This window comes from Chelmon rostratus, chromosome 7, assembly GCF_017976325.1.
Source record: "Chelmon rostratus isolate fCheRos1 chromosome 7, fCheRos1.pri, whole genome shotgun sequence".
Lineage (NCBI taxonomy): Eukaryota > Metazoa > Chordata > Actinopteri > Chaetodontiformes > Chaetodontidae > Chelmon > Chelmon rostratus.
Genome location: NC_055664.1, coordinates 25,124,471 through 25,357,191, shown reverse-complemented (window position 1 = coordinate 25,357,191; position 232,721 = coordinate 25,124,471). Strand labels below are relative to the sequence as shown.

General features: G+C 41.6%; 15 protein-coding genes across 19 annotated transcripts; 6 read left to right on the top strand and 9 right to left on the bottom strand.

Moving 5' to 3' along the window:
- Positions 1 to 1,846: 1,846 nt before the first annotated feature.
- Positions 1,847 to 2,515, top strand: LOC121608737 (claudin-4). The gene has a single exon (XM_041940055.1). The coding sequence runs from the start codon at positions 1,847 to 1,849 to the stop codon at positions 2,513 to 2,515; it is 669 nt and encodes a 222-aa protein (XP_041795989.1).
- A 3,509-nt stretch (positions 2,516 to 6,024) lies between these two features.
- Positions 6,025 to 9,934, top strand: LOC121609347 (claudin-3-like). Its single transcript, XM_041940950.1, has 2 exons — positions 6,025 to 6,488; positions 8,823 to 9,934. Exons 1-2 carry the CDS (start codon positions 6,025 to 6,027, stop codon positions 9,490 to 9,492), a joined length of 1,134 nt encoding a protein of 377 aa, XP_041796884.1. The 3' UTR covers positions 9,493 to 9,934.
- Positions 9,935 to 14,782: 4,848 nt separating this feature from the next.
- On the bottom strand, positions 14,783 to 18,414 carry LOC121609598 (THAP domain-containing protein 5-like). The gene is made up of 5 exons (XM_041941270.1): positions 18,268 to 18,414; positions 17,135 to 17,318; positions 15,649 to 16,457; positions 15,252 to 15,438; positions 14,783 to 15,086 (listed from the first exon to the last, which is right to left on the bottom strand). Exons 1-5 carry the CDS (start codon positions 18,339 to 18,341, stop codon positions 14,967 to 14,969), a joined length of 1,374 nt encoding a protein of 457 aa, XP_041797204.1. The 5' UTR covers positions 18,342 to 18,414; the 3' UTR covers positions 14,783 to 14,966.
- A 286-nt stretch (positions 18,415 to 18,700) lies between these two features.
- Positions 18,701 to 26,893, bottom strand: ppp5c (protein phosphatase 5, catalytic subunit). Its single transcript, XM_041940538.1, has 13 exons — positions 26,797 to 26,893; positions 25,419 to 25,660; positions 23,460 to 23,607; positions 23,156 to 23,277; positions 23,011 to 23,076; positions 22,687 to 22,785; positions 22,072 to 22,177; positions 21,681 to 21,823; positions 21,146 to 21,233; positions 21,000 to 21,040; positions 20,528 to 20,706; positions 20,361 to 20,442; positions 18,701 to 19,840 (listed from the first exon to the last, which is right to left on the bottom strand). The coding sequence occupies exons 1-13, from the start codon at positions 26,891 to 26,893 to the stop codon at positions 19,778 to 19,780; spliced, it is 1,476 nt and encodes a 491-aa protein (XP_041796472.1). The 3' UTR covers positions 18,701 to 19,777.
- A 13,712-nt stretch (positions 26,894 to 40,605) lies between these two features.
- On the bottom strand, positions 40,606 to 50,515 carry tgfb1a (transforming growth factor, beta 1a). The gene is made up of 6 exons (XM_041940102.1): positions 48,398 to 50,515; positions 43,981 to 44,256; positions 43,598 to 43,832; positions 42,918 to 43,068; positions 42,050 to 42,160; positions 40,606 to 41,933 (listed from the first exon to the last, which is right to left on the bottom strand). Exons 1-6 carry the CDS (start codon positions 48,726 to 48,728, stop codon positions 41,886 to 41,888), a joined length of 1,152 nt encoding a protein of 383 aa, XP_041796036.1. The 5' UTR covers positions 48,729 to 50,515; the 3' UTR covers positions 40,606 to 41,885.
- Positions 50,516 to 52,321: 1,806 nt separating this feature from the next.
- LOC121608763 (cyclin-dependent kinase-like 1) lies at positions 52,322 to 58,336 on the top strand. 3 transcript variants are annotated; one of them, XM_041940105.1, is made up of 10 exons: positions 52,322 to 52,750; positions 53,028 to 53,216; positions 53,538 to 53,656; positions 54,818 to 54,890; positions 55,683 to 55,773; positions 56,139 to 56,339; positions 56,649 to 56,731; positions 56,826 to 56,882; positions 57,271 to 57,423; positions 57,635 to 58,336. In XM_041940105.1, the coding sequence occupies exons 2-10, from the start codon at positions 53,049 to 53,051 to the stop codon at positions 57,728 to 57,730; spliced, it is 1,041 nt and encodes a 346-aa protein (XP_041796039.1). In that variant the 5' UTR covers positions 52,322 to 52,750; positions 53,028 to 53,048; the 3' UTR covers positions 57,731 to 58,336. The 3 variants fall into 3 exon arrangements, with proteins under 3 accessions (XP_041796039.1, XP_041796038.1, XP_041796037.1); XM_041940104.1 differs by having other exon boundaries at positions 53,535 to 53,656; positions 56,142 to 56,339; XM_041940103.1 differs by having other exon boundaries at positions 53,535 to 53,656.
- Positions 58,337 to 58,745: 409 nt separating this feature from the next.
- Positions 58,746 to 63,019, bottom strand: LOC121608761 (cytochrome P450 2F3-like). The gene is made up of 9 exons (XM_041940101.1): positions 62,696 to 63,019; positions 62,178 to 62,340; positions 61,603 to 61,752; positions 61,167 to 61,327; positions 60,745 to 60,921; positions 60,344 to 60,485; positions 59,856 to 60,043; positions 59,624 to 59,765; positions 58,746 to 59,420 (listed from the first exon to the last, which is right to left on the bottom strand). Exons 1-9 carry the CDS (start codon positions 62,864 to 62,866, stop codon positions 59,236 to 59,238), a joined length of 1,479 nt encoding a protein of 492 aa, XP_041796035.1. The 5' UTR covers positions 62,867 to 63,019; the 3' UTR covers positions 58,746 to 59,235.
- A 5,292-nt stretch (positions 63,020 to 68,311) lies between these two features.
- Positions 68,312 to 72,699, bottom strand: LOC121608663. The gene is made up of 5 exons (XM_041939937.1): positions 72,645 to 72,699; positions 70,116 to 70,374; positions 69,830 to 69,863; positions 69,436 to 69,622; positions 68,312 to 68,667 (listed from the first exon to the last, which is right to left on the bottom strand). The coding sequence occupies exons 1-5, from the start codon at positions 72,697 to 72,699 to the stop codon at positions 68,312 to 68,314; spliced, it is 891 nt and encodes a 296-aa protein (XP_041795871.1).
- A 4,970-nt stretch (positions 72,700 to 77,669) lies between these two features.
- On the top strand, positions 77,670 to 103,188 carry LOC121608887 (tyrosine-protein kinase receptor UFO). Its single transcript, XM_041940304.1, has 20 exons — positions 77,670 to 78,242; positions 81,790 to 82,000; positions 82,432 to 82,532; positions 82,655 to 82,837; positions 85,837 to 85,917; positions 86,042 to 86,157; positions 87,862 to 88,057; positions 92,090 to 92,229; positions 92,381 to 92,525; positions 92,832 to 92,849; positions 93,679 to 93,808; positions 94,088 to 94,179; positions 96,113 to 96,208; positions 96,556 to 96,633; positions 97,106 to 97,198; positions 97,683 to 97,804; positions 98,310 to 98,419; positions 98,619 to 98,778; positions 99,506 to 99,642; positions 100,204 to 103,188. Exons 1-20 carry the CDS (start codon positions 78,080 to 78,082, stop codon positions 100,661 to 100,663), a joined length of 2,832 nt encoding a protein of 943 aa, XP_041796238.1. The 5' UTR covers positions 77,670 to 78,079; the 3' UTR covers positions 100,664 to 103,188.
- Positions 103,189 to 103,227: 39 nt separating this feature from the next.
- LOC121608888 (galectin-4-like) lies at positions 103,228 to 109,575 on the bottom strand. 3 transcript variants are annotated; one of them, XM_041940305.1, is made up of 13 exons: positions 109,457 to 109,575; positions 108,006 to 108,094; positions 107,381 to 107,585; positions 106,798 to 106,911; positions 106,330 to 106,365; positions 106,207 to 106,233; positions 106,025 to 106,084; positions 105,893 to 105,919; positions 105,583 to 105,609; positions 105,451 to 105,480; positions 103,931 to 104,019; positions 103,670 to 103,835; positions 103,228 to 103,540 (listed from the first exon to the last, which is right to left on the bottom strand). In XM_041940305.1, exons 1-13 carry the CDS (start codon positions 109,499 to 109,501, stop codon positions 103,394 to 103,396), a joined length of 1,062 nt encoding a protein of 353 aa, XP_041796239.1. In that variant the 5' UTR covers positions 109,502 to 109,575; the 3' UTR covers positions 103,228 to 103,393. The 3 variants fall into 3 exon arrangements, with proteins under 3 accessions (XP_041796239.1, XP_041796242.1, XP_041796241.1); XM_041940308.1 differs by lacking the exons at positions 106,025 to 106,084; positions 106,207 to 106,233; XM_041940307.1 differs by lacking the exons at positions 106,207 to 106,233; positions 106,330 to 106,365.
- Positions 109,576 to 111,383: 1,808 nt separating this feature from the next.
- Positions 111,384 to 180,770, bottom strand: ryr1b (ryanodine receptor 1b (skeletal)). The gene is made up of 109 exons (XM_041940466.1): positions 180,710 to 180,770; positions 168,366 to 168,485; positions 168,174 to 168,275; positions 164,577 to 164,651; positions 164,393 to 164,471; positions 163,911 to 164,023; positions 163,698 to 163,797; positions 163,377 to 163,473; positions 163,216 to 163,290; positions 162,701 to 162,857; positions 162,405 to 162,569; positions 161,984 to 162,105; positions 161,600 to 161,786; positions 161,267 to 161,402; positions 161,069 to 161,164; positions 160,616 to 160,734; positions 160,216 to 160,349; positions 159,801 to 160,042; positions 159,514 to 159,706; positions 158,532 to 158,748; positions 158,344 to 158,448; positions 157,759 to 157,862; positions 157,565 to 157,648; positions 157,314 to 157,473; positions 157,045 to 157,189; positions 156,695 to 156,900; positions 156,078 to 156,252; positions 155,687 to 155,895; positions 155,255 to 155,601; positions 154,615 to 154,750; positions 154,211 to 154,371; positions 153,617 to 153,779; positions 153,422 to 153,508; positions 152,674 to 152,900; positions 151,831 to 152,275; positions 151,546 to 151,744; positions 151,307 to 151,467; positions 151,181 to 151,240; positions 150,847 to 151,047; positions 150,401 to 150,512; positions 150,142 to 150,285; positions 149,703 to 149,976; positions 149,382 to 149,499; positions 149,080 to 149,212; positions 148,216 to 148,310; positions 147,966 to 148,101; positions 147,698 to 147,881; positions 147,375 to 147,486; positions 147,132 to 147,252; positions 146,861 to 147,030; positions 146,500 to 146,720; positions 146,166 to 146,256; positions 145,793 to 145,933; positions 145,524 to 145,687; positions 145,138 to 145,216; positions 144,940 to 145,029; positions 144,607 to 144,747; positions 144,305 to 144,382; positions 144,120 to 144,195; positions 143,895 to 144,018; positions 143,689 to 143,804; positions 143,517 to 143,584; positions 142,619 to 142,740; positions 142,278 to 142,327; positions 139,211 to 139,271; positions 138,973 to 139,099; positions 138,770 to 138,878; positions 138,574 to 138,655; positions 138,153 to 138,283; positions 137,705 to 138,025; positions 137,136 to 137,376; positions 135,974 to 136,061; positions 135,776 to 135,868; positions 135,350 to 135,364; positions 133,356 to 133,526; positions 133,017 to 133,076; positions 132,729 to 132,863; positions 132,461 to 132,573; positions 132,254 to 132,350; positions 132,034 to 132,140; positions 131,891 to 131,942; positions 131,380 to 131,442; positions 128,265 to 128,364; positions 127,670 to 127,749; positions 127,450 to 127,526; positions 127,210 to 127,283; positions 126,733 to 126,750; positions 123,967 to 124,047; positions 123,599 to 123,687; positions 123,257 to 123,385; positions 122,814 to 122,918; positions 122,533 to 122,538; positions 119,445 to 119,526; positions 118,041 to 119,350; positions 117,866 to 117,948; positions 117,176 to 117,350; positions 116,956 to 117,042; positions 116,427 to 116,684; positions 116,195 to 116,325; positions 115,734 to 115,776; positions 115,521 to 115,654; positions 115,379 to 115,439; positions 115,141 to 115,287; positions 114,915 to 115,049; positions 114,637 to 114,793; positions 113,964 to 114,028; positions 113,747 to 113,847; positions 113,332 to 113,383; positions 111,384 to 113,182 (listed from the first exon to the last, which is right to left on the bottom strand). Exons 1-109 carry the CDS (start codon positions 180,755 to 180,757, stop codon positions 113,087 to 113,089), a joined length of 15,054 nt encoding a protein of 5,017 aa, XP_041796400.1. The 5' UTR covers positions 180,758 to 180,770; the 3' UTR covers positions 111,384 to 113,086.
- A 4,282-nt stretch (positions 180,771 to 185,052) lies between these two features.
- On the top strand, positions 185,053 to 199,065 carry rasgrp4 (RAS guanyl releasing protein 4). Its single transcript, XM_041939924.1, has 17 exons — positions 185,053 to 185,540; positions 191,552 to 191,691; positions 192,763 to 192,874; positions 193,096 to 193,158; positions 193,271 to 193,402; positions 193,538 to 193,679; positions 194,522 to 194,695; positions 194,869 to 194,985; positions 195,589 to 195,864; positions 195,957 to 196,037; positions 196,329 to 196,433; positions 196,563 to 196,672; positions 196,825 to 196,975; positions 197,063 to 197,099; positions 197,232 to 197,363; positions 197,469 to 197,671; positions 197,978 to 199,065. The coding sequence occupies exons 1-17, from the start codon at positions 185,524 to 185,526 to the stop codon at positions 198,086 to 198,088; spliced, it is 2,103 nt and encodes a 700-aa protein (XP_041795858.1). The 5' UTR covers positions 185,053 to 185,523; the 3' UTR covers positions 198,089 to 199,065.
- A 55-nt stretch (positions 199,066 to 199,120) lies between these two features.
- hnrnpul1 (heterogeneous nuclear ribonucleoprotein U-like 1) lies at positions 199,121 to 211,206 on the bottom strand. The gene is made up of 16 exons (XM_041939923.1): positions 211,117 to 211,206; positions 210,357 to 210,622; positions 209,592 to 209,858; positions 208,586 to 208,799; positions 208,332 to 208,405; positions 207,197 to 207,336; positions 206,858 to 206,957; positions 206,657 to 206,769; positions 205,541 to 205,807; positions 205,090 to 205,212; positions 204,871 to 204,999; positions 202,393 to 202,561; positions 201,375 to 201,638; positions 200,939 to 201,087; positions 200,636 to 200,839; positions 199,121 to 200,035 (listed from the first exon to the last, which is right to left on the bottom strand). The coding sequence occupies exons 2-16, from the start codon at positions 210,586 to 210,588 to the stop codon at positions 199,919 to 199,921; spliced, it is 2,562 nt and encodes an 853-aa protein (XP_041795857.1). The 5' UTR covers positions 210,589 to 210,622; positions 211,117 to 211,206; the 3' UTR covers positions 199,121 to 199,918.
- A 454-nt stretch (positions 211,207 to 211,660) lies between these two features.
- On the bottom strand, positions 211,661 to 214,035 carry opa3 (outer mitochondrial membrane lipid metabolism regulator OPA3). The gene is made up of 2 exons (XM_041941254.1): positions 213,601 to 214,035; positions 211,661 to 212,675 (listed from the first exon to the last, which is right to left on the bottom strand). Exons 1-2 carry the CDS (start codon positions 213,740 to 213,742, stop codon positions 212,347 to 212,349), a joined length of 471 nt encoding a protein of 156 aa, XP_041797188.1. The 5' UTR covers positions 213,743 to 214,035; the 3' UTR covers positions 211,661 to 212,346.
- Positions 214,036 to 215,012: 977 nt separating this feature from the next.
- Positions 215,013 to 229,159, top strand: ppp1r13l (protein phosphatase 1, regulatory subunit 13 like). The gene is made up of 13 exons (XM_041940587.1): positions 215,013 to 215,191; positions 221,385 to 221,447; positions 221,572 to 221,690; positions 222,173 to 222,746; positions 223,544 to 223,636; positions 223,816 to 223,904; positions 224,625 to 224,997; positions 225,103 to 225,533; positions 225,818 to 225,955; positions 226,640 to 226,773; positions 226,984 to 227,150; positions 227,780 to 227,973; positions 228,097 to 229,159. The coding sequence occupies exons 2-13, from the start codon at positions 221,411 to 221,413 to the stop codon at positions 228,130 to 228,132; spliced, it is 2,385 nt and encodes a 794-aa protein (XP_041796521.1). The 5' UTR covers positions 215,013 to 215,191; positions 221,385 to 221,410; the 3' UTR covers positions 228,133 to 229,159.
- Positions 229,160 to 232,721: the final 3,562 nt, after the last annotated feature.

The following is a 232,721-nucleotide window of genomic DNA, read 5'->3' as shown; positions in this document are numbered from 1 at the left end:
ATCTATTATAATAAAAACATACGTTTTACATAGATATATGGCTTTTGCATTTTTATTGCTTTTGGTTATACCTGATGTGGGATTGTTATTATAGAAAATCTTCATTTTGGGTACATATGTTTATTATGTACTGACCAACAAGAGTGACTTTTATCCTGCAGTGGACGTTTCGATGTCAAAGCAGTCATTGAGGTCTTCTCTCAGTAGAGCTGTAGAAATGTCTTTAAAGTTATATTATCAGCAATTTAACTGTCAATCATGCTGAAGTTTTAAAAGGTCACATTTTCTGAACTGTATGAAAGATTCAAGCAGAAGAAATAAATTCAGACACATGTTTTTGATATGGAAAGATCTTATTCTTAATACAAAATCACAGTGATGTAATTTTCCATTGAAATGGTCACCAGATGCTGTAGTTCCTGTCAGGTGTTCATCTGTATTTGTGTGGGAGGATGGGAGGGTGTGCATGTGTATCTGTGGATGGAGTTAACCACAGGATAGCAGAGATATTCATCCTGACCACTGACCCCAGGTAACCTCTGTTAATTAGAGGAAAGGCTGTAATGATTCAGAGCGCACCTGTCAGCCAACCCCAACAGCCCTGTTGTCTATCAGACAAGATATTTAGCAGACACTCCCACCTGTTGAAGTATTCGGCAACTAACTTAGTGTGCAGCATGACAAAAGGGTGATTTTGATTTTTGAGAAAGCTAAATATTTCAGAGCCTTTTGCACCTTACTTTGTTTTGTTTTTTTTTTGTTTAGATTTTGAGTTGAGCATTTCCATCTTCGGATATAACTAGTATAACTAATTAATAATTGACTTGAAGAAATATTTTAGCTTAAAATTAAATGTGCTCTCTGTCGTTTGAGGCTCCCAAAACATGATCGCATACAAAGGGGGTGTTTACTGAAGGGATTAGTTTGGCAGACGACCTGCCATTAAGTCCCAGGTATGCATTTATGGTTTGACGTTTGCAATGGTGTGTCCCATGGAGACTCAAAGTCTGCAGGACATAAACTACCAGGCTGATGCTCTCAGTGCATTTTTAGTTTATTTAGATATCTAACCATGCTTGCCCAATTTTAAGGGGAACACCACACATGCCCACTAACAATGAGGCTTGTTAACCCACTGATGCTTTTTTTTCCTCCCTGGAGGGATTATATAGCTGACCAAGAGAAAAACAAGGCCTGTCATTGTTGCTCTTTTTTCTTGCGCAGAGATCTCATTCAGATGGTGATTCAGCATTTTTCTTCAAGGTTGTTACACATCTTATAGAGATAGAGATACATACTCTTTCTCAAATTCAAAAGACTCAAAGGGAGCACTGGCACAAGCATCTTCATATAGCATAGCATTATCAGCACTGAGTACATAAATGATTGCTATAAGCAATATTGCTTCTGTGTGAATGTGGTTTGGATTCAAGACAACACTATCCTCCCTAATATGTATTCAGTATGTTTACTGTTAGATTCCACACACACTTGACAAATATGTTTTCAAAAATATTTTTTCATGGTTTTCCCACATGACACTAATTCCAGATTAATGCAGTTTGGTAGAAAATATGAAAGTATCTCCATTTGCAGATGCAGTCTGAAGGTAAACATGATGCCACCTTAAGCAGACTCCACCTTCAGTCGTCTAAGCTTTATAAAGAAGGTAGAATCTGTTTCTCCCTCTCACTTTCTCTCTCGCTAAAAGTCTTACGCAGGACTTTGAGCCAAAGGGATCCGATATCGCCTTCATCTCAGGAGGGTTGAGCCTGCGGACACAGAAGGCCTTCTTATCCCTGGAAGAGAGTCTTGTTCAGCTCCTTCTTCTTCCCCAGCTCCAACTATGTACTCTGCAGGCTTGGAGATCCTCGGGATGATCCTGGCTGTGGCTGGCTGGCTGGGGGTAATGGTGGCCTGCGGCCTGCCCATGTGGCGGGTGGCTGCATACATCGGTCAGAACATTGTCATCTCCCAGGTGATCTGGGAAGGCTTGTGGATGAACTGTTCGGTGCAGAGCACGGGCCAGATGCACTGCAAGGTGCACGACTCCATGCTGGGGCTGCCAGTGGACCTGCAAGCAGCCCGTGCTTTGGTCATTGTCTCCATGGTACTGTGCATTGTGGGCATCGGCCTGTCAGTGGCCGGTGCTAAGTGCACCAACTGTAGCCGGGATGTGAGCAGTAAACCGCGGCTCATGGTGGCTGCTGGAGTAACCTTTGTGGCGGCTGGACTGCTGCTGCTGGTGGCTGTGTCTTGGACGGCGCACGCCATCGTCCTAGGCTTCTATGACCCAATGCTGGAGGAGACAGGGAAGAGGGAGTTTGGTAATGCTCTGTACTTTGGCTGGGCTGCCTCCTGTCTGCTCATCCTAGGGGGAGCCCTCCTCTGCTGCTCATGCCCACCCATAGCAGCTACAGTGCAGAGTGGCGGTAGCTCCATGCCTCCCCGGGTGAACTACTCACCTGTCAAAACCATGACAGTTAATGGATACACTAGAAGAGACTATGTGTGAGCATGTGACATGTGGGTGCAAATGAAGATACAATGACCAGTGTTAGCAAATTTGTGCTCAGTAAACGGATGTTTGATGACTTGGATGTTAATGCAGCATCTTGGGCTTGGATATTAAATATGAATCACTGATGCATGTCTCATGATGTTTTTTGTAATAACTTTTGCAATGGTGGGCATCTTATGTTGCTTTTAATGTTTTGTGTCAAATATGAATACGTTTTACTTGTAGATTTTGGCTTTGTTTTGAAGAAGCATTAAGATGGTGTCTGATCTTGAATAAACTAAAATATTTAAAAGATTCTAAATAAAAGAACAAACGTTCTTGAAGAATTAAGTCATTATTAAGCCTTAAGTGTATGCACAGTTTGTAACGCTGCTCTTTCATGAGATGGAAATTGATGCTTAAATTAAGTGCAGTATAGCAACTATGCCTGTGTAGGTTCAGTGGTGTGCAGAAACAAGGGCAGATGCCAGCTGTAGAGTTCAGCAGAGTCTGACCAATAAGAGCCGTTCTCGTGCACGTCGAAATTAGGTACTGTATTTAATTTCATTGTAAATGGAGTCAAGGCACAATGGGTGGCTTGTTTCAGAAGAGCACCTTGTGCTTCCCTTTCATTGTACCCTGTGTGAGAGTGAAACTGAGTCAGAGATAAAAGTCTCCAACTGCAAGGGGATGCAACCTGAACTGAGTCCAGTTTGAGCCACAAAGACCCTATTGATTAGGTGGTTTGCAACTGTTTACCTTCCTCCTCAGGTGGGATTTACTGGAATAAAAGAGTATATCCACGCTCTTAAAAAATCTAAACAAATCTATCTAAATGGCAAAACAGAGGAGGTGCTGTAGCAAACAAACAAACAAACAAACAAACCCAACTCATTTGTTGTAGAAAGCTGGTAACACCTCAACAGTACAGGAGCAGTTACAGGCCCCTATTTAGGATCTCAACCAACATGTCATTTGAATAAAAACTAAAACTGTAAAGGTTTTGTATATTTTTTTTTAGTGCTGCTCATCAAGCCTTGTTTTAATGTCTAATAAACGTTTAATAATGCTGAAAATTGTGGCAACTTTAGTCACACTATATTAAATATGACAGGAGATGACCTACTTTTGAGATGTGTCAAAATCTTGTTTAGGTACTTTCAAACTGTTTCATAGAATATTTTTTACTACAGTTTATAGAAGATATGAAGATTTGCGTTGCATTTAAATAGTACTGAACTCCTTACAAGCTGTACCAAAAAAAATGAGAGAAAAAGAAACAAAGATGCGGGTAGAAAATATTTCTTGCTTTCTTGACTTGCTGAGCAATGAGGTTAATGATCTAAAGGATTTTTATACATCCTGAACACTCCCTTTGAGTGACCCTGCTGGCAGGATTGTGTCACTGAGCCGAGCTGTGCAGTCATGTATTCACGGGAAAGTGCAACAGCCCACTCAGAAATGAAGACCACATGCCAGCTCCACTGCATAGGAGTCGCAACAAAACACAACAACACACATGATATTGCTGCTCAAACAGTGAACACAGTACAAGTAAGAGTGTACAAGTATGAGCATATCATCTCATGGCAAAGGGAGTGGCTGTAAGAAATTAAATGTTAAACCTTTTGGTTTGTAGTGTTTTGTTCCTTAAAGGCCCATTTTTCCCTTTTGGCCTCAAGTAACTATCAGAAACTTCTGAAATAATGTTGGGTCTCTGCACAGTCATCAGAGCATGCTTCATGTGAAAGCAAAGTAATGCTTTTGACCACAGTCACAGCATCGCATTGATGAAACCTCCTCTCTTTCTTTTCAAACTCCTTTTTTGTAAATTGCACAATTTAAAAAATTGACAAAGGTACCGTGCAGATTCAACACAGAGTGTGATAAGAAATCCTGCTAAAACTACTGGAGGTGTGTATTTAGAAGGGTCTTTTTCTGTGGCACGTGCAAAAGTTAAACGGAGGCTGAAACTCCTGATGCACTATGACCTTCAGAACAAGGACACTGATAAGACCCCCCACCCTTGTGCACATCCATGCTGACTTGTTTCAGCTTCCAACACACTACCCTGCTCTCTCTTTTTGTATGGCTGCTCCTTGAAATCACTAAAAACATGTCTATGTCCTTAGAGACATTCATATGTCACTCATAAATGGTTTTCATCTTGTGTGCCTCCCACACGAAGATACTGTATGTTCAGAGGGGTTTTGTGTTGTTTGCATCACAGTTCCCACATGTGGTCTCTGTTACTAACTTCCCATGCTAGGCAGCTGGGAAAAACACACACCCCAACATCATGACATAATATTTCATCACCTTGTGGTTTCTAAAGAAATTATTTTAAGTGTTTCTGATATCTGAAGATCTGTTCTGTGTGGAGAGAAATCACATTATTATCATCTATAACACGTCTTAATGGGAGCTACTTCTCTAGAAGGGCTGTGTGTGCTTGCTAAAAAAATCTGTCAAGCATTGTTACTGGAAAGATTCTGGGCATCATCTCTCTCACAGATGTTTGAAAGAACTTCACTCCCTATTAACTGACTGCAACATTTGCAGTCTCTGCAGTCAGTATTTCAAACCCAGTATTTATCAGTTCTCCAAAGTGACATCCTGGTTTTATCTTCTGTATGGCAAGATTGTTGATAGCTCTGATACACTTAATATGAATTTCTCCCACACGCCCTTACTATAAAAACATTCCATCTCCTATCATAAGCTGAACAGTATCATAAAAGGTGATACGGTAAATGGAAATGTGAAGACCTTCCACAGAACTTGGGATGATGGTTTCATCAAATGTGTTGGAAGGATACAGAGGCTGTCTGCAGAGAGATACAAATATACCTGCCAGATAATCAGAGCACTCCCACTGGTTTCCAAAGAAGTATCCTGACCCATGTAAACCCCCTTTTACCGCTTCCATCATGCCTTTCATTTTCTCTTCATCAGCTTCAGTCACTTCATTCAAAAAAGTTATAATTAAATACAATATGATTCACAAGCTATTTGTACTACGTAGTCTTAATAACACAAAATACAAAATGATGGAGTATTTTCATTTGGATTCAATTCAGTAATTCTAAATATCTGACTCATTCTGTCAGAGAGCGTTGCAATGAGAAACCTGCTGGAGTTGATATAGTGCCTTCCACTTTCAATCATTCATCCACTGATCTTTACCATGTCAGTTATCCTTTAACTACTCCAGAGCTGAGATATACACCCTCTGTTTACTCTCCCCTCACCCAAATAGGTGGGAGAGCTACCAGGGCAGAGGAAGTTGAATGATTAAACTGAGGCCGTTTACATGCCAAGGCTAGGAATTCAAACGAGGTGGGACAGAAGATGATTTGAACTCGTCCCTGGCCAATAACCAAGTGGCTCCACCTTCTACTGTAAAGAAATCTGCTGCTTATATTTGCAATCAGGACACTGGAGAAGACTCACTCAGTCTATTTCTGACTGCTGAGAAAGAAGAAGAAGACCTCTGTGCACTTTGACTCACACAGAGTTCAGACATGCCTTCTGGGGGACTGGAGATACTTGGAGTGATTCTGGCTGTCCTGGGATGGATCTCAGCCATTGCATCCTGCGCCTTGCCCATGTGGAGAGTGTCAGCTTTCATTGGGATGAACATTGTCACAGCCCAGATCACCTGGGAGGGTATCTGGATGAACTGTGTGGTCCAAAGCACAGGTCAGATGCAGTGCAAAATCCACGACTCCATGTTGGCTCTGAGCGCAGACCTTCAAGCCGCCCGTGCCCTCACTATCATCTCCATCGTGGTGGGCATTGTGGGAGTCTTAGTCGCCATGATGGGGGCAAAATGCACCAACTGTGTGGAAGGGGAGTCAGCCAAGGCTCGGGTGATGATAGCGGCCGGGGTGGCCTTCATCTTGGCTTCTCTGACCCAGCTGATCCCCGTGTCCTGGTCTGCCCATACTATCATCATGGAGTTCTACAATCCAGTCATACCCGAGGCGCAGAAGAGGGAGATAGGAGCGGCTCTGTACCTGGGCTGGGCTTCAGCTGCATTTCTGCTCATTGCAGGGGGCATCCTTTGCTCTAGTTGCCCCCCCCAACCTGAGAAAAGGTACAGGCCTCCATCAAAGATGATGTACCCCCACAGCAGGTCGATCGCCCCGAGTGGTTATGATAGGAGAGACTACGTCTAAGCTTGCACCTGCTCTTTTCTCACACCTTTGCCGTCATGGAAAAGAAAGCTCAAAGACAGTCATTTTAAAAATAACTTCTACACATCTGTCTTCATGTGGACACTGGGAAAACTCTGATATCATTTTTTTGTATGTAACTTTGAAGCTGTTAGGAGCACTGAGGCCAACAACTGTTGATGAGGTGTCACCTGTATTTTATACTTATATGAAAATAATTGTAAGATGTGTGATCCAGTTTTAGAGATAAGTAAACCTGCATTTAAGCCTCTTTTTTTTTACTGTAGTCACTGTGGATGTGTTTTTTTATTTCAGTTTTGATTAAGGAGTTTGAGGAAGCCTGTCATAAACCCACATAATGCAGATTTATTTATACATTTGGTTTATCAGTTCATCTGAAATGTTTTAATATCTGCCATGTTAGTTTTTTGATTAAAGGCCTTATTTTTTAACTGAAGTCGTCTTGATAATTCCAAACTTTTGACGATCATTTTGTCAGGCTGCCTGATTCGTTGTCATTATTGAAGCTGAGAGGCTGAAACGTTCAGCATGTCACAATTTGAGGAAATCATGAAAAATACCCATCTATAACTTTTGTCCATTGTTGTAACCTCTTAGGTGGCCTGAGCCCACAGGTTGCTCTGTTACACTGCAGCCACATGTAAAGTGAATGAAACTGGAACAACACATTCAAAAACAGATTCAGTAAGAAGTTTTATCTTCACGTCAACAGGTGCAAGGAAAACGTCTGATTCCATGCGTCCTGCATACCCAGCCATTAGGCTGACGACTGGGAGTCTCTGTCACAGCACCGACACACCTGGCTGTCTCCCACATGTCTGTTGGCTCTATGATAACAAGAGCCGCTACTTTGTCAGCTTCCCCACACTCAACTATCTGCACTGCCCTCCCAGACAATGGACCTGTTTCATGTCAGAGGGGGAGACTGGGGGGGCTGTCAGCACTGGGTTACAGAATGCTGGGGGGTGGGAGCATTTTCAGGGAGACAGCCCCAGCCCAGAAGAATTTCAAGGACATTCTGCAGACAGACAGAGTCATTAAGGCCCATCAAACATAACACCGATGTCAGGTGAAAGCCTCGTAACTCCATGGAAACTGAAAAGGGCAGGCTCTTTCAAAAAAATGCGTGGCAGGTGATTGGACGAACCATCTGTCTATCACCATCTATCACAGTCTAACTTCAACCAATCAAATCAACAAACCATATGATGTAAATCAAACTCTTCCTGAAAAGACTTCAGTTCGTTGCACTTTAAATGAATACTGTCCAGTTCTGATACAGATGATGCTATAGCAGCATCTGTGCGAACCTAAAACACTCCCATAGCTGCCAGTAGTTCCTCAGAGGACGCTGATTGGCCTGAACGACGATGGTTAATCCACAAGTGCATAACCTGAAGCCAGACAGGATGGATTCTTGTGTCACGTGATCTCTTCTGATCTCCTGGTCCTGTGAATCCAGCTGCCTCGCAAAGTAAATTTCACTAGTGATGTTAAAAAGGTTTTACTGAGGAACAGATGTCCTGCAGAAAGAACTAATTATGATGACGTGATCTATAGGTTTTTTTTTTTACTTAAACAGGTTTATTTAAGTGACTGTTAAATATACAACTTCCTAATAAACCATAAAAAAGCATAAATGTTATATACTGATTCTGACAAGATAAGATTTCATTTACCACCTGTTCCATTACCATGAAAAATAGAAGAGTTTTATAGAAATTGAATACCTTTATTTCCAATCATAAATTAATATAATAAACCTTCATCCACCTTGAAATTGCTCCTTTGGTTAAAATAACACATGCAATACTTGTATCCCCTCTTAGCAGTAAAAGGCTTCTTTGTGGCCAGGCCCATTGTGAAGCTGGGCATGTAAGCTGATAGCAGAGTGTGTCCAGGTCCTTCCTCCCCTTCTGGTGATGTCAGCTCCTTCAAGGACTCCTCCCCTCCACCTGATCTGCCTTATAAAGGATACTGGTGAAGTTGAGGCAACAGATCATCACAGACTCACAGATGCAAGGCCTGAAATTAACTTAATTAGTAGTTTGCTCTCTGGTTGACTCTTCCCCTTTGCAGATTTTTTCTGTGATCTCCTCTCAGGTGTGACAGTCATTCAGCAGCAGAAGAGGAAGACTTTTCAGTATGTCTATTGGGCTGGAGTTGATTGGCATCTCCCTGTGCATTTTGGGATGGATTATCGCCATTGTGGCGTGCGCCCTCCCCATGTGGAGGGTGACAGCTTTCATTGGCAGCAACATAGTGACGGCTCAGATTATCTGGGAAGGCCTGTGGATGACTTGCGTGGTCCAGAGCACGGGACAAATGCAGTGTAAGGTCTACGACTCCATGCTCGCCCTCTCCCAAGACCTCCAAGCTGCCCGCGCCCTCACCGTTATCTCCATCCTGTTGGCCATCCTGGCCGTGCTCATTGCCATCGCTGGGGCCAAGTGCACCAACTGCATTGACGATGAGGCATCCAAGGCCAAGGTGATGATCATCTCTGGGGTCTTCTTCATTGTTTCCGGGGTCATGCAGCTCATTCCTGTCTCCTGGTCCGCCAACACCATAATCAGGGACTTCTACAACCCTTTACTTACTGATGCTCAGCGGAGGGAGCTGGGTGCTGCACTGTACATCGGCTGGGCAGCTGCCGCCCTCCTGGTTCTCGGTGGCGGACTGCTCTGCTGCTCCTGTCCACCACGTGAGACCCGATACAACCCCTCACGAATGGCTTACTCTGCCCCACGGTCTGCAGGAGGTCCAGGATTAGAAAGGAAAGACTATGTATGAATGAAAGAGGAAAAGACATTGTTGAATCTCTAACCTGCTCTCCACACCAAACTGAGGGTGTACTGAGGAAAAGAGCTCAAGGAAACAAGGAGACAAGGAGACTCCGCAATGAAGGATGTGTTTGATTTTTCCTTTCATATAACGTATCTCTGAATTAGGCTCTTTGTTTTTCAATGACTGAAAATGCATGCAGAGGGCACTGCAGTGGAAATTTCCTTTAATCAAGTTCCAAAACAAAAAGCGAAGAAATTTCTGCTCCGTCACGCTAAATGTTATTGTCATTGTACAATCATATACTTTTTACACAGACACAGTTTTTAATGTTTACCACTGAATTTTTTTTTAAATCCGCTGTGACTGCTTCATGTGTCACCTTCATAATAAGGCATTACTGCGTACAGAATGGAAGATCTGGATGTGCTAAATGGTATGACAGGGTTATCAACAGGATTACATGTTGTACATACTGTAGTAAGAGTATCATTACCTGTAACAGTCACGAGAGGTGATAACTGTAAATGCAGCTTTTAGTGCAATGTGGTGAGGGTGGGGATGGGAGGCTCTGAAGGCTTTACAGTGTGCACTGATGCAGCACAAAAGCACCTGGGTTCCTCCATAACAAGAATTATCTTTACATTATCTGTACATGTATCAAAGTGGGGTTTTTTTTGTAATAAATGTGGCATTTTTTAAGATACTGTATATCTTATTTTGTGTCTATGTGTTAACATAAATCACCTTTTAATTTGTTTATGTTTAAATCATCCATGATCCATTTAAGATTTGTACCAGCATATTCATTCCCACATGAGTCAGTAAACCAGCAACAGAAATGACGGAGTGTGTTCTATCCAGGTGCCTTCGTAAGAGTACCCCGACATTCAATCCTGAGGGCTACGTTACCGGCAACTGGCAACTTAACCACACATGCTCTAAACAATTAGCCACAGGATCAGTTAACGGGCAGAGGTGAGAAGTGTGAGCACGGAGGAATGGAGTCATTCCAGACAGGTTACATGCTTCCTTTGTTTTTTACCCTTTAGACTTTGGATGCTAATATTGAATGCTTGGCTGAGCTTGCTTACTTCTGTCCAACACGCTGTCGCATACTTATACCATTACATGCATTCATTCGTTGGAGCTGCCCTGCATCACCACATAATTCTACTGTTGGCCACTAAACTGGTAGAATTAGAAAAGCCTTGTGAAAGTCATGCAGTGAACCAGCCTAGATTGTCCCAGCTTGAAGCCGCCTGGCAGTCTTCCACATAAATCTAACCTCCCATCAATCTTCCACTGTCCTGTTTTACAAGCTACTGCATCTCTGTGATATTTCTTTCATGATGAGCTGCAGTAAAGCAGTATCTAGACTCTGGCACATTTAAAAGAACTATCAGCCAGAGATTCTATGATAGACATGAGTCTTTCAGTGTAGATTCAAAAACACATGCAGTCACACCTGACAAAGACAGTGACTTGAAAATTTAATGAACATCTCATCGTAAATATGGGAGAGGTCTCTTGGTGCTATATCACATTACTTTCCAACTGCTGTCATTTACTCCCATATCAATGTCGCCTCTAACAAAGGACAAGAAGCAGCTTGACATCTGGTCATGATTACAGCAACTACAGGTTAGAGTTCATTTAAATTTTAATGAGTATTCAAGATGTTTGTGTTTGAGGCTTTTTCCTTTGTGACTTTTAAGGCAGGTACCCGTCATTTACCTGCCTCAGTATAAAAAGACATCAAATGACAAATGAGAACATTTCTTTCAGTTTGTAAATTTGGTAAAACACGTTCACACATTTGTGTTCAATTGAAGTCAGATTGTTTAATGCTGTAATTTTTGTCATGAATGTTTTACTGATCATTTAGGATACAATTACGTACTTGCTGATTAAAACAAGAAGAAAGACCTCCATTGTGTTTATACTGAATTATGAATTACAAATTTCAGCACTGCTCATCGAGGGGTGTTGTTCATGAGAATTTCTTTCTCTAAATCTCCTTTTACTCAGTAGCTACTTGACAAATGATGGTACAGTAAATCATATAAAGTAGCACTAACCAAAACATAATACAGCACAAACCACAAAGTACACAGCAAATAACTGAGCTCCTTCCACAGAGGTGTGACAGAGCATCATGGTGGCAGAGCACAGTGAGCAGCACTTCCTGCGTGCTGTTCCAGTGACTTGTCTGAGACCCTCAGGCATGCTTGGTTATCATTAAGCTAATCATTGATTCTTACACAGGTGCACTTCACAGCCATCCAAAAATACACACTGTTGCCTGTTTCCAAATGGTAGCATATCAAATAAAACACTTTGTTCTCATTTGTGTGAGTGTGAGTGTGAGGGGAAAAGAGACAAGAAACAGTAACAACCAACAAAACTAAGAGGCTGAGGAAAGAAGCAAGGTATTCTGTGAGTCTCCCTGGACATGCTCTGCTGGCTCTGGCCAAACTTTGGTCACGTGACCGATACTGGGGAATGTGAAGGGCAGAGAGGTTGCCTGGCACCTGAAGTCAGAAAGCAAACCCCCCCTTCCTGAAAACAACACAGGCACACAGTGTTCACTCAGTGGGAACAGAAACTCACTGTGGTTTCTTACCTGCAACAGCAAAAAATCCACATCCAAATCTAAACCACAACAGAGAGTCTACCGAAGAACACGAAAGAAAGTTTGTCATGAACCATCATAAACGTGGTCCTCGGTAACAGTATCAGGAAGTTATATTTTGAAAAACTCCACACATACTTGAATTACTCACATCTTCCTGATGTAAAAAGAAATCCCCTTCCTTTCTTTACCCCACTTTGTGTCCTGCTTCATTGCATGTTGGTATGAGCAACATTTAAACTTTTACTTGTTTTAAGACTAAAAGATAAGATAAAGAAAATAAGATTTGTGTGTATAATCTGAAAATGTACATCATCGTTCAAGAGAAAAGCGCTCAGGATGCAGCAGCTAAAAGGGATCAAGGTGTAAGCCCCATCAAATCTCTGAAGGGATCAGAGAAATGCTGTTGTGAGGAAGTTAAGGGAAGATGCAGAAAGCTAGACAGTGTGAGCCAAAGGATTATTTGGGCCAGGTTGTGCTGAAAATATCCCTGTGTGTATTTTGTGTCATCCGTGTGTTTTTGGTGGAACACCAGCCTATTAGCTCATTGGTGAGGCAGCTAACAGACCTGCTGATAAAGTTCCCATGATGGAAAGAACAGATCCCTCCCTTACATTCCAGCAATCTGTCTTCAAAATGAGAGGAGAATAGGACCAGGAGATACTAAGCTGAATGAATGTGATTTATGTAGGGAAAATAAGAGTTTGTTGATGCCGTGCTGACCCTTATTCCACTAAAATTGGATCCTTTTTCATTAGCTGCTTTCCCGCTCACTGTTAATGATTGAAAAAAAGCCGTTGGGTTGGGGGCCTGAACCGTTTTCAGCTTCTGAAGGGGGGCATGGTGGAACAAGTTTGAGAACCACTGAGCTAAGTGAATATATAAGGTTGCTACACGACTACCACACATTTGGTGAAATGTGGGTCAGAGAGTAAAGTGAGCAACTTTCTCCTCTCACTGAACAGTTGCTGACCGAGAAAAGTTGAGCAAAGCAAATGAAATGGATGCTGTGCTATCACAAAAAAAGTAATGTTCAAATTTAAAGCAGAAAGCTGTAATTACAAACACAGTCTTTTATCGCACAAATATAATATTCTTCTAAATTTCTCAAATTCATACAGAAAAAGAAAGTGGGATACAAAGAATCTCAATATGGCATGATAAGAGTGATAGAAGACACAATCACAGAAAAATATTTTGCTGCCCTCAAGTGGTCATAGGCCTGCTAAAAATCTGTAAGGACTTTCTTTAATTACAGCAGAAAGTTTTAGTAAATAAGAGTGATAGAAGACACAATCACAGAAAAATATTTTGCTGCCCTCAAGTGGTCATAGGCCTGCTAAAAATCTGTAAGGACTTTCTTTAATTACAGCAGAAAGTTTTAGTAAATAATTAAAGTTTTTCCTTGCAGCTGAATTGCAAAAAAAGAAAGGAAAAAGGTTTGCAAACTTGCTATCTTGCATCTATGCATCGATCCCTGGTATCCTCTTGATTGCATGTTTACATGTAATCAAAAATAATCATTAATAAAGATCTGTAAAGGGGACATTGCATCTGTTGTAACCTGCAGAGTCACAGATTACAGGCTTTTAAATGGGTTTTTATTTTTGGTAATGCAAAAGTAATCTAAAGAGTTACTTTTCTCAGTAAGTAGCACTGTAATTTAACAGGCTACTATTTAATGAGAGTAATCTTGTAGTGTAATTTTTAGATATTAATTTTCTGCATTATTTGCCTTGTGGCTCAATTTGTTCATCTTTCCAGCATTCAAATTTCCATAACCATTTTCTTACAGATTAGAGCAATCATGCAAAATGAATACTTGAAACCTTATCCTCATCAGACACCAAACAGTGTTATTCCACTTACACCTAATGCATAACCAGCATTAAAATGCCTATTTCATTTATGAAATGCAAATGGTAATGTTCATCTCTAGAAGTACAGGGCCAGTCTTCCTTTCCTCTCTCTGCCTGGTTTCCCACTGTCACAGATGCCTCTTTACTGATTGTTGCCTCTTTGAAAAGTCCTAACAGCCTCTTTTCCCGCTGATGATCAGGGAGGTACACTGTAATAGTTGTTACTACATTTCTTAACTTAACTTTCTTAAGGAGCTCTATTGTAAATGCTCATCTGTCCCTTTTGATATGTGTAAAATCTCCAAATTCCAAGAATCCAGATGAAACCGCTGCCTCTACTGCCATCTAGTGGAGAGAGTGACAACACTCCATGAGGGTAAAAGCATCTGCAGTATTAAAACAAGCAAAGAAGCAAGTTTACTAAGTAATCTCGGTAACTTGTGAGTTTTAGGTTAAGAAGATTCCCTAAATAGAAAAGAAATGTCTTTACAACTACTGCTGTACAACTTAAATGGTGTTCTTTCACATTTTAGTTCTCTATAGGGAAAAAACTGGAGTATTGTCCCAATATGTTGACTGGATTCAGCACTGAATTATTTGACTAAAACTTTAAGCAAACAGTAAATCAAATGTTTTACAGTCCCTAAACACAGTGTGTTTGTGCAGAAATTAGCCATACACCTTAATGGAAGTTATTTTTAATTTGATATGTACATTATGTCCAACAAAAATACTTTATAAGTCAAACAAAAAGTGGTTAAAGGAAGGAAAGGAGAGGTGAAAACTATAAAAAAAAAAACCCACATTCAACGTTGTCCCATATATACTCATCCACATTTGTGCAAAAATCACAGCAGATCTAAAAGACACCAAAAGGAAAACACACACAATTAGGTAGCACTTGTTTTCAATAGCGTTAGCCATGTCACTTTTTGGCACAGTGGGCAGCAGACGGACACACAGAGGGGAAATCTGCAGTCAGTCGAGTGTCACAGCTTTTCGTCTGCATTGGTCAGTGGAGTATACAAGTATGCAGCATCGTCCTCTTCATAGATGATAGCCACAGTCTCACCAGCATCTGACACTGCTGCACTGGTCTGTATGTAAGCCTGAAAGAAAGGCGACATTTTCATCAATAAAAACTCAGAGTTCAATATCTCCCAGTGAAACATTAGAAAACACCTACAGCTAAAAGAAACTTGAGAATAGCAATTAGAAGTTTCACTTTTAAATAAATCTGGAGTTATTTCATGGAAATACTTTAAGATCCTCACCCTCTCAAGCAGCTGGAGGCGCTCTTCATTCAGCAGGTTGCTTTGTCTTAGCTGGCTGACTGTGTTCTCCAGTCCCAGAAGCTTCTCCAGGTGTCGGCGGTGTCGCTGCTGCAGCACTTTGACCTTCTTCTGCAGCTCAGCCACAATCGCCTCCAGCTGCTCTTTGCTCAGACTGTTCTTATGGTAGCTGTAAAACAGAAAGAGATTGTAAAAGCAGGACTACTGAATTGCTCTTTTGTAGTAACTTGAACTATCCAGTGTTGATATTTAATTATTGACTGTTCGTTGCATCTGTACTGAAGTTGAATCTAAGACTGCAAAATTAACATAATTCTTCATAAATCTTAGCTAGAGTGAAAATACACACATATCTTCAAAACTGAGAGTGAGTGCTCACCAGTGCTCCTCCAGCTGGTGATCCTGCCGTTCTATGCCGTCCTCCTCTGACTGGCCGTCGTCTCCCTCTCCCTCGTCTGTGTCCAGTCTTTCCACAGTGAGGACCAGGGATGTGGGGGAAGGTGGCACATGTTTGGACACTATAGGCAGAGTAGATGTTATGGGTTTGGAGCTGAGAGCGGACGACAGCACTGTATCTGGGGAGAAGGTGAACTGGGCAGAGGTTTCACTGGGGAAAACATTTGGAATCGTCTCGAAGTAGGCGATGACTTGTGTTTCATGGCTTTCTTGGACGTCTGAGAATTCCTCTGTGGTACACGTCACATCTTCAACACAGAGAGAGGCCACAGCCTCATCCGTAGTGGAGTCATTCATGACCAGGCCATGGCCTTGAGTCAAAATGGCAGCAGTGATTCCATTCACAAGCTCATCTTGCCCTTCACCAGCAGGACATTCAGACATCACTACCACTTCTGCGTTCTCGCCACTGTTTCTGAGATGATTTACTGTTTCGAATAACGTTAAAGGGAAATTTGCTCCCGTTTTGAATCCATCCAGTGATGGTGACGGGTTCAGGTCTGTCTGCAGAGAAAAGCCAGATTCTCCAACGGCACTCGACTCTGTCAGGCTGGTTTCTCCCTGCTGCGATGGGTCGACAGTGATCCCATACAGGTGTACCGTGTGCAACGTACTTTCCATCTCCACAGCGTCAACAGCCACCGACCCGTCATCCGACACTGTTAAGCTTTCATTACTGTTAGCTCGAAGGCGTTTTGGCTTCCTTTCACTGTGATCAGCAGCCTTTCGTTTCTAGAAGGAAGCAGGAGTGTGAGTTTATCAAAAGCAACGTGACAATGTTCACAGTTTAACTTAGAGAAACTGTAGTATTGCAAAGATAACACTTTACTACTGACTTGACAAATCTCATCAGAATTGGCCAAAGGATAAGTCTTTGTGCAGTATACTGTGAATGAATCCATTCAATCAATACATAAGCAGATCTGTTTAAGTGCCAACAAATATTATCATGAAGTACTATTATTTTTTTTTTTTTTTAGATATTTTCAATGTTTCAATGAATTACTGCATGATATCTCCAACCATCTTTGAACAATTAGGCATAAGAAGATGAATGAAACATTTTGTAATATGAGAAAAACAGAAAACTAGTAAGGGGGACCTTTGTATTATGACTCATCAGGATCACAAAATCTTTGAAAATATACCTGCAGCTGAATACAGCTGCAGTGCAAAAACATAATCAGAAAGGTGATGAGGACCGACTCCTAAACATGATTGTTTGCTGAGACAGATTTCTGGCATATAAATGAAACGAACACGGTAGAAAAAATCCATTCAAATGGTTCAAACCAAATCCTAAATTTTTCACAAGATCAGTATTCAGCAAAATAATATAATCACATAATTACTTGGCAATATTGTGCAGGCCTAAAATTTGAGAATACAAATGTTTCTTTTTGTTTTACCTCGGCCTCCTGGAAGACTGTGGGCACAGCATCGCTCTCAAGGTAACGGATGCCCCATCGCACCTTGAAGCACGAAGGTGCAAAGTGTTCATGGCAAATATACTGGTGTCGAGAAGGAGTCCAGTTCTCACGTCCCATGTTCTTCAGCCACTGCTGCAGCCGGACCGTGTCTTGCAGAGGGAACCTAGAATACAAGAAAGACCACAGATGTAAGAGACTGGTCACACTTGGGCTCCTTCAAGTGAGATATTGTCAGAGTTTTTAATTCAAAAAGGGGAAGATGCACAGAAAAAAATAATTTATAAGTGCTTGTTACAATGATTTGGCAACAATAGCCCCCCTAGCTGGAAATCAGAGCATATTAAGCAGATATCAGGTAACCGACTGACGCTGTAGATTCATCACATTTTGGCTTTGGCATTACATTCTGTACAGTGGAATGCAATCCAACTCTGGTAGTTTCTGGGGCCGTAGATCGTGGCGGCGATGTATATGGCTATGTTTATATTCAGAGATGTTTCTAATGTTTGTTACTGCAAAGCAAGACTTTTGCATTGCTTTGCAGACTATACTAAACAGGATTCTATTCGCCTGGTCGCTGTGAGGACTGTTTTAAATTTGAATGTGGGACTTCCAGTTATGCGGATTTAAGATTAAATTCCCAGTAAAATCACCATGAGTGCGGTCATGTTGTCCCCGCGTCCTGGACGAGCTCCAGTGTTAAGATGTCAGTCTATTGATGCTCGACAGCAAGGCTCAATTTCATAAAAATAAGGCTACACTGCTCATTTCCCAATTGAATACGTAATATATATCATAAGGTGAATTTCCTTAGCAGTAAAACTCAGTCACTAAAGTAGTTTACAGTCAATGATTCAATCAGGACACAGACTTATCTCAAAGGTCAAAACAAGACACAAACTTAGCAGGTCAACAGAAAACAGCGGAAAAATGCGGATATTTCACGTCTACAGTGAATCTTTTCAGCCAGCAAAGCTGTCAGAAAACTCGACGTTGTGAAAGACTGACTCGTCGAGCAGGAAGACGTTGCTTAAAGTTAGGTGACGCTGCCAGCAGCAGGCTCTGAGCAGCGGAGTTAGCAAGCTAAAAGACTGTTTACAGGAGCAACTCACTTGTAGAAGCTTTTCCTGTCGTTGCCGCTGCCGGAGTCATTCTTACAGCTTGGGACCGAACAATATTTTGGCATGTCAGGTCAGTTTTGTCGCAGCTGATGTCTTCGCGTCCAACTGGGTTTACAAGGTGAGACTCGTGTTGTCAACTCGTGGCGCATAGCTGACGTATAACGATCAGCTGTCGAGAACAGTGACGTCAATTATATGCGACCACCACCGCAAAAGGAAGCAGCCCTTGTTTCCTTCGTTAATTGCATTGCTTATTAAACCCAAAGTAATTTTTCTGTAATAAAATATTTTTTAAATTAACATCTTGACATCAGTTTGTCAAAACTGCAACCCCCCAATCACAAAATACACTGTATTACAAAGCAAGTGTAGATAATATCAATCGACATAAATAAAGATACCATTTTGTTTCTAAAATCACTGGACTGAATTTTTTTATTCAATAATTTTCTCCAAACATTACACAGAATCTTTACAGGATACAGTATATATACATACACATCAGTGTATTTCTTTATCTAAAAAGTTGAGGGCCACTGGACAATGCAGCTGTGCGTTTCAAGACAGGATTGCATTTTGGACGTTTGTGTACTGAAGAAATCCACATGGGGGTAAATAAGTCACTGGTAATTGAACATGTACTGGAGACTAGAGTGCCATGAGTGTTTGCCTTACACCAAAGCTAGTTTGGAGAGTAGATTGTGCGGGAGCTGCCGGGTGAGTGGCACAATGACGGTCAAGGATGAAAACATGGAGAGCAGCAGCATCTTCCTCAACAGGAAGCAGTGCAAAATAAATGGTACCAGCTACATGACCGAACAAACTAGATACACCACTAATGGCAAACAGCACCTTTAAGAGTATACCCAGAGACAATCAGTCTATTTTTTTGGACTGGGATCATATATGTAATCAATCATAATTTGTATTCCTGTAAAATAACAAATATGACATACTGTAGGATGGTTTTAGAAACACTGATAGACATGCTGCTCTTTACCCAGTTTACAATGCTCTAAGCTGTGTACACAGGCCAACAGTACAATGCTAGGTTTCAGAATCACAAGACACTCCTTGTAAATACTGAACAATCATTTTCATTACAGATCTTTGGTACATACCAGCTATTTGATTCCACCTGCCAAGTATATCAGATATTAAAAACCAAGCAGCTCCAAGGAGACTCATCTGAAATTCTCAGGGTTGGTTGTGATGGAACACGTGAGCGGATAAATGGACAATGGAATGGGGATTTTCCAGTTTTAACCAATAACATGAAAGAATATACCCAGTTCTGAACTAGGCTGATGTATGTGATCTCTTCCCATCTCAACTACACCACGTGCTTTCTGCATACAACTAGTGGAAGTTTGTCGGGGAGAGGGATCCCTTAGGCTAAGCATGAACAAGAGCATGTCCGAGCACTGGAGGGAGTGAGGTGGCTGGGATGGTTCAGGTCAGATGGGAGGTTGTCAGTGTTGCTGACAGATTAGCTTGGCCTCTACATCATCCCCAACTGCATTAGTGTGTTGGCATACGCCATGGGCTTGACATTTGGATGAGGCTGTAAAAGAGAATGAGGGGAAGATAAACATTAGATCTAGTGTCATCAAGTTTTTTAAAAAACTTTTTTTAGCTGGGCTTCCAAATAATTAATTAACAGTTGCAAAGGTAAGTTGCCCAACTAGGAGTAAAACTTTGGTTTTGGTAAATATTTCAGTGTTTTTTTTGTCTTCATCCCAGTTGGTCACAACATTTTACTAAACTAAACACATAAAGTGGATATGTAATATGACGCATCATTACAACAGAGGTTTAATAAAATTTCACTTTCAGATTCATTTTACTTCTAAATAAGCAGTGTAGACAAATGTGATAAAAAAGACCACTTTACATCTGGACCCCAGCAGGTGTCACTATAACATTATGCACAGAGCTAACCCCGTGTTCAAAATCTGTACAATTAAGCCCTTGAGTAAATTAATACAAAAATCAATGTGCATGATGACAAATATGATGACATGATGACACATGATGACAATTACGTATAATGAAGATGACATTTTAAAGTACAGGATACTGACCACAGCAGTGAACTGGTGAAATTCTGGCTTGAGGTCTGATCCCCTGAGGTGGATATAAGCTCCTTTATTTCCCATCTGATCACTGTGAGAAGGCAGAATACACAACAGTTAAAACGAACAATAACAGCTGACTCATCACTCTTCAGTTAGCCAGCATGATCACGTACCAGTAGTTGGGTGCTGAGAACACGGTGATGCACTTCCCTGAATGAGTGACTTCATAGCCCTCAGCTTTGACCTCATGACTACGCACAATGAAGTCCAGCTTGTTCTGTTCCAGGAAGCGCTCTGTCACATCTGGCCCAAACTGACAACTCACTCCTCGCTTGCTGATGGACCGGCCATTCTGCATATGAGAAAGAGAGAGAGAGAGAGTGAGAGAGAGGAAGAGAGGAAGGGAGAAAGAGAGAGAGAAACCGATAAAGAGAAAGAGAGACAGAAATAGGGAGTGACAGAGACAGACAAAAAGAGAGAAATCAGAAAAAAGAGACACAAACAGAGACACAGAAAGAGACACAGAGGCAGAGAAAGACACGCAGAGAGAGAGCGAGACAAATTATTTATTCATCTTAAACAGAAGTGACCTGAATGTTGCTTTAACCACTGGATACTGTGGTATGGAGGTGGGTGGAAACTGACCTGAGGCTGCGGATCTGACCAGAGCAGGTCGCACATGGGACCTATGAAAAAGCAAAGGAAGGTCTTGAATGTACCTGTTTTGCTTTCTACAGATGGTTTCTTAGAGCCAGTTTTAGACTGGTGGTGCATTTGGAGTGTGACCCTACCTGAGTCTGGAGGCTGTCGGTTCCTGTCAATCTTTCTGAGGTCTTCCAATGTGACCCCATCTTCACTGAACAGTCCACCATGCATAACCTGAGATGGAGAATTTTATTAGGCCTGTTTGCACAGCACAACATATAAAACCACTGTGTCATTAAGGGTTGCAAAAAATCTGTATTTAAGGATACTCAAATAATCCCTTGTGATGGATTGTGCATTGCCTGGTAAAGGTATCTTGAAGAAAACATGCATTCAAACACATTGACTGTAAATAAAACACAGCTTGTTGGAGTCTCCTGTTTTCATCTGCTCTCTTCTCCCCTATGATGCATCTCTCTGCAAATAAAAACAGGCTTGCAAAGATGACTTAACTACACCAAACCCCCCTTTCAGGCTCTACTCTATCTCAAAATTCTTTCTGAAAAATAACACTAGCTCACCTGGCTACAGCATTTTGGTATCAAACAGATACTGGACCTAGTGAACAAAATTAGTTGCATGGCCCTGTGACTGCTGTCAGCTCACAATGTCACTGCTTACCAGTACTTTGTTGTTCATACACTGTGCAAGTGGCAGCCACTGGAAGACCTCGCTGAACAGCTGGAACATCTGGGCTGTGTACTTGGCTTTGACCTCGCCTTCAAATCCATACATCTGGTTCATGTTGTCTGTCTCATGGTTACCTGCAATTAAAATCAAACAAACCTGTTTTAAAAACTCTATACGTTAACAATGAAGTCTTGAATGTTACAGCAGACACCAAACGAAATGCCACAACACAAAAAAGGCTAAAAAATTACTTTCAGTGTCGTGCTTTGAACTTTACAAGAACATCCATGTATTAAGCATGAGGCATTCATATGGCATGTTACAGCAGATCTTAGACATGCATCAACAGACTCAGGCACAGGCTAAAAGTCAGTGCTCTCACCCCTAAGCAAGTGGAAGTTGTCAGGGTAGAGCAGCTTGAAGCCAAAGAGGGTCAGAATGACCTCAAGAGAGAAAGAGCCACGATCCACAAAGTCACCATTGAACAGCTTAAGTCTGTGGTTAAGCATTATGATGGACAATTTCTGGATTTGAGGCTTTTGGCTGTTTAGACACAGAATGGGACGAACAAAGAATACTGCACTGAACACAAACAGGGTCAAAAATTAACACCGCCATCTGCATAGGTTAAAAAAAAGAATTGGCAGGTTGCCGAAATAGGACTACTTCACTACAAAACATAACATAAATTGATTTATCGACTCTGCACACTGGGAGTGGCATGCAACATATAACTGTCAATAACTGTATAGCAATTCTTTGATTGACCTTTGCTGTCCAGCACTATGGTTACACTTGGGTTATCTAGCTGGCTGGAGAATTTCGGGCTAACCGCAAAGAGAGACTGCAAGTATGTGGCTTGTATCATATTTTATGCAGTCTTATGGACAGCTGAAAAGATTTTTACCAGTCATTGACAGATGGACTAAAAAGTTCATTTTTGACCCTGGGCACAAATGTAAAAGCTATAAAAAATGGCTGTAAAAAGAAAGGATACGTAAGGATTGGTCTCTGAGGGTAAGCCGTTCAACTTGAAGATGTTGAGGAGATCGTAGTATTGCCCATGGGTGTCACCACAAATAGTTATTTTTTCTGTCTGTGGAAAACAGAAATAGAGTCACAAAAAGGATGATAACTGTAAAAAACAACCATGAAAAATATGTTTTATTTACTCTCATGCTATGACACCAACCTCTGTGTCCTATTATGGGCTGATCATGGAATTGGTAATCAAAGAATATAACTATACTGTTGCACTCACTATATATGAACTCTCAACAACTTCAACTCACTTTACTGGGGAGTATCTGAAAGTCCTCACCTCTTTTAATGTGATTTCAACAAGACTTGGTAGTTTTGATAGAACATCTTTAACTTGCACCAAAATCTGAACGAGAACAAAAAAGGTTAATTACACAAACAGGTATGTTTCCTTCAGTGAGCGTTTTTGACATGAACACATTTACCTGATAGGCACACTTTCTGTGTAGCTTCTTCTGGTCTTTGAACCAATCCATCATCTCCTTCATGAACGTCAAAGTGACCTTCCCATCTTCAAGTTTTGGACCTACATAGTCATCCTCAATCGCTGCAATTCAAGATTATTTTATGCTTGACACAATGTTCACGCCAGTGTATTTTGTGACCATTAGTTCCTGTTTAACATGTAACACAGTTTTTTGCTAAATCAACACAAATGAGATTGAAGTACAGTATGATTACTGTATGTATGCATTTATATACATTTTTCCAATAACACAGGAAACTTACTCATGTTCTCAATGTCCAGAGAGTCAACAACAGATTTTTTAATCTCATCGCTGGCAATGGCTCTCTCAAACGCCTTCTGTTTCACAATCTTGTTACATTCCTGATACTTCATCCTTGCATCCTTGTCATTTGGTCGAACCCTCACTACCTATTATCAGAACAGGGAAATGATACGAATTACCCACACTGGTTAATCATCAACTTATAAAGCAGACATAGGGGCACTGACTCAGTGTAGCTGCAAAGAACCAGAGGTAAATGGAAATAAAAGTGCATGAATGTTTACTATTAGTAAGGTTCTGACAGTTTATACTGGATGATAAATATTTCCAATGTTAATGGACATTCAAAACATTCACAGTCAGTCACTCTTATGCCTTATACTTTCAGAGATCTGTATAAATCTAACTCTAAAGGAAGGAATCTCTGTCCATATCTATGTTTTTCCTTCATCTAATTGACATCATGCCTGGTGGGTGTATTCCTGGAAGGACAGACGTGCAGTGTTGAGTGTGAAGTAGTTTGGATGACTTATAATCGATATGTTATTGAGAATTATTACATTTTGATGTAATGTTTTCATTTTGACTGGCACAACCTTTCTAACCTTTACACTAATTGAGGTTCAGGAAACTCACAGATGAATTGCACACATTTTAAATAATACCACGTGATGCTACTCAGTCAATCAAATCTGTGCATCCCTATAGCAAAGTTGGCTGTGCCCAGTCAAAGCATGCATTCCACCAGAGAACAAGCTGCAGCTAAAATACGATGCCCACGATCATTTAAAATGTGGAGTATTTTACACAAAGACACCAAAATGTAGTGCTCTGTACGCTTTGCAAATTGGAAATGGCTTATCCCAGCAGTACAACTACTATGCACGAACTCTAAAGCATCCTGGAGCTCAGCACCGTCCTGTTTTATTTTTGTACCCACCCAAACATGATATATTATGATTATCAGCACGCAGATTTTGTTTCTGGTTGTAGTACTCCTTAACCACATATTAGTCCAGTGAGGAAATAAATGCACATCATAACCATGGGACAACTTTAGTCAAGTGCTTAAGTAAAAATACTGATTCTACATTTCAGAGAAAGGGTTGCTATGACATACAGTTGTTAAATTAAATCTCAATGCTAATATCCATTACATTTGTGCAACTTCCTTTGTGCAATATTAGATATATATACAACATACATAGCCTCTTCTTTTTTTTCTACCTCCTTTTATTCTTGCTGTTGTAATAAAATAATTTCCCCTGTGTGGGATCAATAAAGTTTTATCTTATCTTATGTGTCACAGCAACTCGTTTGAATTTGAAGTCTACTCTTTGCATCAGGCATCTGACAAATAGGAACTACAATTGTTATTATTATTATTATTATTATTATTATTATCATCATCATTAGATGCTTGAATAAAATATTGAATACCAATACCAGAGGTCCAAACAGGTTTTGAACGGGCACTGCTCTAGTACTGTCCATATAAATGTAGGTCCAACCTCTCATAGCTTCATCAAAATAAACTCTCATTTTCTGTTGTCATGGTACTTGGTCTAGTTTGTGTAATAAATTGTTTTAACTATGGCTGGGCTTTAGAGGTCTTTGTTGACACAGCCTTGGTATAATTATATTGCTTATTATAAGACCAGCAAGGACAATAAGCACCAAATTAGCTGTGGTATGTTTGTCTTCACACTGGATTTAATTGGCATCAAGACTGGATTAAAGGATGATCCCTATTCCGGGCTTTTAAGACAACATGAAGAGCCTACTCATAGTGACAGAACAACAGATGGAATTGGAGAGCTCTTTGATTTGAGAAAAAGTAAGGAAAAATGTTTAATGCTAGTGTGCACATTGTTCATGTGTTGTACATCCTAGGTCCAGAATACATAGCAGTGTAAAAGGTGCAGCCACCAGAAATCAAATATGCTGAATTTCTTACCGTTTCATAGTCCTTAAGTGCAGCCTTGAACTTGCCCAGTGCCATGTTGGAGGTGGCACGGCGGTAATATCCTTTAATGTAGTTTTTGTCTATCTCCAGGGCCTTCGTAGCATCAGCCAATGCATAGCCATAGCACTCTGTGCGTAGGTATGCCAGGCTTCGGTTGCTGTAGTAGATGGCATTGGATGGATTGAGCTCCAGGGCCTCTGTATAGTGCTTGATTGCATTTTCATAGTCTTTCTCTGAAAAACAAATGCCACATCTTCACTTGACAATACCAAGTTTGTCGTTCTAGAAAGATTACATAAAAATGTCAGAAACACTGCAGGCAGCACAGGTTATTATTGATTATCTTCTGCTGAGGTGATACTATAACTGGACGATAACACCAACATAGAAAGAGTGCTGAAACAATCACTAAGAAATTTGGGCTCATTTTACCATATCAATCTCAGTGAAATGTCTGTTTTAGGAATTATTTTGCTATTTTTGTTTCTTCCCATTTGGGTGTATTTACACTGTAATTGCTGATTCAACTTTTATACAATAATTTGATTGAATTTTGTTTGCAATCTATAGTACAGGAATCATGTCAAAAAGGTAACAGCTACACTCTTTAACATAAGCAAAATACACTAGTATTTCACTTTACGAAATACATTAGGAATACACCTAAATTAAAAACCAAAAAAGAGACAACAGAGAGGACCACAGTCAGATAGCTTGAACTGAATTGAACAAGACTTATTTTTTGGATTCTTAATATTCATCTCCTTTCAAAATGAATTATCATCTAGTGAAAAAATAGACAAATACAATTTAAAATGTAACTATATTGAAAGAATAGCTAAAAATCAACGCTGTATTTTAGGGAACAGTTTTTAAAACGAGGCTCTGCCTTGTTGCTGCTCACACGCGCCCGCTGACTCAGACAATCCTAGGAGTTATATCTGATCCTCGCCTAAAGCTACACAATAATCTGACAACACGACTGAATACAGACAACATGAATGGACACACGAGAGGGCCATGTGGTTAAAACCCTGAGAAATTACCACATCTAAGCAAGTCAGCGGTACACTACATGACGTGCGTGCCAGCATGGGTTCACATCGCTGCTGTTACTGCCGATATTGAACTAGCTGCTAGCTAGCATTAGCTAAACCAGCTAACCGCTGTTCCTATTCAGCGCCGCGTAATCCAATGAATGGGGTTTAGCGTGCTCTCTGAGCAATGTTAGCTTAGCTTAACATTAGCGACCGGCTTCAATTGGAGCGTGTTGCCACACAATTATGTTGCTACTGTAATTACTGGTCACATATTTCTCTGTTGTGAACTGCTGGTAAAAGCAACTGACTTGACAGGTCTGTCAAATTACCTTTGAAGTACTTATTCGCCTTCTCCTTCAGTAGCTCTGCATCATTACCTCCCTCCGCCATCTTCTTCTCACTGCCGTTTTCCGATTCGTGCGCCATTGACGGGACCGTCGTAAATGTCGCAAAATCTTTTTTTTTTGCTTGAGTTGTTCAGAGAGTAACTTGTAAATTCAGCTGTAACTTTACGGTTGGAGGAAGATTACGGCTAAATGTATGGAAAACAATGTGCACAGTACATATTTTGTGCTAAGATAATAGTAATAAAAGGTGCTTAGTCTGTTTCAGCGGTAAGTGTCGTTAAATGTGTTTTACATTTCACGCTTTTACTTGAAACATGCAACATAGACTGCAGTAAAAACGATATTTTTAATAGAAAGACAAGAAAGGAAAGTATAAGAAAGCTGGTTGAGTCTGTTGAGACAAACCCAAAACTACTAAAGTCCCTCAACAGTTCAGGTTAAACTATAGCTCTTTGTGGTTTATTCATACCAGATTGTGTATAGATTTTTATGCCGAAAAGGAAACTGCGCGTTGTTTAGGGGATTTCCAAATTGCTTGTGGGTACTTTTCGTGTTTCAATGTCCAGTAATAATGAATTCGTTTAAATACAGGGTGGACAGGTGTGAGACAAAGGCATTAACAATGATATTTCAAAACCAGTTAGAAGGTAGAAAATATCAGGTACGAGTAAATATACCTTTTCTTTCTTTTGCTTTACTTACCAGCAGGGGTCGGTGCAGACCTGCTCTGAAATAACCTCTGCATGAATACTAATTGAGCAGGATAACTGGGTGGGCTTGAAGGCAACCATAAGGCTGCTGACAGAAGGAACTGCGTTCATGTGAGGTTAACCAAAAAAATGTTCAGATGGTGACTAAGGTGCTACAACCGAATCATTAGTGAGAGATTAGGTAAATGATTCACATGGAAGCCAGTTTTCCCTGCTTTGTCTGGAATAATGACTTAAATTTAGAGCGATAGCCTGTCCTTAAGTCTCTAGCTTTCTGGCTTAACTGCAGTAATATTCAAATTCATTCAAATGCCAGCTTCATTAACACAAAAGTACAGCTTCAGTCGTAATTCCTTTTGATCTTCTTCCAGATGCCTCCAGGCTTGAGGATGTTGCAGTGGAAGTTTCCTGCCATCCGAACGCAGCAATTTCGACCTCCGACAACCACAGAAATGGCAATGAGGGGACAAATATGGCACAGGTGCACATCTCCGCAACTTGACTCACTCACACATGGCATCTGACGCACCCCAGCCTCAAATAACTGGTTTGCAAAAACATCACGCAACTTTAAGCAGAAACATATTCAAGCAGAAGCACTTTCCTTTGCCAGAAACTCTATATACGTTACTGAAAATGAGTATCTAGTTAAATGTCTGCTTCAATTAACCTTTTAAAGCACATATAGCTATGTTATTTTAGTGTTGCTGTGACACAGTGTGGGACAAGAAGACTTGAGAATTGTATCTATCATTGTACCCATTCTCACCATATGGATAGGAGTTATTAATGCTCCTGACCACCAGAGGGCAGAAATCACTAGCATTCCTAGCTCTAAGCTATCTTGTATTGTCTTGGTTAAACAGTAGAATTTTGGTAAAAGAAAACCAAGTTCTGATCCAACCAAGTTCCCGGATGTACATATTAAGCTTTGCTAAAGGAGGTAAAAAATAACTATATTTGATGAGCCCAAGTTTATTCAGATCATATTGGAAAAACTACAATTACTACAATGAAAGTGAAGCTCACATTGCCTGCACTGTCGCGCCACCATAAAGTCGGGTGATGTTACATCATAAACCACAAAATCCGGGCAATAGGCTCCATTTGTCTGCTATCCTCTGCAGTATTGTCATGTAAGACGTAAGAAGTAACAAACCTATTTTAATTTCAGTAATTGTAATTGCATTATTTAAATTTGAAAAAGTAGTTAGTTACAGTTCTTGTGACCGCCAAAAGTAGTGGAAGTACAGTAACATGTTGCTCCCAACACTGGTTTTGTGCACCATAAATAAAAGCCAACCTTTCGAGATGTAGGTCAGTGGTTTGGTGTGTTTGGGTTTTAGAAGATTAGGGTTAGAAGTTCACCAGAATAAGAGACGTCGGAGAGAAGCATGTGGCACAGAGGATACAGCCCAGTCCAGTCTGCTGCCCTGACTCATAAGCGACATCCCACAGTGAAGAGTAAGAGGCCAAACAGTCGGGTGACTCACTATGACCCCTGCTGAACACTTACTAACCCCAGAGTGTGAGTTCACTTTCTCTTAGCAAGATTATCTATGAGTCGTCTTTTTATCTGAGCCATAACACGTCTAGTTTTTTGATGGTTTTACTAGTAGCGCTTGAGGAACGGAAAAAAACACAACAAGATTGACTGAGAACAAGCTGACGTTACAGCCTCAGCCCCACATGAGAGTAAACGCAGACAGTGAGTGGGAGAGACGGTGTGGGAGGGAGAGAGGTAGAGAAAATCTGGTTTGCTGGGAGGACGGAGGAGGGAAATTGCTGTCCTCTTGGGTGTACGATGCATGAGCATAGGCTTTGGAGGGGTCCTGAGAAAGTTAAAACAAACACAAATGGAGGAGTGCAGAGATATACGAGCAACCAGAGAAAGAGAGAGATGAAGGTCAGGGGGAATGTGAGTGACATTCCAGGGTCGCGAGCCAATGAATGATGAGGCCTCAGAGTGAGTGGAGTATATGTTACATAGGCCTGATCCAGACCTTTTTACTATTTATTATCGTGTAGCAAACACTCTGAACGCAGTGGTCTTACATTGCGTAGTTAGTGTTTTGAACACCCCCTTTTTACTCTTTCACTCCACCCCTTTAACCGTCGTGTCAGACTTTGCCAGTATTTTGTAGAAGCCGAAAAAGTTCTCGTTTCCCCTCCTCTGCTCCACTCTGTCCAAATAACTCACTAATGAGAGCATGACTTCAGGGGGTCTGTGGGGGGTCGCACTTATTTGAACCATATGTTTTTCTAGCGGGCAGGGCAAAGGACTTCAAGCGAAATTATAGATAAATTGGGAAAAAAACTCATCCTCTTGAGCTCCACCCTTCCTCCTATTTCTTATTTCCCTCTATCTTGCTTGTGCTTGTTTTAGACATTTGGTTCCGCCGTAAGCCATTTTTTAGGTTGATAGTCTCTTTTGAGTCATCTACGAATCGCAGGCATCACTCACATTATACGGCAGCATTACAAAGTCTCTCCTCTGTGTCCCAGGGGAACCTCCCGTTGATCAGTTTAGCCATCAGTCAGAGTGTAAATCAACTTCCTGAAATGACACATTGCATGTTCACTAAAGTTAATTGCGCTACAGGGGAGTGAGGAGTTGGAAATTTCATGTAACTGGAAAAAGAAAAGTGATGCATACCTACCTAAAAAGTCTGCTGCTGGTTACCTTTCCACATTAAAACCTCGTCTGTTTTCTCCTGTGTTTCTTGGACTTTTCACCAGGTTGGTAAGGGGTGCGGTCTGGTATAGAAAGCAATTGTGTTTATATTTTGTTGAGCGTCTGTTTACATTTCTTGTAGGGCTGTTTTAAGTATAAGGTTGTTACCTTCAGTGCCTGCAATGAAATCAGCTGCAGGGTAAGTCCTGGTGAGCAGATATGACTTTATAAGAATCTGAATGAACAATTCAACACATTAACAAAATAGTCGTTTTTTGCATTTGAACACATGTTTTAGATAACTATGAAGCTATTTAATATGGCTTTATTTAAAAGGTAGTGGCCAGTGCTTGAACTTAAAGTTATGTAAGTAAGAAAAATAACAAGACTAAACAATAGTTCAGTCACTTTCTATGCTTGGTTATACTGACAAAATACAAGTTTCGCTGTTATGAGTAGTTTGAGTTGTGTTTGAGTTGTTTCTGTTGACATTCTGATTAGATTTTTTTCGGTCATAAAAACAGGAAAAACTTATACTTCCTTCCACAAAGAAAACACTGTTTGTTCGAGACATAAAAATGTTTTGGCAAAAATACAGAAAACAGATCAAGAAGGAACTAATTGACTCTCTCAAATGTAGCCAATTGCTGTTCTTCATCATAAACATCCTTTTCATTTCAACAACATTTGCAACAAAAAGCAGTGTTAGATTTTATATCATATTTGCACAGTATGCACTGGCATGCAGCTCATTGTTAGAATTATTTTCCAATCAAACAGGCAGTTTAGACTTTGTGAACTAATAGTAGTCAAGTCAGCTTTTTTTAACTAATGCAGAAAGGGTGGTTACGTTAACCACAGAAACCACGGCTCCATACCTGAATGTAAGCCCACACACAGTCTGAATGGAATCAGTTTGTGATGGTGGAAGTGTGAAGCACACTATGGGAGTTGTTTTTTTCTTTTAATGGCTCACACCCAGCAGGCAACCCCCCCCCCCTACACACACACACACACACACACACACACACACACACACACATACCCTGATCGACTGCTGGCACCACAGTCCCCTTAAAGGAAATTTAGAAAATGACCGGTTAAACAGATAATTAGAATGAATAAAAACAAATTGCCATGAGAAGTGGAAGCAGCCCAGATTCCTTAAAAATTAGATTAGGATAAAAAAAAAAAACGATTTTGCGGTATGAACTCAGCCTTTGGCACGAGTCTGGCCTTATTTGGCCATATCTGTGGATATTGTGATAATTAACAACTTTGTATTTTCCACTCCTTTTTCATTTCCCTTTGGTTTTCACTGTTTCCGTGTCATCAGACAATATTTTCCATTCCACTGTCCTCACATGTTCATCCTGATTCTCTCCACACACACACACACCCCTCTCCCATTCATATCTACTTTCGCCATCATTCCCTCATTTATATGCTTTCTGTATATCTCCTTTCTGTCCCCTTTTCTCATTTTGAGCAGCACGAGTGTTTGATGTGTGCTGGGCACGAGAACAAGGGATCGGATACACACCCCAAACAGGAAATGAGAAATTCAAGCAAATAGACCCGTGTCTGTGAGCCTCGCAGAGAAAGGCAGAAACTTGCAGGGAGGAATGCAGATAGATAGCGCAGGGCAGACGGCGGAGGATGTGAAATAGACACACTGAATCAAGAGGCTGCAAATGTTCGAGGTGAAAAGGTTGGTACGTACTGTGTGTGAGCATGAGGAAAGAGAGAGGAGGAACACCCCAAGTATGATATTTATAGACAGTGACCACCGCAGACACTGCTCTGCATCGCCCTATGACATCAACCATCCTCCCGAATCCATCCAGGGTGACAAAAACTTCAATCTAGCTCTCTATCTGATCTCACCCAGCCACAGTTCACCTTATTTTCTCAATCTCATCGACACCTTTTTGTGCTCATTTCAGGCTGTGGAAGACACCGCGGCTCAGTTGGAGTCAGACGGTGCAGTATTTATTTACTCATGTCACCTGGAGGTAACACCATCTTTGTGACAGGCTCTGCATCACACCCACATCCTACAGTTGTACTAATGTGCCAGACGGCAACCCTCTAGCAGTTGGGCTCATAAAACATGAAAGAGACCTAGGATGATCTATCGTAGCAACAGTGGCAAAAGCAGAGCAGTTTTGTAACCTGCTGCAGCACTTTCATTTGGCAGTGCGGTTGTTGTTTTCACGCTAGTTAACGGCAGCGACGACATGTTGTGGCGGCTAGTTTATTTTACATTGCAGGCTGTGCTCCTACTGTTTATGAGCAATGAACGATGGAGCACGGCACACATGGTCAAGCTTTCCCACAGAAAGGAACCCGCATCATAAGTGACTCAGGATGTCTGGGTGCACATACTCGGACCATTAGATGACTGCGGCACTTGAAAGGGAAGGAAGACTATCATAGGGCTCCACAAACAAGTCGGAAAGAGAGACGGATTGTTGAGAAAATCACCCCAGCCTCTCCTAACGGGGGTGAATTGTCTCAAGTGGCGTGAATAGCCGGGATCTGATGTGGTGAGACAGCAATAACAGACAACCAAAGCACCAGACAGACTGCCATGTCACAAGTGTTCAAGACAAACTGTAAATATCTGTCAGTGGAACGACATTACTTCCCCAACCGCTGACTAGTGCTGGATCCACACAAACTGTAACACAGATTCTTTTTAAGTCACTAATGACACACTAAAACTTGCCATGTCAATACCAGCTGTGAAGCACAAATACAGACTCAGAAACCCTGCGCAGTGTCTGAAAATATCCATTCACACATAGGCAGGCCATCCAGGATGTTGTGGGGGAGAGTTTCCTCTTCCTGTTGCTTTTACTGTTGGACTTTCCTGTCAGTTAGCATAATTTCGACAGACCTTTGGGTGCCTTCCAGACTCATCCCTGAGCCTTTTTTTAATCTCTAGGGAGTATGATTCCTTACTGTAAAGTATTAGTTCACATCCTGTACACTTGGGTGGCCAGGCAGGGGAGGCCGTGTCAATGTAGGTGCTCCCTGGAGCAGACGGACTTGCACCTATTTGCAGTGCAGAGCTACCACTGGTTATATATCAAAGATAACGAGTATCACACCCGGCACAGTCAGATGTGTTCATCAGGTGAGGTGAACCAAAAATCAACCACAGATGCCATTTTCCAAACTCTCACTGGACGTCAGTGGAATGCATTAGACTTTATGACCTCTCTATTTATCATCACTGTGGTCAAAAAACTGATCAGCATAAGTTAATTGCTCAGCTGCCACAAGGGAAGGCGTGCTGCGTGTGGAGCTCTCAGGGTTCCAGTGTACTGAGCATTAGCCTTTGTGATTCAGCAGTGCCAGGAGGTCGGACTGAGGTGCTGATGCTATGATAGACTGACTTGAATTAGTGCCCACTTTTGAAGTCTGAGTTCTGTATTCCTGCCCACCCCTGTTCCTTTGCTGTCCGTGCGCATTAAATGAAAGTAGCAATACTGATATTAAAACATTTCTTTAGAACTACAAGTACTAACAGCAGAAATGTAACTGTCTCATCTAACTAAACCTATCTATCTGAACTTTAAACATATCTATCATAAGGTAAAGTCATTATACAGATTTGACATGTACTATATCTGTGATATATGGTATTTGATAATTATTATTGGTGCATTAATGAGTAAATGGCATTTTGAAACTGGTTTTCATGAAGATAGTTTTAACTACTATTGTTTAGTTTAACATATAAAAATGAATCATATTCATATTGAATCATATTATTTCTTTTTGGGAAATCTGCAAAGTGTAACAATATTGCATAAAATAACTTAATAATGTAGTGAACTACAAATGACTATATTCTGTATTGTATCTGAATGTAGTAGAGTACAAGTTTCATAAAGCAGAAATTTAAATACTCAAGTACAGGTACCTCAGAATAATGGGCAAAATAATAACAATGGAAAATGAAAGAACATATCAGATGCAGTTAAAAAGTAGGGAATAATAGTAAAGCTTAAAAAATACCTTGATTTTACTTGCCTTATTTAGGGGAATCATTTGTTCCTCTCTTAGTACAGATGCAAAAGATCTATTGTGTGTACCACCGTCCATATTGGTATAAGTTCATGTATATGTATGAGCATGTGTGCATATATACATACTGTATGAGTGTATGTGTATGCACTAGTGTGTTTGAATAAGTTCCCATGCGTGCACATGTATAATATGATTGCGTGTGAGAGTGCATCGAATGGGAGGAGAAATGAGGAAGGATTGCATAAACCAAACACATAATTTCACCCTGCTGCCCGCTCCCAAAGTGCCCCGATCACAGGAAATGGGTGTAAAGGAATGACTCAGCTTGCTTTGACCTCCGCCGCCCCCCAACTCCCTAACACCCCCACCCTCTCCTTCAGGGCTGCTTTAATTAGAAATTCAACTCATTTATTTTTCTTCGTCTCAACACCCAGTCTGCCCCTCTCAATCTCTTCCTTTTAAAACGAGCGCATCCGAAGTTTGGTGATGACTCATAGGTTTCTCCTCCACCCATTGCTCTCATGCACTCTCCCTGTGTCTGTGTAATTCAATTGGCCTAGATTACGCCCTCTGTGCAGAAATGTAAAAAACAAAGCATCTGTCACACAGATGCATGCCCTTGTCATACCTGCTCAGGTGTGTCCTATCTGCAGAAGTGCTCAAACACACACTCTAACTTTGATAGTGTCATGCTGAAACGTTTATATTCACCAAGACTCAGTTGCTGAAGGCCAAAACACACACACACACACACACACACATTCGTGCACGCATGCACATACATGTACACAAACACTCACATGCTGCTTGAAAGGATGGCGTGTCATAAACAGAGGGACTGGGAAGGAGGAATGTGTTGTTCATTGGGGAATTCAGAGCCAGTGGGGAGAGGAAGGAGGGGTGGGGGCACGCTGACCTAATGTCCCTCTCAGTGGAAGCAATGGAGTAACAGGCTGCCGAGCCTTTCTCTCTGCTGTCATAACCCCTTGTACACCCATCAATACAGCCGAGAGCCCCACTGACACAGGAGGCAGCAGATCACGGCTGACTAATCTGAAACAGACCCAATACCAAGTTATCCTGGAAAACCTAACACCTCCCTATAACCTCCCATTCATCCAACATGAAGAGTCAGGCTACCATGTGATACAGCCTGTGTAAGTGTGTGTGTGTGCATGCGTGTGTGTGTGCGTGTATGTGTGTGTGCGTGTGTATGTGTGTGAGCATTCACAGAACGGGAAGATGATATTTTTTTCCTGTCCACTGTGTCAGCTTACCGCCAGTGTGTGATTTGCGACTGTAGTCACACCTCTCTTAATTGAAGTCAGCAGTTTTGCCCCTGCTTTACTATGTGTGTGCGCACGCACGCATGTGTGTTAGTCTACATGTGTGTCAGTGAGATGAGTAATAGAGTGTGATTGAACCTAAGTTTACTCCCTCTGTTGAGGGTCACAGCCTCAGTTCAGCCAAACTCACTAAGGGGTTTATTGACAGCTAAGGCCCCGCCCCCTCTCCCAGCATGCCCCTGTTTCACTTGCGTCTGTAACCACTTGGCTGTGTTGAGACTCATTCACTATATAGTGCACTACATAGTGTCTAACGTCTATTTAGAATTATTATTCCCTGTATATAGGGCACGAATGATCCAGGAATACATTGTTAAAGGTTGTATACAGTCCATGGCAATGAAAGGACTTAACCGCACTGATCAATTTAGTTTTTGCATTTACAGTGAATTGTACAAGGGCTGCAACTAACGATAATTTTCATTATCACTCATCTGCCGATTTTCTTAATGAATCATAAAATGATTGATGAAGAATTGATTGTTTTGTCCTACCAAATGTTACAAACCAAGATATATTCATTTAACTGTAACATGAAACAAAGAAAGGCAGCAAATTCTCACACATGATAATATGCAATTAGGTTATGTTCCACGTTTTTGCTTGAAAATTGACTGATTATCAAAATAGTTGCTAGTATATTTTCGGTTGATCAGCTAATGCAGTTAATCAGCCAATTGTTTCTGCTGTAATCTCATGTGAAAAGGGTGACAAACCCAAGCTCTACGAAGCCTCTTAGCCACTTTTAGCTCATTGTTTTGGCTTTACCAACCCTGTTTCCAGCAGCAGCAGACAGATGTTTTCAGCAAACTAACTCTGGTGAACACTGTGTACACTACCTGACCAGTATAAAACATTAGCACAAGTCAAACATCGAACCAATCAGCAGGTTTTTTTTGTCAGCACTTGCTGGAGAATAAAACAGAGCTAACAGTAGAGTGAATGTTCAACTTATGGTTAGCCATAAAGACATTATAAGGTGACAGTATAGCAAGACCATCTACCAAATGACCAAAACGATTGATGGACACTTTAAAATTGTTGGTGGTGTGCACAGATTTTCTAAGCCAGAACGAAAAAGCTGTTGAGAGTTTTAGAAAAGACCGTCGAAAGAAACCCTCCATTAAAAACTCATTGAGTTGCAGATGTTAGTGCAATAGATGCTAGCTTGGGGCCACTGAGGGGAATTATGGGACCCTCAAGCCTCAGCTCTCATCAGTTCTCCTCCCCTTCCACCGTCACCATCACCCACTGGGGTACGTTCCTCAGGCGGGGTTGTGAGATCAAACTGCTATTTCGAGGCTGTCTCTCCTCTGGGTGCAGTGTCTACATGACCAATGTTGTCTTTTTAGACCCCAGAGTCAGATCCACTCCTCTGTTTATTACCCAGGGAGATGGTAGCTGTTTATAGGGGCAGATTTGTCCCTCTGTGTCTAAGGACAGAGAGAGAGAGAAAGACTTCGGGAAGGAAGGAAACGGAGGGGCGGTACTGTGAGAAGGAGCCAGTCCAGAGATGTAATTGGTACCTTTCCTTTTTTAGAAAACATTTCTTACTTACTGAAGTCCAGCAAATGAGTCAGAGCACAGCATGCTTTATAACCACACTCAGACACTCTCACACAGTTTATCATACTTTCCCTTTGTAGTTTTCGCTTTGAAGAGGGTTTGAGTTTCTCCTCTTTCTTTGATCCTCCATGTATTAAGCTATGATGTTAGCTACTGGTTATGTGCATGACAAAAGCCGCCGTCAGCCACCATCTGGTGAAAACGAAAACGAAAGATTCTCATTTGTGAATAAGTTGCTTTTCTCCAGTTAATCTTTTATTTTGTAGACATTGATGCTACGACATTGTAGCTAAATGTCTGGCAAGCAGATGTGTGAGGTCTTTTATTCTGTCTTTCCTCATTCATTCACCTACATCTGTTTTCTTCCCCTATCACTTTGCGTTGTTTAGTTCAGGTGATGACTCAAAATGGCCAGGGAGTCTTCAAAGAGCTGGCAGGGGTTAACAAAAAGATGAGAGAGGAAACAGAAAAGAAGAGATGGAGCGAGAGATATGGTCGGCTGACTCATACTGTGATAAACATCTTAGTTTAAACTGCAGGTGTGAAGTGAGAGGGACGGTGGTAAAGACAAGACAGGTGGAGAGGGGAAAACCTGTCAACTCACCGCTAACCTTTCGCATATTCAGCAGTGCTGCCTTCACACACTATTCTGACTTAAATAAAGTTACATAAGGTACACCTAAATAAATAAATAAGATAACATTAAACAAAATGAACATATATGACATTTAAAATCCAGGATAGAGAAAACATAAAGATACAGCATGTAGAGTCAGTATTTAGTCCCAATTTATTCAGCCAGAACCCTTATATCAATAGATCTATATCCCAACAATACATAATTAAAATATAATTTAGCAATGTAAAATAGAAAATCCATTAATTAAAAATAATTATAAACTTTATTTGTGTAGCACCTTTCATACAACAAATGCACCAAGTACTCCACACAAAAAAGACAGAATGGACCAAAAAAACGGGATAGAGAATTAATGTAAAATAAGATGGAGAATAAAACCTGTGAAATGACAGTACACAACCAAAATTTAAATTAAAATCACAAAACAGTTAGAACTGGGAGTAGGAAGGCATGTTTGTTGATGTGTGTGTATTTGTGTGTGTATGCACATAGATTCAGCACCTGAAGCAACAATAGCTTTGCTGTATGATTGTGAAGCAGAGCTGAGCAGCAGCAGGACACCAGAGTATGTTATTAAGGTCACAGTCAGCTCTGTCTGAGTCCACAGGAATTACACCAGGCCGCTCTGCTGCTCCACTTTTAATGACCACTTGTGGCAAAAGATCAGTGGACATATAATTGCAAATGTCATGGATGTTGTAATAAGACAGAACCCAAAATAGCATTTCAAAACCAGCAGTGTGGCGAATCAGCTTACAATTTAGCATGATCAGTTTTCATTGTGAACTTGTAAAAGTGCCACAAAGAGAAAACATTGCAGGCAGCATTACATGCAACAGAGCCTTTCATTTTTTTGCGGGTTAAAAAAAGAAGACAAACACGGCACATGGATTCAATTAAAGGGCCAATTATGTCAAAATTGAGTGACTTATTCACTCAGATGAAGTGCAACAAAAGAACAATTTTCTGGTTACTCATGCAGTCGTATAAACCCAGCACGTGGATTGCGTTAGTGGTAAAAGAACACCTGCTTGACCTTGAAATGCTGCAGGCATTTGTCTTCAGTCTGTTCTCTTGTGTAACACTCGTAGGCTACGTAGTACGGTGGATTCGAGTGCCCTCTTTTTCTCTTTCCATGGAGCATTCTCTGGGATGTGCAGGAGGTGTCAGCAGTTTGTTTCAGTCCCATAAAAAGCCTAAGGGCTCGAGAGGAAGCAGCTGCTGAGAAATGAACATTGGTTAGAAGGACAAGCCCACTAGAGTTTGACTTCCCTCTGGGACTGTTCCATTAACACTATGATAGATTTATGGGCCTCTTGACATTCATACCCTTTGTTTGGTCATTGCAGGGAAAGTAAAACAGGTGGAAGTGCAGGCATTCGTGCAATCATTCTTTAATGATCTTGTCTCCTCCAACAAAACCTGTGTCTTCCTTGTTTGGGTTTAGTAATGATCCTGTTTTCTTGGAAAAAAAAACCCTTTTAACATTCCAATTACATTTGCCCTGCCAAGATAAAACAGTACATATTGTGCCTCGGCACCATTAAAAATCAAGACCTGGCAACAGATCTGTCTGAACCATTTTGCGAGGTGAGATAAAAATGGATTCAATTATGTTGATCATGTTTCATTTCACTTTGTTTATCTGCCTTTGGAGAGCGCTTTCCAAACAAGCACTCTCTGTGTTGGCGCACGGGAGGAAAATTCCTGTGCTTTACAGAGGAACCCTGGGTAACGTGACCAGCTTTGGAACAAGATAGCACAGATCATTGTCACCTTGTGAGCAGCACAAGCATCCACGTACCACTCACTAGCTCGGAGCTTATGTAAGATATTTGACGTTGATGTGCTTGAGCCATGGCTGTGTGTCAGTGGGTTCAGTGTTTTCATGTGCATGTGTACAGTATGTGTGTTTAATTTTCCATGTAGTCACTGCCCTTAAGTCTGGGACTTACCAACGGGTCTGGACCTGCTCTCCTCACTTCCAATTCAGCCTCGTGGGCTGCCAGTAATCCCTTGAGTACTGAGGGAGAGGGGTGGGGCTGGCAGGGTGGGGGTGGGGATGGACGAGGTGCTAGGAGATAGTAAAAAATGTTTGCATGGCGTGCATCCCTACAGGTAAAGGCAGTGCCAATAACGGGCTGTGCGTCCGGGAATTCTACTGTTGGTTTAGCCATGGGCGAAGCCCAGCAGAGCTTGTTGCTCTTCTTCAGTCAGGCCATGGTCGTCCAGAGTAAACAGACATCCACTGCCCAGAAGTAGACCACACGCACCTGGCATACTCCATGCTTTTCCAGTGGTAGATCCCTCTCCTGACATTGGACATTCATCGCAAAGTGCACAACCTGGTTTTCTAAAAATGTGCTGAAAGAAGCATGATGTGTGCTCTGTTCATGCAGAGGGAGGTATATCCCCATCAGCAAAGGATTACATGAGAGGGTTAAGCAGAAGAATAGCTTTATACTGAAAAAGTGTAGGAGGTAAAGGAACTGGGTATGGGTGGGCGCCCTGTATATCAGAGTTGAACTACAGCCTTAAACTACATCAGCCTGCTCTCAGTTTCCAGCTCAAGTCACAGTTTTACTCATTTTGGGCAAAGGTTTTTCACCTAACATAACCATGCCCTAAACGTCATAGACCAAAACATGCCCAACACTAACAAGAAGAAACCTTTCATTCATATTTGCATATGAAGAACAAGACTTTGTGTTCTCTCCCCCTGCCATGATTAAAACACACATATACACATGCATGCACTGACAAGTGAAACACACACACACTTACACAACACAGCTCTGACAAGTGGAAACATTGCATGTGGTTTTATTTGCTCGCAAAAATATTCCACTCTGATGTGATAATTTAACATAATTGTTTATTTCATTTTTTTTATATTTACAAATGCAAATTTCGAATTATAAGTGCACTTTAAAAATATGGTAAACAAAAAAATGTTGGTTTTATTCCTAAAACAAATCTAGAAGCTGAACTAATTCTTGAGTTGTGCAAAAAGCATCACACTTCAGATGAAAGTAAAAACCTGCCCTGAAATAAAAGGCAACAAATTGCCCCTAATTTACTATGGTGGTTAAAAAAAACAAAACAGCAAATGTGTGTATTGAGTCTGAATGGCTTCCCTAAAACCAACACCACAACCACATCCCCTGACCCTCACCATCTAAAGACAGCAAACTGGCTGTAAATCCTGAGAGGGAGAAAAACATGGTGTCATCACTCTCATCACAACCACTGATATTACTCATGGCTTTGACAGCATGGCGGGCTTCATGAGGACAAGCTGACATTCAATTATGAACACAAACATAGTGACAAGAAAAGCATTGTATAATTCACGTGGGTTGAAAAACAAACAAAGCAAGTAAAACTGATGGACGGTTCCTGTGAAACGTTGCTCAGTTGGCTGACAAGTCTCTCAGTCAGAGGGAGTTTCCCCAGGTCGGACTGTCCCTGTGGTTGTCTGCTGTCCTTTACGGTGCGACTCTCTCCAGAAACACCTGTGGCATTATCTTCCAGGAAAACCCCAACAACCACTGTTTTTCATACCTGGGATTTAGCACCTTTAACTATGACTTCTTTAGGAAGAGAAATGCCCAAGACAATCACCTGTGAAAACAAGTCTTCTTCCATTGAAGTCATTTTGGTCATAATGTCCTTTGGCTTCCTTTATCCGCCTTTTTTGATTCTCATAAATCAATTTAATCATTTTCCATGTCAAACTGACACACTTTTATACATGTATATCACTTCTTTACAGATCTGTCCCTCCAACAAATAAATTAATTCATTTCAAGACAGATGTTTTTACTACTGCAAGGAAAAAGTATATACACATAGAAAATATGATCCGTAATATCGATATGAAGAAGTCCATGGTTTGATGTGCATTCAACATGATAATGACAGACCTCGCAGGAGGAAAGTTAGACTGCAAAAGGATGACTTTAAATATTTTGTCCACATTGTTCTTGTCCTCTTTATCTCTGTCACATGCTCCTTTCTGTGGTCTCAAACATGGCTTCTTCCATCTCTGTATATGTCTGAGGGGAGGCAGAGCAGTATGCCATGTTGTATTTTTAGCTACACTTGCAGGACTTCACGATCATATTGGAGAGCTGCTCCACCTGAAAGCGAAAATCAACAGTAATGTGATAAATCATCTGTGAGTGTTGCTTTCACATAAAAAGTTCTGTAAACATTTCACTTCAGAATGAGGTTTGCTTGGCTGCGGTATAGATACCTTGTGTTGCCTGCCCACGTAGTAGAGGATTGGCAGTGGCTCCAGTGCCTGGGGAACACAGCAGGGCTGAGCAGAGGCTCCTGGGTTGTGATGCTTATACAAGGCCAAAATCTGTTAAGAATTATATGAGGAAAAGACATGAAGACAGAGAACTCTGCTCAGAAGTTCATCACAGACATGACAGACAATGGATTTACGAGTGTGAGTTACGAGAGTGCTTTTAAAATCCATGTATTAGCCTCAAGGTGTTGTATCTTCAACAGTGTTTATAATTTTAATTTATTGGTAATGTATTTGTAAAGTAAAACAGTTCTAAATTAATTATTAATTCATGCATAATGGTAGAATTGTAATTACAATTTCTCTTTGGAGATGAATAAAGTATCTATCTATCTATCTATCTATCTATCTATCTATCTATCTATCTATCTATCTATCTATCTATCTATCTATCATAATGAACAGCTGAGGTGTATGTTAATTTAGTCATTATTTTTGCAGGTATTTGGTTATACACCAAGTACTAGACACATAAAACTTTGAACTGATAATGGTGCTAGATGAAAAATCAGGGGATCACCAAAATTATTGCAATTCATCCTGAGGGAGCCATGAATGTGTGAACCAAATTTCATCCAGTAGTAGCTTTGATATTTCAGTCTTTAGGCTATAAAATGTATCTTGTGATTGTGTTTTTGTCTGAGCAACAGCAGCAAAATCTCCGATCTGAGAAGCTGAAATCAGTGAATTTTCAAAGCAGTTCTTCGGTAAGCAGGAGGGGAGAAAATCAAGTTGTTAGATGGCTGTACCTTATTCAGCCATGTGATCATATGTGGACTGCACAGTACAGCGAGGCGTAGCACTATACCTGAGAATATTTGTTTTCAGCGTTCCAGATGTAGGTGCAGGACCCCATGCAGTAGTTTGCATGATAGCCAGTCGGCTTATGTATCCACTTCCATCCCAGATCTTTCCTGAAATCGATGTACAAGCTCCTCACACAGCAGGTCTCTGTCTGGCTGCATAAAAGAAAACAGGGAAACACCTTTTGTGAAGTGAGGTCCATGATGAGATGAGACAGATTTTTAGAGTATAGTTGCTGTAGAAGAAAACCACTCAGTCTTAAAGCTGAATGGGTAGTTTTAATGTAAGAAGACAGACATCCCATTGGTGTATAGTGGTATAAATTGTGGCTGCATTTGAGGAGTCTTTCCCATCCTAAACAAGACCCCTAAGATTGAAGATCTATCCATGACACTGAACCCTAATTACTTTCGATGGCCAGGAGATCCACCTTGCATTGTGTCTGTGTGTGTGTGAGTAGAGAGGCACATTGTAAAACACTACAGCCCACTAATGTTTTGAAGCACTGCACAAATGCAGTCCATTTACCATACCGTGTACACACACTTGAGGGAAACAGGAGTAGTAGTATTGTTTTTTTCCTGTCACTGAAGCTGCCAGTGGGTTAAGATGGCGGACGCAGCTTCAAAAAGGTCAATGAAATCAAATACAACAGAACAATGTGATATGTGTAGGATTGCTTACGCTGTACAGGTGTCCTTTGTATCCGTGGAGCGTTTTTTGCGTGAGGTGAGGTGGCTGCTGATGTTTTGAGGGATGGACATGGTCAGGATGTACGGTGGTTGCTGCGTCATCAGTTGTAACATTCCCGTGTCTCCCCGACCACTCGCAATGCCAGAGATGGAAAAGGTGAAGCCAGTATCGCTGTTAGTCTTGCTGCATTCACAGAACAGCCGAAGTTGGAAACTCTGCTCATCATCTGGCAAAAACAACAAATTTACAACAAAACTGGCTGGTTACTTTATATGTGAACATGAGTATCATCTGGAAATTACATGAGATTGCAAATGGGCTGAAAAATGGACATTGTAGCACTAGATAAATAAATAATGCTTGTTTTATCTCACCGGTCCCTTTGAGCCAGTTCTGAAGAGTCTCAGTGACATCGAAGGACAGCCATTTGTCTTTCCAGTGGTTAGTGATGAAGCGAGAAGCAAGGTAGCGGGCCGAGGTCCCGAGAATCTGGTACAGCTCCACCCGCTGCTCAGAGAGTATCGCGGTTTGCTTGATGAGCATCCGTAGCTCTGCACTGGTTAGCAGGCGGTAATCCCCCACGCTTTCCCGTATCTCAGAGATGTTGAAGAACATCGAGATGCTTTTGGTGTCATCTGTGTTATTTTTCCCTGTGTCATTTAAAACAGGCAATTGCTTATTAGCAGAGTCTATAAAACTGTTTTGGACAAGCAAGTTCAGGCAAGAAACATATAATAACTGAGTTTTTGAATGTCTAAAGGCGTAATAGAGACAAATTGAAAATGGATGTCCTGCTTACATGTCATATGATGTAGTGTCTCAAACCAACCTTGTCTATAAAGAATATCATATTGTTTATATTTTTGTACTACGTAAGATATCGTTCAGTCTCTTGTTTTTTTTTTTGTTTGTTTTTTTTTTTGTTTAGCTGTGTGTTTTTTTCTATGCCAGTACATTAAGTGCAATGTTTAAACCAGAGTCAGACTCCTTGTTTGTGCACACATACTTGGCCAGTAAAGGCAATTCTGATTCTGATTCTGATGACAATGGGACAAATGGGTGCTCCAAGGGAACAGTTAGTGTACAGGAGGTTCAGAGAATCAGGTCCTTAAAGTTCAGTTTAAAGGAGTTAATCATTGTTTTTTTTTCACAAGTATTTTCTTATCATTATATTTGCACACGCCATAATGTAATACTGAGATGTCCATTACTAATGTTTTTCAGAAATGTCTCACTGCACACACATAGATAAAATGGAATAGCCAAATTCACAGTGTTACTCAATAATCTTAATTGCAGCCAAACTTTCATCTACTCCAGCTGCTGTAAAGTTGACCATAGAGGGTGTTTTGTTTTTTACAGTATCCCTGCCCATATTTGCAACTTTTATTCCAGGGCCTGCCCATATCATGACAGCAGGAACATTCCCCCTGCAGAGCCTGATAGAAAGCAGAACCAAGCTACTGAAGGCTTTAACACCATAAATCTAGCAGCGTTGCATTACAAAGGATTAAGTCGGACAGAACCGTGTAAAGATAAGAGCAGGGAAGCAGACGATTGAGAGTGAAACACAGTGTAGAAAGAGAGATTGAGAGAGGGCATAGAAGGGGGTGTTTTAAAAGGGTACGTGCAAAGAAAACAGCAGAGTGAAGAATGCACGCATGAATGTAACCTACAGTTCTGAGGGGTGGAAGAGTGTGAGTAGGGGTGCAGAGAAATTGGAGATGTGTATCAATGGAGCCCAGCTCTGGCCCAGGCCCAAACCTTCTACTCTGCCTCAGCCTACCAAAGCCAGGATTCTCTGCTCTCAAATCCCGGAATTGCTCTTTGACAGCAGCTACAACCCAGCCTCGCATACTTGAGCTGCTTACTCAATCTAGGCCGTACCAGGACCTCCATGTCACGGCTGCTTGTGGATCATTTACTAGTATCACCATATGTGATGGTGTGTAGGTAGTGTTTCACCCCTTGCACTGAGGCCAAACTGAAACTGAAAAGAACTGGTGTGGAGTGCAAAGGGAAATGAGATGACATTTTACTGGTCCCACCCAGAGCAGAGTCAAATGTTTGGTTCTAAGTACATGAATGGAAACACAGAGCGTCAAAACAGTGTTCAGAATGTGGACAGCAGTGAATTGGCAATGATGTACCAGGCAACACCAAGCACGGAAAGTCATCGTCTCCAGCTAGCTTGAGTAAACTGAGATACATGTAAATGTGTTAAGGGTTAGAAGAGAGTTTACGAAACAGGAAATTATGTCACTTCCGCTAAGAGACATATTGGCTGCAGTACCGTAATTATGGTGAAGCTTAATCCTCACTTCTACTTTCCAATCAACACATGGATCGTCTCTGGAGGCCCGTCACTGAACTGCTCATGTGATCAAAATACAGCACTCTGAGGGAATCAAAGTGTAAAATCTCGTCTTCTCAAATGAGGAAAGGCCTCACTCTTCCAGATATGGGTAAAGATAGCACCCTAGCCTGCGTACTAACATGGGTGTGGGGGGATTTGTGTGTTGAATCAGGGCCTATCCGCAGGTAAGCCGGGGACAGCTGTTGTGACAGGTAGGGAGACAGCTCTGTAATTACCAGTGGGAGGAACCAGATTCCAGCAACAGCCTAAATACCTGCCTCCTTCATAGATCAGCTCCACCCTCCCACAGCCCACTCGTCAATGTCTCGTTTCCCCACCTCACCCTGTTTTACACATACTGTCCGACCCCTGTTGCTACTCCTCTCCATCGTAGGGTGGTAGCAGCTTCATTTACTCTTAAATATAATAATTACTCCTGAGCAGTGAACTCATTTCACTCCCGAAGTGGCAGCTTTCCAAAGGAGAAAAGAGTTCCCTCTGTAAACGGGCTGAATTACATTTGGACCAATACCGTTTTGTTGTGTGGGCTTTAAGGACGGATGTGACTGCTAACTAGCTGAAGGAATTTAGCCTAATCCACCACACAATTACCATAAAGAAGACTAAAACTATTAAGGTCTAAAATGCTCTGCACGCAAATATGCATCCCTGCAGGCTGTTTTGGGGCATCAGGAAAGTGTGAGTCGTCCAGTAAAAGAACCACAAATTGAAGTGACGAACAGGATTGTTAATGAACATAAAAAAAGCTTGTTCTCTCGTTTCTAGGATTCTATTTTAATTGCTTTGTTCGAACACAGTTTTCTGAACAGCAGACGCTGGATTGTCCTCCACACCCCATGTGTGTGAGTGTGTGTGGTTTTTTTCTAATAATTGCAAAACATTTCTTGCTAGGCCTACACACGCACACTCTTACAGTTGGCTTCCACCCTTTCCCAGTGTGTGGAGGTTTAGTCTGTTAAGGAGCTGTGCTGAGGGCTAAGACAGTGGATGGGTGTTCTCTGGCATTCCACAGAGGTAGGAAACACATGCTCCCCATGGGCACCGCTTGCACCGGACCTGAGTCACTCAAGATCTCAGTGGCCATCAGCCTGCCTTCCTTCCTGCCAAGCTGCCCTGTCACAAATATGCTGCAAACACAATGATAATAAGCTCAGGAAACTCAGCAGAGAGAGGAGCAAGAGCGAAGGAGAGAGAGACAGAAAGCAGGGAGAGAAAGGTAATCATTTGCAGAGAGACATGTATCTGAAATGGAAAATGGTCAGGGAGAAAGAGATATGATAGAGAACAAGTGACAGAATAAGCAAGGGAGAGCCCAATGCTCAAGTTACAGGAAACCCCCAATCCCTGAGGGACAGAGAGAGAGAAAGCAAATGACAGAGAGAATGAGACAGGGTGAGGGTGAAGGAGTGCATTTCATGTCATCTAATTTTTTCATTTTCCCCCATTTTTGGTTTTCATCTAACCAGAATAAATCATGCCCTTCATTTTGAAAGTTCCTTTGTTCTCTCTTTGGTCTGCACACTCCTGAGCAGCATGGTCCATCCACCCAAGTCTTTCTTTTGAAGTGGTGGATAAAAGAGGGATAGTGTGGATGCCTGCCTGATCGGGTGAGGAGTATAGGCATGCAGAGAACAATGAAGCAAAGAAACAACACACACAAAAAAAACTGTTTATCATAATAGTTGGGAGTCATTGCATAATTACAGCCAAAAACCATTTGGCTGAACAAACAGCATATGTCGGCTAGCCAAACAAACAGCGTTAATAAAGTAGTAAAAATGCCATGGATACCACGAAAGCAACGCAGAGCATCAGACCAGATGCAACACACAGTTCTGCTAACTTGTAACGCCTGTGATCTCTGAACTCGTCAAGCTGCCTGGAGATGTTGGATGGAGATCAGAAGGGGTACACATGTTGAGAGAATTTATGGACAAGATTGGAATTGACACAGCCATCGGGCAAATTCTGGTCATTCTGGGCTGTAGCCGCCAAGTTTGTCTATTCCAGCGAGTGCTTTAAGGCTAATTTATGCTGAAATGTGGTGTGAAATGACAATGTGAAGTATTGGTTCAGAACAACAAAATGCCTTACACCTTTGTTTTTTGGTACATTTGTATACAGTAGGTCTTGTACCAAAGGGCACCTGTTGATTTCTCTCTGCCTTAGCAACTGTTAATATAAGGTCTGGAGAATGATCAATTTCCTTGTGTGTGTGTGTGTGTGTGTGTGTGTGTGTGTGTGTGTGTGTGTGTGTTGAGCAGTGTGTCTCAAGGACCTTTAAATACAGGAGCATCAATCACAGTCATACTATTACTCGACATTCGTAGTGCTGTAGTTAAGCCATCAGCAACTGTCCATGTGCCCACAACACATGACTAATGTAGTGCTGTTCTGAGATGTCTGGTACTCACTGGTCATGTTGAACTTGTGAAGCACCTTAGCGAAGTACTCCTCCTCCTCCTGTTCTGTGGAGATGTCCGTCTGGACGTCAGCCTGCTGCTCCTTCAGCATCTCCTTGGTGCTGTTGTAGAGGGACAACAGGGTGGTAGGGATCTCCTCCTCGTCTCCAGCCTGATCTGGTTCAGGCTCTTTTGGCAAACGCAGTTTACTAAGGATCTGGCTCCGAATGGCTTCAATGCGCTTTTTCTTCACCATCTCCAGGTCCAGCGTCTTACATGTAGACATACCACTTACTTTTCCCACCGTGCACACGACCATGAACATCAGGAATGCCAGCTTCATGGTGCCAACCTGACTGTTTGCGACCACTTATGCTCTTCGGTTCTTAGTAAATCCTCGCTCACCTTTTCTTTCACTGCCTGCCTCTGACCGGGGATGCTTAGGGAACAGTGAATCACTCCGTGGAGAGGTGTGAGTGACGTAAGGTGTTTACACACGGCAGAACAATTTAAGCAGTGTGGAGAGTCCTGAAAGTTCAGCGCTACTGGTGCCACCGCTGTTGCTGCTGCGAAAACCACCTAACACTTGTGTCCTCTTTGCATAGAAGCAGGTGGAGAGAATCCAAGTAGGCAGACAGACATCAAGTGATGAGCCAGCCTCTGACTCAGCCACACAGGTAACACAATGACGTCTCAGACGCTGAAGTGAGTCCAGAGTGAAGCTGTCAAATGCTAACAGAGACCAGCCAAACATGCACACAGACAGCGCCCCCAAGGATCAGAAGACCTCTACAACACCCATCAGGCCAAAATAATCTACCAAAACTCAAATACTCATCAGAGATGGTTCTGTACTCACAGATCAACTTGTTATTGATGTGATCTTAAGCCTCCAACTGCAATATAAAACTGAATCTTGTCTTGCTCAAAGCAAGTTTACTGTATACACCTCCACGTGTCAGCTCAGTGCTGCCTTGCTCACCAGGCAGTCTCTTGTTACATGTCCCCAGAGACCAGCTGAGTAAATGTGAAGGGAGGTATAACACTCAACAAAATGAAGAGTGGTGTTAGCAGAGCCCGACTTATTTACTGAGTCTAAGGCTTTTCAGCTGACACTGCTTCCTGTCCTCTTTGTTCCACAAGTCCTCTTCACAGATCATTCAGGACTATTGTACATGTATTTTATGACAAATAGACCCTCTCTAAATGTCTGTAGGAAAGAGAAAGTAGCAATGAAATGTCCTGTGCTTAAAGTGGAAAAATGGCCCTCCTATTTCTCTGTTTTTGAAGTTTGATCAGATGACCTCCTGCTTCCTTTACAGCCCAGATAAAAATCTCTGGGGCTTTGAGTAAACCCAGAGCGAATCAAATATCCACGGTGTAGGGAAAGAAAGAATACTGTGGTATCTGAAAATCTCACTTTCACTGACTTATTCTACTCCATTAAGAAATGCCCCTACAGAGAAACATCTGATAAACTTGTATCGCTCTCTGCTCTGACTACCTCTTTTTAGCAATGACAGCATGTGATCTGTGTACAGCTGCAATGCACCCGAGATTGCTATCAACACCTCAGACTCATGCCTACTTCACACACACAGCAGCTGTCTCGGTAACCGTGTCTTCATTCTCAAACACAACAACACAACAGTTAAATGCTCTCTGTGTATCGATCCTGAGATGAAAACAGCTCCAGTATTGATGCTATCAGAATATTAGAACACAGCAAAACTTCCTTCTGTCAATCAAGCACTGTCCTCCTCTAACAAAATGTAAGTTTGACACACCTCTTTAAGTGAGTGTCCATCCAGACACAGCAGCAGTAACGACAGCAGTAGCAGGAGTAACAGTCCCTCTTAGCTCACGCTGTTTTGGGAATTGCAGTCTCTTCTCTGTCCTGTCTTCCCTCTATCCATCCATCGGTATCACACCTTCCCTCTTGAGCCTCCTCTGACACAACTCCCTATTCGCACCTCTATTTAACACCCTGCCTCTCTCCCTTTCACCCTGTGCGCTCTCCCTCCCGGTGCTTGTCAGAGCTTGCTGGTGACAAAGTGATTTGTCGGAGCTCTGAGCTCGGCTAACTTTTCTCTTGCACTCACTCGCTCTGTCTCTTTCTCTCTCTCTCCCTCTAACTCTTCTTTCTTTTTCTGGTTCCTGTTCCTCGTCTAATAGAGCGAGCAGCTCTCCGCCCAGGAAATGAGGGTAACGGCCGCAGTGTAAAACATCTGCTGTTTAACAGAGCTCTGCTGCCTGCCTTGTGTCCACATCAGGAAACCAGGAGTTGAACACGCTGAATAACTGATGCTAGAGGCAGCAGCACTCTCATGTATGTGACCTGTTTGCCACTGAGCCAGTGATGGCAGACATGTCAGCAAGCCTTGCATGGCACTAGTGTCTTGCCAAACTGACAGATACATTTACCTGGTGGCTGTGAAGGTGAACGTCTGCCAGGCCAAAGAACTGAGCCACTTGGAACCGGCATGTCTAAAAGTAGAACAGCGGATTTCATGGGATGGAGAGCCAACAGGGCTGGCCTGTGTGGTGCACTGTCCTGGGTCTGGGTGCTTTTTAGAGGTTGGATTGTGTATTTTCAAAAGGAAGGCGAGACTAAAACAAACCCGTGATGGTTTCAATCATTTTGTCTGTGTCTGAGGGATGATTCAACAGGGAAGTAAAGATAGTAAATTACCACTGTACAGTCTTTGGTCTTGGAATTTTTTTGTTATTTTTTTAGGCTTTGCCCAAATGTGTTTCCCATGGGTGTGTATTTACTGGGACAGTTATGAAGAATGAGCTATTCATAAAACACTGGCAGTGAATGGTGACATTTAACAAGTGGAAACACAAGGTAAAAATCCCCTAAAATACCAGCAATAATAACAACAGAAAACATCATCACTCAAACAAAGATGCGATAGATAAGACCAGCTGCACTACACCTACCTCTGATTACCATTAATGATAAGAGTGTGAGGACAAAATGAGTGCGACTATCTTATGTCAACAACCATTATTATAACTTGTCCTGTTGTGTTGCCCTGTAGGAGCTTTGATGGTGTGCACTGCCGCCTGGTGGCCAACAATGGTGCAATATTTTGTAAACGTAAATGAGATTGAGAAGTGTTGCAACAGACATGATCACAGAACTTCTTCCTGTACCATTTTATCTGAGATATTAAAAAAACAGCAACAAAATAATAAAATACAGTGTCTTTGGGCTATTACATAGTAAAAACAGATAGCACAGTAAAAATATAAGTAATGAAAAATAATAATAACAATAAATTACAAATAACTGTGACTGCTGAAACTATTGGACCGTGGAATGAGTCTTGCTTATGTACTGATTGACTTTAGGCCTACTGGTGTATGAGCAAGGATTTAAAGTACACAGCAATACTGTGTGAGGTATGTTCTTAATTAATCATAAGCAGTGGTGGAAGAAGCAGTGGGATATCTTAATCAAGCAAAATACAGAAGTGTTATCAGCAAAATGTACTTGCTGTCAGTATTATTGAACTAGTTTCTTATTATTGCATAAGAAGCTTTAACTACTTTTATGTTGTTTGATACATTCAATTGGATCATAACATGATCATATGTATTGGATGTAAAATCCTAATCTCCACAGTAAATTGGCTAACTGTCACAGTAAAGTACAATAGGCCTGCTTGAGCTAAAGTACTTACTTTCTACATCTGATAATAGGTAAAGTAAAAAATAAAGGTATTAGTACATAAAAGTGAAAGAATATTTATAGGATTTTGTATCTGTATCCACTATCTCATATTCAAAATTTACAACAAACAAAAGTAGGCTGGTGGTAGTAACTAGGCTAAATTATTACAGATTTATTGCCCATTAACTTAGGTTTCTAGCTAATTGATTTGGAAAACTTAACGTGCGTCCACGTCACCTGTCGGCCAACTGTCTCCTTGGTTACAACGCACGTTTACTCTCATGCGCGCTTTTATGTACGTAGCGTGCTTTGTGAATTGTTATCCTGTATATTGTTGTTGCTCTTTTCTGCGCAGTCTCCAAGGGCTGCGTTAAACGTCGTGATGAGCGTCCCCTTACTTCTGTGTTCATGAACAGACGACACGTCGTTTCAGCATGAAAACTGAGTCAATGTGAAGACTTGCATTGAATCAGCGGACGGCGGTGAAGGGAAATATTAACCAGAGAGTTAACCAGTTACCAAGGCAGCAAGAGACAGCGGAGAGAGAGACCTCTGAAGTATCCACTGCACGACGTTATGAAGCTCAGCCCAAAGAGGCTGCGCACACATATGTGCAACTCTGCGCACTTTTGATGGACTGAAATCATCCGCGGACTGGTTGCTGGCTTTTCGATGAAAACCTGGTGAGTGTGCCCTTCAGCCTGTAGCTTGTGATCACTTAAAGCTGGAGTTAACTAGTCTTGGTCTGCATGAGGCTTGTGAGTTGGCTTGTCTACTAACCACATACTTCTTCTGGACTGTTGAATTATCTCAGGTGTCACAGGTTCCAACAAAAACAATAATCATTTAATCATAAACATGTGGATATATTCATGTTATTTTATTTGGGGGATAATTAAATTTAACATTGTTGCATTTTAATTAGGTGATGAGTTTGTGAACACTCCTGCCTTTTGACAGGTGACAGCTTTTAATTGCCCAATGGACAAATATGAAAAGCTGGCCAAGATTGGCGAAGGTTCCTATGGTGTGGTGTTCAAATGCAGACACCGAGATACTGGCCAGATAGTTGCCATCAAGAAGTTTGTGGAGTCCGAAGATGACCCGGTCATTAAGAAGATTGCATTGCGAGAAATACGTATGCTGAAGGTGAGATTAGTATTACCTAATAGTATCAAGTTTGCTCACGTCTAAAACCACAGGTAGACACGTGCAGACACAGGTAGCCTACACATGCGCTCATGATGTTACAGTATATGATTTGTTGTTCCTTCATTAGGATTGTGCCATGTACAGGTATTATTATTATTGTATAAACAGAATTCATACAGGAGGCAGTTTCAAAGAGCTTTACAGACGTTTGGAGTTGGGGCAGACCTTAAACCCTCTGCAGGTTTAATTAAACATTTAATGAAACATTTTAGGCTGCTGAGCGCTGACTGTCCATGTTCTCTGTTGGCCTTTCAGCAGCTGAAACATGTGAATCTGGTCAACCTGCTGGAGGTCTTCAGGAGGAAAAGACGGCTCCACTTGGTGTTTGAGTTCTGTGAGCAGACGGTCCTCAATGAGCTGGACAAACACCCTCGAGGGTAGGTCAGGGGCAACACAGTGGTTTCCAGACTGCCATCTGCTGCCATGTGATCTGTTCACTCTCTCTGTTCACTGAATTAGAGCGCGGAGTCATGGTCGATACTGAAGGGCCACATACTTAGAAAGGGGAAGATAATCAATCATTTTCCATCTTCAGAAGTGCATCTGCCTTGCCCGCACCTCTGTAAGAATTCATGACAAAAGCACAGTGGTGGAATCTAACTAAGTACATTTACTCAAGTACTTTACTTGAGGACATTTTTAGGCTTCTCCATTGCCTTTATTATAGGTACTAGTTACTTTGTAGATAAAGATTTTACATACAAAGCCTGTGACTAGTTTCTGAAATACGATGCATTGTTAAAGATTTGTCGACCCAAATTTAGTTAAAGTTGGCTGCTTCTAAAGTTCCAGCACTGAAATACTGCTTGCAAGCATCTGTGATAAACACCTGACAGCTGCCTTTCTACTGCATGTTGAGTACAATTACTTTTGATATGTTAATTACATTTTGATAATAATACTTACTTTTACTTGAGTACAATTCGAATGCAGGACTTGTAGTTGTAATGGAGTATTTTTACATTGGGGTGTTATTACACTTAAGCACAGGATTAGCATACGGTTGACCAGATAACTCATTGTGCTTACATTCATTTGTTAAGAGTACCGCTTCAGAGAGAAGGGCAGCAGAAAGAAGAGGGTGAATTATAAAGAGGGAGTTAAGACTGTCGCCAAGACCGTGTGAATGTTGGCAACAGAGTGAACAGGGAATAGTCAATCTTAACCTAATAGTACTAAAGTATTTAGGGGAAATGGTTCTTCTCCTCATGCATCTATGGTCACAAGATTAGATTTTAGTTCAGTTTTTGTCATGTGAAGTCACACAGCAAGCCCAGGTCACAATGGCTAGCTGCTGTCTGACCATTTTTCTTTTTCCCACAAGGCTGTGCAGCGGAAACTCTAGCCGCTCCTGAAAACAAAGGCGCTGTTGCTGCTAGAGACAGGCCTAAGGTTACCTGGGTGACAAGAGCTGATTAAAGCGCCAATTCTTCCTTGAAATGGCTGGAATAATAGATGAGGAAAACACGACTAGTAAATTGCTTTTGTTTTGTTCATCTTACAGCAGTCAATATTGCTTTGTCTCTCGTCCTCTGCAGGGTCCCTGAGGCTCAGCTGAAAAGCATCGTGTGGCAGACGCTGCAGGCTGTTAACTTTTGCCACAAGCACAATGTCAGTATATTTTTATCTGCTACTGTTCTGTGGTTTTCATGTATTGATTGTGTAATTTTCTTTTTGTCTTAAAGTTTGGAGTTTTTAAAGAAAACGTTAGAACAATACATTCATGCTATGTAAAGTACACTGAAGTAATCATTTCCTCCTCTCCATTGGCCATGTAGTGATCCGTTCCTAGCATGACTACACTATAAAAGATGGGGGTCAGAATCCACAGCCTCATGTCACCACTGACCGACTGCAGAATGCATTTATTTTGCACCATATTTTACAGTGTAGTCGGGAAGAAGAAATGACAACAGCAATAAATAACTCTCAACATACACATGGCACCAGATTTTTCACTTTTTTAAGTTCATGGCTGTAGTAGTAGTACTTTACTAATTCCCAGAACCTTCCGAACAAGTTTATATTTGACTCGCTGAGGTTTCAGTACAAAATGTTTGTCTGGAAGACTTCTGGACTGTCCAGCAATCTGTATCATCTCAAACCACAAAACTTGTGAAAACCCACTCTAACTTGTCTAATTATGATGAACTATAATTCCAGACCACAATGAGCAAACTCTGACTTTATTTAAGCATCAATTCCAAACAACAAGTATCACTTTAGTCTCAGTGCAATGCAGTATTTAGTTTCAATACTGAAATGTGTATGGGTTTCCGATCTCTTGCTATTGTTCCTCCTTGTTCTTTCCTAATTTGTCAGTCTTAATACGCGTCTTTCTCTGTCACTAAGAGACTGCGTATCGTGTTGCCAAATCCTTGATGCTGATTGTTTATCTTGCAGTGCATCCACCGTGATGTAAAGCCAGAGAACATCCTCCTCACCAAATCAGGAGTCATCAAACTCTGCGACTTTGGCTTCGCCCGCATACTGAGTAGGTCATCCAGGGAACCGGCGCATTTATGTGCGTTTAGTGTTAACGTACCTCTAATGACTTATTCAGCACAGAACCTATGTCAGCTCCTGCCGATGGCCTCCTCACTTTCAATGTTTCAATGAATGCACAGCGTAGGAGAACCATTCAGCCAGTTAGTGTGTCTCTGTGTAGTGTGTCTCTGTTTACCCTCCTGCCGTAGGTTTTGGTGTAATGTTACCATACATTAACATGCAGTCATTCAGCATGCCTTGTAATCCTCTCCCCTTCAGCATACATGTTATTTAGTGTTCATTATTCAGTATCTAAGTGCATGCATGTCAGTACGAGTTGCATCTTCATCTGTCTGTGTGTGGTATACTCAGCAGGACCAGAGGATGATTACACAGACTACGTAGCGACCCGGTGGTACCGGGCCCCTGAGCTGCTGGTGGGAGACACTCAGTATGGACCTCCTGTGGATGTGTGGGCTCTGGGCTGTGTCTTTGCCGAGTTGTTACATGGGAATCCACTCTGGCCTGGGAAGTCTGACGTTGATCAGCTCTACCTCATCCGAAAAACTCTAGGTACGCTGACACAGGACTGTACTCAGCAATGCTTAAAAAAATATTCATGAGCTTACCTCAGGTTATGTATGAAAACACACTGAAGAAACATGAAGAAACCTTATTGAATAGGAAACTTGGCTTCTCTTACAGTGGACTTTGCTCTTGCTCTTTCTTTGAACCAATATAGAAAGCTAATTTTTAAGGAGATACACTTTCCCAAATGTCTTAAGACCTGCAAGCCATTTACCTTAATTTCCACCAACACACACACTGATTACATTTTTGGTGTTGGATGAAAGGTTTCACTGATCTCATTTCTGACCTCAGGTGACCTGATCCCTCGTCACCAGCAGGTCTTCCGCTCCAATGTTTTCTTCAGTGGAGTCAGTATTCCTGAACCTGACACAACGGTACGCGTCCTGTTACCATTGAGAATGCAAATGTTCCTCAATGGCAGTGAAGTGTGTTTGATGTTATTGTGTTTCCACTTACATTTGCTCTTAGGAGCCCTTGGAAAAGCGTTTCTTTGGAGTGTCTCTTCACGCCCTCCAGGTTATGAAGGTATGTCATGTTTATGTGTTATTGAGCCTGACTGATATAGTGGCATGATTCTAGCTTATCGCAGATATATCATATCAACATTTTGCATATGTTTCCTGATAAGTAACAAGAAATTTCTGTATAGAAAAGCTGAAGATACTATATGTAATTTATAAACTAGTGTTGTCATTAGACACTGTTTGTGCACCAGACAGCACTGAATGCTTAAAAATTGGCTGTCGATCAGCCATTAAACCCAGTACTGGTCAACTACAAATAAAATGATGACTGTACTCTGGGTCCAAGCAGAATTACATCTATTCATCAAAGCAAAGTCAATGTTCTGAAATGGCAGATATTTTGAGATGCCAACGGTCCATGCTAAGTCTGTGCATCTTTGTGTGAGCAGTCATGCCTGGTGATGGACCCCTCTCTCCGGCTCTCCTGTGAAGAGCTGCTGGAGCTGCCGTACTTCCAGGAGGACGGAGGAGGCAACTGGGGCCGTGATGGCGAGCGCCCGGGGAGACGACATGACAAAGGCTCCCGTCGTAGACAGGCAGGGGTAAGAAATCATCCCATAACCCCAAAGTTAGAGACTTGGTTTCTGCGTCCATATGCAAGTATGTTCACTGAAAATATGATCGACAGCTTACATTTGTTAGTCACATAAGAGCTGCTACCACCAACCTTTTCCATTGCAATACACTTGAGTTGGCATGAATTCAAACTGACGCCTTTAAACCCTTTTCTCTCTTCCCTTTTTCTCTCTCTAGGCTCAGTACCTGCCTCAGTTACCAAACAGCAACATCTCACCAGCACCGGATGTCAAGAAACAGGTGAAGCAAAAATATCACCTGCCCAACATTTAACAAAGCAACAAATTCTTCTCCAAGTTTGTTGCTGAACTGAGACAGACGGACCTGCGCGCTATGCTTTGTGCAATCATTTGAATACAGTCATGTATTCTTGGTGTGACAGTGAGACAGCGTAATATAATTCTTTGATCACTTTCACTTGTCATGACAGTGCTATTACCTAAGAATACAGTAAGTGTCAGTCCTGAGACACCTTGCAACAGATGCAATGGGTACAGCATTATCACATATGTGTAAAGTGATATTAAATATCTTCTACAAGTCACCAGTGTGCCATCATCACTTGGAAAAATGTACTTTTTTTCTAGCACCGTCATTGACAAAAACTGATCCCCATGCAGGTTCATACCGGCAACATATGCACTGCAAGTTAGGAATCATCTATAAACAAGATTATTAAAAAAAAAAGGCATTTTATTAACTTTTATTTTCTCATGTTTTATTCTAAAAATCTAGAATGCATTTGTTATCTTAGGGTTAACGTTGTAAACTTTGTATTATAAAATTTAAAAAAGTACTGAAAGTAATACAGGACCATATAATGCTGAATACTTGATGTGTAACCTCCTGACGCAGTCTTATTAAGATTTAATAAAACCTGCCATGACACTTGGTACTTGAAGTAATTTGATGGGTTCTTAACATATTGCAGCCTCAGTCTTTGACAATGATCCCCAAGGCCTGACATGGACATTCACTCTGTTGCTCAGACACAAGACAGTGATACACTGGAACATGCATCAACACACTGACAGGCTGACACACAGCTTGACCGATGGCCGGACCTCGAACTCATCGAATTACAGATGTAACTCCTTCCAAACATCACTGTGCTAAGGGCTGTAACCCAGAGGGGGTTCACCAGGGGTTACGGACCCTATAGCTGGTCTCAAGGTGACTGATGGAATTTGACCAAACCATTCAGTATTTCTTTTTTTTTTTATCAGTAAAATAAATTACATTAATACAGTTGAAATGAAGTACTTACAGACCAGACAGAAATATTAAATTTGTTTCCACAAGGTATTGTATTTAATATCACACTTCAGTTATTATCTCAACAAGAGTCCAGGAAATTCACATTAAAAAAACATTTTAAAAATTCCACTTAGGTTTTCCTTTGGCACCATTTCTTTTAAATGCAAATGTTGATGTGACTGTGCGAGTTCAGTCTAAAGAGGAATGTTCTGAGCATTCACATGTGACAAAAATATTTCAGAAAGCCAGTTGGGTACATGGTAATACTTGTAGATTCCCTTCACCACTAAATGAAACCTGTGCCTGAGCCCTGTGGTCTCTAAGAAGACATGGTCAGTGGAGTCCATTTCAGTGACATTATGGCAAACCTCAGCGTTATAGGCACAACAAAAAGAAGTTTAAAGTCGATGTGTTTGATATACACACGAAATTAGGTCCTTTAGTATCAAATGATGCAGTTTTAGGAGTTTGAAGGTCAGAGGAAAGGTTGAAAACACACACGACTGTTTGATAAAATGTCATTACTGCCGGGGAGTTGCGATGATCTTGTACCTGCGAGGCACATTGGCAAAGCTGCTGAACTCAGGGCTGATATCTACACTGTCAGGTCCTCCAGGGCATGAAAAAGTGAAATGCTTAAGAAGTGACACCCCAAAGAGGAAAATCTCCATGCGAGCAAGGGACTCTCCGACACAGGATCTCTTTCCTGCAACAATCAGGCAGTGAGAATGAGAATATATGAGATAAAGAAAAATCACTGCAGGGATTGGGTTTATATCTGGCCTCTGAAACACATCATTGTTAAGAAAAGAGCTCAACTGTCTACACTCAAATCTGTTTAGCAAGCAGGTCCAGTGATTTAGCCAATCATTGATTCAGACAATGAAGGAAATTTACTTAATAATTTACCTGCAGAAAAAGGCAGGAATGCAGGATTTTTCTTAAAGTTGCCATTCTCATCCAAGAAGTGCTGGGGGTTGAAGGACCAAGGGGTCGCCCACAGTTTTTCCTCTTTCAGCACAGAGTGCAACAATGGAATAATCGCTGTATCCTTTTGAGACGAGACATTGCATCAGGTGGAACATTTTCTATCATCTGGAAATATTCTGCATCAACACTTCATGTGATGAGGCTGGAATACCTTGGGAATTGTGTAACCCCTGAAAGAGATGTCCTGGAGTGCGTAGTGAGGGACGCTCATGGGGACAATATCCATAAGACGCTGAATTTCATGGAAGACTGCATCTGTAAAGGAGAGGGACTTCCTATCCTCCATACAAGGACCGCGCTCCTGTCCAATCACACTGTCAATCTCCTGCTGCATTTTCTCTTCAGAAAAAGGAAAACAAAGCTATTTAGTGCTGAAACAGCTCATAAATTAGTAAGTCAACAAAAAAATGTTTTCAACATGCTCAACATGAGTAAAGTAGAATGAATGTAACAGCAGAGGAAGTTCAAAATGCTCAGTTCCACTAGCATCACATGGAACCAATGACAAGACGCAAGGTCAAGTCTTACAGCACCCTAAAATATATATGTATATTTTAAAACATATTTTAAAATTTTGTTGAAACGAAGGTATGTTGAATCTGTCTGCAGTTTCTAGACGCAGCACACACTGTGACCTACCCTGTATTTTGGGGTATTTGATCAGTACATTTAGTGCGAATCTGATAGTTGAGCTGGTGGTTTCCGTTCCTGCCAGGTACAGATTCAACACTGTTGACACCAAGTTGTCATACTCAAACTCAGTTGTGGGTAAATGCTTTTCCTAAAGAAATAAAACAAGAACCATTTTTACTGATGTGACAATACAACTTGTAGTATCAGAATTCAAGTTGTTCAGATGAACCTGAGGGGGATCATCAGTGCACCAATGATCTGAACTGAACTCAGTATTTGCAGAGCTATCAGGTATTATGGGGAGTATGTGCAATTACGTGTAATGAGCAAGCATGCTTAACATGCTCTAATGAAACAAACTTAGTTCACTGAGGGTGGTTCTGGTTAATGAAGTGAGTTCGTCATACCTGACTGAGCCTCATGAGGAAGCAGTCGATGTAATCTCTGGGTGAGCTGGGGTCCAGAGTGTCCTTGTGTTCCTGAATCCTTTTCATTATAAACTCTCTGACCACTTGAATTCTGGCAAACACTTTGTGCTGTTGACCCGGCAGCCATTCCATCAGCCGAGGGAAGATGTTATACAGCTGTGGGAAGGATTCATGTGAGTAATGTGTCCCATAACAAGTTGTTAGCTGAGGCGGTAGTACCAGCATTCATAGTGAGTTATATATATTATATGCATTCATAATACTTTATCACTACCCTCACAAAAACCGTGTGTAGTGACTAGACTACAAAGCTGTCAGCTTTGAGGACCTTGCTTAAAAATGCTTAATCTTCCAGCAGAGCAGTGGTCCTCCTCACCACTAACCCCCACCCCTCCTCTTACCTGACCCCAGGGACTGCTGCCAAATTTGATGGTGTCTGAGATTATCTGCAGAAGGGAAAGGAAGTGGTCATCGTCGTAGCTGAAGCGTTGACCGAACACCAAGCAACAGATCACATTGGACACAGAGCAGCTCAAGAAGTAGGTGGGATCAAAAGGTGTGGCTAGAAAAAAAGGAGGAAATGCTCATTAAACCTTCAGTTTGACTGCTGAAAAAGGTCAGCATTACTTTTGATTATTTTGTCCCCCATTTACAGTTATTTAAATAAAAATCTCATGTGCCTTACTTACAGTTTATTTAAACAATCTTAAAGACCATAAACATTGGTTAGTTGGAACAACAGTGATCTTTAAGTCCCTGTATATATCTGATGGCAAATTGCACAGACAGAGCAAATATGGCAGGTGAGCACAGTCTCTGTCCGACATACGCATATACCATTGGTATGACTGATGCGGTCCACCAGATGTTTGCTCTCTTCCAGGATCCACGCTTCCATCCCCTTGCGTCCCATCCCAAAGTCTCTCAGTGTTGTCAGGGTGAAACGTCTCAGCTGCTTCCAGCGTTCTCCATTACTGACGGCCAAACCTTTGAAGATGTAGTAATCGTAGTTAAAAGAAGCCCATCCCTCCACAGAAACAGTGTCGCTGCCAGGAATTATAGCTGTTGTGGTGCAATAAAACAACAAGTTGAAAAGTGACTTAAAGCAAAACAAACAAAAAGAAAAACTATGGGACAAAAACCAGTCAAGGTAACACCATAAAAATAAAAAAATAAGAACAAATGGAGTTTTTGGAAGTTTTCCAAAAACGCATTTGTGAATATTTCACTAACAGCCACTGCACTGACATGCAGAAAACAACATCATCCCTGGGTGTAGTTACAGATGCTACAGAATACAGACCTTTACATACAGAAGAGATCGGCCACACAGTGATTTGCAGCTTATTGTTAAGGACTGTTGTACTCAAACATGTTAATATGTTGCACATATTATAAAATTCCCATCTTACCATAGCCCTTGGTGGCTCTGATCAGGAAGGGAACAGGACCTCTGCCAGAGAAGTCATCTGCTTGGTCCACCAGCGCCTCCTTTACTGCATCATACCCCACCAGAACCACAACGCGCTGACGGCCCAGGTACACGGTCAGCACTGGGCCATAGCTTTTACTCAGCTGCGGGTTAAACAGAACAGGGCACATGCCTTGGACTCAGGCATGCGAGGAACGAACAAAGTGGACATACACATTGCGCCGCACAAACACCCTGGACTCAACAGAAACATAACCATGCACAGGTCACAAACACAAAACTGCATCTATAACTGAAACTGAAAGTGACAATAAAATCAGCAAAAGTAGACTTGACATACAAGTCCCGACGCACTTACATTCAGTGGCAAAAACAAACACACTGAAGCCAAAACGGACAACAACACTAAATGTGATTATTTGCCGGCAGGTAGGTGTAAATAATGGATACATATTAACACAGGCTGGTAAAACAACGCCACGGCACTCTCATTTTCACCTTTAGCAGAGTTTTAAACGGAGCTTTTTTGTCCATCTGCAGCAGGTTTCCTATGATAGGCAGACCAGACGGTCCTGGAGGTAAACGCAGCTGTCTGCGGCTCTTCAGGTCAAACAGCCCCAGCAGAACAACGAGCAGCCCCGCAAAAATCAGCGCGACGGAGATCTCCATGACGCTCCCCGGAGGAGAAGGTCCAGCTGTGCCCTGTGCAGCTGGCTAAAAGTGTTCAGAGAGAGCTCCTGACTTCTGGGCGTGGGGGCGGAGGCGGGGGTCAACCTTTTGCCTGATTGTCCTTGTTTACTCCGAGGTTTGCGCAACCAGACGCAAATCAGTGCGGACGGCACGAGAAGTACACATGCAACAGGTAGCCGACAGATGGCTCAGGTTTCCCGTGTTTTCTTCCAAGGCTGCTGGACTCTCATAAACTAAAATGTTCTATCAAAATAACTTAGTTTCACATTGAAGAAAGAAGGAGTTGTCACAAAATGCTGCGTTACTGGACAACGCAACGTGACTCTTTTCAACTGTGACACTCATAAATCATTATGTCAACAAATAGACTAGATCCAGATTTGGAATTAATGATTTACAGGAGGACAGTTTAAGAATAACATTTTCTCTTTCAGGAAATGTTTCATTTTTCATGGCTTAATTTTAAATTATTGTTTTAATTTTGGAAAATTATAAACACTTCATTGTTTAAAATAATTATGTCATATAAAACACAGTCTTAGGTTATTCTTGCACTCCTTTATAGGTAAATGTCCTTGTTTGGAAGCTCTTCTTGCAATTAAATTCCCTGTAGAATTACAGAATATGTACAAAAGTACTGTTATTGTAGTGATGTTGCAAGAAATGTTCATAGTAGCTCCTCTTTTCATTGTGGTGTGGCCATGATCTGGTATCTCCGGGGGCACATTGGAAAAGCTGTTGGACTCTGAAATGAGCTTCAAAAAGCCACAGCAGTGAAATTAGGAGGAGAAAAAGCTCCACACGAGCCAGAGACTCGCCAAAACATGCTCTCTTCCCTGTTAAGTGACACAACCACAAACAAAACCAAAGCACAATATGACTGGCTGCCATCAGTCATGGACAAACCGCACAAACAAAATCAGGTAAAACACATACTTGAACAAGACCCCAAGATACTTGAACAAGACCCAGAGATACTTGAACTCCTCCACTTGAGGGAGGAGCTCTCCTCCAATCCAGAGGGGGCAAGCCACCCTTTTCCGGTCGAGAACCATGGCCTCGGATTTGGAGGTGCTGATTCTCATCCCAGTCGCTTTGCGCTCGGCTGCAAATTGCCCCAACACATGCTGGAGGTCCTGGTTCGAAGAAGCCAACAGGACAACATCATCTGCAAAAAGCAGAGATGAGATCCTGTGGTCCCCAAACCAGACTGTCCATAAAGATAATGAACAGAACCGGTGACAAAGGGCAGCCCTGCCGGAGTCCAACATGCACTGGGAACAAGTCTGACGTACTGTCGGCAATGCGAACCAACCTCCTGTAGTAAAGGGCCCTGGACTCCATACTCCCGAAGCACCTCCCACAGAATGCCACGAGGATTGGTGCGGCGGCAGCAGTTATGCGGTCGTTGTACCGGTCCGTCGTAGTGAAGAAGGAGCTGAGCCGAAAGGCAAAGCTCTCGAATTACCAGTCAATCTACGTTCCTACCCGCACCTATGGTCATGAACTTTGGGTCATGACCGAAAGAACGAGATCTCGGATACAAGCGGCTGAAATGAGTTTCCTCCGCAGGGTGGTGGGGTGCTCCCTTAGAGATAGGATGAGGAGCTCTGTCACTCGGGAGCAGCTCAGAGTAGAGCCGCTGCTCCTTCACATCGAGAGGAGTCAGCTGAGGTGGCTTGGGCATCTTTTTCGGATGCCTCTTGGACACCTTCCTGGGAGGGTGTTCCGGGCATGCCCCACCGCGAAGAGGCCCCGGGGAAGACCCAGGACACGCTGGAGGGACTATGTCGTTGACTTTAAGTGCTGATTTATCGGCTAACTGAGGACTGTTTTTCCTGCAGCTAATGGCAGCAATGCAGTTGCCATTCTGGTGTTTCTGGGGGTGAAAGCCTAGAGAGTTGCCCATTGGTTTTCCTCTTTCACAGTACAACAAGGGAAGAATCCCAGTGTCTTATTGAAACAGGATTTTATATTGAGTTAATAGTGCATTTTTTCTGTCATGAATATGATATTGTGCAATGTTCTGTTCATGTAAGGACACCATATGAAAATCATACTGAAAAACATGGATCTGTATTTGGTGGACCATCAGCCTCTGACTTTCAGGCTCCCCCCTCTACTTACCTGACCCAGGGGGAGACTGAAACTCTCGGCTGTTATGTTGAGGAGGCACAGGAACAGCTTGTCATTATAACTGAAGCACTGGCTAAACACCAGACAGCAGATCACAGAGGACATGGTGCATCTCAACAAAACATGGGGCCAAATGGCTTCGCTGGAGGAGAAACAACAGGTGCAGACCCTTCATTCAATCATCGACCTGTAATTGATCAATACAGAACGTAAAAGCATTCAATAAAAGTATTATTGAATTCAGAGTGATGAGTTGATCACCTCCAGTGAGACAATTTATCACACATGCTATTTGTAAAAATTAGAATGTAGTTAAAATGCACACTTTGGTATCTTTCTTCTTCTTTCTGTTTGAAAGCTGTGAATTCAGCTTCAGTGTTTTAGCAGGTTGTGTAACATATTCAGAGATAAGAATGAAAGGATGCAGCTGATGCAAGACATAAATACTTCTACACGGCTTCAATGTTCTCATTTAAGTTGTTGACCACTTATTTCATGTATCATCAGTTTTTTTGTGTGAGGTGTTTATGATTAATACAGTTTTGTCTTTGTTCTCAGTGTCTCTCACTTCTCACATTGTTGGATTGCTTCTACTTTGGTCATATTTCATTTACTGTACTGAAATGTAGAAGTGAGAACCCATTCATGACTGAAGCTGTGATTAATGGCTGTACAAAGTAAACTTCACTTGAGAGGTTATAATCCTCTTTCACGTCAGTCTTGGGTGAAATATGTGCTCTCACAACAACAGATAAAAACACAACTTTGAACGTATCTATGCAGGCTCTCGTGTTTGCACTCCTCTTGGATCCACTCTTCCATCCCCTTGCTTCCATCCCAAAGTCTCTCGGGGTTGTCAATGTGAAACATCGCAGCTGACACTAACGCTTCCCATTACTGATGCCCAAACCTGACAGAAGGGAGTGTGTGCTTGTTGACCAACTGGAAGCATGCAAGATAAGCCATGGAAATCCAGAGACATGCAGGCATGAAACCACAGAAAAGATGCTGATCCCTTGACACGGACAACATATTTGAGGTGGTGCCTTTTGTTACCTTTCGCTTCCAGCCAAGGTTACGTGTTGTCACAGGACCATAGATTTCACTGAACTAGAAAAATCCGTGATTTGTAACGGTGATAAACATCACAATGCCAATCTGCTCATTTTAGTACAAAAGTTAACATGCAATTCAAAATCTAATTCATGATGAAATAACAAAGAGACATGTGCTCTCAGTTATTACTATTATTAAAGCTTTTTGATAGGAGCTTATATAATCATTTGTGCTTGTATTTGTTGGAGTTGGCAGGAACACTGCACTAAGCAACAGATGAGCCATGTGACTCTTGGTACACCTTCACCCGATTATTGCTTTGGATCACGGTGGCTCCTGTCCGTCTCATCAGACAGAGTAGCAATCGTTATTGTTATTATTATATACTGTAATATTAGACTATTTTAAGCCTATAAATTGATAAACTTAATCATTATTCAGTCAATTTACCATAGATGTTACACTCCAGCAAAAGCATGATTTACTATCACATAGGCCTTGTTTGTGTTGGATATTAGTAAATCAAGTCTGTGAGTGGAGCCTGAGCATGTCAAACGGTTATGTAACATCTTCTATGTTTATTTTGCACGCACTGCCATCAGAGGGAGATAAGGATTAGAGAGCATGGCCGAGGAGAAAGGGATAAACGCACTGAGCAATCCAACAAACCTTTCAGACTCCCTTTTCAGATTTTGACTGCAAACCTGGACGCTGAGTGGGTCCTCTCTCTGGTTTTTCCCACTGAACAGCCACAGCTAAGCAAAGATTAGCCCCGCCGACATCACTGTCACTGGCAGGAAATCTCTTAAAACTCTCTTCACTTTCTTGTTGTCTCTTTTGTTCATCTCTTTCATTACTTTTTGCCAGTGTCTAGCTTTGTTTTTAGAGTATTTTTCGTTTTTACACATGAACGGAAGTTGGACGGAGCACAGCATTTTGCAAAGGGTTAATTCCGGTGTGAATATTAATTGTTGTTATTTCAGCTGCAATACTAAATTTGAACTCTCAAACTTTAAAGACACAGTCGCCATTTTAGCTGATGCTATGCTTTAGTACTGTATATTCTCTGTGTCTCATGTAACTGAATTACAAACTAACACAACTTTTAGGGGCACAGTACCAGAGTAGTTGGCAGCATGCCAATATTGAGCGACAAGGCTTTTAGGTTTTGTGTAACATTTGCTGATGAGAAACACAACTGATGTTTATGGTAAAAAATAATTTGAAAGGATGATCAAAAATTGCTGAGCACCTAAGCAGAAAGATTCACATTTGGAGGAGAAATCCAGGATCTCCAGGATGTCAATGTTTAATTGTCATCTGTGTGAAAAATAACGATCTGGCATCATGATCACTGTGTCAGTGGAGCCCTTCTGCTATGTGACAAAGAAAGACAGCGAGAAGGTGTGTGCAGCTGCTACATCAGGCTTTCCTTTCACACAGCAGTTTGAGAGCAGATGCTGGATGTTGATCTCAGCACATACTGCCCATTCTAGCGCACATACATACACAAGTCCACATCCAGCACATGAGCTGTAAATCCAGGAGATTATTTTTGCTGTGCAACAAAATCTCAGATAAGCACCCAGGGCCATTCAGGCTCTGGATATTCCCCTCTTGTGCAAATCTGTTCCATCATCCCTCCTCTCCAAACTTGGCCTGCTGTCTGCACTGATGCTCCACACCAGCCAGCAAACAGCAGATGGATCCAGAGAGAAAAACACACAGTCATGGTGACAGCACGATTTATTTAGAGTTCACCTTTAGACTGCATTCTTGTAAAACACTGGTAAATGGTGGGTGGTATAAAGTATGGCAAAAAAAAAAAATCGAGCAAAGTGGCAATGAAATAGAGAGACCATGGATGATAAGAAAATATTCACAGAGGTCAAATTTCTTAAAAAAATATAAAGTGAACATAGTGGTGACACAAAGTGGAGAACACAACTGTTAAAGTTTTGAGGCTAAAATGTCCTCATGTGTGTCTGTGTGGCATGGAAAGGCTGACAACACAGACAGACACTGTTGAGTCAAGATCATGAATGATTTACCTGAGGAGCACAGGCATAAAGCCAGGAAGAACACCTTCATTAATTTATAAATTAGACATATAGATAACCCAACGAGTGATTCATGCAGGCAATGTCCTTATGTTATAAAGGAAAGCCAAGAGAGGGATTTTTATTAGAAAAAACGACCTTTCAAACAGTTTCTATCCCTTTCTAGTCAAACCTAAAAAGCAAATCCTCCGCAGTCAAACGCATCAAAGTCAGAGTCTCCTTCAAAGTCGAAGCTGTTGAAGTGTGGGGAGTCGACGTCCTGGCTGCAGGCGTGGAAGGAGCCTCCTGTGGGAAGCTCGGAGAAGCCCCCTGTCCCATGGGCCATCTCAGGGCCTCTGCCAGCGAGGGGAGAGGAAGGGGAGCAGGAGTTGAGGTAGCCCAGAGCAGAGGAGGCTGCTGCCCCTCCCATCAGCAGGCACACTGCCCTGACTGCCCGGGCATCGCTGCTGTTGCCATGGCGAAGACAATCTGATACACGATGAGGAGGGGCCACAGAAACACTACGCAGAGGTCGTCGTGGTCCACTGGCTGCAGAAGAAATTTGAAAAATAATATCAACAATAGATAGATAGATAGATACTTTATTTAATACGCAATAATGTATAATTAATTGGATGTCTGTTTTCATTAAATACACCAAATTAGGGAAAAGTTGTCAAGTTGTCAAATTATCAGTTTAATTTCTATTGTGTAGTTATCCAGGATTCTTCTTTGCGGGGGATAAAGTAGCACCAAACTATCAGTTTATGAGATGGGACTGGACACTGTATAAACACCAATATCTGATCAATATCAGATGTGCTTGGCAGTTCATAAAAAAACTGATGAGCCAGTTTCCTGTAGCACTGGTGTTCATTTGTATGAAGCTCTAGTCAGCATATTTTTGATAATAACATTGACTGACACTTTAGCCTTACATCAGAAAACATCAATGACGAAAACATGGCCATCACTTTGGCAATACATGCACCGCATTTAGAAAAAAAAGCAAACAAATAAAACACAAGTTGCAGTAACTGAGAAACACACTTTTCAGCAGTCGCCTTTTTCTGGTTAATACACTTCTGTGTTTCTTCATGCCACAAATGTGTCATCAAATTCATCAACATGTTTGTTAATTTGCTTGTGTTTTATTCACTTTTTCTAAATGCATCCTTGGTGCTGTTGAAGTGATGTTTTCTTTATTTGCTTTAGTTTTTTCTTAAATTGCTGTGCATTGAGCTCTCTCAGCCGCAACACTATACGCCCTAATAACTAGTGAGCAGTGAGGTATCTACAGATGACATGATAGTGGACCTTGGTTCTGGCCTCTGTCCCTGAAGGATCCTCCCCGTTCAGTGACTCGAGACAAAGGAGGAGTGCCCTCACCAACCCTGGGTGACCCAGGGTCTTTATCGCTGGAGGAGTCAGGCAGGGGATCTCTGTCGGTGATGCAGGGAGTGATACTGCGCTTCCTCTGAAGTGCCAGGGGTGACATGACACCCTAGACAGTAAGACAAACGCTGGGTTGTTACAGCTCAGAGATGACAAAAACACCCTTTGGATGTTTGCAGTTATAAGTTTTTAAAATTCATATATTTTCAGACTTTATTAGAAAGGTATAAACACACACCAGAAATGAGAGGTGAGACATGAAAACAGGTTTGACTGAAGCAACAGGACCAGACTAGAGTCAAAACCGCTGACTCACCTCTCTCACCTTCCTGATCAAATTCAGCCACAGACTGTGAAAGATAAATTGACAAGTCATTATATTTGAACCAGGTCCAGGTTTATATAACAAGAGGACATGCAGTATTGTCCAAATAAAGCAAACCAGTAAACATGCCTGGTAGCAAGTGGGACAAGCAAGACCTAAATTCTAGCATTCTGTATGTCAATATGTCACCATGTGGAGTTTACAACTGATAATGAGTGGGGCAAAGGACTTTTGAACTCCACTGTGTGTGTGTGTGTGTGTGTGTGTGGTGACCTACTTGCAGTCATCAGGGTTATCAGTGAGAAGCAGCAGGAACTTGTTTTGTGGCATGATGAGGGCGAAGCAGCAGTCCCTCCTGCCCCCTGGAGGCAACTTGGGCAGGTCGAGGATTTCTCGTCCCTCTACAATGGACTCGCAGCTGGTTTGTAGAGCTACCACCTGGTCAGGAGGGGACTCTGCATCGCGGCACACCAACAGGCTTCCCTCCATGGTCAGCACAAGGTACCTCTCCTTCCACTGCTTAAACATGAAACCTCCTGCAGCAGAAAAAGAAACAGAATGAAGCAGGTGGAGTCCATTTATTTGATTTATTGTAAGAGTCACAGATGGTAATCTGTACAATAGATGAAAACACATGTGAAAATCTGGACAGAGGGCGTTTTTTCAACCAGGACAAGGATGGTGACATGCTCACAGAGGCAATGTTGACAAGATGATGTTTTACAGCTCTAATGCTGAATGTTCACTACGTAGTTCACTAATTTGCACAAAATACATTTTGGGAATGGCAGCTTTACATGTATTTGGTCATAAAAAGCATGACATGAATAAAAATTTTAACCCCCTGAACAAAAGCCAGGGGATCGCTAGAGGATTTATCCTCTTGGGGCTGTGGATGTCTGAACCAAATATCATCCAACAGCTGTTGTAATAGTTCAGTGTCGACCAAAGTGGCAAACCAACTGGCAGAGCGGCTAAAATCTAGCAATCACCTTTGAAATTACTGCCAATTTTACAGGTGCAATAGTCAAGAGTTTGTGGCTGTTTTGCCCCTTCAGTTATAGCCTGTTGCCATCATTCATTCTTATTAAGCATGAAAAACAACTGCCATGTAAAAGACATTGTCTTAAGATCTGTAGTGACCCATTAATTGTTACACTGAGTGACCAAAAACTAAAATGCTGAAGTGTTCGCTCCCCTCACGAGGGGCATCTTTACCACCACATCATATATATTTCAAGTAAGGGCTCTTTTAAACCTGTATATAAACACGTCACAATGACAAAAACAAGCAAACGGAACCAAATGCAATTGGATGCGGCTTGAATTTAAAAGTAACCACAGAAATGTAAAGCAGACAGTAAGACAACGGCATTCAAAGCAAATTGTATGTACATAATTATGAAGTAAATCTCCCTGTTCTTGCAACCAGCTGTCCAGGGAAACTCTGAAAGCAATTACACAGTTAGTCAACTTGTCTCTCATCGGCAGGCTTTAAATGTCATGTCAGTGTGTAGGACCTTCTCTTTCTGGAACATACTTTGAGTTTCTGGGACAGGACACACATGATGGCGTTAGATTTCAAGTGTCCCAGACAGCCGTCCATTGTGTAATAATGATAATAGATGGAGGGTACATGCTGATGGATGGGGAAGACCTGCTCTATTTCTCCACACAGAGGATTAAAGATGAACAGGTGGATTTTGCAAAAGATAGATAGATAGATAGATAGATAGATAGATAGATAGATAGATAGATAGATAGATAGATAGATAGATAGATAGATAGATAGATAGATAGATAGATAGATGGGAGTATAGATGTTGTCATGGCATCTACTTGAAAATGTGTGAACAACTCAACAGCTTTAACTGTATAAATTTGACATTAATAAACATTAATTTAAGGTATTTTACTGCCTTAATCCACGGTTAAGAAATTAAGAAAGCAAAAATTTAAATCTGAACTGTTGCCGCTGCTGCTGCTGGTAAACAGTATCTTCTGCCTCAGTCCCCTGAGCCATTATGACGCCATTATCAAATGAAATTGAGGGAGATATAAAACAGATGTAACATAAGTACAAAGACATGAAACACTGGCTGAGTCCAGAATCCAGACTTGGCTTTGAAAATGAACATCTCTTCGTTCTGTAAAAACACATCTGGCAACAATTATATTACACAAAGTGACTCTCAGATTGATATAACTGATTACAGAACTGGAGTGCTGATCTGAGACACCATTCCTCTTATTCATTGTTAAGTCCACAGCCTTAATAGCTCTGCTGTTGTTGTTGTTGTATGAATAAAAACCAAAAAATTGATGCATTATTGTGGCAAAAACATCACTAGTTCAGTACATTCAATGCAGGCTGCACTGTCTTAAATTCAATGCAGTCTGAATTTAAGACATTTTGTCAACTAAAGCCCTGAGCTTCTTCGAAAAGCATAATTATTTCAATTATGGCTTCTCCATTGTTGTACAAACAGTTTTTAAAATGATTTTGGTTTTTCACCATAATTTGAAAGGCAATTTTAGATCCAAACTCTCCACAGGGACCAAATAAAGACATCAACTCTGATGAAAAACAGCACTGCAAACTCAGATGTCAAGTAGAAACTGCAGTCAACTATAGCAATACAGCAACAGGGATAAGCGAATCCACTGAAGTAAAATCTGACCTGTGTTCTGAGACATAGAATGAGCACAAACATGAAGCAACAATCAGAAAAGGAAATGGTCTGTCAATCGGCCACTACGTGATGGTAGAGAACTGCACACGGATGAGAAATCATAGCAGGCCTACCATATTTCCTGAGGAAGCCTCGATGAACGCCTGCCGTGCTCATGCCTGTGGTCATCACAGCTGCAGGGACTGAAATGAGAGGCAGAGCACTTGATGCTGAAAAATAGGGTAAGAGAGAGCGAGAGAGAGAGAGAGAGAGAGAGAGAGAGAGAGAGAGAATAATCCCCACTATTTAGGCCTTCTTTCCTTAAAGCCATGCTGTTGTGAGTGGAATTGGAGCCATGCCCACTTATGCACACATGAACATCATATGAGGCCTGAATAATAACAATAGCAATGGATAAATCCCACCAGTAAGATCCTGTGATTTCCATCGCGCCCATCATCACGTGTCATGCTGCACCTCTCTGCACTGCTTCCCTCTCAGGAGCACACTGACTTAAGCCTCTATTCGCAGACCTCACAACATATGGCCGATTCACAATAGCTTATCATTACACTGCCATCAAACCTGTTTCTCAGTGTATCTCTGTGCCCTTGGATGGCTTCCGAACGAGGGTTTGGATCACGTCCCGCTCAAGCAGATTAAAACAGAGGGATTAGTATTCTTGCACAGCTGGAAGCCTGTTGTTGCAGTGCTGTGGATACGCCCAACCAAGATTTTAATCTGCCCAGACCAGGGATATGCGCCCCTCCTCTCCAAGCAACAACCTCCAAGATATTAACTGTTTTTCAATGTCGCATATCCAAGTGGGATTAAAACACCACTCACTGTATCAGCCTCTGCTTGCTTATCACACTTAGAATGACATTATGTAACAATGGGGATCTAGGAGAGATCCAATCACACCACGATCAAACAGATCCAATATTCCCAGATAAATGGGTAGTAAGTCGTGGCAGCCTGAAAGAGAGTGAGAGTTTATTTATCCCATGGGGAAATTAAGAACAGTAAGGATTCAGCAGGAGATTACAAACAGAATTAAGTCAGCAGAGGTAAAAAGGTTGAACATTTTTGTATATTCAGCTGTTTTTTTTGGTATATTTTTCTTGTCTTAGTATATTTTTTATTAATATTTTTTATTATATTATCTTTCTTATTAACTTTCTTTCTAACACGGGGGTTGCAATGCAAATTTCAATGACAAGTCCATGCTCAATGACAATAAAGGCAATCTTAATCTTATCTTGATTAACCCCCTGCAGAGTCAAGAGGAGTGTTACACTTGCACATTGTATGCATTCACCCTAAAATCGAAAGGAAGGCGTGACAGACACCACAAAAGATCTTCAAATGAAAGAAACTAAATATACACAAAAGCCTGTAATAACCCACCAAATCTGTCCCAAAACAGTCAGAGAGAAATGATGTGAAATGTATTGCATGACACCAGCAACACGCCAAAACTTTTGTTTGAAGCTCGTATCTGTTTTGAGTGAGTCTGGAAGTTTATTCCATGTGATAACTGGCTAATCCTAAACAGATAGTTATGAAAAGCAAATTGCTGACGGAAAAGCAGGTTCTCATCCGTTCAGTGACAATAATTTTTCCATATGACAGATACATGCTATCATGAGGATTTTTATGAACTCTATGCACCTCTAAATGGAAGCAGATGTTCAAAATCAAGGAGTCTAGTAACGGTTGGGCTCATTAGGCATCTTTTCTACTGTGTTGCTGGTGGTGTGTTCACTGTTGCTGGCTAACATGAATGTTTAAGATCTCATTGCAGGGTTCAGTCTTGTCACCTTAGCACTGGTCCCAGTTGGACCCACCTCAGAGTAACCAAGAGGACTCAGATATGAAGTCATATTCTCTGGTCTTTTAGCTCTGGTTTGGCCCAGTTTATGCTAATGTTTTAGCCCTGAGTTTGTCCACCAGCTCTGGGGAATGTCTGTCTCTTATTGTTTGGCATGTCTTCAACGGACACTAGTTTATGCTGACATCCGTTTGGCAGACTGGACTGTTGATTCACGGTGAAGCCACAGATTTATGCCACAGATGGTCTTCATACACGTCGTTGAAAATACAAAACATAATGCTAAATGAATAAGTAGATAAATATGCATTTCCTCTTTTTGGTGAATGAGTGTTTTCTCGAGGGAGAACATATGGATGATGATTTGAATAATATTGTGATGTTTGTGGCTGAATTTGCATGCACACTGCATAACTTTTTGCATGGGATGCAGTTTCATATATGGACAAATATTATGAAATATATTCATACTGATGGTTCTGTAGATTGTTTTTAGTTGCATAAGAAAGTTTGGATTTATTTCTCTATATATCAACATACCTGAAGTCCTGTAATACTTAAAGGAAAAGTTCCCATTCTTTCAGTTCAACTTAAAACGATACTCACATGGCCATATCAAAACAGTTTTTGGTCACCATAGTCAGACCTCCTGTCCATTCTAGCAGTAAAAAAATCCCCTCCTGAACTGATTTTGATGGAAATAATCAGGGACAAAATTCACAGTCCTTAGTTCAGCCAAAGCCAATATGAGGCTTTAGCAGTCTAGGTTAGACAAGCCAAGTGGGTATCCTCCAAAGTTACAGTCATATTAGAACCAAATTCCAGCCTTGTGTGTTATATGCTAAAAACATTATACAAATTATAGCCCTCACATTGGCTTCATCTGAACTTTAGAAGTAATTTTCTCTCAGAGGAAGGACTGTGGATTTTGTCCCACATTGAAATTACTTTAAAAAGGATGACTTTGGGCCCAGTATAGACAGGAGGAACAAATGTCAGTATCATTTTGAGGTAGATTTTTTTTTTATGTCAAAGTGTATATATAAGTACACCATAGATTGATGTATGTTTCTATTTTGGCTGTCAAAAGTACCCATAAACATATGTATAGAGCTGCATCGTATATACTGAGTGCAAGTCAGGTAGTTTTAGTATAACAAAGCTTGACATTAGACGCCAAATTTGCTGTTTATTTGTAAATCAGTGTAATTTCTGACAAGGTATGGTCTCATGCGCAGTAAGAGGGTTTTACATTTTGTCACCAGCAGGGGGCAGGAGTGCCTCTAGAAACTTTGGGCAGTCACGTGTCATCATAGTCCGTGTGATGTATCAACAGGTTGGGGGGGAGCAGTTTGTCTGGCTGCATCCAGTCTGACAAGGAGATGAAGAAGAACAAGACGAAGAGGAGGTTAGCTCATTGTTAGCATGTCCGGGCGGCCCTGTAGCTGGGAGAGCAGTAGGAAGGTGTTTCCCATGTCTTGCAGCCAATGAGAGCTCTCCTTCAAAACGAACAGGTTGTTTTGTTCAGCAGGCAGTGGAGACTAACTAGCATATTGGCACTGCAATCTGCCTTTGTGAGAGAACTTAATAACTGGTGTCCATATATTTTTAATTTGTTGGTTTGGAACTGGAAGCATGTGATTCAGCTCTGTTAATCCCCTTTAGCTTCATCTAAAAACCTCTAAATCTTTAAGTCTTTGTGCTGGTGAGTCAGGTTTGCTGGATTTTGGTGTGACTCAAACTTAAATACTGGGTCCCGTGGAGCCGAAGCCCATCCCCCTCAAAACCCAAACATTCACTCCTTCCAGGCCCATCCAGCCCCAAAACTTTGTCTTTTGGAGTAGAACACCCCTCTTTCTTGTACAGGACCCCCTCAGTGACCCTCTGCCCCCCCTCCCTGTTTCTCTCTCTGTGCTTCTATCTGGGAGCAGTGAGAGCACCATTGCTCAAGCTCCTATTGAAAAGAGAGCATATACAATGGGGTCTTTCTCAGTCCCTCTCTGTCTCCATTAAAGACCCTGGGAACACAACACTGTCCAGAGAGCCACTCTTAAAGGGCCAGAGGGACCCAGGTCTTCCCAACCTGAGTCCCAGCACCTCCCATCATCTTCATGGGAAAATGAAAAACAGGAATCTACGCGGCAAATCAATTATTCTTGGATGGAACGTAAACTCTGCGGCATCACCTCAGTCCAAACACACACAATCACCTCAGACATCACTCCGTCTACAACAACACAACGAGCCCTGCACTGCTGCTCCCTGATGGGAATCAGGGACAGCAGCATTTATTTAGACTGCAGCTGATGATGCTTCGACCTGTTTTGGCTGAAACTGTGCGTTCAAACAAATTCCCAGACACTCTAATGACCTTATCCTGGTTATGGGGAGTAGAAATACGAACAGAATGCTATTGCTTTCAACCATTTTTTGTCTCTTCCCTTTTTCCTAGCCTCCATCATCAGACTTTTAATCTGTTGTATGGTTGTCATTGTAAATAAAACATTAATATGCCTGGTAAATAAAGGCTGAACACTATTAAAATTTTAGCTGCAAGTTAATAAAGTTTAAATTGTAAAGTGACAAATTTAGGCTATAGTCCAAGTTATTAAGCCAGTAAATTGAGAAGCCGTTTGATTTTACTGATTTAATCTTCTTAACTTAATCTTTTTTACACAACACAAATCAACCAACTAAATTCTTAATGTGGCAGCGTGTTTTGACCCTAAACATGTTAAATCTGTAAAACTAAGCGCACGGAAACAGAAGAAAATCATGCAAAACATGTAAGTGTGGAGACATGATGAAACAATAACAAGGATAAGCAGCAAACAGTTTATGGCATGCTGGGAAAAATTAAACCAGTATCCACATTTAAAAACAGGACACGAGTCTATCTGAGAGAATTTACATTTATTAGAACTAAACAAGTCTGACAGTTAAAGTAAGTGGATCTGTACACAATGGTGAAAGGTTTTTTAATCACTGTGTCTCATTTATTTATGAGATAACAGACTAATTTATACTCTGCTTGGACAAAATGTCATTGATCATGTTGCAGATCCGCACACGGGCAGTGCACAGGTCTGTGTTTGTCGCACACTGACAGTGTTTCAAGCGGGAAACTGGTGATTTACTGGGCTATTTACAAGTTCTGGGGATCCGTGTGTAATTAAAAAGCGAATGGGGGATTGTGTTGAGACAATCAGCATGCCGCAGGGTTTCTCACATCCTCTGAGAAAAAGGAGGGAGTCTCAGGAGGAGGAGGAGGAGGAGGGTGGAAAAAGCTTGAGTTGAGGAATTTGAATCCTGTTTGAAGGGGGAGAGAGGGGAAAGAAAGAGCCAGGGGAATGTCTGAGGGAGTGTGAGGGAACCGGTGGGCAGGAGAGAGGCTTTGGACGACAGGCTGCGCGCTGGTTTAAAAATACTCCGTCGGTGGCTAGAAATAGACTCGGATTTGGATAAAAGAATCAGCAGCCGAAAACTTTGGCGCACCTCTGGCTTGTGCGCTTTTTGGGTAACTAAAAGTTTGGCGGAAATTAATCTTTGCTGGGTCAACCAAAACAAGCAACACGCAGCGCAGAGAGGGCTTTCTAAAGACAATCTGTCTCCTTAAAAAGGGAACTGAAACGACGGGATCCGGTTTGCGGATAATCACTTTTCAGCATCTGCCGGAGTCACAGCGAAACTTTTTCAGCGCACAGCTTTGGATCTTTGAGCTGCTGAGATGCGGTGATGGAGTCCGCCGATGTTTCCACGATGACTGCTCCTCTAATGAAGCACATTTTCAGAGGCGATCTCCTTTCAATAAGAGACATGAGAGGGTCTAAATGGTCGTTTTTGATCCTCCTCGTCCTTTTTTCTGCTTGGAGGCCAGTAACCGCCGGCGCGCTGACAGGTAAGGTTTGACTTCCACTGAGCAGCAGCAGCTTTTCGTCCAATCTGACTGTTATTTGTCAATTTTAGTGCGAGGAAAAACATCGTCAGGAGCAATTAGCCCAGTCAGCCTCCTGCTTTTAACTCATTAAATCAATTTGCTTTGGGGTGGCGAGTGCAACCACAGCTGCAAGTGCGTTCAACATCTGGCCACCATGAAAGGCTTCACTCCACATAAAACGCCTTTTACAACAAGGTGATCAAAGAAAACAAGAGAGAAGCTGTAATGGCCCAATCAGGTTGAGGATATTAATACTTGAACTTGATATGACTTATACCTTATGCCTGTTTATTCAGTGACAGCAGGTAAAATGGGTTTGTTGTGGAGAGCTGTTTTCCTTGACTGGAATCAAAAGCTGGAGTGCTGGAGGATCATGCTGTTGAGATCAGGTGTAGCATGAAGCCTTATGCAAAATTTGTGCTCTTCCAGGAGAACTCACCCAAACCAGGTATCCAGACTAGGATTCCCACCAGTTGTGGCATTTCCGGAATAATGTGGAGTTTTGAGATATAGGCAGGGAAACGGCAAAGGCTTAAAATAAATCCTTCCTCGAAATGAGGAAATCATAATACTCACTTTAAAAGCAAATAGCAGAGCAACATAGAGACAAATCTGCTGTTCTGCTCTCAGAAAGGTGGAAAACAGACTGTTAAATCAATACCAGGTTATTTTACATTAGGACCACACTTGTGGAAACCCTGCAAACCACCATTCAAAAGTCCTTATCTGTTCTAACGATCAGTTTTGCTATTGAAAGTTTGGAATCCATCAGCTACTGCGACCAGTGGATGAAAACATGGAGTCCCTTCAGGGGCCTCCACCTGTCAGCTCATGTGTTTTGACCATTATGGTCACGCTGACTCTCTGGGAGCTGTGCCTCTGCCCTCAGCAGATGTATGACCAGGAAGGACAGAGATTACTAGAAACCGCTGTGATTTATAAGCTCAGACTGTTGGTTTCAAAGAGAATTTTTCCCGATGTCTCAGATCCTATTTGGATGTAGGGATGGCTGGCGCCTAGGAGCGAGGCATGAGGAGGGGTTCAGGGAAGCGAATGCTTTGGTTTGTGAGTCAGAGCTGGTCTGACTCAGACTCACGCAGTGAAATGATGGATGGGGTAAGGGGGCAAGAGTGGAGGAGAAAGAGTTGGGAGGGGAGGTGGCAAAATGTGTAGCGATGAATCCGAAGAATGGCATGAAAAGGAGACTAAATGAGAAAAGGGCAAAGGCGCAGCAGTGAATGGAGGGGCTGAATTACGCAGCGTTAAAAAGCCAGAAAGATAAAGGAGGGAGTGAGAGGAGGATAAATGCTCGGACTCTGTCGGGTATTTTTGGTATGTGCGTGTCCACTGACATTTAACATCTGAGCATTTGCATCGAGAGAGAGTCGGAGTAGAGAGGGGTGGAAAGAGGCTGGTCCTGAATAAAATAGTGGGACCTCGAGGGAATTGAGAGGACAAAAGGGAGGAGATGAAGTAGTTAAGCATAAATGAATCACTGTAGAGAGGCCACACACACACACACACATAAATACACACAGACAAATACACACACACAGTTTAACCATGGCCTGCTCTCTCTGCCCACCTCTGCATTCTCATAAAAGGTTTACAAGCTTATTATTATATGAATGTAGCACTAAGAGACAGAGAAAGAAAGTAGGGCTGCTTTTTGTTCAATATGGCACAAAAAAAAAAAACAAAGTCATGGCTACGCAGATTCTTGAAAGTGCTCAGCCAAGCTTAAAAGTAAAGGGGGGAATGACTTTTAATGCCAAAAAGCACACAGAGACAGAGAGGCGGTGAAGCAGAGACTCAGCGGGCCCCTTCATTTATTGCACACTCCCAGAACAAGCTTTTTGAATGCAGACTTGTGCATGTGTGTATGTGTGTGTGTGTGTGCGTGTGTGTGTGTGTGTGTGTGTGTGTGTGTGTGTGTGTGTGTGTGTGTGTCTCACATGCACATTTAGAGAATCAAGGGCATGTTGAAATGAGTACGGCCTGAGTGTGCAGGTCTGTCTTCAGCAGCTGAATTCTGTGTGTGTGTGAGATGAGTTGCAGTGTGCTGTGGGGGTCACGGTGAAGGGATCAGAGGTTGAAGGTTGGCCATGAAACAGACTCTCAGGGTGGGTTGACAAGCTTGAGAAAATCTTTACAGGCATCACTCAGGGAAACAAGTGTGATTTATTGTTGTCCTGCAAATTCAAGGACAAAAGCCAAGTTTGCACGGTCTCATACTACTTTATGTTTTATCTACTTTATCAAGGCAAGGAGTAGTTATTCTTTACCTTGGCCTGCGCTGTGGATGCTTAGCATTTTTATTTGATGCTAGAAGAAAGAAACAGATTCCGGTTGGAGAGATTTATGCTTGTTTTGTGTTGTAATGGATATCATTATTCTTTTATCTTTAAAACAGCATGCATGCCTCCCCCTCAGCATTATAACACCTCTCGTTTCTGCTGAATGTCTCGAAAGTAAGAAAAAGCAGAACCAGTTCGTAACCATCATATTCATCTTGACCCTCTCCGCGTCATTTTTTGGATGTTTAACAGATTCTCAGACGTCTTGGCAGGCGACCTGCAGGCTTATCATTAGTGTTTCAGAGGAACCTTGAATGTTTTTAGAGTTTGTGTTGAGCTCTCTGTGCCGCGACACTGCCGGAGCAGCAGGAGCAGCCGTCCTCTAACAAGGAGCCTTTGTCCCAGAATCAGCTCTGTCCTTCTCAGGTCAGCCCTGCCGTCAGTGAGGGACACAAGATAACTGGACTCATTCAAACACCAGCGTGGTGGCAGATAAGCAGTGGCTTCACCTGCTCTTATCACATCTCAGCGTTGGCAAAATCAAGCCTGTCCAGCATAAGTGAACATTTATCAGAGCAAGCACACAACCTAATGAAGATTTTAGTGATTAATTGATAAGTCAACAACAATTTTGGAAATCAATTAAGTGTTTAAGCTTCATCAAACCAAACAATTGCTGCTTTCAGCTTCTCAAATGTCAAGATTTGCTGCTTTTCTGAGTTTTTTTATCACTATGGGAACTTGTACTGGGCATTTTTACTGTTGTCTGGCAAATCTATTATTTTGATTTGCTAATTAGTAATTAATCATAATAATAGATTTGTAATTCATCAAACAATTGGCCTTCTTTTACTGACTGTGTTCACAAAAGTCCTGAATAGCACCATTTTTTTGTTTTTCCTTTTTCTAATTATGGAAGAAACATGACTTCTTTCATCATTTCTGAAAAGGAATAGGCATCGATCATTTTTGCTGTCAGTCACCTGCTGGTAATAAAATTGATTTAAACCATGTAAAAGCAAAGTATATTGTGTACTTCCTATGTCAAATCCCAGCATTATTTCCATATGAGGCAGCATAACCTCAGATCTACCAGCATATGATCTTTAGACAGGATGCTCTTATAAAGTAGGGCTTTGTGAATGCGTACTGTAAGTAAGGTTTACTTTAATGACTAAACTAACCCCTAATCTTCCTTCTCTTAATCAAAGATTTGGAGTTTGAGCGAAGTCCCACTACTGTCATCTCTTCACTGGGCAAACCTGTTAAAATGCACTGCACCCTGAAGGGTAAAGGGGGTGAGGAAGAGGACCCCCCTGATGTGCTCTGGCTGAGAGACGGCGTGCCACTTCAGTTCGCAGACACCAACCAGTTCCAAGTCCACACTGGCAGCAACAGTTGGACGGTCATTAGCACGCTCAGGTATGCAGCTGCTTTCTCTGCTACACATGCTAGCTGCTTTTCTCATGTCTCATGAGGTTTAATGAAAAAGGTTCATCTGCTGTGAGGCAGCCACACCTGGCTTAAAAATGTTTGCAGTTTGTATTTATTTCCTGTTCCTCCACCTCATCCTTTCACCTGGCTTAACCAGTACTGTTGCTGGATTACATCAGCCACTGTGGAGAACAAAGCGAAGTCTGAAAGAAACGATATAAACCAAGTGAAACCACATGTGGCTTTCCAACTGTGCTTAATGTATTTAATCCTGCTATGACTGGATGGCAAAATTTGGAAGAAAAGCTATCAAAGTCTGTGGATCTTTCTGCCAACATCTGCCTGTTTACTTTAGTTTGTCATTGCTTGATCTTTAAAAAACTGTCAACTCATATTTCTCACTTTTTTACACATAACAGCATTGAGAAGGTCCAGCTTCCCGACATGGGCTCCTATAGATGTGCTGTTCAATCAGAAAGCCACCAGACTTTATCTGAGGAGGGGAGCATTCAGCTGGAGGGTGAGTTCAACTTCAGCTCCCTGTCATACACAGTTACTGCTACAAAAATATACATGTGTCCTCTGTGTGCTACAGTTGTATTTGTTCAAGTCAAGACCCTGACTCAGCTAATTCTTTCACAGGCCTTCCTCATTTCTCGGTGGAGCCCCAGCACATGTCTGTAGTGGCCAATGTATCCCTGAGCCTGAGCTGTGTGGCCCACGGACCTCCAGAGCCAGTCAGGGTCATCTGGCTGCAGGACGGTGCTCCCCTGAACTCCCTGAAGGACCCGGTGGCCCTGTCACCCTCCATGCTCAACCTCACAGGTACCATCTGTCATTCTCTGTTACCTGAGCAGTCAAGGCCAGTTGTACACAGTTTATAAGATGAATTCAAACACACAGCCTCAATCAACACCTCAAGAGCTTTCACAGCCCATTGTTCAGTGATCAATCAATTATTAATTGTTACTTTTTTCCATAAAAACTAACTAATTAATTAACTGATTCATTACTAATTTCAGAACTATATTAGACAAGTAAGTCGCTGTCAGCAGCTTGTGGCCCCAAGTAGCAAAGTTTTTTAATGACAACAAACAATACAATTTCAGAATGATGGGTTTTGAATTAATCTGTTTAGGCCAAAGATAATGTACTGCTTTAACAGCTCTCAGCAAAGATTTTCTACAGTTTCAAAGGCTTCCAAATCCCCCCTCCATGGCCTTAACAAAACCACCAAATAACCACCCTCCCCAGAGAGAGCTGGCTGGCTGGCGCAGTGCCAGTGGATCCATTGAGGATGTGCCTTGTGGTTGTGTGGCTGATGGGCAAAGAGCAGCAGGCGAAAGAGGGACTGTTGGGGGAAGTAAAATAGGTGGGCAGAGGACATAGAGAGATGAAAGAAAGGCGGAGAGAAAGGGATCTGTTGCTGCTTGAATGCAAACCGCAGCTGCCTACCAGATAGCTGGTCTGTGTTAAGTCCAGTAGTAGGAGGACAGGCAAAGAAAGATGACTCAGACAGAAGGAGGGAGGAGCAGGCGGCAGCGGTCCGTTTAAGGATCTGGTTTGTCTCATCGGAGAAGGCTGGCTAGTGCTGACCAGGACCAGTTTGACGGTAACCTACACTCACTTCTCTGGAATGGGCAGCTGCTCTGGCAGACCACCAGCCCAAACCAAGGCAAACACAAATAATCTTTCAATAGGCCCATAAAGAGGAATGGCATGAAGTACATCCCGACCGTTAAGGCATCAGGAGCAACACATGTTCCTGTAACTTCAAGTTTAAGGTGGTTTCTATTTACATCTGACATGATGCCGAGTCCACCAGTTTTAGGGCTGGAAGCAATTGAACAAGGTGGTACAACTTGTTCAAGTCCTAATAATAATTCAGTTTAATATCAGGATTCAAGTTGTATAGAAAAGGATGTTTGAAGTCTACGACCAACAGACAGAGATCCAGTATCTTCCCATGTGATGTTCTGCAAAGCCTGCACTGCAGCCATCTTGACTTCTTGTTTGTTTCCTGAGCTTTTTTTTCTTCAGTGATCTTCAACAATTGAAACACATATTCACTAGGTCAGGTTACTGCCATGGCCGCTCATGAACATTCAGCTTTTTGGGCTTAAAAAAATTATTATATAAAAACTGGGGCACCATGTATAAACAGAGCTGAGAACTGTTCACAAAATATTGATTCTCTCAATGATAAAAGTTGGCCATTTAACCTCATTGTCATTGTTTCAATTCAAGTCCAATACGTGAACTTAAATCTTTAAAACATTTATCAAGCAAAAGTGTTCACATTTCAGCTCCTTGTGTCTGAGGATTGATGACTTTTTTCTGTCTTACATCGTTCTAAATTGAATTTGCATTGTGGATTGCTGGTCTGACAAAGCACAGTATGTCACAATCACTCTCAAACACTTTCTTACTGCACTGTACATGACAGCCAAGGAAAGGAAGCACTGTACTCTCATTCCCAGATGATTAACATTGTTGGCCAATACTGCGATGCTCATGAGCTCAGGAGGTCTTCCTAGTGACTGATTATGACACTTTCAGCTGATCAGGGGATGTTGTGTTGCGGTTTGCTGATGGGGAACGAAACAGACGGAACGGTGGCGCAATTTTAGAGATGGGCCGATGAGCAGTTCATTCACCCACACAGCCAGTGGTCATCCCTCACCCCTCCCTCCCTCCTTTACCCACTCACAATCCCTCACTTCACCAAGTGAGGAGCGTACCCCCTGTTCTTTTTCCGGCCACAACACAATGGAGGCATGGTGCCGGCGGTGCAGAGACGCACACTGTGATTCTGTGCGAGTCTCGGTTTGTGGCTGATTGACAGCGTTCGGGTGTTAGATAACAGTGATAAAACTTGGACGTCACATGTTTCAGTGTGTGTGTAAGCCTGTGTTGTGTTGTGGAATGATTCGAGTGCGTGAGCACGCTGTGAGTCACTTTGTGAGGGGACTCATTCTCTGCTGACTGTCAGTGTGTGTCACAGTGTTTTGCCCCCTCAGTGGAGCCCCAGCCTCTTGAAGGCAGCAGCTCAGCCTCTTACACCTGGACCTCAACACCACAGCTCTCTTTGTTCTCAAAACTACACTGCAAAAAATTATAACTTAAATGGTGTTGAATCAACAGTCAACATGTAACCCAGATGCCTATAAAACCTTCACTTTTCAACAAAATTTAGCCCAACAGATCAGTGCTTACTACACATAGTGATTATTTTCAAAAACATTTCTCTTCAGTATCAGCATCAAGGCGACATAACTTGGCTTAAAAAATGTTGAAATAGTGAAAAGATGTGTGAATCAAGGTTTCACATTAATATGTGTCTGTCAAAAAGCTGATTAAAGTATCATAAGTTTCATTTGGTTTAATGCATGTTTTAGTTCCAACACTTAAAAGTGACGTAAGGGTGACAGAGGCGCTATAATCAAAAGTAAAAGTTTTAAGATTGAGCGTGATAACAGGTGACACAGGTTTGATGTGAGGTGGATTTTAATCATTCCTGCCTTTATGTATTTGGTAAGAAATAAGAGTAGACTTATTACGCAATGATTTACCAGAAGTGATATGTTTATTGTGAAGGTCAGTCTCTCAAAAGTGTACTTTCACTTCAACAAACACATACTAATCCCATAACTAATCATAATACTGTTGACAGAGAGATCACGTTACCTTATGGAAACTATTGCTCTCGCTGTTCTCACATCAACATGATGTGCAGCTCAGCATGCTGAGCAAGGATGTTTGGTTTAAAAAGACCCTGAATGTTCCCATCTCACACACACATGTTGTTTCATTTTTCTGTCCAGGTTTGAACAGGACCAGCACCTTTTCTTGTGAGGCCCATAACCACAAAGGCGTGGCCACCTCTGGATCTGGCACCATCACCGGTGAGCACAAACCTTTGAGCCCTTTTCATTCAGTTTGAACTTTATCAATTTAAAATTATTAATTGCATAATTCCTTGTTGTTGCATCTTTATTCATTATGTCTTTTGTGTCTTTCTTTCTTAAGTACTCCCATCCCAGCCTCATGATCTGAGAGCCGTGGAGATCACTCAGACCAGTCTCCAGTTGTCATGGCAGCCTGGTTTTGGAGGCGACTACCCAATAATCCGTTGCTCTGTTCAGGTGAGACTTCATGAGACGAATGTGAGAGAGGAATACCACAACTAGCTGAGAAAACTAGCCTGGAAAAATCACTGCAACTGTTTGACCTGCATGTTAAACAAATACATCACTCTCCCTCTATTTACGGGACTCTGACAATCAGAGCCTAACTTCAAGCCTAACTTTAAAGAAAAGAGAGCTTGCTTTCTTCTCTTAACTCATCCTCTACCCCTCCCTGCTTTATTCACGTACCAGTGGATCAGGTTTCACTCTGGGAAAGTGGCCTCCTGGACTAATCTTATGTCGCACCACTCCCTCTCTCTCCTGCTTTCTGTCAGCGTCTCTCTGCCACTATCCTGCTCTGTGGCCATTACAGCTCGTAGCTGAGAGGAGGAACATTTTCTCCTGGAGAAGCGAGCGGCGTAGCACCACCCATAAACGTCTGGTTCTAATAAAGCTGCCCCTCATACCTCTTTCTGTTCGTGCCCCCTCCCCTCCCCTCACCCCCTCACCCTCACAGGGGAACAAGGCGAGGGGCCGGCTTCAGCAGAATGGGGCAAAAATCTGAATTTAACGGTTCATTGTGAGGCGAAGAGAAACATAAAAAAAGGCAACAGTGTAGAGAGAAGAGAGATATTACTGTGCTCCACAAAGAAAGAAAGACAGTTAAAGAAAACAGGAAGAGGCAGTGACAGCAGGTATTGTGGGTCTGAGCCATTCAAGGGGAATGCATGCTCAAGTGTGACTCAGGGCTGAGTTGTACAATTAGATTAAACACAGTTGTTTACGGGCTGGACAGTGATTCATCGAATCAGGAATGACTCTTTCTTTCTCTCTCTCACACACACACATTCATACACTTCCCATTCATACAACTGAATATTCCTTGGAATCACACCACCAACTCACGCCATGAGGAAAGATCCCCAGCCCAGCTACTCATATGTATACTCATATTGTTTTTAAGTCATTGTCAAAGCAGTGCATACAGCTGCTGTAGCTGTGGTGCACACACACCAAATCTGTTTGTGTGGCTGTTCATTTGGTCTTTTTTGGTCTCCTTAAGTTTTCAGCTCTTGCTATTAAACCCACCCTGTGAAGTGCTGCCCGTAGCCTGCAAAAGCGGCTTGATAATGAGCAGAGAACAATGGTGCAGACCAGTAACTTTAATGTGGTTTTAAGATTGCTGCAATGAAGGATTTTTCCTGCCTTGTGTTCCTCTTTAAACGTGTTTACCACAGAGAGTTTGCAGAGACAGCAGGTTTCTGCCTGTGATTTTTAGTTGATGGGTTCTGCTTTCATCGCACCTTACTGACCCTGAGTTCTGTTCAAAACAGCAATGAAGCGGATTTTAACCCTTTTTAGGCAATTAAAACGAATCACCCCCCACCAACATTATGCACCTCATTCCCAACTCTGTCATTACTATGCATGTAGGGAAAAATGCTAGAAAAAGAATTTGCGTTTATTTGACTTTGTCTTGTCTTTACTTTTGCATCATTAATTATCAACCCCCCTCCTATAAACTGAAATCACTTCATCAATCATAATTAATAATTAGTCATTGAGGTGCTATTGAAAAACTCTGGCTTTAGATCTGTTTTCTCCTGGAAAAGAACAGGGTTCTCTTGCTGTTTGTGCCATAAGGCAGTACAGCATATTACCCTCAAATCTGGCCACACAACCTGAAATCCTCTAACAAAGTGTGTTCTCTGAATGTTCCAGGCCAAACATTCAGGAGAGTCCTTCAGAGAAGGCCCAGCTAAGATGATCCACAACCAGAATGTGAACATCCCACCAGCCACACACCTCATTGGGGACCTGGAGCCTCACAGCCTCTATGCTGTCAGGGTGGCCTGTCACAGCAGCCAGGGGCCATCTGACTGGTCGCCCTGGATGGAGCTACGCACCAAAGAAGGAGGTGAGCCTTCCAAGTCAGGAGATGTTTGTTTTCACCCTACATGTCTCGTGTGTGTGTGTGTGTGTGTGTGTGTGTGTGTGTGTCAAGGTCAAGGCTGTGTTAACTGGTTACTGGTTGAAGTCCAAGTCTCCTCCCACTCCTGCTGTGTACTATAACCGTCTGGACAGATGCTACACAGCAGCTAGCAGGCACACACAATATGTTAGCATTGCACATTTGCACATTTCACCCAGTTTGTAATATTAGGATGTAGCTTTTTGAATTCACTGCTGGTTTAATTCTGTGGACTGCGTTTCTTTTTGATTCTAAGTGAGTCAAGACTTATTGGCAACATCCTGCATGATAATAAAGGAGTCAGAGAATCAAGTTTCTGTGCTCTGTTAGTCATAATATTCCTTCCTGTGCCCCTTCAACTTAGTGTTCATGAAGAATACCAGACACAAGCCGCTGTACCTCTTCAAACCCAGTTTCAAATGTAAACTCTAGAGGGCTGACTGGTATTGAAGTGACAGAGTAGGTGGAGACAGAGAAAGGGAGGGAGGCTGGACGTTAAATTCTCCTGAAAGGCTTCAGTTAGGATCGCAGCACTCTGTCCAAACTGTAATGCTAGGCTGCTGTGTGTCTCAGTTTGAACTGAGGTGGGATTTTCCATGCCAGCTCATGCTGTCTCTATCCCTGGACGAATAGGAATGGAAACGGCGTATATTAAAGCAGAGATACTATGCCACTGGAGGGATGATGGGGGATTTCCATAATGGAAGCTGTTTATAATCTGAAAACATTTAAACACAGCACTTCTCATAAATAGAAAAAAGGAGAAGTGGAAATGCCATTGTAATGGAGAAAGACTAAAAGTGGTTTTGAGATACTCTGGCTGCAGTCAGGATGTTCAAGTTTCACTTCTTTATTATAACTAAGTCATAGCAATCCTTGTTTTGCTTCAGTGGGAAAATTCTTTTATATTTCCCGCTGGATAGTATTGTTTCATTTCCAGCTCCAGCAGCTCTCTGTGCACTTGTCCTAATGAGTCAGAGGATGAGAAAAAGAACACAAGACAAGATTCAGCTGCTGGTCAAAGATAGTTCAGGAGACATGGGAGGTCAAAGAGAGTGAGCAAATGAAGAGGAGAGGTAGACTGCTGACAGCTCAGCCATATTTTCCACATCTTTCTGTTTAGTTTCAGGGCTGGAGCCTGTGACAAAACTCCCATACGGCTCTATTGTTGAGCCTGAAGTCTGCCTTTCTGCTCCATTTGTTTCTCATTAATAAATTGTGCCATTATGTGCTGCACTATCTCTTACATGTGTCATGCTGGCACAGACATCCCCATTCGCCGCTTGTCTGTCTCCTCCTTAATTCTTAAGTTTTTACTTCATTGCAGACTCTTCTCCTGCCAGCTTTTTCTGTTCTCACGTCTATCCTCCATTTCCCTCGCTGTAGCACCACGCATCAAACAAGCTGAACAAGTTTCTTTTCTGAATCCAGCCTTTCAGCTTCACTCCTTTGTCTCTCATTTCCCCCCTTTTTTTGACCTCAGATGACCTGTGATTTCTCTTTGCAGAGCACACAGCGAGGCACTGTGGGAAAAACAAAAAAAACGAGGTTAATGGTGGGACTAGGCAAGGAATGGATAGAAGAACAGGGAAACGAGGGAAGGGGGCGCTTTGAGAAAACACTCATTTTGCTATTTTCCCAAAGCCCACTATTTTCCCCGGAGGATGAGAGAACAGAAAGGGGAAGGGGGCTCAAGGATGGGAGAGGAAGTGAGATGACCCATGACACGCTCCTAATCCTAAAGCTGTAATGAGATTATGCTTTACGTATCCAGTATGTAAACACATTTTCCTCTCACTTCCATAAATAAGTCCAGAAATGCATCTTTGCAGAGGGCAAACGAACTGTGACCAGGTGTTTCAACAGTCGTCAAGTACTATTGTGCACTTTTTACATACTTTTTTACACTGAAAGGCAACTGAGGGACTCCTGATTCCTTCCACACTTTTGTTAGATCACATTTGTCTGCAACCTTAAAGTGACGCAGAATTAACTAGAACTTAACTCATCATCCTGACAGAAATGAGTCATGACGATGTGGCACGACACACAGACGTGTCACATTTAATCCTGTTTCATATGCCAGAAAAATGAAACTACAAGCATTAAAGCACTCCAACAACAACAGTCTGTTCATAAAAACTGAAGCGAGGGATGTTCTGAAAAGTTGACGCTTTTGACGACACCAACATTTGTTCTCCAGCTGATCTGGGAAACATGTTTCCTGTGTAGTGCTGAGTTTGTTTTCATTTATGGGGAACAGACTCCAGATCCCAGGGTTATGAGTCCATTTTTGGCTTAAGATTGACCCCTTCCCATCCACGTGTTGACCCACGCAGAGACTAACCAGACTGGGAGGACGAGGTGAAGCATACATAGAGAGAAATAGAGGAAGAGCCATGCCTCCAAACACTGTTTAAATGCTTCCAAGCATGGCTATCCGACACTGCTCCTTCAATAGCAACACGCTACAGGATGTGAAACAGTAGTCTGCCATGGATGCAGATGCTAACCTCTGCTGCTGTGAACTAATTGTGGCTCAAAAGTGTTTGTTTCTAAGTCTCTTGCCAAGCCTGGGCTGCTTTCATGTGGAGGACAAAGCGACAACATGAGACATTTTTTCCTCTGTAGTTTCTACATTTCAGAAAACAGCAGCGGCTCACATCTCACTTTCCTTTTTAAACTTCCCAAATTTTGCAGCTCTAGTTTATTCAAGTTAAACAGTTTTTTTCTCTCCTCCCTCAAGTTTTACGCGAAACAATTAACTTCTCTGTTCTCTTGAACTCATAGCAAAAAAAAAAGAGAGAGAGAGGCATTACCACAGAGAGGGCAGCGAGGGAGAAGAAAACTTGGAAAGACGGAGATGGAATCATGTTGGATGGAAGACAGGGAGAGAGAAAGACATCAAGAGGGGAGGGGAGAGAGGGAAAGGGAGCAAGTAGGCAACAAAGAGGTTGAGGAGGAGGCAGAGAGAGAGAGAAAGAGAGATGACGGATCATAGGTGGAGACGAACTGCTGGAACAAACTCGACTTGGACTCTGTTTTTGTTGCCGCTGGCAGGCAGAACAGGGACCGCATGTGGAAACAATCACCCGCCAAACGCTTCCTGATAACATCATCCATAGGCTGGGCCATGTTTCCCAAACTCACACTGACTTAGTGCATGTGTGTGCGTTGTGTGGCTGTCCAGCTAGTTTGTGTGACTTTATAAGCCTGCGGAAAGGGTGAGAAGCAAAAACAAAGAGAGCCTCAACTCAAACGGCAACAAAGGAAATCAGCGATGTCGTCTCCTCGTGAAAAGGTTCTTGAATTTCTTTGCTATACAGGGCATCAATCACGCACACACACACGAACACACATACGCAAATTCCTCACACTATTTCTAGCATGTTATTCAGCTAGGTTTTCTCTCCACTGGGTATTTCTGCTGCCAGCAGCCTTTTTTTGCTCTCTGCTCCAGAGAGCCAGAAGAGAAAATGGCAGGCCAAAGAAAAAGGCAGAAACAGGGATGGACAGAAGAGGAGGGAAAGCATGACGGAGAGAGACACAGGCCTCGGCATGTGTCCATCTGAGTTCATCCAACCGTGCTGAGACAGAGAGGGTGTGCTGGCTTCTGAGCTAAGCTAATCGCCCCTGTCTGCATTGCCCTTTGCTAGCCTTTTCTGTCCTAATAAAGCAGAATTCTCCACATTCTCTGACATCTTCTCCTTCCAGCTGTTGCAGTGATCCACACCCTAGAGGCTCTAGGCTGTCAAAACAACACACGCCTGGATAACCCCCAGCCCACTGGCCCCCGGCCACCGGGCTCACAGTCACAGCGCTGCCGACTCCTCATTCATGCCCAGAATCTTTTGACACGTACACCGCCACACCCCGAGCTACTTGCTTACCTAACCTTACACCACTCTGTGAGTGAAAGTCCATGCAACTGTGTGAGAAGTGAAAGGCCTTAAAGTTCTGCTGTGCTTTGTGTTTCAGTGCCAGAAAACCCACCCGTTAACATGACCGCGGTGCTAAATGGGACAGAGGTGCTGATGACGTGGGAGGGGCCTCCGGGAAAGCTGAATGGAGAGCTACACGGCTACGTGGTGGAGTACAGCACGCCTGCCGCACAGCAGGTCAGTCTGGGACGAATTCGCTCACAGCAAAACACAACGCGAAGCTGTGATGGTCTGATGGACCTTATTCATCAAATCGACAGATAAGACAGACAAAGAGGAAACATCCAGTCTGCTTGATACTGACCGACTCCCTCTTTTTTGTTGACAGTTTGTTGTGGATACTGGATTGGACACTGAGCTGTCAATCAATCTGTCCACCCCCCTGTCCAATGTGACTTTTCGAGTGTGTGCCTATACTGGGGCGGGGCAAGGACCCTGGACCCCCACACAGACTCTGACACTTATTGCTCCTGGTGAGTGACAAGGAAGCGTCAGAGCTGCTAATGAACATATTAACGATAACATACTGCATCTACTGTAACAAATGACTGAAATATATGAATTACATTTTTTCTTGAATGCTGCATCATTTTGTAAACAAAAGTCTGATTTTAGCTCGTATCTTCAGTAGCAGTTTATAATGACCATCAGTGTCTCATGGTGTTTCGTCCAAGTTCTGCATGGATAAACATGTTATTTTAGGTTTCAAAACAAATATGTTGTTTGTCTCCTGAAAGTCAGATTATTGATGTGAGCTCTGCTTTTTTTCTCTCCCACAGAAATGGAGGAATTTAGAGGTGAGTAATGACCGGCTTTTCACATGCAAACTCACAAACACGCTCTTCTGTGACCTCTCGGAGTGGCACTTAATGACACAGTGACAGTGGAAGTGAGCTCATGGCGTTTGTTCCACCACAGGACTTCTCTTTCTTATTCTCTGTCACTGAGTTCCTCCACGAGCCCGAGAGTCCCTTCCTGTGTATCTGAGAAAAAAAGGAAGGAAGCGAAAAAAGAGAGGAGATGATCTCAGAGAAAAAGGGGAAGAGGGTTGTGGGGTGAATGAGGAGACGCATCATAAATATTTATAACAGGCAGGAACAGCGGAGCATCTCTGTTTGCTTAGTCTAGTAGAGCCAGACAGACAATTCGAACAACAGGAATGGCAGATAAAAGAGGCAAAGAAAGCTGGGGGAGGATGAGTGTGAATGGGATGAAAAGTCAAAAACAGTGGGTGGAGGTTGTGGTTGAATAGCAGTAACTTGTGGGTGTAGCTGTGAGCAAATTTCAATGTGCGAGATGGGACAACAAGAACCCAGAGAAAGTAGATGTTTTGAGAATGAGGGAAAAGGGAGAATATTTTTAGTATGAGTAGAAATGTTTACATTTAGCTCAACAAATATGGAGGGAATGACTGAGACAACTGACCATTTAAAATTGTGCTCTGGCACTGTGCCGGTCTGATGAGTATAACTAAATCATCAATAAATAATACATGTTTACATGTTTACATGTTTCTCCCTTTGCCTTCAGTTGATAAAATAAATAAAAACCTGATTTTTCTCACTTCACCTTAAAAGACCCATATGACTAAACCCTCATCTGTGTCTGTCAACACCTCTCCCTCAGGTCCCTCTTCGCCCCCGGCCTTTTCCTGGCACTGGTGGTATGTGGTGATGGCCATTGCCGGCGCCGTGTCCATAGCTGTGCTCATGGCTGTTTACGTGGCCAAGCTGCGGCGCAAGGAGACGCGCTTTGGGTAAGCTGTTAGTGCTCCTCGTGGGTGGAAGGGAGGGACTCGACAGCCGTGCCAAACCAAAAATCTTGAGCTTTTTTCAGTTCCTTGGCCTAGTTGCCTCACTTCTGCATGCATTCTGAAGCATTTGGATAGAATAGCAGACATCTGTTTTGAAAGCCCAACAACAATTCATAAGAATTGTGCAGCAGCGCCTTGTTTTCTGCAGTGTTTACACATCTGCTGGAGTGACCTCTCAGTGTGTTTGGCTCTGTTTTGAATGATGTGTGTATGCATTCACAGAGAGGCGTTCGAGCCCATGATGGAGAGCGGAGAGCTGGTGGTCAGGTACCGCGCTCGCCGCACCTACAGCCGCAGGACTACAGAAGCGACATGTGAGTTCCACGGTCTGCTCGTGCATGCTCGTCAGAAAGATGACACTTAATGTTTGCAGCTGACAGTCCTTTTAGCGGTAAGAGATGCGTCTCTCAGCATGCCCAAACCTGCCTCTGTCCCCAGGATAGATAACAATACAAAGAAATAGCATGTCCTCTCATACGCTGGGCCTGGATCCAACAGTTCCATGGAAGGAAATCTTTGGGTGTAATTACACACAGTGACAGTTATATTCTCCAAATTTCAAGACAGGAAAGGTTTATTTGGCTGATTAGAGGCTGAAACACGAACAGTTAAGGGTTAATGCATTCCCCACAGCTGTGAAAACAGCCCTGGAGTGTTCAGTCAGCTGACACACTCCACAACAACACTGTGCCCCTTGTACTATATAACGGCATGTTTTATCTTTTATTTTGGTTTGATGTGCAGTTAATCCATTCATGAAGTTATGCCATATACAATCAGGTGTGAAATGCAGAATTAAATTTGACTTGACTATGTTTCAGGCATTTTACTGCCTGAGCAGAAGGAGGTGGGTGAGGGAGGGTGAAATCAAGATAACAGCACACTGAGAGCTTGAAGATTGAATTACATCAGGAAGAAAGTGACTTGATGTAACCCTCTTATGCATGAGATTTCAAACCAGCAGTCCCTGTGAGTCCTTACAGAGATGCGTACCTGTAAACACAGCATACAGACTCAAATTTCACACAACTGGGTCACAGTCAAGCCCCGACATTGTCCCTGGTTGAATGCACAATATTTGTGCAGACCTCATACGCAAGTCTCAGCTTGCCACAGCCACAAAAAAAAGGAAGGGAAAAGGCAAAACTGTAGAGAGAAAAAAAAAACCTTATTCAGTGAGTAAAATGAGACTAGTCAAGAGAAAGAGATGTAGAGATACCATGTACTCTGAGTGAATGCGGGAAAGCGCACTGGGAATAAAGTACAGGGTCAGATTGAAGGGATTTGGGCGGATCTACGATCCTGATGTTGACCAGTAATTTTGGCCAATTCTCAGGACAAAGTTGAACCCCTGGGGCTCTGGTTATTGCATGCATTGGCTAATAGTTGGTCACGCCAACATGTGTTGGAACATGCCTGTGGACTGAGCACATTGCTGTCCGACGCGTGGCAGATTGATAGCGGAGCAGCAGCAGCTGGGGGGGGGGGGGGTCTCTGAGCATGTCATTGCTTTGTCGTATCCTGGGCCAGATGTGAAAACCGAGCGAGCGTCTGTCGCGCAGTGACTGCTCGACACCATACAACACTATGCTACAGCTGAAATCTTCATCAACTCCCCACCCCAACCTGGTCCCTCGCAGGCTCACTTGCTCATGTTAGAGGACAGAGGGGCTCAAAGTCAGACCCTCTCTGCACACTATTGTAGTTTTGGATTTTGGATTAGTCGTCATTGTTGTACAGTTTTTAATTCTATTTTCAGCTACACTTAAGTTTTAGTTGTTTGGCTTTGGTAGTTTTAACTCAGGCTTCATTGTTGTTGTTTTTTTTTGTTTTAGTGTAGACTTTAAGACTTCACACTTAACAGTTTCATATTTTTGAAAGTAAGAAGACTAGAGCAAAGGTTTTTAGCATTATTGGAACAGGACTTATACACACACACACACACACACACACACACACACACAATAGACACTTTCAATTAATACAATGTTCAGCCCACTTTAAAATGAGTTCTGTTTCCAATAACAAAAAGATAAAAAGCAAGAAGATTGAATGGAGTTTTACAAGAAGACAGGATTAGTTCAGTTATAGTCCTCTTTTCATTGTTATTCAAGCTGGCAGTGTTTATTAACACTTTGTTTTTGGCTAAGTGTTGTGCAGTGTGGTTTGGCAATCTGGCTGTTTTTCTCTCTTTTCTGTGTACTTCATTAAAAGGCTTCATTAAAGTTCCTTTTTTTTCCTCCTCAGTGAACAGCCTGGGCATCAGTGACGAGCTGAAGCAGAAGCTCCAGGACGTGATGGTGGACAGACATAAGCTAACCCTGGGAAAGACTCTGGGAGAAGGTACCACTTTGTTTTTCACTTCAGGGATAGAGTGAAGTTCATTTGTACAGTATCAGTACAATGAGTACTTGAAAAACAGCATGGTAGAAAAGGCTTTTGTACACACTTTCATATCAGGGCGGCATAGTACATAGTCAGGGCTTATCTGCCAGAGCACCAATGCTTGCTTTCCGCTTATCTCCAGTCATTTCCATCTGATGCTACTATGTTTTGACCCTGGATAACAGTTTACAACGTGATAATCTCATAGACCTGCATTCTGCAACCACTCTTCACTTTTGAATAAAACATTTTATGTTGTTGCATCTAAACTGAGTGTGTGACTGTGTTTGAATTCCTTCCTTCAGGAGAGTTTGGCTCTGTGATGGAGGGGCTGCTGACTCAGGAGGAGTCGGTTCTCAAAGTTGCTGTCAAGACTATGAAGAGTGAGTAGACAGCCAAAGTGCTCGACAGTCACCACAATGAAGCCCTTCATCTTTGGGAACACAGGCCATTTCTGCCCCCGGGGTCAGAAATTAATTAAGTGTTGGGGGCTAGAATTTCAGCTCTAAATATACTGGCAGAAATAAAAGTTCACCCCACATAAACTGGAGTGCCAAACTGAGGACAAATGCATAAAATCCCCAAATTTGAGGAAGAAAGATGAATTTTCATGTTCTAAAAAGAAGCGTCACCCTCTTATGTGAGACATCTGCCACATTATCGAGCTGTGGTGACAAAGCTAAAACAAACGTAGCAGGAAAAACTGTTTACATGTATTAATTAATAGTTTAATAAATTCAGGAGCCAAAACACCCTCAGAAATAAAAGTTTATCTCTTACCCTGGCAACCTGGCAGCATGTGCTGCGAGCTATGCCGAACCACACGGTCTCACCTCTGCTCCGTCTCCTCTCTAGTCGCCATCTGCACCCGCTCAGAGATGGAGGATTTTCTTCGGGAGGCTGCCTGCATGAAAGAGTTTGACCACCCCAATGTCATGAGGCTTCTAGGTGAGTCAGGATTCACGCTGCTCGTCACGTCAAGGGTCAGTTCATTCGAATGACAAAAAAGTGGGTCTTCTCACTTTTCCTGCGTTGTTGGGTTTCTTCACCTGAGTGTCGAGATAGAAACTGTGGTCCATCAGAGTAACACACAAACCTCACTACAAACAGCTCAGTGGAGCTACTAACTACCAAAGAAATAGTCCAGATTTAGTGCATGTTCAGTAGATTATCAAGAGTCACATGGACTCTGGAAAGACTAGATGGCTCAAAACCTGAGCAAAATAAACCATAATTATCTGCATGACTTAATACCATTGAAGGTAAATGAGAAAATACCTTTATTTTTTTTAGAATTTGGGTGAACTGACCCTTTAAAATAGTTCATTAGGACCTCTGTTCTGAGGTTATGATTAAAATCGTGTTAAATCCTGTATGCACAGAGCATGTATGCAGTGTGTGTGAATAATACTAAGCTGCTGTGTTTTTACAGGTGTGTGTCTGCAGACTGTGGAGAGTGAAGGTTACCCCTCCCCTGTGGTCATCCTGCCCTACATGAAACACGGAGACTTGCACAGCTATCTGCTGTACTCAAGGCTGGGAGACTGTCCTGTGGTAAGTCTGATTGCAAACAATAAAAGCTCCGAGTCAGCGACACACACACATGCGCACACAGGCAGTCAGCCTAACAGTTTAATGAGTTCAGGGTTTAGAAGTTCACATGAATGTCTGTCAGCGAAATGATATCCAAAGGTTAACAGAGATGTGAAGTATTTGTTACAGTCTCTATCCACACCTATTTGGCAGCACTTAAACTCTGAGATCATTTTTTGCTATCTGCGGTTTTGCTTATTAATGGATGAAAAGATTTTTTGGAATGGAGAACTGCTATACGCAGTAAGTCCCTGAAGAGCCGGGTTGGGAAACACGAGCCTAATCAAAACGAGTCTCCTTCAGAATGTTGAAACATCCATGAGTTCGACAAACATTCAAGCACACAGCGGTGTTGAATCCTGCTCGTCCCGCAGGGGGAGCACTGATGGGCTCTAGGGCCCTCTGCTGTGCAGAAAACAAACGTCAGCTGTGATGGATGTGTGACCACAACTTTTTCGTCCCGCAGTACCTCCCATCTCAAATGCTGGTGAAGTTTATGACCGATATTGCCCGAGGGATGGAGTACCTCAGCAGCAAGAACTTCATCCACAGAGACCTCGCTGCTCGCAACTGCATGTAAGCGCAATCTCTGCTTCCACTTTTCACTCTCTCAGTTCCTTGTTACCACTTGCTCTTTTTCTTTCTGCTTTCACCCTGCTTGCAATGGTTGACGCAGATCTGACAGAGAACTCAAAGGAGACCAAGAGACTGTGCTCAAAGCCTGAAGCCCCTTTTCCATATACAGCTCGGTAACACGTTGGTCTCTTTGCCTCAGGCTGAACGAGAACATGAACGTGTGTGTTGCTGACTTCGGCCTCTCCAAGAAGATCTACAACGGAGACTACTACAGGCAGGGCCGGATCTCAAAGATGCCCGTCAAATGGATCGCGATCGAAAGCCTGGCTGATCGTGTCTACACCACCAAAAGTGACGTGGTGAGTTAACTTACTGTGTGCGTGCATGCATGCTTAATCCCGGTGTGGAAAACAAATCAGTTCAGCACCTTGGGGAGACACCTCCCATCTGTGGATCTGGTCATCACAAGGTTAACAATTTGATTGACAGTGGATAAGTAAATTATGCTGCAGGAGTGGTTTGAGAAGTTTAGTTATGACATTCTTTTCCACTATCAAAACAGGTATCTATTGAAATAGTTCTCTTTGAAGGAAGGAAGTACTGTACAACCTTTTATAGCCACCTTTCATGTCTATAGTGTAGTAAAAGGCTGATTTTGGGCCACTGTTGCCTTGAGCTTACCATAATGTTAAAGGGGTTGTCCAGAAGTGGGTGTGTAGCTGCTATGGCCAAATATAGGGTGGGCTTCCAGGAAATGAATGCAAGTCAGTGCAATGTTTCTACTTTCAAACCCTGAGAAATGTGATGTTTACTATTTTAATAGGCCCATGAAGACAGAGTGCTGGTTTCCATGCACATGTAAAACAGTGCGTGCTTTAAAAAGGATACACATTCCTCAGTAAGCTGTGCATAAAGGATGTCCAGCAAGCCTCAACAAACATGGCTGTGTTATTTCCATAGCTAATGTTTGAGCAGTGCAGATTCTTGTTTGAGTAGTGTGCGGCAAAGTCTGTAAAATCTGAAGGAATTCAAAACTCTTCCTCTCCGTCTTTCCCACTCTTTCTTCCATCTGTCTGTCTCTCTCAGTGGTCGTTTGGAGTCACCATGTGGGAGATCGCCACGCGGGGCCAGACTCCGTACCCCGGGGTCGAAAACAGTGAGATTTATGATTATTTGAGACAGGGAAACCGTCTCAAACAGCCTCCAGACTGTCTGGACTGCATGTGAGTGTTGCTCCTTCACTGACACACTCTCCACGAAACACACTCAGCTGATGGTGAAGTAACCTATAAATCTTTTGCCTCCTGATTAGAAGCACCTTTTTCCCATAAAGCGATTTCGCCCAGAGGCTAAAAACAGTTCCAGTCTGTCTGCTTCTCAAGGAGCTCAGATGATGCTTTGAATGTTTTCCATGTTTCCTAAAGATTCTGACTGAAACACACTCATACTGATCCATGCACCGTTCCTGGTACAAAGCTTAAGACACAAAATTGTCACATTTTTGCTTTTTCTAATCATATTTTGAATTAATTTCACCAATCTTTATCTGAAAAGCAGCTTTTCACTTGATTTTCAAGTAACATGTTAACACTTTAATAGCTTGAAAAACTGTCTATTTAAATACAAGTAAATATTGATTTATTGATTGTTTGAAAGTTAGTCCAAATAATACCAGAATGGCTCACTGTAACTGGTGCAGTCCAGGAAATGTAAGAAACTACATATGAAATGTCGCTGTTTCTCACATGCTTTAACATGGAGTAATGTTTCTCCTTCCTCTCTAGCTATTCCCTGATGTTCTCCTGCTGGCTGCTGAGTCCAAAGGATCGCCCCTCGTTTGAGTCCCTGCGCTGCGAGCTTGAGAAAGCCCTTGAGGATCTGCCAGACCCTCAGGACCCAGACGAGATCTTGTACGTCAACATGGACGAGTCCTCTATGGAGCTTGGGGCAGTCGGTGGCCGTGACCCCATTGGGGGGCCCTCTCCTCTCTGCCTGAAGGGTCTGGACTCTGTAACCACAGTGGAGGTCCACCACCCAAACCGCTACGTCCTCTGTCCTCAACACGAGACCAAAGGAGCCCTCTCGGACTCCCTGGAGAGCCTGGACATGCCGGTGTCGTCCTCCACAGCCACGCTCCCTCTACAGCCGTCCTGCCGTTCCAGTCCCAACCCCACCCCAGCTCCCACCCCACCTGTTGAACTGCTGGAGGAGAGGGAAGGGTCCAGGAAAATGCCCTGGCAGTGATGGCTTCACTCTTTAAAAACATGACACGAAGCGTCACTGCCAAAGTGTGCCACCCTTTCACCCCAGTCCAACAACAAGATCCAGCCTCTTGCTGCTGACTGTAAAAACCTCCTGTGCCCCTACATACATACATACATGCATACATATTTTGCACAAATACACACACACAGCCGAAGGCATTCCAAGGACATGAAGGATTATTTCCTCTGTCAACCCCCCTCTTCTAAAATGAGCACATTTCCAGCTGACTGTAAAAGTTAATGTGTGAACAGTGTAGCAGGAGGAACTCTGTTACCAGTGGTAGACAGCGGGTGAACTCGTTTGGAGCACACGAACACTGCAGCACAATCAGAGAAATGAATTCCCAGTTTCTATAGCAATGAAATACCAACTACCTGTGCAGAGCAGATTGATTAAGCTAAGAAATCAAACGTCTCTGTGAAAGCAGCTCAGACACTGCCAGCCAAACAAACTCAGGTGCTTGAACTTTACAGCGAGTGCACGCTAACATGGAGGACTCACACCAGCCAAGGACACCGTTCTCTGACGGAGAAACCTCGTCCACCTGAACCCCTGCTCCCGGTCGACTCAGAGCAAAGATAACGGCGTAACGAAGCAGCAGTGTCTCTGCCACTGAAGGTTTCATCTGGTGAAGACGACTGGCTGCTTTAAGGTCACATCGATAGAGGTTCATGAAGTACAATAAGAAGATTTTTGAGCTAAACATTGTTGTTGGTGGGCATGTTTCGTTGTGGTTTTTAAAAATGTCACAACTTCAAGGATGGTAGAGAGCAGAACCCCCCAAAAGAATGAGTAAAAGAGTAATAATACCTGAAGAATGAAAAGAGATGACCAAACTCTGGAAAGAAAAACAGATTCCAGCGCAGGCTTTAGAGACTTTCAGGTGGGGCTGTTTTGAATGAGCAACCTCCATCGTGACAAAATCCTACATCAGTTTATGGGACAGCCTCATGTAGCGCTCTCACAACCCCTGCACCTTCTCCAGGGGTTGCACTGCTAGTTGTGCATTAAAGCACAGTGAGCCATTTACAGTTCACACAAGGCAACTCTTTCCTCACTGACAGGCGACACACCTGTGCAAGTCCTGATTCATCTATACTGTCTATACATCTTTGTCATAACTCAGGAACCTGAGACGTTGCTCAACAGGGACAGAGGTACTGGTCAAATCAAGAGGGTACAAATAATCAGAGGGAGGCGGTCGGACTGAGAGGAGGTACGGACATGATGGAGTCACCCAAAGCAAACGGCGGGATAAGCTCCTCACCTTTGCTTTTGGCTTAAGCACAGTGTTAATTACACATTTTGTAATTTTTTTATGCTGATCTTTGTATTTCTACAACAACGTTGCACTAATGTTTTTATATCAATGTATGTTTGTTTATAATGTGTATATCTTTAATGCTTTTTCACTTTGTGTTTGTAATTACTTTCTGGACATTCGCAGTCTACCTGTAGATGTCGCTCCTAAAATCACTTCACATGCGTATTCATAAAAGCCGAGAGCAAAGCCCGTGAACGCCTCGCAGGGCGCTGAACTCCGTTCGGAGGAGTGTTTTCCGTAAATGAGCAAAGAGCGATGGACTGGGAAACATGACTAACCTCGTCATCTGACATCATCCCGCCACTTTCTTATTCTGGGACATTTTTGTTCCTCGAGGTTTAGCGCTGTAAATAGAAGTCTGTTACCAGCAGTCGAGGAGTCGAGGAGAAAGAGACAGAAAACTGCAGCTGAAAACTGAGTGGAAGCCTGAAGATGCTTCAAGGAAATCATGCATGCACTTAATAGAGTTCATATATATATAGCTATTATTTTGTCATTGGAATGGACCAGATTCCAGCACACATTTGGGGAGAACAACATTTGTTAAAATGAGGCGCTGTGTTTCTCAGCTGTATACATCAAAGGTACTTATATATGTATACATATATGTGTTATATGTTGTACTATATATATATACATATATATACACATATATATATACACACACACATACAGAAATAGTTTATATCTGTACGATTGCTGAAATTGTAAAGTGTACATTTCTTGCATCACCTTTGGTACTATATACTCAGTGATAGTCTTACATTGTTTGTGTGAGGCTGAGGCACTGCACTAATTTGGTCCGTACAAATATTTCACCAATTTGAATACCTAAAAAGTTTCCAAAGACCAGTATTTAACCAGGTGTTGGAACATTTTGATCTTTAAAAGTGTTGGGACAAAAGGAAAAGGTGATCTTCTTCTTCACAACTACAGTCAGTTCAGCCTTGAATCGTAGAGCTTCATGTTACCTTCAGTGCCTTAAGAGAGCCAGTGTTTGTGTGTAGATCTACATACAGTAGATGTGTGTGTGGACTGTGATTCTCTTGGTGTGTTGAATTGGAGACTGTACTATAATTGCCTTTATACTGTCACTGTCATGATTTGTAAACAAATTTTTATACAGTACCTACAGTATTTTGTATAAGAAATAAATGTGTTCCTCATGAATGAGCTTTCTTCCTGAGCTGTGAGGTCGGTATTAATCTTATCCATATCATATGTGTAAGTGGCACGTTTATTGATTCAGTTAGGGAACAATGCAGAAACAATGAGATAACAGCACAACGCTGACATATCCTCTGAAACATCACTTAACAACTGAAAAGCACATGAAATATCTGAACAATGTGAAGAACTGATAGTTCGAAAAGGTGTGTGGGATCTCAGAAGTGGATGTAGGAGATCTGCACGTCGCCGTCAATCTCCAGTATGTCAATCTCATTGAAGCAGTGCCAGCGGTGGAAGAAGTTGAACAAGTGCCGCCCATTCACAAACACTTTAAATCTGTGGTTCCCACAGCGAATTGACATCTGACAGAAAAAAAAGGCAGGAATATCAAGACACCCCTGACCCACAGTGAGTCAAAATAATGCAGCAAAATCACTAAGATATTCATTATAAGGGCTACACATAAATACTGTATGATAGTTACTACTTACATCAAAGTACTGCCCCACCATGAAGGGGTTCAAGCTGAGCTCTCTGTCCTCCTGGCCCCAGTCACCTCCAATCATGCTGTTTCTAACCACAATCCCCTCACTCAGCCTGGGGTTAATGTGGAAGACGATGTCCCGAGTTCTGCTTGCTATGAAGTTGATGTTAATTCTGCAGCACACAGACCCAGGTGTGTCATATGTGTTTACATTCACATACTACACTGTAGTGATTTAAGCATGTATGCTTCATGCACAAACACACACCTGTCTGCTCCATAGGGCACCATTCCTCTAATGATGATGGTCCTCTTAGGGAAAAATCCTCCAGGGATCATGTTGGAGAACGGCACGGGCTTAAAACACAGCAAAAGCAAAATAAGACAGGTAACAGAACAAGGCTAAAACCTTATAACAGCACACAAATTGCTCATTAAACACATAAGAAACTGAAAAGACAACTTCAATTTTCTTTGATCCTACTGAGGTGAAGAAAAATGTTTAAAACGTTTAGCCAAAGGGTGGCGCTAAATCAAGAGTGTCTATCAGTATAGTGGTCATCCTAGGACTTAAAATACAGTCTTAAGAACTTACTGTGGCACTAGACAACAACTGAAGTGACCGTTTGATGAATATTTCTGAGTTACTTTATGAAAGCATTCACCGGAAGTCTTCGTAGTTGATCATGTCTGCAATGACACTGACTTGATAGATAAAATGTGCTCTCCGCTGTCGCCACAAGAGGGCAGTAAACGCTCGTGTTTCTGAATACAATCAGGGATGTCATATCTTTTGACGAAGAGCCTCTCTCAAAATTAATTAACTATAATGGGTAAATCTCCTCCAAGTACTACATATTTAAACCTTTGTGATGAATTTATACCTTCTTTTGTGTTTTAATTTCAATAATGCAGGGATGTTCACAGCATTTCACGTTCAGCCAAATATATGATTCTGACCATATAATTGTTGTCGCTTTCTGAATGTAGGAGCTGGTGAAATCATTCACTGTTGCTCTGATATTTTAAAGCATGTGGTTGCCTCGAGGTGATTTTAGGATTCACTGTAGCTTTGTTTTAATGTAAGGGGAATGTGGATTACTTTTTTTAAACAATGGTCTTCCCTACCCAGCCTGTTTGAATTTGAGAAGCTCCCTACCACTTGTGGTTGCTCGGCTAGCCTTTGTCTCAATATTCTTACTGATTACTCACTGAAAAAAATACTAATAAGTCACTGTATTTTAAAAGCATTCGCCGAAGTTATCAGTATGGTATGCGTCAACTTTGTGTTTGTTGCTGTGACCACAAGGGGCAGTTACATGCTCAGATTAACCGTCAACTCCTGCTAAAGACGGTGAAGGGACTGGGATCCTTTTTGTTTGGAGGGTTTGCTAACTTGGTTAGTATTTGTAGTATTTAACTACAGCTATACCACAAATAACTGGCAAAGCTAGATCACCCTTCAATCACTCATGTGACTCTACACGCTCACCGGAAGTACTAGTATGCTGTCGTATCTAAATTGATGTTACTTTGACTAATATATGCTGTTGCAGTTCTTCTTTGTTACCACCGGAGGGCAGTAAATACACGCGACTCTAAATACTCTTAAAACAACGGTCAACGCCACACAGCGACAAGGCAGACATAATAGCATAGAACACTTCCGGGGAAGACGTAAAAAATAACTGTTACGACAAAAAATGACTACAAGAGTAGAGATGTTATGTTCGAAATACATTATCGATTTTTCAACTTCCGCAAATGAAAGTGCGACATTTTACTCACAGGGTTGTAGACTGGCTGTCCGCCCATGCACTATAAACAGATTAAAAGATATGAAATTGAAATTGGATGACCAGAAATCAGAAAATGTCATGTTTACACAGAAGATGCCAGTTTATCAAGCAGTACTCTCACCGGCAGGTTTGGTCCTGGGAATCCTCCCTGGCAGAAGAACAAATTGTACAGATGTGATGGCACAGTCCACATAATACAGTTCACTCATTACAATCAAACGTTTATATTAAACGTACACATGCCGGATTGGTTTAGTTTTGGAGGAGAATAAAATCTGTTATTAGAGCATTGTTTCATTGTTCTGTGATTTATTGTGAATTAGCTGGATTAGTGTGTTTTTCTCTATTTTTTATGTGCATGTAATAAACAACAGTGAATCAGTTTGAACTGGAACACTGACGAAGAGCAGAAAAAGAAAGTATTTATTCACCCCCATGCCACCTCCTGGATATCCTCCCTGTTGAAACATCATGAACACATTAAATACTGTTTGATGGATTTAATTTAATTGTGACTCTGACTAGTGTTCTGTCATGAACAAAGGCCTCTGAACTATACTTACTCCCATTCCTCCACCCATGCATCCTCCCATTCCTCCTCCCATGTCACCTGGGTATCCTCCCTGGGTATCAGTAATAAGACAAAGGGTTAGTGAAAGTGTGTTCAGTGTCTTTTACTACATTTTCAGTATTATTTAAAGAGAACTGCATTCAAAGACGGTTAACCTCAATAAAACTAACATACCCCCATGCCACATCCTGGATATCCTCCCTGTTAAATAGTGGTGGACATGTCAAATTCTGTTCAATGATGATACAACAATGCTGATTTTATGCTTATTTTTTTGTTCAAATTATGCATACTTACTCCCATTCCTCCTCCCATACAACCTCCCATGCTGCCCTTAAAAGACCAAACAGGAGTGTAAAACTAAATTAAATAGGGTCAAATCTTGCAATAACAAGAGAATAGGTAAGATAATTACTTAATACAGTGGTATTAATAGAGAATTTCTTTGGACTAAAAATGACAATACTAAGATAAATTAAAAACCTGGCACTGAGGGTGTAATCTGCCAATTTTTCAGGTTATATCAGGGTAGCATGATCTTTTAACAACATAAAACCAGCAAAAATACAAACATTTTCGAAACATATTCTAACATACTGTTTTACTCCGAGATACCTACTCATACCACCTCGAGCACCCTGACACATAAGCAGAAAGCACTAGTAAACAGTTGTTAATGATTTATCATTTACACCCCTTGTGTAATGTCCACCCAGGTAAACTCAAAGCGTTAAGAATGAAAGCTTTAGGAGCTGGAAGTCTCACCCCTATAATGTTAATCGTCTGGATGTAAACATCTCCTCCGATACCCATTGCACAAACTCTCTCCACAGGGATACGATGTTGGAAGGTGTAGAAGTCATTCCCATTGACTCTGACCTGCAACAGGATAATGTCAAATGTTAGGCAGAGTGCGCTCTGGCATATAATCTCAGTATGGTTAATAATGATGTAGAATTAAGAGGTACCGCATGCAACTGCAGCACAACAAAAGTCAAAAGAAGATGCTTAAATTTCAGGATCAGTTCATTTTAACCCCCTGTTTATGTATATGCACAGTTTCAACATTTAATAAGTGGTTTATACCACTCTATAACGGAGTTGTAATCAGATTTAAGTGTTGTATTTGTCCAAATCTATAACTCCCCCTGTGGACACTCAGTAGTGGTCTGTGTATGAACAGATAATCAATATAATATATGTCTTCATAGGAGAATTGTTGACAAATATGCACATTAATTAAACACTCTACAACTACATTAGAGTGTGCTATGAACACTATGCTGAATGGGGGGTTAAAGCAGTTGCCTATAAAAATAGTTTGCATGTGTGGACTTGGCTGTCTGACCTGGTAGCCTTGTGAAGTGATCATGATGACTATTTCGAAGGACTGGCCTTTGCAGAAGGGCATATTATGAATCTTCTCCTCTGACTCCCAGGAGTCATTCTGAAATGTGTTGAAGACCACCTTGTCCCATCCGTCAAATCGAGGGTTGAAGTGGAGGGCGATGTCACTGGACTCAAACTGTCCACAGAGCAGGTTGACATAGAACCTGCCCGAAGTGTCAAACCAGAGACATTACGTCACTGAGTCCTGAAGTGACTGATGTGTCAGTTTAGTGTTTGAAAACAGAAGAAATGCAAACAGTAAAGGTGAGGCCAACTGTAAAAAATAACAAGGAAACAAAATCCCACAGAGGAGCCAAAGATGTGACGATACAGCCACGTATGTGCAGTATTCACTTTGTAAAAGTACCTGGAGCTGTGTGTTGCAAGTCTGTTTTGATCTGCACAATGCAAAGAAGCCTGCTCCACCCAGCATTAAGATTACACAAGGTGTTATCTCAGTTTTCAAACGCTGACAAGGTTTTGGGTTCTAGTAACTAGTTAGTGGAAAGTAGTGTTTTCAAGATGAGGAATGATTTTTACCCTAAAAGTGTACTATTTTGCAGATTTATGCTTTCTATGCTCACCTGTTGATGTCTTCAGGAACAGACCCCTGAATGTAGATGGACGTCCCTTCCCTCAAGCCTCCATAAATGGGCCCCAGATAAGGAACAGTCTGCACAGTGCATAAAAAACAATCACACTGAGCAATGCGCAGAGGCTCTCAGGTCAAAACTCAATCACAAGTAAAACTCCTGCAAAATACATAAGTAGAACTTAGTGTATCAAAATCAAAAGTATGACAAAATCTTCCTCAAGTGGTATATGAGCCTATTAAAAATTGCATTTTTAGGTTGGAAATACTGCACCAGTGTGTTAGTATTGCTGTTGTATTGGGTTGAGGTGGAGCTAGTTTTAACTACTATATATACAGTTTGTTAATTTTGTCCAGTGGTTCCCTCAGGCCCCCTCAAAGGTTTACAGAATAAGTCTCTACTTTTGGGCACATTACAGAAACGTAATGGGATATAAAGTACCATGAAATGTAATGACTGGACTTGACTAAATGCTCTTTAGTTAGTGTTCTAGTTTAGTGTTAGAAAATAGAAGGAATGCAAACAGTAAAGGTGAGGCCACCTGTAAGACGGAAACAAAAAATCCCACAGAGGAAGTAAAGATGTCACGATAGAGCCAGGTATGTGCAGTATTTACATAGTCTGGTAATGGCCTGTAAAAGTACCTTTGCCAACTCAGATATGACTATTTTGCAAAGGGGAGCGCCAAATGATGAAAGTGGAGCTTTGTGTTACAAGGGTGCTTTGATATGTACAATGCAAAGAAGCCTGTTGCACCCAGAGAGAGATTACACAAGATTACATACATACTGATTACATTTTTCATAAATTCTAGGGGCGATCATAAAAATGAGTGCAGCAATAGTTTAACTCTTAGGTTTATTCCTTTGGATGATTTATTTTTCATTTTTAACTCAAGACTTTTTGGTTTAACCTTCCCTATAATATGTACTAGCTGACATATTGAATCTCTTACTGGCAAAAGATCTCCTCAATTATAGATTTTTCAACAGATAACTTCACTGGATCCCATAATGGTAATATGAAAATCTACAGCAAGCAATGACGACCAACCGGAATGTGAATCAACCAATAAGCTCACAGTCCAGTACAGAATCTTGAAATCTTTACACTGTCATTAATGTGGACAAACACATCACAAATGAACCTGCATGAAAAAAGGAAATATAATCCACTGATGGATTTAAAATATTTTTAGATTTTTCAGGTATATGTGCACATGTAAATCGTTTGTTGTGTAATAGATTTTGGGTCATATTTTAATTCAGCCTGCAACATAATTCTGTTGTCTGATGGAAAAAATCTATTTTGGAAATCCTAGACCTTTTGTCTGACCGAACTCTGTTACAGTAACATATTTTTAGTGTGGCTGAGCCCTCTGGTGATTAAATCTTTAATCCCTTTGCATTCAGGCAATGTATTACCCACCAAGCCATACTTACAGGTCCGTAGATTGGCTGGTAGCCCGGAGGAGCAACAAATGACATGGCAGCAATCAGTGAGCTGGACGGTCCGACGGAAACCGGAGTTTTGTCTAGAGCTGATCTGAGGTGGAGGCTGAAGTTTTATACAAGTGATGAGGGAGGGGCAGGGCTGGGTACCAGACCGGGGCCGGCATCACCATGTTTACTTTGGAGGCACAAGAGTGACATGTTACAACAAAAGACAGGGTGTGTTTATAAGTGTGAGCTATTGAAGCAACAAGTATCCCTTCTACACAGTGGAAATATTCAAACGCTTTACTACTGCAGGAGAAATACTGCAATTTTAATAAAAAAGTAAAGTAAAGTAAAAGTCCTGCATTGAAGATGTCACTTATGTCATGTATATAAAAGTATTATCAGCTAAATGTACTTGCAGAAAATACACCCTAAGAGTAGACTATTACACTAATATATATTATATTGTTGGATTATTATTACGTATGTAGACCTTTTAATGTGTACAGGAAGTAGTATTTTTTTTAACTGCTGCAGGTGGAGCTGATTTTAAATATATTGCTGGATAGTTTAATGTATAAAAGCTATAAGGTTGTTGCATATTTTCAATGAAAAATCTCTGAAATCTGTGAAGTAACTCACACCTAGAGCTGTAAAATAAGTGTAGCGGAGTAAAAGGTAACCTGTTTCACTCTGAATGTTAGTGGACTAGAGGTATAAATAGGCTTGAAGTGGTGCCTCAAATTTGTCTCAATTACAGTACAAGAGTAAATGTGCTTTACTTTCTATACTAGTTACTCCTAATTCCTGCTTTAGGTTATTTCTGCAGTGTTATTATGGCTTTAGAACTCTTTCTTAGCTTTCTACAACCTAAAAATGGACAAGACATCTCTGTTCAGCACTTCAAGTCAGTGACCAGATATATTTTTTTATTGTACGTAGGAGTGTGTATATGATTCACAAAATATCCAACCCTGCCTGCCTATCTAAGGCAAACACAAGCAATCCTTATCTCCCACTCAGGTCAGCATGCATACACTCATTTTATATACAGCCTGTACTTAATGGAGGCAGTAGGTTATTCCAGCTCATGCTTTGCAAAGTAGACATGCAAGTTGCTCATACATACACATACAAGCACACAGACACACAATCTTTCCGGGAACAAAGGTTGTCATAGTGATACATGGGTGTTTCCTGAAAAGTTTAAAGCATAGCAATTTACTTTTGATGTTTGGTTAAGATAAAGTTCTGCCAAAGCCACCATGAAACTGCAGCACACGCCTGAGAGGGAGCATTGATTCAATAAACTGTAAAGTTCCTGCATAACCCTTTGCAAAGTTTGAAGGCTGTAAAGGTCCAATAATCATCATGTGGTTTTAGTGTCAGTTTTATTCACGAGATTAAATCACAGCAGAACAGGAAAGAAAATACTGTATTGTATTGGTAAATTATCATGTGAAGAACTTAATTTTACTTTAAAAAATATATTATTATTATAATATTTGCATTGTACATACTGTTATTAAATACATACAAAAGATGTCCTCCAGCAGTTATGGCGATATTGAGGGACAGAAAGTCAGACAAGTATCTAAATGTACAAGTACTGCATGTTATATATGCAAACTGTCCATGTAATTTTCCTGCAATCAACAATATTTACTGTAACGTAGGGACACAAGCTTAAAACACGTGTTTTTACACCGTTAGTTGTAATGATATGGCATTCCCTAACCACTGCCCTTAGTCTAAATAATGTTTTACAACACTTTGATGAAATGAGGACTGGACAATATGTCCTCATTTTCCAAACTTGTTTTCAGGCCTGAGATCCGAAGCAATAAGAGCAGATACACACATACAGCAAGTACACGCACACATATACGTGCATCTTACACAGAAATGAGGACCCATGTTCCAGTTCTCCTTAAAATAATCTGTTTATTCTGTATTGAAACACAGGGTTCAGTCAGAGGACACTCAGTCAGGTGGAAAGTAGTGATCTCTATTCAGCTCCATACCATCAACTGCCTCTGAGTGGACCACAGCAGCAAATACACACTTCAGAGTCATTAGCACACAAAATGCTGCTCTGCATCTGACAAAGTGAGTCATAACATTAGATAGAAGATGGAGGGTTTGTGAGTTTGTATGTGATCTGTAAGAGGCATAGTGAGACAGAACTGTCTGAGATCAACGCATCACACATGACTTTCTTGATTGAGAAAAATAACTGATATGCTGGATTCCTAAAAATATCTACCATAAAAACCTAACTAGCCAAAACAAAAGCCAATCGGATCTTCTGACTGCAAACTGGGCATTTACTTCAGTGTGACACCGATTCTCATCTTCTGTGGATTTCACAAACAGGACACATGACACGTTCATATCCGACAAAGTAGCATGATCGTTTAAATTCTTCAAAGCCCTAAAGAAAAATAAATATATGTATCTATGATTTATGTAAAATATGTCTTTTCATCAAAAGGCCTCTAAGCAGCCTAGACATGATTCAGTTATACAGATGACACTCTGGCCAAGATGTATACATTAAATACATTCATTACTTATTTTAATGCACTGACAAAAACCTACTTGTGCATAAAGTGTCATAAAACAGACTGTTGGCCAGAAATACAGACGGGCTAAAACGGTCGTCTTCAGAAGATTTGATCTGCATATAAACAATAAATAAACAACCTTGGCATCCTCTTACGCTGTATGTGTGTACATCATCACTATCTTATATGGCACAGCGACACCAGTGGAGATGAGGGACCACATACATCCAGGGACGCTTTGTAAGACTTCAGAGTGCAAACTGGGTCTGTCTATACAGCTGATTCACACTGGTGTTTGTCACGTACGCAGATGGTACTCTGTGTATAATCTTGGCAAGTCAGTCCAACAAGAGTTTCCATTCACGATAGCTTGTCTGAAGACGTGTTTCTAATACTTGAGAGAGGAAGAAAAGTAGTGAGGGGGTGGGGGCTAAAATGTTCACTGCTCCCTCAAGGATTTGACGATGTGACTTTGAGCTGCTGAATCATTTTCTTTCAAAACGCTCTCTCACTGAAACACCAGAAATCAGAAATGAAATATCAAATGGCAGCAGCCACATACAAAAAAAAAAAACCCAACCTTACAAACAATAGAAATAAACATGTCCACTCTAATCTCAAATAAAAGTGTTACAGCTAAAAATCTACACTATCCGATCGCTAAAGCAGTGACATTGCTATAGGCACTATAACGTTTACAGCAGTAGCGACTGAAGGAGCCCGTTGTGTATAAACACATTGATATGCAAGGCAATCTATGTATATTTTACACAAAAAAGGCCATGTAGTGTATTCATAGTGGAATCAAAAGGCCCCGGCTTCGTTTTATGCCTCTCTGATATTATTTGTCTGCTTTTCTCAAATCTATCAACATTCTGCTGCAGGTGGTACAATAGTGCAGTCAAAGTGTGCATAGCTTCAACAGAGGAGAGAAATGTGCAGACAAAGGACAAAACTAAGACACAGACGTGTTCGATCTCTAAACTTCTAATCTTTCCTCTCGCTGAATTTCCCTCCTCTCCCCTCCTCTCTTTCTCCTTCAGACGCACACTAACGATGCAGGACATTAACCGAGTTGATCCTCATACTGCTTCCTGAAGCAGTCTCCAGCTGGGAAGAAGTCCCAGCATCGCTCCTGGTACATCTTCCACACGTATGACTCCTGAAACAAAGATATTTTTTAGGCATTTATGAAGACATAAACAACCAAGGAGGGCTGCACACTGTTATGCACCGTTCTGCACCTTTCTTATATATATATGCACACACACACACACACACACACAAACACACACACACAAGTTTACTGACCTGTCCTGTATGTTCAGTCTCATCTTTATTTATGAGATACATCAGGAAGAACCTGAAAGAGAGAAGGGAAATAGAGGGATATTCAGTTTTTCACAGTACTTTAGAGGCCAAATTCATGAGGACAATATGGTCAAATAATCTTTTTAATAACTGAACATTGCAATTATCTGTCACGCTGTTTTCCTCCTCATGTCAAGTTTTGATATGAAGACGGGAGACGTGAGACATATTCAATTCAATCTTATGCTTTAATCGTGAAAAAAAAGAACAAGGTTACCAATTTAACTATGAATTTAATGCCCATTATTTAAAACAATCAATGGTTCCAAAGCTAAGGGAATTAGTCTAAACATTAAAGTGAGCACATGCAGTATTTAAAGGAGTGTGATTGTCTGCACTCTGAGAGGTAACTCACATGTAGTTGGCTAAGTTGTGTTCTTCTAAGGTGTGTGTCTCGAAGCCGTGTGGCGTCGTGTCAAAGTAGTCGCTTCCTATTCCACAGATGAAACACTTTGTCTAGAGGGAGAAAGGACAGTTTAGTTTAAACACGTCTTTGCCTTGTAAGTGAGGGAGACCTGAAGGTGGATTAAGAGAAGTGGCCAGTGAATCCCCTCAGAAACTCATTATCTTACCTCCATGTCCTCTCTGACCTGCTCCTGCTGGTCTCTCAGCTCTCCAAAGGCATCAATGATCAAACCTGACAGACAGACAGCATTTCTTACTCATCTGAAGATCAGAGTTCTTTTCAGCAAAGTTACAGTTTGTTTGAGGTGAGTGTGTTTGCTGCTGGACGGATTTAGTTTGTCCAAACATTCAGTCACAAAACTTTTTTTTTTTTTACCTCTAAAATACTTTTCCCAATATTTCTCTGAGTTCCAGCTTTGCATCATAATAGAAACAGGAAAATTAACCTATTTCACATTGCACTTAATCATTTGATTCGCTGTTCTTTGGTAAAACAGGCAGGACATGATATTGTGTGACAGTAGATGTTATTTCTCCAATAACACGTGGTGTAAAACCTAAGAAATACACTCTCCCTGCTCTCTGAAGCTCTAATTAAGAATGAATCACCCATTTGTTAATATAAGATAGTCTGTTTATACATTCTAAATCGATGTGTGATCTAAAATTTGGTATAGACACTCATGATAGGATTCTTGGGCTGGGTTAAACTTAGACCATGACAGTGTAGAATATGAACAGTATGTAAGGGTTAAGTTGACACATGCAAATGTAGCGTAATGCTTATTTAAACAACTTGGAGCACTTTTGCTCAAAAATATAGCCACTAATAAAGCGTACCCTGGATGATGGCCAGCAGGATGACAATGACGAAGAAGAAGAAGGTAATGTCAAAGACCACTCGGTAGAGCTCGTATTCATCTCCTGCCGGGTCTTCAATTTCATCTCCTATGCCACCACCAGCACGCACGCCAACATACATGTGGAACAGGTAACACTGCAGACAGGACACAGGTCATCTTAAAAAAATATGTTTTATAACACAAGCCCAGCGTGAAGTTGACCTCTCCTAAATCGTGCTGATCTGTCCTATAACCACATCTCTGCCCTCCACTTACAGTCATCATGTCATCACACTTCATGTCGGGTTCATCCTCATCCTCACTCTTATTGTAGAACTTGCGGAAGAAGTTGAAGGCCACCACGGTGTACAGGTACACCACTACGGCAAGCAAGCCCACTGTCATCATCAGCTGTGAGGAACAGACGGACGTGTCAGTATCTAATTGGAAACAGGTGCGCAGAAATCCTCAGAATGCATCACTACGGTGGCAATGTGCAGACCTGTTTGCCGTTGTGAGTAACAGAGGACAGAATGGTGCGCAGGGTTTTGACACCCATAGCGATGTCCAGAAGATGAGCGGCGAAGAAGAAGTTGTTGTAGTGTCCAAGCAGAGACATTAGCAAGTACCAAACCAGGTAGAGGAAAGTCTGAAAGATGAAAGAGGGCTGTCAGTAACAGTACAGTCAAAACAGATTCTCTGATTGTCTAAATACACCATGAACTGCCTCCTTAACTCACATTGTCAGTGAAAACAACACCGAACTTCCAGATCTGGTACTTGATGTCTATAGATGTTATCCTACAGAGAGAAAAAGAAGTTTGTTCTGTGATGCTATGTGCTGTTAAGTTTTCGGTTAAGAGTGGACAGTACGGGACATACCAGCTGAACATTGAGGTGTCTGGTTCAGGCTTCTTTTCATGCGTCATGGCGCTGACATCCAGAGAAGCCAAGTCCATACCAAGCAACTCTGCAATCCTCTCTCTGCCATAGATGTCACCATACTTATCCAGCACCTGGAAGCCACACGCAGATGTCATCTCACTGCAAGAAATATCCCTGACATTCTGAATCAAAGCTGGCTGAAACACTCACCTTTCTTTTCACAAACTTGTCCCAGTAATTGTTGGGGAAAGTTCTGCAATGAAAGAAAAATACAAAAAAAAAATCATTGATAGTAATCTCAATTTCTAATGCTGCATATTGGAGGTTGACAACTTGAGTTCAGCACAAGTTCAAGCCAAATTCTGGCAAATTTTTAAAAAAAATATATATTATATATATATATTAAGAGCTAAGTATGCAATGAAGAACAACAGTCACCAACTTTTCAGCTTCTGGAGGGTCTGCTTGGGTTTTTTTAAGCAGCTTGGATTGGTTTTCATCATCATGTTTTCACAAATAAAAAGTGGTCTGTCATGCTCAATGTCTAAAAGATAGTTTTAATGGTAAAATATTGGCTTTGGCTTCGGCTGGAATACATCAGGATGGGGTTAGGCTGAAATTGCAGACCTGTTCACTACTCTATTGTTTATCCATCCATCTCTTTATCTTACGGAGTGTTGAGCACCAGTCTGTCCCACTGGCCCTTGATGTCATCGTCCTCAGGCTGCTCAGTGACATACAGGCCATCAAACTCCAGCTTTCTGGCCAGCTCCTTCTCTCTTTTGAAGATAACCAGAGGGACCTGAAGTGTACAGATGGAACAGTAAATAACCTGCATGAAATCTAGAATCAGACACAAAAACGTAGGTGGATTTTTGTGGTGTAAGGCGCAGCAAACGGCACCTTGAGACAGTTGTAGCCGATGATACAGAGGAAGGAGATGATGGTGTGCACGATACCGAAGAAAGCCATGGCTGGCTCCATGTAGCCTGTGCTCTCTTCCAAGAAGTAGTACATGGGACCTTCTTCATCATCATCTTCTCCTCCTCCGTCATCTAATCCAGACCCATCCTCCTCAGCACCAGAGCCCTCAAATAGGCCAGATCCTTCAAACAGACCAGAACCTTCAAAATCCTCCTCACCCGGGGGACTGTCAGACACCTGGAAAGGTCAGACACAAAATTAGTCCAGCAAGTTCCTGCTGATGGTAGCCATGACCTTTAAGCAAACCAGCAGGTATATTAGTGATTTGTATAAATTGTTTAAAATCTTATGTGAGTCAGACTCTTGAACGCAGATTTACTGCCAGTGAAACTTGTGATGATGCAGTTTCACATCCTGCAGGTGAAATGCCATCAGATTTTGCAGGATCGCTCAGAGTTGATACTGTATGTGGTTGTGTGTCTCTACACGAAGTCACAAATGCACAGACCTTGTAGAAGAGCAGGATGAAATTCAGAGCGAAGGCGATGAACAGAGCCAAGAACCGTAGGTTGTAGAAGTTGCGAGAAAGGTAGTTCTGAGGGGAGGGGGGGTAAAGAAGTGTGTGAGACTCAAACTCAAGCAAAGCACAGAATACTCGTAGTCACCGCACATGTCAGACTATGAACCACGGGGTGGCCGGCAACATAATTTAATAGAGGGCTGCTCACCATAAATTTAATCCTCTGAACCTCCAGCTCATTCCACAGCTCAAAGCCCTCCTCGGCATGTTTCTTGTCTTTCTTCGCCTTGGTCTTCACAGTCTTTTCCTCTGTCTCCTCAGGCTCTTCCTGCTTAACCTCGACTTCTGGCTCTGCCTTCTCGGCCTTCTCTCCATTTTCAGTGCTGGAAAAGACAAATGTTTTCTTATTAAACAAGTAAAGACAAGGTCGAGGTTGTGCTAAATGTGTATTTTGAGTTTATTTGTGTGTTGACGCATTCCCCAGCATGACTGTGTGGGCACCGTCTGGGAGATGCTGCGAAGGGGGCACGTGAGTCATCATATTCACATCTATAATGTACATTCCTGTATATTAAATGTTCAACTGCAGTTTTCTGGAGTAATAGTCCAAGTAATATTTGTTGTTAAAGTGTACTGAAGTAGCACATCAGATAAAATTTTTAGGCTATGCTTGAGTCAAAAATGTTATACACACAGTTGCAAGAACAATACTTTCCACTCGTATCTTAAGATGTTTCATTTGAAAGAAACCTCATAATGAAGCAGAAGTTTTCGGATCGCATCCAAGACCAGCAGAATAGTATGTTCTTAGATAGATCTGCAATGATGAAATTTGCAAATAGCTAACTTAGCTATAACTCTGAGCTGAGAGTGCTTCGATATTAGCCTGACAACTTACTCCGCTTTCTCAGTCTCCTGAGGAGCCTCTTCTTCAGGTTCAACTTTTTCTTCCTCTCCTTGTCCTCCCACTGTGGCGGCCAACTGTTTTAATAATTGTTTTGCAGTTAATTAACTGATTAAAGCAGCGTGCACACATTAAACAATAGTTAACAAAATGAGACTGAACACCTCACCAATTTTCTCTTCAGCAGCGGCGTGCCCTCTGGAGTGGGAGGCTCTTCAGGTGTCGTCTCACCAAAGTCTCCAAGTCCTCCAGGAGTGTTGAAACCAGGCAGACGTCCACCTTCCCTCTCCTCGCTATCCTCCTCTTCTTCCTCTCCTCCCACAGCATCTAAAAGGTCTGTCACTCCTTCTGTGTCTTGGACCTCTCCAGCCCCCGGTTCAGGTGGCAGGTCCCCGTGAACTTCGTCCTGTGTGGGATCTGGCATGCTGGCTAGGATCTCTGTGACTGTTATCTTCTTGGCGCTCTCTACTAACCCTCCACCAAACAGCACCTTCCATATGAGCGTGAAGAAGCCCTTACATATACTATAAACAAACATCAGGATACCCATCACGATAGTGTAGATAAATGTGAACAGGCTGACCACAATCTCCTTCACCGTCATTTTTCTTAATTTGCGGTAGCGACGCCGCAGGTTACGGAAGGTGAACATATTGAAGAAGTCAACCACGCTCTTCAGAAAGTCTGCAAAGGCTGACGTTGACTCTGGAGCTTCTCCTGCTCCATTGCCTTCATCTCCTTCTCCAGACTCTCCTTCTTCTCCCCCGCCCTCCTCTTCTTCCTCATCATCTTCTTCTTCAGCACCATCTCCCTCAGGCTCAGATATAGATGCAGCAATGTTCATCTCAAAGATGGTGTCCTCACAGAAGTTCACAAACATCTCCATTTTCTCACTCTCACCGCCCTCATTGACCACGTCGAAGATGAACTGCCGTTTGGACTCCCTGACTTGAGGCATCTCCCACTGGTTGCGATTCGCCTCGCTGATTTCAAAGTAAATGCGCTCAATCTTCCTGCTGGCTCCCATGATCTCAATGCGGCCAAGGAAAGGGCGGAAGTAGTTGAGTACACTCTCTGCCTGCTCCAGGAAGTTCTGGAGGCGAGTGTCATGGGGTACGTGCTCTGATAGGTTCGTGAGCAGAACGGCAATATTGAAACCGATGTCTTTAGCTGGCTCCTGGAAACGATCGGCAAACTCCTCAAAGTTGATCATCTCATTCTCATCGGCCTCTGAGCAAGAGAGGAGGAACTGGATTTCTGAGGGAGAGTATTGCTTCTGGCTGTCCATGGCCTTGGAGAAGTCCTTCTTGGAGATTAGGCCACGGGGGTCGGTCACATAATCTCGGAAGGCGTCAGATGCCACTATGTCCTTCAGCTTGAGGAACATGTCAAAGAACTTCAGGATCATCTCCACATTGCTGGAGGACTCCACCAGCATGTCAACCATCTGCCTGGCAATGGTGCCATTCACCACATTGCCTAAGAGTAGGACAAAGTGAGATGCGATGAGACACATACAAAAAGTATGTGACAGAATGGAGAGGATATCATTGGACTGGGATGGACAATGTACCTTCAAGCAGAGACAGGAGCATCACTACCATGTCCTTCTGCAGATCCAACAGCTCCTTCAACAGTCCAATCTGACTGGAGTCCTGCAACAAAGCCAAAACACACAGCGAAACACGAACAACAGAGAAAACAATATTCTTAACATGTTGACTTACTGAAAACTTTCATTTTGATGATATATCACAACTTATTTTAAGAAGATATGTGCTTCTTTCTGAGACACAAAACAGCAAGAGACACTACCTCAGAGTGTGTTCTACTCCAGAAATGATCCTGGGTTTGCATTTTTAAATAAAGAATATTTATTTTTAATATCACATATAGTGCACTTGATGTGATAGAAAGCAAGACAGACACTGGAAACACAGGCAGGCATGAGAGGAGGGAAGAAAATGCCTTTCCCCTTTATCTGAGTGGCTGCAGCATGGGAGCAAGGAAGGCATAAACATATTTGCAGACACGGTTGTCAGCACTCCTGAAGACCTGCACCAGCAGATGATAAGAGCCACAAATATTTCAGACAGTCTATGGTGGTTGTCAGGCTGGTGGAGATCTACAGGAAAAGGGCGTCAGGATGAACAAGCAACAGCCGCCTGTGAAATCACTGCAGTACCATTTAATACCTCCACAACACAAAAGAGCCAAATATACAAAACACCAACATACAGCTAAATGAAACGAAGCAAATGCTTTAGGGAACAACATGAAATATGTCTGATAAAGCAAGAAAAATCAATCAATAATCTTTTGCTTAAAGCTTCTTCAAAGTCTATTGCAAAGAGCAAATTACATTGTGAGATACATACTTCTGTTTCCACAGCTGACTACTAACGTATGTGGTGGGCAACAAAAATAAAAAGCTAAAAACCACCTTTAACAATGGAATAACATGTTTTAGAAAATTTTCTAGGCAATTAAGTAATTGTTTCATGTTTTCCTTGTCAACATTTATTCAAACAGTCTCTGAGTGGACAGTCACTGTCTGTCCCTGTTACACATTATCCCTGTATTCAGGGACGATGTCTAACTGACAGCTTAAAAATAAGCAACAATATTAGTAAAAGCAACGGAAAAACATGAGTTGATGCAGAGGGAATGCACAAAGAGGGACATATAAATAATGCTGCATAATATGAAGTATGAGATCTTTAAAAAAGTATGAAGGGCCTCTAAATGAGATAGCACTGGCTGATCTCACGACAAAGCCTGTAACAGGCCCGCCAATTCGCCTGAGGAAAGCGTGTCAGTGTCATATTTTGCCTCGCCTCGGAGTGTATAATACACATATGTATTAGGGTGCAGTACCAGCAGAGGGCGATAATGACAGGAGCACAGCACAAAGTAGTATTAAGGACACACACAGGACTTTCATGCAGGTGACCAGGGTTTGATTCCCGTGTAAAAATAACAGTAATTGTTCATTGTTTTAATGAAGTAATTATTTTAAGTAATCTAGTGATCTTTGCCTAAACCTAACCAAGTAGTCTTAGTGCCCAAACCCAATCCAACTGCGACCATCACCTGAAATGTTTCTCAGCTTTATTTTGTCTAACCAGAGGTTGCATATCTGTTATTGCTAACTTGACCGGGGAATGGGAACATGTTTTCTTTCACACCTAGGCAAGGCAAAAGATGGCACAGACATGTGGACCAACGGGTCTTTTACACGCTTTGGCATGATTGGATGGGCAGAGAGACACAGATTCTTACGCCATTTCGTTGTCCAGGATCAGGGTGCATCTAACAGGGTTTCACATGAAAATAAAAATGTTATCGATGAACATTTTTACTTCATTTTTGTTTTTGTCTCATCCTGGATATTATTTCCCATATTTTATGTAAATGCTATCCTAATCATTTAATCTAAACTAAAGTTCCTGCTAGGCCACATCCTCTAATCACCAGGCCAACATTTTAAAACATTTTAAATTTCAGTGTTGATAAATTAACAGATCTGCCTATTCAATGCAACAACATGTGTGACATTTTCAATGCACATGTAAAAGTTCATTTTTGGTATAAACACATGGCTTCTAAATTAATATATATTACCACAATTTATCTGTAAGTGCTTCAAAAGTATTCTGTGTTGCTTTGTTGTGAAACATTTGGAAGATATTCAAGATACAAAAATAAAAAAAATGCATTATGAACAGCAGCATCAGCGGTAATCAACACTGTCACGCAAAATTAGACAGGAAGCAGCTCCTTGTTAGGTCAAACCAGTTATAGACACACATTATTCAAAGCAAACACACGTTTGTCCAAAGCACAATCAAGTCCTAAACACTGGTCAGTACTATGGAATGCATGTATACTTGAATTAGGGGAGATGGATTAACTGTATTATACAGAATCAGGAAGAAAATGAAAGAGAAAGAAAAAATCTGTTTTCCTCAAATTGTTTCTGCCATCTTAGTTTGAATTCAGATTCAGATCATTGACAATCTGTATCTGGTGAACTGATCATTATGTGGGACACAGTGAAGAAGCGTAGAGGAGTCTGTTGGCCACAATATAACTCAGCAGGAGTGGTAAACAGACATTTAATTTAATTTATTTAATTTAACTAATGTAGGAACCATGACTTGTGCTGCTTTTCGAAAGTAAAACACTTGCTAAATGGAAGGAGATAAAGGACAAATCTAAAATCAAAAGTCAAAAGAGACTATTTCAAATCAGTTATATCAGGATAATGAATGTGTTAACCGATACACAAGAATAGTGTAAAAATAACATAGCTAGCTTGAAATTACATGAAATCAAAAGAGCATTTTGTATTAATATCAGTAATATGTGATATACTTGTATTAAAATGGAATTCACATGAGGTTCTGCTTCATATTCACACCTGGGCTCAAACCTACTTATCATACAGTACCTGCCATATTCAACAGGAACCTTAGATGCTGTGTCTAATTTGTGTATATAAAAAACAAGTGGGTTGTCACCTAAAGTAATTCCTCTCTTTAGCATAAAATGGCTCAGTCAAGAGGCAGAAACAATCTGACAAAGAAAAAAAGGGGGAAGAGCTAGTTAAGATATAAAACCAATTAATTAAACAAAAGAATAATCAAATAAATACATACTTTACTCTGCAGGGACCATGAGAGAGACAGTTCACAAAATTAGTATACTCAAAGGGGACAAATAGTATAAAATATACTATATGGAAATTTATACATTTCTATTTCCAAATTGCTTTGATTCATCCTTTCATCAACTGTAATACAACAAACACACTATTGGATCATTCAAAATTGTGGAATTTTTTAATTCTGTACAGAAATTATCTACTAAATACACAATTAAATAGGTAGTATTGTATTAAAAATGTTCAAAATCAACTAATTTATTTGATGTTTCTTACCTGAGCAAGTTTCATCATCATGTGAGCAAAGACGTGCAAGAAACCCACAACAGCATCCCACAACCTGCTGTGGGCCAGAGACTGCTGGTTACCAGTACAGGGACCCTGACAGATACAGAAACACAGAGTGGAAGATGTAGTAATATTCCAGTGCTGTCATCATGTTAGAAGATATAGTTTGACATTGTCTCTTGTCAGATGGTTTGTTAGCTTGACCGGATTATGATTTGTGTAAGCATTTCCAAATATTTAATCTGGTTCTGGTTATTAAGTACATTTTATAGTTATAGTAACTTGGAATTCCTGTATTTATTGGCCTTTTTTTTATCTCAAAAGGTCGATTTCCTTGTAATGTGGGAAAACCATCCTGCTGGACCAAGCTGGAGGGCCATGTTTTCTATTGTGATTTAACCTGTATACCAATCATACAGCAGCTCTCTTACCTGGATGTACTCGGTCAAGCTGTTGAAGACCTGCTTAGCCACAGTCATTGCTTTGGAGAAATTCCTCTTTCCAGGCTCATCAATAATGTCTTTCCCTGAGTAGTACCAGTAAAAGTCACTGATTGACTCCTGCATACAGGAAAGAGGAGGAAGAAAACATGATGTTACATTTGAACTGTCGCATTGAACTGGTCTGAATTAAAAAATGCTAAATTTTTTTGCAGTAAAATCTGTATAGTTTTAGTGAATGAAGTTATTGTATATTGATAAGCATATCTCAGGCTATGGTCAGGAGTCAGCGGGACTAAGATCAGATGACCATTATCAGTATATTAATGTGACCTGTAGTCGAAGCAGGTAGTCCACAGTGCAGATGATGACGTTGATGGTAGTGGTGCTGCCTGTCTGAGTTCTCAGGTAGTTCTGAAAATCTGAACAATGGAAACAAGATGCACTTTAAATGGAATTTTCAACAACTGAAATATGACATAAATGGTACTCAAATATTAGCTGGGGTTAATAACTCTGAGTATAAAGTGTTTAAGTTTACCTTTAACAAACCAGGCAGACGGTAATGTAAAAGTGCAGCGACAGGATAAATGTACCACAGTGGTTCATTGTCTGCAACAGTACATTGTGGGGACGCGAGCGAGTGCTCTCCTTGCTGAGAGGCCACTTTAAACCATCTGTTGTTCGGTAAAGAGACTCACCATTATTGTGGCCCTCACAAAGAAGCTGGAGGAAGCGGAAGAGGTCACATGTAAATTCATCGTCCGCCATCACTTTCTCATCTGGACAGAGGAACACAGGAAATGTAAATTAATCCGTGCATAGGAAAGTTTCAGCAGTCCCAGTGCACAGCATATGTGTAATTTAGCTGTGTTATTCTGTTAGAATACACAGTGGTAAGCAAAAATAAGAACAAGATTAGGTGTCTTAAAAGAAAATAAGTGTATTTTTAGTTTTTTTAACTTAACTGTTAATTTTCTCTTGCATCACTGTGCTCATAAATCTGACCATTGTCCAAAATGTCATGCAAGATATCTGCAATATCACCGAGCAAAACATAAACATTTTGCCAACAAATTTTAGAGCAAACTATAGTTTACCATCACTGCAAATTGTATTTTACATAACATTTTAATTATGGTATATTCCATCCTTACTGGAAGGAACAAGAAGGTTCTCAGAATAAAACAATACACTGGTTAAGTATCTCCATCTTAACAAGTAATTTTATCAATTTTTCCTAAAACTCAATATTTGAATGTAAGAAAATAGGAAAGAAAATCTGAAACCAAATCACTTGTTGAGACAGAAGGTTTTTGCAGGCTAAACAGTGTTCAGATTAGAGTTCTAGATTAAGCATCAACTGTGTTAATTAAGAAAAAAAAAACAGCACTAGAGAAATCCAGCTCATGGTTATCCAACTTAACATGACATATCCACTGATACACACTAAACACTGCGAAAAGACTTAGTAGTAAAATATTATCAATAAGCAAAACAATTACAGCAGTAAGTGTGTGTGTGTGTGTGTATGTGTGTGTGTGTGGATAATGACACTGAGAGACATTGACTAGTGTATTGTTATTGTATGTATGCATGTTTGTGTCTGTGACTGTATATGTGTACACACATGCATTGCAAAAACAGTAAAACTGTAAGTACCATCACCTCATAACACTGCCCTGCTTTCATTAGAATCTGTTAGTGAAAACCACAAAGACCTCTGAGTCCCCGTCCACTTGTCAGCTGGAGAGGGAGGCTGAGGCTTACACACTGACTTCACTTTAGGTTTTTCCTCCTGTTCCCTCCCCCAAACTTCTCCTGCGTCTAGCTCTCAAGATACATTTTACAGAAAACATCTATTCAGCAAACCTCAAATAGACAACAGATCAAACACTCGTCACATCACATTGAAATGGACATAGAATACACAGATAAATGAAGACAGGAAACCAGGGAATGACAGACGAATATAAACACAACAGAGGAAACACATGCCACACAAATGTCGACAGTGAAGACAGAAATACAGTGATAACTTCAAAGCCCACATCACGCAGGACAGATCTACTGAACTCTGCCAACTCCAGTAAGATATGAGTATGGATGTTTGGAAAAAAACATTCAATAAGCACTAATGTACATCTAATGCTGGAGAATGCAGAAATGGCTAATTAATGCCTGTTGTTGCCAGGGTGGAAGTAAAGACCGACAACATATCTTATCACAGCATGTGATTAGCTTTTTATGTGTGGGCAGTTCACTGGTTGCACTTTACATTTTAAACCCATTCATTATAAAATACAAATTTTATAGTTCTGTATTAGCATTCCATCAAAAACGGTCAAAAATGCACAAGCATGCTCAGATTTGACCAAAATGGTACATGAACAAAACAAAACTGTGGCGGTGATGCTGGGTTTCATATTTTTTTATAACAATAAACATGGACACAGTGACGGGGGGTGATGTCTGTAATCATGGTCACTCCTGTTAAATAATACAGTATCTACGGCAAGCAAAGTTACGGGATCACATACAAGAGAGTCGACAGGTTAGGGGTATAAAATACCATAATTACAGGGTTTGGGATTAGCAATAGTTTGTGATTTTATTACTCAACAGTTTGCACCACCATGTCTTACATTATGCACATTAAGCATTCGGCAGAGAGTACTGTGTACCAACAACATACAGTATTCAAATGGACTAATACACAACATGGAATTAGCTTGAAAGTTGTGTAGCATTTCAGCATGCGTCTTTCTCTCTTATCTTGACTGTTTTCCAGTTAACACTTTATCCAGTTACTTTTTCCTTTATGATCCACAATTTGTCACACCTGAAACCCAGTCTGCCTGAGTCTAACAGTCCTGATGTGACAAATAGATTGGTGAGAGAGCCCTCGCTATCTTCTGTGCAATCAAATGCTATGCAGGATCAGCAACAAGCCTGCAGCTGTTGGCTATGGTCTGGCTATGTGGGTCAGTTTTGGACATATTACCACATACGGGGCAAACCACTACATTTGAATGGTGTGAATAAGAGATATAAAGAGCTTAGAGAGTCCCTACTGCTGCTGCAATTCATTTCAGAGTTTCTAGGACACAGGGTCAGTGTAGTTCTCTATGATCTACTTGAGAGAACTGAGTGGGAGAGGAAGAATGAGGTTACTGCCTTTCCTTCCCATTGATCAGTCACAAGACTTAAGAGTGTCAGAGTTACAGTAGATCTGTGATAAAACACTCAAGGACGAAAATTAAACTTTACAATCACGTCAAGAGGAAGTGGCTCTATTATATTGTAAAAGTGAGTGTAAAGTTTAATTTCACTGGGTCCTTGAGTGTGAAATGAAATGCATATTCAGTTCACAGCAAGAAAAAGACTAGCCAGGTGATTAAGAGCTAAAAGAGGACAGAGAGGAGGGAAAGAGAGAAAGAAAAATATGAGAGCAAAGTTTCATTTACCACGTTCTAGCTTCTTATCTGAGAACCGTGAGAGCACCAAATTGATGAGTGGGAAGGACATGGGAATGAGGGGTAAAGGGTTGAAACGGGCAAAGTGAACAAGATGTAGGAGAGAGAAAGACAAAGAGAGACGCAGTGAGTCCAGAAAGCTCATGGCTCTCAGTGCACGATAAACAGATCATCACCATACATCAATAGTCAAAATGCTGTGACTAATACAAGAGTGGCTGTGACACACTTCCATGAAAACATACCTGCAACCCGGCATCCACAAACAGACACACAAATGCATACAAGAATAGACTAGACACCAAAACTTGAAAAATCTCAGATTACATAACAAACCAATGCAAAATGATACAGGAGAACAAAGACGCGACAGTGTGTGTTTCTGTGTGTGTGTGTGTAAATGTGGCAGTCTGTATGACAGTGTGTTCAGATACTGTGTGACAGTAAGAAGCTGTAGACCATACTCACTTGTGCCCTCCTCTGAAACCATCCCAAGTCCCTCTGCCTTGTTCTGTCTCTCGAAAGCATTCAGGTCCAAAACACTGTCAACATCAAATACTCAGTCAGTTCAACAACACGCAGTCCAACACACTTTGCTTCCAATTAGCCCTTCTCAAAACAACGTTTGGAGTTGAAAAAGCAGACAGCAACCAACACCATAGTATGCTGCTAACAACAAAAAATGTCACTTGTGAATCCATTACAGACCTGCAGGTCTGCATCAGAGCCTGAACGCTAAGGAAGAATCCCACATCCTTTTTATCCTTCAGATAGTCCAGCATTCTCTGCACACAGACAGGAAGGCAGAAAACGTTTTCTTATCAACAGAAATTCACTGAAAAGATCAGTAGTGTGAGAAAAAGTGTTGTTGAGAAATAGAAAATGTAGTTTACTTGTCTAGAAATGTATGTACAACTCTAATGTTTACCTGCTGTACATCACTGTTGCCTCCATTGAGGATGGAGATTCCCAGTTTGAGTGTGGAAGAAACCATGGCTCCAGGTTCACCTGAAATAAGCAGACACATCAGTGCTGTGCAACACTTTGTGATCCAGCAATGATATCAAAGTATGGATAGATCACCGTTGCCATCACAACACACTACATCGTATTGCTCTATGCTGGTATTTTTAAAACTGAACTGGCTTTACAGCATTTATTCACCCCAAAACCTGAAAAAAAGATATCTCCACTGCTTTTTAGCATTGTCATAATTCACTCCTTGTGGCAAGACACAACACCAGCACCATTTGTTGTTTGACATCTCAAACACCACTGATCTGATTTGGACTAAAGCTGGGAAAACAATGCATCTCACATCTCGATCCCAGCATTCAATTGAGTGGGCTAATAGTCACTTAGCTAAAAGGAAATGGCATGCTTGCAACAGATTAGCCCAGATGGGTAGTTTATCATTCATGGAAAATTAGGCATGTAAATGTTGCTAAGATTAGGGTAGCCAATAGTGAAATAAGTGTGTGTTTGCATATGTGCGATTGGGGGCCGTAGGGTACAGCAGCTACCTTTACAGGCACTGATCATCTGCAGCACCATCTCTGCAGCCCCGCGGTTGTGTAGACGGGACTGCTGGTACAGAAGCCGCTGTTTCTCCATCTCCTTTTCCTGTGGAGCAGAGCAGGAGGGACACAGCTGTAACCCTGCCAACACAGACTGCACTGCCCCCCGCACTCACTCACACACACACACAAACATCCTCATCCTCTATCCTCATTATGACCATCCATTCACTGCACACAAAGACATTTCTGATGAAGCTGATGACGACATACAAGACAATCCTGTTTGCTAAACTAGCAGGTTTTACTTAACAGTGATATTAATCTAGTTTCTGTTCATCACAGTGATCTGTCTAGGATGTGTTAGCTTAATTTAGAAACAAAAAGAAGCAGCTAGCTCAGTCAGCAATACGTGATAACTTTAGGAGTAGTTATCAGGCATGGGTTGCCAGATACAATATATCTCATAGTATAGCTGCAACTACTAAAAGCAATACGTAAAGAAGATATAGTTTGGAAATAAAAAAGCTTTGACATTTTTATAATGTGTACTTGTTATGACAGAGCTAGGCTTGATGCCGCTGGTCTTTCTGAAATTCTTGTTTAAAGTGTCCTGATTTTCAATCTTTTTGTGAGACTGTAGCCAAGGTGGCATTCAATTGCATTTGTCCAAATGTTGAACTTTTCCAAATCTAGGCCAAATCTAAAATACTAAAACTCATATTAATGCTCACAAAGATAGAAATACAGGAACAGACAGAGAGACAGACAGACAGACACACACAGAGACACACACACACACACACACTCATCCATTGGAACACAATGTGTATTAGTGATGGAGACAGTTATTCCAGCTCTTGACATCTTCCAGAGGCAGCAAACGTTCGATGGCAGCAAACATTTCTTCCCAGAGCATAACACACACATTTCACACATTCTCACGAGGAAGCAACAGTAGTTGTCTGAGTAACACAGCATGCATGTCCTAATTCCAGCAGCTTCATGTGGTTCCTTCCCGTTCTTAAGTTTAACCATGGGACACTGCCTATAAGTATCACGCCAAAGGCATTTACTTAAATCGACGGAGTATCATTTAGTTGTTTAGCACTGGAATCTTCTGTGAACTCAAAACAAGTGACTGTAAGATAAACTGAACTAAATAAAATGTATTTGTTTGTCTTGTATGTGTTTCCAAGCCTGCAGATATTGTTTGCTAATATAATATGCATATTTTTTTGCATTTTTATCCACTTATTAATATTTATTCAATTATTAAAACAATTAAATAGCACTATACACTATTATACAACTTCACTGCTATGCCCACTGTACTGTACTTCACTGTTCTATGTTAAACTACAATATGTTACTCCCTTTGATAGAAATGATCGAGTATAGCTGCTGTGAACAACAATCCTGTTGACAAAAGAGGTTAGATTTGACCCACCCACTGCACACCATGCATAAAGCCCCAACCAAAGCACCCAGAACTGATTCTACCCCTCCCTCCGCCCCCCTCCCTCGTAAGCCTGACTGTGTTTTAAAAAATTATGCACAACTTGTCTCTGTTTAGAGGTTCTGCTCATCCTTCGAGCAAATGATGTATCTTTGTGATGAGTGAAAAGAGACTGTATGAGATTATGGGTGTGAGTGTGCGTGTCTGGATGTGTGTCTTTGAGTGTTGTAGTGTGTGGTTGCATGAGTGTGGGCTTTGGGTTTGGGACAGTGTGTGTACGGCTGACTGTGCAGGCTTTTACTGTAGTCCTTGGTGAGCACAGAGAGGGAGATTTGTTAATATTGTCCAATTCAAAGTAAAGACAAACAAAACCATTCAACTTGTCAGTTGTTATATTTCGAACTACGGTTATCAGGTGAATCCATTAGGGTGAATGCAGCCCAATTAGCGAGTGAGTACAGGAGGATGTGAGTCAGGAAAGGGTGGTGCAAGTCGGGGAGAGACCCACGACAGACAAACAAGATCAGCACAGGAGAGCTGGGTATATACTGCTAAGAAGCCGGCTGCATGGCTTGGCTTGATAAGTGTTAACAACTTCCAAAAACAGCTGCTTGATTAAGTCTTGGATGGCAACATCAAGTGTCTGAGCACATATCAGGTACCAAAAAGTATTTTGGTAATTGATAGTTGGTAGTTGATGAAAAGAACCAAAAGAATCAACACTGAACTCTTAAAGGGATCCTTACAGTAAATTAAGGAATTTGCAGTGCAAACAAATGTAATGCTACCCTCCAGGAAAAGTCAAGGATCTCTATAGCTACAGCATCACAGTGTCCAAACATGGCTTTCATGGAAAAACAAATCACTGAAATGTTCTTTCAAATGACCAGTCATACTAAGGGGTTGATTGACTAAGACTTTGGTTTGTTAGCCGCTCATGGGCATGTTTGGCCACATTAACTGTGCATATGTATCATGGATTTATGCTTAACCAAGTGATAGTCAAGTAGCACTGCTAAAAATTCCCTGTTACAATGTCCTGTTAATCTTCCTGGATCTGTTTACACCAGCATTCTGGAAAGAAATTACCCTTTCTTTTGCATTTAATTGTTTTCAAGCAGGTGGCATGTACAGTTATTTAACTGCTGTTGTGCTTACTTAGAAGTATTTAGCAGATACGCTAAACCATGCTGGGATACAGTAATTTGCACAAGAATTAGTCAACTGACCCCTTAAAAATTCAGAATCACACCAGACTAGGAAATTGTCATTCTGAAATTATACAACTAGCAAAGACTCAATGGTTTGTTTTGACCTGGGTTTCATTTTGTTGTCTTTAGCTGCGCCATCTCTCTGCACTCAAGTCATGCAATTTAGCGAATAAACAAATTGAGTCCGCAACATTGATCCGACTGGTGGGCAGAGTCCAGCAAAGGCATGCACAGGTCAGTCCACCATAGCAGGAAATAGACAAGTGGTGTGAGTGAAGTGAGAAAAGACAGGAAGAGAAAAAAGAGAAATGTTGTATCAAGGGTAGGGTGGTGGTGGGGGGGTGTGCCGAGTGTGATGTCCTGGTGTGGTCACTGCGTGGGGAGTTGCTTCTCCGCTGACTCCCCTGTGTCCCTTCCCCTGGTCCCCCCATACCATCTCTGTCTGTCGCACCTCAAAGGATGGCTCCTCCCCCTCCTGTTCTCCCCCTTCGTCCTCCTCACCAATGTGGCAGCTCTGGATGGAGAAGACAGCAAGTAAAGAATTCAGTACAAGATCACATAAGATTTAACAATTATACTCTTGCAACACCAGTTTAGTTTTATGAAACACGCTAAAAAATGGAAAAACTAACTCACATGTTGTATATAAGATTTTCATTTTGCATCTTAAATTGCCATTTGTCATGACTAATGCAAGGTTAAATATCAGTGTGAATTTATTTACATGAAGGTTAAGGCAAGTAAACCAATATCAGTTACACTTAGAGTGATGTTAAAACTATAAGAAGGGTCAGTAAGAGTTGGGATAGAAAATGCAATATTTTCTGCTGTGTCTATTTCCAATCATGCCTGCGGTAATTCAACATTTCCCTCATTCATCAAGCACAAAGCACACAATTCACATCTCAAGACACTGTGCTCATGGAGCCAAAGTTTAAGATGCTGCTCGCTGACTGTCTCACCTTTGCCATAATATCAGCATAAGACATGTAGAGATGGTCAACGTCAAGTTTACTGTAATGAGACAACACACAGGGGGAGTCATTGAGCCTCACTGAGGAACAGGAAACAAAGCTGAGATGCACAAGAAGGATGACGCTCTTACGTCTTTTCTGTGAGAGCTGTGCGGCTGAAATGAAGAATCAGCTGATGAAGGGGGTCAGGCTTCGTCTCGGTCTCCTCCTCCTCTTCCTCCTCTTCCTCCATGGCTTTCTAATTTTATCATTGGAGGTAACGTAAATCTTGAAAAAAACTTAGTAAACACTGTGGACAATATGTCATGAATGCAAATTGTACATCTCAGAAATAATTAGAGGATGGCTTACGGATAAGTCATCAATCATTTTGTCTTCAAATGAGTAACCCTCAGTCTCCAACCAGTTGCGCTTGTAGGCGTCCAAGAACATGTTGGTTGCCCTGTGCCTGTGAGAGAAGAGACAATTAAGACTTAATTTACTGGTTGTAAGGGCTCATGAAAAGCCTTCTGATTGTTTAACAGATCATTTTGTTATTGAGTATGAAGGGAATCATACGTGGGGATGTTGTACAGGGGTGTCATCCTGAAGCAGGCCACTACAGCCCTGCGACGCTGTTTGGACAGCAGCTTGTGCCACACCATTTTCTTTGACTTGAAGGGATGCTCTGTCTAAAGCAAAGGAAAACATCTACTGAACAAATCCTTCCTCAGAATATTTAAAACAGCTTTTCTAACAATAAGGCTGCAACTGGCAACCAAATAATGCCTACACCTTGTATGCACTCAGGTATGTTTGCTTGCAGAGCACTTTTGTCTATACTCACCACCTCGATGTGGTAAAGGACAGCAGACACCTCTTGGACCCTTTTCACCACCTTCTCAGGGTCCTCAGCATCCTCAGCCTTCCCAGCCATCTCCTTATAAAGAGACATTTGCCAGCGCATAGCAGGGTCCTCCACCTGAAACCGAAGGTCACATATGTGTTATGCATGCAAAACTTTTTAGTTTTTTATAGTTTTTTTCTTCCTTAATATGTACGCAAAGAGATTTATAAGAGTTTTTCATATTTATTTACCTCTTTAATATGTAAAACAGTTAAAAAGTCTACTCACCTTGCCTTGCAGATGCAGATTGTTGTGCAAAAACTCCCTCACCTCTTCATCTGTATCTTTCTATAAAGGAAGAGACCAAGACATTGATTTATTTGTTCACTTCAGAAAAAGAAATAAATTCTACATTTAAATAAAGAACAGTATATTGACATGTATTTCAACTCTTACTCAAATTCCAAATGAAAAAAGAAACTGAACTCCATGAATCTGGGCGACTGTGACTTTATATGATATAATTTTTTGATATGCTTATTTATATATCAAATTGAAAAATGTGCCAGTTTTCCCATGTTGGGACCAAACACAGTCAAGGAGTTGCCTTCAAATACATCAAAGTACCAGTGAATATCTGATCTTGGCAAGATTGATGAGCTCCTGGTCTGCAGGAGAGCACATATTGAGGCCGATGGGAAGCAGCTTCTTTAATGCTGCAACAATGAGGGAGGTCTGCACAGAGTAGCGATCCCCCCGCCTTTTCTTCTTGGTACGCTCCTGCTCCGAGCCTCCAGACTAAAAGAGAGAAAGAAAAGTTCAGCCCGATCCATCACTGTCTGATTCACAAGCACCTACGTGTCACAAACATTTCCCTTTCAGTAAATATTTTTGTGACTTCAGAGGCTTTTTGAGAATATTAAACCAAAAAGTGACTAACATAAAAGAAAAGTGATACAATGAAATTGCAAGAGCCAACTGCTGAGTAACATTTTACGCAGTATCACAACATGCTGATAAAGAGACTCAGCAATTAACTGAAAGTAATCTTTCATCAGCTGAAATCAGACAGACCAACAACTACATTTTCTTGTAAGCATCAACCTTTGGTGGAGTTTCAGGTGCTTCATTGCTGCATCAGCTACAGTTGTTACACACAATGCAGCCTCACTGTTAGTAGAGCAGTGGCCAGACAGGGCACATCCTGTCCATTGGATAGCACACAGATCAGCACAGGTCTATGGGGTCAGCTCCATCGCCCTGGAGCTCTTCTCACACACTCCTGTCCTGAGGCTGCCAATGCTCATTACTGACTGTTGTCTGGCCTCACAGCACCCTCTCTGCCCTCAGTGTGCATGGTTTGTGTGTATGTGAGTAAACCTGCTCTTTGGGCAGGGAGAGGCGTGGATGATCAGGTAACAGAAGCTCACTACAGTAATGCCCATCAAATAGCCAAGGAGAGGAGGTTTTCTTATTTATCTTACTGCAACCACAAAAAACATCAATCAGTGATTAGATATTCAAGGATTTACCAATTTAATGGTGTCAATGAATTAGACATGGAGGGGCGAGTCCAGTTAGTAAATATGATGACAGCTATCTGGTGATGTCGAGCTAGCTTCAGTTACCCCGACAGACTCAGCTACTTCTACTGCTGGAACAAGTGAGTCTAATGTTGACAGCAAGGAATGGTATGGCTATGACAAAGCCAATGATAATATGGCGAAGAGAAGAGTCCCCCAGCGCCGGAATCTTTACCACAAAAGCTGAAAGAAATCCAAGCGTCAATAACAACATTTCAACATTACAGATGGCACAGTAGCTCCACAACTGTCTCCAACAGGGACGATCTGAAGGCAAACTCTTTATTAATCAAAGAAAATAGGGTGATGGTGCTCGGCTGCAGAAGTGCACACTCCAAATTAGACACACAACTGCTCAGCCGAGCACCATGAAACCTCTCAGGCCACTATGATCTACAGCAAAGAGCTTTCATCAAGCCACTCCAGACCCCCTACTCACACATACACTAACACACACATAAAAACGCACACCGCTAACACGCACACACTCGCACTCAACATTACTCAAATACGATCACAGATATGTCCCCTTCAGAAAACATTCTTAATACTCTGTCAACAAAATGTACATTATACAGTATAATTTCACCCATTGATATGCATTATTATAGGACTGCTGTTTCTACTGTCCAACACTGTGGGCACTGTATGTGTACTGCTATTGCCTTTAACTTTGCCTTTTAAGTGTAACTGCTCTTGTACAGTTTCTATTTTATTCTATTCCTACTTTAATCTAATTAATTTTTAATATATTTTCTATTAGTTTCTCTATTTATCTGTATTTATTTCTGTCTTGTGCTGCTGTAACACCCTCAGGGGGATCAATAAAGGATTATCTTGTCTTATCTCATCTTAACGAGTTCTTTCCTAATAGTAACTGTGTCTATAGCCCTATTTGTGCGTGTGTATGTATGTGTGTGAATATTGGGGTCTGTGAGTGAGAAGTGTGGTAATCCATTGGACAGCTTGATGAAATGCCTCCCCAAACTCAGGGTGCCATGCGATCAGCACAGCGCTCGTGCACAAACACAGTCTAACCTCTCCATCTCCGGCCTAGTGGCCCAGCGTCCAACCCCGACACAGGATACAAGGAGAAAACACAGTTAGCGACACTCCTACTACTGCCTAAACACTATATACTGCCACTTACATTGTCCTGGGAAAGGAATGTTATTAGTTATGTCATAGCCTATTACTAACTTAACATTTCTAGAAAATTATTATTATTCACAGAAGAACCAATAACTTAAAGCAAAGAAAGGAAATAACAGCTGAGAATAGATATAGAAGGGTTTCCTTTAAATTGTCTCCATGCTTGGAATGTGTGGGGTTAGTGAAATATTAATTATTAGAGTTTAGTTTCTTAATGAGTTACAGCTCAAGATATGGAGTAAGCGAATAAAACATCTAATTAAGTAACAGGCTATGTTTTACTTGAGCATTTGTCTGCATGTCCATCCTCACCTTACTCATCTTGCTCTTACTGTCAGCAGTCAGGAAGGACATGTTGTTGATCTCATTCATCACTACAAAATTCTGCTCCTCCCGCTTAAAGTTCTGGAATGAATAAAACAGGAAAAGTGTAAGATGGCAAAGGACAGACAAAAATCACAAATTAGAAGAAACAAAATCAGAAAAGTTGACAGAAAACAGTGGACTCACATGGGATTTGGACCAGAAAATAAAGACCTCTCCCACCATCCTGAAAAGTTCCTCTGCATCAGGGTCTGGACAGGTCAACCACCTGGCCCTACAGACACAAAGAGCAATGGCAATTAACGGATTAACTAAGTAATTAAGTACAATTTTAGTTTTAAACTTGCTTTAATATACTCTAGTTGTTGTCAGAAATAATCTGATCACATACATGGTTTTGTGCATATACCCCAAAACATTCTATAACACTGTATACTGATGACACTTTACTTATCTTTCTAATCTAGAACAACCACTCTGCTTTGGTAGATAAACATTTTTGAGGTTCTCTATTTTTCTAGCTTTTAAGTTAATTTCATGAAGTCTGAAGTTTGGTTAATTAAAGATTCAATAAAAAAACTGGCCACTTTTTCATGCAGGTGATGTCAGTTTAAGCACTGAACACTGATATGTCTTTTACAGTAAAATACATTGTGGTTTAGTCCACATCTAATCAGTACTACAGTAATAGGGTGTCCAATGTTATGTCTCGTCGTGTCTGTTAAGCTGTTTGTTTCACTAGCTTCAAGTTTTGTCTCGCACTTCCTGCTTTATTGTGAAACCCTCACTCTCCTCTCGTTTCAGACCCTTGACTTCCTGGTGTGTTTTCCCGCCTGTCTGATTGTCCGCCCCGCCCTGATTGTCTACACCTGTTGCTTGTTACCTCATGTATATATAGTCTGCGTCTCCCCTCGTCCTGTGCCAGATTGTCTTGTTGCCATCGTGTTTCATGTCAGTCCAGCGTCTATTCCTTGTACATCTAGTTACCTTGAGAGAGTTTTTGATTTCCTTGCCTTTTTGAGAACTAAAAATATCCTTAGCATCTCTTTTGTTTGTATTTTGAGATCTGTGTGCCTTTTGTTCATCATTTTTGTAAAGAACCTTTTTGTTATTAAAACCAGCCTTGTGCTTTTTTACCCCGATCTGTCTGAGTCGTGCATTAGAGTCCTGATCCTCGTGCCTGAGCGCTTGTGTCATCCGAGAAAGACCCATGTGCTCACTGATTGTAAGTCACTCAGGAGAACAGTGTCAACTAAATTACAAACTGTAATACTAACAATATACAGCAATAATGCAACTGCAATGATGTGTTCTACATATTTATCGTAACATTGGTAAGTTCAGCTACCTGTTATTGTCCACGTAGCGGATGAGCAAGGGGTAGAGAGCGTACAGGTCACGACACAGCACAGCAAATTCATCTCGGATGGTCCCATTTTCACTGTCCACCTCCGTCTTGCCCTCCATGCGCAGCTGATCCTCCTCAGCCACCACCTTTCCAGCGCGCTTCTTCAGCTTTTCCATGGTGGGGATGAAGTGGGATTTAAGCATCTCTGGTTTAGCCCTGCTTACAATGGGCTGGGCAAACACTGGACAAGGGGTACACATAGCATAGTTTTATATAGAGAAATACAGAGAATGTACAAAATGTGAAAATGTAACTGTGCATACTCTATAATACACATAATACTTGTATGAAAAATAGAAATACTATGAAAGCATATTTATGTGAATATGATTCACAAATCGATATAAAGGATAAGAAGAATGCTTATTTTGAAAAAATATGGGATGAACTATGAAAAGACTCTGAAGTTGCCTCACAAGCAACCATGAGGCAGAATCAGAGAGGTCCACTGGAGAAACACCCTCCAATATGGTGGTCAGATGTCTGTTGTGAAACCTCTTGTCACTGACCTGCCAATCTCTTCATCCAGGAGGCCTCGTCTATACCCAGGTTGTTAACCACAATCTTCATGATGCTACCCAGCAGCTGGTTAAGATGCTCGGAGGTGACAGAGGTGCAGATCTGGCCCTCCAGCTCGGGGAAATTCTCTAGGCCCCTCTCCCACCAGCGTGGGAGGTAGTTACACAACATGGGCAGGGTGATCTCAATCACATGGGGCATTTCTGTGTAGCGAGCCCCAGACTCAGCTAGGTCATGGATGTCCTTCATCAGGATCTCCATCTCTGGGATGTCAGGGCACAGCTCCTCCACTTGGTTGGGAAGACCCAGAACTGAGGAGGGAGAGATAAGACATGAAATAAAAGGTAAAGAAACAATACATTCTAATAATTTGACAAATGTAAAACTAGTGGTAATGTTGTGCTTAGGAGGAAAAGAAAGCAAAATGCTAAAACCCACTGGATCTTTCTCTGGGAGTCTTTGTGGTGTAAACAGAAAATGTGTTGAACTCGTTCAGTGCTGGCTCAAGGAAGGCCACTGGCATAGCAGCTGCTAAGTGGGCCAAACACTCGCCAAGAGCTGGTCGCTGTCTGCACAGGAGAAAAATAGCACAAAAAGAAATGTCTTAAACTAAAATAAAATAAGAAAAAAACAACATGCAATCAGTCTTTGAAAGCAGATATTAACATTTTTCCCTGTTAATGCCTCTTTATGTAGTTTTCACTGTGACTCAAGAGGCTTTTGTTGTACAGGCGTCTGATTTTGGCCTATATAAATAAAATTAACTTGATTATCAAATCTCACATAAATGCAAACTGGTGAAGGACACTTGTTTTTAGACTTATTTAGAGACTTCACAAACCAAGCAGTCTCTACTCACTTCTCTGCATGTGGAGTCTTCACAGTTCCCAAAGAGTAGATGCTGCACATTAAACGATAGCAGGATATTTGCAAGTCATCCACTGAGGATGTAGAGAAGAGAGGCATCGCATTAGCTTTTAGTCAGTCCTTTGTGGCATTGACTCAAGGTCCATGAAGGACAAATGATGAATAACAGAGCGAAGTACTTCACTCACTCATGACGTCATCTCCAAACTGGTGCTGGGCAATGTGGTCAAACAGTGAAGTGAGGACTGGCAGCAAGGCAGTGGTGGTGTAGTTGATATTCTGGGACACACCCTTTACCTGCAGGAACACATACACACACACATACGTACATCAGTTCACAAGAAAAATGTTCAAAAGTGTAAAAACATCACAGTGTCGTGCTTTCTCTGACCTGGTTGCGACTGGACACTTTACCCAGTTTCAGATTCTCAACCATCTTTTCAATGTCATCTGCAGCACTCTCAAAGAACTGACGCAGGCCTGCCTTAACAATCTCAGGGCCTGATTTCATAACAGTCCTTGAAAAGAAGGACACAAAAGAATAGTCAAATAATCTAAATATAGTTTGTTTCTATTTTCTTTCTGCCTGTGGATGTGCTCGGGATGGGGTGTGAATAGATGTGAGTTACCTTGCATCCAGTGATCTTGACAGGATGTGCAGACAGTTTACCACTGCACCTGCATCTGTTCCTGAAAACAGCACAACAAAGACGTGTTGTCAGAGCTTACCTACTCTACAAATCCACTTTCCATTATTTCAAATACACACACTTTCAATTTACTGTTAAGCCCACATTTAAAAGCTCAATATCAAAAACATAAAACAGGAAATACAGTTATGGTATAGCGTGTTACAAAACACTGACCAACTCAAAATTAAATGAAAACCATTTTGCTCATCACAGATACTGTATATTACATAACTGAGACAACTTAAATGTCATGACCCGTGCCATGCACGGCGGTTTAGTTTAGTTTTTCTCTTGTTGATCTTTTGCCTTGTTCCTTGTAAGTGTTCATTGTAGTGTCTTCTTTGTTCAGGTTCGTTTCTCTGTTTTACTGTGTATTCCTAATGTCCTCATAGTCATGCCATGTTTTATGTTAGAGTTCTGTATTGTCTTAGTCTGTACCCTTGCCCTGTCTTGTTTGTATTTTGTTAAGTTCCCCATTGTGTCTTGTCTTTGCCTGGTTTTGGTTACTTCCTGTTTTATTTTGAAGGTTCATGTTATGTGTCTTTTGTTACTTTACTTCCTGTGTTTTCCCTCCCGTGTGATTGTCTGATCGTTCCCACCTGTGTGTCATTAGTGTTTGCCCCTAGTGTATTTAAGTCCGTGTCTTCCCTTTGTCCTTGTCGGGTCGTTGTCTGAGAAACCTTAGTCTAAGTCATAGTCTGTGTTCTTGTTATAAATTCTTGCCATAGTCCCATAGTGAGTGTTTGTTGTGTGGTTTCTTTGTCATGTCCGAGTCTGGTCTCACGTAAGTGTTTCTGTGCTGTGTCGTCTTTGCTCACGTCCGTGTCGTGTTTCATGTGTATGTCTCCTTGGTTTGCTCTTGTCCTTTGTTTCAGTCCATGTAAGTGAGTTTACTTTGTTCATGTCCAGGTCTTGATTCATGTAGTGTTCCCCGCCCTTAGTATTGTCCTGTCGTGCGTGTTATTTGCATAACTTAGTTTCTGTTTTCTTTTCATAGCTTTTGTATTTTCCTCCTTCGGGAGCGTTTTCTGTTCTTTATTTCAATTATAGTTTATTCCTAGTCATGTCTATAGTCTTCCCACAGTTTATGTAATTGAGTTTCTTGTCTTGTCGTAGTTCCGCCAGGTTTTGTGTTAGTGCTTTTTCAGTTGCTCAGTGTTTTCCTGTGTAGCCTTTGTTGTGTGTTTAGCCCTTAGAGTTTGTGTTAGTTCCCATAGTTGTGTCTTTAGTTGTGACTAATAAATTTGTTAATTTAAATCTAGTGCCTCCCTTGTTTTGTCTGTGTTCATGTCCTTCCGTGTCGTGAATGGTTTTCCTTGTCTTGTCTTTGTTCATGTCCTTACCACAATTCATGTTATCTAGTCTCGTCTATACCATAGTCTACGTCCCCTTTGTTTGTCTGCATTTGGGTTCAACCCTTAGTTCCCCTCTTAGTCCCCACCTTCCTGACATTAAACAGGACCGGTTAACTCATACACTGCTATGTTGTGCTATATTCTGTTACAAACTGATTTGTGGAATACCACCATTTTGCAGTCTGACTTGGGTACATTTCAAGAGGTAGATCAGTTACAGTGCACTTTGACTATCACGTACCATGTGGCACCGGTGGGTCGAGTTAAAGGGCAGGGGTTCAGTGTGAAGTGTTTGCCAGTGTCTAGCGACCAACCACTGATTACATAAGAGTGACTGACTATTAAAGACAGTTGGTGGTGAAAGGGGAGGAGAATGAGGGAAAAGCATATACTGCCTCACATAAGGCTGAGAACACATTAGAGCACATTACAAAACAATGTGATCTGTGGATAGCTGACCCTGCTACTGACATTCATGCTCAGATGCCTCTCAGTTATGAGTAGAAATCTAGGTCTAGGCCTTAAAAACAAAGAACTTTTTAAAACACCTGGGGCAAGATGTATAAGCAACATGTACAAACAAAAAACCATGCATACTGCATGTGCCACACATAAACTGCTGTCTATAAAACAACACCTTGCGCAGAGGTTTCAAGAGATAGCTGCAGGTCACATGATAATGTGAACATGAAATATCAGATGATGTAGAGTGAAACATTATCTGGGTTGTTTGCAGATTATGCTTTTATTTTTGTAGTCTACACAACATCCTGTGAAATGTCAAATCACAGGCACATTTCTAAACTGAATATTAAATTATTTATGAGTGATGAATTTGATCATTCATTTAATTTGAGCCATCATTTCCCCATTATCATTTAATTTGATTCTGAAATGTGTCTGTTTAAATAAAAGCTCTATAAATTAATGATTGATGAGCTTTCTGATATTAATTTGATAGTAATATTAATGATTGAGATATCACTGGCAATGAGACCTGGTTTGCAGATACCTGTGATAAATTAATGGTACAGGCGCTATAAATGTTCACAGCCATGTTTAGCGGTTGGATTCAATGACAGTTGTTCTGGTGCTGTTGCAGAACCTCATCAATGCAACACAGTCGGTGCACTTCTTTCGATCTTTGACAGGTCTTATGAGGGCTGGCACAAGTATTTACATGTAAACGGATGTTGAAGCGTGTTTCTAAATCCATTTATGGCTAACTAGGAGTGGAAATGAGGTTTGTGCATGTGCATCCAGTTCCACAATGATTGAGATTTGCAAAACAGAACCAGGTGTACGTGCAACTTTATAAATTAATTGAAAATAATGTTTTTGTGCATACAGAGTTTTAGTACACAGAGATTTACGCATCTGATCCCAGGTTACAGAAAACATCAAAGCCAAGCAGAAGGTGAGCTAAAGAGAGAGAAGCATTAGATGAGGAGATCCAGTAACGGGGGAGGAGGGAATGAGAGCATGGGAGGACGGAACAAATGTGAATCTTTGATAGTATGCTGATTAGTAATCAATGGGAAGGTAGGAAGGAAGAAAATTCAAAAAAGTTGTGGAGAAAATAGATGGGAAAACAGACACAAAGGCACAGGGATGGTGACAGGGCAAACACCACCATGCAGATTCCTTACCAAAAAGAGATACTCTGTGCCTCACCAAAGCAGCCAACTTACAGAAGATACTGAGGTAGGGGGAGAAATGAAGAAAGGGAGGGAAAGGGAGGGAGGACAGTCAGGGTAAACAGGGCAGAAAAAATGTTTGGAGTGACACAGAAAGCAAAAGGGAGGTCAAGGAAATAAAGGATATCGCACAATAGAAGAGAGATGGAGAGACATGGAAGAGGGAAAGCACAGACAGTGTCACACAAAAGTACTGTACTGAAGGAAAGGTACATGGTAAAGAGTTCAAGTCACACAATTGGGAGAACAAACCAGTCTTTCAATAACCTTTTCTGAGCTTTTACTGAACATACCTTGCAATCATCTCCTTCTCCTTGTTGGAGGAATGTCCTCCACTACCCAAGACTTTAGCAGGAGTGGAGAGAAAGTAGAGGCAGTGGTTCTTAAAGTACTGATTGACCAGTGGCAAGAGGATCTATAAAAAGCACAACGCAAGATGAAATGATCATTACAGAAAATAACAACCTCCAAAGAAACACACTATCATGCCATTAAACAGGCTCCATCTCTCAGTGCTCATCAAGGGCAGCAGGGTGGCGTAGAGAAAAGACTTCGACTGGAGGATCCATCCTCAAACCACCAATTATGCAACTCAATCACCAGAATAAATTAGCATTGCAAGTTTCTGCAAACCACAGATATGTTGAAACTGCATTCAAATTTAACATTTCTGTGACAACACTGTGGTTAAGGTCTGGTTAGGTTTAGGCACAATAAACACTTTGTTAGGGTTAGTACAATACCATGTTTAGGTTTAAAATACCTCATTCTGTCGCCACAAAGACAGCTGGAAAATGCCCTAAGTCTCCTTACACTTTGTTTTCTTGCAACAAACACAGCTCACGTAGGTGTCACATGACCACTATCCCTTCTTCCTTCTTATCACAAACTCAGCTCATGTACATGCACTGGTAATCTGAACTACGTCACTTTGATACCTATTTTAGAAACATTGGCTAATACATTTGAAATGTGCAAATTTAACCTATTCGTGGTTTGCAGAAATTTACAATGCCAAGATTTTATTCTGGCGACTGGGATGAATTTTGATCAAGAATCTGTTGAAGTGTAATTCACCAAGACTCTTGAGCCCTTCAAAGTGTGCAATGAGTTACTACTCATGACCTCTGACTTTCCTGTTGAGACAGACAAACAAAAAATAACTCAATGAAGCATCAAAAAAATCTCTACCTTGGCGAAGAATTTGATCTCTTGTTCATGTGGTGACTTCTCCACTCTACCACTGCTAACCACAGCCTCTGTTAAAAACAGCAGTTAAAAATAAATAAGCTCTCAGTCGAGTAAATGGTACACAAGAGAATTTTATGCCCACGAGAAACATCTGTCTCTCAAACCACAGTACCAAGATGAGCAATGAACTCCTGGGCAATGTCCATCCATTTCAGAAGCTTCTGGAGGAAGCCATAGGCAAAGCGCTTCTCAATGGAGGAAATGTCCTGCTCCATGTCCTTCAGTCCCCTGAGGAAGGAGAGAAGAAAGTAAAAATTATAGAAAGAGAGAGAGAAAAACAAAACTGCTAGCACAGGGAATACTAATCTTAAAGCTCACCTTGTCACAGCATATCCATTGAGCTGGAGAAACTTAAGCAGGTCCTGGGCCTTCTCCCTGTCCCTGGCCTTCTCCTTAGCCGTTAAGGTGTCATAAGGCACAAGCAAAGGATGGGTGCCGCCACCTAACAGAAGCACAGGTCATTTCTGGACTCAACACAGTGCAAACAAGCCACCACAAGAAACAAAGTTCTCATGTGGATGTGCAACAGAAAACTGTTCTTACCTTTGGCCTGTAGCTCCAACTTCTTCTTCCTGCCCCAGGTGTTGTGATAGTTCTCAGCCAGCTGCTCAGCCATAGACTGCATGGAGATGTTAAGAAAATTAAAGCGTCAGGCTCCTGACAAATGTCCAACCAAAATTTGAGAACTATCACTGCTGTGAAAGGCACAGAAACAGAAAGATACATACCTGCAGCTCTCTGGACAGGGCCATTCCTGAGATATCTACTGGCTGAGGGTTGTAGCCGTGACTGGGATCATAGGTAGCCTGAGGACAGAAAAGAAAAGAAAAGAAAAGAAAAGAAAAGAAAAGAAAAGAAAAAATAAGATAAGATAAGCCTTTATGGATCCCCAGAGGAGAAATTACAGTGTTGCAGCAGCACAGTTACAGAAATAAGTACAGATAAATCGAGAAAAGTAAGAAACAAACAATTAGAAGTATTTCAAAATAGAAACTGAGCAATTCAACTCAAGTCAAACAAATTCTTGTACCTGAGCAGTTTGGGAGATCTTGCGTGTGGTGGCCTTCTTCTCGACCTCTGCCTCCCCATCCCTGGCTTTCTCCAAGGTCCACTCCCAGGCCAGCATAGCTTTGATGGATTCTTTGATGGGCCAACGGTATATCTCCTTATCCTGAGAAACAGAGAGAAGACGATTTAAAAATGAACAGGGAGCCTGTAAACAATGAAAATCCAACAAATGTATTCAGAATTTCTGTGAAGGTCTCAAACAGGAGAAATAGGAGATGGAAGTTCATGGCTAATAAATAATCGTAAATAAAAGTTTAGTATTTGTGTGCAGATTATCATGATTCAGAATCTTTACCTTCTCAGAGAACGTTTTGTATGGCCGGAGCATTGGGTGACTCTTAGCATTCTCATCTAACACCTCTCCGTAGGTCCAGTTGTTCTGAATCTGAAAATTGATTTAACCATTGAGATAATAATTACAGAGTGCTAACAATTTCAAACAAATCTGGACTTACTTTATATCTGATGATTTCTATTTTTTAATAACTCTAACCTTTTCAAAGGCCCATTTGTCATGAGTGTGCTCTGCGTACTTGTTGATGAAGGCATCCAGCCTCTCTGGGATGATGGTGCTGTTTACAAATTAACTCACACTTAATACTGCACTGCTCATCATTAACAGATCATTAACAGTTATAGCTTTTCACTCAAACTCAGAAGGATCTAAACAAGCAAGTTCCAAAAGCATTAACAAGGGTAAACCAACGCAATATGAAATCAAGAGTTTCAAATGAAATGTGTCTATTAATGTTTTCATCACTGTGCATTAAGGAACATTAAACAAGTATTTAAACTATATCCTGCTATATCACAACATGTACTTCTTTTCTGTAGACCACCACAAACTATTTTTGGACTGTCACGTATTTTCTTGCTCACTTGGTGGTCTCAACTGGTTTGGGATCAAAGTTGCCTTCAGCATCCACAGAGGCCTTTTTCTCAGTGTGAGAGGAGTAGCTGGCATCCACATAGTCAGGCGGGATGGCTCCAGCTATACCGCAGAGGCAGGGCATGGCGATCTTGAAGAGCTCTGCATCAAATTTCTAGAGTTGGGATGACATCAGACAAGATAATGGCATGAGCTTTAACCTTGTGTAACTGTAACAATATAAACACTGTGCTTGGATGCTAAAAGATTTATCTCTCACCTTGTGTGCCAAAGATTCAAAGATTCCCCAAAAGAGTTTACGAGAAAGATGTAGCTCCTCCTCTGAGGTCACCCCAAAATTAGCCCATCCGTTAGGCAAGCAGTAGTACTTCCAACAGCGCTCATAGTGATTAGTCAACAGCTGAAATAATAAAATCACAGAGAGACATACAAATGGGGACATTTTTAATATATAGCACTCTTAATATATGTCTCCCACATCACAATCTTTCCAATGTGTTTCAACTGATTGCACTTTAAAGGAACATTGGGTAGACTGAGCGTACATACAGTATGTTACCCATCCTTTTATTTCTCTAAATTTATTCTAGAGGATATAATAAGTAATAAGTAATAATCAATAGCAGGCAAACCTTGAGAGGCATCTTTGCATATTCGTTAAGGATGGGGACATCAAATACCAGCCGTCTCAGCAGATGCTGCAGCATTGAGGGTCGAAGGTACCTGTGAATGTATTCAAAGTGCTTCATGAGGAATGTATTTGTTTAAAATTGGATATTGCATCATGTGTTTTCAAGAGTCAGTATTATTGAGCAATATGTTGCAAATTGGCTGTCTGTGTTCATATGTCCGTGTATTCTCATGTTAAATATTCTAGTCATATCTCAAGATTGATTACTATAATCACTCGGACAACCAGGTATCATTTATATTTTTCTAAATAGAGAGACTGAGACTAGTACTGACTTGCAGAGCGACATGAGGCACTCCTCAATGACGTCCCTCTGAGCTTTGGTAAGGGCTCGGCCGCGGGACAAACGATAGATGGTGTGGAGCATTGAGTCAATCATGATGGCCCGGTGGTCTGTCCCAGCAAACAACGGTGCACACTTGGTGAGCAGAGGCAGAACAGCCGAACAGAGGTAGCGGTTCAGTGCCAAGGCCATTTCAGTTGTACTGAACGCCACCTATAATCAGAGAGAAGGACAGAAAGCCATTTGTACTTAGTGCAAAACTTTGGAGACAAATGGCTAGTGAATCACATCAACATACAGATTTCTGGAGTTGACAGAAGTGAAATTTCTCATCTGTGTCTTTTCCTACTCACCGTGTCCAAAGAGGCTGCAGCTCTCATGTCAGGCAGGAAGCCAACCTCCAGCACATGAAGCAAGAAGTCCTGGTTTTCAATACCATACACTCTGTCAAGGAACAGCACCATGGAGGCTTTGTGGTCTGGCACAAAACTGGCTGACATCTTAGGCTCAATAATCTGGCCATCTGTGGTTTCGACAGAAGAAATCATGGAAGATTCAAAAATATGCCCAATTATTTGCATTTACACAGTGTGCCTATACATAATTGTCAAACTAGTATCTAACCTTTGCCATAGGCAGGAATCTGCACAGGCAAGCTGATGACTCCCACCAGGTCCTCAATGGGCACCAGAGACCTCAAGATGGCTCTGATTCTTAGAGCCTCACCCTTGCCAGCTTGGATCAGCTGTAGATATGAACATATAAGAAATTCTGTATGAGACTAACCGCTTCTTTTCAACCACATACTGAGCCAATGGTGCTGTGAGGCTTCAGAGAAATCAATGGTGTTAAAGCCGTTCTACTCACATGCATCTCGGGGGCGCAGCGACCTAGCAAATCAATGAGGGCTGAGTAGAATGACATGATGGCATTTCCCAGATGTACGCGGTTCTCCTCATGTTGTTCTTCCCCACCAAACCTGTCAATCAAGACAACATCTTTTTTATAACTGCATGTGCTTAGTGTAGCTTTAAAATGAACAAGACAATACATAATTATGTCCATCAATACATTTGTGTAGTTGTTATTGGTTGAGTCAAATATTGCAGCTTGATCCAATTTTGGAAAAACAGACTGAAGGTGAATGAGCCTGTATGAAAAAGTATCAGGCCTGCCGTGTTATCACTTACATGAAGCGCCTGTCTTTTTTGACAGTGGGTCCATCTCTTGCTGGATCCTCTGAGATCTTGATGGCCTCCTCCATGGCAGCCAGCAGACCATTTCCACCCTCTCCTCTTAGGGCTGGGCCGAAGCACTCGGGTCGGCGGATTAGCAGACGCACCACAACGTTAGCATTCTCCTCCACGCTCTCTCCTGTGAGGAGCAGGTGTACAAATGTTAGTGACAATTATTCACAGCTCTTGACTACAAATGTGATCATTATACAAGGGTGCTGACCATTAACAAAGACAGCAAAGCGCAGGAAATCCAGGTATCTCTCTCCTCCACAGGGGTTCCAGCCAATGTCGGGGTAACCCTTAGAAAGGAGCATTGGACACATCTGCAGCCCGCAGCCTGCCAAGTATGTTACCACCTACATCACCACGTATGTGAGAGATAACAAGAGAGATTATGAGATAACAAGCCCACGGTACCTTTTCACACGCTTTTTTTTCCTGTATTTTTTTTATTTTTTATTTTGTCAAACCATTTCCAGGTCCTGCTCTTGTAGAGCCAAAGCCAGCTCATTGTTGTCAATGCAGGAAGCTGCAGCTACATCCAGAGGTGTGGACCCACGCATGCCTTCAAATGTAAAATAAACACAGTGAGTCTATATTTGTTTGTTATTTTCCTGAAATACAGTCACAAGACTTTTCCAGGGGTCCCATGCATCAACATTTGTTTTGTGTTCTGCTGTATAGGGAACATTTCACAGTATTTTACAATGAACACTAAACATCTGACGCTTCTTAAAGTAAAAGATAGAGATGCACAATCCACTTTTTGTCAGTTACGTTCCGATACCCAGATTTTGATATCTGCTGATACCAATACTAATACCAATGCCAGAGCTGTTTCTTTCTTGAATATTACTGCTGTTGCTGTTGGTGGTGGTGCTGGTGGTGGTGGCGGTCTAATGTGTGAGGTTACATTAGGCTTTTGTAAACCACACAGCACTTCCTAACAAAATAGCAAAAAAGTATACAAAAATACATTACATTTAAATGTATTCCAAAGCAACTTAGTTCAACTGTAGGAGGAGGAGTAGGAGGAACTGCAGCAGCAAGTAGATTTCTATACATTTCGAAAGTAATAAAACAATGGCAAATTGACTCCTATTAACTCCTTCATAAGGTTTTCAAGGCAAATATTTGTAATAAAAGTGCCAGAACTGTTCAGAGAAATACATACCCTATCTACACTAAAAACCTTATGAGTAGACTATGGTAGCAGGATTAGTACAAGGAACAAGTGAATTATGCCAGTATCAGCACCTGTTACCAATCGGATTGGTCCCAACTCTAATAAAAACACAGCACAGCAAACAGCGTGAAAAGTGGCCGACACTGACCCAAGCCGATGCCACTGTTCTGTAGCAGGTAGCTCAGGTGGTCGAACATGGAGCGCTGGTTCTGTCGGCTGATACGACAGAAGTAACACAGGAAACGACAGCAGTTGGTCACCATCTGGGGGAATCGAATCTCCTGGAGAGAAAAAGTGAAAAGTTACTTTCTGTCTACGTTGGGTTGTATTGCATACAGTGATGGTTCACACTTCGAGAGTGAAGTCAAGCGTCCAACAAGCCCCTAAATTAGACTGGTTCGACTGAATAATACACATAAACCAAAACAAACTGAAAATCATCACAGTTACCTTCGAGTCTCCTCCTCCGCCCAACACATTGACCATCACCTCCATGACAGTCTCATGCATTCCAAGAGCCCTCATCAGATTGGGGTGTTGGTAGAACACCTTGTTGTTCATGATGTTCCTGAAAATAGACAAAAAATATGCAAGTCAAATTATATTTATATTATTATAGTTGTATACTTGCATGATTTGAACTGGTTCTGATGACACACTGGAAAACAATTGTTGTATGAAATACGAAAAATAATATCAAAATATTTACAGTAAATCAATCACACATCTCCCATCTTTATCACAAGTACATATCATCACCCCCACACTGACCCAATGCTCTGGATCATGAGCCGCTCCTCTTCTGGGCCCATCTGGACAATAAGCAGCGAACGGATCTGTCCCAAACACTCGAGTAAGTCCATGGTGTCCTGAACAGACACGGCGTTGATGGCGTAGGCTTTGGGCAGCGCTCGTATCAGCTCGCCGAGGCCATCATACTGTCTGTGGAGCAGGCTGAACATTAGACGCACCAGCTCAGGGTTCTGAATGAACGACTCCTGGGCCCAGTGGATCATGGTGTGGGAGATCAGTTCCTGAAGGGTGTCTTGGAGAGGTGAAGTGGAGATACAAAGAGATACAGTTTGTCTGCTGTGTAATATCATGTGTAAGACTGTTATGGATTTATACAGACGTTTTTGATAATTTTGGACTGAAGTGGCGAATTACTAAAGTCCTTCAAATATTGAATGTGATTTGGAGTTACTCTTACTGGGTTTTGGTTCCTCCTCAGCTTCTGGCTTCTCCTCCTCCTTCTTCTTGCGCAAGTTCTTGATCTTGTCGACCAGACTGAGGAGTCTGCCCCCCAGTGAGGTGTCCACCTCCTCTTCCTCTGCCTCCTCCTCAATTTGTATACCTTTGTGTAAAATGTGAATTCAGCATTAAGACCCTGAAATTCTTAAAATAACAAGTCATTCGAACCTGCAGAGTAAAAAATACACAATATGATAGAACTAAATAGAACTTCTCACCACAGTGAAGCAGAAGGTCATTGTGGAAGTCTCCCAGGGTGTCCCGCACCTCCTCAGGCACTGGACAGTCCTCGTCCTCTGGATTGTGTTTAAAATTGGTCAGCAAAAGAACCTTGACGAGGAAGACAGTGAGAAAACTCCATCAGCACATTTTGTCGGTTTTGCATCTTCTCGTTTTGCCTGAGACATTTTCAGAAATTTCCTGGGGTTTCTTAAGGTTTTCTGCAATACAGAATGTGTCTCTTTGTTGTTCTTGTGTTCTTCATGATGTGACACAACATCAGTTGCCTTCAAATATCAAAGCTTCTTATCTTATTTCAAAATTCAAACCTCAGAAGTTTTGGTACAAACCAAATGTCAGTTCTCACAATTTTAAGAAATAACTGGTGGGACAAACATTATCCGAATCCAGTTCAAATCCATTCAAAAGCAGGTTTAATCACTACCTGGTCCTGTGGTGGTGAACGAAACTCTCGGGTCTTGCGTGCAGTCTCAGCAGCTGACATGGTGAAGGCTCTCATTAACAGGTTGTAACGAACACGTTGGTTGTTCTGAATATCATGGACAAACTGGTCTGAATAGGCCACAATGGCTTCCACTCTGTGTCGCAGCTCGCAGTCGCAGAAGTACTGCAGGAGTGTGCACATCTGAGAGAGGTAGAAAAGACAGGAGCAAGAGTTTAAGGAACATAATTTGTAACCAATGCAACATATTTTTAAGAGAACACTGTGCAAAATGCCTACATTTGAACAGCAGACAGTATTTAAATATCAAAATGACCTGCAGTTTGACAGACTCTGGTAGCTTCATCTGGAGTAAGCCCTCTTCCAGACCCTCTTCCTCATCTTTTGCTTCTGCCTCGACTGCCTCAGCCTCCTTCTCCTCCTCCGCCTTCTCTCCATCCACTTTTCTGGCCTCTCCGTCCTCCTCCTTCTCCCCCTCTTCTCCTTCCTCCTTAGGCTCAGCATCTTCCTCCTTATGCTCTCCTTTTTCTGAAATTTTCAGCTCCTCCTCTTCCTCCTCACCGACCCCTTCGTCTTCAAGCTCGGCCTCATCTTCCTCCTCCGCTTCCTCCTTTGCTTCCTCGCTTTCTCCTCCAGCAGCTCCATCCTCCTCAGCTTTCTCCTCCTCCTCTTCTTTTCCACTGAAAACATTTGGATCAATCATCTTGAGGATGTGCTTGGTGTCCTCATCGTTGAAGATGCCCATAATGAGGAGTGTACTGATCAGTTTCAGGATTGGGACAAAGTGGAACTCCACACTGCCTCCTACTGGATCCCGCATAGCCTGACTACCATCCAGCACAGCCTCTGTTAACATGCTAATCGCCCTGGTCTTCAGTTCCTGAGGGGAATAACAATATAAATAAGCAAAAGGCAACTCAAATTTCATAGCATTTTTTCCAATTCAACTTGTGTCTTGTATCCTACCTGCAGGGGGAAAATAGGACTAAGGGTGTACAGGTCAGGGTCCGTGCCGACAAAGTTGATGGATGAGAAATGCAGCTTGGGCCGTAAGCAGGTGGTGAGGCCAACACCAGGGAGAGAATGGGCCTTGTTTGCATCAGGATAGAGCTTGATGCTGAGGGTCTCTTCACTCATGGGGACAATGAACTCCCTGTTGGTGCCCAGGCGTGCCCGTTTGGCAGACTCCAGGTGAATGCTGATGAGCAAGTCATAGTAGCCACTTCGAAGAGGTCCAGGCAGGTAGGTGTTCTCGGTGGCATAGAAAAGCTGGGATTCATCAACATGGCTGCACAAGGCATGAGCCACTCGATTATTGCCAAGTGCACACACAGCGCAGTAGAGCATAAGTGTGTGGTAGTGGAACTTCATCAGATCCTGGCGTTCCGACAGCTCCAAGATGTCAATACACCTGATAAACAAACACAGACAGATCCAGACTGATTAGGTAACACGGGTAACAATCCTGACAACTAAAAGCCATTTAAAGAATGCATCATGTTGTAGTGATGGATCTTCACACACTTTGTGAAGCAAATTCCTCATTTTAATATCTGTTCATTTAAGATTTTAACTTTTATCTCCAACACCCACTGGGCTCCAAAGAAATAAATGACAGGGGATTGTAATTAACCGAATTATTGCCATAAAATCCTAGATAAACTACATTTTTGTAGGGATCTGGGATTATTGTAGGGATCTGGGATTATTGCAAACCTGCAATTTTTTCACCAAAAGTAAATTACTTCCAACGTACTGTAGGTAATGTTGGTAACTTGCAGACTGCCTGCTGGGGCTACTGTCTCTGACCTGTTTTCTTCTGGGATGTGTAGAGCCATCATGATGAGAGGTTCAGTGCACTCCACCATCCAGCCCAATCTCTCACTCACTCTGCCCACTTCCGGGTTGAGGAAGTGATTGGGCATACGACTCCAAATAACTGGGGTCAGCATCTGGACATCCAGCCTGGGAGGGCACTGGGGAACTGGGTTCTTGCGCTCGCTGCGGAACATGGCTGCCGAGATGGGCATGATGTTCTGAGAGGGAGAAAGAGCAGGAGGGGAGGAGGTATAGATAACATTGGAGAGAGAAAGCAATGGAAGGCAGAGTCTAACACTGAAACAAAAAATTAAGCAAGAGTAGGAAATAAAAGAATGAAGCTAATACTCCTTTCACAGCGCAGACATGCATGTGATGTATGTGTGATTTCTTTCTTCAGTGAGCAGTGTAGTTACAGAGACTTCCACTGCTATAATATTACACACATTCCCATTAAATAATTACAAAATAAAAGTTAGATTTCAGTTGAACTTTTCGCTGTCCTATTGCATGTTCTCTCTCCCTTGCTCTAATTTTATTCCAAGAGACAAATGGGTGTTGTTCAACCAAGGTAAAATACAAGAGCCCCATGTAATAATGTAGATCTGAATGGGGTGTGAGAGGACATAGGCATGAGGAACCTTTCTGAGGAAAGTAGCAGGAGGAGCTGAATCAGAAAAGGAATGATTACTTTTACACAAATTTACACCGTAGTGTGTGAGCAGAAGAAGTTGCCAACCTTCAGTTTGCCCAGCTCCAGCTGCACCATGTTCTGATTGGAGGGTTGAACAAAGACGGCGGGAAACAGCTTGGCATTGGGCTCCACCTGAAATAAAACACCTCTGGTCTTTACAGCTGAACAGTTGAACTTATCTGAAGTTGAGTCTGAAAAAACACGGATACACACAACCTATACTGTGTAGCTGTTCCTTACCTGGTAGAAGGTGTTAATCTCCTTTCCATTAGCTGTAAAGGTCATGAGACCTGTTGCCAAGTCCACCAAGCAGCCAACCACCATGTCCTCCTGGCTGAAGCGGGTCTGCTGATTGCTGACTAGGTCCCCTCCCCACACCATGTAACAGTTACTATGCTTCATACTGCAGAGAAACAGCAAATACACTGCTAAGTCAGAACACATCTTCTTCCTATGACAGTTGAAACCCACACAGCTAATCCAAAGATTTTAGAGTTATTTACTTTTAAAGGTAAGTAAATCTCCATGTCATTAGTATATCAGTAGAAACAGTATTTTTGGATAATGTGGCATAAAGGAAGCATATAAATGGGGAAATGAAGGGGACCAAGTATTGAACTTTGAGGAACACCACGTGATATAAAACACAGGATCAAGCTCTTTATTGCTTCATTACTACTGTACTTATTCTGATAGTCAGGATTAGGTAGAGACAGGTTGGTTGACAAAACAATTCTCTGTATAAAACTTGGACGTAGTCTCTGTGACGCCACCTACATCTCTCCGAAGAGCCACTGTGAAGGTCAGTGACAGTGGCTTTGGCCATTGCCATACCTATCATGTATGTTGCCTTTGTCATCTCCCACAGTAACAGTGGCACAGCGAACTTTGGAGAGGTCAAAGGTTGGATCATACTGGTGGTAGTCAGGAGTGACCCAGCCAATCCACACACCAGAAGGCTCCTGGCCTGCAAAGATCCTCACAGAGTAGTAATACTGGAAATAGAGCAAGAAAATTAGGAATAAAATAAGACTCTTGAATAAGATGTCTGAGAGCAGTACTATATAATATATATTTAGAAATACAGTACTATAAAACAGTGAGATGAAGCCTAATACACAGTAAATTCCTATTGAGCAGGCTCAATCATCATGCCAGCCTGATCCATGGACTTTGCACAAACTGGTGGAAAATTTTTGACATTTAAATCTAGCATTAGCAGAGGATGTTGCGCTCACAGTGGTGGTATGAAGTATGATTTCAGGGTCATCTCTGTCATCTGGGACCACATCTTCCACCAAACGTGGCACTGTTGGAGGGGCAGGAGGGGGGGAAAGAGGTGTCATGGCAGCCTTCTTGGCCTTGGAGAAGAATCTAGTGTGCAGAGAAGATAACATACATTTGGAGTTTATTTTTAAGTGTACACTTTAATCTTATGGCTTATAACTGCTAAATGATGTTGAGGTATTTTTTGAAGAACTTAACTGAAACCAAATAATGTAACATTAGTGAACTGCATGCAGCACAAACACAAGCACTTACGAAAATAAAAAAGAAAACAAAGGGACAAAATAGGAAAATTGTCGACTGCTGTGTTGAGTCTAGCTGAGGACTTGTGCAATGCTTTTTAGGCACAGTTTGTAATGTAATCAAAGTTTTAAATTGTCACTCCTTGCAGGCAAAAAAAGAGAAGAATTATCACAACTGACAGCAAATTGCAACTCCACAGAGTCTCAATTAGTGGAGATAGGATACTCTTCTCTGACCCATGTTTTGTTTTACACTGAGTGGATGGAAGAATTCTTTACATAACAACCTGTGCCTTTAATTCTCTCCAGGCTCGATCCTCCACTATAAAACACAACCTGCCATACTTACCCTCTTTTCTTTCCCTTTTCTGACACTGTGTCCTTCTCATTTTCCACAGAGATCTCCTTAGGTACGGATGGCTCCTTCTTGTCCTCCTCCTGCTCCTTGCGACTGGCAGACTTTTTCAGAACTTCAAACTCTGAGTCGGGCTCCACCACTACCACTTCCTCCTCAGGTATGGTGAGGGCACGGGTGAGAGGGGTGGTGCCTGCCTGGATCTTGAAGGTCTCGTGGAACTGGACGGGCATGCTCAGTCTGAGGAATAGCATATCGGTATTGGCATTTTGCGAGCCAAAGGTCTTATGGGTCAGCTTCAGACAGGGGGCACTGTCCACAGTCCCATCCACACGGGAGACCTGGGAGACAACATGTTTAACGATAAATGAATAATCTTGTTTTAAATTTCAAGATCATTAACAATAAATATTACTAAGAAGTTACCTCAATATGATTGTGATCAGTGGGTACAGGCACAAACTGGGGCAAACTTTTACTGAACCACATGGTAGTGTCTCGCTTCATATTGATGGCAAAAGGTTCAAATCCTTCCTGCAGGCCACAGATGGCAAAGTAGCGCAGGCTGCTGACATTCCGACCAAGATTAATCCTTCCAACCTGAGACAGGCCCAGGGCGCACACTGGGATAAAACCTGAGGGGTAAAACCACAGGAAAGTAACTGGTATAAGTATTTTCTAATTTCTGTGAAGTTGTCCTAATATTTGACTATGAAGTGATGATTTAGGCCAAACAAGTTTTCTGTCAAGAGATGTTTCCCTTTCATTACAACAACAAATGCTGATCAAATATGATGAAATGATAATAAACTCTTACCTTCCCCGATTTCAATGTCTTTGAATGCCATCTCTGAGCCTGAGTCACTGATCAACATTTCCCCGTTGAGTGTGAACATGATGTTCATCTCAGTCAGATCAATCATACAACCAACAACATCACCAGACTGCCACTGGCGACCGAAGGGTTCATTGCCAATATGCCATCTTTGAGCCTGGAAAGTGTTATATCAATGAATCATCTTTAAAATACAACTTCCAATTTCCATTCAAAGCATAAAATCAGCGACCTCAGTGCCGGGCTACTGCGTACTCCAGTAATCTTTTCTGACTACTTAGGCTTGTCTTGGTATTTGTCTAAATGTTGATGTGACTTTTTTCCTTGCTATCTAAAAATGAAAAAAGTCATGATATAACTGCAGTTCAGTTTATTTTCAAGCCCTGCAAACAATTAAAGGGACTTCACATCCTCAAACTTCTATATTTCTATAAGTTTGATGGGCAAAGTAAAGAGTGGATTTACTGGATGGGATCCAAATCTCATCTGTATTTTGACAGTGACTTGTACTTGACAAGTACTTGATTTGCCCTCTCTGAACTTGATTAAATTGGACTGACAATGATTGAACTTCAGTGAACCTAAAGATGTGGACTCACCTTATTGCCATTAAATACGTAGGACAGTTCATCTGCTCCCAGCTCAGTGTCAGAGCGGACGTTAGGACGTGACCAGCCCACTCTCATCTCCCCTGTGGTTACTGCCTCAAACTCAAAGTACCACTTCCCTTGGGTGACAGCATACGACTTCTCTGCCCTGAAGATTCGTACCTTGTCGCCGCGGGTGTTCTCGAGGCCATGGCCAGCTGCAGTGACAGAGGGAAAAGATGACAGATAACATGAGGAAGGATGGAGACACTGGAGGTGTCCTCAGTGGGGCTGAGGAACTTAGAATTTGCATGATATTATGCATTCAATCCACAGATTGTCATGAAACATGAACTTACTGCTCTCCTGATCTGGAGGCTCAATGTTGTAGCCATAGCCAATGAGGGTGCGGACAGCGTTGTTAACACTGTCCCGGTTGGTTTTTTTAGTTCTCTCGTCCAGCAGGTTGTATGGTACCAAACGAGGGTTTCGCTTATTTAAGATGTCCTTGAAAGCATAACAGTATACAACTTGAAATGAAATTCTAGAAATAAAAATCTACAAAAGGTGATTATTTGTGTATCTTATTTACAAAAAATCATTAAAACAGTGGAATAGCAGCATAGCTTACCTGCACGATACTGTAGGTCCATCCTTGCCGTACCCGGTCCCTTGCCCAAACATTATGCCCATTTTCTGCCAGTTTTTCTACAAGCTGGTTCTGGTTTGGTGTCAGTTTGACATGGCTGAGGTCAAGGGGGGCAGGCTTGTATCCATTAGTCATCACATAGCTAGAGGACAAACAATTTTATATTCATATATATATAAAAGATAATGCACAATGTTAGCTTCATACAGCCAAAAATATCTTTGTTGTCATACGTCTTGGGCAACTTGATCTTCTTAAGGTTCTCCTCTGCTTTCTCGTCACCCATACCAACATGGCAACCCAGTGCCAGAAGAGTCCTGTGGGATAACAAGGACACAGGCATCGATAATTGTGTTCAAGGACGTAAAATTCCTCATTTGGCCTTCACGTTTCTCAAACCTCTGCAGAATCTCAGTTAGAAACTCACTTGAGAGTCTCGCCAGACATCTGCAGGTTGTAGTTCCTCTCTGGTTCAGGGAGACTCTGGAAGTCCACCAGACAAGGATGGAGTTTCTTGTTGTCATCCCTGAACTGTGGAGGAAGATGACGCACCATTGGTTACTCACCAATTAATGTATGCTTTGTTTGCGTCAACAGACCCTCTACTTGTGTCATATACATACTCACTATATGCATACTTCTGTCATAAAGATTCATTTCAGCCTAAAAAGGGGGTGAGTTTGGGTGTGTTCAGCCTCCACTACGTCTCTGCACTATACCAGATATTTGAAATGGGTATCATTGTTCTCACACTCTGTTAAAATTGAAGATATTGATTAAGATTTTTGGAAAATAAGAACCTATTTTGAGAAAATGATAAGTCACATTCTGGGCCCCCATATTAAACAATGAACTGCAGTCTGAATTTTATTGAAAAATAAATATATACAATTGTGTTTTGAAATATCCACCCTCACATTACTCAAGAGCTCCAAATCATATAAATCTGATGTTGTCAAATCAATATTCCTGCACTGTTGCTTCTGTATTGCAGTGCTGACTCCATACTCACAGTCCCGTAGGTCCAGCCCTGCTCAATACGGGTGACAGCCCAGAGCTCGTGAATATTCTCTGCAAGCTTCTCTCGGATGCGCTCCAAGTGCGGAGGCAACACGATCTATTCAGCAAAGGAAAGTCAGCAAACAAAGAGAAACTAATATTTTAATAATGTAAGTCTGATTTTAGGTTCAGGACTTTTACCTGGACAGTGTCCACAGGGCAGGGGGTGAACGAGGTGTGTGTGAGGGACAGGGTAGGACCCAGCAGGTTGCGCACGCCACTGAAGTCATGCTTGTACTCCTTGATGGGCTCAATACGCATCCTCTCTCTTGGCAGCAGAGCCTCATAGCACGGGGCATATCCAGGCGGGGGCATGAATTTGAAATCTCCATGTCGACCACCAAGGAGGAACCGAGCCCTGAGGACAGAAACAGAGAGTCTTTATCTATTTGATAGAGAGATCTTTATATCCAACTAAGTCCTTTGTGGACTTCTGTAGTACATAAAGGGACTACAAAGCACATAAAGATCTGTGGCAGCAGATTTTTGTATACTACATAATTCCTTTGTGGCAACAATGCCTTGATCTTTGTAAGACTCGTAATAAAGAAAACATTGATCTAATTTCTGTGCCAAATCCTGAGCCTGTGTTTTCTTCCCTGCTCCCATCAGTCAATTCACCATTAGCCCCATCTCAGCACTGTGAGGGATCATTACACACAGCAGCTGTAAAATCTCCTCTGGGAGGCAAGATACAGTAGGTTTTAGAGGGATTATTAGAGAGATAATTACTCTGGGTTACTTGAGAAATACTTGTAAAGATTTAAGTGCATTTATAGAATTCCAATTGAAAGAATTAAAAGTCATGTAAAATGCAGGACTGTTTGAAGCTAAATTTATAATTTAAAATATTCTGCTATTTGTTTCTGCCAGTTTTGTATTGTCTTTTGAATTACTTCGCCATTTTACATGTGTATTCAAATGGTATTAAATCACAGAATTTTAAAAGCTGACAACCTCCGAAGAAACTAATAAACCAGCCTCTGCACCAGCCTCTGCACTACATTGTATTAAGATTTGTTAATTTACTATTGTACTGGTTAAATAAAGAAATTAACATGCAAAATGAATCAACAGAAAATGATAAAAATTAATATAGGAACTGACTTTATTTTGTACTTACTTGACTCCAGCAGAGAAGCTGATGACAGGAAAGAAGAGGCCGTCCACATTGAAGTTTTCAAACATGCCCTGAACTGGATGGCCATTGATACGGAAGGAGATACTGGGCACGCTCAGATCCAGACAGCAGCTGACAACATCATCTGCAGCCAGGGTGTGTGCATTGGGGGAAGCCACCTGGCGGGGTACGGTACCTGAACAGCAGAGCAGAGAGCGAGGAAGTCATGTAACAAGACATGCAGCATCATGGAAAGTTGCACAGTAAATAAATCAGAAGAGTCACCTTACCTGACCATAGATGCAGCCCATCAAAGCCATAGGAGTAGAGGTCATCTCCCACACCATTGCCTCCCCAGCCTTCTCCTCCTCCAGGGTAGGGGCTGTAGCCCTCGGTCATGGCCCATCCCACACGCAGGTGGGTAGCCTGTGCTGTCACAAAGGGTTCTACGTAGTCTACCATCATCTCGTAGTACCACTTCTTGTACTGCGTGGACCCCTCACATGTACCGAGGAAGATGTTTGGCCTGACACTGAGCACAAAAGAAAAAATAAATCAGAATCGGCTTTATTAAATCAACATTAAAAGCAATTTGACAGACTGGTTGATGACTTAGAAAAACATGAGTTACATAACAGAAGAGACCTGTCAAATGACAGTGTGTACCTTTTGTATGGTTGAACAACTTAACAGCAATTGAAGTACCTGGTGACATAGTTTACAATGTTGGTCTGCAGCAAGAGGTCACGACCCGGAAGCAGATTTTCAGTGATGAGGTTCTGGTTGGACCTCACAGCTACACCATTACACACACAAAGAGAGCGCAAGACATCCAGGACCTAAAGGCAGACATTACTGTCAACTCTGTGCTTCAATGTGGCAGAGCAGAGCAACCAATCAATACTTTCATCCACTGGCAGCAATTATAAAAACAAGAAATTCTTTCATGATGTTTTATGTATGATTTCAGGATGCTGTAAGGTCCCAAGTCACCACCTGCAAAACTGTCTGATTAAGTAGGCAACCATGCCAGCTGGAGCCAATTAATTTGCAGTCAGCTAATGTTGCTCTCCCACCATGTTCCTGGCAGTAAGAAAAGACAAACCTTGTGGTTCCTTCCATGCTTGTCCAGGAGAGAGATGATAGATTTAATGTGGTTCTCCTGGATGATGTTCAGAACCTCAGGGCTTTCAATTAGCACACAGTACAGCACCTCAAGAATACCTAAAAGTATACAGAGCAGGAATATGATCATTTCTTAGCATTTTTTAGAAAGGTTACTGCATGCATAAGAGACAATAATGAAGCAATGAAGCAAATATATTAAGGCATCATTAATAATCATATAAATAGATAAAATGGCTTCAAGATCAACTACATAAAATACATCTATCAAAGTGTAAAAACGTTGACTGGGTAATGCAGAGATTTGTGCCTGATGATATCCTAATCATAACAGTTTAAGGTGTATCTAATAACTACAACTACTACAACTCAACTCTAATTTGTGAGATGCAACAGTATATAATAAGTAGAGTAAGTGAGACACATCTGATACCTGAAGAGGCCTCCAGACGGTCCAGCTTGCTGACCAGCCAGTCCAGGTTGTCACAGAACAATGCGCAATTAGATCGATTCCCCCTGATTAGAGAAGCTGTTCAGTGGAGACACAGAGTGAAAATAATGTTGCTTTATTCCATGCAGACAGCATTTCATATGCACTTCATGTTTTCAAAGTTAAGAGTAATTTTACTACCCAGCAGCTCATAAAGGAGGTTTACAATCTCCTTCCAGGACTCAGCGGCTTCCTCCCCAGCAAATTCAGAGAAGTGGGCAGCAGTGTTGTACACATTCAGGCGGTCAATGCACTCCAGCACAATGGTGATCATTCCCTGAGTAACACAACAGAAATACATGAAGGGACCAGGTAGGTTATGCAGTTAACAAACCTGCATGAGGGCATACAAGTCCTCAGTGGTGTCAAAAATTCCTCTTTGCATAGCAAATTTATTTTAGTTATAGGAACAGACAGTAAAAATCAATAGATATGGAAAGTCTGAGGCTGTATGAGGATGTGGGTGCAGATTACCTCCTCTTGGAAGAGGTTCTGCCGGTTGCGGAGGGAGCGAAGTTTGGTCTGCTTCTCCTCATGCTCCAGTTCCTCCTCCGGAGGACGGAAGTAGAAGATGAGATCCTGAAGAGAAAGGATGACCCCCTCCAGAGGAAGTGACACAGCCCCCGGTGATTTGTTCTTCCCACTCAGAGAGTCCAGACCCCTGGAGGAACACAAATAAATCAGGAATAAACCTCATAGTTTTCATGTTTCAAAACAAAATATGGTCACATTAAAACACTGTCAGGTACTATAAACACATGAGAGAATATTTCAACTGTTCAGCAGTTCTGACCATCACTGTATTGTGTCAAAAAGAAGTATTTTTGGTACCCAGCATTTGAAAATGTATGTACTTACTTGATGAATTGCCTGAATAGGCCCATAGTGCTATAAATCATTCGAGCAGCCTGAGACTCTTCAGTTTGGGAGCGGGACACAGTTAGGGCATCATCCATATGACCCTCCTGGTGCAGAATGACCTGGGGACACAGGCAACATCATCATTTTACTGATGACACGCCACAGTTCTCTCTGTCCTTCTCCTACGAGGTTTCTGGCAGCTGTGTCGTGTAACAGATACTGAGATATAAACCCAAATCTTCAATATAATATATACTGTATCTACTAATATGTCTGACTTTTACAAATCATTAAAACACATAGAGTTTCAACCAAACAATCACAAATGAAATGTACACATAATCTGCACTAACTTAGCTTTTGCTGCTATATTAAGACAGTTTTTTTATCTTATTTGATCCCCAGGGTTGAATCGAACCTTTCTCTTCATCATTCCCAAACGAGCAGCTTTGGCATCCAGGGCGGCATATGTGAGCCACAGGCCTGTGGAAACATGCTGGACGAAGCACATGGACTCTCCATACTTTATCTCTGGAATGCCCATTCCCTCAACATCACGCTTCTGAGCCACGTCCACCTTCTCCTGCTCAGGGGAACCAGAAGGAAAGAGGGGGTGGGAGATAATCATAGAGAGGCGAATGAGATAAGAAATCACAACATAAAAACAGACAGAAACCAAACGCAAGAAACCAGAGGAAGTGGACTAACTCTGACCTTTGAAATTCGGAAGCAGAAAGCAGATAGTTTGGTGTTGGCCCTCTCTGGGTCGACCACCAACAGACCCTTCTCCTCATCCAGACACAGGTACCGGCCTGTGGTGATGTGGCGAATACGGAAAGACTGCCCCCACTTCATGTGGCTACCGCTCCAGCTGCAGGCAGACATCGAATAAAACTCCAACATATTATCAAAAGGCCAATTAAGTTGGCCTTTTGATACTGTTATTCTCTGGTGTTTGTTGTTGAAAATGTTTAGGTAATTCTTTCACTAGTTTTTAGTTGTCATCCTCTTCTCCCTTTCCCCATAAGTTTTCTATTTTTTTCAACTGCCATCTTAATAAAGGGGAAGAACCCTTAAAAAAATGTTTAAAGACATGACTGGTGAAATAAGAAGTTACGATGCAAAGTATGCCAACTGGAAGACTATAACTCAAAAAAAACAATCTGTCAACAAGCATATCTGGCACAAATTCCATATTCATTTAGCAAATGCCTTGAGGGGGCAATCACCTGATTCTGAGGGGTTCCAACCTCCACAGGGATCGAGCCTGGCTGCACACAGCACCACCTTCATAATGAGCCATCCTGAGTCAGAGCAGAGACACATACGGTCAAGTGGTATCAGAAAAACAGGATGATTGGATGCTCAGACCCACTCTGCTTCCTCGTACCTGCGCTTTTCCTCTCCTTCTTCTGGTGTAGCGATGGCCAGACATTCGTCCATGTGGCCGTGGAACAGCCTGAGAACATGACCCCCAGTCAGAAACCCTGAGAAGAGGAATTCACACTATAATGGGCGTGCATATTGAGTGGCAGTTCTGATAGCACCCAATATGCCAACAATTGATACTTGGAAATAAAACAACAAAATGTGTAGATCATCTGCATATATCAATGTGTGCATATGTGTATGAGTATTGTGTGTTTGAAAGGTTTCCAGAGATGCACAGCATTGGTGGCTGTTGATCAAAATGTGTAAATCAGGTTTGTACCCTCAGCTAGTTCACATCCTGAACTAATTGGATTCATGTTCCACAGCGTCTGCATGAAGGAGGCATCCACCATCAGATCTCCACTGGCGTAAGACAGGTGCTGAGGACAGAGGACAAGAAGTGGATGGAAAAAGATGGAGTTTAGCACAGCGTATACGTGTCTAAAGCCTCCATTGTGTAACAGCAAAGTGGATGGAGTATGAAGATGCTTACCAGGTATCGCTCAGAGGACACACTGACGAGGATGAGGTCATCACCCACCCTCACCTTTTCACCTTCTGACCTTTGCTTTGAAGCTGGATGAATGGTCCACCAACATGCCTCACCTGCAAGACGAGGAAGAACAAAAAACAACCTAAATTTCCCCCTTGAGATCGACGGGTACGTTCACTCAAAATATCGTTAAACAAAAAACAAAAACCCTGCATGTTTACTTACAACATACTGCTCCCTCACAGTAAATCACAACAATGTTTATACTTCTCAAATTACAGTGTGAAAGAAATATACTGCTATAGAGGATATGCACCGCTGACTATAATAGCTCAAGAAGGCCGACTCAACAAAATACAAACAACATACAACAATTACTATAAACAATGCTACTAGAGGATAATGAGTCTGAGTGATCAGTTAAATGCAGGCCTAGAGTATTCTGCTGTATTGTGAAAAATGATTTCCACATTTGGTTTTACCAGTGGAATCTTCTTGTAAGCCCACGTCAAAGGCCAGCTTGTCTGTGAGTGACCGAGATGTAGTCAAACAGCTCAGGTACTGTGGAGGTAGATGACCAGAAGTTTGACAAAATGCAACAAAATTTGGATGAAAATGACAGTAATAAATGGAATTAAAACAATCTTTGTCTTTGTCCAGTCTTACCATGCCTGAGTGGTTGTGTCTCAGAAGGATGGCGTGACCGTACAGCAAGGTACGATGACCTCCACCTTGGGACGACTGGAGGTGAAGAGGACAGAGAAATATTTAACAGAAAAGCCTGACAAGACTTGTGCATCAAATAGACCTTGAGTCAGTAAGGGAGGAAAACAAGGAGATATTTCAGAAGATCCAGAGTTATGAAGAACACATATTTAAAAAGAGTCTGAACTGTCAATAACTGTAAATGACACATCATCAACAACTTCTATGTATGCCAAAGGTTTAACATCTAATTTTTAAGAAGAAAAAAAAAACAAGTCTAGAAACAATACTTATGTGAGTCATTTGGAGACAAAAATTATTAAACAATATTAATTAAAATCTCCACAACACTGAGCAATGACTTCTCCCCCAAGCAATTACTGTACAGAACATTTTGGGGTCCATTTTCATACAAATACAAGAAAATAAAAAGAAACACATAAATTACAAAGCAGCGTAAAGATATTGCTGAAAAATGGGTCAATTCTATGCTATGAATCATTATCCTCAGACAAGGTATCACAATGATGTGACTGATGAAGTTTGCCACAATGCAAAACAAACTTAAAACTTTGCATCCAGTCCCAACAGATTATATCTCACATAGCGGAAAACATAACATTAATCCACCCTAACTTTTCTCAACATCCAGCGAGGACGTGATGAGAAAACACAATTACTGCAACAGTTATAGATTAGATTAATCAAAGCAAGCATTTAGTTTAGCCAAGAGAAAGATAATGTTTAGCGGTTCATTGGGTTAAGCACCCATAATCCATTGGGATGAGACAAGGGCAAGTATGTCAAGTGGTGGCCCTGGTCCGCATTAGCACCAGGCTTGGTTAGGACAGGTGGCGGCGTGTGATTTCCCAAAGTTAGAATTAGGTTTACGGTAAGAGTTGGTGTTATGTATTTAGTGGCTGGTGAAAACATTATGTCAGTGAGGTTCCTCACGAGTACAGACAGACAAATGTTTGAGTGTGTGTGTTTTAAAAGGAGACAGGCCTGTCCAGAGCTCTGGGGGTGTCTGGTTTCCCCGCACACTCCTGACAGAGGTGGGTGGGACCCTCCACATGCTATTCTCATCCTCCTGCTCACCATTAAAAAGGCCTGGCTCATCCACATCTTCCAACTTCTATGAGGCTAGAAGTTGCCCAAGCTAGTGACAATAATCAACTACTTAAATACTGCAAATAGAGGACTTCTCTTAAAGCCATCTTAAACTTTCTTAGCCGGAGACAGACAAGGCTTCTTTCGCCTGCCTTTTACAAACTTGAAACATGGGGTTTTCTGTCCATATTCTTAGTCTCCAGTATAACAAGGAGCTTGCATTTTATTGCCGTATGTTACCGTAAACTGGGAATGAAAGTTAGCTGGAGTAGGGACAAAAACCACATTACCATGCTTTCCAAACAATTAAAGAGAGCAACTATTGGGAAATGTTTGAGAACTGAAAGCTAGTAGTACAGAAGTCAATCTATCTTTGAATACTGAATTCTTACAATACATGACATCAGTATGTGATATTAAATGCTACATATTGGCACTTTTCCTCCCTTTTTAGTTTGTGGTTTCAAACATATTCCAAAGCACCTGTTGACAACCCATCAACTCTTTGCTTTAAACTACAGTTAAAACTAAATAAAGGCAAGAGGATTTTTTTTTTGAGTTATATAAAAACACAATACTATAAGTACTTTTGGTTGCCTTGCATTCTGCTTGGTAAATTGATGAATATGCAAATACATCAGAATGATGTGATTTCACAGATGTTTGGCTAGTTTTCCGCTCGAAAAGACAAAAACACCCCCAAACAACAACATTTTTACATTATATATTTTGTGGATTTCCATGTCTTTACGGTAATTAAGGTCTACAGTTGAATTACATTCAGTTTTTGCAGAAGTATGAAAGCATGTTCTGTACAAAAGCAGGAACAGAAATTTGTTTGACATAACAAAGGATGAACAACGAACAATGTGCTGAAACAAAGGGCAGAACATCAAGCAAGGTAAGGTCATGTTTATGATTAGGGCATCAGGATGAATGTGTTGGTGATATTTCTAAATGAAATGCAAAAGGATGATGCATTGTGACACCTTGCTACATCTGCTTGCTATTGTTAGATAGATGCATAATTGAGCTGTAATAAATGCAAGGATACTTATTAGAAAATACTGTTCACTTCAGCCTCAACACTAGCCTTTAAACAGCAGATTCTGCCAGTTTCAGTCAAATAAATCAAATATTTTAATAAAGCTTAATTATTTTACCAGCAACTATGTAGTTTTTAGTAGATAAAGAGCAACTCAGCATAAAAGATTCATCTAAAGACAATGGACCCCATCAGTTTCTGTAGCTGAAAATTAATGACAGGCGTACAGAGTGACCACCACCTTGAGGTGAGGGTTTAACAGATATGAGCCGAGACGTGTGAATGATACAGCACTATTTCATTCAATAGGACATCCAGTGGGCAACAGGACAGGAACGAGGACAGTTGCCAGGTTGGTTGGGACACACGTTACAGGAAATTAAGACATGTTAACAGACATACCCATTTGTCCAAATCGACTGCCTGCTTGGCAGAGAGCAAGAAGGGAAGGGGAGGGGAGGTGGTGTCAGATAACAAGTAAAAAAAAAAAAAATCATAACAAAAAAAGCAAAGAGAAACTTGATCTGTGGTGCTCACATAGACTGAAGCATCATGATGTACAATACCCTGATCAACTTCAAAGCCAAATAGGAATTATTGCATTTATGTTTAAAGCCAAATAGGAATTATTGCGTTTATTATTGCATATATAAAATATATAAACAAAACTTTATAAACAAAGCAAAAAAACAACAACACATATATAGTAATAATAATGGAAGAAAAATGTGTTACCAATATGGGTTTCAAAGCTGGGCTAAACAGATAAAAGCTGGTCAAATATAAAAATCATCTTTAAGAAATATGCTTGGTTCCACAGAAGTCCTGTCCCACAATGAGGGCAGGACCTCTGAGATTTCAGTCAGCTTTTAATACTGCATAAGATAGAGCCACCTTTAATGGAGCATCAAACTTTTGTGCTATTCTAAACGAAACAGCTCTTTGTTATGTACTGGATGCAGAGATTAAATTGGCGTTAGTTTTCTTTAGTAGCTCTGAGTAAGATAGATAGTAGATATACCATAGAGTTCCTCTCAGTGAAAGGTACTGAGGAATACTAAACTAAAATTGCATGCATAGGCAAAGCTGTCAACAAAACCAGATTCTCTATCTCAAACCTGCATCAGCAAACCCAGTTGAAATTGTAGAATTTAAATCCTTTGACAGTGAGAGGGACAGGAGACAGGTGCAGCAGGACACATTGTAAAAAAAAAACAGATACATTTTTATCTGTCAGAAAGAATGGGGGAAATCTTTCTACCAAAATCTATCTCTCTACCATTTGCCTTTCATGAGTCATATCCCTCTAAAGCACCTTCATCTCTCAAACGCCTGCAAAAAATTATGCCTCCACCCCCTTTCCATATATTCATCATTTCTTCACTTCTGTTTTTAAGTCCTACCTCGGTCATCTCCACCGTGTTGGCCAACATCTCCTGCAGAGCGCGGACCGACAGGGACTGCTCCAGAATGAAGGTACATATGGCTAGGTCCGGGGGCACATTCTGCAAATGTATAAACAGCACAGAGGTAAAACAAAGTTGATAAAACAAGGTTACATAAAGCACAGGACAAACAAAGGTAGGAGTTCTTACCTGAGCATTGGATGTGGTTTCTAGGAAGCAGAGGCGGTTTCCAAAGCCCTCGCAGGACAGACATAGTTTAATCTGCTCCTTCAGGACGGAGGCAGTGCACTGCAGAACGACCTGGTCATCCTGCACCCAAAACACAATCAAACACTTAGGGACACATTTGAACATGCTCTCATCTTTCATTTTAGGGCATGTTATTTAATGCTCCTGCAACTAATTTGGGCTTACAATCATACACTTATTTGCTTTACATCAGATTTTTGCTGCTGGCTCTTCCTGCTATACCTGCTTTTTCAAATTTCAGCGCACACTGTCAGGTGTTTTTAGAGCAATTCTTGAATAAAACTGGCTTGACTTGGCATTTTGTGCAGGCATTTGTTCTTTGAATAGAATGAAATGAAAATAGGCACTTGCTGCACAGCATGCAATGACTATAAAAATGTTGTGTTTATGTCCTACAAGGGCACAATCAAACTTATATGCTATGTGTTATGTATACTTTTGTATACACGATTAAAAAAATTCCAACTTATTAATGAACTTTGCAGTGGGGCTCTGAATCATCATCTCTGCTAGACTGGATAGTCGTTTCTCACCCAGATAAGTTTATTATATCTTTGAATGTATTTTCTTCTTTTAGTGACTTAATCCATCACAGCGTATGTTAAATTTGCATTAGTTTCTGTCAAAGTTGTATTATTGTAATTCCAACTTAAACTACACTGACATACAACAATAAATGAACTTGACACATGACATGATGTTCACTGTGATGGATTGCACAACTAAAGAGAGTTTTAAGTTTCAATAAATAAAAAGCCATGGCTACCTGCAAAGTAGAAAAAATGCATGAAAAAATCTGAAATTCAAAATGGTCAGCAGGAATATGCACATATTCAGTGGTTAAGAAGCAAAAACGGGCAAAAACACTGCCATGGTCTTTTAAATGTCCAGTTGAGAAGACTTCAAACAGTTCCTCTCAGCAAATAGACACACACAACTCAATTCCTCAAGCAGAATGCTAACAGACAGTAATTTGTTGCTCCTCGTCAATGCCCGGACCCTCCAGAGTCTGGTGTAAATACAGCAATAAACACCCCCTCCTCTATGAAACCCACACCTGACACTGACACATTCTCAGCTGCTCCTTCTACTCAGTCATTATGTAAATGGCTCTGTCACTTAACCTGACAAATATTCCTTTCTACAATTCTGGAGAGATTCCTGACTTTTCTCTCCTCTCATCGAACAACTAATGAATCACTCTGTCTTCTCGCTCTTGACCTGCTCGCTGTCTCGCGCTGGTGATTCAGCACCACCGATGTGTCATGACTTAGTGTTTAGGAGAACAGGCAGGCACTTAAAAGCGAGGTCGAGGGCAGAATGTTTGCATGTCTATGTCTATGGCACACCAGGAAAATGGAAAGTAATGCAGATCAGTGACCTCATAACATCTACTCCCCTTTTATACCCAGAGGCCTCTAGTGTTTCGCTGGCTGAAGAGTGCCCCCTCTTCCTTTGGTGGGGCTATCATCTATCTCTCCTCAGCCCTGAAATGTCTCCTCTGTCCTGTCCTTCCGTTCCCTGCTTTGCACTCTGGAAAGTGGAGCAATGTGCCTTCTCTCCTTCACTGCAGACATGAGCAACTCCACTTGATATGCAAATCAAGTGTTACTAAAACTGTACATGGACTACACAAACATAAAGCTAAAGTTGTGAATAATAGAGGTTGGGTGCAAAAGAGAGATCAAGTTCTCAACAATGCTAAAACATAACGGTGGAATATCTTTCTCCCCCTCCTTCGTACAACGGCAATAACTACCACTCACACAACTGCAGAGTTTCAGACCGGTAGCTACATATACACACTACACCGACATGGATCGTTGTTTATCAGCACTGAACATAAATTATGACTGTTCTGAGACATCACTGCAGAGAAGTTGTAAGGTCAGAGAAAAAGCTCTGCTGAAGTGGGCTGAGCAAGAAGGGTAAATTGGGCTAAACTGGCCATGTTTTGAGGACAGCGCATACAGACTCAGACTGCAGTCCCCATTAAGGAGATAGGGCTGAGCTTGAGAGTGTCTAAAAGCAGACTGAAGTAACCAAGTGACTCATTGCTCCAAGACAAGACGTGCGATCGGATGACAACCGTAGGCGAAATATGCCCCAACGTTATACAGCAGTCCTTCCGTCTATTTCTACAGCCACAGTCTCGCATGGCAGACTTACTCCGCTTCAATCACTCTACCTCTGTAGGCAAGATCAAGGCAAATGACCCATAGGAAGACTGAGAGCTCAAGGGTTCAGACACTAGACAGCCACAGAGCCTGCAGAGGAAATTTTTACAGCAGAACAAACTGAAAATCCTTGTGGAAACGGTGTGTGGACGTCATACAACCAATATTTATCATAGTAAGAAAGATGAGGAACCAACTTTTCATTCTTCAAATCCACAGACTTGATTGTGAAACTGTTTACAGTGCACTGTGAAGTGCATCAGCAACAACAGAGCCGTGCCCTTCCAAGAGTCACACTGTGTGAATCACTCCCAATTTGACCACGTGAAAAGCTGACTTGGAGACCACACGAACCCTTGGGATTAACTCACCCTTATATTAATAGAGGCAGCTTTTAGGATTTAAAGGATGAGCATTTGACGGTTTATTATAAGACAACCACAACTCTTGATTATCTGTAAATCTCACATTACCGTATCTGCCGGAGCCAAGACAGGTAGGCAGTTGTCACCCACCTGACCCGCCGCTTTTCTACCTGGGAAGTGGGCGAAGACGTGCACATGAAAAGCATTTGATGCCCCATCAACATGATGGGTGTGGGGTTACAACCAAACCAAGTTTGGACTTAGCGGCTGAAGCATCTGGGCTATGTGGATGTTGGGGGTCAGAGGGAGAGGCAGAGACAATTGGATGTAAACTGACAGACAGTTACACAAGCAAACACACTAGTGTGCGCAAATAGAGGTGTGTAATGCAGCAGAGATTTACAGCCAGGGGCACAGACAGTGGCTGAAAGCAGACACCTTTGTATTTTCACTAGGGCCGTCTGATGGTGCACATGCAGACAGGGGGTAGCCAGGGTTCCCCAGACAAGCAGGCATGCTGTCCGCCCTAAACAGGAAGCAAATAAGCATACAGATGCAAAATGGCGAGCTGGCCGACCCCTCCCCTAAATAAAGGGTAGGACAGAATGGGCGCTGAGGTGTAATTCTACAACTGTGAACACAGCTGATACAGGTCTTGCTGTGGGCAGATAGTGTGTTAGATTGTTTAGTTTCACGTGCAGTGACACTTCTGTTTGTGGAGGATATCCTCATATTTAGAGAGTAATGTGGGGGAAGTGAGAGAAGATGAGATCAGTTTATCCAGTTGAGTGGAACACTTTCTCATGGTCTAAACTGATGCTATCTTGGTAACACAAGCATCCAGCTAAGTGCTGATACATTTTTAAGTGTAGTTGGGAGGTTTGTCTTCTCCACTAGCAGGTAAACAGCTGGTTCACTGTTCAAGAATCGAATATGACATTCAGCACTGGGAAACCGGGACTGGCGGCTTTAATCCATCAGTCAGTTCTGCACTGTCCAAAAGGCCTGATTTTCAAATGCATTTTGGTACAATAAACATGATTCTTAGAATATATCAAAAGCAGTGTGCTTTTTCTTTATCTCCATAAAAAAACACCAACAAAAGTGATGCATAGCCTGAGACCAGAAGACACAAATACACAAAGAACAAATTATTTTTTGTCTAGTCTGTAATTTTTTTATATATATAGTGACATATTTTCAAACACATGTTTGATATGTGCAACAGATATATCTACATTATCTTGATAATAAGAGTGTTCAAAATCACATTGTAAACTTTAAGTTAAATGTTTTTTCACAGCAAAATCAAAAGCCATTAAAATCAAATTACCGTATGTTGTTTTGTTTGTTTGGTTTCAATGCTGTTTCAACTGTTTCACAAACCTTTGTTTTAATCTTTATTTCAGTTCATGACTGATATTTCCACCGCAATACTGGCTTACTATTTCACTTTGCTACTTATTTTGACGCCATACTCTCAAATTCTGACTTGACAAAGTGCCACATCTGTGCGGCTGAAAACCTGCAAAGTCATCAAATCACTCTCCTCAAATGAAAAACATATCCATTCTTTCTTTATGGTCCTGATTTCTGCCCAGTGCTCTGCTAAAAGTGTGCTGATGTAATGTGCTGTCCCTCACTCTCTTTATGTCTGCAGAAAAAGAGTGAGGGACAGCACATTGCACAGTGTGTGGGTGGAGGAGAGAAATGGTTCAATAAAGCAGAGGAGAGAGTGGTTATGGGGTTTCCCTTTGAACACTGGGAGAGACCATACAGGTGCACTATCAGGATCTTCCATCACAGGATGCAGTCTGAAGGGCCATGCGACACCCTCATTCCCCTACATCAAGCACTCTCGCTCATGTTTTCTCCTTTACTTGCTAAAAGATCTGCAAGAATAAAATCTCCCAAACAACCTTCCTTTCTTTCAAAACACTTTTGCCTTGTATCTTAATTTTTCAGAATCCTCTAAACGCCTCTAAAGCATTTTAACATCAGACAATTTTCATTGATAAATCTTCCACCCACCATCACCTGACACTGTAGATTGAAGAGTCTATACTTTCTCAGGATATGTAAAGAGTCATCAAGTGTGAATAAAAAGATCAGGCTGAGAGATTGGTTTACATACAGTAAACACCAGGCCTACACACCATCTCATACACATCACCTCAAAAATAGCCAAACCATCCCATTAACTCACCAGTGTCAGGATTTTTGTAGCTGCAACATTCAAGAAAAAGTGCATGCAGACTGTCTGACAGCAGCACACCAAACAACAAAGCGGCAATTATTTCATGTGTCAATAAATATGAAATTAAACAACAACTTAAACTACATGCTTGTGAAAAAGTACATATATCGTTAATGTGAAACTGTTACTGCTGCATCATCATTACAGTCGTGTGAGTGCATCTCTGCATGTCTGAGTTATATGTCTAAAGTGGAATGGACTGATTTTACAGACAAGTTATGAAGCACCAAAGCTATAGGTGGCTTGAGACAGAAAAGTTATGGTGCTGCTCTGAATCATTGCTGGTAAATCTTTCAGTGCACAGAAGAGCATTTAAAGCTTTGTCTTTTTCACATTCTGCTCTTTCTCATGATCACTCTTGTTTCACACTTTCTTTTGATGTGCTCTTTTTGCCCATATTTTCTCTCTGTACTCTTATTATTTCATTGCTGTCCTCTTTTCTCTCGTGTTTTCCATTACCTCTACCACTCTGCTCTGCACCCCCTCCCGCCCTCCACTCCAATCCTATTTTAGGTGGCTGCACCTGTCACTATCACATTCCCTCCTTTTGCTGACCAGCAGATACTTAAAGATCTCCCTCAGAGATACTTACTGTAGAAGACTCACTTGGACTCTCTTGCATTGAGCAGAGGAAAACTAACTAACCTCTATATCTGATGAGAAAAGAGTCAAATCAACCAATCACTACCCAAATCTGATTATGTTTCAGTTAAACACAGGAAAAGTAAAGGACATGTATCGTGTTTAACCATTCTACCTTAAAGCTTTCTGGGTTTTACATTTCAGACACACTCATAATAGAATTAGGGTTCAAATCTTGACAGAAGTGACATTGTGTTTTGACAGCTATACCACACACTGGCTTCACTCCCCTCGGGCTCAGTTAAACTGCTACAAACTACCAGACATCAAACATTAAACAGCCTGTGCCCTTTGAAAGATGATAAGTCTGGCAGACAGCAGACTTTCTACAGACAACACCATTATAAATAATTTATTTTTGCTGGCCTGAATCCAAAATCTATTCCTCTAAAAAAAATGCCTTTAAGTACTTTCCTGATCAGCAGGCCTGTTTAAAGCAGATGTGTAATCCAGAAACTGAATACAGGAGTGAGTTAAGGTGCAGAGAGAGATTTATTGTGCAAGACAAGCAACATCCCATAGTCAGAATGGAAACATAGCCTAATAGCCTGAGAAAATAGGACTTGAAAAACTAAAATATGAAATATTGGGGCAAATACGAGAAACATCTCCAGTCTATCAAAAAAACTATTTACCATCTTACATTCTGTGGAAAGTTCAAATGAAGAGTTCAATCCAAACATTAAACTCCAAATATCCTTGAACCTCGCTTGAAGTTCACCAAGTTAATCTTCACGGTTTCATCTCAGCCTTTGCTAAAACTTATTCTTTAATAAGACCAGGTTCCTACGGCTCAGAAAAAATACTGCCCGATTTCTCCAGACAGCTTTTGCAGCTTAATCCAAATGCCCCAAGCCAACGACTGCAATGTGGATCTAAGATAGTTTAATATTTACGTCAACGTCTCCAACATTCTGCTCTCTGACAAAACCCCAGCTGCACACACATTATGGAAGATTTGGCATCTTGGAACAAGCATTGTGAGTGAGAATTTATCAAGTCAACACCGGGCTTCTGGACTTGTTTAGCCACAAAACACTTGATGCTGTTCTAGCTTCTAAAGGGCTTTGAAGGAGCGTACCAGTGATTTTTCCCACTAATCACATCGACTTTATATCACTGCCAGCCATTTTAAAAATTATGTTGCTATGTTTCCATTCATCTCTGAATACAATATGCAAATGTATTAGTAGGTGAGAAGTAAAGCAGTGCCGGCTTACTCAATTATCAATAGTCTGCTAATTGATTCAGATGCCATTTCGTTCCATTAATAGAAACCAAGGCTGCCTGAAACAGTGAGATAAACACATCCAAGCATCAATAAAGAAAAGTATTCAAAAATCATCAGCAAAACTGTACAGCATGCATGATTTAGTATGCTTAGTGTGTAATTAGTCATTACTGTATGATTAGTTAAGGAGTTATACTAATAGTATACTACTAGTATGTTTTTATTTGTGTGTTCAGAACAGTAGTTTGAGAGAAGGTGAACAGATAAACTGCATGAGTTTGGTCCGAGCACCAACTTTGATCTGATTTTGACTTATTTTTATCAAACTACTACTTAAATTATTGATATGATTTCACACAAAACAGACATCTTTGAACTGTGAGTGGTAACATGGACGTGAACACAAGGAACCTTCATGCAGAAAAGATGCCTTGATCCTTCTAGTTGTAAGATGACAGAGCTAATCATCATCTCTGCCCACACACACCCACACCCACACACACACACAACCACACACACATACAGCATACCAGTTGTGTCACTTTGCAACACTTTGCTCCCTCTCTCTGTATCCGTCTCGTGCCTGAGAAAGCAGACCAGACCACCTGTTTATTGTGTAAACTGCTGTGACCAAAGCAGGCAGACTAACAGGTGCTGTGTGTATGTGTGTGTGTGTGTGTGTGTGTGTGTGCGTGTGTGTGTGTGAGTGTTGTGGACGTGTTCATCTCCTGGGCTCAGCACTTCTAAAGCCCTGCTTCGCTCACACCCTCCCCACCTCCTCACCTCCGTCTGTCATCTGCCGCCATACCAAAATCTGCTGCTACTGTTGCTCACTGTTGGACTGACTATGTGTGTGTGTGTGTGTGTGTTTGTGTGTGTGTGTGTGTGGAAAAGACACAAACAGAGAGAGAGAGGGAACAAATGACAGTTGGGATGAAAAATGAGGAGAGACTGTGTCCCTGTACACATAAACAGCAGTGCAACCAAATATATATCCGATGTGCTTCCTCAGCCAGTGTCACCTAAACTGCAGAAATGGAAATAAGCATCCCATCCTGATCTCACAGAAAAAAGAAGCCATCCAGACATGATAGTATAACGCTCCCTGGAGTAAACAGAAATGACGTGTTAACGAATGAAGGAAGAGAGAGGCGGTGATGAAAGGCGGGCTTTTCATTTTGCAGTGAAGATATCCTGCAGGGGACGGCATCTAAATCCAGTGCTGAATTTGCTTATCGAATCAGAATGCTTTTAAATACCTTATTAAATCTACTTTAAGTGGCACAAATCTAAGTAATCGTATCGCTAAATAAATAAGCACAAACACTCATAGTTTGACAGTTTTGCATCACATATTATTTTGCTATTTTTAAAAGAAATGACTACCAAAATGTTTTGAACATTGCTCTTAAAATAAAGAGAGATACAAGCTAAAGATTTGGTCAGCAAATATGGGAATTGTATCATCGTGGAACTAAAAGCAAAACTGAAGTGGTTATCAGAACCCAAACCTAGACAGCCTAAAAAAGTCACTGGCAGAGCGTCCGACAGCCAAGTGGTTAAGACTCATTCCAAATAACCACAACGTCCGAGATCCAGCTCGAGACCTCTGTTGCATGTCATGTGTCAAACACAGGCATAATGGCAATGAAATCTCTAACCAAAAACAGTTACTGGCGCAATATAAAGTGCCTACCGAGTGAGCACTGAGCTACCCAACTGTCAAAAGACGTCTAGATACAATATCTACATTCAAACTGGACTAAATATTACAGAAAACTGAAAGACATGTTGTCACCTTTTAACTTCCAAGTCACCAAAACTTCCTGTGAACATAACTGCTCATACAGTCCTGTGGCGTCTGCAGGCCCGCATTTGTCACAAACGCCACAATTGACTGTCACAACAATGAACAAGATCTCTGTTCACTTGACACGCACACACACCCACATCTACACACTCGCACACCCCATCTCCAAAAGGATTCTGGCAAGTAGGACACTGACTCCTCTGGTTTCTCCCTCCAGAGTGTGGGCACTTATAGTGGCACACTATAAAAAGAAACTGCTCTTATAGACTGGAGCTTGAATACCCCCTCAAACTCGCTCGCCTGTGTGATTCACACCACCAGCGTGGCAAAATGAAACAGTGACACAGCTTTTACCGTCAACAGCAGAGAAACGGCACCGTGGCATGAACTCTGGGTTACCTGATGTAGACTTTCATGTGTTTATAGTGCAGTGAGACATTTCAGAGGCCTGTGGCTGTTGTTGTGGGCTTTTTCTAAAGAGAGAAAAGGAAAGACTGCTGGCTATTGCAAGCTAAGCCGATCTCTTGACAGCAAATGTGGGGGCTGAAGTGCTTGCAGGGTGTTTTTTGAGGAGGAGGTTGAATACTAGATACCTGTAGTTCAACCAAGGGCATCCACTTTTTTTGAGCGGAGAGCGTATTTAAGTAGCCTGCTACTGTACAACAGGTGGCATGGCTAAGGCCCACCAGTGAGTGCAGACTGTACAATTATCTGAGCCACATTGTGATCACTCAGCATTGTATGAGTCACAGGCCTGGGCCATATTAGAATAACAAAATAAAACCCAGAATAGAATGGAGCAGCGCCGCTGAGTAATCTGTGTGTGGCCTTTTGTGATGTGAAAATGATCACTGGAGATGTGTCGAAGAAGACCAACACGCAGAACATTTTCCTGCGATTCCCAGCTCTCAGTGAGAAGGATTCAGCATTGAAAGGATCTAATCTCCTCTTCCTTTCTTCTCGTACTATTAAACAAAAACCCCATGGGGGGAAAAAAAGACTAAACGCAGTAACACTGCATTGCATTACTCCCAAACTCACACCGCCACCAGCTTTTCTTCTTATCTGGAGGATTCCCAGCAGGGATGAAAAACAAGACAAATAACAGAGAAAGGGATAAAAAATGAAGGGATTATACTGCTAACATTTTTCAGCTCTTTCCCCAAATAGACAACAATACATTTCTCAAACTGCACAAACACCTACATGCTCAGTTACTGACAGGGGAGGGCCGCCCGAATAACCTGCTGTAGAGTTTGTGTTTGCTCCATCATTACATTCAGCATCCTGGTGATGGACTGTGGGAAACTTCAATTGAATACAAATGGGACTTATTATTGATTTACAGCTCATGAGCATGACAAGTTAAACCCTGTACAATTATGAGAGCAAATTATAAGAGCAGCTGGTAGCGAAGTTACGATTGACATAATGATTTCTACAGAATCATGGAGCTTCTTTACAACACCGATATACATTTTTACTAAGTTAAACTAACCTAAACTCATTTCCGATGAGCTATCAGAGTCCCGAGTGATTTTTTGTAAAACAAATCAATTTTTTTTACCCTTCCTCCTTAGTCATATATCACACAAAGGGCATTTTCATTTTACATCAGGCAGCTATAACATGACTACAGTCTGCTGCCCCTGCTGGTCCAGGTGAGGTAAGAACGCCTCCGTGCTCCCACTCCCCTTTCATCACACCTCCCACCTCCAATATAACCCAGGGAAAATCCCCAGCAGAGAGAAACAGCTGACTCACACAATGCCTCCCATCACTGGCCTCTAATTAAAAGACTGATAACACAGACCATTTGGTGAATGCTTTAATCCAAAGCACCACAAGCACTTACATTTTTAGCCCTGTATCCCCAGCGGGGATGGCACCCCTGACCCCGACAGTGTTAGTGTCAAAGATAAACCCACTGAAGCATATGAGGCATTAATAATTCACATAGAGCTGCATTGTTTTTCCTTTTGAAGTGTTGGTGTCTAATAGTTTCATTCTAACCGAGCCTCTTGAACCAGAGGACAAACCCACTGAAGGAATTCAAAGTGTTCAGCTTGTGTCTCAACGATTCATTTGCCAGTTCTTGAAGGGAGGAAAAAAACCCTGTTTATAGTTTTGTAACAGTGGCAACAGCTGTGTTGCTCTGTAATGCCGTCTTGTGGATATTGTGAGCTGACTGCACGAGCCTGACAGGAATCCATCAATATACTCTGCCGGTGGTCTTTCTGCATGTCGATATGTGGGCTCTTTTCTACTTGAACTATTATTTCACACCTAACAAGATTCAAGTGCCAGCTAGGTAAACATTGCAGCAACAGTGGCTGTAAAGTAGAGCTCCACTTAAACAAAATACATTTCAGTGTGGATGTTCGTTGATGCTCGTCTCAAAGGCCAACTACGTGAGCAGGGATGAGTCTCCAGTTTTAGGGTTTTTTTAGCCTGGCATTAATTCAGGATTAATGTTTGACTTTGACTGGAATTTAATCATCGTTAACATCAATAAAATACATTTTTTGTCTTAACTAACGATTTCAAGCAAAATGTCATTAAAAATCAACACAACTAGTAATCAAAGTTTCTGTTTTATATGGGTGAAGAATTGTCCTATTATATAAAGTCCTATTTATACAAAGATACTGATTTCATATCTGAAATATATTCTGTTGATGTTGATTTCAAACAAATCATCCAGTTCTAAATGGAAACACTTGATCTTGAACTCATGAATGCAAATTTCATTGACATGTCATGCTCAATGACAATAAAGTATCTTGAATCTTGAATCATGATCTACCAGGTGATTACTGGTATCAATAATGGAGGGTTTCTCAACATTTTTTCACTCTAATGACCATTTTGAGGTTGAAAAGGTGGTGGGTTTTCCGTTTAGGTGCTTGGAGACAGCTCCAAACGGATTCAGACTAATTTAACACACTATTTATCTCAGACTCTGCATGATCATCTGTTTGTCTCTCTTTGGCTTTGGAAACTCAGCTGTTTTAGGTCATTTTCAGGGTCATCCCCCCCTGAGTTTCAGACTGTAAAGTAGATATCTCTACACTGTGACTGTGTGTTGGCTTCTCCAAGGAAGACATGCAGCCTTTGGCCAGCTGTCCCCTGCAGGCTCTGGGTAGCTTGCTGCTTTGCCTCCTCACCCCACATTGACAGGCTCTACTTTCCTCAGATATAAATAGATAACGATGCTAACAGATGCACCAGCTCTTGTCTATCTATCTGCGCTCACATTCACATATGCACGCATACACCGTTACCCCGTCTATTCTTAAGCCCAGAACATTCTGGAAGTAATATAAAAGAGATTAGGCAAGACAATGAGCAGTGCATTCTGAAAAGATCGAAATATGATCGCGTAATGTAGGTTAACAACCCCAAGTTTTCTGCAATCACAAGAGATTAAAGAAATCAATTACCAAGTTTAAAGAGAGCAACTAATAAGCAGGTCATGGCACATTCAGGGCACCGCAAAAATAGTCAACTATATACAGAAGCGGGCCTTGGCTCTGAGAACTGCAACTACGGATATGACTTAAATATTCAATGCCAGGGAAGCAAAAGTGATAAAAGTGAAGGGACTGTGAAGCCAGTGGCCACTGAAGGAGCACTGAAGTTGTTTCTGAAAGATCACAGAGTATAAATTAATTGCTTCTCTTCTCTCTCATTTCACTTCTCATAACTCTTCATCTCCTTCTCCAGCCCCAAACCTCCCAAACTCCCCTCCAGCAGCCAGTGCAGGTTAGCCTTCCCGAAAAGGAAAGTAAGCAGGACTCACCGTTCGCAGGAACTGAATCTCCTCCTCTCCCTCTCCCCCTTCTGCCATCCTTCGCCGAGGGTTATTCGCAGCTCCTCGGGAGAAAAGAGAAAATCCGTCTGTTTTCTCTCTTCAGGAATTGGATTTTTTATCTCCTTTGCTGCGTCCCTCCCTCTCCCTCTCCAGGTTGCACCTCTCTCCTTCCTTGTTGCTACACCCCTTTCCCTCTCTCACTCTCAGTGTCTCTTGCTCTCAGTGCTGGTGTGTGTGGGTGTGCTGGAGGACAGCATGAGTCCTGTGGCTCTCACGGTGTTGTGAGAGAGAGTGACAGGAGGCGAGGCTCTCCCTACTCCTCTCCCCTCTCGCCTTGCATCCCCCCAACCGCAGATGAGGGAGGGAGGGAGGGATGGTAGGTGGGGGAGGGAGGGGTAGGCACCTTGTAGCACATTTACACGGCTCCCATCCCACCATGCCGCCATGTTTGTAGAAGTGGGCCACTCCTTCACACAGGCTCCCTCCCTCCAACACACACACACACACACATCCCTCCCCTCCTTCCACATGTCTAAGGCTATAAAAGGAAAGGGGGGTGAGGACTAGCCTTTGGGGAGAGTGCAGTAAGTACAGTTGCACACACACCGCAACTCTTCAAAGTGAAGAAGTCAGCTGCACTGTATAAAACCCAGTCACAAGTAGGTGAATGAGTGCATTAACACTGCATTAGCTGCTCTGCACCTAACTGGAGCTATGTGGAAAATCCAGACACCTGTGTCACCTGATACAGTCAGCTGATGAGGTCAGTTTAATGTTATATCTTCTCGGTTGTGCGGCATTTAAATAAGAACTGGTGACGGTGTCTGCAGGAGTGATGCTGGACAGATGGAGCAGAGATGCATGATGGGGGATCTGAACAGTGGTAATATGTGAGTCTCAATACTGCTTTTGCAACTGGATTTATTTTTTGTGATCATTACTGATTAAAATAAACTTGATTTGGAAAATTTAAGTGTACAAATTCCTGAAAACTAAACCAAAAAAAGCAACATTCTTAGTTAAAAAACTGTCAGATAGCCTGCTTGATCGAGATTGTGTGGGTGTGGTTTAATCAGATTTGATTGACAGTGGCAATCATCAGATTATTAAACTCTAAAATTCTGATTGGTCAGCACATGGAAATTGCCATTTTTTCCCAACTCAGGCCCACTTTAAACTCACTTGACTTGACAACTTGACAACTCAATGTTTGGCAATTTTTTTTTGCTTAATTTAGCACCTAAAAGTTAAACTGAAAATGAAATCTGCTGTTTGTTGTTATTTCTACTTGATTATAATGAATTAAACGAATAATAATTTCAGCTTAGTTTACAATCATCATTCATTTTGTTTCCTCTTTCTACAACAGACAGTTCTAAATGCTATAATTCATGCTCTTCCCTAGCTGATCAGGTAAAGTTAACTTAAAAACTGACTAATTTCCTGCAGGAACTAAAAATCTGTTGGATCAAAGCAGAGCTCAGCCTACGGCTTGGCACATTCAGTGCTTTCTTCCAGTCTAAGCAACCACAAAATGAGACACTTTGCACAGACATTATGTCAGGCATTTAATTAGCTCTGTGCACTTTCACACTTGCCCATGAATTTTCAGATTTGATGCTTCAGTGTTACAATAGCAAAGGTCTTATCAAAGAACAGCAATTAATTACTAGAATATTATTTCAAAACATCTTAGCTGTGGAAATATAACTGTCGACAGCCCTCAAACATTCCTGTGTGGCCTCTTTTTATTTTATGTTTATTCACTGTCAGCAGTGTGATTGTTTCTTCCTTCATTTTCTTTTATTTTTAGGTGGGTGGGGTGATTACTTGTATACATCATTTATTGAGCAAAAATGTCAAAAAAAAGTTTTCTCAAATGTAGTGGAGTTGCCACTGTTCTCTGTTTCATGTCATTGTAAACTGAATATCTTTGAGCATTGGATTGTTGATATAACAAGTAACTTGAACCACCTCGGGTACAATAAATTATGATGGGCATTTTTAGTACTTTTTTTTTTTAGAAACCAAACAAATAATTAATTAAATAATCATTATCATTATCTTTCAGCCTTCACTGAAACATCCAATTTAATTTGAGTATTAAATGGTGTCCATCCAGCTTCTCTGTTAGTCTCCTTACAGCCTGAATAAAATCCCCTTAGTCCTCTTTTAGCTCTGAATAGATATACCTTGACACAAAATGGCCAATAGACTTGAAACAGAATACTCTGATGCCAAAAGAGTGTGAATAAACAATGTGCCAGAAAAACATGTTTGCAGACTACAAAGTCAAAGGCCAAAAATGCTATTCTCTCACAGGATAAACAGCTCTGTCTGGAAAGCCTGATGCATTCCTGTAGGAAACAGTGGATATGCATGGGTGTCAGTGGCACACCCCTCTTGGTCACATCAGGCAGCAAGGATGCACCACACAGAAGAGCTGGAAGTCTGAGCGGAAAAAGCGCATCATACACTCAATCAGAAGCGGCGGCCAGCCCTCAGACAGTGTGCACACACACACAAACACACACATCCTTACCTCCTTAACCTCCATCTGGCATCCTTCAGCATGCTCCCCTTCTCGCCCATCTCCCACTGCAACAGCAGCTGACAGCCTGTTAAGATGTTTTGGGACGCTGCTCGCCGGGATACAACTGCGTCCAGCGGGGAAAATTGATAGGAGACGGAGGAGGAGGTGCTACGTCACTGAAGCAGAATTAACATGAATTCTGGGAGTATGAGTCCTGATTCAGAGAAGACCTGCTGTTCCCGTTTTTTTTTTTTTTTTTTTTTTTTTTTTGCCAACTCATGAATCTGCCTCAATTTATGTGCAGTTGCGGCGCCGCGCCTGAGGGTGGCGACAGTGTACAGAGAATCTGAAACTGAAATCTCTCCAATGGACTCTGTGAAATGATGAAGCTTTATAAACAGTCACGGTAGCATCGAGCACTGGTAAGTACTGACTGTTATTGAGCTGGTTCCTTGAAACTTAATTGAAAGAAAAGGAGAAAATTTGCCCTAAATGATATCTACACAAGACCGTAACGTAACGCTAACGTTACGCTAGTTGACGTTACTTTGCTAACAACGACAAAAGTTAAGGAACTTATCATATCGCAAAATAAGTCAAAATCTTTACAAATACACGATGTACGCTAGTTAAACTTTCAACTCTCAAATGTCGTCTTACTTTAAAAGAAAACCTACGAGTCCCGTAAGTTACCGTTCCTTTTACTTTTCGTTACCGTCAATGTACGTCAATACGTCCCCTTAAAGGCTTCCGTTTTTACAGGCAATAACAAAATAAAAGCCTTAAAATAAAATGCACTTATTTCACATATTAAACATGTTAGTCACAAAACAAACTAAATATAGGATTCACTATGGCAAAATAGTGTTGGATTAAAATATAAATGAGGTCGACTGGCTTTTTTAAAATTTTTTCAGCTTGTGTTGTGTCTTCAGATTTACCAGCTGAGTTGATTGCAACTCTTCCTCTTTTAAAGAACTGTTGCTTAAGATTACAGTAAGATTACAAAATTACCAGGAAAGACCATTAAATACTTTTTTTCTTCTGTGACATTTCCATGTACCCTGTTTAAGTTCTTCAGTGATCTCCTTTCTGATTCCTGCTCTGTGCATCTTTCCCTGCTTTTGAATGCCATATCGCCCACTCTCTCTGCCAGCCAGTCAGCTTCCTGCAGCAAAGAGGCCACCTCTGCAGACTTAGGGACATTAATGTCCCCTGTTTGGTCGCCTCTTCCTCTTGGTGTGTTAAAACAAGGATGCCTTTGAGTCTCCCTGTCCAGCTGCACAGCCACATTCACAAGCACAAACACTACCTCCCTGTGTAATCACGTGCCACCCTGAGAAATGACAGAGGGAGTTAAAAAGGTAGAAATCAGGGTGATAGACTTGATTTTGGGGACACTTCAGACCCTGGATAAACAAATCTAGATGGGAGATTATCAGACATCTAATGATTTATTTTCAGGAACTGATTCCTTTGCCAAGTTTAGGCGATACTCCAGAAAACTGCATCAAAAAGTGACACTTAGGTGTGGCCTATTTTTTTCTGTGTTGATGCTCTGAAAAAAGAACCGCAGATGTAGCTTCCTGGAGTACACTGATGGTGCTCAGATGATTGCTCATCACTATCTCACTCTAACTCTCCTCCTCCTTCCTCTATGGGTACAGCATTTGTGTTCACTATTTCTCTCTCTCTCTCTCTCTCTCTCTCTCTCCTCCCCCCTCCCCCTTGTGCTTGCACACACACACACACACACACACACACACACACACATACAGAAACTGATGTGAGTTCCCCTATCTGTCAGAGCCAGTTCCTCCATTTAAGATGCTGACTTGTTTATGTAGAGGGGACAAGTGAATGACTTTTGTTAGCTCTTGCACTCTACGTTGACGCTTGTTTGAGGCTTTTTGTCTTTAACGTTTCTGCTTTGTTGCAGGTGGAGGGAGCACAAAGTCTGTTTTGTTGATGATTTGTGGTTTATAGATATCTTCAGAGAGCAGAGAGAGAGGGAGGTTGACTGACACACAGAGAGTGGTTTGATAAGCAGGGCTTAGGCGTGGTAGGCTGGTAGGTGGGCAGCCCTCACCCCCAGCAGCTCTCCATCCTGTGCCCGCTCTCGCTGTCCTGGGCACACATAAACACATAGAGGACACAGAGGAGGAGAAGGAGGAGGAGCAGGGTCAACCATGGAGCTGTAGGGACACGTTCAGATGCCCGTGCGGATCGCCAGTGGAGGAGGAGTGCAGCTGAGGAGAAGAGCTCTGCAATGAACAAGACCAAGAGGTAATTTAAAAGAGAAGGGAAAAGAAGAGGGTGCATCAAAAACCAGAGCCTGGTGCACTCAGACCCACTTGCAGCTCAGTTTCTAATGCAAGTGTAAGTCTAAGTATGTGTCAGCAGCAAGTGTTTTGTGTGTAGCGGCAATGTGTGAACTTTGAGGTTATGAGATGCAATGTGGTTTGTGCAAAGGCTTTCAACAAGCTGAAGAGAAATGAGGGCATTTAGTTTTATTTTCTGCTCGGTGTGTATGTTTTCTGCCCTCTATTTGAATGTAGACAGTGCAGTGGAGAGACGGCGAGAGAGAGCTTTGTGTTAAAGGCAAGGCTGCAGACGCGAATCACACATACACACTCACGCACAGTCTAATGTGTTTGACCTGCATATCAGCGAAGAGTATCAACATCTCAAATTATTTGTGTGTACTGCACACAAGCAAGCTCTGACATTCAACAGTTGTGCGTGCCTGTTGAGTGCTGCCTGTTCATCTTTCCATGGAAATGTGTTCTGCTTTTCTCTTCTGTCCAGCTAATCTCAATTTACATGTCAGTTCAGTGATGTTTTTTTGCATTTGATCTAAGATACTGCTGAGAAACTCCACATTTAGTAGCCTGTTTCTTTTTTCATTGGTACTTTTTTGCTGCAGTAGTTGTGACCACAGCTCTTATCAGATTGCCTGGAATGAAAGGGTTGTGTGTTGAATGTTAAGGTAGTCAGACCTGTGTCATAAGTGATTTAACTACCTGAGTTTAAGGTAGACTGTTGGAGTGGCCACTTTACTGTTTGTCCCCCTCAGTGGTGAGATTATCGTAAACCAGTACTCGGAATTGCAATAGGTATCATTTCTCAATACTGAGTTTGTTTTTTCAAAACTCTTCACACAGTCAGCACAACAGAAGTCGGTGTGGACTGAACTGTGCATCACGTTTCATTGCTCTGATACAGAATAAATTCACTGACCACATCTTTCAAAATTCATTAAGTGTTTTCTCTTTCAAACTCAACCACCACAAAAACTCCTTGTAATTACATTCTATGTTTACATCTCATAAAAACTGTTAAATTTACATTCATAACATAACCCAAAACTACTGCAAATTAGATTGCAGTTTTCTATTAAGACATTTTAAAAATGTATGAACTCTGTATTGGGACATACTGCACTGAGCACCTATTTCCATTCCTTGACGACCTTTTGAAAGACAGGTGAAGAAAGAGTGACACAGAACATTTTGTAATTGTGTGAGTCGATGTAGCAAAGTGATGGATCAGGCATACAAAAAGGTTTTGTCCTCTCTTTTGCAAGAGAGGGCAGAAGGAATGATGCTGATGAGAACAGGGTTGATTAACACTTGTATTTCTGTATCTGTAGTTATCCTGTACAAGTACGTATAGTGAATATCAATAGCTTTGTATGGCATATCTAGAATTACTTCAGTTTCATTTTGTGAACTTGAGTTACTCATGAAAAATGAGCCTATTGAAGCACATTGCAGCATTTTTGAATTTCTGGGACATATACTGTAGGGTATAGGCCCAATAATGTAGCATCCTTGTTTTTGTTGTAAAAGAATGCTGGTTTATGCTAATAAAGACACTTCAAAGACAACAGTGAGGCATACTGTAATGCTACCTGCTGTTAGTGGTGTTTAGTGTTAGGAATGATAGATGCAAGGATTCACAAATGACTGAAAAAACTGTGAAACCACGAAAAATCAGACTTAAGTCTTTGTAGAAGAATTATGTAAGTGTGTGTGTGAGAGAGAGAGAAATAGAGAGCAAGAACAAAAGAAAGAGAGTACGCCCAGGCACTGAAGGTGTGTGTAGTTGTACAGGTATGACTTCATTGTTTAACAGAGTCATGGCTGCAGTCCCAGTTTACTCTTCTTCTTCCTCACAAAACTGCCGAAGAGCTTTATGAATATCTGCTGCAATTTTTCTGATGTTACAGTACGTACAACGGTTGGTACAGTGACTTTATTGTCGGACCAAATGGGTGAATGGCTCGTTGCAGTAGATGTATCCTCTTGATGCAGAGGGAACAAGAACGCAGGTTGTGAGAGGGGAGAGCGAGAGGAAAAGAGCAGCTCACAAACAAGGCCTTCAAAGGGCCCTTGCTTCAATTAATCAATTAAGGAAAGAAAGAGAGGAATTTGCATATCCCCCTGCCAGTGTGAGAGCGAGAGAGAGAGAAAGGGGGGGGGGTGTGGGACTGGATCTGTAGCCAGGAGTCCTGACACGGATGGGAAAGGGAGTGAGAGGGGGATTTCCAAAGAAAAAAAAGGAGAAGCAGTTTCCTGAATGGCTTGAATGGGGCAAAGACGAAGGATGAGGAAAAAGTGGGTGAAGGAGTAGTCACTGAGGAAAAGGAGGTGTGAGAGGTCTTCCCAAAATAAAATCAGTGATATGATGGAACCAGACCCAAGCTCATTAATATTAAAAAAAAACAAGACTACCATTTTTTGTAGGGATTTTTCCTCATTGTCATGCACACGGGGATTTCCTTTTTCGCTGTCAAGTTTCAGCAGTCGTGTGTTTCCATGGATGCGCTGTTAAATATAGAGGGCTAATTATTGTGTTTACCCAAGCTGGATATCTGACTCTTGGGAAAAGGTGAATGCAAATGCCCAAACAGTAACTCCAACTGTGTTCAGATTTGCATGGGAGTCCACACACTGACTGTATTTACCAACAGCCCTCTGTTCTTCTTAAGCCGGCCAGACACCGAAAAGAGATCACTGAGTGCTGTGCTATGTGTTACCTGCTCAGCAATTGCGGGGAAATTCCCTGACAGACGTCATGACATCAATAACATTTCCCCATCAGCACTTCTGTTTGTAGTAGCGAGCTTGTCCTCTCATGTGTGCGTCTGCTTTGACAGACGAGAGCTGGATTCACTCTGAGTCAAAAAGAGAGAGATGACGGGTTGTAAAGGGTACTGAGATAAGAAGAGCATCCACCAGCAGTCAGAAAATCAGTCGTCCAAATGTGCACGAATTAATTAATCGTTTAAATGTTTCATTTATTTAGTTCATTCGTTAATAAACGTGTAGACCACATGCATTAAGATATTCAGGTATACATTTCACATGGCACAAAAAATTCATTAAAAGGTTGTTCATAAAACAAAAATGCAAAGCACACCCTTTATACTATTCATCACTGTAAAACACTAAATACTTTGGGGGCTTGGACTTGTGGTCACACAAAACAAACAAAAAGGAATGAACACATAATAATATACTTGAGTTTTCTCCTGAAGAGCTATAAAATGTTAATTTGAATTTGCTTGGAAACTGCTAAATGTCAAAGCAGAGTCAGATGATAAAAGGTTAAGTGTACAACCCTGTTTTAAGCTTGGTAAAAATGCCATTTCTGCCATTTGTGAAATGGGTTTCAGGGCATAAGACGTTGGTTAATTTTCTAAACAGAAGTCAGTATTATTTATATAGCCCAAAATGACAAATTACATTACGTCAGAGGGATTTACAATGCATACGGCAAACTGAGGTCCTGAGGATAGAGAGATGCGTGTTATTCTTCAACTTATCTTAACTTCAACTTGTCTTCACTGGGCAGTATTGTAGAAGTGTAATAGGAGGCTGAGGTCAAGAAACAATGAACCCAGGCAGCTTGATTGTGTGCTTTGTGTTTTGCTTCTCCCTCTAAGGTCTCAATGTGTTGTGAGGTTTTTACCTACCCTGACCACAGTATAGCTTCGGGTGGTACATGCTGTGCTGTTTAGTGTTAGTGTTTTAAATTCAGTAGCCAGCCGGTGTAATGAGGCGAAGAGGAGGAGGAGGAAAGGTGGGCTCTTGTTGCCCGGCAAGTTTCCAAACCAGCCGCCTGGAGCTGGACTACCACGATGCAGAGAGATGCCGTCGTCACTGACATCCTCCCATCAGGGTTTCTGAATCCAGGCACGGCTGAGGGAAAAATGTGTGCTGTGATAACTGTGACGGATGGACGAAACAGCACGTACAGGCAGGAGAGCAGCTTGTGGTATAAATAGATCAGTGAATCTCACCCTGTACGCCTGTATGAAGCTGTGCATCCATGAGTGTCTATTCATTGTTGCACATAAAGCAAACCCTGCGTTTTTCTGTGACTGCCGTGTGTGGATGCATGTGTTGAGTTAGTCATTGTGTGTGTGTGGGTGTACTTGTGCAGCTATCTCTGTGAGAACCAATTTGAGGTTAGGTTTAAGGTTAGGGTGAGGTGCTCGGGAATGCATTATGTCAGTGAGGGTCCTCACAAGGATAGAAGTACAAATGTGTGTGTGTGTGTGTGTGTGTGTGGATGTGCGTGTGTGTCTGTGCGTGTTTGTGTGTGTGTGTGCTGAGACTGTGAGTGGGCTGGGGAAATGAGCCACACACGAGCACAGGTTAAGAGAAGGGGATGCAGATCTGGCCATTCAGGGAACTTGTCGCCAGTTCTCTGAATTCTAAATGTTTCCTAGTAATGTCATGATATAAGCGGCAGCATAGAGACACCGCGTCACACTGTTACATGGTGTACACTGTTATATGGTGCACACTGTTATATGGTGCACACTGTTTCTACAGACATTTGTGGAAACTGGTTTTATTTCAAATTAAGCAGGAGAATTGTGGATCAAAACCTTTACTCAAACTCCTATGCAAAAGTAAAGCAAAGATACCAGTTTATGAAAAGCCTACTTACTGGTTATTGGGAAATACAGTTAGTCATTGCTAAACTGAGCCCCTGATCTGAAGAGGAAGCATTAATCACATCATGGGAATGGAGTCTCATTTATCTCTTTAAGGGCATTTGAAAAGCCCTTAAAGAGTAACTCTCAAAAAAAGAAAGCGGTTTTGTACTTTCATTGGTTGAAAGTACTTTTGCACTTCTGACCAGACTTCAACATCATTCCAGCTTCAGCATGTGGCCGCTGTGTGGTTATATGCTTTGTTAACACTGTATGTATGCAGCATTCAAGTGAATGTTAATTAGCGAGATTTTAAAAAGCCACAAACATGTTGCTAGCTGCCATACATTTGCTTCGTGCAGCAGACCTTTGTCTCCTATTGCCCTCCATACTGTAGATGACATTGCAGTAAATAGGACCTTTAGTTACAGTGCATGCCACAAACTGTATTGCACTTTTGTGAATACATACAGGTGCTAAGAGGAACCTGTTTTCTGAGGAAATGCTGAAGAATTACCATTGCAAATCAGTATTGTTGTAGATGTGGGACATATTATAGTACTGACCTCATGCAAATGTATTGTTGTACTTTTTCAGTCTGTCTCTCAGATTTTCAGTGTGTACTCAGTCTACTGGTCCAAGGAATGCATTAATACTGCAAAGGCATTGGCCAAGAAATGTTGTAGCTTTCAAAATCTGCAATTTAAAACGACCTAATGAACACAGTGTGTTGCTATGTTTTTTAAAACTTATACAAGAAATTACAGCAGTCATTATAATTATATGTACGTCATTATCTTATAGCATGTTGGTCTCCTCTTCATGGCGTTGCATTAAAAGAGTTTGAAACAACAAAGGTAGGGGTTGCATATTTCAAAGAGGATGATTGTTGACATTTGCGACAATAGAAATATTCATAAAAACTCTCCTAACTCTCAACAAAAAAGCGTTTGAAAGCACAGATCAAGTAAAAATACTGCACACCTGTCTGTAGCAGGGCCAGTTCTTCCATCTCCTGGTCCTGAGAGGGTCAGCACCATCTAAACCTGTGAGACTGCACACACAATGTCAGTACAAATGCAAGTCTGTGACCTATTTGACAAATAATGAACATTATCTGGACTGTCTGTCTGCCAGGCAGCTTCAGGTGGAGAAACACAGAACACTGTGTAGTTGTTTTCACGTGTCCTGCCAGTGCGTGATGGTTTAGACAGCTGCAGAGCTGTAGCAAGCTTATCAGATGTGGGGAGCTGCATTTCCTCAGATGTTGACCTGCACTACCTCACCACACTCTGCTCTACTTATTTCTAAGCTACTTATTCTCTCTCTCTCTGTCTCTCTCTCTCAGGAAGCCCAAGCTGGTCCAGCGGAGGAGGAATACATGTCCCAGTCCTCAGGACATCAGTCGGGCCCTGCAGAGCCCCTCTGCTCCCAGCGCCAGTGCTGCCAGCCTGGATGAGCTTATACAGCGTTGCCTGAACTGCTTCGGTCAGTCTCCCTCCCTGCATGTTTGCATGTGTTCTTGAAGTTCGTCATGTGTCTTTACTCTGTATTACAAAGGTTATATAAATGAGGGATGAGGGAGAGTTAGGAGGGAATCCAGGGTGAGAGAAAGTGACAGGGAGGGAGTGGGGGAGACAAAGGGCAGTGTCATACAATCAAGCTTTGTTCTGTTGGGTTGCAGAGGCCAACTAGCTATTCCCATGCAATGTTAAACTATACAAATCTCTCTCCCCTCTGCCTCTCTTGCGCTGGTCTCACTCTCTCCACTGGTCAGTTCATCCAAATCACAAAAACATATCTGGATACCCCTAGTGGCAACTGGAACACAGATAGTTTATGTTTAATTTGCAGAGGTTTTGAGATGTCCACTGTTGTGAGTTCTACTACCACCACAGTAATGGAGGTGAACTACATTTCTTTTCTGGTGCTCAAAGATTGAAGAGTGACATTTGAAAAATTCAACATGCCTATCCAAAAGGGATGCCTTAATCTGGATAATCAAACAGTTTTAAAACAGAACAAGAGACACTGCTGTTGAGTAGTTTTATAAACTAATACAAACAAAAGGAAACAAATAATCCCAAAAATATCTGAGCATGCAGAGATCACTAGGGGGAAAGTAATACAAATAATTCATGTATATCAAAACCTCATGTACTGTATGAATTTAAAAAAAACAACCGGTTTGATGGACTTCTAATAGCATTGGGTATCAGTTGTGTTACAATCTTCTTGCTATAGCAGATCACGCAAGCACATGTGTCATTAAATATATATTTTTTTCTATATGTGAGTCTGAAAAGGTTCAAAAGCTGGTATTGACCTTAAACAACCCAGTGAGAGACACTGACTGTTTATGTTCCATTACAATATAATGTATATAATGTACAGTCACAGACAGAAAAAAAGATTGAACACCTGGAGAAAACCAGTCTGAAAATCAGAAACCCTCTCAGTAGAACTGAACGGACCACCGTGCAGCCAACAGTTTTTGTTGTTGTTTTTAGCCACATTAATCCTCCTTGTGTGCAACGTGCTGCTGTGTTTTGGTTGCAGATTCAGAGGGGAAGCTTTCCAGCCCCAGAGGGTCCCAGCTGGTCCACATGACCCTGATGATGCACAGCTGGGTTGTACCATCTCAGATGTTCGCCCAGAAACTTCTTGCACTATATCCTCCACTGTCACTCTGTGCAGTGCTCTGGTCCCGCTGGTGCACTGCTCCCAATCACATGTCCATGTTCATTAATCAGATCAGGAAACAGGCATGGCTTTGTTTTGCACTCCTTGTCGGCACAGCAGATTTGACGTACATATCCGTGCTGGCATTAAGTATAATGTTGTACCATAACACTTGCACTGTGTGTTTAGATCCTTGACTTTTTCTCTTACTTATAAGGATTGTCCGTCAGACAAAAGAGGACTGAGACGGACACAGATCTGCCACCTTATCAGGTGAGTAAGGACACCAGGCACGTGAGCGTGTTGTATGACAGGCTGTGACAGAACTGGTTATCCTGCTCTATTTGCGGGTAGTAAACATATTTTCTGTCCTGCTGTGTGCAAGGCAGTGGATCAGCCAGTTCCCAGCAGTATTCGAGGCAGACCCCCTCCTTGAGCAGACCATGGGGGACCTGTGGGCACTGGTCCGGTCAGATGGAGAGGAGACACACTCGCAGCTCATTGACACCTCCTGCTTGTGAGCCACGTTTGACTTGCTTCACCATCATGGAGGAATTGTAGTTTGCCTATTAGGCCACAACTCAATCATGTTTTTCTATAAATAGAAAATAGAGTTTTTCTATAAATAGAAAAACTGGCTTTCTTTTCCTAGAAGCCCTCATGTGAACATATTCCAGGCACCCTCGCCCTCTGTGAAGAAGAGGAAGGTGTCTTTGATCTTCGACCACATGGAGCCAGATGAGATGGCTGAGCACCTCAGCTACCTGGAGTTCAAGAACTTCTGTAATGTTTCAGTAAGTTCAGTGAACAGCTTCTCACTATTTGCTGTTCTAACTTAATGAGTCATCATATGGTGGCCATGACTTGCAAAGATGTTGCTGCTCCCAAACTCCCAAATTTTACTATTTTTAAGTAAATTTGAAAGGAGGCTAAACAATCAAATGCACGGACACATTTGTATATCTTTGGGTTTGATGCAATACAGAGACAGCTGTAAATGTAAATTTCTCTTTGGAGATTAAGAAAGTATCTATCTATCTATCTATCTATCTATCTATCTATCTATCTATCTATCTATCTATCTATCTATCTATCTATCTACCTAAATGAAACAACAGACTGAGAGTATGAAGGAGACTTCAGGTGTATCAGCAATGCTGATGACAGAGTTTAAAGGCCCCACCTTCCATAGACTGCAGCCTTTTAAAATATGTTTGGTATCAGTAAAAACCTTTAAGGGTTTTTTTTTTTTTTTTTGGAGATGGTAAGAAATCCCTTTGGCTAGTGCAAGATATATGACGAACAGCAGAGCATCTGTACCAATATCTACATTTCCAAACCCTTTATAAAGAATGTCTTATTGCAAAGTGGTACCACATCTTTCCTTTCATTGAGAAGTCACATAACATGGTCCTTCTGGATGTTGTAAAGTTGTTTTCTCTTTCAGTAGAAAAGCATTTAGCACTACAAAATATGACCAGTCTCGCAATCAGCAGTGGCTAATACAAGTATCTGAAATGGTGAAACTGGCTGGTTTGAATTTGGTGACAGATTTCTACCCTTCTTGTACACCTGAGTGAAAACAGTGATAAACTCACGTTGTTTCCGGCCTGATTGCTGCTATCTGATTGGCCAGTTCCTGGACTACCGCAGCTACGTGGTGCGAGGCTCGGTGAGGGACAATCCGGCTCTGGAGCGGTCGGTCATGATGTGTAACGGAGTCTCCCAGTGGGTCCAGCTGATGATCCTCAGCAGACACACAGCCCAGCAGAGAGCCCAGGTCTTCACTAAGTTCATTCATGTGGCTCAGGTAAACTGGCAGAGGGATCAAACACAACAGAAACTAGCTCACAGGCTCAGAGGGATTTTTGTTTGGCTGCCAGGAAATGTTCTTGTTTTGGTTGCTTGGTTTTGTTTTGGGGAAAATGACTTTATGTGCTGTTTGACACCCGGCGTTCCATTGCTCTGCTTTGTCCTCTATAGAAACTTCGAGTTCTGCAAAACTTTAACACTCTAATGGCAGTGACTGGAGGCCTCTGTCACAGCTCAATCTCCCGCCTCAAAGACACCTCTAACCTGCTGCCTCCTGACATCACTAAGGTATCTTAAATAGTACAGATTAGTCAGACCACCTCACCAAAAAGCTACAATGATTCAACTTTTCTGTCTTGAATCATTCTCCTTCTTAAACTTTGACATTTCTTGACTTATATATGTCATATTTTTATGCAGACTTTTCTGTTTTTTAATACTTCTACGTTCACTGTCAGTCAAAATATATAGTTTGGTGAGATTTGGTGATTTTTACTTCTATTTACTTTCAGCCTTAACTATGAAACTAACACAGTATGTGTGCAGGTTCCAGAATCAGTATAGCTTGTTTTATAAGAGAGAGGAGTTACGTGTTTGGGTGTAACAGCAAATTGGAGAATTCTTCAGTGTAGGTCACATTTTCACTTCTTGTTTTCTTTTAGGGGACAACACAGGTTTCTTTGTCTTATCCTTATATCAATTCAGTCTTTAGTTGTCTATTTGTTCTGCTGCATTGGACAAAAAGTAACTCTACTACTATTCACACCCAAAAAGAAATAATTGAACATATGGTTAAGAATATTTTTTGGACCAAATTCTTATTTGATCACTTAAATTTGGCATATGACAGGCTCATTTATCATTACTTTCTTGATCTGTATCCTCTTTGAGGCCCTGAGTGAGATGACAGAGCTGCTCTCCTCACGCAGCAACTACATCATCTACCGGCGGGTTTACAACGAGTGCAGCGGCTTCAAGGTGCCCATCCTGGGCGTCCACCTGAAGGATCTGATCTCTCTGAACGAGGCCCTGCCGGACTACATCAATGAGGACAAGATCAACCTTAGCAAGCTGCAGCACCTGTACAGCAATATCAATGACCTACTGGCCATTCACAGCTGCACGCCGCCTTTCGAGGCCAACAAAGACCTTCTGCATCTGCTCACGGTACGAGACAGAAACTGGGAGATGATTTATAAGAATTCAGATAAAAATATTCCAGGAAGAACATCTTAAGTTATGTTCTTTTAATGCTTCAGCTCTCTCTAGATTTATATTACACTGAGGATGAGATATATGAGCTTTCATACACCAAGGAACCCAAGAACCCCAAGATCCAGGTCAGTAGAGCGACATACTCCTCTTTGAAGTTGAGCTCTATCTAACACAATCAGGCTCACTCTTGTTATAACCTCTTTTCACAAGAGGACGGACATTTGTATACTCTCTGTGGGTGTAACATCTACTTCAAAACAAAAGCACAGACTCAGTGCTGGAACACATCAAAATCAGCCACATCAAAGCGCCGTACGTTAGGGAAGCGTGTTATGTGGTGGGTGTGCTCTTTTTTTTTTCCTGTTTCTCATATGTGCAGTCCTTCGTGTCTCATCACTGATTCTGTTGGTCCACAGCCTGTAGCTCCAGTTAAACCACCTGTAGTGGCAGAGTGGGGTTCAGGGGTCACCCCCAGGCTCGACCCTGACACCATATCTAAACACGTTAAACAGATGGTGGATGTGAGTATGTGACTCTGCAGCAGACCCCCGTCTTTCACTTCCTTATTACATGACAGGCTAAAGCAGAACTAACCAACTGCTCCTTGGCAAGTGCAACTGAATGTCTGATTGCTCTGTTGCCCCCTGCAGTCCATAATGAAAAATTACGACCAGAACCAGGATGGTTACATTTCACTGGAGGACTTTGAGAAAATTGCAGCCAACTTCCCCTTTTCCTTCTGCACGCATGAAACTGACAGGTGAGGAAGCTGCAACATGCACAAAGGCCTCTCACGGTGTTGTGGCTGCAAAACAGAGAAAACATGAAAAAACATGAGCCGTTGAATCGTTTACAAAAACCTCAACCCACTTACTCACCATTGTGTTGCACTTTGGAAAATTTTGTGCCCAGGGAGGGACAAATCAGCCGTGAAGAAATCACCTCTTACTTCATGAGGGGAATGTCTGTATGTGCCAAACTGGGCTACAACTTCAATGACGTGCATAACTTCCATGAAACCACGTACAAACGGCCAACGTTTTGTTATACTTGTGGAGGCTTTGTGAGTATCCATTGTATCCACTTTTGGTTTCATGTAAATGGCCAATCAGACTGCAATATCACATGTATGGTGTCTGTCTTCTTGTAGCTGTGGGGAGTCATCAAGCAGGGCTACCACTGCAAAGGTAAGATCACAATCCATGTAGTTTCATCCGTCATCAAAGAGTAATTTGCCAGAACCTTTTGTAATTTGAGTGAACTGATCCTTTTTGTAGCCGTGCTTCTTTTAAAATCTTAGCATTTTTTCTGTCTCTCAGACTGTGGGATCAACTGTCACAGACACTGCAGAGATCTGGTGGGAATGGAGTGTTTGAAGAAGCACAAAAACACAACTGGGTCCTGCCCGTGCACCCCTGCCCCCGACTCAAGAACCAAGGGCAACAGCTGGAGTACGTCCTTTCTCCATCATACACGAAAAATACCAGTAACACCTAAAACACCATGCCTATAACACGACCTTGAACCCAGTAAACTGATTCATATTCTCTTGTCAGGTTCAGAGGAGGAGGCTTTTGTTTTTCCCCAAAGTAATGAGACAGAACAGAACAAGGGCACCTCTGTTAGAAAAAATAACAGCGGGGATTCAGCGCTGTCGGACCGCTCCACTCAGACAGATCCTGGAGTGTGGACGCCTGAGAAACGGGACAAGAGGGGAAACCACCACAACTCTCGTGTACATGCATCCCCAGAGAGAAAGGTGAGACCCTGCAAGGTGCAATTCTGCCTTTTTATGCAATCTATTCTTCACAGTTGCTCACGACCTCATACTGAAATATCAGTATGACAGTCTAAATCTGTCGAGTGACTAAAAACACGGCTCTTAACCACCAGTGTTCAGAGCCAGTGCAAGTTTCTTTTATTACTAAATGTTATTTTTGATGAACCAACCCTTTATAGCTTAATTTAAGCTCTCCCTCTAAAAACTGAAATGGTTTTTCCAGAATGCTGTTTCTGAGTTTGAGAAGAATTGTCTTGATGATGAATTTCTCTCTTCTGTTTTCAGATCAACACGCTGCCACAGAGAACCCGAGGCTGCTCCATGCCCGTATCCTTCTTACAGGAGAAGATGGAGGAGCTGCATCTCTACAAAGACAAGAGCAGAGAGCCAGACTGAGCTCTTCATCTTCTTCATTTTCCCTCATGGACAAAATATCCAGACAGCATCACGTTTGTCAGCGCTGTGTCTGACTGGTGTTGAACTGATGAGATTTACTGGCCATTCACATCAGAATGCCAGCTACTGTACATGGACTCCCTCGTGTTTTGAGTGTTGTTGTGACTTGTTTTTATTATTTTGTCAGTCTCATTAGTTTGGCTTATTATTTAGGCTTCAAACATCAATTTTCCTACTGTAATTTATGAAGACCTCATATTGTTTTTAGAACAGGTGCCTTGGTTCTCTGGTGCTAAGATTCTGCACGACCTCAATCCATAAGGTCATTTATGACAAAAGACGTTAAGGGTTTCCAGATGTACACGTAATAAATGCAGGGTAGGAAATTAACACTAACCTCAACAAAACTCTGGTTAAGTTTAACTTTGGCAGCTATATGACAACTCTGCTCATGAACTTGTAAAGCCTTCAGAAGTTTTAGAATTGGCTGATATATGTATACCATGAGACAATTTGCTGCTTGTTAACCAGCAGATATTGCAATATCCTTTATGAGGTATCTATTCCTTTATCTCTGGTTATATCAGGCCATTGACTGGCAGACAATTTTGCAATTCACTGAAGCCGAAGCCTTAAGTTGTTTTTTTTTTTAATTGCAATATTGGATTTACTGGTTTGTCATGTGTGATTAACCACCTTAACATTTCTATCTGGTTAGCTGCTCGTATTTCCAGAAAACGTTCATCAACATATTCACCACAACTAGCAGCAGAACATGTTTATTTCCTGCCCTGACAATGTTTTTGACTTTTCAATTATTCCAAAAGTTCATTCAAGGTTCAGCAGGACTGCACTAGAATTGCTCCAATTTTGGTATATTATTTTTAGCAAAATGCTTTTTTTGTTTTGTTCTTTGTCCACAATTTCAATCTTGTTGAAAATAAGAAAAGAAAAAATACACCAGCAATGATACACCAGCAATATGTGTTGTTTGACTTAAGTCACTGGCAAAAAAAGGATCACAGTAACATCTACAGGCGTATACAATTGCATTTATTGTATAAAGACAAGAAGATTGGGTAACTGGTTGACCAGATTTTCATTTTCAGGTAGAAAAAAATAGGTTTGACAACAAGGTTTAACTACTGGACTCTATGAACACCAACCACAAAGGGATAGAAAAAAAACCCTTTCACATATAACTACTCAGAGTGGCAAAATATTTTTCAATCAAAGACTGGATTAACGCTTAAATACTACAGCATCAACACCTATAAAAAAATGTTCCATGTTTGATTTCTATTGGAGTAAACGAAATGTGCTCACTCAGAAACTGAAAAGTAAAGAGAAAGACAGGGGGAAGGGTCGTGAAGGTAAAAAGCATGCATTTTGTTCTTTGTTAAGCTTCTCAAAACAAGCATAATTATTCAGGCTTTGCTGTATTTTTCCTGCCCTGCCACTTTTCACACTATGCATCCTAGAAATATACAATTACCTCTTCAACCTGGAGCAAACGTGGAGTTTGTGGTTCAACAGACATCCACATTCAATGCATAATAGATAACATTCAGTTAATGTTCTGATTTCTATTATCTACCACCTCATGGTCACTGCTTAGGGTAAGACTTCATTCAGTAAAAAAAATGAGACGACATCAAACTGTATACAGTTAGTGTGTACACTGATTGGTGAGGAATGAAGGCTACTGTATTAAACCAGACAGTGACAGTTAAGATTGGGGACTTAATGTGTGACTGTACAAAATCGACTAGCTGCAGAGGTCAGAGTGTTTAGGACACAGGTGGTTGCAGGTACAGATGCAAGGCGAAGCTACTGAGAACCAGAAGATGATCCTTGGCTGCCCTGTCCAGGGTAGCTGCCGTACTGGCTGTAATACTGGTTCCACTGATTCTGGTTCTGGTAGTACTGCTGCCACTGCTGAGCATACTGGAGAGAGAAAGAGAATGCAAGCACAGCAATGAGAGCATGTAATATTTCTCAATGTTCCCTAAACTGCCCCCACATTTCTCTTTTTGCACCTCTCTTTAGGGACAATTTATAAGACCAAATGTCTCTTATGAGTGACAAACATTAAACACCAGCAGAATTCATGGTGGCTTCAAAAGGTTTGCACTTTGCTCCTTTGTGCAGATTCTGTGGTTGACTCAGATTTATGTCTGTACGTTTGTCTCATCACCAAATGCAGTCACCTGTGACAAGTATACACATCTACGAGTGCTATTGACAAATTTAAGATGTGTATTTAGTCGTTCTGTAGCAAAGATATAACATGGAGACGGTGCAGTGATTTTTTTTTTTAAGACATTTTGAGAAAAGTTATTTTCTGCAGTGAAACATTTATCACAGTAAAACTGGAATCATCATGGAGGTCTACTGCAACTGCAATGAGTTAATGCTGAGTGCAGCCGCTGTTTATGAAGGTGTTCATTACAGAAAGCCACAGCCTATGACAGCCCCTAACTCCACCACCCCAGTCTGGTTACTTTTCAAAGGTATGTAAGAGGCAAGGACAGAGTGTTTGACTACCTGCTGATATTGCTGGTTGTAGCTCTGCTGTTGCTGCGGCTGTTGCTGCTGCTGTGGCTGTTGCTGGTGGTGGTTGTACGTCTGTCCAGTGGTGGGCGTCTGGCTGTAGCTCTGACTGTATCCTGGGTACTGGCTATAGTTGCTGTAGTAATTCTGGTTGTAGCTGCCCTGGTTGTATCCTTGGTTGTAGCTCTGGCTGTAGCCCTGGGGATAAAGGAGAATACATTAATTTTCAATCAAATTCAGTCTGTTTGTTCACTTGATAATTTCTCTAATTTAATACATAAAGGTCATGTTAGGTACCTGGTTGTATCCTCCCTTGTTGTAAGGGACCGGGCGATTGTAGCTTCCTCCTGATTGCTGGTTGCGGTTATATCCACTGCGTGAATCAGAGCCTCCGTCGCGGTAGCTGTTGCCCCAACGGTTCTGGTTATAGCTGCCACGATTGTAGCCTGCCAAATAAACAAGATTTACGTTAAAACTGCAATACATACATGTATATGAGGTCTGTATACTGACATTGTAGCCCTTCTGTATCTTTAAACTCAAATAACAGAAAAGCATGTGGCAATCTTTCCAAAACAGCGGTAAGTGTCGTTAAACCTTCTTGATTTTAGAAAGATGGTCAGGGACTTCCCTTACATGAAGATGTTTAGCTATGCGACTTGGATGTAACCAAAATACCATAACCTTCACATGATGAAAACAAAACATGAGGTTTGCCGACTGCACCACTCACCTCCTCTGTATCCACTGCCTCCATCCCCACTGCGGTTCTGGTAGCCACTGCGGGAACCATCGCGGTTGTCATACCGCTGGAAGCTACCACTGCCACGGCCACGGAACCCACCCTGCCTGTTGTCATAGCGTTTCTCAGGGGGCGGGCCAGCCTTGCGGCCTTCCTCATTGTACTGCTTCAACAGATTTTCAGCCTCATCGCGCTGCAGCTCAATGAACGTCACCGCCTCCAGGAAGTCGCAAGCCTCAGGGAGAGTAAAGTTGGCTTGGAGTGATAGAGGTGACCACAGGAGGAGAAGAGAGAGACAGTCCATCCAGCAAGAGACGGATGGAGAGAAAGAGAGAGAAAGAGAGGGGGTAGGGGGTTGCAGTGAAGACCAGAGCAGCCACACCACCGGAAGACAAAATGAAAAATAATTACTACCATACAGAGACAGTGGAAATCATAGAGAAACTAAGAGCAGATAGATGAAAGCAGATGGCAGGGTAAAGGGAACAAACATCACCTCCAGGGCAACATGGAGGAAAAATTTGTTTAAGCAGACACAGGAGAGGGGGGAGTTCAGTAGAGGTGGGGAGGGGGACAAAAAGGACAACTAGAAGGTTGGTGAGAGGAGGAAACAGCACTGCAAACCAGGACAGCTGATGTAATGCTGTTACAAATGAACTTCCAACAACTTCAGCACATGACTGCTTGTAAGTTTGCTATTTGGAAACATCCTTTTCAGGGAAGCAAATTGTGCAATATTAGCTCCACTATAATATGACCCCAACAAGGCCCAAGTCTCAGTTTGCAGTGCATTAGAAGTAAGCTGTATGGCGAGTGGCAGATAGAGGGCAAAAAAAGAATCAAATTCATGTGGACTGTTTAAAAAAAATGTCCAGGTCTGATATCTGGTCAAAGCCTATGATGGGGGAAGGGGGGAGGGGGCATCTTCCAAGTTTGATTTTAGAGACAACACATAGAAAAGTAAAAAGTAGATCTGGTGTTTTATTTGTTGTTTCCACAGCATTCCTACCTTTCATTTCTAAAACAGCATGATCGGGCACATCCTTCCCCTGCTCATTGGTTTGCTTTAATGTTCGTTCTTTTAAATCCTCGTCCGTGGGACAAATTACAATAGCCTTGCGTTGAAAACCTTCAAAAGGACGCATTTTTCGTCTCCTTGCTGATCCATATACATTTGTCTAGCAATGGTGACAAGAAAGAAGTAGAAGCTTGTTTGTTATTGTTTACTTGTAATGGCTTTCCACTGGAAGGAAGCTGGAACCCTGCAATAATGAAGTGAGAGAGGTTTGGCTTGGATGTCAGTCTACGCTTTTACTCAGGTTCTAATGGCCTCTCATCACTCCACAGACTTACCTCCCAGTCTGTGCATCCAGTTGCCCTGTGACTGCTGATGAATGTTAATTACAGACACAGAGGGACCCCACAAATATTTAAACTGACTATACAGTACAGTATGTTCGCTGAATTACATAACAACAGTCAGACTAACAAGTTTCAAATCAGTGAGTAACAAATTCAAATTCCTATTAGTAGTTATTGCGCTTATTCAAATACGTCGTCATGCGACAATGTACTGCTTGTCAATACATTTTAAAAAGTGTCATAACTGTAGTCTATTGTGAGCATTCGCAGATGTCGGAAGTCAGCATTTTGTCCACCATCTACATCCAGATCTATTATCTATGTCATCACATTACTGTGTAAGTGCAGAGTTAGGACAATAAATGTTTGATGCCCATACAATGGAATTCAAATGTGCCTTGCTGTGTTACCGTTTAGACTGTTTCAACCTTGATTCATCTTATCAATTCTGGTTCTAAAAGGAATACTAGTTCAAATTCTATGCTGAAAGCAAAAAACCACCACATGCAAATTAAGGCTGCAATAAATCATGTGCCATAACAAGCAGGATATTGTAGTAATGATAAAATAAATATCTGACATCTTGCGACGAATACTTGAGCTTGCAACCCCTGTATTTGCGATTTCCTGGGCATTACAACAACTGGGAACATCAAAAACGTATCACAATTTGTTCTATCACTACTGTCATTTGTCGAGCTTAGCCACACTTAATATCACTGTCTCCAATCCACAACATTCTGCAATCTATTCATATTCATAAAGGCATGTATACTACTTTAAATGATCAAAAAGTGGAACCAATCATTTTTAAACAAATCCTCAGATATTTTGAATGTGCAAGTTAGACCAGGATCTTCACAATAAACCCCAAATTAGGTAATTTTACAGGTTAGACTCAGTATTCAAACTGCCATAGTTATATAGTGCAAACACAGCAGATGGTAAAAACAAAGTCACTATCATGTTATGTCATTATTCAAATAGAGGATTCACTGTCACCGACAAATACACACAATTCACCGGTCAACAGCAAAGCGTCTGAACGGGCACACAACTCAAAGTACCAGCTGCAATCAAACAACCTCCCTCCCTGTTCCTACAATGAGCAACAGGTAATCAACAACGCTACATGATACTACAACCCTTTCTCTTTGAGTATGTCAGTCGTTTAACAGCAATGTCAAATCATACTAACATTCATATGAAAACAACAATGTAAAAATAAAATTATTTTAAAAACATACAATTTAACAGTTAGGTTTTACCCTGCATGCCTGGAAACAACTGAGCTTTCCATGCATACCAAAATAAGAACTCAATTCTTGATGTGTTTTCAGAGGAAATCTCTTTCTGGTCTGCCCAGTTCACAGTAACATTGTCCATCTCAGTCTCCAATATTTAGCGTCTGCAGGAGCATGCTACATCAAAAACAACCTTTCTATTCTGAAGGGTCCCCCCACACTTACCTTGACTTACCTCGTCTTTATATGGACTCTAGTCCCAGTCAAGACAACAACAGACAGATATAACCTACCTGCACATACTCACAGTATCCACAGAAAAACCAGTTCACCATCAGACCCACCTACCTTTTTTCACACTTACTGAGCACAAGAATCTGAAAATCTAAAAACTGTTAGTCATTACTTACCTTCAGGGTCAATTTATTAAAAAACACACTCAAAAGTTCCATGTATCTCACTTAAAATAGCTTTTAAAAAAGCTATCAACTCTGTCTTATTAAATTAGCAACAGAAGGCGTTTTTCTTACTCACCAGTCAGAGCTTACTTGTTTCTCAACATCTTTACATAGTCATGGTTTACTTGTACATTGTTGAAATTCACAAGACAAACAATACTGTATTATGACAAGAAATAGCAAGTGCAAATGTACTGAGGGATGAAAACATGAAATATTCTGTCACTTATGAGAGCCATTAATCATTTTCCTTTACAATACATGACAAGCAAGTGACAAGAGGGTGATCAATGCTTCTTCTACTCTATAATACACAGAGTCCCCTGAAAGATAAATAAATAGTACATTAGAGAGAGTGATCATCAGGGCACATTGACTGACTGTGACGAGTATCAGAGCAGAGTGTGGGTGGGAGGGCAGTACCTGATCTAGGATGTAGTTGCGTCTCTTGCGGGCAGCAATTTCAATCAGCCTGTTCAGACACTGGGTGGCCTGCTGTATCAGAATATCCCAGCGGCCAGCGTAGTTCCTCTGGCGACGCAGACCCATCACCTGCAGAACAAATAGTCACGCAGGACAATGACGGACCGTACAACCGTGTGAAGTGTGTTTAGTTTGGAGGTGGTGGTGGCCCAAACCAACCTTCATCTTGTCCATGATGGCATTTGTGCCCAAGATGTTGTACTTCTTCTCGGGGTTAGTCTCTGCATGCTTTATGGCCCAAGTGGTCTTTCCGCAGGCGGGCAGGCCAACCATCATCAAGATCTGAAACAAGTGAACAAACAAAACAGGTTAATCCTGCACAATCAAAATGTGTGTGTGTGATCTAAAATTGATTCAATCTCTGTAAACTGATCTAAACATATTAATTAAGTTGAATTTACAATTTTTTCAACTAACATTTTATAAGTATTTTTCGTGTTGATGTACTGTATGTTGTGAAAAAATAAAACCAAACTGAAAAAGTCTAAGAGGGGTGTTTATGTTTTATAGGCCCTCTTCCTTATTTTTGGGCTGCATGTGTCCAAGTCAATTTAAATTTTTTGTCAGCAACAATTCCAAATACTGTTTCAAACCTTCAACACTGCCCTACCTCGCATTCAGATTTGGTGGCAGGTCCCTTAGTGCCTCTGACTTTGTCCTTCATGTCAAGCTGGTGGATGTATGTGTATCCCTCTGGTGGCGGGAAGTACGGCTCCAGCTTCTGTCCAAAGTTGAACTCAACAGCACAATTCTTCACCAGGACGTGAGGAAACAGGGCACGGCCTGCCAGCGCCTCCTTGGTTGTCCGAAAAGCCACGCCCAGCCACACTCCGTTCTTAGAAAAGCCCATCTCCACCTCGTCACCACTGTCGAAGTCCTAAAGTGGCAGGAAAAACAACATGTGAGTTTTACTTTTTAATAATGTGCCATTGACTACACAGACAAAACACCAGAATTACAAGAAAATATTACCATAAATATTAGTTAAAACCACAAGTCAGTTATAAATCAGAATCAAAATGAGGTCTATTTTACTTGCTTTCTAATCTTAAGCATAATAAACCATTGCTTCCAACTGATCCTAATACAATACTATCAAAAGCAGATAAAGTCAGCCTTCCTCCACAAAGACTTTGCTTGGGCAGGCCGCCCAGGTATATGAATGGCCACCAAAGTAAATGTGGAGACCCATTTTAGCATTAAAAAAAATCCATCTGAGGAAACAACTACATCCATGATTGACTGACTAGTGGACAATCTCCTTTCGCTCCACCCAACCATCTATGGACAACCACACACGCTTTGTACAGAAACACAGAGAGAGAGGGAAAAACATTGTCTGGTATTACATCCCTCCTGCACATGTACTGCTTGTGACGCGACCTCTCCTGGTTCGTTGTTTTGTAAAAGCTTGTATGTGCACCTGGCTGATGCTGATGTCAATTGGTACTGAGTTGGTTCTGACTGTTTTTGATAGGCTACGTCATTCATTACAAGCTTCCTCCACATGTGGCTCACCTGCTGTTGTAAAAATTTAATCGTGTGAGAAAAAAACTAAAATGCGAGTTGTGAGCAAATTAAAGTAGTTTCTGAGTTAACACTAAAATAAGGCATAGAATTAAGTAGAAACTGGTAAAATAAGAAACACAGCCACACACAAATCCAGTTATACTGTCATTCAGTTGGAAACACAAAAATAAATTGCACTGAGGTTGTCATTACTTACAATGTAACAGCCGATGACGTCGTTTTCACCAAACTTCTCACCAAAGTCTGCAAACTTACAGTCAGAGGATTTCTTTCCTGTTCCTCCGTAGCCAAAGGAAAAGGGCTCCTCACCTAAAACAAGACAATTAAATGCACCGTTTCCATTTTAGGCCACAGCTCTCTTTTGTAGCTAAGTTTCATTTGTGTCAAATGCACTCACCAAGCTGAGTGCTGCAGTGGTTGAGTGACCATCCAATTCTGACCACATGGGGATCTGGCTCACTACTGGGCAGGTGCTTTACAGGTATTTCCTCATTGAGCTGAAGAGTGGGAAACAAATCAGGTAAAAAACAAGCCTAGAGAAGACAGTCAGAGAATATATAGTGCCATATAACAGCAACAAGTCACCATGAGCTGCTCATCTGCTGTTTAAAAAATAACAAATGCAGAAAGCCTGTCTCATGTATCAAGGACCCTTATGTCAAATGTGGACACAGTATACAGAAAAAGTTTATTTACAGTGGCCCAATGCTTCACCAGACGAAACCATACTCGTTACCTTCATCTCATAACAGACGCGGCCCTGGGTGACACCATGTGAAGCTCGTGCTCCAGCCCACAGGTAAGCAAAGCCTTCAATGGTTAGTGGATAACCACTGTAGCGATCTCGGGACACTTTGAAATGAAGATCACAGTTGTCTGAAAAGAAGCCAAAAAAGATTTTAAATGTCTCTATTTGTGAAACCTGGTACAACAAATCCACAGTTAAAACAAGTATTGCTATAGTCTAATCTCTGCAAATACAAAAGGTAAGTGTATTCTGATTAAGTGACAACATGTCATTTGGAGCAGTTTTGGTATGAAAATGCATCTTGTGCATTGAAATCAGTGCATGCCATGCCCCGCTGGCAGCCTCTGTGGATCCATTTTCTGGGATTCCATAGTTATTGGCATATACCTCTGGGCAATGCTTTTGACGTACTCTCATGTCACTGTGAAATATATCAACACCCTCTGCACAGATATGTCTTGAGGTGAAATCTGGCAAGGCACTGCAGCAGAGCTGGTTTTGGAGCAGGCTAGGGTAACCACATCAAACACTTAAGAATTCACTTTTGTTCTGATAAAAGGTATAAACAGAGCCCTAACTATCGCTTAAGATCAAATCAAGTTAAATACTAGATTTTAAAAGAAGTGTAGCAATGCATAACTATGAGGCAAAGTGCAAAAGTTTCAGGCCCGTATCAAGAAAGCCATGGGCCAAATTGAAAAGATAAGTTTCAGGTTACTAAAACTAGCTCACAGCTAAATTTGAAACACTGCAGTCAGCTGATTCACCAACTAAACAGAGCTCATGGTCAGTGTTTACTCTCAGCATGCGCTACACCATTCCAGCTCCTTCTAATCTGTCTTAGTCAAACACCACTACAAACAAGCAGCACAGCGGACTGTTGGGTTGGAGGTCATATGTGAAAATATTTACAAGTCACGAAACTGACCGTTGTAGAAATACTACTGTTGTATGATACATTAACAACTGAATTAAAATCCAAAAAAACAAAGTAGAGGTGCCCACAAAGAATGTTCGGAGAATGAAAACCAGCCAGCCCAGAGTCAGAGGGGCTACAGCTGGGACTACATTTTCACAGATTACCATTAACTCGGGCAAAGATGCATTTAATCCTTGTACTTACATGTATCAATTGTAACAAGAGTGTCATCTATGTTCTCTTCCTCGTCTTCAGCAGGGGGCTGTGGTGTTCGGGATCTGTACAATATCAGCACAGTATGAAGTTTACAGCCACTTTAAATGACAAAATTAATTTAAATAGACTGGCCAATGACTGGATATTTCCCTTGTTTTACTTTTGTTGTGCTGTGATTGTGTTAATTAAGAACACCAGCAAGAAGCCTCAATGCAACATATCAAAATTTCTGATGAACTGACCTCTTTTCCTCACGGTGCTCATAGTAGCCGTAGCTCCTGCTCTCCTCATATGGTCTCTTGCGGCCATAGTGTCCACCTTTATCAGCTTCCACTTTGACTTGTTCAGCATGAGGTGCATCTTCTGGCTCTTGCTGATGTTCTGTCCCATGAATATTCTGCTGTCCATCTCCAGCAGCCTCAGGGTCATCTTCCATTTTGACCTCCACTTTGATATCTACAATGACAAATGAACAATGGCGGTGAGCTACATGTTTAGTGGTATTTAATTTTTTTTTTTTAAGTATGGGCAATCTATCACATTTTGTGTTGTTTATAAGAGGGTTTTTACTGACAAAGTATTTTTCTAATATTCTGTTTCCCTCACGTCTATAACCTCGACAACACAAAACAAAGACAAACTAGAGTGGCCAGCCAAGTAATTACAGCACAGGCTAGAAAACCACAATTTGATTCCAGTGGGGGACTTTTGTTGATGCTATGCACTTCTTTTTCCTCCTTATTGTGTTTCTTCCTCTTCACTGTCAAACAAAGGTGAAAATGTCAATAGTAAACTTGACAACAGTGTCACAGGACTAGACATGTTTAAGCTTCTGACCCTGTTGTGTTGCTTTGTTTTAACATGTCACTGCTCTTACAATTTCATTATTTTAATGATGAATCATGTTTAGATTGTGAAAAAATACATGCACCTCTGACTCTGCAGACAGCAATTGTCTCCTCATCATTTTAGCTGTTCATTTGTAGCCACAAAGCAGAGCAAACTGCATGCCAACTTCAACTTACTCTATGAGGTAGCAACACTAATGATTGAGTCATTGTGAACACTGATGAATTGGCATGAAGTGTGTCCCTATCAAACGCTAGTAAAACTTGCTTTGTCTACAGAATGTTTTCTCTTAACTGTGTTTATATCTTCACTGATCTAGTTGTGAACACTTCACATGTAAAAATTGTGGCTGAGCATGTTTCATGTTGCACATTTGGCTGAGAAATTATTGAAAATCACCTTGTTTGTTCTCAACGGTCTCCTCTGGCTCTGACACAGGCTTGGTATCTTCCTCAGATATCGTATCAGATTTGTGTATATCAATATCTGCTGTGAAGTCTGGCATGCTGTGACCAGAGTCTGAAGTTGGTTGACTTTCATAAGGCTCGCGGTCTGCCTCCTCATCCTCGTAGTAACCACCTGAATCTCCACCCTCATCTTCCTCTTGGGGGACATCACCATCACCTTCACCTTCACCTTCACCATCACCATCGTCCTCTGCTACTTCTGGTTGTGAAAGGGAGAGATCCAGAACTTTAAGTTTGCAAGCTTGCAACAACAGAAAAACATGAACTTGTGGCGCTTGCATGATGTAGTTTGTTCTCTTTTCTTTTTGATCTGCAGGCTCACTTTGACCTTTTTCAATTGAACACATAGAAGGAGCAATTCTACATTTAGTCTGACAAAGTTTTACAATATTGGCAATGCCACATTTTTTAAAGATGGGGTCAAAACCCAAATATTGTATGTGATAAACTAAAACTTTATTAAATGAGCCACTTACTTTAGATTTAAAAGACAGCTCTATTATAAGTTAATGTTTGCATACAGAGGGCACTTAAAGTCAAGCAATAGAACTCCTCAGCTTTTCATGATGCTTGATTTACAGAACGCATAGGACTAAAGAAAACTGATTTAAGTTTAAATACCTCTTATATAATCAACGTCAACATCGGGTAAGAAAGCAAACTATTTGTTTACAAAAACGGCATCAATAGGGCTTACCTTGTTGTTCTTCGCCATCATCTACATCTTCTCCATCTCCGTTGTCTTGGGTGTCCTCGCAGTACTCATCCTCCTGCAACCCTTGCTCTGAGGCATCAGCCTGGGCTTCAGCATCCAGAGCGGCTTTCAGCCTTTCCACCAGGTCCGCCTTCAGGCCTCTGGTGTCCAGGCCGCGGCGCTGGAGCTCCTCTTTTAATTCGTTTACTTTCAGTTTCTTCACGTCAACACTCATTGTGTTTCAGATATTTGTTATCTTTATTTGTTTGCTAACAAACAAAAGAGAATAGAAAATGGTTAAGTGACGTTACAGCGAACAACAATGCTTCTAACTTTAAAATCGATATCTGATGGCGGCAGCGCGCCTTAGCCAAACAATCTACATTAGCCGTTTAGCTAGTCTAGCAGAGTGGATAAATACTGTACCTTAGTACTTGGTTCCACTAAACCTGTATAAACCATGTAATCCCCAGTTTCTAACTGTCCTTGCACACAAAATCGTTTGCAAGACAAACCTACCACTGGCATCTTTGTTAATTTAAAGTTGACGCTACGCGGCTAGCATTGCTAACCTTCTTAGCCCAGCGCTAGCTAACGTACCGACAACCAATGCAGGACAAGTAAGTTTAATTCTGTGGATGTGCAAGCTGCAACAATCAGCATGTTTTGCATGTAAGTCATGTAGTCAATGCAATGTTTCTTCAGTTTATGAGTTACGGTGCAAATAAGACCAAAATAAGACCAAAATAAGGCTGAGGCCTACCTGCTTCCACACAAGTTGCGTTGGTCAGCCGCGGCAGAAGATGGAGACAATCGCTACTGCCCTCTAGGGTCGGACAGCAGACCGAAACATAGAACCGGAAGTTAACAAGACCTGTACACATACGCATTTATTAAAGGCTTCGACAACCATTTTCCATCTAGTGTCTACTGTACAACGCACTACTTTCTATTATTATTTGTAAGTTGTATTTGGACAGTTGAATGTGAGGGAAAACCGACCTTTTATAGTTTGTATCCTACACATTACGCCCTTGGAACGCTCCAAAGAAGGAAATGATGCGGTGCGAATGCTGGGTAGTGTAGTCCTATGAGGGCCCGCCTAATCACTTGGGCCGAAACTAAACATTTAAGAAGGGATAACACAGAGAACTCAGTTTACTTGCATGAAGTGATTCACAATATACAAAAATAACCTCTTTAGTCTGGACTGTCTCGGAGCACAGCAGAAATAATTTGGGCTCAATTCTTAATGTTCAGTAAAGTTTGTATTTTGGTGATTGAGTGTAGTGTGACACAAACTCTTAAACAGACAGCATACCATTTTATTTTACATCATCCTTTGCAGTTGTCATCACATATACAATATACCTGAACCAGAAAATGGATTTACAGTGTAAATGCAACATGTCCATGAAAGTGTTGGTGCAGACACTCAAAAAAAAAAAAAAAAAATCTGATCTGATGTTTGCTTTGTTGTCCGTTTTTGGATCACAATCAAGGGCACAAAATGTTTCTCATTGATGAGTGCCCTTATATAATCTAGAGTCACTCACAATTGAAGCCGATGAAGTATGAAAATCACTGTCTCCCAAGTAATTAAGATCCATGACAATCACTGAAATAAAAAGACGATTATGCTAGAGCTGTAAATACATTAAACTTTAAGTCACCATTGCCTTTTACTGTAAATCTTTATATGTAGTCCACTTTATGAACATGCAAGATCAACCATAGAAATACACTATGAATATCATAGGAATTCCCCTTTACAACTAGTTGCTCAAAATGTGAGCTAATGATAGCACCCAAATCCACAGTGCACTGATATTCTTATGTCCACCTCTTCCACCCAACTTAATGGACAGGGGACAGTGTATGAAGCAGGGTTGTTATCAGACTGCACATATGACAGTGGTATGTTTGTGCACTCTTGTTCTTCACACACAGACCAACAAACTCAACCACCTCATATAGCAAATATCTAATTTAATCACTTTTTGCTTGGAACAGGAAAGGACAGCAGTTGCCTGTTGAACTCTCTCAGCTGGGCATCTAGAGTTTCTGTCGTCAGTGTTAGTTCTGCTAATTGAGTCTGTAGGCTTGTGATGGTTTCAGTCAGCTCTTCCTCTTTGCGGCGAGAGTTAGCAGCCTGCCTGCTGTACTCCAGTACCATACATCCACCACCAACAAGGAAGATAACTGCCTCTCCCAGCAACTCTGCACCCAACTCTGCAGCTGCCTCCTCATTCAGTGGCTTAATGCTGGCACCCCGAAAGCCCATGATCCGCATCTTTGTTCTCATCTCAATCCAGTGGTAAACTGAGGACAAAAAAAAAAAAAATGCAATTCACAATTCCAGTTAGATTTTCAATATGATATTTGGACATTGCCCACATTTGCACTTACGCGCCACATGATCTGATCACAAGTGAACATTCGAAATACATATGAGAATGCCTCAAGATCACAAACAGTTTGTATTGTGAATACAATGCAATGCACGATTGCCAGGAAAACTTACATGATTTGAAAACTGAACTTGAAATACCAAGTCTTAATAATCAGTGGCTTGGTGGCATTTTTTCATGTTTCCACATAATTTTTCATTTTACTGAGTGAGAGATTTCTTTGAATGATCAATGACCAATGTTTCGCCATTTTTTTCTTATTAGAGGATTTTTTTTCTGTGCTATCACAAAGAATCTAACATTTGAAAGACTTGCTCTCCTTTTCTTGCGCTAATGTGTGAGTGAACTTGTGAGTAGCTACAGTTAGTGAGGCTTTTTTCAGTCACGTCCCTTTAAGATACGTTTTCTGATAAGCATATACAGTATAAATAACATTAGATAAAATTCATTTTAAATTCATTTTTGACAGTGCTTAGTGCGACTACACGGAATTGTAGAATGTTTCTACACAACAGAGGACAGTGGCTGGTCAAAAATATATTCACCAGTTCAAATCCAGTGTAATTTTCTGATGAGGACGCGGGGCACAAGGCATTCTGGTTGCTGTCAAGCACGGGTTACTGTCGACAAACAGCTTCATACAAGTTCAATGACAGACAAGACCCGCCCTCCTCGACTGCTATTGGGCAAGCGGATAAACCCTTGAAAATGATTGGGTAAGCGCCTTGGCAAAGACATTATCATTGGTTGTTGCTGTCCTCTTCGCTTTATTCACCGTCCGGATGTATGACACTGAAATCTAGCGGTCATTGGCAGCCATTAGTTCGGTTACTCACACTGTGCTGGCGGCAAACAGATGTAATTCCTAAAGAAATCGCTTCTCCGGGCTCCCGCTTTTATTCGGTTCGCTACAGGCTTGCTCATCTGCCTTACTCCGAGATAGAGGAGCTTGGCGATAGGGAAGGCACCAACAACCATCTCGGCGGAAACACTTGACCACCGTAGGGCGGAGCACGTTGAGGTTATGTGATGACGTTAATGATTGACAGAGCCAGTCACAAACCCGCCCGCGCGTGCTAAGCCCAAAGTCCAGTGGCTAGTATTCAGGAAGTGGAATACAATATTCAGAATTATGTTTTCACCAGAGTACAATCACCGTAAAATAATAAACGTTGTGTTTTCGCTATCTTAGAATGGGCCCTTCATATCCAGAGCGACGAGCAAAACATAATATATCATCCTCAAATCACTCACAAACCAAACGCTGCCACGAAGACGGATCATTCGCGTTGGTAGCGGCCACCGTAGGGTAGTTTGTAATGCATTATCTGCTTTTTGCCTTATTGTAATCATCATGACTAAATAAAGTTTTGCTATAAAAAAAAAAAGAATTGGGTACAGTTTGTTGCAATCTACAACCTCACCGCTGGATGGCACTAAATCATATACTTTATATATCATATACATACTGGACCTTTGGACCCATCTTTTTTATTAACTTGAATTTACGCGAGCTGTCAGGCACCCAAGAAATCAGTTTGTTTTCATTAATGAAGTCATATTGGACCTACTTATTCGATAATTGATTCGATAATAATTCAACACCAGCATTATGAGAATATCATTACACTAAAATCTAGTGTTTGATGTATGGCATATGAGGTTTCTGGTTAAGCAAGAGCCACTGAATATATATCTACAATATAGGCTTGTTTTGGACCACATGGTCTAGCTTTATACCTATGAACATCCACCACAACCTGTATTTTCTCCACACGATTATCACCCATACACACATCATTGTCTGCTTAGGCATTGCCATGCTTGTAGCCTAGAACATTTCTATACGTCAGACTGCACATGTTATAAATGTAAATCAAAGTGATTGTAATCGTTGTCATGTACAACAAAATGTGTTAATCGTTGAGTTCATATATAGATTGAATATATTTAATATCTTATGAATGTAGAAATACATTTTCAATTGTAAATGTAAACATATCTATTGTTTATACTTGATATGATTAGATTTCTGTGTACAAAACGGGGTTATATTGTCTAGGTTATATACTTTTGCATTATGTACCTGTTATGTGGCGTGCAGGTTACCGGAACTTAACAGAAAATGTCAATAAAACGTGTCAGCTCAACTCGATGGTATGCTCTACCTGGGCCAGCTGTGGCAGAAACACCTGGCTCGGGTTACAGTAGCGGAGAGAGTCAGAGGGGCTGGACTGTGAGCCAAAATAACTCAACTCAGCACGAAGCGATGACTAAATGTCTGGAGCAACAGCCACCAGACAGAAACCGACTACACACACATACGGACGAAGCAACCCAGCTTCGGGAGGACAAGAAACCTGGATCAAGGCTCAACTTTCCACTCGACTTTGGGACGGAAGCACGAAAAGGCTCTCGTCCGCTGAGGTAAGGAAGTTTTTTATTCGTCCCGTAGCGCACCTATCTGCGTGGGGAATCGTGTGAGGTGAAGTTGGCGTGTTTTATTATAAGATTGTGTCTGAGTTGTGTGTCGTCAGAGTAGCTCGTTGAGTCTGTTCGCAGCTTGAGTTAATAACAGTCATGAAAACGCCATTTTTCGCTTTGAATAGTTCTTTTCATGGTTTTCTCGTTCATTGTGAGGGGTCTTGAATGCGAGGAGGAGCTTGTTCTCAAACTAATGGAAATCAGATGTTACCATCCCTGCCTGGCATGCCTCGCAGTCTACAACCACAGAGGAAAGCTTAAGTGCAACAGCCAGCTGCTGGACATGGACAGACTGATGTGCAGGCTGTATAAAATACAGCTAGAGTTACTTTATCTACTGGGGGGTTGTATTCATTAATAGTGATCTAATAGCGATCTTATCTGATTAAACTGTAATTTTACGATATTTGTATGCAATTAAAATGTTAACCAAGTCATGTCGGATGTTGACATGTAATAGATGAATGATATTGATGGTGATATGAAGTTTTGTTGTGATAAGCCAAAAATCCATCAGCATTTGGCTCCTTATGTGCAAGTAAGGAATGCCAGTGTGTCAGTTTTTGGCTGAATTTATCAGCAGAACTTATCACTTAACAACTGTAATTTGCAGCAAAACCAAACCTTCCTGTCAGAGCAAGATTTAGATGGAATCTATCCAACGTGTGTCACAAACCAGCTGGGCTGCATCTTGTCATTCACTTGCCGCAACCTGTTGCTTGACAAACTGCTCTCACTGTCACCTGCACACCTGTAATTTGTGTGTTTGTGTTCAAACTCATGCATTCACACACCTAAGCAGATACACACATCCGTCACTTTCTTCGGTCATGGCACTGCTTTGCGCTCTTTGCACCTCAGCATGAGCATGACACACTGCAGGTTTTAAATGGAGCATGTAACTTGCCAGAAATGTCTGTTATGTGGTGTAGCACTGAGAGATTCCTAAGTCACATGCTGTGGAGAACAGTATTGCTCTAAAAGTGAATAGGATAGCTGGCATAGTGCTAGAAGCCACTATGCCAAAGGAGAGCCTGCAAGTTGTGTTCTACAGGGATTAGTTGTTATCATCTCAGAAATATCCTCTGGTCCATACATGTCCTTTGTGTCTACAGAGACTGATTGTTATCCCCATCTTGAGATCAGTAGAGATGTATTGTTTAAGGCTTTGGCAATGAAAGTTACTGACATGAATAGAACATGCAATGTGTGTGTGTGCTTGGGTGCATTCATGCTTGTTTGTGTATATATGTAGGCAGAGAAGTATTTCGGTGACTAACTAGGTTGAAGATGCGGGTGTAATCATGACACAAAGAAGTACTTTGGGTGGAGTTTTTGTATTTGAGTAGATTACAGTTGTTGAAGTCATAAAGTAGAAGACATGATTAATCTATGAGCCATTTATGGTAGTTCATATGTCAGCAGGGAATTCATCTGTCAACAGTAGTCAAATCTAATTCAACAGCTCATGTAGCTAGAAAGTAGAGGTCAATACATCTTACTTCATGACAATGTGGTCATAGTTTTACAATCTGTAAAACCTGAGGTGATATTCTTTGGATAAACCTCCGGTGGTTGCACCAGATACTGAATACGAAAACCATAAATTCGCCAGAGAATCTCCTTTCTTGAGTGCTGTGACACAGTTTCTCGATGTTTTACACAATTATTATGCAATACTTCCCCCTTGTATTTGCACAATTAGCCTTGACCTTAATCTCCTGTCAGAATCCAGAAATATCAACAGCTCATTTGAAATGATGAGATCGTGGTGAGCCAATATAAACATTGCGTTCAGTGTTATCTTTGACGTTGGACTCCTGGCATGAAAATACAAAAGCACAATAATGTTCCAGATATTTTTAAGTCAAGCTGCGCAAGAGCAATTAAGAAAGCCTATGTAAATAAAAATTTGAATACTAGGGATTTATTGTTGCTTTTTACACATATTCCTATATACACCTGTTCACCGAATTATATCAATATAATAGCTGTAAGTTTATATTTAACTATGTTTGTTCAGCTTTATTTTCTTGTTTTTAGCTGTATGTCTATATCCATCTCTGCTTTTACTGGAACTGTGTGTAACATTGACAGCAAAGAAAAACCAGAGTCAAATCCCTTGTATGTGAACACATTCCTGGCCAGTAAAGCTGTTCTTCACTGGGACCTGAGAGGGTGTATCACCGCTGCCCTGTAAAATCACAGCTTTTGGGATCGACAGGAGATTTATTCACCTGTGGGACATTATTTAGTTTGTGTTGTCTGCATGATAACATACATCCAGGCTTAGGTTATTGGACTCCATGTCAAAGAAAAATGGAAATCAAGCCACAAAGGGAAGCGTTTTGTTGTGTCAGAGGAATTCCTTTCATCATTCAGTCTCAGCCAAGTTCCCTGTCAAGACTGAACAGGGACAAAGGTAAAACAATCCGGAGGAAGGATATGAATAATTGTGGGAGGGGAGGGGTGCATGCCTGGATGGAAATAAGGAGTTCTGAAGAAATAGAGAATTGTTTAGAATTTGTAATCTGGAATTGTTAGTGAAGGACATAAAAGGAAAGGGAATGAGGCAAGGACTACTTGTAGTCTTGGTCGGACACACCCTGGAATGCTGCAAAGCTAATGATTATTGTCTTTAATCCTTAAATCGTCTTTCTGCTTCCCACAGGATCTCTGCCTCTCTGAGAGTCCCTTAACAAAGTTTCTGAGTTCTCAGCTTCTTAAAGGCTACTATGCTGAGGTAGCCAGTAGTTTTGTTAAGTACTCCTTCATGGTTTCATCTTGTGGCTTTTGTCTTGGCTTTGCCACTGGAGAGAGCTAATTGTTGCTTGTTAAAATGGTAGAACCAGTTGACGCTGTAATCAAAGCACTGGAAAGGAACTGGAAAGAAAGTGAACATGAGGTTTTCCAAGAAAATTCTCTTGAGAAAGTAACCAAAGTGCAGCAACAGGTCAGAAAGCCTGGAATAGAGGACTGCAGTGGCCACAAGCTGTCAGTCCACTTTAAATTTTCAGATGATTAATGTTCCTGTGTTTCAATACTTAAAGACAAACACCCTTCTCTACTGGGTGTCTACTTTGAGGTGTAAGCGCTGACTCAATTGATACTCTGTGTGACAACTCCATGTATACTGGCTATTCCTAGAAAACATTTGAAGAGAATATAATATATATTGTTTTAAAATATAGTGAATATGCTTCTCTATGTATACTTCTCTTCTTGAAAGAACAAAAACTATCCATTATTGCAAAACCACAAAAAAACATGTTAGAACAAGGAATATAAAGTCACAAGGGAAGTAAGGTAATACCCTTGGTTCAGTCTGTTAACCTCTGAGCTAATCATTTAAAATACATTATATGTAACACTCTGTCTAGTGATGAAAGATGTTTTTAACTTACCGGTACACCTATTCTTTCTTAAGTAGCCTGCTTATTGTTTACTTACAGCACATTTGCTGAAAAAATATAGTTGTGATAGTGTACCGAAAAGTGTGCCAGTAGCACAAGATTAACACACACAATTACCAGCACAGTAAAAGTTGTGACAGGACCAGTGAAAACAACGGCATGCAGGAGAGCGTAACAGGGAGGATAGGGGTGGGGTGAATGAATTGCTAGGCAGGAAGGGGAGAGTTCAGCGTGTGAGTGATCAGCCTGACCTTTGTGAGTCAGTGAGAGTGTAATCTGTTTTTGTGTGAGCTGCTCTTGACGAAGATAAGCGTCTCAGGCTGTGTTTGAGGTGGTTGCCTCACTGGGAGTGCTGAGGAATGTGAGCCTGTGACCAGCCCTGACTGAAACGCGACAATTCGCTGCTGCAGTGCAGTGAAGAGCAGTTATTATCTGACTGTGCTGCACAATTGAATTTAATGACTTTATATAACGCATGTTTTCCTCTAGTCGTGGCTAATGTTCAAGTGGTGTTGTGGACTTATCAGTAACTGAAAAGGACGAGTATAATTACATGTTGGCTGAGGTTGTTCTAGCATTAAAGGTGCATGGTTTTTATGTAAAGCACAACCATTGTATCAGGCCTAATAATAAACTGTGGTGGGAACAAACATAAACATGTAGACAAGGCATGTTACGGGACAGGAAAACAATGAATTACAGTAATTTCTTACAAAGTAATGTCTGTCATACAAAAAACAGAACAAACCGATGACATGCTATAGTTTAAAAGAAGCCGTGGTTAGTTTTTGAAGTAGGAAACAGACCAAAATAGCTCACAGTAATGTTGAGTGGTTACATAGCACTCAGCCTAGTGGTTGAATCCTTAGTGACAGTGTTCCTTGTTTTCCACAAGCTGAGAGAGAATTTCTGCCGGTCTGCCTGTCTGTGTGACTGTAGACAGCCATTATTAGTTCATTTTAGGATTGTAAGTAAGGTAACACACTTGTATAAACGTACAAGAAATTTCATCAGCTCCAATGTACACATATCTACGGTACGCTCTACTGAAATTACACACTAAGTTTAGACTAAAATGTCATTTATCTTATGTGGAGGCACATGAAGGCCATAGCAGGACTCAATGTTCCCTTTAAAAATGTCATGAACTAAAGGTTCTCCACAATATAACGGCTTTGCAGTACTTAAAAGAGAAATATGCACTGTGTATTTTAAGTTTATGAAGAAGAGATATCACGGGGTAGTTATCTTTTTTTATTCCAATATGTCCTTTTTAAGGAATAATCACAGTGGAAAATTAATCAAGGCATTGAACTAAGCAGTATTTATTTCTTTTAAATTTGCTTTTACTAATAGCCTCAGTAATTAAGAGCTGTTGTTGTCATATACAGAGCACATTAATGAACAGGACATCAAACTAGAAATGTTTAATTATGAAGAATTATTTTTCATGCTGATGTTTGAAGTGATTAGTTGGCATGCAGTGATTCTATGGCATTAACACATTATTTAAACCTGTCGTGGGCGTCACACATCTCCACCCTGTTAAGAAAGCTCAGTAACAACTGTATTTCTTAAACAAACATAAGACGGCTAGATTCCTGTACAAAGTTCTTGTTAGCGTTCTTGTACAGAGGAGCAACAGAAAGCATCCTGACTGGAAACCATACAAACTGGCTTGAGATGTGCACGACTCAGGACAACAGGGCTCTGCAGCTGGTAAACTGCACAGAAGATCATCCTATGAGCGTTAGCGGTATCAGAGAGATGCTGGTGCAGAGGCTGAAGGATACTAAAATACAATATCCCCCCGGCCACAGCATGCTCACCCTGCTGCCGTCTGGCAAGTGATACAGAAGTATCAGCTGCAGAGCAGCTTCTTTCCTCAGGCTGTGAGACTCCTCAATTAATCCTCTGCGTAACACCATAAATAATATTTTTGTTTTTTTTGTGAGGAGCATAAAGGGACTACAGCTAGATAAATAAATAAAACTTGAACCTTGAATAGCTTTTTGCCAGTCTCGACTAATTGACCTGTCAGTGCACACAGCTGTCTGGAGTATTAGTGTAATCTGTCATCCACTTCCCAAGCCCTGTACTGCACCTGTCTGTCTGAAACTGCCTTTCAAACAAACCAGTCATATGTGATGTTAAGCTGGAACACCTGGTACCACAGGTAATCTGGTTGAGTCAGCAAGTTAGACAGACACTGCAGTGAGCTTTCCTTAAAGGGGCCTCAAAGGGCTGTGATGTCACTGAGTGGTGTGATCATGTTTCAAGCATGCCTACAGGTGTTTATTTGCAGTTGCAAAAGTACGAGGATGTTGTGGCTTGTTTAGACATGAAGGAAGTTCAGGTTATATGTGTTCACAGAAAGTTGGCTCTCTGTCCGATGGCCTGTAGGGGTGAGAGAGCTGGGAACCTGCAGCAGGAGAGAAAGCGTCGAGTTAAACATTAATTATGTTTTTAGTTTCAATTCATTCATTAATTCTAATGTCATTGCATTAAAAGAAGTCACAGACTCAGTCAAAAGGAATGAGAGGATCCTCAAGGGCAGATAGCAAAACCTGTTCATACAGATCTTTGTACTGTCACATTTTTTCCCATAAAATGTCGGAAATCCTGACTGAGAATCCTTTTCATGCGATTATGAAAATACTGTCAGTTTAAAGTGGTGTGACACTGTTCTGTTCCTAAAAGCTGTGGTGTGTTTTCCTTTTCAGGAGCTGATAGCTGCTTCCTCACAGCCATGAGTTCTCAGGGGAGCTTTGGCAGCAGCATGCTGTGTGAGTTTCTAAAAGTCCTTGATTTTTTGTTGTTGTTGTTGTTTTTTGGATCTGTGTGTCTATGTGCACATGGGAGTGTCATCCTGTGCTAACGGTCGCGGGTGCTTATGTGGTTTATATTCAGTCCAGACTATAAATGATGACCTGAATGCATCGCTGGCTACAGCAGATGAGTTATCCAGACAGTTCAGCTCCCTGCTGGAGGAGGCCTCCTCCAGCAACAACACAACATCTGGGTCTCAGGTACACACCCTCAGTTCTGGTTCTCCTTTTAGCGATTAGTTTGCAACTGTTTGTATTTATATTGTATGTAGTGTTTGAAAGTGAGTGTACATGTGAAAATGTTGCTCTTTAATGAGTGGAAGCCTTGCACCCTCTCATAATTAGCCTCTAGAATGCCACTAGCATCTAGGTTTTTAATTAGAGGTTTTTTTTCCTTCATTCTTTCTTCAAAGGCAAACTGTGTTCCTGAGGTTTACCTGATCATATTCTATGATAAATGTGGATCTACTACCGTACTGTAAAATGTATAATCTTTTCATATTACTCAAATAAAACAGCGATTATATAATATATAATATTATGCTAGTGTTATGTTAATCTCCAACAACATGGTGTATGAAACTGTCAAAGACCCACTGGTGCAGCAGTTGTTGAATGCCCCAAAAATATGTTGTTTGTTCAAATTCCTTCTATTTATTTATAGCAGATAATTTTCTCTTCAGATAATCCCCAGAGAGAAGCCTCCAACCACCGGGGTGTCCAACATCTCCATCACTACGAGCGAGTCAAGTGTCAGTAGTAATGGCAGCTCAAGCTCTCTGCCTCTCTCCCCAAACTCAACTACTTCTCATGCCATGGACTCCATCATCTCCAGCAATAAAAATGTACCATCCTCCCCTGTCTTCTCCACCAGTCCACTCTCACCCTCCATCACCCACAGGGGGGCACACTCTCCACTTCCTCAAGGTGGATCTGACAGCTACTCGTACGGCCAGCAGAGTCCCAAACATTCGCCTCACACCCCAAGACGTAACTCTCCCTCTCGTTATGACAGGAGCCCACGAGGCTCAATCAGTTACATGGAGAGAAGCCCCTCTCCGAGCCCCACAGCTGTTTCTTTTGACCAGTCATCTCGGTCTCCCTCGCTTCACTCCTCTGTCAACCTGCTGAGCCCTTATGACAGTAGCCAGATGGGCCGCAGGTCTCCTCGGCCAGACAGAAGCCCCTCACCTTTGTCTTTTGGTCGTCCAGTATCCAGCACGCTCCCTCGAAATTTTGGCGGTTTCAGGCAACCTGGTAAGTCACTTTAGTTTTCCAGCTCCAGGTAGTTAGATGGCAGCTGTGGGCCAACTTAACCCAACAGAAATACTGAATTATCATAAAGCACTATACTACTATTATAGTAATTTTGAGTTAACATCACTTGCAAGGTGGTAAACTACCTAAATGATTGGCATACTGAAACATTACCTCAACATATAATGTTGAAATGCCACAACTGGGTAATTATTCATATTCAGTGCGGATCTAAAATGAATTAGAGTTTTGTATTGCTAAACATGGTATTTAGATATGGTATGTCAAGGGTTCAGGTGGGGTCAGCAATGCTGCAATCACGGTAGAAGTTCATTAACAATTCTACAGTTCTTGTTAATGTTAATGTTAATTAACCCAAAACAGTCTGCTTTAATTAGAACCAGTAAAGTGCTAGAAGCTGGTTTTTGGTGGAACTGAGTTGTGGCAAAAAAGGCGCTTCCAACGGGCAGTACAGATATACAGTACAGTACTGTTATCTGTTTGTCACAAACAAAAAAGAAGAATGCCCCCACCTTTTAAACAAAAGAAAGTATGAAAATGCACTACAACCTATCACTTACAAAGAGCTTTGTGTCACACTGCAACCGCACCCAAAGGAATGTAATTACTCTGGGCTTAATGTCACAGTGCTCTTTCAGCGATTCTTCAACAGATTAAAAGTCCTGGATATATAAATACTGGTCTATAAAGTACTGTTCCTTTTCAGTGACCTGTTGAAATTTCTTCCTCTTTCTGGCACTGAAAAACTACTTTCTCACTTTGTGTCACTCTTTCAGATGAGGGTGTGCAGCGGCAAAAGAGTCCAGGCAAGTGGAATGAGACAGATCTGGACGTGTCCTACGAGAGGAAACCTCATCACACCTATGACAGTTGGTTGATTTCGACTACTTTACCTTCCACTTCTTTAACTTTTTATTTAGTATTTTGTACACCAAGTTGTGGAATAAGTCTAGGACAAACAATTAAGTTACAAGACCAGAGGAGCACCAGTGCTCTGCCTGCACTGTATGTGGTCTCTGTTTTCTAAATGAACACTTTCCTGTCACAGAGACAGAGTGGCTACGGCCGTCTGTGCCGAACAGCAGCTGGAGAGAATCCAACCTCGATGGCCCTCCTCCGGCCCCAAGCCCTAAAAAGGTAGGTGGTGTTAACAGAGAGACATCCAAAACATATTGTGACAAATTTGGTTGTATGACTTATGTTGTGACCCAAACCTTTTTTCTTAGTTGCAAGAAAGTTGAGTGACTTACCTCATTCTTTTTCACAGATAAGAATAGGGTGAAGTGGCTAACAGACTATGGGTGGGGATAGGAGTGAGGATTTGTAGAGCCGACACACCTGTCATTAGCTTCTTAAGCTCAAAAGCACAATCATAGCATTTCTTTTTTTTTAAGATAATTTTTGGCCTCTATTTGTCAGAAAACTGTTCAAAGTAGTGCATTACGCAGCAATAGTTGCCTACCTCTGCACCCAGCAGTCACCGTCAACATTATTATCCCACTGGAGGTCTGTTTCTGTTCACCTTATGAGTATAAGCAAAGTGTTCATTTCCCTTTTGGCTCAATTCCTTAATTATAATAATTATTATTATATATGTTTCCATTTGATGCTGAGCAGGTCGTCTGCAAAGGATTTATCAGAGCATTTTTCTGCCAATAGTTGACACCTGGTAGCCTAATTGCTGATGTGTGTGAAGTGAAATTTGCAGAAAAATCAAAACAATGCGCTAAAAGAGGCTGCAGAGTTGGTGATAATTCTCTGTCATTTGGCACTGTCAGAAACCATTCACATTACACAGTCATCTAATTTGGTGGATTGGATTACCAAGAATTTATCCTTGTTTTCTGTCCTGTCCAGGATCCTCGCTCCAAATCTCTCCAGTTTTCCCATGGTTCTCTCCCCCGCAACACACGTATATCAGTGCCTCCAGATGTTTCATCCCCAGTCCACTCTCCTTACCACCTTCAGCCCATCATCTCCCGTATTTCTATTCCCCCAACTTCTACTCCGCCCCGTCAGCGCAGGCCCATCCCTCTCTCCGTCATCATGCGTCTCCAGAACCCCCACTGGGAAGCAATGTCAACCCGCAACCCCAGAGTCCTGGGAATAGAAGGTGATGTAGCGCCGTACCAACCAGCTGTTCGCATCCCGAGGGAATTCTCTAACCAACCTGTCCACCTGCCGCACCAACAGCCACCTGAGCTGAGACAGCCAGCCATATACAGTGATGGTATAACATTTCACATCTGTACACACCCTCTGACACTCTGTGCTCACAGGATCTTTGTTCATCTAACTTTGCATTACAAATGTGGTTTGGTATCCATTGTTGCAGTGCTGAATCCAGGAGATATAGATGCAGAGTTAGAGCGGCTGGACTTTGTTCACCACATGCCTGTGATTTCGGAGAAGCCCAGCATAACCCCAGCTCCCCGGCCCCTCAGCCCCACCAGGCTACAGCCAGTGGTGGCTCCTGAGGCCCAGAGCCAGGAGATTCCTGACTTGGAGGAGCTGCTCCGCATCCGGGCAGAAATCCCCCGGGCCCTGAAGAGACGGGGCTCCGTGGACCAGTCACGGCCTCTGAAGAAGGCCTCCCATTACCAACCAAACCAGTACAAAAATCTCATCGACAAGCTTTTTCGCAGGAAGGAACACCGGCAGAAGGGGGAGCAAGGTAGTGAGACCAGCAGCTCCTCAGACGGAGAGGACAGCGCAATGCCTCCTCCCCCTGTACCTCAGACATCACTGATCCCCCATGACTTCAGAGTAAGAAATGGGTTTACAGCAGTCGATGATATAATAATCTCTGAAGAATCAGAAATGTGTCAAATTCTATTAAAATTGCCTCTAAATTGGTTAAAAATGTGCTAAAGCCTGTTAATGCAATAAGTTGCAGTACAACAAAAAATATTATCGTACGTATTATTGTACATGATGTCAGAAACTATCATCTAATCTAATCTAATGTTATATTTTGTTTTAAATAACTGCGGTGGACAAAATTCTCGTGTTTTCCTTTACACAAGCTTGCATCCTGTTTGTCCCTTCAGAGCTACCATTCCATTCTGCGGCGGTCCAATCGGGAGCGCAAAGGTTCTGGGAAGCGAGCTCGGCTCAGCCCGCTTGTCTTGCTACTGGATGGAGCGCTGGTTGGAGAACTGGAGACAGTGCAGAGGGCTGTACAGGAGGTGCGTTAATCTTCTTCTGCTTTTTCTTCTTCTTCCTCTTATTATTATTGTATAAACTGTCACTGCCATCAGCACTGCTACTGTGCTGCAGCTGCAACTACTCTGCTGCAGCTACTACTCCCAGTAATAGTATGCATAAGATATTCAACCCATTGCACCAGTAATTGTATACAAATAATGCATCTTTCGATAAACATGAAGCTTTGCGTAGCCTCCATGAATACATTTCATAGGGTAACAACTCTTAAACTCATTCAAGCCAATCTGAACTAAGACAGTAAAGTATGGTGCCAAAGTTTGTACTCCAGTTCTATAGACTTTAAGAAGCCCTGAAAAATATGTTATATTTAACTTTTATTCTCTCAGGGAAAGTTTGCTGAGCCTGCATTCCCTTATTCAACACATCTCTGCATCTTCTCCATATAGAAATACATTTACCTGGAAGTTGCTCATGCAGTAAGACAACTTCTCCTTCCATTTTAGCAGCTGGGGGTTCAGTGTCGGCTCAAGGTGATCCTGACAGTAGTTTTAGAAGGGGAATGAAGTGGAAGTCATTTACAATAGACATAGACAGAAAAACTTTCTTGATATTTAACAGTGTAACATGTTCGTGCAGAAATTCTTGTAAGATAAATAATCACAGTTTGACTGATGAATCCACTCTGTGTAAAATATTTTCCTTAGATGAACGACCCTAGCCAACCCAATGATGAAGGCATCACTGCCCTTCACAATGCTATCTGTGGGGGCCATTACAATGTTGTGGATTTCCTGGTTCGCATTGGAGCCAATGTCAGTGCACCAGACAGCCATGGATGGTAAATATTAACTTATTCCTTTCCACCTGTATCATCTCCCATTGTCTTTAGGTTTTGTGTTGTTCAGTACATAAAAGGGGATATGTTTGAGGTGACATCCTCAAGGTCAGGGTTTTGCTAATAGCATTGTGCTGTTTTTAATGTGACATTTGAGAGCAGCAATCTTTTATTCCTAGATGTATTTATTTACGGCCAGGTCTTTGCCTACAGGACTCCGCTGCATTGTGCAGCCTCTTGTAACGACCGTCCTCTGTGTGAGTTTTTGGTGAGGAATGGAGCCGCTGTCATGGCCATGACACAGAGCGATGGTGCTATAGCCTCCCAGAAGTGTGATCCTTACGCTGTTGGGTTTGAGGAGTGTGAGAGCTTCCTGAGGGGTGAGGCGATTACACCTACACATGCACTAGCACACACACACACACACACTATGACACTGTGCTATTAAATGATAAAAGTCAATCATAATAGAATGGCTCATAACGTGACAGTTTGCATTTAGCAGTTGCTGCATCTACTGGGGGTCTGACCTTTGCACTTTTAACTGCTGGTTTAATGTGACGGGTTTGATCTTAGTCTCCCATCAGTCATTCACACATATGCACATAATACATCTGATGCTAAAATTGCCATCATTAAATTTCTGCAACAGGACACATTGTGATGGCAAGCTTTGAACAATATTGCATTTGTTTGCTAAGATTTGGAATATTAGATATGACTATTTCAAACCAAACAAATGTATAAAACACACTAAAACTTTCCATGTATTCACTGGTATACACTGGCAGGAGGGATAGTTAAATGATAAATACAGAGTAAATGGTTGCAAGATAAAACTACAGTTGAATTTTTACAAATTTGATATAATCCAAAAGCCGATATTATAATGTGTGACCTTTTTAGGCATAAACACCACTAATCTCCATGATCACTACTTCAAACAATCACGTTCTGGTACGGTAAGTGTTACCCAAGCTTATAAAGTCTGTTTTTTTTGTAATACCAGGTGTAGAGGAGGCCATGGGGGTGGAGAATAGCGGGGTGATGTACGCTCTGTGGAGCTACCCATCTCAGGCAGCCGATGAGCTGAGCTTCAAAGAGGGAGACATGGTCACCATCCTGCAGAAACCTGAAGGGTCGGACTGGTGGTGGGCATCACTCTGTGGCAGGGAGGGCTTTGTTCCAAACAACTACTTTGGCGTAAGATACCAATTTCTAAATGAAGGGTTGCCCAATTCAGCTTTATTACCATAATGCAGAAATAAAAAATTAATGTTAATGTTGTTAATTAATGTTTTGTTTTGTGTGTTGCTTGTTTTTTAGCTTTTCCCGAAGGTTCGACCAAAATCTCTCTGCTAAGCGGCCTCTTGATGTTCATTCCTGGTGAACTGGTGTAGAGGACTGTCTCAGAAAATGTGCTTTACAGCTTCACACTGTTGTTTGAAAAGATTGTACGAGTATGAAAAGCTGTATTGCTGCAGGGCATGAGAAATGTTTTTGATCCGTCAGTCAAGGGGAGTTGAAGGAGAAGTCTTCATTTTCATTTCCGCCACACTGACAAGGATTTATCTTTTTTTAGAAGACATCATTTGTACAGGCTCCACTGACATTTTGTCTGGTAAAGCTACAACTCTGTACTCTGCTATGCCTGTCTGTCTATCCAAAGGTTACAAATGGTCCATATACCCAGGTGCTTTGCTCAGCTGTGTTCCAGACAGAAGTTGACATGTTGACTCATTGGCTGGTTCGTAATCAGAGTGCAAACAGTGGCTGTTGGTGTTCAGTCCACTCGTCTTTGAGGTCAGGGTAGCTGTACGCTGGCAACAAACGTTGCCCTTGATTGCTCAATTTAGAAAAGAGCTGCTTCAATCAGAGCAAATCAGCCTACTCATTCCTGGAAAGGTTTGCTGCTACATCAAAGAAGCATCAATAACTCCTAAGTGAAAGATTGTGATCAGGAGTTAACATGGAACTTTTATTGTGTGAAGCAACTTTGGCTTTTACTACTGCTGATGGATCCTGATAAACAACCACATTCAGCAAAATATTTTTAAAAAGTGTTTTTTTCTTTTTTGGTGTTTTCCTACCTGGCTCTAGACTTTTCTTATTTTTAAATGAATCTCATTTGGAGCGAACATATATTTTCTAAGACAATGAAACTGGTCTTTTTACGGATGTGTGTGTATTCACAGTGATAGAATGAATGTTTGGTGATGCGTTTGGTTTTTTTTTATGTCATCAGTTGTCGGCATAACACTTTTGTTGCTAGGGACTGCTGTGCACTTAACCTGTAACCCCTCTGAAGGGGCACACAGTGAGCAAATGGTTAAATATTCAATAAATACTCAAGTCCATTGAAACCTTTCGTCACAGTCATGTGTTTGTGCCTTAAAATAAGGTTGTGAAATGTCCTTTACTGACCAGCAGATGACACTGTATAATCAAGTAAAATTCAGCACCAGCATAACATTTACGTTTGTTAATACTACCCACAAATATAAACTAATATATAGTAAAACGATATTTATTGAGTCTGTTTTGTGCAGTATCGGTCCTGTACATGTGGTATCTTAAACCTTCCTAGTACTTTGTTTCTTCGTCTTTGAAGTTCTATTTATTCTCCTATTCTTTCTCCCTCTCCTCTTCTTTTACACCACACAGCACCCAAGCGACTGCTGTGATTCTTAATGAATCAATTAGCTGCACTGTGCGTAAGGGTAATTACTAAAAAAAATTACACACATGATTAATATTTTTTTAATTAAGTCTGACTCAAGCCTTTTGATCTGTAGACTATCTCTACCCCACTGGTACTAAGAAAACACCAACGCTTGTATATTTCATCACAATCCCTGAGGAAGATTAGTGTCAACATTGTTTGAAGCTGACTGCTCTTTCCCTTTTAATGGTTTTCTTTTTTAATTTTATGTAGATTATAAAAAGTATCATGATGATGACACACACAGAGACACACACACACATTCATAATTTACGCACACACTCAGCACTGTGTAGCTGCGGTGAACTAATGCAGTGTTTCCGATTTTCTGGTGAATAATTCAGATGATTTAAGTAGAGTCAACTGTCCACTGGCCTGTGGCAGCATACATAATGCTCTGCTGAAACAGATCTCCTCTTGGCCTCGGCTAGAGGGCAATGGTGAAGGAAAGGAGTATAGACTGGAAAATGCCCATGTTAAGTCTCATCTTTCTTCATAAAACATTATACTTCTTGATCAAAGACAACAACTTTACCAAAGAGGTAAGATAATGTGACTTATTCACCATAGCACGAAACATGATATCAAATAGAAGATGAATGATAAGAGCCACTACATCAAACTTAACATAATCATTTGCATAGATTGAACTAAATATCTTCCATCATGAGTTTTTCACATTTTCTGGAAAGTAAGTCTTTGGTTTAGACCTGTTTTATAATTTCATCTCTGTTTCATTACTTAATCAGCCTCTTCTGTGTATTTAGTCAGTGTGTTTTCCCCTTTTTGGTTGTCAGGTCGTCTATGCCAGCTCCATTGTCTTTGGTTTTTTGCTTGTGTTCCTTGCCTGTATTCCTGTCTGTGTTCCTTATTTCAAATCGGTTTGTCCATAGTTCATTTTTTTTTATTTCTCCTTTGTTCTTTGATTAGCCTCAATCTGTTTCCTCAGTTTTGTGGCCTGCCTGATTTGTTGACTGGTATCAGCTTTATGTTATCAGAGCTCAGTTTTTGTTTCTTCAACCTGCCTGCCTGGTGTCCTGGATTTGGGATCCAACCCCTTGTTTTCCTGATCCCCGCATACACAAGTGTGACACAAACTCCTTGAGCACCAGATTCACCCGTTTGCAGATAAGGCACATCACGTAATCTGTCCCATGGGATCCGATAAAGCGAGAGTTCGTTCCTTTTCTCCTCATCCATACAGCATTTTTTCTGTGGTAGCTTTGCCTTCTCACTTCCACACTAAACTGTCAAGCTGTCAACTGAAATCGCTAACTTTAGCAAACAGCGGTAGCACTGATGACACTTGCCAGGTGCCACTAGTTGCCATGCAACCAGTAGCCTTCTTCATGTTGTCATTACTAACCTGACAGATGCTTGTTAGAGGGATGCAGTTTGACATACGTATTAGCTGAGTAGTGTGTTGAAGGCAAGCTGTAGAAAGCGAAAGTACGAAATGCACCACAGATGATTAAAATGTAATGCATGCATTTCATGTCATGTTCATGGGCCGCATAATATGTTTTTGGGGGCCACCACTGGCCCTCGGGCTAGACTTTGACAAACTGCGATGATAAAAAAGTCACTGATTTAAATCAGCGGTTTGCAACACGGGTCACAAGATAAATCTGAGGCGGTCACAAGAAGATTGAAAGGATGCAAAAGATTTAGATATTGCCTTAACTTTTCCAGACTTTTCTGTAATCTTTGTTTATTTTATTTGGAGGAGGGAACCCTTTGGTTTACTCCTTAACTTTCATTTTTTGCTGTACGTGCTTGCAGTTAATATAAATACAACCTATGACAAATGGTGGTTGCTTCGGTTTAAAGGGTCACAAGCCAAAAAGTTTGGGAACCATTAATTTAAGTGACTGCAGAAAACACAATCTAATGCAGTCCTAGTTGAAATTGAAAATTAAACATAGCCTCTCTCCGAGACCTATCTATTGCAGGTCTGTTGGATTCGATTGCATTGTAGTTTATGCAGGGTTCTCTATTTTTCTTTTTTCTTTTCTATTTTTATTAACTCAGACGTGTTCCCGCCTGCAACCACAAAAGTACATTTTATTCCCTCCCATACTGCCTCAACATGCAGTGATACTCGAGGCACTTCTCTCTCCATGTTGCTCTTTGACAGTGCTGCACTGGAGAAAGAATTGTATCTGCAGCAGTAAAGAGTTTTGTGCTGAACAGTGATTCTGTTCAAGCAGAACTCATTTGATGCCTCATTGAAACCCCATTATAACCACGGTGGAGCAAAATGAACTCTTATTGACATGGTCTGCAGCCAGCTGGTTCAGGGTGGCGGAGGAGCGCAGTTACTTGCCCAGTCTGCGGTGTGGTTGCACATTTTTATTTTTGTCTCATTCTCCTCACTGCGTTTAATTCTGCCTCACTGCCCCCACCACCCCTACGCACACACTGTTATTTCAGAAATGCTGGCCAATATCAGAGCCAGCCTCTTTGGCCCATCAAGGTCTGACAACCCCACTTGACAGGACAGGCTGGTCCTCAACTGCTGCGGTCAAATAAACACATAAGAGCACTAAGACCAGATGGGCTTTTACAGACATGAAGTAAGGAACAGAGTTTGGGAGGCTCTCTGGAGAAATAGGAGGGGTGAGACAATGACATAGCAGAAATGGAACATTGAATGAAGAGAAATAAAGAGTATAATAGAGGGAATGGAATTCCTTTCTGAGTTCACCACGCAATTTTCTGTTTGATGGGATACCTGCCAGAGGAATGTAAGGATAATCTCAGAACCACTCAACCATGTCAAATGTGCTCCATTATACCTGCCCTGACTGGAAGCAAGTAGAATCAACTATTACGGTCTGACATCTGTTCTGATGGTTACAATAAATAATACATAAATAAAGCTTGCTTTGTATAGCACCTTTCCAACAACAAATGCATCTTAGTGTGCTTTTCAGCTAAGAAATTACATGTGCCAAGTGCTTAAATACACAAATACAAAAAGACATAGAATGAATGTAAAAACAGGGATAGAAATTAATGTGAAATAAGATGGAAAACAAAACCCACATGATAATAAAATTAAGAATAAGATTTAAAAAAAGATGAAAATAGAATAAAGAGAATACATAACATAGGATGGAAAATAAAACTCAATGAATAATAGTAATGAAGTAAAGTTAAACATAGAGTACATTGAATGCATAAAATTTCTTTTTTCAAAAAGAGGCTAAAATAAGTTGGAAACACT

What these genes read in the sequence shown, in the direction of transcription:
- LOC121608737 (XM_041940055.1), top strand. Translation starts at nt 1,847, where the DNA reads ATGTACTCTGCAGGCTTGGAGATCCTCGGGATGATCCTGGCTGTGGCT.
- LOC121609347 (XM_041940950.1), top strand. Translation starts at nt 6,025, where the DNA reads ATGCCTTCTGGGGGACTGGAGATACTTGGAGTGATTCTGGCTGTCCTG. An exon ending in AATCCAGTCATACCCGAGGC is followed by an intron (nt 6,489 to 8,822) that starts GCAGAAGAGGGA and finishes GTCATTCAGCAG; the next exon opens with CAGAAGAGGAAGACTTTTCA.
- LOC121609598 (XM_041941270.1), bottom strand. Translation starts at nt 18,341, where the DNA reads ATGCCAAAATATTGTTCGGTCCCAAGCTGTAAGAATGACTCCGGCAGC. An exon ending in GACAGGAAAAGCTTCTACAA is followed by an intron (nt 17,319 to 18,267) that starts GTGAGTTGCTCC and finishes CTTGTATTCTAG; the next exon opens with GTTCCCTCTGCAAGACACGG. An exon ending in CACCAGCTGGAGGAGCACTG is followed by an intron (nt 15,439 to 15,648) that starts GTGAGCACTCAC and finishes TCTGTTTTACAG; the next exon opens with CTACCATAAGAACAGTCTGA.
- ppp5c (XM_041940538.1), bottom strand. Translation starts at nt 26,893, where the DNA reads ATGGCGCACGAATCGGAAAACGGCAGTGAGAAGAAGATGGCGGAGGGA. An exon ending in GTATGAACAACAAAGTACTG is followed by an intron (nt 21,234 to 21,680) that starts GTAAGCAGTGAC and finishes TCTCCATCTCAG; the next exon opens with GTTATGCATGGTGGACTGTT. An exon ending in TTCACCAGTTCACTGCTGTG is followed by an intron (nt 19,841 to 20,360) that starts GTCAGTATCCTG and finishes TCTCTTTTACAG; the next exon opens with CCTCATCCAAATGTCAAGCC.
- tgfb1a (XM_041940102.1), bottom strand. Translation starts at nt 48,728, where the DNA reads ATGAAGCTGGCATTCCTGATGTTCATGGTCGTGTGCACGGTGGGAAAA. An exon ending in TCACAAGTTCAACATGACCA is followed by an intron (nt 44,257 to 48,397) that starts GTGAGTACCAGA and finishes TAAATGACACAG; the next exon opens with GGAAAAATAACACAGATGAC. An exon ending in ACAAAGGACACCTGTACAGC is followed by an intron (nt 43,069 to 43,597) that starts GTAAGCAATCCT and finishes TCTTTTATGCAG; the next exon opens with CCAGACAGAGACCTGCTGTG.
- LOC121608763 (XM_041940103.1), top strand. Translation starts at nt 53,049, where the DNA reads ATGGACAAATATGAAAAGCTGGCCAAGATTGGCGAAGGTTCCTATGGT. An exon ending in ACTTTTGCCACAAGCACAAT is followed by an intron (nt 54,891 to 55,682) that starts GTCAGTATATTT and finishes TTTATCTTGCAG; the next exon opens with TGCATCCACCGTGATGTAAA. An exon ending in TTCCTGAACCTGACACAACG is followed by an intron (nt 56,732 to 56,825) that starts GTACGCGTCCTG and finishes ATTTGCTCTTAG; the next exon opens with GAGCCCTTGGAAAAGCGTTT.
- LOC121608761 (XM_041940101.1), bottom strand. Translation starts at nt 62,866, where the DNA reads ATGGAGATCTCCGTCGCGCTGATTTTTGCGGGGCTGCTCGTTGTTCTG. An exon ending in GCAGCAGTCCCTGGGGTCAG is followed by an intron (nt 60,922 to 61,166) that starts GTAAGAGGAGGG and finishes TCCTTCCCACAG; the next exon opens with CTGTATAACATCTTCCCTCG. An exon ending in TCCTCATGAGGCTCAGTCAG is followed by an intron (nt 60,486 to 60,744) that starts GTATGACGAACT and finishes TTATTTCTTTAG; the next exon opens with GAAAAGCATTTACCCACAAC.
- LOC121608663 (XM_041939937.1), bottom strand. Translation starts at nt 72,699, where the DNA reads ATGACCACAGGCATGAGCACGGCAGGCGTTCATCGAGGCTTCCTCAGG. An exon ending in GATAACCCTGATGACTGCAA is followed by an intron (nt 69,864 to 70,115) that starts GTAGGTCACCAC and finishes TATCTTTCACAG; the next exon opens with TCTGTGGCTGAATTTGATCA. An exon ending in TGATCAGGAAGGTGAGAGAG is followed by an intron (nt 69,623 to 69,829) that starts GTGAGTCAGCGG and finishes CTTACTGTCTAG; the next exon opens with GGTGTCATGTCACCCCTGGC.
- LOC121608887 (XM_041940304.1), top strand. Translation starts at nt 78,080, where the DNA reads ATGGAGTCCGCCGATGTTTCCACGATGACTGCTCCTCTAATGAAGCAC. An exon ending in TGGATCTGGCACCATCACCG is followed by an intron (nt 85,918 to 86,041) that starts GTGAGCACAAAC and finishes TTCTTTCTTAAG; the next exon opens with TACTCCCATCCCAGCCTCAT. An exon ending in GGCTGGGAGACTGTCCTGTG is followed by an intron (nt 97,805 to 98,309) that starts GTAAGTCTGATT and finishes TTCGTCCCGCAG; the next exon opens with TACCTCCCATCTCAAATGCT.
- LOC121608888 (XM_041940305.1), bottom strand. Translation starts at nt 109,501, where the DNA reads ATGTCATTTGTTGCTCCTCCGGGCTACCAGCCAATCTACGGACCT. An exon ending in ATCCAGGAGGTGGCATGGGG is followed by an intron (nt 105,610 to 105,892) that starts GTGAATAAATAC and finishes TTCTTCTGCCAG; the next exon opens with GGAGGATTCCCAGGACCAAA. An exon ending in TGGTGGGGCAGTACTTTGAT is followed by an intron (nt 103,541 to 103,669) that starts GTAAGTAGTAAC and finishes TTTTTCTGTCAG; the next exon opens with ATGTCAATTCGCTGTGGGAA.
- ryr1b (XM_041940466.1), bottom strand. Translation starts at nt 180,757, where the DNA reads ATGGCAGAAGGGGGAGAGGGAGAGGAGGAGATTCAGTTCCTGCGAACG. An exon ending in TGAGCCTCCAGATCAGGAGA is followed by an intron (nt 156,901 to 157,044) that starts GCAGTAAGTTCA and finishes CTGTCACTGCAG; the next exon opens with CTGGCCATGGCCTCGAGAAC. An exon ending in TGGAGCTGGGCAAACTGAAG is followed by an intron (nt 152,901 to 153,421) that starts GTTGGCAACTTC and finishes TCTCCCTCTCAG; the next exon opens with AACATCATGCCCATCTCGGC.
- rasgrp4 (XM_041939924.1), top strand. An exon ending in CAGATCTGCCACCTTATCAG is followed by an intron (nt 193,159 to 193,270) that starts GTGAGTAAGGAC and finishes GCTGTGTGCAAG; the next exon opens with GCAGTGGATCAGCCAGTTCC. An exon ending in ATGCATCCCCAGAGAGAAAG is followed by an intron (nt 197,672 to 197,977) that starts GTGAGACCCTGC and finishes TTCTGTTTTCAG; the next exon opens with ATCAACACGCTGCCACAGAG.
- hnrnpul1 (XM_041939923.1), bottom strand. Translation starts at nt 210,588, where the DNA reads ATGAGTGTTGACGTGAAGAAACTGAAAGTAAACGAATTAAAAGAGGAG. An exon ending in GAGCACCGTGAGGAAAAGAG is followed by an intron (nt 208,406 to 208,585) that starts GTCAGTTCATCA and finishes GATATTGTACAG; the next exon opens with ATCCCGAACACCACAGCCCC. An exon ending in CCACCAAATCTGAATGCGAG is followed by an intron (nt 205,213 to 205,540) that starts GTAGGGCAGTGT and finishes CACTTGTTTCAG; the next exon opens with ATCTTGATGATGGTTGGCCT.
- opa3 (XM_041941254.1), bottom strand. Translation starts at nt 213,742, where the DNA reads ATGGTTGTTGGTGCCTTCCCTATCGCCAAGCTCCTCTATCTCGGAGTA. An exon ending in CTGTTTGCCGCCAGCACAGT is followed by an intron (nt 212,676 to 213,600) that starts GTGAGTAACCGA and finishes TTTTGTCCTCAG; the next exon opens with TTTACCACTGGATTGAGATG.
- ppp1r13l (XM_041940587.1), top strand. Translation starts at nt 221,411, where the DNA reads ATGAGTTCTCAGGGGAGCTTTGGCAGCAGCATGCTGT. An exon ending in TGCAGAGGGCTGTACAGGAG is followed by an intron (nt 225,956 to 226,639) that starts GTGCGTTAATCT and finishes TATTTTCCTTAG; the next exon opens with ATGAACGACCCTAGCCAACC. An exon ending in GCACCAGACAGCCATGGATG is followed by an intron (nt 226,774 to 226,983) that starts GTAAATATTAAC and finishes CTTTGCCTACAG; the next exon opens with GACTCCGCTGCATTGTGCAG.